The sequence below is a fragment of the Dermochelys coriacea genome, chromosome 10 (genome assembly GCF_009764565.3).
Source record: "Dermochelys coriacea isolate rDerCor1 chromosome 10, rDerCor1.pri.v4, whole genome shotgun sequence".
Classification (NCBI taxonomy): domain Eukaryota; kingdom Metazoa; phylum Chordata; order Testudines; family Dermochelyidae; genus Dermochelys; species Dermochelys coriacea.
Window position 1 is genome coordinate 47,069,383 of NC_050077.1, and position 280,864 is coordinate 47,350,246.

The 280,864-nt window shown below is 48.3% G+C and overlaps 7 protein-coding genes across 24 annotated transcripts; 3 read left to right on the plus strand and 4 right to left on the minus strand.

Annotated features, from left to right (window-relative positions):
* The first annotated feature begins 210 nt into the window (after nt 1-210).
* On the plus strand, nt 211-24,250 carry LOC119862091 (synaptotagmin-5-like). Of its 2 annotated transcripts, none has more exons than XM_038418072.2 (5): nt 211-563; nt 19,985-20,868; nt 21,378-21,543; nt 22,410-22,576; nt 23,126-24,250. In XM_038418072.2, the coding sequence occupies exons 1-5, from the start codon at nt 488-490 to the stop codon at nt 23,285-23,287; spliced, it is 1,455 nt and encodes a 484-aa protein (XP_038274000.1). In that variant the 5' UTR covers nt 211-487; the 3' UTR covers nt 23,288-24,250. The 2 variants fall into 2 exon arrangements, with proteins under 2 accessions (XP_038274000.1, XP_043350215.1); XM_043494280.1 differs by lacking the exon at nt 211-563 and adding an exon at nt 16,338-17,398.
* An 822-nt stretch (nt 24,251-25,072) lies between these two features.
* Nucleotides 25,073-62,885, minus strand: LOC119862092 (myosin-3-like). Of its 11 annotated transcripts, none has more exons than XM_043494282.1 (30): nt 62,571-62,855; nt 61,295-61,706; nt 60,622-60,773; nt 58,483-58,789; nt 57,729-57,826; nt 56,580-56,679; nt 54,393-54,518; nt 53,338-53,463; nt 51,079-51,183; nt 50,445-50,633; nt 47,840-48,078; nt 46,722-46,950; nt 45,722-45,801; nt 45,046-45,142; nt 44,176-44,246; nt 43,395-43,458; nt 42,621-42,665; nt 42,272-42,415; nt 41,028-41,104; nt 40,441-40,603; nt 39,793-39,834; nt 38,085-38,216; nt 37,066-37,139; nt 35,330-35,414; nt 33,825-33,990; nt 32,978-33,054; nt 29,472-29,564; nt 28,514-28,660; nt 28,077-28,137; nt 25,073-27,094 (listed from the first exon to the last, which is right to left on the minus strand). In XM_043494282.1, exons 2-30 carry the CDS (start codon nt 61,514-61,516, stop codon nt 26,499-26,501), a joined length of 4,107 nt encoding a protein of 1,368 aa, XP_043350217.1. In that variant the 5' UTR covers nt 61,517-61,706; nt 62,571-62,855; the 3' UTR covers nt 25,073-26,498. The 11 variants fall into 11 exon arrangements, with proteins under 11 accessions (XP_043350217.1, XP_043350218.1, XP_043350216.1 ...); XM_043494283.1 differs by having other exon boundaries at nt 41,028-41,107; nt 57,729-57,823; nt 62,571-62,796; XM_043494281.1 differs by having other exon boundaries at nt 41,028-41,107; nt 62,571-62,795.
* On the plus strand, nt 60,670-94,171 carry CLK3 (CDC like kinase 3). 4 transcript variants are annotated; one of them, XM_043494287.1, is made up of 14 exons: nt 60,670-60,680; nt 67,251-67,386; nt 70,906-71,054; nt 82,298-82,511; nt 84,728-84,821; nt 85,086-85,152; nt 87,705-87,821; nt 88,394-88,560; nt 89,163-89,257; nt 89,651-89,780; nt 90,442-90,524; nt 90,816-90,895; nt 91,778-91,868; nt 93,749-94,171. In XM_043494287.1, exons 3-14 carry the CDS (start codon nt 70,906-70,908, stop codon nt 93,932-93,934), a joined length of 1,473 nt encoding a protein of 490 aa, XP_043350222.1. In that variant the 5' UTR covers nt 60,670-60,680; nt 67,251-67,386; the 3' UTR covers nt 93,935-94,171. The 4 variants fall into 4 exon arrangements, with proteins under 4 accessions (XP_043350222.1, XP_038274012.1, XP_038274013.1 ...); XM_038418084.2 differs by lacking the exon at nt 60,670-60,680 and having other exon boundaries at nt 67,232-67,386; XM_038418085.2 differs by lacking the exons at nt 60,670-60,680; nt 67,251-67,386 and adding an exon at nt 67,485-67,568.
* Nucleotides 94,172-98,548: 4,377 nt separating this feature from the next.
* Nucleotides 98,549-158,575, minus strand: EDC3 (enhancer of mRNA decapping 3). Of its 4 annotated transcripts, XM_043494286.1 has the most exons (9): nt 158,235-158,470; nt 151,439-151,620; nt 149,963-150,282; nt 131,487-131,578; nt 130,228; nt 126,388-126,723; nt 109,057-109,210; nt 104,105-104,322; nt 98,549-99,013 (listed from the first exon to the last, which is right to left on the minus strand). In XM_043494286.1, the coding sequence occupies exons 2-9, from the start codon at nt 151,600-151,602 to the stop codon at nt 98,679-98,681; spliced, it is 1,620 nt and encodes a 539-aa protein (XP_043350221.1). In that variant the 5' UTR covers nt 151,603-151,620; nt 158,235-158,470; the 3' UTR covers nt 98,549-98,678. The 4 variants fall into 4 exon arrangements, with proteins under 4 accessions (XP_043350221.1, XP_038274014.1, XP_038274015.1 ...); XM_038418086.2 differs by lacking the exons at nt 130,228; nt 131,487-131,578 and having other exon boundaries at nt 158,235-158,575; XM_038418087.2 differs by lacking the exons at nt 130,228; nt 131,487-131,578; nt 158,235-158,470 and adding an exon at nt 157,658-158,030.
* A 9,292-nt stretch (nt 158,576-167,867) lies between these two features.
* On the minus strand, nt 167,868-176,880 carry LOC119862096 (cytochrome P450 1A5). The gene is made up of 7 exons (XM_038418091.2): nt 176,760-176,880; nt 172,771-173,635; nt 172,072-172,198; nt 171,442-171,531; nt 171,227-171,350; nt 170,370-170,456; nt 167,868-168,462 (listed from the first exon to the last, which is right to left on the minus strand). The coding sequence occupies exons 2-7, from the start codon at nt 173,614-173,616 to the stop codon at nt 168,156-168,158; spliced, it is 1,581 nt and encodes a 526-aa protein (XP_038274019.1). The 5' UTR covers nt 173,617-173,635; nt 176,760-176,880; the 3' UTR covers nt 167,868-168,155.
* Nucleotides 176,881-200,139: 23,259 nt separating this feature from the next.
* LOC119862097 (cytochrome P450 1A5-like) lies at nt 200,140-214,993 on the plus strand. Its single transcript, XM_043494289.1, has 8 exons — nt 200,140-200,251; nt 203,108-203,172; nt 209,123-209,992; nt 210,854-210,980; nt 211,548-211,637; nt 211,729-211,852; nt 212,102-212,188; nt 214,062-214,993. The coding sequence occupies exons 3-8, from the start codon at nt 209,147-209,149 to the stop codon at nt 214,366-214,368; spliced, it is 1,581 nt and encodes a 526-aa protein (XP_043350224.1). The 5' UTR covers nt 200,140-200,251; nt 203,108-203,172; nt 209,123-209,146; the 3' UTR covers nt 214,369-214,993.
* Nucleotides 214,994-242,003: 27,010 nt separating this feature from the next.
* On the minus strand, nt 242,004-273,712 carry LOC119862098 (collagen and calcium-binding EGF domain-containing protein 1-like). Its single transcript, XM_038418096.2, has 11 exons — nt 273,386-273,712; nt 265,887-265,967; nt 251,465-251,517; nt 250,311-250,445; nt 249,794-249,931; nt 249,515-249,621; nt 248,550-248,661; nt 246,554-246,702; nt 246,054-246,089; nt 244,335-244,370; nt 242,004-243,308 (listed from the first exon to the last, which is right to left on the minus strand). The coding sequence occupies exons 1-11, from the start codon at nt 273,466-273,468 to the stop codon at nt 243,099-243,101; spliced, it is 1,140 nt and encodes a 379-aa protein (XP_038274024.1). The 5' UTR covers nt 273,469-273,712; the 3' UTR covers nt 242,004-243,098.
* Between the last annotated feature and the right edge of the window lie 7,152 nt (nt 273,713-280,864).

Genomic DNA, 280,864 nt, shown 5'->3' on the forward strand with positions numbered 1-280,864 from the left:
AAAGTGCTTCAGGCCAGTTTTCCTCTCTCCTGTGCTGGAGACTATCCCTGCATCTCCCCTGCTGTCCTTAGGACGGAGCAGCTTGTCCTCCCCTGGGATCGGAGGGGAGTAAACAGGTGGAATTTTCCATCTGTTTGCTCAGTTCTGCCAGCCTAGAGCAGTTCCTGGCCTCTGCATATCAGACAAGCGCAGATTGCCAGAGCTCTCCGCCGCTGCCAGTCTCACCTCCTTTCGTTATCCTAGCCTCTCCAGGCAATGAGCGACTGAAAGCAGAGTCCTCCCTCTTATTTCCCCCCCTCCCTGCCCTGCACAGGAGTGTCCTTTGGTGGCTTCATTTCGTTCCTTTCAAACTTCGAAAGCTTTGTCTCGTTCACCAACAGAAACAGGTCCAATAAAAGAGATTATCTCTTCCCCCCTTCTCTCCCCCCACTTGTCTCTCCAATATCCTGGGACCAACGTGGTGACAACACTGCATACAGACTTCCCCATGTCAGCCCTGCTGGGGTCACCTCAGGACTCGTCAGTTCTCACCGCTCACCTCAGAAGCCTCAGCGATGAAGCAGGTAAGGCGGACTTGGGAAGCAAGAGTGAACAAGCTCCTGTGCAAAGGGCTGGCGTTTGGCTGGCCACAGCCTCCACATATGAGCAGGGATGATTGCCTGTGCTTGAATCCGAAGTAGGAGCCAGCTAGCTGGTGCGGCAGCAGGGATTGGAGAGGAGCCCATTGGAACCCTAGCTAACCAACATAGAGGAGTCCTAGTATCTTAGAAGAGGCGCTTATTGTTGGCAACTGTAGCTGGGGTGTGGATAGCCATCTAGAAAGCAGAATCAGAGGCATCCCTGAGAAGAGAGGATTAAAGAACTAGGATATTGTAATGTTAAGCTGCTGTGTTGTCTTCAGAGATTATAGATGGGGCTGCTATATATTATTAAGGATGCCTGACATTTTCCATTATAAAACCCTGTTTTGAGTTGCTTATTATTTTGCTAAAGGTAGGCTGAAACCATTTGGGCTGAAATATTTCATGCTGGGTGTCTGGCTGATTTTCTGTGGGAAATTTCAGTGAAAATGGGTCCTCCATTTCCAAGGATGAGGCTAGGGAAAAATAAGGTGTTTTGCTTTGTTTTTTTATAAAAGCAGGGTTTTGAATGGGTGTAATTTCCTCTGTTAAAAGAACACTATTAAGGCTGCAAAGAAAAGCACTGACAAGTTAGGAAATGCCAAAATTAAGGTTGTCTGTGCAATCTTAATCCAGCCCCCTTGTGCATGTGCATTATTATGCAGTCTTTAATTGCATGACCACATACTGTTTTTTCCACAGGCACCCTGCCTCATTTAGTGCACAGGATGGGTACCTGCTTCAGGGATGCATCAGGATTATGTAGTGAAGGAGGCTGTTGACTACAAGAACCTGTCTCATCTGTTACCCCTGCTGACTTCTGCATAGTGAATGAGGCCGGGGGCTGCAGGAAGAGAAAAGATGAGGGAGTTGAATGCTGCCTTGGAGACTGGATTCTGTCCCTGTCTCTGCCACAGAGTTCTTGTGTGATTCTTGGGCAAGTCATTTAAACCATATTTCACAGGTGCTGGTCACTCATTGTGTATTCCTCATTTTCTGGGTACTTGACTTGCTACCCTGGGGTCTGATTTGCAGAAGTGCTGGGCACTCTTGGCCACAGCTGAAGTCAGTGGGACTGTGTGGTGAACATATAAAGTGCTATAGAAAGTTAAGGACTCTGAAAATCAGGGCCTATGTGTCTCAAATCGGGCACCCAAAATTAGTGGAAACTTCTGATTTTAATTTCTCTGGGCCTGCATTCCCCATAACAACCACCCCTTACCTCACAGGGGTTTTGTGAGGCTAAATTAATTGATGTGTGTGAAGCACTCAGGTACTATAGCAATGAGTGCCACGGAAAAGCCCATGAGGAAATTAATAATTTTGCCTTCAGAGCAGCGTGCAATAAATAGTGGACAATAAATAAGGCCTGGTGCCACACAGGTGCAGTAAGGATAAAACAAAATATTGGAAAGTTGCTCATTCAATTAGCACCGTCCATTCTGGGTACTGAAAGAGGCTGGGGAAAAAAAGTGTGTGATCATATATATTATAGATTATTATAATGCACAAGGGGGGGGAATTAAAGTTACACAGGCAACTTTAATTCTGCATTTACTAATTTTTGAAGGCTTGACTTTGCAGTCTCAGTCTTGTTTTTCTAAGGTAGTTTGTTGTTTGTGTGTAATGAATACGGTGCAATAGTGCTGCGTTACATAGGCCTTTGGATGTTTTGTGGTCTGGGCCCTACTGTGTAAGAAAAGAGCCTAGAAAAAAAGGTCAGTACAAGTGCTATATAGGTGATGGGATACAGGCATGGAACAGCTTGGTTTAGCTCTTCAGAGGAGACAAAGTGGCGGAGGGAACAGGATTTCAATCTTGCCATCTCTAGGATTGACAATGTGCCAACTAGTGTATGTCAGCTTTTTAATCCGAATCAATACTTTCAAGGTTACAGTAGAAAGGAAGGGGTGTTACCAGTGGTGAGCTGGAGCCAGTTCGCACCGGTTCGCTAGAACCGGTTGTTAAATTTAGAAGCTCTTTTAGAACCGGTAGTTCCGCGAGTGACAACCGGTTCTTAAAAGGGCTTCTAAATTTAACCGGCCAAAAGTGGCGCCTTAGGTGCCGACTCCACGATGCTCCAGGCCTGGGGGGGGGGCCGAGAAGCAGAACTGGGCGGTGCATTCAGGGGACGAGGCGGAGTCGGAGTGAAGGTGAGCTGGAGCCAGGCGAGGAGCTGCACCCACCAAATTTTCCCCGTGGGTGCTCCAGCCCCGGAGCACCCAGGGAGTTGGCGCCTAAGGCGCCACTTTTGATGTGATCAGTGGGGGGAGTGGCCGCTCCCCCTGCTCCCCCCAGCTACAATCCCCCGCCCCTAGGAGCCAGAGAGACCTGCTGGATGCTTCCTGGGAGCTGCCCCAGGTAAGCACCGCCGGGACTCCCCAACTCGCTCCCCGGCAGGTGACTCTGGCTCTTAGGGGTGGGGTGGGCACCCACTACGGTGGCCCATAAGACCCTCCTGCCCGGTTCTGGAGGCAGTCAGGGGACAGGGGAGGGGGGTGGATGGGGCAGGGATCCTGGAGGGGGGCATCAAGGAATGTGGGGGGGTTGGATGGGGCAGGAGTCCCAGGGGGCAGGGGTGGGCAACGACCCCCTCGTGAAGTGGGGAGGGAACCCGTTATTAAGATTTTGGCAGCTCATCACTGGGTGTTACAGTAACTCAAGATGCCAGGGCTAGGGTCAGGAAGTGGAGGTGGAACAAAAGTCAGTGTTGTTTATCAGAGCCATTAGTAATAGTCTTTAGCTGGTTTTCCACTGTAGAACTCAATGCATGTTACAGAGCTGGGCTGGACTTCGCTCTCCCTGTTTTACAGATGGGGATATTGAGGTACAGAGGGGTTAAAGCTGGGATTTTCAAAGGATCTAAGGAGAATTAGGTGCCCAACTCCCTTAGGTGCCTTTGGAAATCCCAGCCTAAGGGACTCGTCTGAGGCCACAAAGGGAGTCAGTGTCAGAGCTGGGAACAGAACACAGGTCTGGTGCCCTCTCATCTAGACCCTGCAAGCTGTGGGACAAAGGGTTAAAGCAGCAGCTTGCGGGAGATAAGGGAGAGGTGGGGATGATGTAGGACGGGGCAGGCAAACTTTTTGGTCTCAGGGCCGCATCGGATTCCCAAAATTGTATGGAGGGTTGGTTAGGAGAGGCTGAGCCTCCCCAAACAGCCAGGTGTGCTCCAGCCCCTGCCCCCATCCAACCCCTCCCCCGGCTTCTCGCCTCCTGACAGCCCCCCCCAAGACTCCTGCCCCATCCAACCCCACCCTGTTCCCTGACAGTCCCCCCCAAGACTCCTGCCCCATCCACCCCCCACCCTGCTCCCTGTCCCCTGACAGCCCTCGGAACCCCCACCTCTGACTGCCCCCCGCCACCCCATCCAACCCCTCCTCTCATTCCTGATTGCCCCCCTGGGACACCTGCCCCATCCAACCACCCCCTCCTCCCTGCCCTGACCGCCCCCAGAACCCCTGCTCCTGACTGCCCCCCACCAACCCATCCAACCCCCCTCTCCTTGCTGACTGCTCCCCCAACCCCTGCCCCCATTCAACTCCCCTGTTCCCCACCTTCTGACCGTCCCCAGAACCCGTGCCCCTGACTGTCCCCCACTGACCAATCCAACCCCTCCTCTCATTCCTGACTGTCCCCCAGGGACCCCTGCCCGATCCAATCAGCCCTTCTCCCTGTTGTCTGACTGCCCCCCGCTGCCCCATCCAACCTCCCCTCTCCTTCCTGATTGCCGCCCCGGGACCCCTGCCCCATCCAACCACCCCTTCTCCCTGTCCCCTGACCGCCCCCGGAATTGCTGCCCCTGACTGCCCCATCCAACCCCCCATCTCCTTCCTGACTACCCCCGACCCCTGCCCCCATTCAACCCCCCTTTTCCCTGCCCTCTAACCACCCCGCCCCCATCCACAGCCCCACTCCCTGATTACCCTCTCCAAACTCCTCTGCCTTCTGTCCAACCCTCCCACTCCCTGCCCCCTTACCACGCTGCCCAGAGCACCAGGACAGGCAGCCGCAGCTCTGCAGCCCCGCCACCAAGAGCATTATGCCGGCAGCGCAGTGAGCTGAGGCTGCAGGGGAGGGGCTGGGGGCTAGCCTCCTGGGCCAGAAGCTCAGGGGCCGGGCAGGAGGGTCCTGCGGATGTGGCCTGCAGGTTGTAGTTTGCCCACCTCTGACGTAGGAAGTCAGACTGGATGATTGAAGTGTAACATTTTTTAACCCTACTGTCTGTGGACACAAGTTATAACCTGCTCCTTTGGGGCCCTGGCCTCCTCAGTCAGGTAAAACCTCACCTTGGAATCCATGGTAAGGGCGGTGCAGAATCAGACTGAGCTAAAGAAATCACTGAGAACTTCAACAATGGCAGCTTGGTCTATCACTAAATTCATCCTTGTGCCACTTGGCCTGTCACAGGAATCTGGAACGTCCTACCAATTCTTTGACTGCTGCTTTTAAATGTTCGTTTGTTTGGGGTGGTTCTGTTGGAAAAAAAAAGACTAATGGCATCATGGGCTTCTGTGTTTAGTGTCTCTTGTTAATTTCAAGTCAACAGTGCTTTGTTTACCAGTAAATAGACAGTTTTTCTGCAAATGGGAGTCTAAACATTGAGTAGTGGGCTTAATGCGTTAATGATTGGGCGAGGGTCTCTGGCCTGTGCTATGCAGATGATCAGAATGGTCCCTTCCGGCCATAAAAGCTCTGCATCCAAGTTGGATTGTTTTCTGGCTCATGCACCGCTAGCAACATCAGTTCTGCAACTGGGCCTTGCTTAACAAATCTATGATGATAAAGGAGCCGGGATAGAATCCAGCTCCCTTCTTTATAGACTTCCTGGCTCTGCAGGGTTAATGGGAGGAAAAAGGAGCAGGAGCTTATTTTCTAAGATAGCAGATTTGCTGAGTAGAGAGGGACCATTTTTATAGTCCTTTCTCAGGGTCGCACTGTACTCTGTGTGGTTTTTAATCTCCTTCCCCCCAGATGCCCTAGTGTGTAGAGGTGCAAAAGGGCATTTCATTTTTTCCTTATCCCACTGCACTCATCCATCTGCATCTTTTAACAACAACTCAGTGGAATCTGGGCTATCTGGCACATCCCTCTGCAGTTCAACTGGCCATTTCCTTGGCTTATTTTAACACTGTGCTCAACTCTTTGATTCAGTGTTGGGTAAAGTTTTAATGCACGTAAGCATCTCCCAGACACTCCACTCTATTGCACTGAGTGCAGGATGCCACTTTCTGCCCTGTCAATGCACATGGGGTGTTGCAATGTGAAATATTACACATGGTGTACACAATCCTGTACCTGACCCGCTTGGTGTATTCGGTTCGTCTTCCTCTCCATCTTGTTAGCTTTGGGCAGACAGGTCATATACTGCTCGGAGGGCTTGTCTATATAGAGAACTATTCTGGAATAGTTTACTTGGCAGTAGCTATTCTGGTCAATTTCCCCACGTAGCCAGCTCCTTACTCTAGTATCCTCTGGGGACCAAAATCAGCCCTGGAAAGAATTATACTTACTTATGCAAGGGCTGAATTTAGCCCTCAGTCCACTCAACCTATAGAGAATCTTTCCACTAGCAGCACAGCACACTGTGATTGGGCAGAGAGGTGGCTTTGCTGGTTACTTAGTATAGCTGGAAAGCTATTAGGATGGGAGGAGAGTCTAACCCCTATGCCACTGATGCACCTTTCCCATTATCTCCAGTGTATCAGCACTGATATACAGCACAAACAGCAAGGTAATCCACACCTGGCATATTCTGGCTCTCCTGACTCGCATTCCCAGAGCTTGAAAGCCCCGGGTATTAACTTCTGTGGTCTCCACTGCAATATAATACCTTGCACATCACTGATCCCCCCTCTACCCCCTTCGCCTTCTTAATACAGGCCATTCACTGTTCAGCCAAGCAGGAATCCAGGCTTCAAAAGCTGCTTGGTCTCCTCACAAATAACAAAGGAGCTAAAGATAGCTCAGTGCAGATTAAAAGGCCTGCATGTTAAAACTCCGACTCAGCACAGTCCCACAGTATAAGACGCTGCTTTTTTTCCCCCCTCCTAACATTAAGATCCCCTGTATCGGTCTTAGACCAATCTCAGCCTCTAACAATGCTCTGTCCAGAATCAGACTCTGCATAGCTCCTCACTTAGGGCCTAATTCAAAGTTTATAAAAGTCAGTGGGAGTCTTTGCATTAACTTCAGTGGGGTTTTGGATCAAGGTGTTTAGCGTACTTACTGTATCCACCATTTCTCCTGTAGCTTGGACTTTCTCTGGCTTCTCTCAGTTGATGCCTCCACTGCAGCTGGCCTTCCCCAGGCAGCCCAACTAAGTTTACTAAATGGGGACTTGGGTGCCTTACAAAATTGCTGATTGAGACACTGAGTTGAATGATGCAGCTCACATCTTTTTCAGAGCTTTTGTTTCAGGCTGTCTGCAAACTCAGGCAGATATTGCTGCATTCGTTTATGTTACATTTCATATAAAATGTTCTAAAACTCCTAGGTGAGTTAGGAGCTGAAGTTTCATTTTCAAAGGTGATGTGGACACTTAGGAGCCTAACTCTCATTGTCTTTCAATGGAATTTGGTATCCAAAATCACTTAGGTCAAAACTTTACCCATAGTTATTCTCTTCTTTAAATGAGACTTGGATTCTGGAGGAAAATTTTGTAGCAGCTTCAGAAAGACGGGCAGCCATGCATGCATGGAATTTGCATGGCCAAGTGATCACATTATATACAGAGCTCTGTTTGCTGTCATCATCTGATGATCAGCCCAGTGGAGTGTCCACTTCTCGAAATGCACCACAATTAGCACTGTCTCCCTTGTTAGCCATCTCAGCCAAGAATCAGGGAGATTCACTGGATCCTGGTGGTAGATGTCCCCTCTCAGGGTTGAGGCATGTTGACAGGCCATTGTGGGGGAATCTTGCACAGCTGATGCCTGGTATAAACCTAGAGAACTTCAGTTTCCAGGGCTATTAATCCAGGATTGAGTGAAGAAGCAAACAATGGGATTCAGTGTTGTGATGATGTCATTATTATGCCCTACATGACAAAAACAAATAGGTGGAAAGCTTATGCCAGATGGATTCGAGTGCCGGTCCCATCTTAAATTAACTAGTTCATTGCCATCCTTTCTCCTCTGCAGCTTCTCTCCCATTGGCCAATGAGGTCTGTAATAATCGGACACTTTCCCACCTGCGTCCTGCCAGGTCGGTCCTCATGTTCAGGGCACTTTAAGTGAGACTCGAGATGGGAGCTGGGGGTGTGTGTGTGAAAAGACATTGAGTCTATGGTCACTCTTCCCGCTTGCAGGAGTGAGTTTCATAGTCTAGGTCCAGCTCCTGGGACAGATCTGTCTTGTGCACGCGCAAGCCTACCTTTTCTGGGTAGGTTGCTCTGCTGGAATATTGCTTTGTGGGAGGTTTGTGGCCACGAATGGAAGGGAAGTTTCCAAGAGCTGATCCCAGGGAGGGCTTGGACTGTCAAGACAAAGGACTCTGTATCCAACAAAAGGCAATCTGCACAGAAAAAGGAACCCCAAAGTTGACCTGTCGCTAGCTGGATGGGCCACTGGGTGTTATATTTTCAAGGGTGCATGGCCACATTTCCAGAAGTGAGTGTCAGTCACCAATGTATGGATAATGGTGGCCAGATGTATGTCTGATAGGATGGGGTGCGATCTCCTGACCAGGTACAGATGGAAGTGGGGGTGCTTTTAAGCAATGCGTGGTGCAGTTTCCTTCCCTTTCATCATTCAGCAGCGCTTCCTATACGGTAAGTGCTATCCTGATTCTACAGAGGGGGAAATGGAGGCACAAAACTTGCATGATTGTCCAAGGTGTCACAAGCCTGGGGCAGAGCCATAGCTAGATTGAAGGAGTTCCTGACTCCCAGATTTGTGTTCATTCCTACATTCATTGTGACATGCTTAGGCTTGCAGCTCTCTGCAATAGTATTCACAGTTAAAGCCTCCCCCAAAATCCTCAGTAGAGTGTTTCAAATCCAAGCCCAAGATGAGTGACAGACCAATACTAAAAGAACGAGGAGTACTTGTGGCACCTTAGAGACTAACGTATTTATTTGGGCATAAGCTGTCGTGGGCTAAAACCCTCTTCATCGGATGCATGCAGTGGAAAATACAGTAGGAAGATATATATATATACAGAGAACATGAAAAAATGGGGGTTGCCATGCCAACTCTGATAGCTGATAACCAATACTGATAGCTCCATTGCAAATAAAGAGCATGAACAATCTGTGTGATCTAATTTGACCCCTCTCAGGAAATGCTGCTTTTGCTGATCGCGTCCATGCTGTGAACCCAGAGATCATGTCTGGGAGGGGGCTGATGCCGGCAAGCAAAGTCCTTCCTAAATGAGCTGGCTTTCTGCCACCTCCTCTAATCCTGCTTGCTGCTCCCTCAGCTCTCAGCCTCTTTCAGCTTCGTTTTATCTCATTGCGAGCTCTAGGAGGTGGCAGGAGTAGTGGGGGAGGGGAATGCTTTGCTTTCTAGCACTTTGCACTAGAATGACGAGAGGCCCAGATCCTCAAAGGTATTTAGGCTCCTAACTCCCACTGAAATCAATGGGAATTAGGAGCCTGAATACTTCTGAGGATCTAGGCCAGGGCTCCCAGCAGCGTTTGGGAAGATCAGTTCCAGGATGGTGCCCCAGAAAGACACAACCAGCACCCATTCCTAAGGGCTTGGAGCCTCATGCCCCGGAGCTGGGATTGTTGTGGGGGCATCAGGCAGAGGTACAGACTTGTCCTGCCTGCAGACATGTTTAAAGAAGGTGTCTGGCGAGCGCACTTTTCGTGGGTGATTCCTACCTCATGGAGGCTCAGTTCATTTTTGTGTGCTTTAAGATCCTTACGTGGAAGGATAAACTATTGCTATTTCTACTAACAGGGCAGGAGGCAGACATAATTCCCAGACATTTGCAGACAGGGATATTTTTTCTCACTTGTGATGTGTGGTATAAAGCCAGCCTTTGGGTCTCATTAAAACAGCTTTGCTGGAGGGCTGTGCCCAGCATTGTCCAGTGCACAGAGTATGGGGCAAGGAGTCAGGACACCTGGGTTCTATTTAATGCCTCGGTTTCCCTTTCTGTAAAATAGGGCTAATGCTTTGAGATCTACAGACTAGAAGTGCTATCTAGGCACTAGGCTTGGCCATTTATTGAATGTGGCTCCATTTTGAGCTACAGAAAGGACTTTAACTGCACCCTCAAGGTACGCTAAGGAACTGAATGGTCAAGGTTTTAATATCATTCAGGATCACAGCTATTACCCTGTGGAAACATGTTGTGTCTGGGTTGGAAGATGACTGCTTGAATCACAGTTAGAGTGTAGATGGGCCCATCCCCTGCCTTGGCTAGTTATCTACAGTGTGATTTGGCGAAGGTGGTCGCTGCCTTATTAAAGGTCCTGTTTCATACTACCATGTGTGACCTTCCATCTGAGGGTCTCAATCACGTCATTAAAAATTAAGCCACTTCAAACCCTCGTGAGGTAGGCAGACATTACCCACAGGGGAAGAAAACTGAGGCATAGAGAAACAAAGTAACTCTCCGAGTGATTCGGGGCAGACCTGGGAATAGAACCCCTGCGTCCTGACACTCACTGCGTGGCTTTAACTACCAGACAGTGCTTCCTGCTGTGTTAAACCTGAACAGGACGGTGCGCTGGGAGGGCCTCCAAGCTGACTTTGGGCAAGGAGACGAGGAAGTTATATCGTCAGTGCCAGATGAAGAATGTCAAATGTTTATTATAGCTACAACTCTGTAGCATAAGTAAATATTGGTCCCCATATTTTCTCTCTCTGCCATCTAGCGACCTGTGAGGGAGTAAAACAGGGGAAAGCAGCACTACGAAGAACAAGGACCAAGCTGATTGCGAAGGATTTGGCTCCATGACCTAGGATTGGAGAACGAGAGGGCCAGATCCTCAGCTAGTGTAAATCAGCAGCAGCCTCTGCCACTTTACACCAGCTAGGGATCTGGCCCAGAGTATTTGGAATCTGTTAGCACCCATTGTGCATTTGTTTCCAGTGACTACGATTTCTGGAGCCATTCGTTCCAACCTCCAGGGCAAGATAAAAGTCAGAGGCATAATTCTTTTGTCTGTGCTCTAAGTGCAGGACCTTTTGGTATCTGTCTCACAGAGGTTAGTGGTGTCCTGAGATGATAGGCTGTCGTGCCCTGAGTGGATTGCTACTGCCGCGCGTCTTGCTCTGATGGAGGTGACATAGGGATATCTGCTGTGATTCTTCAGTGCTTTGAAAACAGTGATTTAGCTGAGGACATGGCTAACAAGGCAGCTGGAGAGACGACAGGGAAATGAGGCAAACCTCCCAGTCCATTTACTGGAGCAGATCCAGTTCCCCCTATCAGGGCAGGTGGGACAAGAATTAATAACTAACAAAGCATGTTAATCAGTATCCAGGGCTCAGAGTAGCAGCCGTGTTAGTCTGTATTTGCAAAAAGAAAAGGAGGACTTGTGGCACCTCAGAGACTAACAAATTTATTTGAGCATAAGCTTTCGTGAGCTATCCAGGGTATTATCGTCAAGTCTCAATGAAACAAAAATAAACCAGTGAAGGTCTATGGGGTATTGCCAGCTCTGCTTAACTGCGTTAGCACTGCTTCAGATAACAGGTACACAGCACTCAGCATTCTTTCAGCTCTGTACATGATCTGCCCTTGATCTTGAGGTTATAGCTGGAGCCTGGGAACCAGGCTCTCCTGAGCCCTAGTCCTGGCTCTTGTCCCTGACTCGCTGAGTGACTTTGGCTGAGTCACCTAATCACTCTGCATTAGTGTCCCATTGGTAAAACTTCAGTTTTCTTCCATGTGCAGCTGACAAGTAGCTTTGCTGTAAAATGGCTAATCTGCTACAAATTGGTAGGGAGAAGTGGGTCTGATGGAGGATTCTAGCCAGACTCGTAAGGTCGTAATAGTTGCTGAAGAAGGGCTCTGAATTAGGGTTGCCAACTTTCTAATTGCACAAAACCGAACACCCTGGCCCCGACTCCTGCCCCAAGGCCCTGCCCTGCCCCTTCTCTGAGGCCCTGCCCCCCACTCACTACACCCTCCCTCCGTCGCTTGCTCTCCCCTACCCTCACTCACTTTCACTGGGCTGAGGCAGGGAATGAGGGTGCAGGAGGGGGTGAGGGCTCCAGGATAGGGCCAGAAATGAGGGGTTCAGGGTGCAGGAGGGGGCTCTGGGCCGTGGGAGGGAGTTGGGGTGTGGGAGCGGCTGTAGACTCCAGCTGGGAGTGTAGGCTCTGGGGTGGGGCCAGGGATGAGGGATTTGGGGTGCAGCAGGGGGCTCTAGGCTGGGGCAGAGGGGTTTGGAGTGCAGGAGGGGGTTCCGACCTGGGGCAGGGAGTTGGGGTGCAGGGTATGGGAGCGAGTTAGTGTGTGAGAGGGTGTTCCGACCTGGGGCAGGGGGTTCAGGGTGCGGGCTCTGGCCAGGCAGCATTTACCTCAGGCGGCTACCGGTCAGCGGTGCAGCGGGGCTGAGGCAGGCTCCCTGCTGCTTCCTAAAGTAGATGGCATGTCCGGCCACTAGACGGAGGCATGGCCAGGCAGCACTGTACGGTGCACGCTGCCTGCGCCCGCAGGCACCGCCCCCACAGCTCCCATTGGTTGTGGTTCCTGACCAATAGGAGCTGTGGAGCCAGCACTTGGGGTGGGGGCAGCACACGGAGCTTCCCTGGCTGCCCCTGCACCTAGAGGCTGGATATATCAGCCGCTTCCAGGGAGCTGTGCACAGCCAAGGCAGTCCTGCTGCGCCGCCGACCGGACTTTTAACAGCCCAGTCAGCACTGCTGACTGGAGCCGGCAGGGTATCTTTTCAACCAGGGGTTCCAGTAGAAAACCGGACACCTGGCAACCCTATTCTGAATCAGAGAGACCTCTGCTTTGGTGGCGCTTGAGAAATCCATTGACCTGGAGTCTTACCCAAATTCAGAGCACTGAAGGGACCTGATTCTGCATCAGTGAAGTCAATGGGAGTTGCAGTGGGAGATATATCAGAGGGGGCATGTAGCCAGTATTCCTGGTTATGGAATTTACCTGTGCTATTTGCATTGCAATGCAGCTCTGAAGTCCTGGAGTCTGAAGATCATCCTGTGCATTTTCTTTTCAAGAAAAAAACACCTAGGAAATGCTATTTAAAAAAACAACAACCAAAAAACTTGTTAATAGAATATTATGGTTGCACAGGTAAGGATTTAAAAGTCAGGAAATGATTGAGAAAATGCATGTGTAACCTTCCTTAACTCTGCCCCCTTGTGCCTATGCTTTTATGATACCACCTTTCAATTACATGATCACATGTTATACCTAATTTTTCCTGATACGTTAGATCCACAAGTGTATCATGTTGTAGTGCTGTGTAGTGTTCTGTGTGTGCCACTTGGAGTCCATGAAATTCACATATATGAAGAATACACACAAAATCATACATACCCAGAATACCATAGCACATCACTGCACAGATATTCTGAGCTACATCAGTGATGGGTCTGTGTAAGTACCTAGCTGGCATAATACTGCCATCTTGCTGGAATATAGATAGGGTAATTAAATTCACAGCTAAGTTAGCTTCATAATTAATTGTTGAAAATAAAATGTACAGCAGATGGGTGCTGACAAAGTTGTTAAAATAGAGACCGTAAAGATGTATGTAAAAAAGAATCAAACAATAAAAGTATGCTTGGCCATTATGACAATGCAAGGAATTAAAACTTTGCAAGACGCAGCATGTGTTGTGAAAACTGTTGTACTGTATTGTGTTGTTTGAGAACTGCACGATCACATGGTTTAATGCTACTGCAAGAATACATACGCCCAAGGAGGCAGAGTTAAGATTCCACATGCAACCTTTTCTTGGACACTTCTGAACTTTGGTATGATTAGGTGTGTAACTGTTCCAGTAAGACATTTGATAAGGTGGAATCCATCTGCTCTGAGCTCAGAAATAATGTGGTTCAACGGTGAAGACAGCAGGGTTTTTGGCATGTGTGTAGGGAGGGAGAGCAAATGCAGAACCAGTGGAGGTCTGGGTTGATCTTTTTGAGGTCAGGGATATGGATAGTGTTGTGGGGATCTGGGAACAATGTGTGTGCATGGTTAAGAAAGAGATAGGGTGTCAAGGTTCCTTCCCCACTCTGAACTCTAGGGTACAGATGTGGGGACCTGCATGAGAAACCCCCTAATCTTATTCTTACCAGCTTAGGTTAAAACTTCCCCAAGGTACAAACAATTTTACCTTTTGCCTTTGGACTTTATTGCTAACACCACCAAGCGTCTAACAAATATATAACAGGGAAAGAGCCCGCTTGGAACTGTCTTTCCCCCCAAAAAATCATCCCAAACCGTACACCCCCTTTCCTGGGGAAGGCTTGATAAAAATCCTCACCAATTTGCATAGGTGAACACAGACCCAAACCCTTGGATCTTAAGAACAATGAAAAAGCAATCAGGTTCTTAAAAGAAGAATTTTAATTGAAGAAAAACTAAAAGAATCACCTCTGTAAAATCAGGATGGTAAATACCTTACAGGGTAATCCGATTCAAAACATAGAGAATCCCTCTAGGCAAAACCTTAAGTTACAAAAATACACAAAAACAGGAATATACATTCCATTCAGCACAACTTATTTTATCAGCTATTTAAACAAAACAGAATCTAACGCATATCTAACTAGATTGCTTATTAGCCCTTTACAGGAGTTCTGACCTGCATTCCTGCTCTGGTCTGGGCAAAAAACAACACACAGACAGAGAGAACCCTTTGTTCCCTCCCTGCCTCCAGCTTTGAAAGTATCTTGTCTCCTCATTGGTCATTTTGGTCAGATGCCAGCGAAGTTATCTTTAGCTTCTTAACCCTTTACAGGTGAAAGGGTTTTTTCCTCTGGCCAGGAGGGATTTAAAAGTGGTTTGCCTTCCCTTTCTATTTATGACATAGGGTTAAGTCTGGGATATTGGATGGGGGGAGAGGGATGCAGATCCCTAGGAAAGATCCACAGTTGGAATACTTTGTCCAGTTCTGGTGTCCACAATTCAAGAAGGGAGTTAATAAATTGGGGAGGCTTCAGAGAAGAGCCACAAGAATGATTAATTACATTACCCACTACAATACCCACCTGCTGAAGTGAAAAAACAGATTGACAGAGCCAGAAGGCAGGTTTCATAATAGCAGCCGTGTTAGTCTGTATTCGCAAAAAGAAAAGGAGTACTTGTGGCAACTTAGAGACTAACAAATTTATTAGAGCATAAGCTTTCGTGAGCTACAGCTCACTTCATTGGATGCAGCCGATGAAGTGAGCTGTAGCTCATGAAAGCTTATGCTCTAATAAATTTGTTAGTTTCTAAGGTGCCACAAGTACTCCTTTTCTTAGAGCCAGAAGAGTAGCCAGAAGTTACTACTACAGGACAGGCCCAAAAAAGAAAATAACAGATGCCACTAGCCGTCACCTTCAGCCCCCAACTAAAACCTCTCCAAGGCATCATCAATTAACTTAGGCTGAATAGAGACTGGGAGTGGATGGGTCATTACACAAAGTAAAACTATTTCCCCATGTTTATCCCCCCTCCCCCACTGTTCCTCAGACATTCTTGTCAACTGCTGGAAATGGCCCACCTTGATTATCACTACAAAAGGATTTTTTTTCCCCCTCTCCTGCTGGTAATAGCTCACCTTACCTGATCACTCTCATTACAGTGTGTATGGTAACACCTATTGTTTCATGTTCTCTGTGTATATAAAATCCCCCTACTGTATTTTCCACTGCATGCATCCGCTGAAGTGAGCTGTAGCTCAAGAAAGCTTATGCTCAAATAAATTTGTTAGTCTCTAAGGTGCCACAAGAACTCCTTTTCTTTTTAAGAATGATTAAAGGTTTGGAAAATCTGCCTTATAGTGATACAGTCAAGGAACTCAGTCTATAACCAAGAGAAGGTTAAGAGATGACTTGATCACAGTTTATAAGTACCTACATGGCGAACAAAACTTTAATAAAGGGCTCTTCAATCTAGCAGACAAAAGCATAACAAATCTAATGGCTGGAAGATGAAGCTAGACAAATTCAGACTGGAAATAAGATGCATATTTTTAACAGTGAGAGTAACGATCCATTGGAACAACATACTAAGGGCTGTGGTGGAGTCGCCATCACTGGCAACTTGTCAATCAAGGCTGGATGTTTTTCAAAAAGATCTGCTCTGGTTCAAACAGGAATGAATCCTGGAAGGTCCTGTAAACTGTGTTATTTAGGAGGTCAGACTAGAGGATCACAATGGTCCGGTCTCAGATCTATAAAAGGTCTAGGATGGGTGTGGGCATGTGATGATAGAGAGAGGAAAAGCTGGGTCAGTAAGTCTCAGAAATTGGTAGGGTTTTCAGGCAAGTATCTCAGAAATATTAGATCAAGAAAGGAAGGGGCTGTCACCTCGCAGGGCTCCTGAAGTGAGCAGCAGAGAGGATGGAGTCCAGGTGGTGAAGTCTGGTAAATTACCAACAGGGAACGGCCGGGCCAGTCAGAATACTGATACCATTAGTAAACAAAGGTGTGTGAGTGTAACAAGTACAGATGTGTTTTTTTCCACCAAATGCATCCGATGAAGTGAGCTGTAGCTCACGAAAGCTTATGCTCTAATAAATTTGTTAGTCTCTAAGGTGCCACAAGTACTGCTTTTCTTTTTGCAAGTACAGATGTGATGAGTGTGAGGGAGTGGAGGGAATGGGGGAATCAAAGATAGCAGCAGTAAATCATAGACTAGTTACGTGTATGTAACAAGTTACATGTAGTACAAACATGAATGTAACTAATCTGTGACCTCATACCAATGTCTCTTGCCCTCACTGTCCTTCCTGTTCCACGCAGTGCATGCTCCTTCCCTCCCTCCCCTATCCCCGGTCTTAAATTGGCTCAGAAGGTCTCCGGGGCAGGGACTGCACCCTACTCTGTGTATGTGCAGCACCTAGCACAACAGGGCACCGATCCTCCTGCTGCTCGTGTTGTATCAGTAATTCAATTGAAAAGCAGCTGTGTTCTGCTTGGCTAGCCTGTCACTGCTGATGTGAAGTGGCAGGCCTTGGCAGGGAGGAGGGCTCTGGATTGGAATGACTGGCGCAGAAGCCACACTCATTATTAACGGCAACTGAGATGACTCCCTGCCTTCTGCATCTGTCCCTGGAACTATTTAAAGAGGGCCACTGACATCAGCACTGGCAGGTGGTCTTGGGGGCTGCTGGATAGCTGGCAGCCTGCTGAGTGATTGGGGCTGTGCTTTCACGCCGTCTGCCTGCTGGGTCCCACTAGAAGCTGGCAAAGCATAGGCTCTGCTGGTCAACAGTGCTGCTCTGGCTCTTGCTTATCACACAGGCAGGTTGGACTGTGTCCTCCTCCCAGCCAAGGCCCTGAGGATGCTTTACCAGGGCAGAAATCTTCAGCAGGAGGAAAGCAATTCCCCTGAATGGGAACCCAGTCTACATCAGCTCTCCTAGGCTGGCATGGACAGCTTCTCCCTTAGCCTTTGGGATCTACTCTCTGCCTGATGGCTCTGCTGCAGGCTGGTACCGCAGCTCCAACAACCAGCTAGAGCTCCTGCTCTCTCTGCAGCCAACAGGATGGCGTATGTGGATCCCGAACACCCAGCTCTCACCCTTTGCCAGTCCATCTTCTTCTTCTGCAAAGGAATGATAGAAGGGGTGGTGGCTATCCTCTTCCTCTGGCTGTTCATCCAAGTGCTGCTTGACAAACATCAGCAAGGTTCATCTCTTTCCATCCCGCATCCCTCCCTTCCCTGGGTAAATGGATTTTGTATCTTGTCTCTTGCCACATCGCGCTCCAGCCTGGTAGATCTATTCGTATGGGGGAGTGGACCTTTGTTCCTTGTGACCTAGAGCTAGACAGAGGTGTTTGCACAATCCCAGTTTTTCCCCTTCCTTCTCACTCCCTAATCCGCTGCCATCCTCCCAGTAGTGAGAGGAAAGTCATCGGTCCCTCCTGCAGGCTGCTGAGATGCAAACCATCCATAATGCAGCTGCTCTGAGTCATGCTGCAGATGGAATGCCATGGACTGACACCTTCTCTGTCACTTAGACCAGGGCTTGTTGACACTGAGCCCAGGGAACATTGTCGACTGAGCTGAATAGAATCTCCGATGGACTCAGGCCAAAATTTTCCAATTTGGGAGCCTGAAGGTAGGGCTCCTAAATCCATGCATAGGCTCTTAGATACAAGTCTGGGCTGATTTTTCAGTGGTGTAGAGCACCTGCAGCTCCCACTGAAGTTTACAAGGGCTCTGGGTACACGGCGCTTCTTCAGATCAGGCCTTTTATCCGAATCAAATTTTAGCCACTAACATTTGAAACTATAGGCCTTGCTCTAGGCACCCTGGGATGCTACACAAACCCCTTAGATAGTCCTCAGCCTGAGTCCATTGCTGGGAAGGGGCATGAGAGGATGGTCTGGATGGACTACGTTCGGTCTCCTCCCCAGGGTCTGAACGGACGCCCAGTCTTCTCAGACTGGCAGGGCAGCAGTCTCCTTATTCTTGCATCCTGCCATCCATTTTGTTCTCTGATTCAAAATTTCTGTCTCATTTAGTGCTGTTAAAGAAACAAACAATGTACTAGAACTAAAGGATAAAGATCCAAGTTTCCATCCAAAGATCAAGAGTATGGGAACTGCCTTAAATATTTAGTATCAGGAGGTAGCCATGTTAGTCTGTATCCACAAAAACAACAAGGAGTCCAATGGCACCTTAAAAGCTTATGCCCAAATAAATCTGTTAGTCGTTAAGGTGCCACTGTCTCCTTGTTGTTTTTTAAATATTTAGGGCAGATTGTCCCCTGTCCTGCTTACTCCACATAGGGGATTGGAAGCTTGGTGACTTTTGACACCCGGGTTGACCTATTGAACCTATTGATCCAGATTTACCATGGCATCCAAGGTGGATCAGCTCTGGCTCTGCTGCAGGCTGGTACCGCAGCTCCAACAACCTGCTTCCCATGCCAGGGGTACTGCAACCTGCTTCCCACGCCAGGCTTTGAGGTCGAGATGTCAGCATGTTCCTTCACTCTTGGCCCCGCAGCCATAGTGAGGAGGTTAGGGCCATCATGCTCAAATACTGGGAGTGGGAGAAGGTGTCTCTGTGGTGACTTACAGTAAGACAAGTGTGTGGGTGGGTAGTGAGAGGAGCCACATCTAGCTCTCCTAGGCTGGCATGGACAGCATGATGGGGGGGAGTGAGTGCAGGATGGGAAATCGCTGTGGCACTGAGGGAACCTTGAGAGTCCTCTGTGAGTCAGGGGACAATGTCAAGGCTGAGTTTACCATCATGATCCTTCCATGCATGCTGTGTTAGCAGTGCCACGTGCCACACCACACAACTGTCTGCTGTCTGCATCAGGACACCTCCACTTCCAGGCTGTTTGCCCTTCCTCTAGCACATGTGGGGTCACCCCACGGCTGTCAACGAAGCCCCAGACCCACTGACTTGGAAAGAAGGCTGAAGAGAGGAATCTGTTTTTTTTTCCCTGGATGTTTGACTGGCGTCAGTCATGTGTCTTACATAAACAGTGCGTCAACTCGGCTGTGGGGCTGATAAGAGGAGGTTTTTTTCCATGGCCATTATCTCGTTTAGGGTGAGGCTGGGTTTATTTTAGTCTTGCAACGGATGTGTTGATCTGATGTAATAAGTCCAGCTCCGCTTGGGAATGGTGCTCGGAGAGAATGGAGTACTGCAGATGCTGATGCCCCCAGCACAGATCTCTGACCCCGCTCCTTCCTCTATCGCTCACCATTACGCACTGATCTTTCCAGGCACGTCCTGTGCGGTGATGGGAGAGGGGCCGACAGGTTTGGTTTAGTAACAGCACAGACTTGGACCGCTGGCTCTGACTGTTCCGGTGTGTGTGGGTGTGTGTGTGAGATAGATCTTAAGATCATTATACCTGGCTCTGACACTGGCTTGCTGGGTGACCTTGGGCTCTTCATCACCCTGTGCCTCAGCTGACCAATCTGTAAAATGGTGATCCTGATACTGACCCCCTTTGGAAAGAGCTGGGTATTATTATTATAAAGGACGATTCTGATCACTTCATCCTTGGCGTAGTGATGTGAACTGCTGATTTCTGAAGAGCTGAGGGAGGTACCTGCCCAATCAGTCTAGCTGTGGCATTTGTAATAGGCCCATCACTGTAGAACACAGGTGTAAATTGCTACATCTTAATCACATTTCCCACCCACTGGCCAGGCACCTTCTGCCAAATGCCTCTGCTCATGCAGGAGCTCTGCTACCTGCAGCTCCTTTCGTATGCTCATGCTGTAATTCCTTTCTGCTCCATTCAGTGCATTTGCAGGTGCTCCTCGGAGTGGGGCTGGCTCTTCTGTGCTTCTGCCTTCTCCTGAGCTGTGCTGTGTGCTGGCGTCGAAGCGAGAGGCACAACCAGAGAGACAGGAAAGAGCAGGCATCGACACACACCCTGGTAGAGCTGGGGCCTGCTCTGCCTTCCCAGACCACCGCCGTGCCCATCCAGCAACAGTACGTGGAGCTAGAGGGAGAGGTGCTGGAATGTGCAGGGAATGACTCGCAAGGTTCTCCTGGGGCTGGCAGCCCGCCACAGAACATGTTGCATGGGAGGGCCTCTTTACCCAGCATCCCTTTCTCCCAGAAGCTTGGCCAGTTCTCCAAGACAGAGCCAGGCTGGGAGCGCCGGTCCACCATCTGTGGGGAGACTGACGAGAGCAGCCTGCTGACTCTTCCCGTTCTGGGAGCCAGTGTCCGCCAGTCGTCCACCATGCCAGGGAGGCTCTCCAGCGCTGGCTGCAAGCTGCGGCCCCAGCTCCACTTCATCCTATTCTACTCCCAGCCCGAGGCCACGCTCACCGTGACGGTGATCAGCGTGTCCCACCTGCCCAAGGGCTTTCGGAGCAGCCGGGACTCTTACGTCAAGGTGTACCTGCTCCCCAAGTTCATTGAGCCCCAGCGCACGGCCGTGCGCAGGAAGAGCCTTAACCCCGAGTTCCGAGAGCAGTTCCAGTTCGGCCGCTACCACCTGGAGGAGCTGAGGGGCTTCACCCTGTGCTTTGCTGTCTACATGAAGGAGTTTCACAGCTTCAGGGACTCCTTCGTCGGGGAAGTGATGTTCCCATGTGCTCAGGTTACTTGGAACCCCGAGGTGGCCTCCAGCTACACCCGGGAGCTGTCAACCACCAAAACCAAACTCAAAAAGGTCAGGACTGGGTCACTGAACTACTAGCACCCAGTGGGGATAGTGCTGGCTGAGGTCCCCAGGGCCCCAGAGACTTAAAGGTACACCCGTATGGATGCAAGGGGAGGACTTTTTCATTACAGAACCTCTCTGTCATTCAGTGGAATTCCCCTTGCGGGGCAAGTGAGGACTGGGTGTATCACCACTTCCCTCTGCTAGATGGGATACTAGGCCAGCTCATGTCTGATCATGCATCCTGTAGGGGCCACAGGTCCAAAGAGTTCCTCCTTTAGCTCAAGGTGAAGCTAAGTCCGCCTTAGCTGGAAGGAGAGCAGCTGGGCGGGAGGGCATATGTGATAGGGGAAAGCAGGTGGGGAATCCTTTGGCTGTGAAGGACTTTCCATCCTGAAGCTCCTGGATGGGCCTGACCTTTGTTTCTGTCTCAGTGGCTGCTAGGTGCCCTGGAGGCTGTGGGGAGGAGGTGAGATTGGAGGGTATTTCATTGTCTCCTGCTGTCTATGTTGTTTCAGTGTCTCAGCACCCAGGACATGAGTTATGGCGCTGCGTGCTCCCAATCCACGTCTCTGGGCCAGCTCTTCATTCTCCTCCAGTACCAGGCTCTGGCCAATCGTATCAAGGTGCTGGTCCGCAAGGCAGAGAATCTGGGACGGCTCACCCGCATGCCAGGGGCACCAGGTAGGGAGGTGCAGAGGGAACCCCTCTAAAAAGCTGAGAGGCAGACTATGTTCAATAGGCCTTGGCAGCAGGAAGGACTTTGGAGGGACCAGTAATAGTACTGGTAATAGTATTCCTGTTGTAGAACATACAGTTGTGTCATTTAAAAGTCCCAGGATCTGCTACGGCACATGCCCCTCTCAGTTACAGACCCGTTGGACCATGGAGTCTGGGCATCTCTGCTATAGGCCCTATTAGCCCTGGGACCATGGTTAGAATGAAGATATTTTCAGTACAGGGGAGATGTGAGCTAAAGTGAGGGATACAGAATGGGGGGGAAATCACAGTTGTGGGATTTCCAATTTCCCTCACAGAGGTGACACATGGGGGGGCATGAGGTGACGTGCCCCCCCATTTGCTCCTTGGCTTATACTGAGCATGCTCAGTAACACTGCTGAAGCCGGCTGCCCTCCCTCTCCCCCACCCCCTTATTGGCAGGCACAGGTCCTCTCTGCCCCTTTGTTCTAACCCTTCTTTGCATCCCACTTTCCTAAGCCCAAGGGCTGTGAATCCTCTAGCCAAGCCAATGTTGCAGGCCACTAGTGAAGAAAGTAGTTGGCTCAGAGGCCTTCTGTTGTTTGAATGACCTTCCGAGGCCCGGGGCCCTCTGACCAGCACTGATGGGTCCAGTGCTTCAAAGCTCTCTCCATTCTATCCTGATAGCTCCACAGGGTCTGACACAGAGCTTCTGGAAGACAGGACACACCTATTCAGCTGCCCCTAACTTACCTCCTCCTGAGCCTCACTGCATCCAGGAACAAACCTGTGCTGTTCACAGCAGATCCCGCGCTGTCGGCAGTCTCCTTATTCTCCAATTCCATTCCCAGACCACTACGTTGTCATTCACCTTTACCACAATGGGCGAGTCATGAACACAAAGGAGACCAAGTCCATAGCCGGCTACAACCCTGTGTGGAACACGCCCTTCCTCTTCAACATCCCTGCAGGAGACATCCAGGAGCAGCAGCTGTGCCTGGAGTTCACCATCATGCAGGTAGGAGGGACAGGAGCAGGAGTGGGGACCAGTGTGTATCATATGGTGCATTAGCATGCTGCAGGGCATAAGGGGGGGGCGGGTATTTATCAGTGCAGGCACCAATTCCAGAGCAGGCAGGTGATAGTGGGGCATTTGCAGGGGCAGGCTGGCAAGTGGGTGGTGACATATGCAGGGAGGTTTGTTGGAGCCAGGTGGTTTGTTAGGGTGGGTTCATGCTCAGGGGCATTTTCAGGGGATTGGTACCAGTAGGCACTCAGTGCCCCGGGGAAGTGTTTTTGGTGTGGTAAGGTTGGCTCCTCAATGGAATGTTAAGGGATTTGTCAAGGCAGCTGGCACTTGTAGGGGGTTGGCACATGGTGGCATTTGGAAGGGACTATGGGGGGTGTTGGCACAGGTGGTATTTGCGGAGAAGATGCTGGGACTTGTTGCTGTCTGCACGGGTCTGTTGGAATGTGATGGCATTTCCAGGGGAGGGACTGTTTGCCGAGCCTTCTGGCTGCTTCTCCCGTTGATGCCTCATGCTGCCTCTCCCTTTCCTCCCCAAAGACTCGTCTCTATACGCGCAGCTGTACCCTGGGCAGAGTGCTGATTGGACCCCACACCCCAGAGGCAGGGCTGCTCCACTGGAAGGAGATGTGCCGCCGAGGGCACATGGAATCTGCGCGGTGGCATGTGATTCAGCCGAATGCTTTCAGTCTCTCCCCTTGACGTTCCCTACGGCTAGTCGGCAGGTGACTCATTGGAGCTCCTCAGTCGGAGCAGGATGGGGAAGTCAGTGCCAATGCGTGAGCGGGTGATTCCTGCTGGCTGTGCAGCTAGGTTGAAGAACTGCAGTCATGTCAGAAGTCTCATCTCCTACTTGGTGCGAGTCTGCTCTGTGCTGCCCTGGATGGCCCTGAGGCCACCAAGACTGGGAGCAGCAAGGAACTCGAAGCAAAGCCAGAGACTTTCCTTGTTAAGTATCTTTGATAGAGAGCATATGTCTGATATTAAAGGGAAAGAGCCCCACTGTCAGCTCCTGGCTGTTGTTGGGACATTGGCCCAGGGGAAGGGAGCACTGGCAGCAGCAGCATCAAAAGGAGGGCAGGAGATGGGCACAGGGACATGAGACAGGGAAAGGAGCAGAGGGAAGTCAGAGCGTGGAGAGGAGAGGAAAGAGCATTGACAGATGGAAGGAGCAAGCTTCACGTGCTTCAGGCTTGCTCAGGATTCCAGGCTGGCACATCAACAAAGCTAGTTGTTCCCTCTTCCCAAACCAAGACAGTAACCTTGCTTGCTGGGCTGTTACGGCCAAATGCAGTTGTAGTTTTATGCCTATTCCTATGGCCAACCCATCACCCCAACATCATTCATGTCCTCTTATCAAACCAAGCTGCAACCATAGCAGTCAGACACTTAACACAGTCCCCAATCAATGAATAATACACCCCTCCTAGGGACATGATAAGGTACTAGCCTGGAAACTTATTTTTAAAACACAGCAGCTTTCCATAGAGGCTTGTTAGGCTCCCAAGATGCCAGACAGGAAGTGACATCATTGGGAAGGGAGCCATCACTATAGTGCAGGGCCCCAGGCCTGCAGCCCCACAGCTGGTTGCGGGCTCAGGCCTTTGTGTTTTCCATCCACTTTTCCCCTTTAAACAAATAAAAGGAATTTGTTCTGAAAGTCTATTGCTGCCTCCATGGTGTCATTTCCTGCCATGCGACTGTATTGATGTCAGAACAATATTAACGGGGTTTCCTTGGGCTTTTGTTATTAAACTCCCACGTCTCGGCAGTGAATGGTGCTGTTAAATAATCTGGATTGTTGGTTGTGTTGGGGGGAGGTATACGTACATGGACTGTAGGTGCGAATGTACACACGGAGGAACAGCTGTTGTGTAGCTGCAGCACTGCTCTCTCCTTACTGGACTTAGAACTGCTCAGCTGTGTGTCATCGGCCCCTCTATTATTATGAGTCGCCTTTACCTCCTGTGGCCTGGGCGTGGCGTGGGAGGTCCATCCCTGCGCAGGTTCAAACGGCCATGGTCCCTGGGCCGGTGGAGATGGTGTTCTAGTGCCACATCTGGCCTGCCGGACACTGGCCCATGTTGGCGACCCCATGAGAAGGGCAGAATGCGGGCGATACTGAAGCTGAGGAGGCACAGGGTGCTTCATGTCCTTCCGGTTGCTGTTGATTTGACACCCAAGGGGCTGAGATACAGCGAGCGAAACACGGCGCTGTGAGGTGTTCGTCGGCCGGGTGTCCCCATCTCGAAAAGGAAGCCAACGCCCCTCTCCTCGTATGCCAAACACTGGGGAGCCTTCTTGTAGCCTTAGCACAGCCATGGGCTGAACTAGAACCTGGCTCTCCTCCCCCAGATCTAGAACTCCGGCCCGACTCAAGTAAAAAGGCTTCCTTGCTATTGGCCTCTCGGCCATCTTCCAGTCAGCCTTGATGCCCAGCCTCCCGTCCCTAGGGGCGCAGCAGAAGAACAGTCTGAGGCAGTAGAGCACATTCCAGTCCTTTATGTAAGACAGACACATTATCCACACAGGAAGCAGAATAATGAGAGTGGGGATTCGCTCCCACCCCAGAAATCAGCTGCGGGGACAGCGATCAGTGCCCGCTGCCAAGGGGATTTCACAGCAAGCACAGGGCTGCATGGAGGGCTGGGGGAGAGGATCAAGACCTACTCTAGAGAGCATCAGGCCTTCACAAAAATCAAATCCATCTGTGACTATGCTGACAATCCTTAGCTGCCCACCACTGAAACCCACCTCCCTGGGAAACCCAAACACTGCCAGTGGGGAACCTGCCCCCTCCACCAACTCTTCTGGCTCTTTGGAAGGGCTGTGGCAGCACAGCAGTGAGCAATAAGGGAGATCTTGCTTACAATGCAAAAGGTGGGCCCACCGAGTGGTCATTGCCTGATGACTCTGAAGGCAGGGCTGCTAGGGACAAGGGAACTGGAGGCAGTGAGCTACATGGGTCCGCTCTGCTGCCTGTTCCTCAATGCAGCAGCTGAGCAGTGCAGTCTGCATAGCTTGGGGTACTCTATCTACAGCTTCCTCTTCCTCTGGAGGCTGAGCTGTCCAGGGAAGGAAAAGCAAGCTTCCCATCTCAGGGGGGAACAGAAGAGGCCTACCCTATGTAGAAGATCACCTAAAGCTCTGGGCTGGGACCTGGTTCGGCTCTGCCCCTGTGGCACCAAGGCACTTCCTAACTTCAGGGTAAAGCTTGGCTGTGCAGGAGGCAGAGCTGTCTTGGGGGCCAGCCTCAGACTGTGGGATGAACCCAAGGACCGTCACAACCCTCCCCACCTCATGATCTAGGTGCCAGGCGCACCCCTCTGACCGGCCCTTCCCCATATAAACACAGAGCAGGGGGTATGTTTGCCAACACTCCACAGCACACAGTTCTTCCCCTGGGGAGAAGATGAGCGAAAGCATGAACTATGCGTGGCAAAAGTGAGTCAAATCCCTTAACGCATGAGCGGCAGGTGCTCAGATGCTCGGGCAAGGAGGGCAGGGGAAGAACCTGTAGCATACATCGAACCATTTGCTGCTCACAGACCACACTGGTGGCTCCCCGCTCCAGGAGGCCCAGGTGCGCGGGGCACTGAGGACTGTTGGACTTAGTTGCCCAGCTAGTGTAAGAACAGCCCCTCCCCTGTAATGCCCCCAATCTGAATTCCAACCCAAAGGGTCAGGAAACTACCTTTCCCCGCTGCCAGGGGGAAACAGCCAGTACCAAGAGAACATGCTATGTTCATTCATTTACCAGCCAGGCTCTATGGCAAACAGCTCAGAGGATAACGAGAGGGCACAGAGCAGATCATTCAAAGCCACGTGTACCCAGCCATGCAGGATTCATGGATTCCAAGGCCAGAAGGGGGCCATTGTGATCATCTAGTCTGACCTCAACGGACAGGGTGCTTCAGCTGCCACAGCTTTCCCCTGGAGGCTCCGGGCTCACTCTGAATTTAAAGGGCGAGCCCAGTCGTTGTGCCCGAAAGGGTCTTGGCGAGAGCAGCACTGCTCCCTTGGGAGTGTATGAGGACTCCTGGCTGCCAGGCTGACTCCGGGGGCTCACTGGGGAGGAGCGGGCCTCAGGGGAGGATTTCCCAGATGCGGAATTGGATGCTGGGAGGGGCAGCGTGGAAGGGGGAGGCAGCTTCCCAGTCACAGGATCAGCAGGGAGCTTGCTCAGCGGCAGCACTGGCAGTTCTGACCCTACCTGGGACCTGTGCGACTGACTGCCACTGCTTTCAGAACTGAAGCAACGCAGCTCATCTCCTGCCTCAGGCAGCTTGGCTAGGTACAGAGCTGCTCTGTTGTGCGGGGGGCAGAGGGAGGAAGCATGGGGATCACCACCAGATGGAGGTGCAGAGCCATCACTCCACTGGCTCAGCCCCAACTCCAGCTCCTGCCGGCTGGAGAGCCTAGGACCCAGCAGGTCTGAGTCGCTCCTTTCCTGTCGCTGCTGTTGGAGGCTGTGGATGTCCTGGATTTGCTGCTGAAACTGCAATTTCGCTGTTAGGAGAAGAGGAAGGAGATTGTCACCAGGCATCAGATGATCAATTCCACTGCAAAGCTCTAGGCGGCAGTTTCTTTCAACAGCCTCAGCAAGGAGCGCTAGACCACTGGGACTAACTGCTGCTGCAATTCCGCTGCAGTCATGCGTTCTCGCAAGGACGGACTATGCTCTCCCAGTGGAACACCATGAATGGTCAAGCAGAGACCCCCAGTCACCTTTTCCAATCAAAGAGCAGGAAAGGGAGTGGGGAACTCAATGGAATTATAAAGCAAACCAATTACAGCTGCCAAAGGTAAGGTTGAAATTGCAGAGTATGCGTTAAGCTGCAGAACTCACTGCCAAAGGATGTTACTAAGGCAAACGGCTGGGTAAAGGCTGAAATCTAGTCTATAAAATAGCAGCAGCTGAGGTCACGTATGTTAGGGTAAAAATATCAAAGGCTATTAACGTCCCAGCTCAAACACGCCTTCCCGTCATGGCATGATATTGCACTTGTGCTGTGTGCCCTGGAGGCTGTCCTGCCTTCCTCTGACGCATCCAGAAACTAGATGCAGGATCCTAGACATGGAGGATTGTTGGATTGTTCAGAGACATGGTGACTCCTAACATAGGCCTCAATCTGGAGAGAGATTGTCTCTCTTCATGTAGACGTTGGGGCCCAGATCCTCAAAGATATTTAGGCTCCTAACTCTTATGGATTTCAATGGGAGTTAGGCCCTTAAACATCTTTGATGATCTAGTTCTGAGCGACCTCAATTCCCATTAAAACCAGGTGGGATTGAGAGCGCTCGGCATCTCCCAGGATCAGGCCCTAGTCTGCAGAAAGGCCTTGAGCTTTCACTTTTTACTGTTTGTTTTTAATGAACAGCCTACCTTGGTCTCCGCTGGCCCAGCACCCCATTCCCACTGCCTTGCAGTACAGCTGCAAGCAGCAGCCTGGTGCCATTAAGAACAGCCCGTGCCATGCTGCCACCCTACCTTTCATCAGGTGTTCGTTCTTTTGCTGCAGTCCCTGGATCTCAGAGGCCATAGCAGAAATCTGGAAAAAACGCAGAGCAGCTCTGTTAGAAACCTTGCGGTGGGTACGTTGCCTGGATGGCCCCTTGCACATGTACATATTTTAGTGGGAGGCCATGAAAATGGCAGATTCCATAAGAGGCAGACAGAGAATCTGATGCAGAGGGATAAGGGTGTGGAGTAGGATGTACAGAGCATGATGGGCTCTTGCAGCACATGGGCCTGGGGATCCTTCCATAATGGTAGATGGCAGAGGAGTTTGCACTGATGCTCAAACTGATTCGCAGCCTCTGGCCAGTTTGATCCTGCTTCAGGAGAGCCAGATCTACAGCTCCCCACTCAGTATCGGGCTTGCCCTTGAGCTATGGTGCGTTCCCTGGGGCAGGGCAAGGCCATACCATTTCTGTTTTCTCTTGCAGTTGCAGCCTGAGGCTCTGTGCTTCTTTGGTGCTGTTGGAGAAGCCCAGATCTCCTGGTATAGGCTGCTGCTTTTCTTTTAGCTCCTGCAGAGGTTTCCCATGCGGCTTGATGGCTCCTCTTGTGTTCTGCAGAGACCACATGAGACCAAAGACGATAGTGGGTTCATGGCAGATACCAGGAATACCTGCTGGGTTCGTGGCTCGTACCTGACAGCCCTTCAGAGTCAACCGACTCCCACATTCACAATTGCTGCCTGTGTCCCAACACCCCAAACCAGCACCAGCCTTACTGCAGTCGCCTCCTGGGTGTGAAGATGGGCTGCAAGGAGCTGGACTAATGTGGGGTGGGGACAGGGGTAGGCAGTTCTTACCACTTGAGATTTCTTCACCCATTGCTCCACTGAGCACTTGTCCTTCTGGTCTCTCGACAGCTTCCTGTGCCCTGACTGCAGCTGCTGCCTCTGTCTGAACAAGCCCTTGAGCTGTTGGAGCAGCAGAGAGAGCCCCTGAAATTCACTACCAGCCCCCACTGGCACTGGCCTAAATCCCCAGGTGTAAGAGGCTCTGGATAGTAACTAGGAAGCCTGTTCTACTTTCCATCCATTCTGGGTCCTTGGGATACCCCCACACTTTCCCAAGCTCCTTGTAGCCATCCCTGCCTTCCTGTGCCTTGCTCCAGCTAGCAGGGACATTCCATCCATCCCTGTAATCTCAAATGCCCCATGCTACTTCAGTCAGGGCTTTTGGCTACCTCCCCTCAATGTGAACTTGTTCACGCAGCCACATGCCAGAGCCCATGCTCACACAGCTGCTTTGACAGCAGAATTCTGCCTGTGATGGTTCCCTTGCCCCAGAGACCACCTGCCCACTTCAGAGAAATGTAAAGACTATGATGAGTCAGAGAGCCCGAGACAAAGCCGAACGCATGGCTTGTTACCTGCTCGGTCACCAGCCGATGCTGCTGTTCCAGGGTTTGGCTCTTTTCTTGGGGGCTCCTTGTGACTTGGCTGGCCGCGCACTGACTCAGCCTCTGCGGAGAAACAGACCCACATGAGCAGGGCGGAGTGATGAATGGACTTGGATCTCTCGCTCTGTTCTATTTCAGTTCCACCTCCTCGCCCCAGTGGATGGAGGGGTCAAAAAGGCACCTTGGAGACTGTTCAGGGAAGCCGAACCATCTACAAAGCAGGGATTCTGAATGGACGAGTGGTCAGAGCTTAGCCCATTAGGGGCTGCCCCATGTCTCCTTGGAAAGGGCAGTTTCTCTAGAGCTCCAAGAAGGTCTCAGAACTGTCCCATCACCACAGTGTTACTAACTTAAACTACTATTGTATCATGGTTCCGCTGAGAGGCTCCATGCGCAATCAGAGCCCCATTGTGCCTGGCACTGTACTAGAACTGGTCCCTGCCCCAAAGATGTTACAGACCAGCCAGCTAAAGTGCAGGAGAAAAGGAGTGACATTAGCTATGTTGTACCCATGGGGAACTGAGGCCGAGAAGGACAGGTTGTGCCTTTACAGCCTGGAGCATCGCTACATCTGGATACCTCATGGGCTAAGCAGTAGGCAAGACCTACCCAGGCTGAGGCTGGGGAGCAGGTGTTCCAAAGAAGGTGTAACTTTGCTAGCCGGCCAGGAGCAACCTGACTGAGCGACATTCTCATAAGGGGATGTGCCCTGCGGTGCTTTGTCACCACGCTTAGGGCCAGTCGAGTGATGCAGTCCATGGTGTTTGTATGTCTTGCTGTTGTATCTGGCTGTCTTAGGCACTGACCTGGCTCCCTGCACCACAGGAGCTGATTGCCTCCAGAGCCTTCATGTATTATCCTCACACACCCCTGGGGGGCTCCACAGAGCTACGAACCCCATTATACAGATGGGTAGCCGAGGATCAAAGGCCCAGATCCTCAAAGGTATTTAGGCACCTAACTCCCTTTGGAGAGCTGGACTAGAGAAATTAAGGGCAGGTTTTCAAAGGGTTTTAGGCACTTAACAATGCCAATAGGCTTTTGAAAATCCCACTGGGCACCTAGCTGCGTCGGGCACCTAGATCCTTCTGGAAATCTGGCCCTAAGTGACTTGCCCATGGTCCCACAGGGAGACTGAGACAGAGGAGAGAACCGTACCCATCTCCCCCAAGCCCTAGGCTGATGCTCTAAGCACTACCCAGCCTCTCTGCTTTTCTTTCTGTTTCTGGACCATAGCCAGTAAAATGTTGGTTTGTTTAGGACCAACTCAAGGGGGTGTGGAGGCTAATTTTTAGCATTTACTCCAGCCAGAGGGGAGATAGGTCTCTAGCCCCTCATGGGAGACAGGGCAACAGTGTGTCTATTTCTCTTTGTCTGCCTTGTCTTTTAGCTTGGTAATACAGTAGCAGAGCAGGCATCTGTGTTTGAAGCCCATGATCTGAAGGGAAACACAGAGGGGAGTGGAGTTATGCAAGCAGGGACGGTGGAAGAAGAGCTGTTGGTTGATGGTTTAGGAGAGAAGCTGAATTGGAAGAAAGAATTTGCGTACTTGGGAAATACGCTGAGTGTAAAGGGACTGCGGGCCCCACACTGGAACTTAGTGGGGCCTTTTAGAAAGGGGAAGGGCTGAAGAGAAATCAAGACCTGAGACTGACAGTCCCCAGGGCCAATGGGGAGAGGCCAATGCTCTAGGTCAGCCTGATTGACAATGCACGGAGGCCAATAAGGGAGTCGGGAGTGTGGGGTCCTGTCCTCTGTGTGAGCTGGAGCTGCCGGCCCAGAGGGCCAGAGCTAAGGAGACAGCAGGAGCTTGAGGAGCAGCCCAGGAGGCAAAGCTCTAGGGGTGTCGAGGCAGAGTGGGGCTGGAGCTGGGGCTCAGGCAGTCTGGTGCTGGGTACAGTGAGCAGCTGGGGAGAGCGAGGGGGATGCTGGGCAGCAGGCTCAGTGCAGGGAGATGCAGGCCAGACTGGGAGGGGGATCGTAACCCTGGCGGGGGGCTGACGCTGGGAAGAAGGGTCCTGCCACCTAGAGCCTGAAGGTGTGTGGCCCCTGCCAGAGCAAGTATCGGACCCGCAGCACAGCCAGGGCCTGGGGCCTAGGATGAGAGGAACAGGCTGTGAACGGCCCTGACGTTCCAGCCACAGCTGGTTGTGATGTCCCCGTGCTGCAGAGTGGGGAGATGGGTTTCCCTTTAACCTTTCTCATTTTTTAAAAATTGATTGCTGTTTAATAAATTGTATTTGCTTTGAACTCTAGGCAATGATCAGCGGGTCAGGAAAGTGTCCAGTGTGGAGAGAGCACCCCGGAGTGGGGAAACCTTAGCCCCTGTCCTAAGTGACCATTGTAAGACTGGGGGTAAAGCCTGCCAGGAATCCTGGGCTCAGCCTTGTTGGGGTTACGAGGACTCTGCCACACAGGAGAATGGAAGGGGAGCCCTCTAGGTCAGGCAGGTCTCTGGGTAAAAGGAGTGGGAGTGAGGACTCATTCTTTCGCTAGCTCATTTCACCAGCGTAGTGTATAAGCCAGGAAAGTTCCCCACAATAGCGGGACCATTCCCCCACTTACATTAGTGCCACTGGGGAGAGGGCTGGAGAATTAAAAGAGCAATGTGCATGGGTGGCAGGAGTACTGTGGGATCAGCAATTAAGGCACAAATTGAAATGAGAAGTGTACGCTATGTGTGTTTGTACCTGCCTGCTCTCTGGTTTGAAATGATGGGTCTTACGGAGATGGCAGAAAAGATACAGGCAGTAGAAAATAATACACTGAGGAGTTTGGCGGGCAGGTGGCAGGTAGACAGTGTGCACATGGAAGAAATTAGGGGGAAGATGAACTTGGGACTGTGAGCGATAGATAGATTGGAAAGTGCATGTTTGTGGTGTGCTGGATGTGTGATAGGAACGGGAGAAGAACAGCAAAGAAAGCCTGGGAGGAAGAGGATGGCAAGAAAGGGCATGGGAGACTGACAGTACAATGGAAAGAAAAGGGCTGGAACTCCACACCCCTGTGTAAACGGGAAAAGAAGTGAAAAAGCAAAGTGAAATGAGCTTTTCAGGGCAGGGACTGTTTTCTAGTCTCTGTACAGCCTAGCACAATGGAACCTCACAACCATACTAAAAATACTAAAGGAACAGCTAGGTGGCTGGATACAAAGTCATAGGCAAGGCTATGTCTGAGTCTCCGTGCCCAGAGGGTGCCACCGATGGGCACTGGGGTTGTTGAACACTCCCCTGACCCCCGACTTTGTTACAATGAGACACACAGTGCAGATTTGAGGGTCACAACTGGGACGGCACACAGAGCAGCTCTCCACATCCCTGCAGCACCATCCGGCAACCCTGCATTCCCGGTGGGAGCCCTTTGGTGGCAGAACAGGGACAGAAACAGACCCAGAAATGGACTGGGGTTCCTTCAGGGGATGTTAAAACCCCTGCATGAGCTATGCTGTCCCACAGGGGATCTCTGCTGTCCCTCACCTTGAGGAGCCCCTGCAGGTCACACAGATAGGTCAAGGCCTGGTCCTCCTGCAGCACAGCCCCTTTATCTGTACAGCCTGGAGCCGAAGCAAACAGTGAAGGAAAGACAGGGGTGAGGAAAATGTTATAGCAGCAGCTGCAAACATTGAGTCCAGCTCTCCTCAGCCAGCAAGTGCCTTGTCCACCCCCTCCCCCCAAAAGAGCCTTCCTGTAACTATCATGCTCAGGTCCAGGGTGCCGAAAGAATTAACAGCCAGAAGGGGCCATCAGATCATAGAATATCAGGGTTAGAAGGGACCTCAGGAGGTCATCTAGTCCAACCCCCTGCTCAAAGCAGGACCAACCCCCAATTTTTGCCCCAGATCCCTAAATGGCCCCTTCAAGGATTGAACTCACAACACTGGGTTTAGCAGGCCAGTGCTCAAACCACTGAGCTATCATCTGGTCTGACCTCCTGCATGGGCCAGGCCAGAGAATTTCACCCAGCTCCCCCTAGATTAAGCCCAAGACTTCAGTCAAAGTATTTCAGTCCTCTGGAAACTGAACTGTTGTGCCAAAGGGAGAGAACAGGAAGGACCAAGGTGCCACCACTGCCCCTGCAGAGAACAGCTGAGCAAGTCAAACCAGCAGAGGACATTAGACTCGGAGTGACCATGTAGGGAAGGGAGAAAGAATGGACCAGCTGGTGACGGTCACCACACTTGTGTAAGAAGGAACTCAAAGTCCAGTTAGTGATTCTCCAGTACCTGCCAACAGGGATCTCCAGGCCCTCTGCAAACGCTGAGAAACTGAGCCTCCTAACCCCCGTGAGTCAGAGCAGCTTTCACTTACAGAGAGAAGCCCTTACTTTGAATCATCTTGTTCAGCTGGGCCAGAAAGGCATCACACCGGGAGCACTTTCCCTGGGAGTGACTGTCACGGCTCTGCCTAGGGCCCCAGTTCTGTACTTCTGTGGGGCCGGATGCCTGGTGGCGTCGGTGGGCGTCGTCTCTCAGGACCTCCACTTCTGCCAGCTAGTCAGGATGCAAAGCGGAGGTCAGACAGGAGCAGTTAAATGTTAAATGAGCCACAGACTGTCAAGGATTTCCAGCGGGACAGAGGCTCTGGCATAAGGGATAGCATAGCCTATTGGGATGGGAGAGTGACAGCCTCTGTCCATAGGTATATAGCACAGGCAGCAGCTGCACCAGCTTTCCTCCACCACACTGCAAATGTGCCTCTGTCTTGACCTAGTGGGAGCCCCACAAGGAGGAGTGTGGAGTTCAGTCCCCATGGTCCATTTGATCCTTGTCCTCTGTGCTGCGACTGCCAGCAGGGATTGCACTAATGCCGACTGTGGGGGTGCGTTTTAAATGCAGACACCTCCATCCCCTAGGAGCCAGGCCAAAATCCCAATCTCCTTTCATGGTGGCTGCCAACCTGCCACCAGCTTTTAAGAGCCCAAGGAGTGGGGCTGGATTTGAACCAGTGGCTCCACAGTTCAGCCTCGTCTCCTGAGCCATCCAGACCCCCGCGATAACATCCCACATCATCCTCGCTCTTCATTGGCAGCATTCATTCCAGCCTGCTAGATGTTGGGAGGGGATGGTGAGTGCAGAGAGCATTTCCATGGCTTCATATCTACCATCAGAGCTAATTAGCTCTCTTGCTTCACACTACCAACCACTCCCTAGCCTGTCCTAGTATCCTCCCCCCAACCACTCCCCAGCCCGCCTGGGTATCTTCCCCCATCCCCAACCTGCCCTAGTATCCTCACCTGTCCATCCTCTCCAAGTAACAAGTAGTAGCAGCCGAAGCGTGTGAGGGGAAAATGTAAATTAGGGCAGCTAGACAATTTGGATTAACTTGCCCAGGGATGTCATGGAGATAGGGGCAGACAAGAGGAGACACAGGCCTAGGACACACCTGTGCTGCTGCACAAAGGATAGTCTCCGGCACAAGAGGTTCTCTCCAGCCCTGTCCTCTCTGATCATCCCAACAGCTTCACGCAATGGCCACAATGTTCCAGAGGATTGAGGTTATGAACAGATTTCTCGAGTGCGCTGTTCAAAATCAGCCACGTGTTCTTGGGTGCACATTGGCTGCTGGATTCTTTTGGAAATCTGGCCCTACTTGTGGGGGCCAAGCACTCGAAAATCCGACCTGCTGTGGAGTCCTCTGGAAAGTCCTAGCTATAGTGTGACGCTGTTGTGTGGATGGGGTAAGATGGAGCTGGAAAGGAAGATCTGGCCCTATCTGTGTTACGACCAGAGTACAAATTTAGTGACACCCCCACACAAAATCATACAAGCCTTTCCTTGGAGTGCCCTTGCATGGAGGGGGGACACGACACACAGCTTTCTCAGGCGTTACCTTCAGCTCTAATGAAGAGGCTTGAATCTCCAGCTTGTTTTTTTCCATCTCACTTGCTTGTCGAAGGTGCCTCAAGGCCTGCTCTCTGTGGACACAAGTCCCTGCTTTAGTGAAACTGCCTGTTATCTGGAAGAGCCTTCACCCTCCGGTCCACCCACTGTTGCACCATCAATTATGTTGCAGAGTCTGTAACCAGGGGCCTGGAGGTCTGTCCTGTCTCGAGAGGCTCCAGCCGCATGTAACTCACGCTGCTCGTCGCAGCTCCACACGGTCCCATACGGCTTCATGGCTCAAGAGCATTGAGCAGAGCCCCAAGCAGGGAGCTCAAGATGCTATAAGGGGTGGGCTCCTCCCATTGGTAACCAACCTGCTCCCTGTTAAACAGAGGTGGGTGACATGAGCCCATGCACATGCAGGGCCAGACTACTGTGCAGGTAGCGAGGGAGGACGAGGCAGCACACCACAAGACTCTGTGGTCGCAGGGTCAGATTGTGCCCCAGAGATCAGAACACAGAAGGATTCTCCATGCACAGGTCCTATGAGCAATGGGAAAACATCAGCCACTCCTTGCAGCAGCATCCCTGCCCTGTCCCTCAACCCAGGCAGGGCATGTGGGGAGGGATGGGGGGACAGGGGTGGAACTGGTGCTCCCCTTGGAAACCTACAGGGATTACGCAGGAGAAGTAGTCCAGCCTGAGGCCGCCCAGGCTAGAGGGGGTCTCCAGAATAGGGAAGTGCTGGCAGTGCAAGTCTCCCAGGAGCAGAGAAAGCTGAAGTGTCCTGGAGCCAGTGGAGAGACATAAGGGCCTTTAGCAGATCCCTAGGGAGCCCCACCCCCACTAAGGGTGGAGAGAGAAGCCTGTTGGAAAAGTCAGGATGACACTTTGTGAGGTGCAGCTTCCAGGGAAAGCCCATCTCTGCCCCTCTCCCATGGTTTTCCCCACTGCACGGCATGACCCAGCCCAGTGCAAGGAGCTAGCGCCATGGCTGATGCTATCCTCTCCCAAAGTGGCAGAGCCTAGTTTGCTCCTCCCCCTCTCCCTGGCCTATCCCACTCCCAACATGGGGCCGTAGCTCCATGCCATCCAGCCCTCAGCCTGGCTCTTCTGGCTGAAAGGGGCCCTATCAATCTAGTTCCAAGGGCTCCCATCAGTTCCCTTCTGCTCTGGAAGACCTGGGGCCCAGCTCCACCCCGGTGCAGCAGTTAAGCTCTACAGGGACACACTGGCTCTCAGTTGCTCTCCCAGCATAGGGCTTCCATGTGGGGAGCCTGCCAGAACCCACCTGTGGCAGCCTTCACGCCAATGTGGAAGGGCTTTCTTTATAACTAGGTTTTTAACAAACCACCCTCCCGGCATGGGATGGGCTCCTGGGCCTGGATAGATGACTCATCCACAGCTACCTATGCTATCACTGTACTAGAGATGGCTTGGGATCCAGCTGTGCTGACCCCCACTGGTGAACACCTTAGGGATATGGCCCAGCTCCAGCTTTTGGCTGGTGGGTCTAGAGAGAACTTGCCTCCTGAGCAAGGAGTGCCTCTCATACTCCTGATGCTTGGCGTTCCCAGGGCTGACTGTGGGGCAGGCCCCTACCTTTTAAAGTTACACGGCGGGGGAGTTGTGCCATGCGATGGAGACAGCGCAGCCTCCCCTGGGGTTTCCCTGGTGGGGGCAGCATAAGAAGCACCGAGAGCTCAGTACTGCCCTAGGACTGAATCCCTGCTAGCTCCGTACCTCTCCGCCAGCTGGTGCTCCAGAGAGGCGACAAGCTGTTCCAGTCTCAGCTTCTCTGAGCTGCATTCAGTGTACTGGCAATAGACAGGGAATGCAGGTTAGCATTACTCAGTGAAGTCACCTAGTTCATCATCAGCCGCACTTGCTCTCTGCTAGCTACTTACGCAAGGGCTATTTGAGTTACCCCAGATGAGCAGCTAGCACAGACAAGCCCTGTGATATTGCCACTGGTGTTCCTTATTCACAGACAGTACAATGGCTGGTTCTGGGCTGTATTCTTATCTCAGGGAGTCACCCCCTGCCTGACACCAGAGTAGGGAGGGCTTTTTGCTGGTAAATCTAATTTGCTGATGTTCAAGAGAAGGGGGTAGGCAGCTCAGACTGGGGTTGAGGTAGATCTCCACAAACAGCCAGGGACTAATCCAGCCACCTGCCAGGCATGTGCAGTGAACTCTGGGGAACCACTAAGGGAGCTGATCCAACCAACGGACATATACTGGCACAGAAACACACACCACTTTGAGATGAATCCATCTGAGGGGAGAGGCAGCCTGGTTCCACTGACAAGGAATTGGCCTGGGACTTGAGAGACCAAGCTGGTCAACGGAGTGACCATGTGCAAGTCACTTCCCTTCCCATGCCACCCTTTGGCTTGTCTATTTTGACTGGATGCTCTTTAGATCAGGGGATGTCTCACTCTGGTTGTGTCTACACTGCAATTGGGAGGTGTAATTGCAGCCTGTGTACAATCCTGATCAGTTAAGAACTAGGGCAGCCTGTGCCATCACCCATGCTGCCAAGGGTACACTGCTATTTTTAGTGAGTAGCTCCATCCAAGCTAGCACAGGTATGCTGCAATCACACCTCCTGATTGCAGGGTAGACATATCCTCTGTGTTGGTACAGTGCCTAGCACAACAGGGCCTTGATCTCAGCTGGGGCCTCTAAATGCTCTTGGAATGCAAATAATAGTATAATAACCCGGCATGTCTCTGCAGGATGTTCAGACAAGTTTGGTACCTGGCTCCTGGCCAATTCTAACTCCAGGTGTTGTTCTTCCAGCGCCGTATCACGTGTTTTCAGCATGTCCCAAACCTTCTGCAGCTCTTCTCGGACCAGCACTAGCTCTGTGTCTACTTCCTCCAGGGAGACCTGAAGTATGAGAAAGAAAAACTGCAATGAGTCCCCTCTGCCAATAAGCTGTGCAGGAGAAGCAGAGAGTCAGACGCCTTTAGGGGGTATTCCATTTCCAAGCACATTTATGAAAGCACTTCCAGATACGACAGTGATGGGTGCTTTACAAATGGATGTAATATAAAACCAGCCGCATTCCCTGATCTCAAGATATAGGCTGTTCTAGCTAAGGTCACGCAGCAGGTATTGCCGCACACCAGATCAGCAGATCCTACACCAGCCCCAGCTGTGGGATGCAACCAGCTTCAGGTGTTAGCCTACAGATGTCCACATAAGCCTATGGAGTATGGAGCCTATGGAGTACTGTCAAACTCGACAGCCATGCTGGGGCTAATCCATGGCCGAGTGATAGTTTGAATCGGTCACCTCAGTTCTCAACAATACTCATTACATGCCAACACCGAGGAGAAGTGATGCCAGTGGAAGATGAGGGTGGGTATCTCACCCACTCCCTGTCCATGGGTCCTGACACAGTGCCAGGCATAGACCAAACATGGAATTCACGTCCAAGCAAAACCTTTGACCCTCTTAGAACTCTCCCAAAAGTTCCCAGGGCTGAGTCTGAGACCTGCCCAAATGTACTGCATAGCTCCAAGGCCTTGATCATACAATGAGATCTCCTGGGCCTGCATGCCGCTCTCTTGGAAGGTCAGAGTCCAAAATGCTCAACCAAATGGTGGCCTAAAAGTTGGACAGGTGGGAAGGAAGCTGTGTGCCATATGGAATAACACTCAGACCCTTGAAATGCAGTGTATTTCTTACAGAGAAGTGGACGCAGCGTATTCCAGGATCAAGCCCCGCTATCAAGGCTTTCTGCATGTTTCCTGGCTTGTTTGGGAAACACAGGAAGGCTCTACACTGACATGGCCAGTGTCACCATGTTCTTGGGTTAGCAGCAACTATATTCATTTAATAATAATTTCCATTTATTTCAACACCTTTCATTCCCCAAGACCCTGTAATTCTTTCCCATTACACACCCAGTAGTTAGAGCACTAGCCCAGGGACTTGAAAGAGCTGGGTTCAATTCCTTATTCTAGCATAGACCTTCTGGTGTGACCCTGGGCACATCACTCAGCCTCTCTGCGTCCCAGCTGTACAACGGGGTAATAGCACTGCCCTACCACACAGGGGGCTGGGAAGAGCAATACCTTGAAGATGACAAGGTGCTCAGAGACCACAGTACTGAGGAGCAGATAAGAACCTCAAGCCGTGCACCACATTTCTGCCATACTCACAGAGCAAAATAGGGGCTTGTTTATTTCAGACTAAGGAAAACAACAGACCCAGGACAAAGCGCTCCAGGGCCAGATCCTCAGCTGGTGTAAATCTACGCAACTCCGCTAGCTTTAAATCAAGCATGTGTGTAAGTGCTTCGTTCAGCTGGGGCATCAGGCCCCTAGAATTGGCTGCTCTGGGAGCCTGCAGGCCACCCCTGCCAAGATGGGTTACTGAACGCCACTGGCACGGCTGCAGTTGTACCTTGTACCAAGTCACTCTAACAGAGTAAAGATGTCAGGGTGTATCCTCTCACCTTGATGTCTCCTGGCTGCTTTAGTTTCAGTTCTTCTAATTCCTAGCAGTAAAAGAAAGGAGATTTAGCCTCCCTGCCCATTCTCTTCCTAGGCGCCCTCCTCATGCTGTTCCCAGGCCTGCCTGCAGGGACTTTCTTCTCCTGGAAGATGGGTGGTTGGTTTTCATGTGTCCTCATCTCTTGGCATCCCCCACAGGGATGCATATATTCATTCCCATCATGCCCTGAGGCTTGACCCCTCCTGGTACATCCCCACAGTGGGGGGATCTCTGTATTTCCTTTGTGTAACTATCTTCTGCCAAGTGTCTCAATCCTACTTTCCTGTCACTGGGCTCTGCAGAACCCCCTGAACCCCATAGTTAGGAGAAGTTCCTTAGCCGCATGGGAACAGAGTCTGTTCTCCATTAGCCAGTATGAGCCCAGAGCAACTACATTGTCCGTGGATTCACCCTGGCGTAACCATAGAATCTGGCCCACAGACTCTTCCCTAGGAGGCACTCATCAGCAGGAAGGGATCAAAGAGAAAGTAGCACACTCCATGATACCCATCGTGTCCTCTGCAGAGCACTCTGGGATTCCTACCCTCCCCCTCCATCACCTCCTATGTGTCTACACACAACAGCTGTAAAATACACATCCAGCCTGCACCTCTCTCAGAGTCCAGATCAGCTCCTCCTTTTCCTGCTGGGATGCAGTCTCCCTCTGGAGCTTCCGCTTCAGGCTCTCCACCTCAGACAGGACCCCTGAGGCCATCAAGCCCTGGGGGCTCTCCATGGCCAACGGCTCTCCTTGAGGACTAGAAATCGGAGAACTGAGATACAAAGCAGATGCCGTTCACCATCAGTGGACATGATCCGCATTTCAGCAGAGTCCCTGTAAGGACCTTCACTCTGCTCTACAGCATTGTCTAGGGTGTCCTCCAACGCCCCCAGGGGCTGCGATCATCACTTTAAGAGCCCACATGCAGATAAAAGTCTGATCCATGTTCACTTTCCTTCCAGGTCTCCCTTTTCCTGTTCCCCTTTTCAAGCAGCAGGATGGTCATCCCGCAAGGCTGGCCATTGGTAACATACAGCCTGGAGAATGGGGTGAGTAAGGTGGGTAGCACAAAGACAGTCAGACATGCTGCTGGATATGTGGCATAGATGGTATGGGTATGTCAGGGCAGCATGCAGAATGGGACTGATGGACTTTCAGGAGACAGATGGACTCACAAACTATACTGTGGTGCTCACCTTTCTGGACAGGACACAGGACAATCCATCTCTAAGCCAGATGTTGCTGTGGTATTGGAGGTTGCTGGGAACTTGATCTGCTGGAAAATACACACAGAGATGTCACCTAGGCAACAGCAGCTCAGACCTGTTGCTCCCTAGCACACAGCTCACACCTTGTCCTCTGCAAAGAGGTGGCTGAATCTGGATTCTTGCTGCAGCGGAAGCACATCAACATCTCCTCCCAGACGGTGACGTCAATGCCCCACAGCTCCCCAGTGGGGTTGGTCAGTATCATTAACCCCAGCTTACCGAAAAGGAAACTGAGGCACAAAGAGGTGCCGCAATTTGCCCACAGTCACAGAGCAAGTCAGCAAATGAGCCAGGAACAGAACCCAGGTCTCCTGACTGTTGGGATTGTGCTTTAGCCACAAGCACTGGCTTCTTGGCTACTATTGTTAAGTATCTGTTAATTCTTCAGGTGTGTTCTGAAATTATTTGCAGCTCATAGCTAGAGCCAGACTGGACAGGGACACTGCAGGGCCCAATTTCCATTGCATTCCTAAGCCAGACAGTCACTCCCAGGAAGTGGTGAAAGCCCTGATCTCGCATCAGGATCTGCTACCACAGGCCAATGCAGTCAGCAGGGGAGTGAAGATCTGTGACTATGGAGTCTATTGCAGGATTGGGGCTTAAGTCAGACAGGGTCTGATATACTAGCATGTGTACCATTGCCCTCTACCGGGGAAGGATGGGTTGGCACGCCTGTAACAGTCCTTTCTACCAACTGAATGAACAATGTTATCTCTTTAGCTCAACAGACAGAGGCTTCTGTAGTCAAAGTGGCAAGGGCTGAGTTTGAATCTTGTTACCGTCACCTGGCTGGTAGCTAAGCAGAGAGTTCTACCAGGATGCAGACAGAATTCAAAGCACAGATGTGCACACACTCTGCACGGCTCCAATACAAACATTGAACAGAACAGGTGGAAAAGCAACCGTGGTCACAAGATACTAAGGTTCTCGGCCAGATCAGAGACAAAGCCGGATCAGCCCCATGTGGGCTGGATGCTCTAAGGGCTGAGGAGCACAATTAAAATGCAGGGTATTTAAATGTACAATGAAATCGCTATGGAGTCACTGTGCTGTCGCTTGAGCATTAGGGAGGTTGCAGCACCAAGCAATAGAAAATAGCTCAATAGAGATCATGGCACAGATGTGGGTACAACACCCAGCCCTGCTCTGGAGATACCTAGAATGGTACCAACCTCATGTGGTGGAGTAGCATTGTCCCAGCGCCTGGACTGCAGCAGCTGCACTTTGCCATTCAAAGCCTGACTGCGGCTCTTTTCCAGTTCCAGCTCCTGCTTACAGGCATCCAGTTCAATCCGCAGAACGGAAACGCCATCCAGCTGCCAGAGGGGGAAGAAAACAAGATGTGTATGAACCTTCTCGATGCCCACCCGCCCTGAAAGCCATGCTTGGTGGGACACTAGTGCACGCGGATCACAGCAGCATGGCTGGCCCCTGGATAACGGGCAATTGTTACAACACACCAGGCAGATCTCTAGGCTGGAAAAGAACAGATGGGGGACCAGAGCCAAGGAAGGAACCAACCCTTTTGTGTCCACCGCATTCCCCACTGCCAGTGTGCTCTGAGGGCTGGGGAGCAGAATTATGATACAGAAGTTTACACATACATTTCAGTCACTGGTTATTTAGGTCATAAGCTCTTTGGGGGCAGGACTGTCTCTTGGTTCTGTGTTTGTACAGTGCCTATCCCAATGGGGTCCTGGGCCATAGCTGGGGCTCCTTGGCACCCCAATTTAATAATAAATGGAAACACTTTGCTGTAGCTTAGGGACTGGCAGATTGTAGAGAAATCCAACCCAAGGCAGAATCTCACTCAAAATACCTTTGGAAAAGGAAAGTCAAGGTGGGGGAGGAATGAGCTAAGATGGAGGCCAAGGGGGTTCCACACCATAACAATAGCACCACCTCCATCTGCTCTTAAGACGCTGACAGTGGGACCCCTAAAGGGCAGGTGCTGCGGAGAGTACAGGAGCCTGAGTATCCACAAAGATGCCATTCCTGGAGGGGAAGACCTAATCCACTAAAGAATCACCTGAAAGTCCATCCATCATGCCAGGGTACCATGAGAGTCAACACTAAGAGAGGGTGCTCCAGATGGACTGAGGGTAGAAATAACGTGAATGCATGGCCTAATTATAATGTATCCCTGTAGTGGAGTCAGATCCCAGCAGGAGATATTTCCCTGGGTTTCTAGGGAGCAGAAAGGATTTCCACCAGGCTCCCAAGGCTCTAACTAAAACCATCATGCGTCCCTGCTGCGAATCAGGCACATGGAGATAGGAACAAAGCCATACCTACCTTCAGCTTCCTGATCTCGGACTTCATCTCCGCTTTTTCATTCTCCAGCCTCTTTATCCTGTCGCTAACAAGAAACAAATGCAGGGAACCCAGTTATTTTCCAGAGAAACCGGAGATGTCCACCATGGGGTTTAGCTCCCTGGAAGCCAATTGGAGAAAAGGATGGACGAAACTAGGGAGTAAACCAATAAATCTCCTGTGTCATAAACAAGATCTTAGCCCCAGTCTTTTTGATTTGGCAATAGCAACCAAATGGAATTTTGCTGCTGAATTCAGTGGTTCAGGAGAGCCAGCATTTCACACATGACTGTTGGGGGTAGAGTGCTACTTGTGTGCCAATTAATAAGAGGCTGTCCTAAACCATGGCACAGGATCCTTAAAAGAAAGTCTGGTCAACTCTGTGAGCACCAGGATCCAAAGTCAGCAACTCCATGATCAGCAGAGTTACACAGGGAATGAATTAGGTCTGCAGGAGCCTGGAAAAGAGGCAGATGCCTACATTGACTAGACAGCCCATCACCCTACACTTCTTCTGGCCTGGTGGGTAGTATCAAGGGACCCAAGATCTCTCATTGTTAGAGTCTTCCTATGGTTTTATACAACAGGGAAGTCCTGGCTTGTAACTGCCTCCAACAGCATGGCGGATGAGCCATTCAATTAACAAGAACAGCTGTTCCCTACTGTCTTCCAGGCAAGAAATCTCCCTCCCGTCACCTGCCAGTGACTTCCCCACCAGTCAATCTAGTAGTTCTGTAGCATGACAGGAGAAGCAAGAACTCACTGGGTTTCCTGGATCTCTTTGTAAAGGGCCTCTTGTTCTGAAGTCCTCTCTGAGCCTGATCCCGGTACAGACTGGAAGTAACAAATATAAGAGGTTTTTCAAGTAACCTGAGGTGTTGGCTTCCCTCATCCCTGATCTGGCACCTTCCCCACCTTAACAAACCCACCTATCCCACAACAACTGCCTCCCTTGTGTGTGTTTGGGGGGTGGGTGGCACATGGAGAGCAAGGATCTATCACAGTGAGTCCATAATGTCCTTTGCTTGATTCCATCTTTGTTATCGACCAATCATTCACCTCCCCAGAACCCACCAGCCCCCAGGCTTGGAACTGGCCAGAACAGCAGCTTGTATTTAACCAAAGACCTCTTTTATTCCCTCCAATGGTACTGAGGCTGAACCTTGGCTTGTGGAGCTGCCCCGAACAGCCGTTGACCTGTTTTGCTATGATTGAGTCAGATGCTAAAGAAAGTATGAAACGGGACGTGCCAGGGCTTCAGCCAGAACTCTGCTCCCTCATTCCAGCCTGCTCTGATAACGGCTGTGATTTACATCCCCGGATCAAGTGGTGAGATATGACACTGTATGCAGCTTACAGCAGGGAGATGAAAATAAAAGGGAGGCAGGGGTTGACTGGTGTCTCTGCAGCACTGTGGGCACCCAGATGTACCACTGGACACTGTGTTCAGGACGGGGGAGATGAGAGGGAGAGAGAAGAGCAGAGCAACTGGCTATTAGGGAGGATCTCTGGGCTGGGCTATGCAGGGAGTCAGACTGGATGATCAGAATGATCCCTTCTGGCCTTCAGACCGATGTGTCTAGGAGTTCTCCCTGGAGGAGGAAAAGGGCGCATACATCTCTCTGTTGCTTACTGTGTTTGTAGCCAGCTCTTGCTGTAGCTGCAGCAGCTGGATGGCCTGTTGCTGCTCCCTCAGCTGACTCATTAAGTCTCTATTTTCTTCCTTCAGGCTAGGGGATAAAAAGGGTTGTAAATTTACACTGGGGTGAGATTCTCAAAATGCCTGACAGGACTCAGGAGCACAAATCCCATTGACTTTGCCCAGGATGTGTGCTCCTAAGTCACTTAGGGGCTTTGGAAAGTCCCATGAAGAGCACCACGGCTCTCCTCTTGGAGCCTGGATTCAGCTGGGTTCAGTGGCTTGCAGGGGCCCAAATCTCCATTGTCCTGAGCCTTGGGGAGTTGTTCACAACTGTGCAAAGTAGGGCAAAGGAGGCAATCACTGCCCGATCAGAATGGTGCAGCACACCCACACTGTAGTGCCAGGCAGCAGTGGATCATCCCCCTGGGGTAGGGACCCCACTGCCCTCTAATGAACTGGAAGGCTCCAGTTCATTTTTAAGGTGGCTGCCCCATGCCAAGGCATCCAGGATGGTGTTCTGAAAAACAACCTTCTGATAAGAGAGAGGAAACCACACTGCAGGGTGGCCCTAGCTGGAAAGGAAAGGGGATAAATGCAGGGATCAGACCAGCGAGACAAAAGGACCTATGGAAATAACAGCTGGAGAGCGAGACCATTCACCCCCTACCTGTGCACGGCGCCTCTCAGCTCGGCCAGCTCCTCCGCATCCACCTGGAGCAGCTCACAGTCCTCCAGGAGCTCAGTGTGCTGAAAGGCACACGGGAAGGATGGTGAGGCCTGACTAAGCAGTGCCAGGGCCCCCTGCCAGTGCCTGGGGACACCTCAGGAGGAATGGGTACAGGAGAGCCCAGGGACATGCCAGGAATCCCCAATGAAGGAGCAAGCCTTGAAATCCACTGCCACAGACACAATGTTAGCACAGAACCAGCCTTCAGAAGACAGACAAAGGAACCACCCCATTCCCCACCTCCCTGTCAATCCCAGGTATTTCTAGAGCTGGTCGGAAAAATTCAAAAATTTCAAGAAACCAGAAAAAGAAAGTCATGTGATTTTTGTGTCCCTTTTCCATCCAGTTCTAGGTATGTCAAAGGGGCTCCTCACCTTGGGATCCAGGAGCTGGCCACCTTGCTAGCTACATTCCAGGGCACATCACGATGAAGCTCAGTACAAAGCTGACATATAATCAGTGGTTTTGGTGGTGGGCTGGGTGGGGGTATTGACCATGGGGTTCTGAGCCTCTCGCTTCAAATGTCTTGTCTAGACTAGAAAACTTGCACTGGTTTAGCTAGATCAAATTAAAATCACAGTAGTTAAACTGGTGCAAAGAGTATGTGGATCTATATATAACCCTCCCACCACCCCTATGAGGGAGGTGTCCTTCTCCCTGTTCTAAAGATGGGGAAACTGAGGCAGATGGAAGGGAGGTGACTTGCCCAAAGTCACACGCTGACTTGGTGGCAGCTGTGGAATTAGAACCAAGGAGCTTGTGGCTCCCAGCTCCTGAGCTCAGTGACCGACTAGCTGGGGCGTAGATGAGAGAATGAGAAAGGAGACTTGAGTGGCTGAGTGCAGAGCTGGGGCAGGGATGGAAAGATGGTGCAATCCCAAGGCTGCTAGATGGGACAGAGAGGCAGCAACTGGCCTGGGGCTCACTGGCCATGACCCACCTTGGCAGACAAGCTCTGACGCGCCACGTGTGCTTGCTCCAGTTCCTCCTCTTTGGTTTTTAGAGCCACGGCCACCTGGTTCCATCTGTCCTTCCAATGCTGGGAGACCTGCTGCTGCTCTGCGAGCTGGACACACAACTCCTCCTGTTTCTGCCGCAGGACAGCTTCCAGCTCCATGCAGCGAGCCTGCAGGGCTTTCTTCTCCACCTGCAACAGGGACTGCGATGCCCTGAAAAACAGCATGAGTGCTGCAAAGCGCCAGCCCTGGCTTATGCACCCAGTGATGCTGCATGGACTTCTCTTATCCAGTCTTCCACATAGACCTGATCCCCCCTCCCACCTTTGCAATCTCCTTCACCCTCCGTATCAGCTGAGCGTGGCTGGTGAGAGAGCCTTCCCCTCTGCAGCTGCCTGGAACAGCCTCCCTCCCTCCACCTCCATCACTAAATCCAATGGAAAATCTCTCTCACCTCTCCTCTGCCCCCTCCCCGGTGACCCAAGGGGCCAATGGAACTCCCACTCCAGCGTCCTTTCTGCCATTTGTACCATGCGCTGCCACCTGGAATTATTTCGCTGTGGGCAGCCTATGGGATACACACTGCGTGAAAGGTGCTAGACAGCACTCAGCAGCTTTGGGCTGGACTGCAGCAAAGAGAAAGGTTTTCCTCCTCCCCCCCCGCCCCCGCTGGTGATGGCTCATCTTAAGTGATCACTTTCCTTACAGTATGTATGATAAAAAACATTGTTTCATGTTCTCTGTGTGTGTATATAAATCTCCCCACTGTATTTTCCACTGAATGCATCCAATGAAGCGAGCTGTAGCTCACGAAAGCTTATGCTCAAACAAATTTGTTAGTCTCTAAGGTGCCACAAGTACTCCTTTTCTTTTAGCAAAGAGAAGCCAGTTCATCAGATTACAGATTATTTAACAGTCAGGATGAGCTGTGCAGCAGCTGGACTGAAGGATGCCTTCCCATCTTGGCCCTGACCCTTAATGCTCCCACTCCAGACACAGAAGCAGAGAAGCTGCATGAAGAGCTCAGCTAGGGGACGCATTCTCTTCCCTTGTGCCTCTCTACCCCTGTCTCCTACCTTTCCCGCTCCCAATATTTGGGTACCTGAGCCCTTCGCAGGTCGTTTGAAGAGCTGCCACATCATTTCCCTGGCCTCCAGCATCCCTCTGCATCTCTGACTTCAGCACCTCCTGTTCACCCAGCAGCTGCATGCACTCAGTCTCCAGGGCCTGGATCCTATTGGTCAGGATCTTCTTCTCAGCCTCCAGGTGATGGACCTGACCCAGGGAGGTCTCCAGTCTCTGGTGGCTCTGACCCAGTTCAGAGGAGAGCTTCTCATTTACCTGCAGTGGGAACCCATGTGCATAGCTGAGACTTGGCCTAATTCACTGCAGTGATGTCCATGCATGGGACAGCAACTAGTGAAATCTAGAAGCTGTGTATGACGAGATGGCAAGGATATTGGATTCTGGTCCATGAGATCCAACTGACACCAAATGACCTACAGAAGTAGACCAACTCAGCTCAGAGACATGAGGAGTTCAGGCATGTCCCACCCGTGAAATGACTCTGTTCAGGTTACAAATTCTTAGGGCTGTTGATTAATCGCAGTTAACTCACGCGATTAACTCAAAAAAATTAATCACGATTAATGGCAGTTTTAATCGCACTGTTAAACAATAGAATACCAATTGAAATTTATTAAATATTTTTGGATGTTTTTCTACATTTTCAAATATATTGATTTAAATTACAACACAATTACAAATATTTGCATTGTAAAAATGATAAACAAAAGAAATAATATTTTTCGATTCACCTCATACAAGTACTGTAGGGCAATCTCTGTCCTGAAAGTGCAACTTACAAATGTAGATTTTTTTTTGTTACATAACATAACTCAACAACAAAACAATGTAAAACTTTATAGAGCCTATAAATCCACTCAGTCCTACTTCTTGTTCAGCCAATTGCTAAGATAAACAAGTTTGTTCACATTTACGGGAGATACTGCTGCCTGCTTCTTATTTACAATGTCACCTGAAAGTGAGAACAGGCATTTGCATGGCACTTTCGTAGCCAGCATTGCAAGGTATTTACGTGCCAGATATGCTAAACATTTGTATGCACCTTCATGCTTCAGCCACTATTCCAGAGGACATGCTTCCAGGCTGATGACGCCATTAAAAATATAATGCATTAATTAAGTTTTGACTGTACTCCTGGGGGAGAATAGTATGTCTCCTGCTCTGTTTTACCTGCATTCTGCCATGTATTTCACATTATAGCAGTCTCGGATGATGACCCAGCACATGTTGTTCGTTTTAAGAACACTTTCACTGCAGATTTGACAATGTGAGATTTGTAAAGATAGCTACAGTACTCGACCCAAGGTTTAAGAATCTGAAGTGCCTTCCAAAATCTGAGAGGGATGAGTATGGAGCATGCTTTCAGAAGTCTTAAAAAAGCAACACTCTGATGCAGAAATTACAGAACCCGAACCACCAAAAAAGAACATCAACCTTCTGCTGGTGGCATCTGACTCAGATGATGAAAGTGAACATGCGTCGGTCCGCAATGCTTTGGATCATTATTGAGTAGAACCCGTCATCAGCATGGACGCATGTCCTCTGGAATGGTGGTTGAAGATGAAGGGACATATGAATCTGTAGCGCATCTGGCATGTAATTACCTTGTGACGCCAGCTACAACAGTGCCATGTGAACACCTGTTCTCACTTTCAGGTGGCATACACTTTTCAGAGTAAACAAGAAGTGGGCACTATTATCTCCTGCAAATTTAACCAAACTTATTTGTCTGAGCGATTGGCTGAAGTAGGACTGAGTGGACTTGTAGGTGCTAAAGTTTTACATTGTTTTTATTTTTGAATGCAGTTATTTTTTGTACATAATTCTACATTTGTAAATTGCACTTTCACGATAAAGAGATTGCATTACAGTACTTGTATGAGGTGAATTGAAAAATACTATTTCTTTTATCATGTTTACAGTGCAAATATTTGGAATCAAAAATAATAATATAAAGTGAGCACTGTATACTTTGTATTCTGTGTTGTAACTGAAATCAATATATTTGAAAATGTAGAAAACATCCAAAAAAATTTAAATAAATGGTATTCTATTATTGTTTAACAGTGCAATTAATCATGATTAATTTTTTTAATTGCTTGACAGCCCTACAAATTCTAGATCTTTTCCATGAGCTCAAAATAGAGCCTCAGGGCTTCACCCTAGTTCCTGGAAATTCTAGCCTGGGCACCAAGCTACAGTGGATAGATGACAAGAATGTCATGAGGCGACAAGGAGACAGGAGCTGAGGACATCTGGATCCAAGCACCCCATTGCTAGTTCAGATAGTAGAGGGGATTGTTGGAGAGGAGAAGGTCTACAGTCCTCCAGCAGAGGGTGGTGGTGGGCACGCACACAAGCTAACACTGTACCTGAGACTAGGGTGGGTGGTGGGTTAGGGCAAGTGGTTGGGAATATGGGAATGGAGGGAGCATCTTGGAAACCCACTTTAGTAAAGCAGCTTATTACTGGCTCTTAGGGGGCAGGGGCCCCAGGGCCTTCATTTCACTGAGAAGGGTAGGGTTTGGAAGCAGTGCTCACAGAGGGGGGTCGGTGGGTGATGCCTGCAGAGTCCACTAGTGGCTCCCCCACCCAGCTCAGAGAGTCACTCAAGTAGTCACCTGTCTGAGGGTCACCAGCTCCTCCTTCATCAGGACCTTCTCCTGGTCCTGGCGGTTGGCCTGGGCCTTGGCATTCACCAGCTCCAGGTGAAGGTCTGACACTTGGCCGTTGAAGCCCTCTTGGCTCCGCTGTGCATGTTCCAGCTGCAGGGTGAGATGCTGCACCTGCTGATGCAGCTCCACTTTCTCCTGAAAGCCAAGCAGCACAGTCACTGGGGCGGCTCTGCCAATTTTGCCACCCCAAGCAGTTGCTGCCGAATTGCTGCCACCGCAATGGCAGCAGAGCTGCTGCCAAATTGCCACCGAGCCTGGAAGAGCGACGGAGCTGCTGCCGAAAAGTCGCCTAGGCGGGAAGAGCAAGTGGAGCTGCTGCCGAATTGCTGCCATGGGACACGGACTGCCACCCCATTTTGCATGCCACCCCAAGCACCTGCTTGGAAAGCTGGTGCCTGGAGCTGGTCCTGACAGTCACCTTTCCCAATAGCCTCTCTGAACCCAGGGCTGATCTGGATTCCCCAGCATTCTCCTTTCTCCCACTCTGTTCCTCCTCTTGTGTCATTGCCTCTCTTCCCCACCACTCCTCATCCTCTCTCTCTCTCTCTCTCTCTCTCATTTGCCTGCGCCTACTCAATACCTTTAGGAACCTCTCCCTGTCGGACAGGCCAGGCTTCAGCTTCATGGTGAGCTCAGATACTCTCTCCTCCAGCCTGGCCACCTTGGAAGACAGCAGCTCCTTCTCCTGCCCAGGAACATTACACATCAGGATGAGAAAAAACAAATCATATTTATAGACTGTAACTGATCTGTGAATCCTTCCTGGCATGTGACAGAAAGCCACGAACAACGGGGGCAAATACCCTGAGCCAAATAGCCAAGGCCTCATTCAAGAAGGAATCTTTTGTCCTCCTTCTAACACTCAACAGTCCAGACAACTTACCCTGGATACTTCAGTTCTAACCAACTACCACCCAAGTGTCAAACCCCCCATTCCTGAGGAAACTCATAGAGAAGCTAGCTAAAGGCCAGCTACAAGCACTTCTAACTGAAGCTAATGTTCTAGACACGGCACAATCTGGATTCAGGCCAGGACACAGAACTGAAACTGCTTTAGTAGCACAGATGGATGATCTCCTCCTGTCAGCGGATAGAAGCCAGACATCCATTCTCATTCTCCTGGACCTCTCTGCAGCGTTTGACACTGCTGACCATGAGATGCTGCTGTCTAGCCTGACAGAGTTGGCAGGAGTCCAGGGTAACACACTAAAATGGTTTGAACTCTTCCTGGAGGGATGCACCCAGAGAGTAGTGATGGCAAACTGCATCTCCACCACTAGACCCTTGTGAGCCTCCATGAGGATCAGTACTCTCCGGTCCTTGTCAATATCTGCATGCAGCCAGTAGGTGAATTGGCTCCAATGACATGGACTCAAGTGCCAGCAACATGCAGATGACACACAGCTCTACCCACCCTTCACCACATATGACCACACAACCACCACAAAGATGGCCCAGTGCTTGGATGAGATCATCTCATGGATGAAGAACCGCTAGCTGATGCTGAGCCAAGCAAAACAGAAGAGAGTATTTTGAGGAGTTTGCAGTCATGGAGCAGTCTCCTTTGATTGAAGATTCACGCCCACAGTTGATCAATTCAGTGCATATTCTAGGAGTACTCTTGGATTCCTTGTTGATGCTGAGCTCTCACATTGCAACTGCCATGAGTAATGCACTCTACCATCTCTGGTTGGCTAGGAGACTCTGTCCCATCCTGGCCTCAGTTACTCATGCCTTCATCACCCCTCAGCTGGCCTACAGCACTGCAAGATCCCTAGATGTGAAACCTTCAGCACTTAGGAAACTCCAATTAATACAGAATGCTGCAGCGTGTCACCTCAGCAACACAGGCTACCATAAGCACATCACGCCTGGCACACGCTCTCTTCCCTGGCAATCTGTAGCATTTCAAAGCAAGTTGAAGGTCTCAGTTCTTATCTTCAAAGCGTTCCATGGCCTGCGCCCAAGGTATCGAAAAGACCTTTTAAAGCTCCTGGCCGAAGACTCCCGGTTCGCTCCTTTGGCACAGTGGAACTTTCAGCAACATGGGTCAAGCTCAACTGTGCAGGAAACAGAACCTTCTCTGGGGGCAATCCAAGACAGGGGAACGAATTCCTCCAGGAACTAAGGACCATCCCAAACCTCACCGCTTCCCGCTCCAAGTGCGGGGCACATTTCTTTGACCTGCCTTCTCTAATGTAAACACAGAGAACAGGTCTGTTTAACAAAAGACCCACAAACAAACAAATAAATAAAAACCCTACCGAAACAAGACCCTCCACTCCACACGCTTCTCCCTCTGGGGAAAGGATGAGCAAATAACCAGCACGTGACAGACGAGTAGACACATTGCATTACTGCAAGGTGCTCAGATATTACAGTGATGAGCACAGAATAAAAGCCTACACAGAACAGAGCAGAATAGAAAACGCAGCCATCCTGATTGCCAGCCAGACCACAGCACTGCAGCGCAGGGAACCGAAATCTGGGCCTTCTGCTCCACAAATGCACCCCTGGAGCACTCAACAGTTTAGCCTCTTCTTGGGTCAGCCACGAGAGGCAGAGAGAGCCCACGAATGCATAAACGTGTCTGACTTTCCAGCCAATAAGGAGACCCCTAGCGCATGTGTACACTAGTCACTTCATTGCATGACACCCCCATCAGACACAGATATGCATCATACCCATACTCGCACACGTAGAGAACAGCTTATCCTTCTTGTACTCATGGTGCATCAGCCAGTATTACAAGGGGAGACCTTGTTCTACATGCTACCAATGGGAGCTCAATCACAGGCTGTTCGTTACTCAGACCCACACATTTCCTCCATCCCCATACCTGGCTGGTGCTGTTGTAAGCCCCTTGGAGTCTGCCAATTTCCTTGTGCAGTGCTTTTGTCGCCTGGAGCGAATCCATCACTCTCTGGTTGGCCTCGTTGAGCTGGCTGAAAGCCTGCTGTTGCCCCTGAGAAGCAAAAGGAACAAGGGAACCTCTGAAGTAGGGATGTGGCCTGAACCTAAACGCCTGAACTTCTGGGGTAGCTAAGCCCCATCTCTCCTCTGGAGAGAAGCTGGAAGAAGGGAGGAGCAAATGTTTGGACACCCAGTAGGAGTGGGAGCAACTATTTGTACAGCTTCCGGGAACTCTGCAGTGACTGGGTGGGGCAGCTGCTCAAGCAGCCTCATTTGTAGACTGAGAATGAGCATCCAAATTTTGGTGTGTTTATGGTTTGGAGTTCACCTGTCCCTAAAGAGCGTGGGGTGCAGTGAGGATACAGAGGTGAGTGGACAGGACAGGAAGCATGTGAGAGTATAGATTGTAATGTACAGGCTTGGAGCGTCGGAGTGAATTGGTACATTTCAGGCCTGCTGACAAAACACAATTTAAACGCGATTGCTCTGAGTCCAGTCAGTAGCAGGTGTGGTTTTGGAGCGGAAGGAGTGAGGTCCAGTCTCAGCTCCAACATGTGATGTTTCTAATTGTGTCTATTTTCTGGACCTCATGGACTCATTGGTGCCTAAATAGTGCAGTGAATCCTTTTCCAGCCCCCTTGTACACCTACTCTGCAATGGAAGACCTGCAGCACAGCCACGGCTGGCCCGGGTCAGCCGATTCAGGCTCATGGGGCTTGGGCTGTGGGGCTAAAATTGCAGTGTAAACATTCGGGCTTGGGATGGAGCCCGGGCTCTGAAACCCATGAGGGGGAGGGTCTCAAAGCTCAGGCTCCAACACGAGCCCGAATGTCTATACCACAATTTTTAACCCCACATCTCGAGCCTCGTGCGTCAGTTGAGCTGGACTCTGAGACCCAGTGCCACAGGTTTTTTATTGCAGTGTAGACATATTCCTAAACAGTGACAGGGGGATTGTGCGCATTGGACCAAGGAACTAACCTCTTTGGCTGAGTTCAGCTGCTGGGTCATTTCATCCCGTTCTGCTTCCAGAACCTTCATGTGCTCCTTGTAACCACTCAGGGTTTCCTGAAGAGCTGTCATTTCTCGGTTCAGCTCCTCCTTCTCCTACAAATCAACACAATGGATACATCAGCTAGCTACGATGAGGCACCAAAGTCACAAACTACCCCCTAGGATGCACATAGCTGGGTGAATAGTAAACAGCTTAATCTGGGAATAAAAGCCACCCAGTTTGGTTCGCTGCAATCACAAAAGAGAGAGATTTTTAAGACCAGCAGGGACCACAATGATCATCTTATTTGACTTCCTGTACAGCACAGGCCAGAGAATCTCACCCAGTGAATCCTGCCTCCAACCCCTCCCTTCTGATGAACATGACTGACTGTTTCACAAGTATCCACAGGACTGCCAGGCGTTGGTGAAAATATTCACAAATCCTGACTGTTTCACAAACATTAGCAAGAGTGTCACAAACATTCCCTGGTCATCATTCTGCTATTTGAAAAAGAATCAGTCAACCAACCAGGCAGCAGAAATACCATGCAAGCATGGTGACCAGTAACGCCTCACAAATAGCTAGCACTGCCTATTCAGCGCAAACAGATTGCGAACCGTTCCCCGCACCCTCTCCCAGGCTGGAAGTGATTGGGTAAATATTTGTTCGCAGGATTCGAGTTCGGCTCATGAACAATCCTAGTGTGACCAACTCACAATTAGACCTCGAGACTTTGCAATACCTGGTGCTTTTCATAAAGCCCCAGCTGTTGGATTCATTTTATTATAGGTGAATTCCACCTTTCCTTTGTTAAAAAAAGTATGTTTCTGGCACTCTTAGTTGCAGAGAAACGCTGGAATACTTGACCCAGGTGTTACTCAAAGGCTCTGTAATCAGGAGGTGAAGGTAAAGAATCCAGGTACTGTTGGCTTTCTTTAAAAAGCCATGAATATTAAGTCAGCCTCATGATTTTGGAACACATGGGGTTGGCCATACTGCAATCTGCTAACCAAAACGGGGCTCAGTCCCTAACAAGTGCTGCCTGTAATGGCTAATATGACCAGCTCTAGCCTCTACCCTGTGCCCAAGGGAGAAAGAACGAGCATGTCTGTCTGCTGGAAGTATTACTGTTGTGCCCATCACTTTAAGGGACAGACTGTGCCAATTACTCCTGGCCTTGGGGGCAGTGTGGAGCTGTACTCCCCAGGGCAAGATTACTGGGGGAAGGAGGCACAATCCCTGAGATACAAGGAGGAGGGGAGGGGTTCACCTGATTCCCCACCTCTGCAAAGTGTTCCCCTTTCGGTAGCCAGCCAGTCAGCGAGGACAGGGGCAGAGCTGTAGCACCGTCCCCTCTCTGCCTCCTTTCAAGAAGATTGCTCCGTGCACACACACTGAGTTCAGAGATTAGGATTGTATCTAGCCTGTGTGCAGAGCAGGCCTGGCGGGGAAGAAAAGGGCAAGCAGATCTTTTTGCCTTCCCATGGAAGACCCAGGGTCAGCCTGCCCTTAACCTCTGCGCTCTGATCACAGTGCCAGTCCCACTGCTTCATGGGAGCAAGGCTTTTCAAAGTCTGTCCAGACTTCGCAGACCACTGACAGCAGGGAGCCTGAAGGTCACCGGTCCCCTCCTCCCCTAGCCCTGTGCTATATTTAGCTCCTGAGAGACCTCTAATTAGATCTGTCCTTGTGGGTTTGCTGGCTGGGAGCTGCACATTTCCAAGTGTCCCGAGTCCAGGAGCAAACAGGGAGAATCACACAGCAGAACCCAACACAGAGCACACAGGATGGCAACTCCGGCACTCATCCCCCAAAGATTTACCCTGAGTATGTGCAGGGGAATGAGGCTCCAGAGCAGGCCTGAAAAGCCTACAGGGACTTTAGGAATCAGGACACATAATATTAACCCTTCGGTCTTCCCACTGCCCCAGAATCTTGCAACCTCTGCTGTGCAATTCCAAGGGCTGCAGCCTTGGATCAGTGCTGTATCCTAGTGCATGCAATTGCAAGCACCCCAGCCCTGTTCCAATGCTACAATCGTTATTGCGGGCAGTTGATGGTGCTACTGCCCGATGCCAGGGCTCCATCCCCTACTATGTGTAATGTTTTCTCTGAAATGTTTGGTCCCAGCCCCAGGTAATAGCCACTGGGGTTTGCAAGGCCTTCCTTACCACAGACAACCTCTGGCTGGGACTTGGGGAGACTGAGCGGCAGCTCATTCTGCTCAAGCAAGATTTGGCCTTCACCACCTCCATCTCCAAATTAAGGATCCTAAAAAACAGACAGACAGACAGTAGCTCCACCCTGCTTCCATTCGTCACATCCCAATCTCTCTGTCACTTTCCCAATTGCCCCTCTCCCTGCCCTCTTTCCAACCACCATGTCCACTGGCTGGGAACTACCTGACAGCTGTCGCCACCCCCACGCTCCAAATGGACCCTTTGTCCAACAGTTGCTCCCTGTGCCCCCTCTAGAGATGCCCCAGACCCAAACTGACAGGTTGCTCCAATCCTCATGCTCGCTCCCAACCTCTGGGCCAACCACTGTCAGCCACTGTCCCCCGTTCCCACCAAAACCCCTTTTCCTAAGGAAGAAGAGTAGGTTACGTTGGTGAGTTCAGTGCTGGTGAAAGGTGCCAGGCTGACTCATACACTGAAGTCCTTTGCTTATCCAGAGAGCAGGTACAAGGAACAGAGCAGGGCACACACCAAACCTGACCAGAGGGGAGTTCATTCAAACCCTGGCCTCTCTGCTGAGCATGCCAGCCAGGGAGATAGCAACTGCCAAATCTGGGGTCTGCATTTCTGGTGTGGACTCTGGTCCACTAGAACTGGACTAAGACCTTCTACAGACAAACTCATCACACACAAGTTACTAAATAGCTCTCAAGTGAGAAGAACTTTCACTCAGTCCCCACTGGCCAGGGCTGGAGTGGACATGGATGCCTAGGGGCACTCTCCACCTCCAGTCCCGAGCCACCTAGTCTTCTGGGTTGGGGCAGCTGCCCCACTGAGAATGCAGGCTGCTCAGGGAGGGTAATATGGTGCTGACCGAAAGATTTAGACTAGGATTTCCAGGGGCACCTAAGGCAGGCAGGTGCCTAACTCCCTTAGGTATGCCTAAAACCTCCACTCTAGCTCAACGATTTCACATGCTAAACAAGAAGCTCCTTAAGCTGCCGTCTTCGCCAACCCACTCTGCACCCTAGTCTCTCTATGTACGGTACCTCTGACCCTGTCCCAGCTGCCTGCATCCTATGTACTCCTTGCCTAGAATTCTCAACCCAAAGCCTTCCTACCACCCGCCCCCAATTCACGTACTTCTCTTGCAGGTCCCCTCTCTGTTTCTGGTCTTCATAGCGGGACAGGTCCAGCCAGCTCTTTTTCTTCTCTAATTGGGTGAGGGAGCTCTCCATCTGCTGTGGGAAAGGCGAGGTCAGGAGAGAATTCAAAGGCAAGCAGCTTAATTTTATACTAAATCTTGAAGAGAACAATGCCAGAGGAGTGCCACTCTCTATTCTCCATGACAGAGGCCAGACTATTCCCAACAGAGATAAGCTAGAAGCTGCTCCAGCCTCCCAGATAGGCATCTCTAACCTCCAGGATCATAAGCTGCTAGTTCCTCAAATGAGACCACATGCTAGGGGACACAACCTAGCTAGTGCAAAGTCCACTGAAGTCATTGATCTCAGCAAGCACTGAGCACTCAGGCACAGAGAGTGTGAACAGCACCATCCCGCTCCACTGTACTGCATTCACCCTCTGAAGGATGGGCACTCACTGGCTCAAGTCATCCCAATGGAAACAACTGAGCAGCCTGCCCAGACCACTGAGATGTAATGTGCTGCATCTGAGAAGCTTGGAATTGGTTAGACTCATCAGGCTTGACCCTGAGGGGTCCTGAGCACATGTAGCTATTGAAACCAATGGAGGGTGCAGGTGCTTAGCATGTCTCAGAGTCAGCCCCAAAGTCAGATGAGTGTCTAGAAGAAGGACTAGAACCAGCCGCTCCTCCTGTGTCCCAATCAGACAGGTCCTCACAAACTCCCCAGGATTTGGAAAGACTCCAGTTTACCTTCTGCTTAATGGAAAGTAGCTCAAACTTCACCCTGTTGAGTTCCAGCTTTTGCAGCGCTTCTGCCTGTCCCTCTAGCACCCCAGGAGTGTCCCGCAGAGAGGGCCCCAGCGCCGCTGTCCTCTGCACATTCTCTGGTAAAGATGCCCGCAGGTCCAGCTCCAATCCACTCCACACCCTTCGAGTCAATGGTCGCATTGGACCATATTCTTCTGTGCCCCAGTCCGGGAGACGAGATAAAGAATACCTCCTTCTGAGTGGTGGGCTGGAATGCTTCCTGGCACATTCCACGTCATTGGTTAAAACTCTGCCAAGAAAGAGATCCATCCTTTTTAATTTTAACGACTGATTGAAAGGCCTGGGAAGGTAGAACAATGAGGATAGCTAACAGGAGACCTCAATGGTGACAAGATCATCCTTAAACCATTGTTCACAACTCATTAGTCATACCATTTGTCTTTAAAGGTTACCTGGTGCAATGGATTCTGGGGCATAATTAGGAAAAATGTCTTTGTCCAACCTCTACATCCTATGAGACTCTATGGACAACAGGAGAACTAGTAGGATGATGTCATCCCAAGTATCAGGTAAATGAAACCCAATTGACTGAAAGAGGAAGGGATAACTCCTATTTAACTCAGATGCCCTATAAACAGCTGGGAGAAAACCTATCTTTGTTAAAGATTCAATACCCACCCCAGTTCCTTCAATGAATGGCTGAGAAAGCTAACAGTAAACACCTGATACCTCCAGGGAGTCCTCAGGCAAATGCAGGGAAGACCAGATGTCTGTTACCAAATGTGTCCCAGAAACCACCGCGCTAGGTGCAGCATTGCTTCAAAGGAGGCATGGTGGGAGGGAGAGGTAGAATCTGAGAGCCAAATGCAGCCACTACACATGGCTGAGCAGAAACATGGCCTCCCTTTCTGGTGTGAGTGAGAAGGACTAGAGCAGGCATAAACTTCACAGCCAGAGCTTAATTCCGAGAGCTACCAAGCAAGCTACCAAGCTTTAACTCCCTCTGATGTTAGTGGGAATTGCTGATACTTAGCCCATGTCAGGATCAGGCCCCTTGGGAAGAACAGCATGGGACAAAAGTATTGCTGAATGATCATTATGTCCTTGTGCTATTCCAGTGACTCTTGAGAGGCAATACCCTAGGCAGCCACCTGCAGTCCTGACACCAGAAAATACCCCCAGTCCTGCAGGTGAATTCCATTGAATTACACTGAGAAAACCCCCACTGCTTCTGCAGGGCAAGTGGAAATTTAAAGGCTTGGACTCTACTTCCCCTCTGCTCTTTGCTCAGGGGCTTTGTTTGGTAAAATCAGAGTTATAGGAATGCTAGTGAAACCACCATTTCAGTTTGGATGACTGTATGGATGGATATGTATGGGGATGAACATATCAACTGATAGATCAATCAATCTTAGGGACATTTTTCCCATTATAGTTCTCAGGGGAAGGACACATTTCTTATTTTAAAAGGAAATTAACCAAAAACACTCACTCCAGAGTATGAATTATGCTGCAATATTCCACAGATCGTGCAATTTAAACTCATGTGATTGAAACAACTTACTGCCCAGTAATTCACAACCCCAGATATGCGATGTAAGAACATAGCAATTGCCTACCTGAAACCCACCAATGATAAATCTAACCCAATCCCCTGCATGCGGGATGCTTTCAAGGAAGGAGAAAAGCTCTTCAGGCACCTAGTTGTGCAGGGCTATACCCAGCAGGGAAATTTCTTCCTGGCTGCAAGTGGTGATCAATTTCTGGACTGAAGCATGAGGATGAACAGCTTTTGTTTTGTCTTACCTAGTGTGACTGCAGATGCTATTTGTCTGGCTGTGAGTGTCTGATCCATTTTGAAATGTATTAAGCAAGTTGATCCAATAACACACAGCAGCAGGGAGTTCCAGTTGTAACTTATTGCTTAAGAAAAGGATCTGACTTGCTCTGTAAGTATTTCTTTCTGTCCTTCCATCCATCCACCTAAACTGTACTTATATAAGAAAGATTCCTTGCAAATCTTCCCAACAAGCAAGTTTTCTGCACCCTTCAATCACAGACGATTCCACTCGATTCCCACGGGATCCCTCCCATCCCAAGCTCTTTTAAAACTGAACTTACATCCCACTATCTATGGAGTGGATCCCTCGCAAGGGGCTCATGGACCTGGCTCTTTCGATGTGCTTGGGGCTAAGAGAGCCCCTGCTGGACTCTCTCCATGCGCTGTTGGAGTGGCCGGGCTCCCAGGGTCCTGGCGTCCCGTTCAGAGGGTTCTGAATGAGGTGAGGAAGAAAAGACTGATGCAGAGGACAGGGATGTGCCACTTCCATCTTGATCCCCCCTTGATACACACACTCACACTCTCTCCTTTTCACTCTACCCGTCCCGCACTGGAATCTCTCCCCATCAATGTCAGGGATGTTGCTTGAACAAAGGCTGTGAATCATGGGAGCAGTCACTAACAACCCCTGCCACCCAGCCACCTCATGAATGCTCATGGCAGCTTGTGAGGGAGAGGGAATCTGGGGTGTGGCAGAGGTAATGCCCATGGCCTCTGTGCCAGAGGTGAGATCACAGGGGATTGCTGGCAGATTGCCCTCTGAGCAGTTTTAGTGTGCCAAGGAATTGAGTCCCAGACCCATCACCAGCAGGACATCAGCCTGCTTTATCTTAGGAGGCACATGGTATGACAAGCAGAAGGCCAAGGATGGAGCATGACCCCTTTGCAGGAATCCTGTGAAGTCCCAGAAAGGTGCCTGGTCCCCCAGCACGAAGGTCAGGCTGGTTCCATTACCTCTCCTTGGAAAGGGACCCCTGACGAGGGGTAGCTGTTTGTGTAGCTCCTCTCCAGCTCTGACACAGAACAGGGTCGAGTTGCCCGTGGGCTTCTTTTACTGTTCTCAGGATCCTGGCCAGCCCAACCTGAGACCCCCGTGTCAGTGCCATGCTGGAAGCATCCATCACCGCTGTACCGGGACGGCAGGCCAGGAAAGCTGTTCTGCTTCTGGTGGGACATTTATGGCCCGGTGGTATGAGGGAGGAGGAGTGCCCTCCCTCGAAAGGTCATCAGTGCAGCTGAGTCTCAGGTACTAACATTTGCTTCACACACGGCACTTTCCCTGGAGCTTCCAAGGGGAATCTCACAGATCCAGATCTATGGTACATGGAGGAGATGCAATCCAGCTGTGGCATTGAGTGCCAGAGGCCTGTCACCAAGGGCAGCAAAAGGAAGAATCAGTGGATACCCAACAAGGGAATTCATATGGGATACCTCACCCTGCAATGTCACTCACTACTGCGCCACCTCCAAGCACATCCCAGAATCCTCTGTTCCATTTCCCAGGGTGCCATGCGAATCGGCACACTGCGCTATGGGGCAGATCCTCTGGCTGCAATTGGCTGGGCAGATCTGTATGGTCAGGACACTGAAGAGAGGGAACAGGAGGAGGCTTGCAACCCCAACCTCTTCCCTGGACTGTGCTGGTAGCTGCACTAGAGGTGAAGGCCATTGAGAACCCTTAGTGTTTTCTCTCAGATGTCACAGCACTGAGCACAGCATAAATCCACAGACAGATGGCTGCATCTCCTCTCGCGGAGGTGACTCCCCGAACAAGCTCAAAACCAGGAACGCCCGTATCCCACCTCAGTTGCAAGGCTGAAGGCCACTCTCCCCTATCAGTCACAGAGCCCACCTGGTCAATCCCACAGCAAACATCCCTATGGAGGTGCGTGACACAGGCAACAATGCTGCAGAGGGAGGTGGGAGGCTCTGACTGTGGACTTGAAAGTAGAACATGAGTGGGCAGATAAGGCTGGGTGGTTCCTTGGCAACATCCGCTCCAGCATGGGGAGAGTCCGAAGGAGGAACCTTTTCCCCCAGCTGGCCCTATAGCTCCAAACTGGACCCCATCTCTATTCACAACATCCTGCATTTGCCAACACAGGGTGTGTGATAGGAAAAGACCAAGCCCTGGTGAACATGAAGTGGCTGCACCCTCTGCTCCAAGCTTTGGCCAGGAGAAACACAGGCGCTGGTGAGAGTGCAAGCAGAGCACTGGTAAGTGACTTACCCATCCGCGAGTCTCCCCGCAGGCCCTTGGGGACTCCGTCCGATTGAATCTCCAGGGCGTCTCTTCGTTCAGCTCAGCTGCTGTACTCACCACCTCTCCCCATGTCAGGAAACACAGGATTGCTGCTGCCATGGCAACCGAGATGGCAACAAGCTTCAAAGTGCCTGTTCCCCCTCTCCTGATAAACTGGCTCGATTGTGACGTGTAGGCGGCTATGATGGGGGAGCGGCAGGGGAGCCTGGCAGAGTTGCTCACCAGCCGCAGCAGGCCCACGCTTCCCCACACACCCTGGGCCCCTCTCCTGCCACTGTCCCTCTCTCTCTATGCTCAGCGCTTCCCTGGGAATGAAAGTAAAACTGCCCCAATCCTGCCTCCCCCACTTCCATCCTGGGCCCTGGGGATAGTGGAATCGTGGTGGCGCAGCTGCGATCCCATGTGAGGGAGCTGGGAGATTCAGGGTCTCCATCCATGGTAGCAGTGGGGAGTGAGGATCGCCACAGACAGTGAATTTGTAACTAACCAGATCCCCCAGCCAAAACCCTCCTCCACAACTAAACTCTCTGCTTTCAGAACAAAAAGCAAACCTCATTTCTCTGGCTCAGCCTTCTTGCAGTAACTGTCTGGGTTAAAACAAAGAAATCTGATCTAGCCTTGAACTCATACTGGCAAAGTGCACAGATATAAAAAAAAAAAAGATATTTCCAATCTAACTAGAGGGAAAACAGACAGACAGACATAAAGTGACTTGCCCAAGGCCACACAACAGGACGGTGGTGAAGCAAGGAAAGATGGCAACTTCCTATTTGGTTTTTAATTATTTTAAAGATTCTATTTAAGTAGCTTAAAATCTCCGTTGAGTAACTTACTCTTCTCGATAACGAAATGCAACAGGTAGCAAATTGTATCTGTTATGTGGCAGTTTTCTTTCAATCCCCTCTTAGTTCATTTGCAGTTACAGGTACGCTGCTTTTCCACCTGCTGCTCTTTCTATACATCCCTTTACAGACACCATTCACCTAGCACTCCACATTCCCCACTGCCTGCACAAGCCTTCCAACAACAATTACCTCCCAAAACGTCCATCAAGTCTCTTTTACATACCGTATGTGACTCATCTGCTATTAATAGCAGCAACCACTGATCCCTTTATTAGCTTTTCATTGACACTCATGTTTGCACTGAAAGGGGGAAAGGGGGCTGGGAATCCAACCCCTTTCTGAATGCTGGCAAACTAGCCATGCCAGGGATTCCCAGATCCAGGGATAATAACTGCCAACCCCTCCATGTTCAAACTCATGAGTCAGGCCGTAAAAATATGAGATTTTTTTTTAAAATACATGTTGGGTTCTTTTTATTTTTCTTCAAGACTTTTCAAGCTTTTCTCTGCAACCATGAGGGCAAGACGCTTTATATAAAAACGAAAGCTGAGCGTCTCACATATTCACATGACTCCAGGAGCTGGGGCTTTAAGGAAAACACCAAACCTTGTGAGACTTGTGATCAGATCACGAGGGTTGGCAATATTGAGTAACCAGAGGTAAGCAAGCACACAGGCTGGAAGCCCCCTCCCAAAGCATACCCATGGTACAGGAGGCTCTCTGACAGAGCTGCAGAATTGACTCCCCTGCCCCTTCTCCCCCATGCTGCAGGAAGCCCCAGTACAAGAGGCATTTTGAGGGCCGTGGGGGCTGGGGCATTTCAGAACAGGTGAGGGGGGCGGTTTACCTACATGCACCGCAGTGGGCCCCAGTGAAGGGAGCATTTTAGAATGGGGGGGAGTGTGCTGGAGCACTTCATAGCAGGTGGGTGGCAGTGCTGCACCCCAATGATTTTACAACTGTGCAGCAGGCAAATTAGAGCAGCTTAGAGCTACCTTAGCCTGCACCAGGAGCCAAACCCGCCCTCAGCAGGTCCTGAATAAGGAAGACACTAGCCCCTTCTCTGTCCCTGGACCAGGGATGAATCTAGCTCAGTGACCACACATGCACATACACACACACACTCCCCATAACAGCCCAATTAAAGGTTCCTTTCACAGAAAAAGCAAACTGTGACACCTCAGCAGAACAACTCCCAGGGAGTGACATGACTTCACTGAACAGCTCTTCATTGCAGACATGCTAGGACAGATAATACAGCCCAGCTAACACTGGCAGTATCCCTGGGGCAGAAGCGAAAGTAAGCCGGTCTGGTCCAGTATGGCGTACTGGCAAGAACCAGTGTGCCGTCTGGACCGGCTCCCCAAGGCTGTCCACTTAAAGGGCCTGGGCTCCCGGCAGCATCAGGAGCCCCAGGCCCTTTAAATTGACACCAGAGCCCTGCTGCCGGAGCCACGGGGCTTGGACGGCGATTTAAAGGGTCCAGGGCTCCATTGCGGTAGCGGAAGCTGGGAGTCCTGGGCCCTTTAAATCACTGCCAGATGCCCGGCTGCCACCACTACCCCAGGGCAGTAGTGGTGGCCGGAGCCCTGGGCCCTTTAAACTGCCGCCCAAGCCCCACCGCCAGAGCCCTGGGGTAGCAGCAGTGGGGCTCCAACGTTGATTTAAAGGGCCCAGGGCTCTGCTGCAGTAGCCCCTGAGCTCCCAGCCGCCTCTGCAGCTGGTAGCTCCGGCAGTGATTTAAAGGGCCCGTGGCTCCCAGCCACCACGACCGCAGCCAGAGCCCCGGGCCCTTTAAATCAAGATTTAAAGGGCCTGGGGATTTAAAGGCCCTGCCTTTTCTGGTTGAGGCCACGCCCCCCCAGCTCAGGATTCTGGTGTACCCAGTAAGTCCTTTAAGTTACTTTCACCCCTGCCCTGGGGGTACGCTGAGGACTTCCGGGGGTACATCAAATCATCTAGATATTTGCATAGTTTTACAACAGGCTATATAAAAAGCACTAGTAAAGTCAGAAGCACTTTTACAACTACAATACCCTCCTGCTGAAGTGAAGATTGACAGAGCCAGAAGAGTACCCAGAAGTCACCTACTACAGGACAGGCCCAACAAAGAAAATAACAGAACACCACTAGCCATCACCTTCAGCCCCCAACTAAAACCTCTCCAACGCATCATCAAGGATCTACAACCTATCCTGAAGGACGATCCATCACTCTCACAGATCTTGGGAGACAGGCCAGTCCTTGCTTACAGACAGCCCCCCAATCTGAAGCAAATACTCACCAGCAACCACACACCACACAGCAGAACCACTAACCCAGAAACCTATCCTTGCAACAAAGCCTGTTGCCAACTCTGTCCACATATCTATTCAGGGGATACCATCATAGGGCCTAATCACATCAGCCACACTATCAGAGGCTCGTTCACCTGTGCATCATATCAATGTGATATATGCCATCATGTGCCAGCAATGCCCCTCTGCCATGTACATTGGTCAAACTGGACAGTCTCTACGTAAAAGAATAAATGGACACAAATCAGACGTCAAGAATTATAACATTCAAAAACCGGTTGGAGAACACTTCAATCTCTCCGGTCACTCGATTACAGACCTGAGGGTGGCTATCCTTCAACAAAAAAATTTCAAAAACAGACTCCAACGAGTCTGCTGAATTGGAATTAATTTGCAAACTGGATACAATTAATTTAGGCTTGAATAGAGACTGGGAGTGGATGGGTCATTACACAAAGTAATTTGCGTATTTTAATATTTAATTTAATATTTCCCCATGTTATCTACCCTCCCACCCCCCACTGTTTCTCAGACGTTCTTGTGAACTGCTGGAAATGGCCCACCTTGATTATCACCACAAAAGGTTTTCTTCCTCACCCGCCCTTCCTGCTGGTAATAGCTCATCTTAAGTGACAGGTTTCAGAGCAGCAGACGTGTTAGTCTGTATTCGCAAAAAGAAGGGGAGGACTTGTGGCACCTTAGAGACTAACAAATTTATTTGAGCATAAGTTTTTGTGAGCTACAGCTCACTTCATCGGATGCATTCAGTGGAAAATACAGTGGAGAGATTGATATACACACACAGAGAACATGAAACAATGGGTGTTACCATACACACTGTTAGGAGAGTGATCACTTAAGATGAAAAAAGAAAAGGCATACTTGTGGCACCTTAGAGACTAACAAATTCATCGGATGCATCCGATGAAGTGAGCCGTAGCTCACGAAAGCTTATGCTCGAATCAATTTGTTAGTCTCTAAGGTGCCACAAGTCCTCCCCTTCTTTTTGCGAATACAGACGAACACGGCTGCTGCTCTGAAACCTGTCATTAAGGGCCGAAGCGCTTCATGGCTTTTCCCGAAGAGGTGCGACTGGCACCTCAGCGAGGCACGGGCTGGACGGTGCAGTTAAAACCTGCAGCAGGGTTGTGGCTTAGGCAGGTGGAGCGCTCCAGAAGGCGGGATGCGAATGCAGGGGACATGGCAGGGGCTGGGCTGGGCTTGTGCCAAGCGACCCCCTGGCAACAAATACCAGTCATTCATGGCCGTTTTCCAAGGAAAGCAAATGCAATACCCCGGGGCCCTGCGCGCGCACGCTACACAGGTGCCCTGTTGTACGCCAAGCCCCGGCTGCCACGTGCCCCGGGAAGAAAGGGGTTTCCCGCAAAGAAGTCCTCCAAGAGCATAGAGCGGGTGGCTAGAGGAACCAGGAGCGTAGGTAGCGCTCGGAGGAGCCCTTCTTGCTGGCGTGACGGGTTGTCAGCAGGAAGGGGCTGCGCGCGCAGCTCGTGTCGTGGTTGGAGGTGGTGGCCGTGGGGTGCCCGCTCGCGCCGCAGGTCTAGCCGGAAGCGGAAGCAGCAGCTGCGGCGGCGCAGGGCCTGAGCGGAGCCGCCGAGCGCAGCTCTGAGGGGGTGCGGGACGGTGAGTGCGGGGCGCTCGGCCGCGACAGCCCCCGGAGGCGGGGAGCGCGAGCGGGGCCGGAACATCCGGGAACTCGGAGTGGGGGAGGGGGGTGAGACCCGGATGGGGCAAGGGACGGGCCTGGCCTGTCCTGTCCTGTCCTGTCCTGTCCTGAGGGCCGAGACTCGCTTCCCCAGCGCCAGGTTTGAGCGCCTCCCTCCGCGGGCCTTCCCCGCCTCTGGGGCTGCCCCTTCCCACCCCCCTCCCCACGAGAGTCCCCGGCGCCAGCCCCCCGCCTCTGGGGCTGCCCCCTCCCCGCGAGGGTCTCAGGAGAACCTGAGGTCTGGGGGCGCCCCCCTTCCCTGCCCCGGCCTCTGGGCCTGCTTTCTTTATGCTGTAGGGTGTGTGTCTAGAACCAGGTCCTCTGCTGGTTCCTGGGAGATGGGAGGGGATTTAAAATTTACAAGTGTTTTCACAGCTGATCCCCGGTTTTGGAATGTCTGCTGATGGAGATGGTGTAGAAATAATATAATTGTATTGGGTGAGATAGCTGACGATCCAAAATTAAAACCCTCCTATGTCCATTTAAAAATTACTATGATCACATGAAGGATGTCAAGGGACCAAAGTCCTTTTTTTGCAACTCTCAGATAATGACCAAGTGCACTTCTTTGTAATATGTTGCATTGAGGAACAACAGTGTGTTTCTGACTGGGTTTTGTTAAAGCAGAAACTGGAAACCTCTTTGTCACAGAGTGGTTTTGTTTCTGTGTCTAACTGGATTCTCATAATGAGAGAAGTGGATACACAGATTGGGGAGTCAAGCCGATGAAGGGAGGGGAAATGTTCACCTCTGGTCTTAGAGGATGAATACTTTGTGGGCTCTACTTTAGTCTCTCAATCACGAGGCTGACACCTTCAGGGAAGTAGTGTTTTGCATTGTTCCCTAGCCACCATTTTCACTGTCTGAAGAAGCAGCTGATGGGTCCAATAGAAGTTTTGTCCACATCTCTTCAGGTAGATGTGAGGTCACCATGATGGGATGGTAGAATATGGTAGGAGGAACCACTGACACCGCTGGTTAAGGCTTTCCACTTCAAAAGAATGGGACTTAAGCTGTCTCAGACAGAAGATGCAGATAAAGTAGAAATAAGGCAGCAGAAGAGATCTAGAAAATCCATACAAGATGAGGGAGAAACCAGGAATGACTGCTTTGTTCTAGGGCATTATTAGTTCAAGATCAGCTTTTTTTTAACTTTTTTTTAACCAGACTTGAGGGCTTTCAAAATCTGACAGGCTTTACACATTTGTCTACATTTTGCATTTCTCTACCAAAGAAAATAGACTTAATTTTCTCTTCTAGCTCTCATGAATTAGTCCAATTCTGTGGCATTTGAGTTGTGAATACTGCAAGGAATACTGAGAAGATAAAAATCAATTTATTTTTAATTTTTAAAAAATTGTTTTTATTTAAATCAGATTTTATTTAAAATACATTTTCTTTTAAAATATAGTTAAAATTAAATTAGAAATTACTAACCATGATAATGCTTAAACTTATTCTAATCTATTAAAATCATGTAAATAAACCCAAATGCTGCATCAATGAGCCCTCCTCAAATTTTAATGCATTAAATGGTGCTCTTTTTTAAATTATATACAGAACCAAGAGGAAAGTGTAGAAATTAAGAATCTAAATAAATGTATGTTAAGATGTATAATTGCTTAAATAAATGTGAATAGATATAGCATATCTCCCTGGATAGCAAAAAGTAGTATTGCCTTTATACTAAATTTTATATTTGGTTGCAGATCAGCTCATTTTCATGATTATCCCAATTGATGTGAATGAATCTTTCTTTAGGAAAATAACTAAAAAATACAAATGCAAAACAAGATTAAAATTGATTACTTAAATCACTTAGATTAAATGGGAAATGGTAATGGTTGGTCTTGCTTTTTTAAAAACAGTAAGATGTTATAACTTACACTTTGGCCCTAAATTGATCGGATGGTGGTCTTTTAAGAGGCTTATAGTTTGTTCCAGCTTCCAGTGTAACAGTGATAGTTAATTTCATTGTTAACTTAAAAGATGATTTGGCCCGTGTTCTCTAAACTGGCCAAGCTGTCCTCAGATGCTCCCTGATCCTGGAGCTGGCACCCAGGTTGAATCAAGCTAGAATAGCCTTCAGGCTACTGTCTTACATGCTTATGCTCAAATAAATTTGTTAGTCTCTAAGGTGCCACAAGTACTCCTTTTCTTTTTGCGAATACAGACTAACACGGCTGCTTCTCTGAAACCTGTCTCACATGAAGTACCAACAAGGATTTTTGAGGAGCTTGGTGTCATTGTGCAGGTTGTCCGGGCCTCTTTCTTAGGGGCCTAAGAACTGCTATGACTGCTTTATGCCACTAGAGGCTTTCCTTATGCCAGGGAATCCTCTTGAGGGCATTTAAACCAGGATTTATGGCTGCTTTGCATGGAGCAATCTCTATTCTGGCCACTGCATTCTTAAATCTCACTTGTCTTTTGAATATGTGTGTGTGGAAGATTCCCTAACAGATACCGTTGAAATCTGTTTTTTCTGCAAATAAGGACATCAGTCCACTAAAAACTGGCCTAAGTACACCATTTTGCAAGTCAGTGAAAAGCTGTTAGGAAGCACTGATTTTTGTCATACCATATTAATATAGTTTGGATTCTAACTATGATCAAGAAGTGAAAGGCTCTGTCTCTACTTACAGGTACTCTGAGCCATCCACGTCTCTTTTGTGTCTGATTATTTAGGTGTCATTTATCTTTTTTTTTTTTTTTTTTTTTAAACAGAGCATCAGTGCTCTTTTGTATTAAAGGGACACTTTATTTAATTAGTCAGTTTTTAAAAAGTTAAAATAGTGTCAAGTCCTACATCTGCTCCTGAGACTCCCTGCCAATTTCTGTAGTTTTACAATCACTTTTCCTGTTTAACAGAGTGTTCTCATCCCTATTGCTTTTGTGAAACAGGGTAAACTAACTGGTATAGAGAGGAAACAGTGAAACAGATTACAGTTGATTGTAAAGCAAATAAACTGGAAAAAAAATACAGGGAAAAGTTTTTCGTAGCCTCTTTCAGTTACAGTAATTTTAGGTGTTTGTAACAAGAGGGTATAAAACTTTTTAGAAAAAAAGTGGTTTTTATGTTGATGGTGTCCCTGTAATATTTTTTGGGGTCTGGTTACACGCATTGCTTGCTTTGTGAAGCCTTTTTAAAATTATAACTTCTAATTATTAATATTGCTGGTGATGGATGGCTTTTATGGGAGTTTCCTCCAATTCTTTGGGCATAGTTTTTGTTTTCATGCTTTTCGCTTACTATGCAGTGAGCTGTATGAGGCTTTCAAAAAGTTGGTAAAATATGAACAATTAATTAGTTTCAGAGAATATTGGAGCTCCTGAACTCTGTGTAGAAGTTGGTGGGGACCTGGGTGTAGGAAACTAGAAATGTTTGCCCATAGAGGAAATGACAGTTTTTACTTGAAGTGCCTTTCTTATGTCCCTAGATGCATCACTGCAAGAGATATCAATCCCCTGAGCAGGAGACCTACATGAGTCACAAATGGAAGAGGAGGAGGTCTCACAGCAGAGAATATGAAGGAAGATTGCGATACCAGCCTCAAAGGGATCTTCCAAGGAGATCACGGTCTAGAAGGTGAGAGCTGGTTTAATTGGAGGTTGAGATTCTCCTCTAAGATTCTAATCAGATTTCAGGGATAGAATTGGGTGATGACATTATCAGCATTTCCTGAACATGGCTAATAGCTTCAAAATTGGAAGTAAATGGGTTTATTTGCTTCTGAGCCTCTTGTTAAATCTTTGACTCCATATCCGACTACGACTCCTTTCTAAAATACTGAGATACCTTAAGTATTGATGAAATACTCTGCCCTGGAGTCACTGTTTCTCAGTACTGATATCAAGGAGTGAATTAAATCTCTAATGTCAAACCAAGTTGTCTTCTGAAATTGCTGCCCTGATTTAGTTAGTTGGGGTAGAGTGAAAGTGTTACCCGAAAATTTTAAGAAATAGCTGAACTAAAACAGCTATGTGTTCCTTCCTAATTTGGCCCTGCTTAAATTCCAGCCTTGTTCAAAGCATCCACTGGAACAAACCAAAAATAATGCATAGGTGCAAATAGATTTAGCATAGGCACTAAGCATCTGCTTCAAGGAACTGTGCTGAGAACTGTGGGGATGGGAACTGTAACGTTTGCAAGTAGTGCTGCATGCCCATGTGGTACACTGTGCATCTGAAATAGGATAGCTAGTCAGCATAGCAGCTTGCACAGGTGTTTGTCTGTGTGGTTCAACTTGCAACTGCAGTTTGCTAGTGCAAAGGCAACAAAAAGTGTATCCAGCTGACCCTTACATTATTTAACCTTTCCATTGTTGGTTTTTATTTTTTCTTATTCTTGAAGTCTTTATATCAAGATTTGAATACTTCAGTAATTCAGCCAGAGATAATGGGTCTACTGGCCTGCAATGTGCAGAAGGTCAGACTAGATGAACATGATGGTCCCTTATGGCCTTAAAGTCTAGGAATCTGAGATCTATATTTCAGTTTCAACCAAGGTCAGTAGTGACCTACAGTTGCTGCTATCTGTTTGGCAGCCTATGTTAAATTAGTTAGTCTTGGCCCAGCATCTAATGGATCAAGTGAAATCGCTATCCTATTTGGCAACAATTGGCCCCTTGCTTGGCAAAGAGGGAGAAAAATGAAGAAAATCGAGACTTGACAAACTGGAACATTAGCAGCTCCCAAAATTTTGATTAAAGATATGATTGGTTGCTCTTATGTAAATATTGAATGGCGTCAAGTTGTGGTTAACTGCACATCAAAAATGTATAAAGTAAACTTCAGACAACCTTAAAATATAAGACACTCACTTTGAATGTGAAAGGGCAATAAACTGACCTTTGTCTTTATGAACTACAAGCTTTGCTACATAAACACTGACATGGAATGTGACAGACAAAACTGGTGGTTATTCTGATACTTAGATTTACCAAGCCAGCAACAAAACAGCTTCCATAATGCTGTACTGGTTACCCAGACACCAAAACACAGTTCCCTTAAAGCAACCCAGCCTTCGGCTCCCACCCAGACAGCCAAGTCAAATATGATGGGGCTTACTGAAAATCTTGTTCATCATATAAAAAGTTCTGCCAGTCCCAACAGATTGGACACATTACCTACCAGGTTAATGAATATTTTAGATCTTACCCAAATACATACTTACAGCCAATTCTTATCAACTAAGCTAAAATTTATTAAAAAAGAGAACAGATCATTATACATACAGGTATAAATAGTTTTTAGGTCAGTTTATAGTAGAGATGGTGAGCTTCAGAGTTGCAAAGAGTCCTTTTCAGAATCAAATATTATAGTTCAGTGTCCAAACATTCAATATTTGGGTGGTCCAGATGGGACTGGAGACCTCAATTTTACACCTCAAACTTCCCCTGAATGAAGCTTAAGTAGATCTGAGATGAAAGGATCCTGTCCTAAGAGTTTTTGTATAGAGATTTTTTGCAGCCTCTTGACAGCACCAGTCCTTGGGTGAACAATAGGCTTTTGAAGTAACCTTCTATTTTCTCACTGGTAATTAGTTACATGGTTTAACATAAGGCAATTGCCTATCTCCCACCATTTGCAGGTGATTTGCTACATACTTCAAAGAGAAATTGAGACAGTGATATCCTTATATTTATAGTTCATTTAAATGTTAATATCTTTTTCTTCTTCGAGTGATTGCTCATGTCCATTCCAAGTAGGTGTGTGCACGCGCTGCATCCACAGTTGTCAGAAGGTTTTTCCCTTAGCAGTATCCATCAGGTTGGCTGTGGAGCCCCTTGGAGTGGTGCCTTTATGGCAGTGTATATAGGTCCCTGCTGACCTGTCGCCTCTTCAGTTCCTTCTTACTGCCAGTGTCAGTACTTACTTGCCTTGGGCAAGCGATTCCCTAGCGTTCTCTTTCTTTGTTTTGTAAATAGTTTTTATTAGCATAGTATTGTTAGTTTTTAGTTTAGTTAGTTAAGACTTTGTAGGGCCTTTCGCCCCCGGTCTCACCTTTGGGGACAGGGCTATGCTTCAATGTCAAGGCTTCAGACACTGGATCTTGTCTAAAGCTTGTGCCTAGGGGAGATCCTCACAACTCCTGTTTAAAGTACTTGCAGGAAGCCCATCAGAGTGTAGAATCTGCAGGAGCTTCCACCCAAGAACAAAAAAGGAGAGGGACTTCAAATTTCTTCTTATGGAGTTGGCCCTTCACCTGCAGCTGGCACAGCTTGTATCAGCACCGAAATCCAGCACTTTGGTGCGGAGCACACTGGCCTCCGTAAGGGATGCTGCGGTGCTGGCAAAGGACCTGGCACCTAGAGACTCGCGACACCGACACTCTCCGGCACTGAAGACAACTTCAGCGGCCTCTTGGCACTGGTCACGCTTGCCAGTGCCGCATAAGAAGCAAAGAAGAGCCGAGAGGGGGCGTTAGTCAACAGTTAGAGCAGTGGAGCGTGATGGGGCTAACGGAGCATGTCCTGTGTCGGGACACTCAGTTCCCGCTCAAGCGAAACCGGCACCGTTGACTCCGGCCGAACAGGCGGAACCATTGAGTCCGGTCCTGTTGGACTCCCCAGCGCAAGAGAGCCAGATGGGGGAGTTGGACATGCCATCTACCCCAGATACATTTTGAGGCCACAAGGGACCTTATGGAGATGATGGCATAGCAGTTTCTGGAACTGGCACCGCACAAGGGGCCAGTTCTCTCTGAGGGTAAACCAGCCATGCTTTGGCAGCAGTCCCCCTCACTGGGGCACCGCTCTCCAGCACCCTCGTGGTCCCCAAGGTCAGGCTCGGCCTCGTAGCTGGAGTCATATATCTCCAGGCAGAGCCGGCACCATTCTCATCGTTCCTGGCGGGAGGAGGCACACCAGGTCCCTATGATGCCCTGGCCTCCTCAATGGCAAGCTCTAAGGCAATGGCCATTCTGGACCCCCTGAGCATACCATCAAGCCCAGGGGCTGAGCTCCAGGTCCCTGTCCGTTGCCTCAGACAGGCAGAACCCCCCATCTGCCTCGATGGTAAGGGAACCCCCTAAAGGATCGGAGCCCGGCACCACCGCTGGCATCGTGCCAGCCACCACGCAGATGGTATCACTGGGGGGAGGAACCTCATGAATTGCAGGGTCAGGAGGAACCTGTGCCCATGGGGGCTTCTTCATCTTCCTCCTCAGACGAGGCAGTAGTGTCTGCCTCTTTGCCAGCCATGGACAATAGGGTCCATCAAGAGCTGCTCAGAAGAATAGCTCAAAACCTAGGTCTTCAGGCAGTGGAAGTGTCAGAAGACACAGCTCCCATGGTGGATATTCTGATGCCAGAAGGACCGTCAAGAGTGGCCTGTCCCTTGATCAAGACCATTCATACTACCACAAAGATCCTCTGGCAAACTCCTGCCTCCATTCCTCCCATGGCAAAGGGGGTGGAAAGGAAATACTTCATACCTTCCAAGAGGTATGAATACCTCTTCAGCTGCCCTCAACTGGGCATGTTGGTAGTGGATGTGGCCAATGCCAAGGAAAGGCAAGGGCAGCAAGGCCCTGTGTCAAAATCCAAAGAAGTTGGACCTCTTCAGCCATAAGGTCTGTTCCACTGGGGGGCTTCAGCTTCCAACTGGTAATCAGCAAGCGGTGCTCAGCTGCTCCCTCTGTCCAAGTTTAAGGAGCTCCTTCAAACAGACTCCTGTTTCAATTTTGGAGCTGTTATCGAGGAGGGTAAGGTGATTGCAAGGACTTCCTTGCAGGCTGCGTTGGACGCGGTGGACTTGGCCACCTGCACAATGTCCGCTACCATTGTTATGCGCTGAAGCTGGTGGCTGCAGGTCTTGGGCCTCCCCCCAGAGGTATAGCAGACCATTCAAGACTCGCCGTTTGACGGATCGGGTCCGTTCACAGAACAGATGGACTCTAGGCTTCATAGCCTAAAAGTCTCTAGGGAAACCTTAAAGTCACTGGGCCTCCACATGCCAGCCCCACAGAAGAAGAATTTTAAGCCTCAGCCCGCTCCTCACTTCTACCCCTCTCAGCAGAGATAGGACTATAGCAGGAAACAAGGTAGGAGTAATAGGCAAAGATTCCCGCAGTACTCCTCAAATCAGGGACACGGCTCAACGAGGCAGTCTCTAGCTTCTAAGAGAACTTTTTTTAAAAGGCACACCTCGTGGGTGGCACACCAGTCCACATCCCCGATCCTTCCCCACCTTTTGTGAATGGTCTGTCCCATTTCTAATGTGTTTGGGCCCAAATAACCTGAGCACGGTACAACTGGGATATTCTTTTCCCTCCCACCTTCCTGTCCCTCTTTAGGGACCCTTTACATGAGCAACTTCTAGTGCAGGAGGTGCAAACGCTCCTACTTCTCGGGGTGGTAGAGGAAGTCCCTCTGGAGTTCAGGGGCAAGGTGGTCTACTCATGATATTTCCTAATTCCCAAGGCCGAGGGTGGGCTCATGCCTATTTTAGACCTGCGAAACCTCAACAGATTCATGAAGAAGTGGAAGCCAGGGAGACCTTGCGGAACTTCAATCATCCCCTCTCTCGATCTGGGGGACTGGTATGCTGCCCTCGACTTGAAGGATGCGTGCTTCAAGTCTTCATAATTCCTTCCCACAGAAGATTTTGATTCATGGTAAACAACATCCATCATCAGTTCACAGTCTTCCCCTTCGATCTCTCAGCAGCTCCTTGGGTGTTCACCAAGTGCATGGCAGTTGTGGCAGCCTTCCTGTGGAAACAGTGGGTGCAGGTATTTCCCTACCTAGACGACTGGCTAATCTAGGGACAATCTTGGGCCTAAGTGGAGAACCATGTGAGCCTGGTGAGTATGACATTCCTCAAGCTTGGCCTCATTCTGAATGTGGCAAAGTCAACTATAGCCCCCACTCAGAGGATAGAGTTTATTGTAGCCCTAAACTCCACCCAGGCCAGGGCTTTTCTTCTGGAAGTTTGTTTCCTCGCCATGATTGCCATCATAATTATCTCAGCAGATTCCCCACCACAACGGTGCGGAATTGCCTAAAATGACTTGGACCAATGGCTGCTTGCACGTAAGTGGTACAGCAGGCCAGACTGTGGCTTCATCCCCTGCAGGCTTGGCTGGCCCTGGTCTACAGGCCAAACTGAGACAACCTGCACAAACTGGTCACTCTTACCTTTCAGGTTCTCAAGTCCCTCCGGTGGTGGCTCAACCCACAAACAGTATGTGCGGGAATACCCTTTTCCAAACCTCAAATGACACGGTCACTAGTCACAGATGCATTGGCAATGGGATGGGGAGCGCACTTAGATGACCTCAGGATTGAAGGTCTATGGTCCTAGGCAGAACTTTTGCTGCACATCAACATCAAGGAGCTGCTAGCAATGCTCATTGCTTGCCAGACAATTCAAACCCATCTTGAGGGCAGGTGTGTATCAGTATTGACAGACAACACCACAGTCGTGTTTTATATAAACAAACTGCGTGGTGCTTGCTCCTCTCCCCTGTGTCAGAAAGCCCTCAAGCTGTGGGAATTTTGCATCGCCCGTTCAATACAATTGGAGGCCTCGTACCTTCCAGGTTTGCAGAACGAACTGGCCAATCGCCTCAGCAGGTCCTTTCATGGCCACGAGTGGTCTCTTTGCCTGGCTGTCCCAGTCAGTATTTTCCAAAGTTGGAGCTCTCCCCAGGTAGACCTGTTTGTGACACGACACAACAGGAACGGTCAGCAGTTCTGCTTCTTCCTGAATCACTGCCAGGGCTTGCTTGCAGACGCCTTCCTCCTTTTCCGGAAAGGGTGCCTGCTGTATGCGTTCCTACCATTCCCTCTCATCCACAACGTCCTTCTCAAGGTCTGACGGGACAAAGCAGCGTTAATCTTGATAGCTCCAGCGTGGCCACGTCAACACTGGTTCACCATGCTGTTGGACCTCTTTGTGGACACATCTCTAACTCTGCCCCTGGTCCTGGACTTGATCACCCAGGACCACAGCCGCCTCCAGCAACCCAAGCTGGAATCTCTCCACCTCACGGCATGGAAACTCTATGGCTAAATCCGTTGGAGCTTGCATGCTCAGACTCAGTTAGGGAGGTTCTCCTCGGCAGCAGAAAGCCTTCCACTTGTGCCACTTAGCTAGGTAAGTGGAAGAGGTTTACAATTTGGTTGCTTCAGAAGGGCACTCCTCCATTGCAGACGTCGATTCCCTTCACCCTGGGCTATTTACGCCAGTGAAAACTGCAGGGGTTGACAGTATCGTCAATAAAGGTTCACCTGGCTGCCATTTTGGCTCTCCACCCCGGGTCAGTGGGCTACTCAGTGTTTCCTAACCCTAGCATAGGCCACTTTCTCAAAGGTCTAGACCAGGGGCAGGCAAACTTTTTGGCCTAAGGGCCACATCGGGTTTCTGAAATTGTATGGAGGGCTGGGTAGGGGAGGCTGTCCCTCCCCAAACAGCCAGGCATGACCCTGCTTCTGCCCCCTTTCAAACCCCACCCCCCGCTTCTCGCTCCTTGACTGCCCCCTGGGACTCCTGCTGCATCCAACCCCCCATGTTCCCTTATGGCCCCCCAGGGACCCCTGGCCCATCCACCGCTCATGCTCTTGGTCCCCTGACTGCCCCTGGAACCTCCGCCCCTCGGTCCCCTGACTGCCCCCGCCCACTGCCTCATCCAACCCCCCCCTTCCTAACTGCCCCCACAGGACCCCTTCCTGCATTCAATCCCCCTGTTCCCAGCCCTCTGACCGCCCTGACCCCTATCCACGCCCCTGACCACCCCCTGAACTCCCCTGCCTTCTATCCAGCCCCCCCCCACTCCCTGCCCCCTTACTGCGCTGCCTGGAACACCAGTGACTGGCAGGCCGGGCTCTGCAGACCCACTGCCCAGAGCATTGCGCTGTGCAGGGGAGGGGCCGAGGATGAGCCTCCCAGACCCCGTAGTTTGCCCACCTCTGGTCTAGGCAGACTGTACTTTCAAGTACGACAACTGATCCTCCCCCAAGAGCTCTCAATTTGGTGCTCTCTAGGCTGATGGGCCTTCCCTTCGAGCCCCTGGCAATTTGCTCTCTCCTGTACCTTTTCATGGAAAGTAGTATTCCTAATGGCTATAGCATCGGCCAGAAGAGTGTCTGAGCTCAAAGCTCTGAAATCTGAGCCCCCTTATACCATGTTTTATAAGGACACGGTGCAGTTACGACCACATCTGGCTTTCCTCCCAAAGGTAGTCTCGTAATTTCATGTGAAACAGGACATCTTTCTGCCACATGCTAACAGGGAACTCACACTCCATTTCCTGGATGTTAGATGCATGCTAGTTTTTTTACGTTGAGTGGACAAAGCTGTTTAGAAGGTTGATGCAGCTATTCATGGCCGTTACCGAGAGGATGAAAGGTCTTCCTGTCTCATCCCAAAGAATCTCTTCTTGGATCACCTGTATCAGGACGTGCTATCACTTGACAAAGATTCTGGCTCCACCGTTGATGACGCACTCCACAAGAGCTCAAGCTTCCTCTGCAGCGTTTCTAGCTCAGGTCCCTGTTCAGGACATCTGCAAGGTGGCGATGTGGTCATCAGTTCACACCCTTGTTGCACTATGCCATCACTCAGCAGGCTAGAGATGATGCCGCGTTTGGTAGAGCAGTGTTTCAGTCTGCAACTCGGTGAACTCCGACCCCTCTTCTGGGGTACTGCTTGGGAGTCACCTACTTGGAATTGACATGAGCAATCACTCGAAGAAAAAACCATTACCTACCTTTTGTCACTGTTGTTCTTCATGTCCATTCCAAGACCCACCCAGGAGAATCTGGCAAGAAGGAACTGAAGAGGCAGCGGGTCGGCAGGGACCTATATACACTGCCATAAGGGTACCACTCAGAGGGCTCCACAGCCCACCCGATGGGTACCGCTAGGGGAAAAACCTTCCAACGATTGTGCATGTGGCGCTCACACACCTACTTGGAATGGACATGAGTAATACATCAGTTACAAAAGGTAGGTAACCGTTTTTAATCTTTGAATTAAGAGAATCCAGCGATAGAATGTAATCAATAGTTCTTTTCTAACAGTATATAGGTAAACACTAGGGCTGTCAAGCAATTAAAAAAATTAATCACAATTAATTGTGCTGTTAAACAGTAATAGAATACCATTTATTTAAATATTTTTGATGTTTTCTACATGTTCAAACATTGATTTAAATTACAACACAGAATACTAAGTGTACTGCTCACTTTATATTTTTATTTTAAATATTTGCACTGTAAAAAACAAAAGAAATAGTATATTTTAATTCATCTAAAGCAAGTACATAGTGCAGTCTCTTTATCATGAAAGTTGAACTTACAAATGTAGAATTATGTACGAAAAATAACTGTTTTATTTTGAATGCAATGTAAAACTTTAGAACCTACAAGTCCACTCAGTCCTAGTTCAGCCAGTTGCTCAGACAAACAAGTTTGGTTACAATTTGCAGGAGATAATGCTGCCCGCTTCTTGTTTACAATGTCACCTGAAAGTGAGAACACATTTGCATGCCACTGTTGTAGCTGGCATCGCAAGATGTTTACGTGCCAGATGCATTAAAGATTCATATGTCCCTTCATGCTTCAACCATCATTCCAGAACACGTGTATATGCTGATAACGGGTTCTGCTCGATAGTGATCCAATGCAGAGCGAACCGACATGTTCATTTTCAACATGAGTCAGATGCCACCAGCAGAAGGTTGATTTTCCTTTTCAGTGGTTCAGGTGCTGAATTTTCCGCATCAGAGTGTTGCTCTTTTAAGACATCTGAAAGCATGCTCCAAACTTCATCCGTCTCAGATTTTGGAGGGCACTTCAGATTCTTAAACCTTGGGTTGACTGCTGTATCTATCCGTGGAAATCTCACACTGGTACCTTGTTTGTGTTTTGTCAAATCTCCTGGGAAAGTGTTCTTAAAACAAACATGTGCTGGGTCATCATCCGAGGCTGCTGTAACATGAAATATATGGCAGAATGCGGGTAAAATGGAGCAGGAGACACACAATTCTCCCCCAAGGAGTTCAGTCACAAATTTAATTAATGCATTATTTTTTTTAATGAGCATCATCAGCATGGAAGCATGTCCTCTGGAATGATGGCCGAAGCATGACTGGGCATATGAATGTTTAGCATATCTGGCATGTAAATACCTTGCAACCCTGGCTACAAAAGTGCCATGCGAACGCCTGTTCTCACTTTCAGGTGACATTGTAAATAAGAAGCAGGCAGCAGTATCTCCCGTAAATGTAAACAAACTTGTTTGTCTTAGCAATTGGCTGACCAAGAAGTAGGACTGAGTGGGACTTGTGGGCTGTAAAGTTTTACATTGTATTGTTTTTTTTGAGTGCAGTTATGTAACAAAAAAAAAAAATCTACATTTGTAAGTTATACTTTCACAATAAAGAGATTACACTACAGTACTTGTATGAGGTAAATTAAAAAATACTGTTTCCTTTATCATTTTTACAGTGTAAATATTTATAATAAAAAATATAAAGTGAGCACGGTACACTTTGTATTCTGTGTTGTAATAGAAATCAATATATCTGAAAATGTAGATAAACATCCAAAAATATTTAATTTCAGTTAGTATTCTATTGTTTAACAGTGCGATTGTGATTGATTTTTTTAATCAGTTAATTATTTTGTTAATCGTGCGAGTTAACTGCGATTAATCGACAGCCCTAGTAAACACACAAAAACACAAACATTATCTATCAATGTTTCTAAAGGTTGAGTCTGGGTCAATTAGCCTGCAAGTTCCTTAATCCTTTCTGGCCCCAGGTCACAGTGGGATTCACTGTTTGGATCATAGCAGTCACACTAACAGGAGAAGCTTGACCAGATTTGTGGAACCCCCCCCTTTTTATTTTTAAAGTAGTAACATCATTTATATTGCTGTGCTATTTAAAAATGGAAGCACTTGGTATTGAGGTTGAGGCTTCGATTTATAAATAATTTATAAATGAATAGAAGTTTGTAGCTGATAAAGTTGGAAGGTCTAGCATCCTTTGGCACTTAGTATAAAAATCTGCTTATGTTGCTAAATTGGCCTAAAATTTACTCTAAACATGGTATAACTTTATGCAGTGTTATAGCTGGTCAGTCCCACACTAGAGACAAGGTAGGTGAGGTAATCTCTCTTGTTGGACCAACTTCTGTTGGTAAGAGAGGCAAGCTTTTGAGCCACACATAGCTCTTCTTTAGGTATAACTTAGGTGTTTGGTTTCTGGTCAAGATGTGCAGTAACACGGAGGATGCTTGTGTTGAACATGCAGCACCTGCTTTGTAATTAAATGAAGGACTCTAATCTTTAGGGCTGTCAATGAGAGGAAGGATGGTGTGGTGGTTAAGGCAATGGTGGGCTTAAGTTCCCATTGTGCTACCCTGGGATTCTCTGTTCACCTGGGCAAATCACTTAGTCTCTCTGGACCTTAATTTCCCATCTGTTTAAAAAAAGACAACAAAAAAGCTTCCGTGCTGCATAGGGGAAGTGAGGGGTTGTGAGGAAAGTACTCACATACTGTGGTGATGAGGCACATAGAATCTAGTCCTTCACAGATCTAAATTTGCATGTTAAGCCTCTTTTCCCATAAAGGAGAGAATACCACATGCTTTGACATCCCTTCCATTTGAACTACTTGGCCAAAAGTCCTGTGATATGGTGCAAACTCCCAGATCAGGATTCAGTTCAGAACTAGATCCGCTATCATTGTTCCTCACTACCCTGCAGAGGGCACAAGAGCATGTGTAGTCAGGCTGCCTTTGCATGCAGCAGTGCTCCGTTGTTTGTGCAGTGTGCTCTGCTTTCCCAGGTTTGAGTGGGTTCTTATTTGTAACGCAGCCACGAGAGGATGCCTTACCAAAGGAGGTATAGGGACAGACGTGAGAGCGATAACTACAGATTTGAAGACCGAAGCCCTTCTTTTGGAGAGGATTATTACTCTACCCGCTCACACCACTGCCGGAGATCACGGGACAGAGAGCACCACCGAACAAGGAAGCACCAGCACCGCTGCCGGAAACGCAAGACCAGGTCTTGTAGCAGTGCCTCATCGGTGAGTAGCATCCAGATGAGTTCAGGATTGTTCAGGTTTTAACTTTTTACCTTCTGTAGCTCTGAATACACTGGGTGAGTACCTCTAATCCCTCTTCTGTTTTGTTCTTGATTATGTTCCACTTCACTGTGTCTTTAAACTGGAAGCATTAATAGTTGTTAATTTTGACCGGCCATTCCTAGCACCTGGAAATAAAGCCTAGCTTCCCAAGGCATGGGGTGGGCAGGGGGAGTGCAGTGAAACCAGATGGAATTCTTGTCTGCACAATTACAAGGGGAACTCCTGGATGCAGGCCTGCACTGTTGCAGCATCCACTATGGTTGTGTGTCCTCCTCCTCCTCCTCTTTTATTCGCTTGAAGATTCCACTTCTGCTGCATATTGAAACTTCTGCCTGCATTGTTATTGCTACATTGTGACAGCATAAGATACTCCAGTGTAGACGCGTTTATTGTGGCAGAATCTTGTACCCCTTAGGACGAGTCAGCTGTGCAAATCCATTCTTCAGCACGGTTAGCACTCTGGTTATCAACCACTTCTCCACAATACTCGGGAGAGGTGCCCTGTTGTCACTAGTTTCCGTGGACTGAAGTTTTGTTTGAGAATGTCATTGTTCTCTCTCTGACTGGAATGAACTACAACCTCCCTCTCCTAGTTAGTGATGATTAATAATCAACTTGTGGCAAAGGGGAGGTGGGTTATCCCAGGACAATGGAGTGACTTGGAAGTGTTGTGAGGTACTCCATCCAAATGTCTTAACTTTACCGCCTCTGTCATACCCTAATAAGGACCCGTTACTATTCACAGTTCTCAAGTTTGTTGCTTTTATATAGTTTAAACAAAGTGATTTGATTCCTAACCCCTGTGGATATTTGCATGGTTTGGAACTCTTAATGGCCCATCGCTTTCCTTCTTTTTTCCAGCCGAATGTATTTGAGTTTTAATGCCAAGGTTAAACGATTGAAATGCTCCAATAACAACTGTGCGTGTATGGTGGTACTGTGCAGGTTTCGGTTGTTGTGATCTCTACTCTGTGTTGTGAAGTCACACAGCAGCTATCTCAAGTACTCTCTGAAACTTTTTCTCCATTCAGACGATCTCTTAAACTTTGTCTGTAGTTCATTCTTCTTGACTTGTTGGGGAAAGGAATATGGCGGAGCACATATTAGGAAGTTCAGACATGGAAGTGTAGAGCCCTGTTATGGAATCTCTCACTAGATAGAATGTAACTAATTTTACACTTTGTTTTGTTTTTGTTTGAGGGACTAAATAGAAAAGTTCAGTCACTGGACAGAAGAGTTGTTGGCTTTGGGGGTGTTTCTGATGGCGGGAAGGAACCTCCAGGAATGTTTGGCTGGTTTTCCAGTAGAAGCTAGTAGCAGTGGGTTTGATTGTGAGTTTTTACCTATAGCAGACCATGAGCTATAAGGCTCTCGAGGGACTTAACTCTCCTGCTCCTAGAATTCTTTCAAGCTTTAAATCTGTGCAGGGGAAGGACGATGACACTGGTCCTATATGGGTCCAATCAGGCTTGCAGATATAGGATCAATTCTGTTGTTGGTTCCATCAGGATGGGAAGGGCTGAGTAGTATCTGGTCAAGGGAGGGACAAGTCCCTGGGATAGCTGGAGATGTTTATTAATAAACATACAAAGGAAAGCGGGACAAACTCCACAAAGGGGGAACTGCTAATCTGGCTTCTACTGGACAGCCTGACCAACCTGACTTGTGTACTCTACCCATCGGCACACTTGCCACTGGAGAAAGTGACGTGACTGGCAAAGCACTCGCTCTTCTTGCGCTACTGGCAGCATCCTCTATTCACATAGAGGAATCTGCTCCTCTGTGGCAAAACATGGGGGGAATGCTTGTACGAACCCAGTGACTGGAGCATCCCAGCTGCTGCTCCCTGCCAGAGAAGAGGGTGGCACTTCCCGCTAAGAGGCAGCTTCATCAGACACTGTAGCTAATGAGACAGTTCTTTACATACCTGTAGCTGTTTTTACTTTTCTGTTTTGAAGTTAGTTTGTGTCTTGACGTGTCCCTTGCAATATCCCTATCGTTATATATGCTGTGTGCCTTATGAAATGCGGGGATCTGGAAAATCCAACCACCGACGCATCGTCGTCTCCACCTTTGAATGACAACTCAATCTGCCAATCGGAACTGCCCGCTGTGTGCGATTGGTCGGATGGCGTTTCGGGGGGCGGTGTGTGCAGAGAAGCCAACAGAGCAGTAAACGCAGCAGGAGCGTGGAAGATGACAAGGAAGGTCACCTGGTGTGCAGAATCGGCGATTGGCTCCAAGAGCGATGTACAGCCACCTTTCGTAAAACTTTACCTCTCTACTTTCTATCCCCATGTTAGACAAGATCTCTCTTATTGTACTGGAGGGGTCTCTAGTGTTTATTGCTTATAAATGGGCTGACCAGTAATTGCCTGAAGCAGACAATAGACACTTCTGTTTTAAAGAGTGTAGCAGGGAGATACCTTTTTGAGATGTGAATGCTGTGAAATTGCAGGACCTCATGCCCTTCAGGTTCTCGAAGCTCACATCAGCTCTTGTTTTCTCTCCTAGATGAGATTGTCGGCAGCCTAGGTGAAGGCACTTTTGGCAAAGTTGTGGAGTGTGTGGACCATGCCAGGTATGTTATCCTTGGTCTCCAAGTGACTTACCTATCATGTATCAGTCAGTTCAGACATTGATGAGGTGGGGTGGATTTGTCCTGTCCTCTTCAGATGGTCGTCGCTTTTCTCTTAGATGCTGATATACATTCCCCAGTTCTTCCACACTCAGCATCTGGTGCTGAGCCTGTGGGCCTGTTTAGTCTAGGTAGAATCATAGAATATCAGGGTTGGAAGGGACCTCAGGAGGTCATCTAGTCCAACTCCCTGCTCAGAGCAGGACCAATCCCCAACTAAATCATCCCAGCCAGGGCTTTGTCAAGCCTGATCTTAAAAACTTCAAAGGGGAGAGATTCCACCACCTCCCTAGATAACGCATTCCAGTGCTTCACCACCCTCCTAGTGAAAGCTTTTCCTTATACCCAACCTAAACCTCCCCCACTGCACCTTGAGACTATTACTCCTCGTTCTGTCATCTGCTACCACTGAGAATAGTCTAGATCCATTCTCTTTGGAACCCCCTTTCAGGTAGTTGAAAGCGGCTATCAAATCCCCCCTCATTCTTCTCTTCCACAGACTAAGCGATCCCAGTTCCCTCAATCTCTCCTCTAAGTTGTGTTAAGTTGCCTAATAATTTTTGGCACCTTAGAGACCAACAAATTTATTTGAGCATAAGCTTTCGTGAGCTACAGCTCACTTCATCGGATGCATCCGATGAAGTGAGCTGTAGCTCACGAAAGCTTATGCTCAAATAAATTTGTTGGTCTCTAAGGTGCCACAAGTACTCCTTTTCTTTTTGCGAATACAGACTAACACGGGCTGCTACTCTGAAACCTAATAATTTTTGTTGCCCTCTGCTGGACGCTTTCCAATTTTTTCACATCCTTCTTGTTGTGTGGGGCCCAAAACTGGATACAGTACTCCAGATGAGGCTTCACCAATGTTGAATAGAGGGGAACGATCACATCCCTCGATCTGGTGGCAGTGCCCCTACTTATACAGCCCAAAATGCCATTGGCCGCCTTGGCAACAAGGGCACACTGTTGACTCAGTTCCAGCTTTTCGTCCACTGTAACCCCTAGGTCCTTTTTCTGCAGAACTGCTGCCTAGCCATTCGGTCCCTAGCCTGTAACGGTGCATGGGATTCTTTTGTCCTAAGTGCAGGACTCTGCACTTGTCCTTGTTGAACCTCATCAGATTTCTTTTGGCCCAATCCTCTAATTTGTTTAGGTCCCTTGTATCCTATCCCTACCCTCCAGCATATCTACCACTCATCCCAGTTTAGTGTCGTCTGCAAACTTGCTGAGGGTGCAGTCCTCGCCATTCTCCAGATCATTAATGAAGATATTGAACAAAACCGGCTGCAGGACCGACCCTTGGGGCACTCCACTTGATATCAGCTGCCAAATAGACATGGAGCCATTGATCACTACCCGGTGCTCTTCCTATCGCTTCAAAAAAAAAAAACACCCTAGCTAAGTGGGAGGGGAGAAAAGATATATGCTTGAGTGATCTGGTTACAACATGAGGCCATTGTATTCTGTGGCGTTCTGCAGTTCTGTTAGAAGCAGTTATTCAGTATTAGTTTGCCTCAGCTTGGATTCCACTCAACATCATCTTTTGCTAATAGACAAGAATGGGAAGATCATCAAATTCCCCACAAGCTGTTACTTTGCTGGCCTTGTTTTCCACTCAATTATATGCCCATCCCAGGTTTGCCAAAGTGATCTCATCCTCTTTCTGTCACTGTTTCTGCTATTAATGTGACTGCCCTGTGTTTACTTAGAAACTTCTCTGAACTACAGTCCTTGCCTCAAAGAGCTTAGTCATAAATGGGGCTGAAGAGAGCACAGGACTTTGGGAGGAAAGCATTCTTCCCCTTCCTGAGCTCTGCGGGGATGGAATCCCCCTCTCATGCACTGTAAAATATGTAGTAGGGAAATCCCACTCCTTAAATCCTTTGGAAGTGCACTGGAGATGATCCCTCAGAGGCCAGTGAGGAGGATGAGGAAAGCAAAGGGATGTGGCCAGCAGTACATATGGGGATTATTTCCACCTCTCCCATCCTGTGAATATATGAGGGGCTCCCCAGTCCTATAGTACTTGCGGAGTAAGGTGTCACTTGGATAAGTGCATTAGCCCCCAGCAAGCCTTGGGATGGTGACGGGGACCATTCCTACAAAGTGGTTTTAGTTGCTTCTGGTGGAAGAATATGCAGATGAAGCGGGGGTGATAGATTCTCCTTGATCCTCGCTTTTCCCAAGCTGCATTTCCCAGTTTCATGCTGCACTCAATAGCAGGGCATAGCTTACTAATACAGTGATGGGCAGCTGTGGTTTGCTCCCACTGCATGGCCCTGAGAACCAATTTGGGGAGGGGATGAAAAATGGCCAGTGTCTCCTACCTCACCCCAGGATTTATCGTACAGACATTTTCTCATTCTCTGTCCAAAAAGGAATTGGGTAAGAATCTCAGAAACTGGGAGGAGTTTTTGTCTAGGGACAATTATTTGTTGAACTGGTGTGGGCCACTCCACCTCTGACCCATTCCTGTGTCATCTTCCCCTCTGCAGAGGTAAATCCCAGGTGGCGCTGAAAATTATTAGAAATGTGGGAAAGTACCGAGAAGCAGCCAGACTGGAAATTAATGTCCTAAAGAAAATTAGAGAGAGAGACAAGGACAACAAATAGTAAGTTTGATATCTTGCATAGAAGTTGCTGCTGCTTAGTGCTGTCAGTGTATCTACTCGGAGAGGAGGGTGGTTGGTGCAAGGTAATGTGGGGGAGAGCCTGAGATAAGAGCATGAGAATGTAATACCTGTCTTTTCCGTCTACCTAGAAAATGGTTTTGTCTTCTCCCTCGTCCACCCTCTGGGATTGGGAATATAGAAGGGCTTTTTTTAGTATGAAGTGTGACTTATTCCTAGGTCCCTGAATATGTAATTATTGACCATTTAAATATCTGGGAATTGGGTTAATTTATCCTTCCCTATTAACTAAACACAGTTCTTTATAGTGAAACATTTCCCCCCTTCTCACCACCTTCAGTGTAAGAATTTTGCTGCTTACACTAGGATATCTATTTCCTTGGCATCTCTGGATGCTTGAGCAGGTGAATCCCAGGTTGTTTAGGGAGAAGCATGGCTGTGCTGTGTCTGAAAACTGAGTGTGTGCTAGTCACTTGGGGAGAGGGAGGGATGGGAATACTACTTCCTTGGAAGATTGTTGTGTGGCCAATAACATTCTTATCCATTCTGTCCAGTTTGTGTGTCCTGATGTCCGACTGGTTCAATTTCCATGGCCACATGTGCATCGCCTTTGAGCTTCTGGGCAAGAACACTTTTGAATTCCTGAAGGAGAATAACTTTCAGCCATATCCCCTCCCCCAGATCCGGCACATGGCATACCAGCTCTGCCATGCCTTGAGATGTAAGTTACCCAGATTCCTTTGCCACGGTTGTCTGCAACAATGAGGTGAGTTCTACTCGCCAGCTAGTGTTTTCTTTGAGAAATGTCAGTTTGTTTTTACATGCATGTTAATAGTGTCTGAACATTTTGGCTAGTCTCACTTTTTACAGTCTGAAGAGTTTAAAATCAGGTGAGCGATTCCGATGTTTTTGGAGAACAGTGAAGGGAGGTGGACTGAGGACATGGCTTCTAGATTCACCTCAGTTCCCTCCTGAAAGAGGGGGGAAACTAAACCTTGTAAGCTTCACACAGACGAAACTTACTGCCTGTATGTGGCGGACGCGATGGGATGACTGAAATGTATATTTAACAGTTAAAATGTGATGACATATAGTGAGGAACCTGGCTTCAAATAAGATAATTCTATGTAGCTTAATGAAGCTGTTTGATATATAGTTGACATGGGCTATTGTGCAGCACATTGCACTCTGGTTCAAAGTACCGTCCCTTGGGGCAAGGGAGCATATGTTCGCAGGGGGCCTATGTAACAGACATAGCTGTACGGAAGGTCCAGTACATGATTCTTAAACTTTTCTTTCTTCTCTCCCCACCCCTCTCCGCAGTTTTACATGACAACCAGCTGACTCACACTGACCTCAAACCTGAAAACATCCTGTTTGTGAATTCTGATTTTGACACCTTGTACAATGAGACCAAGGTAGGTTGTGCCTCTGAGAAAGAGGGGTGAAATGATTGAACGCCTTGCCTTTTTCGCAAGAAAAAGATTTTCCTTTTTCCTGTTCTCTGGTTGAGCATGAGGGCTATCATCTCCAGTGGCTTGGACATGGGAGACAAAGTCAGGAGGCCTGCATTCTATTCCTGACCTTTCCAATCTATAAAACGAAGAGTACTTGGCTACCTGGGTTAAAGAGCTTTGAGATCTGTGATGGAACGTGCTATACAAGTGCAATGTTTCTGTATTTTGTGGCCATTTTTACTGCTAATGACATGGGCAAGGAACTCTTACTGGGATAGAGGGATCCTGTTGGAACCCCTTCTCTATTCTGAAACCCCCTCTCCAGGTTCCTTATAGCTATTTCTTGTGTTGCAGAGCTGTGAGGAGAAATCTATTAGGAACACAAACATCCGTGTGGCTGACTTTGGAAGTGCCACTTTTGACCATGAGCATCACACTACTATTGTTGCTACTCGGCATTACCGCCCGCCAGAGGTGATTCTGGGTGAGTGGAGTTACGTTTCTGTCTTTACTGATAGATTTCTGGGGTGAGGGCCACAGGATGCATTAGGGTAAGAATTGGGCTTCCCAAGAGAGAACAGACTGGAAAATCTCTGAGTCTGGAGTGGAGAAAGGGGACAATCTACACTGGCCTATTTAGACAAAAAGTTAAACCTGCTGCTGTGATGGGTCTCTTGGGAGCAAAGGTTTGGGTGGTGCTGCTGCAGATGGGGCATTAGGACTGCTGAGGCAGCACACCTGGTCTGCATCACGTCCAAAGCCTGGAACAAAGACGACACTTCCTCATATGCAAAATATTGTCCGTAAATATATGCCCAGAACTTTGGGCAAGTGCTTGGCCCAGAGATGTGGGATGGCAGAGATCTGAGATGCTTGTGTGAGATATCGCAGTTGAGTTAATCAGAGAATAACCACTTCAGCGCACAGACTGAAAAGGGGGCATCTCTCTGTTCCGGGACTCTGACTCCCAGAGGACCAAGCAGTCATCTCACCACAGAAATCCACTGGGTGGGTAGTTGAGTTTTAGGTCTCTTCAATTTTAAAGAAAACTAGAGGCCACCAACCAAGGAATTTGTTCAAGCTCCACATTTGTCACTGGAAGCTCAGTCATTTTTTTTTTTTTTTTTTTCCCCTCTTCATTGCAGAGCTGGGCTGGGCACAGCCCTGTGATGTCTGGAGTATTGGCTGCATTCTATTTGAGTATTACCGTGGCTTCACACTCTTTCAGGTATGCTTTTGTAAGGCCTTTATGCCCTTGACTGAACTGTTCAAGCTTTAGCCTTCCCTTTTAAACTGTGAAGCCCAAATCGACAATGGAATTTATGCTCCTAATTTCCATTGAACTCAGTGGAAGTTAGGAGCCCAAATACCTTTGTAGATTTGGGCCTACGTTTTTCTGGGTATCATGAGGAGACTATCCTACTAGTCCATCCTTGGAAGGGTGGGTTTAGACCTTCCTGTCTTCATTGTGTAACTGTTTCAAGGCTAAGAAAATAACCTAGTTACTCTTCCTCTGCAGACTCATGAGAATCGTGAGCACCTTGTAATGATGGAAAAAATCCTTGGGCCAATCCCATCTCAGATGATCCACAAAACCCGGTAAGAACCAGCTTCTGAACTCTGAGCAGCTGACTTGGCTGTTGCATTGTTCTGATGATGGTGGAGTAGGCGGGATACCATTTCTGATGCAGAGAGGCCACGCATCAGAATCCTAACACTAGAGTTGTAGTTCTGGGTGGAGGTCATAGGGTCAAGAAAGATTTGAACTTGAAATAAAAGTAATGTTGAGTACAGGTGCTGGGAAAAATGGCCGAGCAGCCTACAGATAGTGGAACCCTGTTGTTTTATACCACTAAGAGGGCCTTGCCTAGGATTTCTTCCATACTTTTGCTGAGACAGGGCCACCGTTCCTGACAGTGAACTTTCATTTTAAACAGCATCAAAATCTGAAACTTCTGTTGTTTTCTGACAGCATGGTTCAGTGGCTAAGGCACTACAGTGGGAGTCAGGTGACCTGGGTTCTGTTCCCTGCTCTGCCGTTGACCCTAATATTTGACCTTGGGCAAGTCACTTCTCCTCTCTGTGCCTGTTTTACCCATCTGTGAAATGGGAATGATACTTCACTATCTTTTGTAAAGTGCTTTGAAATTCCATGGATGAAAAGTGCTATATACAAGATTTATATTAAAACCCCAAGTATTGGCTGCTAGAAATCATCTAGCTTGGCTTTAACCAGGCTCAGCTTTTAAAGACCACCTTGATTGCTGGTTGGGCTGGTAGAATACCCAGCATATAGTTTTCTGAAGTGCTTTGGAAAAGAGGTACAGCATCCTCGGATAGCACTGGCTGGCTTTTATGTAATGTAGTTGAGTCTCAGTACCAATGTCTTGCCTTGCAGTGAGGCTACGCGTACCCCATACATGTCTGCCCCCAGATTTCTCTTGCAGATAGGACTCTTGAATAGTTCCTTTTATTGTACAGGAAACAGAAGTACTTCCACAAGGGGGGACTGGTATGGGATGAGAACACATCAGATGGAAGATACGTCCAAGAGAACTGCAAACCACTGCGGGTATGAGACGCTGCCCTGATTTATATAGAAAGCTTAAGTAGCTCTGCAGTGGATGCTGAGATTCCTAGCTTCCAGTGTCACCTGGCACGTTCTTGGAGTGAGATGACACTGGATGGAAATGGGGGTGCTGCTGTCAGTATCTAAATGACATGGGAGATAGCTTCATTCCATATATGCAGGGAGCATGTTGGCACAAAAACAAAACCTTGCCGAGACTAGAGTGACTGGTCTGTCCCAACAGAATTGTTTTAAGCTGCATTAGCTTTTATAGAGCCTATTAACCAATGCTTTACAATCACTCCAGATCCTGTTCCTAAATCTGCTGCAGTCGCAGTTAGTAAAGACTTCAGTTTGTGTCAGTGTGGTGTAGTAAGAATCAGAAAATCGGGATGGAATTGTTAGGCCATGTAGCTTTTCCTCCAGCCAGTTCAGGACTGCTCCATACGCTGTGTTCTATAGATGGGCAAGCCCCAAGAATTTCATGGTGGTAGCAGTCCCATAAATGAGATGAGGAGTGGAAGCCTGATCTCTAACAGTGCTGAGCACTCCAGCTTCAGCTGACTTCAGTGTGAGCTGTGGATGCTCTTTGCTTCCGAAACTCGGGCCCTGGGTTCTGTACTGGATCTGTGACTGGATTGCTGTGGCCTGGGGCAAGTCTCTTTGGGTGTCTCCAATTCCCCAGCTGTGAAATAGGGACCATGATGGTGAAAATCACCATAGAAAGATGTGCTGGTTACTTTTACTTTGCCTTTATTCTTAAAGGAAGCTGAGGACATGTCTGCCTCGTCTGGTTAGTTTTATCCTTTCTGAGGCAGGACAGGGAACCCTCTCATGCTGCTCACTGAAAGGACTTGGAGAGAACCCTCAGCTTACAGGGAATCTAATCTTCCAAACTGTTCCAGGCAGGGAAGGCTGAGGGGATCTGTGCAGGACTGCATCTGGGCATCGCAGCCTTGGCTTTCTGTTGTGGGCACAAGCTGGACCCCAACCTTCCATCACGGGACAGAGAAGATTGGTTCCATAGACAGGGACTCGGGAGAGCTGGATTCCATTCCCTGCTCAGCTATTGACTTCCTATGTGACGTGGAGAAGTCACTTAGCCTCAGTGCGCCCCAGTTCCTCCTCGGCCCAGTGAGGGTGATAGCTCTGCCCTACCTCCCAAGAGGTGTGATGATAAATACAGTACAGATTGAGATGCTCAGATACTGTGGTGATGGGAGCCATCATATGTACTCTTACATAGAGCCTCCACTCCAAGGATTTCTCCCGACAAGGGGGAAGTAGTATGTAGGCGGGAGTGGGCATCCTATGACTTCTCACCCAGTGGAGACCATCAGAGATTTGCCTGGTGCTTTACTGGATAAAAATTAATTTAACAGACAAGAATGCAGCAGGAATGTGGGAGAGATGGAAGGGGCTTCAAGATGGGCCATATCAGGCCCGAGGTGGCTCTCACCTCAACAGATGTTGCACTGAGGGCCTGCAGTTTGGCAGACAATCACATGCGTCTGTTCCCTTCCCCCTGTAAAAAATGTGGAACTGTTGATAGAGGAGCAGTGACGCTTCCCTCAACATTCTCTTTGAGCTGCTGCTGAAGCCAATAGAGGAGACACTCGCCACTGCCACAGGGTTCTACTATCCCTAGTTTCCTCTGCTTGTGGAGGAAGTAAAGGACAACCTTTGAAACTTTCTTCAAATGCCCAAAATCTCTTGCAACTTCCCTTGGCTTTCTCGGGAATAAAGGTATGATGGTGTAGCACCCTGCCATATCTGTAGCAGTGTTGCCAACTCTCAAGATATATAGTGTGAGGGTCGTGTCTAGTTTTGCCAGATGTTTGCCTGCATTTTTCCACAGCTGAATCTGTACTATTCTATTTCAGAGCTACATGCTGTATGATTCACCAGACCATGTGCAGCTGTTTGACTTGATGAGAAGGATGTTAGAGTTTGATCCTTCCAAGAGGATCACATTCTCTGATGCTCTGCTGCATCCATTCTTTAGCGGCCTGTCTCCAGAGGAAAGGATGCTGTGTAGCCGAGTCTCAAATCGTGACCTGAGCAGATGACAGATGGGTGGGTGGTGATGCCTGCTGGATTTGAACATATTCCTGGATCAGTTTGACCTCTGCTGTAGAGGCTCCACGCAGCCCTCCTGTAGCAGAGAGTTCAGAGGTACTGGTGCAATGTTGTATGGACCCTGGGCATGGGAGGCGGGGAGGAGAAAGCTACAAGGAAAGCACAGATGTCTCATATTTATATGTTGTAAAGTTAAAATAAAGTGTTTCTTATTGTTTGATAATTTACTTGTATGAATGTGTCCAGCTATTTTTTTGACCCCACCCTGCCAGATTTTTTCTGTTAAATAAAAAGTGGCTTTATATTTCTCCACAAAACGGCATCTTTATGAATGTGAGACATTACTGCTTTGCTGGCTCTAGGTAGTCCTTCATTTCCAAGCATGGATTGGACTAACCTTGCTTTGTCTTCTCCATTAGCTAGTGTGTAGCAGGTTGTAGGAAAGAGATACTGCATTGTTAATCTCATGTCTGGCTGTGGTATTGGAGGGGAGGATTTGGGCTACTTCTTGGTGGTTTGCTAGTCCCCTTCAATAACTGCCAGGGAAATATAAATCCCTTTTCAAAACACTTGTAACTGCTTCTATTGTGCTTGGCTAGAGTCCTGAAGCACCTTACTTGTTTTACTCAGAAGTAACTAGTAGAATGCATGTTGGGTTTGGCTTAATTGTGTAGAATGGTTCTTTCTTACAGGTGGGGCAAACCTTTCTCATATACATAAGTCACTGAACACATGTGAATAGTTGCACTTTATTTCAAGGCTGGTATTACCCCAGCTGCTGCATGAATTATGGAACAATAGTGTTTGTAATGATGATATGACTGAAGCATTGACTTGATTACACAGAGTTAGGGTGCAGTTGTCTTTGAACTGGGTGCCTGAAGCCAGGGCTTTTTCCATGGTTGCATGTTTTCTTATGACAAGCTGTGAGGGAATGATGCAGAACTTAAATCTACTGCTGGTTACTACTGAGCAGTGAAAGTTGCATTTCTGCTTTCTGAAGTCCATTCCAGTGCTTATTTACAGGCAGCTGCTTTTCCTGGGTCCTGGGAAGTCAGCTCCTGAGTCCTGACAAATGAGTGGAAATGTTCACATCTTGACAAACACTAAAAGTTAACATCCCTTAAAGCCTGCATCTTAACAAAGAGCTCTGACAAATGGGGCAGGGGGAGGCTGTATCCCTTCCTGCTGTTGTCTATTGCATCTAGCATAAAGCATCTGGGTCTGCAGTAGCTGTGTGACAATAAAAGGGCCAAGAATTCTAAAGTCTTGATCACATGGATGTGCAACAAGATGCATCTGGTCTAGGACAAGGCCAGTGACTTCATTCTTCTGGCAAGAATACAACTCTGCTTGTCAGAAGAAAAGCAAGCACCCTTACCCTTGTGCTACTTAGAAGGGAGAATGTATTTAAGTTTAGCACAGTGTAACACAGAACTTGTCCCAAAGCTGCTTAGTTGTGTCAATCTAGAATCTGTCAATGCCCAAACCCTTATTTAATCCTGTCATTTGCCCAGAGGCATCAAGTGCTGTGGCAGCAATAACAATGACTACTTTAATTCTTTATTTAAAAAATAACCTTTGAGCAATTCTTGCTACCCCTTCTAATATGGCTGGTAGGACCTCAACCACAGATGCACACTTTAAAGAAAATAAGTGCTTCTTACCCCCTTGAAAACTTACACCCTGCTCACAAAGGACAGAGTTGAATAACCAACTTTCAAGCTGGACAAGTTTAAGAAGCAATATAGGAGAGGAGACAAACAGCAGGCTGTTTTCTTACAGGTGCTAGTCAGCTCTGCTTTTATAAAGAAAAGTGAAAACAAGGCAGTTAGCTACAGGTACAAGGATTAATCAGTTTTTCACCTTGTTTAGGCAGTTGCTACCTCCTCAGTACCTTAAACTAAAGCTGGCTGCAGCAGCTCTTTGATCTACAGGAGAAAGGCAGAGAAAAACCTTGGGTTGTGTTTATTTTACAAGGATAACCCCTCACCATGCTGTCACTAACTAGCACTGCTTGCTAGTCAAGTGCCATCCCTTATTAAATGCTATTGCTTAAAGCTGAAACTAGTGTTTTACCTAAGGCATAGGTGCTCTGAGCCTTGCAGAGAAACACACACAACTACCTGTTACACCCAATTATGTTAGTGAAGAGTTTAGTCATTGAGAATCTGTGTTAACTCTAAGGTCATTAAGCATAAACCAGTGGACACAGTTTAGTAGTCTAACCCTCAGCATTGAGAAATGTGCTGAACCACAGGCCCTTTATCCTCATGAGGTAGATGAGTTCTGTGCTGTTTGGCATGGAAAGTCCTTTAACAAGACCTTATGCAGCAGAGAGCTGCCTAGATACCAAATGTACCATGGAATAAGAGCAGGGCTATTCTTCAATGCCCCTGCCCAAACCATGTGGTATGAAATGAAAGCTTGCCACCTCCCCCAGGGTACATTTACTAGTGCTCTGCAGATTAGGTTGGGGTATATTTTCTCATACTTCAGTAACTTGGAGCACTGCTCCAGTAATCTTATTTCCTTTTGATACTGGAAGTCTCTTCCCAGCCACTCTTTTACCTTGCTGGGTGCATTCAGCCTTTGTTCCCAACAGCTCCTCGATGATATATGTTAAAAAAAAAAAAAAAATCCTGTCACTATTCAAGTGCTTGACTTGTATCCCCACATAACCCAGCTAATTGAATAGGGTGCTCTGCATGCAGTTTCTTCATGAGTTCACTTACTGAATACCCAAGCAGTAGCTGCAATTGTTTCACACAGAACAGCTGCTCTACACTTTTTAGCAAAAGAAGATCTAGCTCCCCTGGGAAAGGCACCAACAGAAGCTTTGAAGTCAGTCAGTGCCAGCACAGACCTACCAGGCCAGTAGAGTCCCATGCTGAGGGCAGAACTTTGCTGGGAGCATTGGCTGTACTTAAATTTCAAACAGTAGCAGAGGAACTTAGCTCTGTTTTGCTAGGACAGGACTCAAGGATTCCTCACCTCTCTCGTCTCTGGCTCTGTCTCTACAGGAAATTTGGAAAGTCAGAAACTCTCAGGCAGAGCACTGTTTCGGTCCAAGTTTAATATTTCTCATCACTAGCCAGTGATGGTTTGGCACTTTTAGAGACAATAAAAGGTCCAGCATGATAGATTTACAGAGCCACCCAAAGATTCATCAAATCACTTCTTACTCAAGGCAGTGCCATGAAGACAAATGCTTTCCTCACAGCATATAGGAAAAAAAAATCTGCAGCCCAAAACCAGCTAGCAAAGTAAACAGGGTGAGACTACCTACAGTACTTCAGGTCAGAATTTTCTGACCTTCCCCTCAAGGGTGATGTCACTGGAAAGCTCAAAGCTTTCTGAAAGCTGCATGATACAACAGTGATCACTACCAGTGGTGATGTGTGGGGTATAGGGGACCAGATTTCAGTGCACTAGTGCATGCAGGAGCAATACTACCAATGCTTCTGAAGGCAGCCTAACAAATCAGCTTGCCAAGCACAATAGCATTCGCTGTAACACTACCAACATAATCTGTGCCCAGGAGGCCATACAGTTAGTAGTTCTACACTGAGCTGATAAGCAGGCCTGGAGGAAGATTCCTCCATGAAAGAGTTAACATAAGCCTTCCATAACACCCCCCTAAAGCACAGCGCACACGCAGCTGTCTTTGCATACTAAGACAAAACAGCATTTGACTCCTTTACAGTTTGCATAACCAGGAGAGGCAAGTGCCCTATGATTTCCACTGACTCCTTTGAGATCCATGTGAAACAGTGCATTAGAACAAAGCACATATGCTTTTTAGGAGGGAGAATCCTCCCCCAGACGTGGCTGTTGCTCCCAAAAGGAATGGAACATTATACGTCTTGTGAAGTGTGGCATTCAGGTGCAGGGTGTGCTGCGAGTGGCACTAGTAGCACTACTTGCAAAGTGGGCACTGAGGCTCTACAATAATATATCCAAACACTACCTGTGCTGAGCACAAGGTATTGAAGAAAAGAGGGTAACATCTGCCTGTTCCCCTCGCATCTTCTCCGAATCACCGAGGTTACTCAGTTCACTGGAGAAATAAAACCCACCTTAGGAAAATGCCTTTCCCAAAGCTGTCTGGTGGCAGGGCAGCATTAACTCAGCAAGCAGTCAAGGAACAAAAACTTTACACCCGCTTTCTAAATAGGGAGCCCCATCCACAAGGGCCTGGCAGCTCCAGGAAGAGACTTAACTATAATTGCTCTCATGAACATAAAAGAAAATAACAAAATCAGAACAGTAAAACTGCAACAAAGACACTTCTACATTATCATTGAGGGGTACTGCTCCTGAAAGGGGCCCCCTGCTGGGCATAAATTCCCCCCCTCCCCCAAGTACTAAAAAAACCAGAGCATTATCTTGTAAACCTTCAAGCTGTCTGACAGTCACTTGCATCTGTAAACAAACCCTCTCACCCACTTTAACCATTCTCTGGCTGGTGACTAGGTGCTGGGCAGCAGGTGCTGCCTTTCCCAATGTTAGATACCAGCTTCTTCCACATTCATTCATCCAAGGGCATGAGAGAGAGAAAGCATCTTGCAGTAACATTTGCTCCCTTAATTTTTTTTGTTTTTATACGCATATTTCTTCTGGAAGAAAACTCCAGCACTTCACATCCTTAAGGCGTCAAGAGTTTACTTGTCAGAATCCTTTATACAGCTTGCTAGGCAGGACTCTGCCCCATCTCACACTGCAGGGTCTGCTCTATGTTGAATGCAATGGAATGACGAATTTGCAGCCAAAGGGTGAGTGGTAGTTTATTCCCACTTCCTGAAAGACTTTCTGCGGAATGCCAATGTCACACAGATATACTCGCCCTGCCCTCTCACCCAGTGGCAGGGGCAGGCCCAAAGCCAGTGACCACTTGGCATCAATGCCCTGCTCCATTTCACTCATAGGAGGGTCTATGCTGAGGACAGGGGCTCGGTTCTGGTTGGCCCAGTCCACAGCTGCTTTGTACCAAGGCTGATCTCTCAGGAAAGCATTTTCATGACAATCTAGGCAGTTTATCACCAGGTCAACAGGGGTATCTGGGAGATCTGAAAGAAACATGCATGTTTTAATGTGCATCAGCATAAGAGAGAACCTCCCCTCCACAGAAACTGCAGCTGCCTACAAAGAACCGTACTCCCACCTCCCACCCTGCATCTCCAGGAGAATTCTTCCAATCTCCCTACAGAGCAAGAGGCCTAGAGGTAGCTCATTTTAGCACTCAGAAGCAGCAAAATAACAGACTTTACCAGTTAGATATAGACTCTCCCACAGCCATCTGCCAATGGAATCAAAGGCTTGAGTTGCAGGTTGGCAATTTCTGCTCATCATGCTGAAGTGTGGCACTTTTGGGATGGACATGGTTGAGACTGATCAGTTTTGAACCCAGGCCTCCGGAGAGACATCACTTCAATGAACCATCTGGCCCTTTGAAGAGACCACCTTCCAGAACAGCTCTATCACTGAACGTCTGATTATGTGGTAGTACCTGCAGTGTAACACCAGGTTCTAATGTGGAGTGTCTTGTTGTGTAAAGTCTGGCCTGGAGACTGGTGTGCCACTATTCCTCTCCTCCTACCCACTAGGGCCCTACACAATGAGTTTTATATCTAACATTTGTCAAGCTTTAAATATGCTTTAATTTGGTGGAGAAAGTCCCCTGGATTCTAATTGAAACTACTGCCAGGAAATCTTATAAAACCATCAACGCTTTTGTAAACCCTACCCCAAAAATATGATTTGCTCAGCTGAGCCACCACAGCTCTGCAGGTATCAGTGGTATGCCATTGTCACTAATGATAGCCAAAGAGATCCATTAAAAAACTGTGTGTGTGGCGGGGCGGGTGATTACCAGCCAGAGAAGAAGAAAACAGGGAAGGGGAGGGCATTTTGGAGAATCTGCCGTTGGTTAGGCAGCTGGTGTGTTTTCTTGTATTCCTCCCACATCATCTGTCTGTTGTATTGACCTGTTGTCTCATCTTAAATTTGGATTGCAAGCTCTTCGTTACATGGGTGTGTTAGGTGATGCACACACCCAGTGGAGACCTGATCCATGGCAGGGGTCCCTAGGTGCTACAGTAATATAAATAATTTCACAGATGGTTTTCATTTTAGGGTTTGTTTCTTCCAGAAGAGAAAAAAAACCACCACACAATAAATTTTAAAAAAAACTTGTGTCCTTAGAGCCAATATCACTGAAAATCCAATTTCCCCCCACTAGATACGAGCAGATCCCTGAAACAATATGTTGAAGCAGTTAATATTAGGGCTGTCGATTAATCGCAGTTAACTCATGCCATTAACTAAAAATAATTAAATCGTGATTAAACAGAATACCAATTGAAATTTATTAAATATTTTGGATGTTTTTCTACATTTTTCTCATGTATTATATTCTATGCTGTAATTGAAATCAAAGTGTATATTTTTATTACAAATATTTGCACTGTAAAAATAAAAAATAATATTTTTCGATTCACCTCATACAAGTGCTGTAGGACAATCTCTGTTCTGAAAGTGCAACTTACAAATGTAGATTTTTTTTTTGGTTACATAACATAACAAAACAATGTAAAACTTTATAGAGCCTATAAATCCACTCAGTCCTACTTCTTGTTCAGCCAATTGCTAAGATAAACAAGTTTGTTCACATTTATGGGAGATATTGTAAATAAGAAACAGGCAGCAGTGTCACCTGAAAGTGAGAACAGGCATTTGCATGGCACTTTCATAGCCAGCATTGCAAGGTATTTACGTGCCAGATACGCTAAACATTTGTGTGCACCTTCATGCTTCAGCCACCATTCCAGAGGACATGCTTCCATGCTGATGATGATCATTAAATAAATAATGTGTTAATTAAATTTGTGACTGAACTCCGTGGGGGAGAATTGTACGTCTCCTGCTCTGTTTTACCCGCATTGTGCCATCTATTTCATGTTACAGCAGTCTCGGAGGATGACCCAGCACATGTTGTTTGATTTACGAACACAGTCACTGCAGATTTGACAAAACACAAAGAAGGTACCAATGTGAGATTTCTAACAATAGCTACAGCACTCGACCCAAGGTTTAAGAATCTGAAGTGCCGTCCAAAATCTGAGAGGGACGAGGTGTGGAGCATGCTTTCAGTAATCTTAAAAAAGTAACACTCTGATGCGGAAACTACAGAACCCGAACCACCACCTAAAAAAAACAAAAAAACCTTTTGCTGATGACTCAGCTGATGAAAATGAACATGCATCAGTCCGCTCTGCTTTGGATCGTTATCGAGCAGAACCCATCAGCATGGACACATGTCCCCTGAAATGGTGGTTGAAGCATGAAGGGACATATGAATCTTTAGCGCATCTGGCACCTAAATATCTTGTGACGCTGGCTACAACAGTGCCATGTGAACGCCTGTTCTCACTTTCAGGTGACATTGTAAACAAGAAACGGGCAACATTATCTCCTTCAAGTGTAACCAGACTTGTTTGTCTGAGCGATTGGCTGAACAAGAAATAAGACTGAGTGGACTTGCAGTCTAAAATTTTACAGTTTTATTTTTGAATGCAGTTTTTTGTAAGTTCAACTTCCATGATAAAGAGATTGCACTACAGTACTTGTATTAGGTGAATTGAAAAATACTATTTCCTTTGTTTTTTTACAGTGCAAATACTTGAATTAAAATATAAATATAAAGTACTTTACACTTTGTATTGTGTTGTAATTGAAATCAATATATTTGAAAATGTAGAAAACATCCAAAAATATTTAAATAAATGGTATTCTATTGTTTAACAATGTGATTTATTGCAATTAGTTTTGTTAATTGCTCGATTAATAGCCATTAATTTTTTTTAATCGCTTGACAGCCCTAGTTAATATTAGAGGAAACTAAAAGGCCTGCACTTGGCTGACATCGGGGTTAGATTACTGAGACCATTCAGCTTCCAGTTATTTGCAACTTTGGTGTACTGAATAAGAAAAAGATGATGTTGATTATCTGAGGTGAACTAAAGATTTGGTGCAGATGCACAGTGTCTCTAGTAAGGGCATGTCTATACTGGTGATACTTGTAGCAGCATAGTTACGCTGACATAGATGCATCAGTCCAAATATCAACAGGACAGGCTCCAACGCAAATAATCAAAAAAATGAATCACATGATTAATTGTGCAGTTAAATAATAATAGAATACCATTTATTTAAATATTTTTGGATGTTTTCTACATTTTCAAATATTTTGATTTCAGTTTCAACACAGAATATAGTGTACAGTGCTCACGTTCTATTTATTTTTAATACAAATATTTGTACTGTAAAAAAACAAAAATAGTATTTCAATTCACCTCATACAAGTATTGTAATACAATCTCTTTTGTGAAAGTGCAATTTACAAATGTAGAATTATGAACAAAAAAATAACTGCATTCAAAAATAAAAAAATGTAAAACTTTAGCGCCTATTAGTACACTCAGTCCTACTTCAGCTAGTCGCTCAGACAAACAAGTTTGGTTATATTTGCAGGAGATAACAGTGCCCGCTTCTTGTTTACAATGTCACCTGAAAGTGAGAACAGGTGTTCACATGGCACTGTTCTAACCAGCGTCGCAAGATATTTACGTGCCAGATGCGTTAAAGATTCATATGTCCCTTCATGCTTCAACCACCATCCCAGAGGACATGTGTCCATGCTGATGACGGGTTCTGCTCAATAACGATCCAAAGCAGAGCGGACTGATGCATGTTCATTTTCATCGAGTCAGATGCCACCAGCAGAAGGTTGATTTTTTTTTTTTTGGTGGTTCGGGTTCTGTAGTTTCCGCATCAGAGTGTTGCTCTTTTAAGATTACTGAAAGCACGCTCCACACCTCGTCCCTCTCAGATTATGGATGGCACTTCAGATTCTTAAACCTTGGATCTAGTGCTGTGGCTATTTTTAGAAATCTCACATTGGTACCTTCTTTGCGTTTTGTCAAATCTGCAGTGACAGTGTTCGTAAATCAAACAACATGTGCTGGGTCATCCTCTGAGACTGCTATAATGTGAAATACATGGCAGAATGCAGGTAAAACAGAGCAGGGGACATTGAACTCCTTGGGGGAGAATTGTGTCACAAATTTAATAAACAATTTTTTTTTAACAAACATCAGCATGGAAGCATGTCCTCCGGAATGGTGTCTGAAGCATGAAGGGGCATACGAACGTGTAGCATATCTGGCACGTAAATACCTTACAACGCCAGCTACAAAAGTGCCATGCAAACACCTGTTCTCATTTTCAGGTGATATTGTAAATAAGAAGCAGGCAGCAGTATCTCCCATAAATGTAAACAAGCTTGTTAGTCTTAGCGATTGGCTGAACAAGAAGTAGGACTGAGTGGACTTGTAGGCTCTAAAGTTTTACATTGTTTTGTTTTTGAGTGCAGTTCTGTAACAAACAAAAATTTCTACATTTGTAAATTACACGTTCATGATAGAGATTGCACTACAATACTTTTATGAGGTGAATTGAAAAATACTTTTATCATCATTTTTACAGTGCAAATATTTATAATAAAAATAATATAAACTGAGCAGTGTACACTTTGTATTCTGTGTTGTAATAGAAATCAATATTTGAAAATGTAGAAAAACATTCAAAAATATTTAATAAATTTCAATTGGTATTCTATTGTTTAACAGTGCGATTTATCGCAATTAATTTTTTTAATCGCAGTTAATTTTTTTGAGTTAATCACGTGAATTAACTGCAATTAATCGACAGCCCTATAAATAATCCATAGGTATGTAAAAGGAGGGAATGCCACTGGTGACCACCAAGTGGTGCCACTGGCCTAAGAATACACAACAGTGTTAGAATAAACACGCTCAATTAGACAAGAAAAATGGGTTACTTACCTGTACAGTTACCGTTGTTCTTCGAGATGTGTTGTGCACATACACTTTCCACTGAGACATGAGTGCATTGAGTGCACACACACCTACAGCGGAACATTTCTGTGCACAATCACTCGAAGGAAAACTGTTGATAATACAATGGTGCAGGCCTTCAGTGCTGCTCTCACAAGTGGGACCTGTTTCAGCACGAGCTTCTGCAAGTTGCTCAGTGTCTCAGCTCAGACCCAGCTTTTACCAAAGCCTTATACTGCTTACCTTTGACACTGGACACCTGCTGGCCTTGGGTCTTGCTGAAGAGGTTCAGCTCATTAGTGATGGATTCCAGCATCTTGACAAAGTTGGGCAGGAAGAGAATGACATGAACGTCATGGTTGGAAAGATGCCGTCCACAACTGATTCCCTGGGCCCCCTTCACGTGGGGGCCGCAGAGCAAAGCCACCGTGGGTCGCTGGTGAACATTTTTAGGATTCAACCTGAAACAGAGATGGGAAAACCATTAAAACCCAGGGGTGTTCTGCATTCTTTCCATGGGAGGGTGATGACAATGGAATCTAGGGCATGGAGGTCCCAGAAATCTCTCTAAGCTGTTTAACAATCTGAAGATGAGGAACCCAGAGTCCTCCTGCTCTGGAAAGACACATATATATGCTGTGACAGCATCTCAACCTGTCCAGCACTTAAGCATTGGGAAATTACTGGACCAACCTGCTACACTTCAGGGTTTCCCTCAAAAGGTAAAACAGACAGCAAAACACTGGAAGCTTGCAGCACTATTCTATTCATCTCATCAATACCCTGTCCACAAGGGCTCTGTTTCAAAACAAGGGGCACTTCCACTGGATGCTTAGAAGGTGTTGCAGTTCAAGCAGGTTTGAGTTCTATGGTTTCACCTTTTCCTTTGTTTGGCTCTCTTTTTCTAGGGCTCTGCTGTGAGACCATTGGTCTATAGTAGTATACAATGCAACACAGTGAAAATAAAAGCGTTAATGAATCTGTAAACTCAGGGGTTGTACCATATGACTGGAGAATTGCTAACATAGTTCCTAATTTTAAGAAATGGAAAAAAAATGTGATCCAGGTAACTACAGGCCTATTAGTTTGACATCTGTAGTATGCAAGGTCTTGGAAAAAATTTTGAAGGAGAAAGGAGTTAAGAACATTGAGGTCAATGGTAATTGGGACAAAATACAACATGGTTTTACAAAAGGTAGATCGTGTCAAACCAACCTGATCTCCTTCTTTGAGAAGGTAACAGATTTTTTAGACAAAGGAAATGCAGTGGATCTAATGTACCTCAATTTCAGTAAGGCATTTGATACGGTTCTACATGGGGAATTAGCTAAATTGGAAAAGATGGGGATCAGTATAAAAAATGAAAGCTGGATAAGGAACTGGTTAGAGGGGAGACAACAACGGGTCACACTGAAAGGAGAACTGTCAGGAGGTTACTAGTGGAGTTCCTCAGGGATCGGTTTTGGGACCAATCTTATTTAATCTTTTTATTACTGACCTTGGCACAAAAAGCAGGAATGTGCTAATAAAGTTTGCAAATGACTTTAGTTTACAGATATCATTATTGCAGATGATGATAAAGTTTGCAAAGCTGGGAGGTATTGCCAATACAGAGAACGACCAGGATATCATACAGGAAGATCTGGATGACCTTGTAAACTGGAGTAATAGGATGAAATTTAATAGTGAAAAGTGCAAGGTCATGCATTTAGGAATTAACAACAAGAATTTTTGTTATAAACTGGGGACGCATCACTTGGAAGTAACAGAGGAGGAGAAGGACCTCGGAGTATTGGTTGATCACAGGATGACTATGAGCCGCCAACGTGATATGGCCGTGAAAAAAGCTAATGCGGTCTTGGGATGCATCAGGCGAGCTATTTCCAGTAGAGTTAAGGAGGTGTTAGTACCATTATACAAGGCACTGGTGAGACCTCATCTGGAATAGTGTGTGCAATTCTAGTCTCCCATGTTTAAGAGGGATGAATTCAAACTGGATCAGGTACAGAGAAGGGCTATTAGGATGATCCAAGGAATGGAAAACCTGTCTTATGAAAGGAGACTCAGAGCTTGGCTTGTTTAGCCTAACCAAAAGAAGGCTGAGAAGAGATATGATTGCTATCTATAAATATATCAGAGGGATAAATACCACGGCGGGAGAAGAATTATTTAAGCTCAGTACCAATGTGGACACAAGAACAAATGGATATAAACTAGCCATCAGGTAGTTTAGACTTGAAATTAGATGAAGGTTTCTAACCATCAGAGGAGTGAAGTTCTGGAACAGCCTTCCAAGGAAAGCAGTGGGGCAAAAGACATACCTGGCTTCAAGAATAAGCTTGATAAGTTTATGGAGGGGATGATCTAATTTTGGCAATTAATTGATCTTCAACTATTTGCAGTAGATATGCCCAATGGCCTGTGATGGGATGTTAGATGGGGTGTGATCTGAGTTACTACAGAGATTTCTTTCCTGCATGTCTGGCTGATGAGTCTTGCCCACATGCTCAGGGTTTAGCTGATCGCCATATTTGGGGTTGGGAAGGTATTTTCCTCCAGGGCAGATTGGCAGAGGCCCTGGGGATTTTTCCGCTGCAGCATGGGGCACGGGTCACTTGCTGGAGGATTCTCTGCACCTTGAAGTCTTTAAACCATGATTTGAGGACTTCAGTAGTAAAGACATAGGTTAGGGGTTTGTTACAGGAGTGGGTGGCTGAGATTCTGTGGCCTGCGTTGTGCAGGAGGTCAGACTAGACGATCATAATGGTCCCTTCTGACCTTAAAGTCTATGATTCTAAGAGTCATTTTGCCCCTCTCCAATGGTCTTGTTTTGAACCCAAGAAAGGAATGAATGAATGAATAAGAGCTTTTTAAAGCATAGTAATACCACCATGAACTTAGGGTTCACCTCAGACCGATCAGATACATTTAAAGGTAGAAAACAATTCATACTACCGTATTTTTAAAGCCCTCCCATTACCTCCATGCATCACCAGTTTCACATACAATAACAGATTAAGTGGATGTGTCTACTTTCTATCCAGCAAGGCAGCCTCGTGAATTATCTCAAGCATCAAAAGAAATAGTTAGGGAAAGCGCTACTGCTGTGTAGACAATGTTTTGTGAGACATTGGATTGAAGTGCTGTACTATCTACACAACAGAAGAGGGTGTTGATGCTCTCTCTCTCTCTCTCTCCTGTGGGATGAAGATACCTTAGAATATTAGGGTCAGGTAAATCAGGCTTAAAAGTGTATTGCAATTGTGTGTCTACTTGACTAGTTAGTGACTGCACACTGAAGGCAGGTTTTTGCTCACACAAGGGGTGTGTGCGCGCACACACGCAGACAGGACCAACTGCATATCTGACCTCTTGTCAAATCAGGCCCCAGGAAAAGATTAAGACTCCCAAATGGGATTTAAGTGTAAAAAAAAAATATTAGTGATATTGTGACTAGATGGTGCAATTCCTCTTAGTTCTTGAGTTTTGGTTTTATTGGCATCTGTCTTCAAAAATAATACATTTAAAATAAATACCAAAAGAAGGGTTTAGTTATTCATGCAAAGGATCAGCTAATCCAAAATTATAAAGTGTTTTCATCTTTCTTGGGTTACATCTTCCCTAAGATCTCTGAAAAAGTTTCCACCAGGAATTGAATTATTCTTTATTCCCTCCTCTGTTGATTTTGTATTTGACCAAGGGACATTACTGGTTCTGGGATATAGAAACCCAGACGAAGCCATGAGTAAATCAATACATCCAGAGTACTGGAACAAGGACAGTCTCTCCTGATTCTCTATATACATACAATGTAGAGGGAGAGACAATAAGGAAGTGAGGCTATAGGCAAAGCTTTCCCTTCGGTTGGCATTTAGGTAATTTGGATTACTCTCTCATTTTCATGGTCATTTGAGGACTGACTAATGAATACAGTGTGGGGTTTGCATAACAGACTAGAATAGTGCTTCTGTGTCCAGACAACGAGGGCAAGCATCGAGAAAAACCCACATCTGGCCACCTGGATTAGCAGGGCCCTATATGTACTACATAGTAGTTACTGTGATAGACTGACAATACCCTGCAATATCCTGAATGAATTTTCTGAATTAAATGAAACTTTATAGAATTAAGTTTAACATTATTGGGGTCCATTATATTAAACATGCAACTGTGTACGTGTTATTATGGAACTGTATGGGCTTGTCTACACTGGCATTTTACAGTGCTGCAACTTTCTTGCTCAGGGGTGTGAAAACACACCCCTAAGCGCTGCAAGTTTCAGCGTTGTAATGTGCCAGTATAGACCATGCTCCAGCACTGGGAGCTACGCCCCTCGTGGAGGTGGGTTTTTTTAGAGCGCTTTAACATTGCTGGTATAAACAAGCCCTATGTATGTACCTTCTTTAGGAGACAGACCAATGCAATCTCTGAAACGTATTAGGAATTTCAAAGGACTTTTGGGGAAAATAGGTGTGAAGTGGATTTCCTAGGAAGTACCTGGGGAATGCAAATGACCCACTTCAAAGTCTCCCTTTTCAAATTATGCCTGAAGGGGAAAACCCAATGTCTGCTAATTACCTACTCCTGGAAACTCCAGATCAAAGACCCCTGAACAGTACTGAGGGTAGACTAAACGTGCTTGTTCCGAGTTGAAGCTGTGATGAATTTATAATCCTTGGATTGGGAAGGGAGGAAGCGGGGGCTGAAGGACTACTCCCTGTTAAGAGTTGGGGTTAACTCTGGTAAATTTATTAGCATTTGTATAGGTTCTTTTATTACATTTAATGGTTTTCTCTTTAATGAGTCTTACCTTAAGAATAAAGTAGGCCTGTGTAGGAAATGCTGCATGGTACCTCATAGCTGTTAACAATTACACCTGTTAACTGTCTGCTTGGGCAGCCTCTCTCTGCTGGGGAGAACAATGAAGGCAGGGAACAGTGCAGCCTGGATACACCTGGGTCAGAAGGGAGAGATGCAAGGCTCTACCCAAGAAAGGCACTGTCTGGGAGCCAGATGCCTGAGAGCAGGTGCCCTTGCTGGACAGGTGCAGTGTCCTGAACTGTGAGAGTTACAAAGATTTTTCACTGGAGATTATTTTATACAATTTAATTTGGCCACATCTTTGATGAACAAGCTGGTTTCTGTAAACTCCATTCACAAGGCAAATGGGGAGATTCACAGCAGGGGTTGTTTACCTGTTGGGTCCTCCGAGCAGACTCAATGCCATCTGGCTGGCACACACACCAGTCATCTCCAGTCTGCGCTCCAGAGTCAGCCCGTGTTTCTCAGCTACTGAAAGCACCTTTTTGTGCAGTTCATAAGAGACGCTTGGGACGACTAGCCCAGAGTCTGCAATTCAAAGAGAAGGGGAAGGAAGGACAGAATAATCATTCACATCCAGAGGGTTAAGATCTGTTCTGAACTAAATGACAGACTGTTCCTAAATTAATATAACAAAGCGGCTACTTGTCTCTACAAGAGGTCCCCTTATCTCTGAAGGCTGGATCAGCAACTGTGCTCCTAGCAGGCTCCAGCTCCCATCAAGAGGCAGCCATTTGAATCTCAACTAGCTAGCTACATCTGTTGCACTTATTCTGCATGCTGCCACAGGAACTATTTCTTTAAGGGGTGTGAGAATGGCTGCTGCACTATAGCCTGCATTCTCCTCTAGGCTCCTAGGAAACAAATTTGGAGGACAAACCACAATTACTAATTGGGAAAGGGGCCTCCTGGCTTTAGTTATTACTGCAAGCATGCCCAGAACTTGGAGGAAAAGAAAAAAAGAGAGATTTCTTTGGAAGTGGCTTAATCCTGGAAGTTCAACAGCAGAAGTGACCTTGTCTTAGTAGACCCCTCTCCTCACCAACTAGCAACCTCCGTTCAAAAACAGGATAGCAGTGGGAGTGTGGCAATTCTAGATTGAGGAGTCTTTGGAAAGGAGGTTTCCCCAAACTCCTGCTTACTCCATGTCCTACCCAGTGCTATCTGATTACCGCTACTACAAGCACTAGCATTTCCCTCTTTAATGAGACAGCAGTTACATTGTTTCTAAAAAAAGAAAAGGAGGACTTGTGGCACCTTAGAGACTAACAAATTTATTTGAGCTTAAGCTTTCGTGAGCTACAGCTCACTTCATCGGAGGCATGAAGTGAGCTGTAGCTCACGAAAGCTTATGCTCAAATAAATTTGTTAGTCTCTAAGGTGCCACAAGTCCTCCTTTTCTTTTTGCAGATACAGACTAACACGGCTGCTACTCTGAAACCCATTGTTTCTAAACAGACTCTCTAGGATAAACTGCCCCAGAGCCTGGAGATTGCCCTGGAATCCCAGGGTGGAATCGCCCCCTGCAGCGAGTGGAATACATGGATAAACTGCAAAGGCTACATAGATTTGTGAGGGGAAATAGTATATAAAAGCCAGCCAGTTTCCTACTTCATAAGTCTCAAAACTTTCTTCCTCCATCAACCTAACTTCTTATTCATATAGCTGGCAAGGGCACCATGTTACTTTCACACCACTATAATCCCCTAAATCTTAGCAACTTCACATCACCACCAGAAGAAATGAAAGGGTGCCTCCCACAATCCCACTCTACTGTGCCACCCTATCTCAGACTTTATGCAACCTCAAAAGAACCCCAAATGTCTTCTCTGGCTGAAGTGATCTGAACTCAGCAGGCAGTGCTGGCTTCCTGGCCAGGAATCCATACCTCTAAACTCAGAAAGATAGCAGCTAAAGCCCTGTAACTATATAGGGTGGGATTCTCAAGAGTTTTTGCAATGGTATTTGGGGACCTACCTCCTGCCAGCCCCTTTGAATAATCCAGCCATAGATCAGGCAGCAAACAGCTCAAAGGCTTCTGATTGGTGACTGGCAGTTTTACCATGGCACATCTCAATCTAAGAGCCAGCCCTTTGCAGAGTGTGGCTGAGAAATTAAAATGGTTCAATTGCATTCTGCAGTTATTTTAGTTCTGTTTATTAACAGCTCTCATCTTCTGCAAGCCCATGAGAGCCATCCTTCAATTACTTATACAGCACCAGACAACCCACAGAGCACCTGGGCTTAGAATAATACTGCAGACATCCATCCAAAGGGCAGTCCATGGCTTTGAGGATCATCATAAATGTGGGAAGGACCATACGGACCTTAGGTTTCTCTGGCCACAGATAACTCCGTTACGGGGAAAAGATCTTGTAGTCTGCAAACTCCACTCTTATTCTTTAAATTACTTGGGTTCTTTACCAGGGGCTTCCATGACACACTGAACACAAAGAAACCACCTCCAAACTCATTACAAGGGATGTGCACATGGCTGTGACAGACTTTAGTGGCACTGGAAGCCAGGGAACAGAAGCTGTGACCTAGAAGCACCCCACGGAGAGGTAAGGTATTATACCTTCACCTGACAATAATGACCAGCCAGATAAAGGATCCTGAGGCTTCAAAGGATGAGACCACCAACCTCTACACATTTTGCTCAATCCATCCTCACTATCTGTTAAAGTTCATTATCCCCAACACAAGTCACGTAAAACAAATATCTTTGAGCTAATGGAGGATAGCTGTCACAGTCACCTCAGCTATGCCCTTTGTGGGAAATCTGTAGAGCCCTGCAAATCTGCAGATATCCACGGATGAGGATATCCGAGAACCATTTTTGTGGATTGGATGCGGATACAAATTTTGTATCCATGCAGGGCTCGAGAAATCTGGTCACAGAAAACCAAGGCCCAACAAGAACTGTATCATTCCGGGATTTGCTCTGGTTCTCCACACAGCAAAAATCCCAGAGGAACAGAACTTCTGCCAGGATCACCTGGGCACAAGAATAATATATATTTCTCAGTGTTTCTCTATGTATTTCTCAGCGTTTCTCAGACCCTTGTGTGTTGTTTGGCAACACCATTCTCTAACCCACCAAGACTTGCTCCAACTCTCGAGTGGAAAAAAAAGACTGGATCAGCAGGACTGAAGTGTTGAAAATAACATCCTGCTGTGATGGACGGCAGCGCAGAGATGTTTTCTCACTTCTACAGTGAGATTCCAAGAAGTTAACAGGTAAAAAAAGCCAGATTCTTTATTTGAAGTATTTGGAGCTATGACTATCCAATTCTCTACCCCACTCCAACTCGAAGCAAGAATCATCTTGCACTAACGGGGCACTTTTCATGCAATGAACCCCTAGAATTTTACAGTCTTTACTAATTTTGGAAAATCCACTTCCCTGCCACAGAAAGGCAAACCCCTCTGAGTTGGAACACAGCAGCTATAAAACGGCACACAACAGCAATGCATAACTGTTTAGGACAGGAAGTTTGGAATATATAATCAGGTAGGAAGAAGGTGCTTGCAAAATATCATTGGATCTTTGACCACGCAGGTCAAGACCTTTAACATCTCAACCAAAAGTTCTCAAATAATACAGCACCTTCTAGCGCTGTGCTAGAATAATGGCTCAGTACAAACTCTGGGGATATATGGTGTCAAGTATCTCCTGACAGTCGAAATGACAGACTGGACTTCTACATAGAGTGCTTCCGCAGACGTGCAAAGGCTGAAATTGTGAACAAACAGTATCACTTTCCCCATAACCTCAGCCGTACAGAACACAATGCCATCCACAGCCTCAGAAACAACTCTGACATTATAATCAAAGGGGCTGACAAAGGAGGTGCTGTCGTCATAATGAACAGGTCAGATTATGAACAGCAGGCTGCCAGGGAACTCTCCAACATCACATTCTACAGGCCACTATCCTCTGATCCCACTGCGGAATACCAAAAGAAACTACACCATCTGCTCAAGAAACTTCCTGCTACAGCACAGGAACAAATCTACACGGACACACCCACAGAGCCCCAACCAGGGGTATTCTATCTGCTACCCAAGATCCATAAACCTGGAAACCCTGGACACCCCATCATCTCAGGCATCCACACTCTTACAGCAGGATTATCTGGCTATTTGGACTTTCTCCTCAGACCCTACACTACCAGCGCTCCTAGCTATCTTCGAGACACCACCGACTTCCTGAGGAAACTACAATGCATTCATTGGTGATCTTCCTGAAAACACCATCCTGGCCACCATGGATGTAGAAGCTCTTTACATCAATATTCCACATGAGGATGGACTACAAACTGTTAAGAACAGTATCCCTGATGAGGCCACGGCACACCTCGTGGCTGAGCTTTGTGACTTTGCCCTCACCCACAACCATTTCAGATTTGGGGACGACTTATATCTTCAAGTCAGTGGCACTGCTATGGGTACCCGCATGGCCCCACAGAATGCCAACATTTTTATGGCTGACTTAGAACAATGCTTCCTCAGCTCTCGTCCCCTAGCATCCCTCCTCTACTTGCGCTATAATGATGACATCATCATATGGACCCACGGGAAGGAGGCCCTTGAAGAATTCCACCTGGATTTCAACAATTTCCACCCCACCATCAGCCTCCGCCTGGACCAGTCCACACGAGATCCACCTCCTGGACACTACAGTGCAAATAAGTGATGGTCACATAACCATCATCCTATACCGGAAACCTACTGACCCCTATACTTACCTACATGCCTCCAGCTTTCATCCAGGACACAACACACGATCCATTCTCTACAGCCAAGCCCTAAGGTACAACCAAATTTGCTCCAATCCCTCGGACAGAGACAAACACCTACAAGATCTTTATCAAGCATTCTTAAAACTACAATACCCACCTGGGGAAGTGAGGAAACCGACTGATAGAGTGAGATGGGTACCCAGAAATCACCTACTACAGGACAGGCCCAACAAGGAAGACAACAGAACACCACTGGCCATCACGTATAGCCCCCAGCTAAAACATCTCCAGCACATCATCAACGATCTACAACCTATCTTGGAAAACAATCCCTCACTCTCACAGAGCTTGGGAGGCAGGCCAGTCCTCGCTTACAGATAGCCCCCCAACCTGAAGCAAATACTCACCAGCAACTGCACTCCACAGAAACAGTAACCCAGGAACCAATCCCTGTAGCAAACTCATTGCCTACTCTGTCCCCATATTTACTCTAGCAACACCATCAGAGGTTCAATCACATGCACATCTACTAATGTTATATATGCCATCATATGCCAGCAATGCCCCTCTGCCATGCACATTGACCAGACTGGACAGTCCCTACATAAAAGAATAAATGGACACAAATCGGACATCAGGAATAGTAACATACAAAAGCCAGTAGGAGAACACTTCAGTCTTCCTGGACATTCTATAACAGATTTAAAAGTAGCTATACTTGAACAAAAAAAACTTCAGAAACAAACTTCAAAGCAGCAGAACTAAAATTCATTTGCAAATTTAACACCAATAATTTGGGCTTGAATAGGGACTGGGAGTGGCTGGCTCATTACAAAAGCAGCTTTGCCTCTCCTGGAATTGACACCTCCTCATCTATTATTGGGAGTGGACTACATCAACCCTGATCGAATTGGCCCCGTCAACACTGGTTCTCCACTTGTGAGGTGTCGTCATATAATGCCTGCATCTGTAATTTTCACTCCATGCATCTGAAGAAGTGGTGTTTTACCCACAAAAGCTTATGCCCAAATAAATCTGTTTGTCTTTAAGGTGTCACCAGACTCCTTGTTGTTTTTTAGGGCTATAGGATACTCTTCATTCAATAGTCCACCCCGCAGTACCTGGATTTCCCTAGAGGTCTCCCAGCCACATACCAGCACAGCGCAATTCTGCTTAGCTCGTGATATTTGATAATTACAGTTTGAAGGGGAATGACTGCAGGCAGGCAAGTTCTTGGCTCACTTCTGTTTGGCTAATTCAGATACATTGCTCTGAACTGAATAAGCAGTGCCCAGAGGCATTCAGGAACAATCAGCAGCCTCCAAATGAGTGAAGGCTTTGGGATTTATTGTTGAACATTCTGTCTGTTATTTTGTGGGACTGGCAGGTGAGACACACAGGAAGCATGTGGAGGATACATTACAGATAAAAAAAATGTGCCTCACTCACGAGAAGATGAAGCTCTCTTTCACAGCTTAGGCATGGCAGGACGTGCCAGGCAGAGGGCCTAGCTAAAGTGCCAAAAAATCTGGTACTTCCATTAATGTTGTCCTACTTCGGCAACAGTCACAAACATCAATCCTGATTCATTTTCACACATGTATCGGTTACAGATGCAGTCTACGTATGAACTCAGGAACAGCGTCAATTCAGCTAGTGGTGTAGCTGCACTGGTGCCAACTCCCAAACACCAACAAGGGCAAGTCAGAGCTTGCACCAGGAGAGCTAGCTCAGGTTCCCCTTAGCTCCATCAATGTAAACCCCCTGTTTGCCCTTGTCTACCCTTAAGGAGTTGCGGATCACAAAGACTGGTGGAGTGGTAAATAATAACAATGGAGCAATCATACAGAGTCATCTGGATTGCTGGGTGGGCTGGGCTCATGCAAATAAAATGGCTTTAATATAGCCACAACTGCAAGGAACAAGGAATGCAGGCCATACCTACAGAATGGGGAACTATCTCCTAGACAGCAGTGACTCTGAAAAGGATTTAGAAGTCACGGTAGCCAAGCAACTCAACATGAACTCGCAGTGCGATGCTATGGCAAAAATGACAAATGCAATTTGTGGATATACAAACAGGGGACTGGAATATTGTGTGCAGTTCTGATGGCCACATTATGAACAGGATGTTGAAAAGTTGAAAAACATGGTGCAAAGAGAGCCACAAAAACTATTTGAGGGCTGGAGAAGATGTCTTACAGTGAGAGACTTAACCTAAACAGATCGAGCTCAAAATGAAGCTCAAGAGGTGACTCGATCACGGTGTATAAGTGCCTTCTCAAAGGGAGAAAACAACAGCTACTAAAAGGCTCTGATCTAGTGGAGAGGCAAAACAAGAACCAACGGCTTGATGTTAAAGCCAAATTCAAATTAGAAACAAGGCACAATTTTTTAACAGTGCAGGTGATCATTTATATTCCTGTAGCACCCACAAGTCCTTGTCATGGACCATTGGAACAAACCATCAGAAGTGGTGGATTCTCTATCTCTCAAGATCTTCAAGCCCAGATGCCTTTCAGGAAGATATGCTTTAGCCAAACAAATTATTGGGCTCAATGCTGGAGTAACTTGGTGAAATTCAATGGCCTGTGTTGTGAGGCTAGACGATCTAATAGTCCTTTCCGGCCTTAACATCTAGGAATGTGTTCAAACAAACTAGACACATTACTCCTACAGAGATGTGGAACAGTTTTGAACACTTGACCTTGCATGTTAACAGCTGATTAAAAGACTTTTCTGTAATCAAGCTTTTATTATATGCAGCACATATGCAAACATGTATTATCAGAAGTAATTTAAAACAGTTGATAGCAGCATCTTCAAAAAGCTGAACGTTCAGAGTCCTAGGCCACTAACGATCCTAAGCCTGTCAAACTAGTCACGCACCTGTCAGTGTTCACACACCCTCTTTCCCTCCAGAGTCATACAAGGTTCAGCCATAGCTCATTCCCATTCATATCTTTGCTCATTCATCAGATCTTGTTTCTCTAGCCTGAGGTAGGATTGAGTGACCTAGATTCAGGGTCTCTCCAAACTTGTTATTTCACATACACTCCCCTCTCTGACCTGGGGCTTGTGACTCCCAAATTGCTTTTAAACAATGCAGATCTTTTTAGGCTGGAGGACAGGGTCCTTGGATTCCCTGTTTACACAACATTCTCACTAACCAGAGGGCTGGGACTCCAGGTCCGCATTTCACACCAACCTAGTTTAGCATATTACAACCAAAGAGGTGCTAAGTCAGCAGCGCCCACTCTAGATGCTGGAAGTTACAGTGCGTGCCTACTCCATCAGTCTGATAGCTCTGGCAACCATCAACACTAAAGGGTACATCTACACTGCAATACAAGACTTATGACACAGCTGCAGCTGGCCCAGGTCAGCTGATTCAGGCTAGTGGGGCTTGGGCGCACAGGGTTAAAAATTGCAGCATAGACATTAAGGCCTGGGCTGGAATACGGGCTCTGAGATCCTCCAAGGGGGACGGTTCTCAGAGCCTGGACTCCAGCCTGGCATCTACACTGCAATTTTTAGCTCTCCAGCCTGAGCTCCATAAGCCTGAGTCAATTGAAGTGGGCTCTGAGACTCAGTGCTATGGGGTTTTTATTGCTGTGTAGACATACTCTTAATGGGTTAATGCAAGGGACATTACTTGGAGCTGACAGAAAGCTATGGCAAGATTACACAGCATTATAGCATGCAAACAGCAAGGCCTGAACCAGTATTACACTTTGTCCTAATTGCTCTTTCACGGAGCGTGCAAGCACCAAGAAAATTTCCCTTCTTAGCACTCACGCAAGGTCCAACCAGTCAGATTGGTTTATCTAAAACAAGCTGATGGAAATAAACTCCGGAGGAAAGCAATCAAGGAGGTAGCGTGTAAACCCACAAACAATAACACTACTGTAACCAGAACTGAACTCCAGCCAAGCTTAATTATGTTTGGGTTGGAAGGTGGATCTTTATTGTTCAGTGATCAAGGTAATAAAATAGGTCATCTTAGGCCTTAATATTAATATATATTTTATAGCTGCCCATGAAAAAAAAAAGGCAGATATGATTAACTATTCCTTAACATGCACAGCAGCACTAAATCCACATTAACCCAAGGAATGTAGAAATAATTTCTAAAGTACACTCCATACTGGGCACAGACCTATGAACAAGTTACCCATTCAAATCAAATACTATACCACCCAGCATATGCAAAGGCTACACAGGGCTGAAAAAAACCTGACATCCACTACCCAAAGGGCTAAGCTCACTAATCAGAAGTACATACAAGAAATGAGGATGGTGGCTTTAAAAAGCAAGTTCCAGGAGCAATGTCCAGATGAGAAGTCCTACTACCCAGCCTCTACTACTCAACTGCTGAGAAGGGTGGAGGGTGATGGGATTGCTATAAGAGTGCTGTTCCTGGGCCCTACCTTTTGTACAGGTTTCACACACACCCTCTAGAGTCTAGCTCTTGGAAAGCAAAAGACAAAACGGTCTCTTCCCCACCCCCAAAATCCACAGCCTTTTGGCTGTGGCCAGGGTGCACAGGGAAATTCTCTAATTCTCTGCCCCTTTCCAGAGCCTCTGACAACTGCAACGGAGAGTGCATTTTGTCTTGTTCTATTCCTTCTCCAGAGCTTCTATTTTTAGCTCCTCCACCGCCATGAATAGCTTCAGTTTTCACCTCTGTTGCTGCTCAGCTTTCCTAAGGAACAGCTTTAGGAAATCTGTATAATTCTTGTCAATTTCATGTAGGACAAAAGGATTGTGAGTAGCAAACATGAAACTGACCAGAGTCTGTATTTCATTCTGCTGCTGGTAAAGCTATGAACAGGGACAGACTCAGGAAGACAGTACTACGTTGGTTTACACTTGATTCAGAATCTTAACTAAAAAAAAAAAAACACTAATTTTTCTACAAATTAAAGCTTAAATTCTACATAAAAAAAAAACTAACAGCAAAAACATTTTTAACTACATCAGAAGCAGGATGCCTGACAAACAAATCAATGGGACCACTAGACAATTGAGGTGCTAAAAGGAGCACTCAGGAAGACAAGGCCATTGCGGAGAAACTAAAGGAATTCTTTGCATCCATCTTCATCCTCACAGAGGATGTGAGGGGGATTCCCACACCTGAGCCATTCTTTTTATGTAACAAATCTGAGAAACTTTGCCAGATTGAGGTGTTGATAGAGGAGGTTTTGTAACAAATTAATAAATTAAACAGCAATAAATCACTAGGACCAGACGGTATTCACCCAAGAGTTCTTAAGGAACTCAGATATGAAACTGCAGAGCTAACTGTGGTATATAACCTATCACTCAAATCAGCCTCTTTATCAGGTGACTGGAGGATAGCTAATGTGATGCTGTTGCAAAAAAAAAAAAAAAAAAAAAAAAAAAAAAATGCAATTTTGGGTTGCATTAACAGAGGTGATAGTACTATTCTATTCAGCACTGGTTAAACCTCAGCTGGAGTACTGTGTCTAATTTTCGGCCACCGCTGTATACAAAGGATATAGAGAAACTGGAAAGAATCCAGAAGTGAGTGACAAAGATGATCAAAGGGATGGAATTCAAGCCATATGAGCAAAGGCTGAAGGAACTGGGTACATTAAATTTGGAAAAGAAGAGATTAAGGCGGGGAGACATGACAGTGGTCTTCAAATTCTTGGTGCACTTCAGTTCTCCAGATGGGCAGCAGCAGTAGAAAGCAGGCAAATTGCTCCCCTGTTCTCATAAACAGGGCATCTAGGCTTTCTTGGTAGTCAGATTTTTGTTGTTGTCAACACTTAAATTTTCTGTTTAAGTATTGTGTAATGGGGAACAAAAGGAGGAAGGTCAACAGAAGCCAGCCAGAAGCAGTGAATGCTAATTATATATTTGGGGGTAATTCACATGCAGAGCCCCAGGAATGGATTCAAATAAGTGATCGAAGAAATGATAAGCACTGTACCAGCTTCAGTGTTCGTTTTTCCTCTGGAATGGACCCAGTTTTGCAGTCTGCCTTCTCCACTCTAATGCTCTTGCTACTTTTCTGAAGAGCTTACAAGAAAATATACTACCTCTTCACCACTATCATTCTTGATCCCCCTCACCCAGAAATCCTACTGCTTCTATAAAAGCACAAGTTATAATAGAACGCAGCACAGCCGCCTCTAACAGTCAGTGTTTTTCTTATACTTTGGCCATATTTGTATAGCTTGTCATGCCAAAAGAGTCACCTTGAATTGAACTGAATCAAATTTTCAGGCTAACAATCACAAAATGACACCCATGTCCATGCTTGGTGTTCTTTCTACAAGACTGACCATCTTTGTTTTGGGAGTGGAGGTGGAAGAACCCAGGAAGTCCATCATCTTCTACTCTGACCTCAGATGCCAATCTGACCGCCTTTAGGTCTCACTTCAACAATTTATGAGATACAAGAGGCAAACAGCTGCCGGGGTATTTTGCATTTCAAAACAATCACTTTAACCAAAGTCTACAGAGATGGTCACTTAGGAGACAAAGGAGAAAACCCAATCTGATCATTTCACCTGCTGTCTAACAAAGAGGGCAGAAATGAAGAAGAAACTCAGCAGAACATGAATGGTCAGGAAACAACCAGTGAATCAAATATTGCAAGTCCCTAAGAGAACAGCACTTGGAGAGCTGAGTCCTAACAATCTCAAAAGCTCCTCTCTGTTGGGTGAAGGTTGCTAGATTCAGAGCATCCTCCTGTCCTTTAGTGAGACAGGTTAAAAGAATTAACCTTTTAAAAAAGATAGTTGAGCATAACCGTGGAAGAGAGACCAGGACTGACAATGGAACATCAGCCACTTTCATCTAGCTTTCGGGGTATTGGATTTTGAATCAAAGGCAATAAAAGATTTAGGAGTCATGGGTCGATTTAAGACTATTTATCTGAAACATACAGTTGACTATAATAATGGTTGGGCTACCAAACAATACTTCCTAGTAGTCCACTGGGTTGCTTTGCTCAAATGGATTTGTCCAGCCTTGTGTTCATTACAGAACCATAGGACTGGAATGGACCTCAAGAGGTCATCTAATCCAGTCCCCTGCACTCATGGCAGGATTGAGTATTATCTATTCTAGACCATTCCTGACAGGTGTCTGTCTAACCTGCTATTAAAGATCTCCAATGATGGAGATTCCACAGCTTCCCTAGGCAATTTATTCCAGTGCTTAAACACCCCCATTATATAGATGAACTTATTTAATGGGCAATAAAATGCACTGACAGACCTACAGTTTCTTTTGAAGAATTAGTGCCATCACACAGCTGTCCAGTCCCCTGATCTTTGTGGTGATGATACCACTTCAAAAAACTCCAAGTTATTCCCTGGGCCATGTGTCAGAGTAAGAGGCAGGAGCCTGCAGGGATTCACACCCAAATGGCTGAGCTTCCCCGTTTCAGGCATGGCAAGAGCTGGACATTAACTATTTGTCAATCAACACAGCAACTGTGACTGTGTTCTTATTACATTCATCAGACAGACCAATCACTGTCAGTCAATGCTGAGCTCTCACAAGGCAATCCGTACCCAAGACAGACAGGACTAGATTAAAGAAATGACTAAAAAGTAGCTGTTTCCTGTATAACTAGAAAGTTTGCTTTCCCAACTAGAGATTCACTAATGAGTTCAGATAGAGCCTTTTTGAGAGAAAATGACGACGACTCGGGTTCTCTTTGTTATAAATATCCAGAAATAATAGATTTCAGTCCCATTAACACTAATGAGGGGCTTGTCACTCTGAACCTTCCCTCCCTTCCTGTTACTCCAGCAGCTGCTACCCTTTAATCCTTAGAAGGAAGTTACCAAGTTAAACAAAAGGAAATCACAACCATTTAAATAGATAATTAGTTATTACCCACAGAGCGCTCTGTATCTGTGCCAAGAGAGAGAGGAAGAGGTCAAAGATACTAAATCCACTGTTCTTGCAGAAAGATCAAGAGGGTTGACCCGTTAACTCCAGAATCCAGTTTATGCCAGTGCTCCCCAGAGTTAGCAATAACCAAGTGTTTATAAGAGCTTTCACCATGTAGCTATTAGCATTTCCCTAATGGAAGGAAACTTCCCCACCTAACACAAAGGAAGTTACCCTTTATGGAGGAAGATGGGAAGACCTGGTACATACAGAAGCGGCAGGGGCGGCGAGTTGTATGGGCCCTTGGTGCCTGGGCTCCAGCCAGTGGCGTAGCCAGGTGGAAAAAACGGGGAGAGCGGAGATAAAAAAAGGCGCTACCTGCTTGTACTCATCCGGCAACGCTCCGGGTCCTTCGCTCACTCTGGTTTTCGGCGGCACTGAAGGACCCCCCCCGCCACCGAAATGCCGCCAAAGACCGGAGTGAGCGAAGGACCCGGAGCGCCACCGGGTGAGTACAAGTGGGTGGTGCCTTTTTTTTTTTTTGATCTCCGCTCCCCCGGTTTTCTCCACCTGGCTACGCCACTGGCTGGAGCCCAGGCACCAAGGGCGCATACAACTCCATCTGAGCCGCCGCCAAAGACCCGGAGAGCTGCCAGGTGACTAAAAATTAAAAAGGTGCCAAAAAATTTGAAAGGCGCCACTTTTGCTCCATGGGAGAGCGGCCGCTGTCCCGCCCCCGCCCCCCAGCTATGCTACTGGCTCCAGTAATATTCAGGGCCCGGCTCCAGCAATGTTTGGGGCCAGGTCTCTCCCGCAGCCTCGCCTGCTGCACCCCCACACCTCCCCCGCGTGTTCTCCGGCCCCCACTTGCTGCTCCTGCGTGCCTCCCCCGGGTCCCCGAGCATCCCTGCCTCTCCCTTGCAGCCCCAAGCTGCACTGCGGAGTCCTAGCGCACCCCCCTCCAGCCTGCCCTGCCCTGCTCTGCCCTTCTGCCTTGGACCCTTCCTTTTTCCGGTGGGACCCTCCACCAGCACAGGGCACCCCCCTGCCCGCAGTTACCGCTCCTGCCCCACACTAGGCAAGGCAGCCCCGTCCCCCACCCCCAGTGAGGCTACAGTGAGGGGCAGCAGCAGGGGAGTAGGTGCACATGTGATGCCCCTGCCTGGCACTCACCGGGGGAGGCAAGGGGGCTTCCTGAGCCTGAGGGGGGCCCTAGGAGCATGTGCAGTGACAGTGGTGCGGGGTGAGTGTGCTGCCGGGCGGGAGAGAAGGGGGACTGTAGGCAGGGCTCAGTGCTGCTGGGCGGGGAGAGGGCGGCGGGGAGTCCTCCTTTCTGGCCCCACCCCCAGGGCAGCCTGCCTGCACCCCAAACTCATCCCCAGCCCTGCCCCATCCCAGAGCCTGCAGCCCCAGCCAGAGCCCTCATCCCGCCCCCCTGCATCGCAACTCTCTGCCCCAGCCCTGAACCTCTCCAACACCCCAAACCCCAGACAGAGCCCTCACCCCCCCCACTGCATCCCTACCCTCTGCCTTAGCACTGAGCCCCTCCAGGGGGTGGACTAGATGATCTCCTGAGGTCCCTTCCAACCCTGATATTCTATGATTCTATGATTCTAAACCCCTCATCCCCAGCCAGAGCCCTCATTCCCCAGCACCCGCACCCTAACCCTCCGCCCCAGCCCTGAGCCCCCTCCTGCATCATGAACCCCTCATCCCCAGCCTCACTCCACAACCTTCACCCCTGCACCCCCTCCCTCCACACCCCCTCCCACACCCAAACTCCTTCCCAGAGCCTGCACTCCTCACCCCCATCATCCCTTGCCCCAGCCCGGAGCCTACACCCAAACTTTGTCCCATAGCCTGCGCCCCTCACCCCCCTCCTGCCCCAGCCCAGAGCCTGCACCCAGCAACCAAACTCCATCCCAGACCCCCTCCCGCACCCAAACTCCCTCCCAGAGCCCAACCTCTCACCCCTTCTGCACCCAAACTCCCTCCCAGAGCCTGCACCCCAATCCCCTGCCCCAGTCCAGGGCCTGCACCCCAGACCTCCTCCACCCACCTAAACTCCCTCTCAGAGCCTTAGACAGGTGGGGGGCGGAGTTTGGGGGGGTGGGTTCTGGGCACCACCAAAATTTCTACAAACCTGCCACCCCTGAGAAGTGGAACTTTTCTATCATGACCCAAGGGACTGGAGATGTGCCCTAGTAAGCACAAACAGGGAATTCAATGTCTGATTGATTTCCTACTGTATAGTGACAACCTTTTTTTTTTTTTTTTTTGCGCAAACAAATGTAGAATTCCATATGGAAGACTCATCTGAAAGTTAGCTATTTAGGCTAGGAAGACCCTTCAGAATGATCCATCCCTTAGATTTATACAGTACTTTTCATCCTAGACTTTAAGATGTTATGGAAACTATACAGACAAGAATCACTTATCCTCTCCCCTGTCCCACACTGCAACAAAAAGAGCAGCTAATTTACTGCTCTGATCCCTTTTCAGTTATTACTTAGTTTAATATACTGAGCACTTGACAAGCCAAAAAGAGTTCTGAGGTAGGAGAGTGTCAAGTTGAGAAGAGGATTTCATTTCCAAACTCTGGCTTTGCTCTCTTTTTACCTGCCCCCCCCCTTCTCCCTCAAGTATTAGGTTATGAAGATATAGCCTTCTAGGAGATGCAATACTTAGAAAAGATGTGGGAAATTTACCTCATCAGTTGAATTAAAAGATGTCACCAGGACAAATATAAATACAAGTCTTGTTTGTACACATCTTAGTAGAAATAAGGAAGGAAATAAACCGCACAACAAGAAACAATGACCTCTTGTACTAGAAGCTCTGTATGTTAGAATAACTGTTTATCTAACCTTTGTCAATTTCAAATTCAGGCCTTTAGATTATATGTCTCTTATACACTCTCCCTGCTTAACTTTCACATTAGGTTACAGCTCCAAAATAAACTCTGATCCAATTTCTTGGCTGAGGTCCAGCACATTCATTTCAGGCTTTTTTTTTTTTTTTTAAACACAAGTTTGTTGATTGAAACTGAGTTCTGTGATTAACTGGTTTCATGCTAGAGGTGAGGGCTAGCTGATATGTCAGAAGTTTGATCAGGCAAAGAGAAAATTCTCTCCATCCTCCACTTGTTTATATTAGGCAGACAAAGAGGTAAGGTTTCGCAGACTCATTCCCAGCAGCAAGAAGTGATTCAGGCCAGGGCACCTCTCACCTAACGCTGCTCTTGCATGTAATCTCTCCATCCCCAACAACTGACTCCCTACATGCAAACAGAAGGTGGCCTGCTCCTGATATTCCTAAAAACAAATATTCAGACTCAGGGGGACAGAGTTTATCTGGAGGGGAACATGACAGAAAAAGATAGGCCAATGAAATTTTGGGCCACAAATCCAAAGGCATGGCAAACAACAGGAAAGTAATAGTCTAGGTGGCTCTGAATATTGTGTTCAGTTCTGCTAAACATGTCACCAGAAAAATACCAATGTACTAGAGGAAGAACTACAAGAATGATTAGGAGGTTGGAGGAAATAAGATTAAGACATTTATAACTATGTATCATTTAGCTAAGCATCAATTAAGGGTATAGAAGACTGTCCACACATGTTTGAAGCGTGTACACTCAAAAAGGGAAAGAAACTATTTAATATAAGTAAAAGGGGGTATAACTAAGAGTGGCAATGCGTTGAAATTATCGCTAAATAATTATCAGGCAGATTATCAGGAAAGCTTCCCAATTGTGAAATCTCTCAGCCTGAGGAATTGGTTCCCAGAGGTAGTGCTGGAAGTACCGTCACTTGCAGTATTTAAAACCAGTTGAACACTTACTAGTGCTTTGTGCAGTAGGAAACAATCCTACACTTGCCTCAGGAGATGGACTAAATGGCCTAACACAAACATTTTCTATATTTAGATTTCACAACTACTACAATCAAATATAACTCACTGACCCATACATCACTAACCCCTCAGTCTGATAGCTTGCTGTCTGCTAGGAAGGTATTGGTACTGGAATTGCAGGGGTGCATTCACACAGTTGGGGAAAACTTGCACAATAACTGCTTATACTATGCTTTGTACTAAACAGGGCTATTAACCTCTGCACAGGACTGAAAAGTATAGGAGTGCTGGAGGTAGTATTGAGATGCACTGTTTGGGCCGCTTAAGGAATTAATAGGTTCGTCAACAGGATTTTACATGATGAAAACTTCAAGTTAAAGGAACAGTCACTGGTTAAAAATCAAGTTTTACATTCTTGTAACAGCTAAGATTACTTTAAATGGAACAGGGAGGACGTGGGGGGGGGGTTATCTCCCTAGCTATCAAAATGTGTTTTGTGCACCTAACAGCACTACATGCAGTTTCCTGTTTGTCTGGACCTTTCACACAGCAACAGGCGAAAGTGGTTAAAAAAAAAAAAAGAGAATGACTGTAACACCACAACATTTGGACATAGACATTCAGGAATACATGTAGTACCTGAAACTACTTTCAACTCATCATTTTAAATGGACTAGATTTCAAATTTTAAAACAATAAAGCATGTTAGCAGCTTTACTGGCAGATGCTATTCAAACCCAGGCAGAACATCAGAAGCTCATGAACTGTACTGCCTCATATCACAAGCAACATACCAAAAGTGCCAAGATGGTCACATGTACTGAATCCTGAGACAAACCCTCTTGAGAGTTAGGGGTCAATCCACACAGGCTCTCCATGCTACTGAGAGCTAAGCCTTGGTTCCAATTGTCACAAGTCACATGAACCTAGTCTGATAGTTCACAAGACAACTCTGTTCCACTGTAACTCCTTTTCTCCAAATCCTCGCCTTGTTCCCTACTGTAAGCTTATCCCCTTTTACCATTATGCTTTTGATGTCTGAAACATGGCAGATAAAGAGGGTTATACTGTAAATACTGTGGTAAAGTGCATGGATCCAAGTCTCTGTAAATGAATAGCCATGCTCGTTGCACTAAGGTGACAGATGCCCCCTGGGGGAGCACTTCCCAGTTATCTCCTGGAGGAGCCATGGAATAAGCATCCTCAGAACTAAAAAGACCAGCATACCAGTGCAGAATTCCTTGTTAGTATTTTGGGGTACGACGATCCGTCTGTAGACGACGGGCTCTGATTCCAGGATGTTCTCGTCATGCCGGTAGCGAGCTGGCCTCTCGTTGGGGGTACCCCTGGAGCGAGTGCCACTCCTCCTCTCATAAGTGTCAATCTCTTCAAACACTGCCGCCTTATCAAAAAGAGCCAGATTCCCTTCAAAATCAAAATCTGTGTCTGGGATTTCCTCAATGTCATCTCCAAAACACTCATCGTCTTTACTCTTCATCTGCCCGTTCTTCAGGCCACTCTTCTTTGGAGTCACCTGGTTTGGGTGGCGGCTACTGGACGACCCTAAACAAAAAATAAAACAGGTTGAAACCAAGTCACAAGTGTCACAAACATTCATTCAGATGCCTCCTTTTGTACAATTATCTAAGTTGGGTGTTCAAGATATTGAATGATTAGCAATAGTGCATGCTGCCAGGTGGTGTAGACAGGCATTGTTCTGGCTTTCCCACACAGCACTTTTAGTGCACCTCCAAATCCTGGTGACCTGCTACTCCCTCTTACAAACAGACTGCCAACAATGGCAAGTTGTGCAGTAGGCAAAAATCCACTGGAGACTAGGCAAAAGCTCCCATTCACCCAGTTCTAAGGAAAAATCAAGCTATGCAGCAGTAGTGTGCGTACATTTATTGTACGGCCCCTTGAAAATCATTTAAGCCTCATCTGGGTTGCCTCCCCGTTATCTCTTATGTCTGTGGGTACAAATTCTTTTCCACAGAGCAACACCAAGACTTCCCATCACAAAAGTGCCTCAGAATTCCTTGTGCTGGTGACTACATGCCTCCTTGAAAGCAATGTAGCTGCTAATACAGGGAATTTGGGTGTTCATCTCTGATCTGATCAAAGGCTTCTGGCTCCACATAGCTGAACTAGAAAGTTGGCCTGGACAGAGTGAAAAAGTTAAGTGTCAAGAAGTATTACTGAGCTGCTGATGGGCAGCAAGAGTCACATAAAGAGCATTTAAAGTGGGGCTTTCCATATGTCATATGTAAGGTATTCAAAACGGCAGACAAAATATTATCCTTTGCATTTACACTGTAAAGCTTCAAACAGTACCTCAGATTGCTATTTCATTTCCCCCTTTATCTCCTGCTGCCCCACCCACAAAAAGACATCCCTTCATTTTTAACATTGTTTCCAGCAAGAGAAAGTACAGTGACCCTCAGCTCAAAAGTTTCAACTGCACCCCTGCACTGTGACCAGACTGATTTGAAGCTAGAGTTCCAGATCTGAAAAAAGATTTGCATTAAACCCCTATCATCAATGGCCTCACACTTATTCATTGAACAGACTACTTCACTGCACACTCTATGAGACAGGAGCATCTTATGTTTGGACAATTCTAAGCATGCTAACGGTACTCAACACAATTGTGATATTAGCCACAGCTACTGCCCCTCTGAGTCCTTACAGAAACAGAAAATAATCAATTGATAGGGACAAGGGATTCCAAGGTGGCAAAGAGACATGCTGACATCACCAGTGCTGATGAGTTACAGAGGTCAACTAATCTGTAAAGCAGTGCAGGGAAGTGGCAAACTCAGACCATACCTGGCTTGCTCACAGGAAAGTTACTTGTCTATTTGACAGGTTTCAGAGTAGCAGCCGTGTTAGTCTGTATTCGCAAAAAGAAAAGGAGTACTTGTGGCACCTTAGAGACTAACAAATTTATTAGAGCATAAGCTTTCGTGAGCTACAGCTCACTTCATCGGATGCATTTGATGAAGTGAGCTGTAGCTCACGAAAGCTTATGCTCTAATAAATTTGTTAGTCTCTAAGGTGCCACAAGTACTCCTTTTCTTTTTGTCTATTTGAGTAAGCTAGTGGTAGCTCATTCCAGTTCCCTTCTAGACTGTCTGACCTACTTTGGGAATCTCTTCCCATTTGGAAGTAGCACTGCAACTACATCCAAGATGAGAAGATTGAATGAGACTATGTGTTCTTTATGAAGAAAAATTCACTTTATGAGACACTTGGAAATGGTAGTTCACAGAACTACTGCAACCCACTGGAACAAGCACCCCAACGTGCCGTAATTACTGTTAATAGGACTTGTATGTGCTGGTCTTTGTGAGTGAAGTCAAGCCCCCAGAATGTACACTTGTACCAAGCAGACTCCATGGAACACTTTCCAAACTGCCATATTCTCACAATTATTTTCTTCCATCATGTCATGAAATTTATGGTTCCACTGTTTATGAATTTAAAATCCCTTCATTTACAGATCAGTCTAAACATGCTCCAGCCGCAACATTAAAAACTTGCCAGAATGCAAGTGCAGGGGAGCTTTCAGAAAGACTTACAAAAAATACTCCAAAAACAAAAACAGGAATTCCAGTCTGGTCTGTGTGGACACAAAATGCCTTGGCATCCTTTAAGAGAAGAGGGCTTTATCCTGCTTTCCTCAGTCAACCCATTTTCATCCTTGCATACTGCTGTGCAGTATACTAGTTGCTGAGGTGGTTGTTGCTTTCCCAGACAAATGTGTCCACATTTCAGTAGTGCTGTATGTGCATACATCACTATCTTGTAAGCTGTTGTTGTAACCTTTGGGGCGAGAAGTGCTATGAAAATATACAATATATTAACCCTTGAATACCCAATTATAAAGTTGGCTATTACCCTATTGTACCCCAGTTCCCATTTGCAACTAGCGGGAAATACAAGACAAGCTACGAATAACTATGATTCTGTTACAGAGGTAACAGGATTTACAGAACTGACAGAATTTTTGAGAGCTGTAGCAAAGCTACTTGTCCCCAGACTTGTCTAGGCAAGTTCTTTCTGTCTGGACAGACAAATTAGTCACCTGGGATCGGAGACTTTGTCAAGTTCTACCTGACAAGGTCAATCTGCAGAAAGTTTGAACTTTCTTAAAGTCTCTGTGCATGCTGCGTGTCGGATCCTCTACTCCCTTCACAGAAATCCCACTCCCCTACCATAGCACTAAACACGTCCATTAAAAAGTACAGGTTCCTGTTTAGCATAGGAAGAACGTCAAATTTTAGGTTGATTCTACATGTGCATTAATTCACTACAGCTGTCAACTGCTATATTTACTCAGAAGCAGCTAAGAACATTGAGCCATTTTTAGCCAACCTAGCAATGAACAGAATCCATAAACTCAGTAGGCGAAGATAATACCTATGGAGAGATCTGTGTAAGTGCCTCAACCTGTTTACAATTTAAGCTCCAGTGGCTAACCCCAGAATAGCCTTCACTTCTTACCAGTAAGATAGATGGCCATAAAGCAAACTATCCCCTTTCCCTCCCTGGCAATAGGCTCACTGGATAGAGAAAGTTCTGCTGAGACACATGCCAGACAGCTGCATCTGTGGCTTTGCAATCTTAACAGTTTTCTCTGGAAAACAAAACAGAGCTCACTGAACAACAAGTCTGACTTATTGGGGGGTGCCAGTGGTGGTAGGCGTCATTTGATTTTGCCCTTTGTTTATGTGAAAAGGCATATACCCTGAGACAGGTTCTCGCTTACTTTTTATTTTAGAAATCTGTGTGTTCCTTGTTTTTGCTGGAGGACTAGTCTAAATAACTGAGTGAGAGTGCTTTCCCAGCCCTCCACTGAAAGGGATGTTGCATCTTTCACAAAACTTTCCTCTTGGGTATGTGTCAGTTGTTTGAGTTAAACAAAATAGTTTTAAGCATTCTGACTAAAAGGCTCTTGTCCACAATTGCTCAGCTTCCGTATCCCATTGAACACACTACCTCTCAAACAAACACAGGAAAGTCAAGGCCTGGTATTTCTAAAATTTAAAAAAAACAAGCAGAAACCCTTGAATTTTCTTCATTAGTCAAACAAGGGAAAAGGGCACTAATTTTTTCCATTATAGGTTGCCTTTAAAAAATTCAAAAGTGGTGATGATGTAAGAGAATTTTACTGTCAGAAGAATCTGTTTTGTTTTTAAATGAAATGTATTCATTTCTTTGTATTATAAAAGCCATTCTGAACAAGTGATTGTGCAAACAGCATGATTGTTAAAAGATTTCTATAAAATCAGAGCACTTAAGTCACGTTTGCCCCACCCACAAGACTTCTTCTAGCCTGACACTGCCACACAGCTGTGGAAACTTGCCACGAAAGTTTACCAGCTAAAGCACAAAATCTACTTGCCTGTCCAGATGGAGACTAATGAAAATTATTTAACTTGTCAAAAAAGTTCTCTTCACCTTGGGCAAGTAAAAAATTGTATGCCACACTAGAGGGAAAGGATTAATTACATAATACTATTACTTATATGGCAGCTCCTGCAAAATCTAAGGTCAGACCTATACACAATTCTTGTACAGTTATAGACATTTTGGTTAGGGATATGAATTTTTAATGAAATTGTACAAACACAATACACAGCATGGATGCATAATGGTATACAGGTGTTCACTAGGGACAGTGAAATTGATTATATACACAGTGTTACCTGTACAAAAAAAAAAAAAAAATTTTTTTCTACTCAGTTTCTTTCCAGTATAGCTATCCAAGGTTATCTGTAACTAGAACAGGCAGTTGATTTTCAGACACAAGTGTGACTTTCAAGTTGATAGTGTCCTTTAAAGCTGTCATCTTACTGCAATGGAAGATGAAAATGAGATGAACCAAGAGATTTTTCTACATTAAAGAAGCTACACAGAGAGGAGGAATATATTTTTCACATTGATAAAGGAATCAAAAAAATTGGCAGATGACATACAAATGCAAAAAATTAGGAAACAGGAATAAATAAGGAATTCAAGCAAGAAGAACTGTAGCACCTGGAACCGCAACATACAGAATGTGCATTCCAACCCCCTTAGCAGTCATTTATCTGTATAGTTTTGTGGGGGAGGGAAAGGTTTCAGTTACCTCTCACTTCCAATCTCTCTGCTTAGATCAATACAGTAACATTGCAGAGAGCTTCCAGGAAAGCATTCAAAGACCCAAAATTAGGCAAATGATTCCCTGCAAAACTCCTGAAGAGCCTAGCTTAATAAGCCACAGAGCCTATGCTGAACAGTGTTAAGAGAAGCCTGCCTTTCACGTCAGTGTCAGCTGTTACTCCAATCCAGTCTGTTCCTGTTACCAAATGAGTGTTTTTAGACTCACTGCCAGACTCTTCTGAAAACAACGGCATTCTACTCTTCAGTTGCCCTGAAAAACAAACATGGACATAGAAGCATCCCCATGTGGTGGTTCCAGGGGATAGAGCACACTGAAGTGAATGGAGTGTAAACGCTGACAGAATAGAAAACTGCATTAGAGAAGTAGAGAGAACAATGATGGAAAAAGCTCCCCCAGGCTCCCCTGCAGACATATTGAATGGGAGCCAAGACCATGCTCCATCAAAATTAAACACACACAATTGTGGAGGCAGCCCTTTAATCCACACTGATGGTCACCAGCTCTGAAATACTGCTGACCACCAGAGTTAGCTCTTGTGTAATGAGTCCTTTACAACCCCAACAACAAAACTTGCATAATTCATGGTCGCCAAAGCATACCAGAGTTGTGTCTTTACAAGACCTCCAGTCACAGAGTTGTTTAGAGCCTTTTCTGTGGATGGTTTGTGACCTGAATAAAGCAAAAGGGTAAAAAAGAAAACAAGGAGAGAGTATAAGACAAAAAAAAAAAGTAAAGATGAGGTGAGGGAAATGGTTAACTCAGAAGACTAATAGGATGCAGAGCTGTTCAGCTCTAGGGCACTGGCTTGAATTGAATGCAGATCAGTAGTGCCTGAGATTCCTAATTGATGGCTGTTCATATATTGCTGTTGCCTTTGCTATACCTGTTCTGTGGATAAACAGAAGACAGTGTGTTCAGGGCTTTCAATCCAGCTCATTCATGAGCATACAATTCTCTCCCTCTTATCACACGTGCACACACACACACACACACACACACACACATACACACACACACACACACACACACATACACACAAACAACTTCTCCCCTCCCAGCCCATTCATTCTCTCAATACACCAGAAAAGCCATTGCTAGCCAGCCTCCTATGTCTGTCTGTTCAGCTTATTAAAGTGAAAGATATATGGCTTGGCATCAACTTGGCAGTTTGCCACGGCACACAAAAAAAAAGCACTTCTTTTGGGAAAAAAGATAAACAATAATTCCCAAACTTCTTTACCTTTCAATTATAAACAGTCAAGCAAGTATAAAGTCTCCAGTGAGTTGGCTGCCTTCCTGCAAGATCCCTCTGGGAGCTTTTACTACCAGCCTTAGCATGAATGAGCACAGTGCCAGCATTGCACATAACTCATTGTTGTGTAACTCACACTGCCATTTGTTGCTTATTGATTGCTGTCACACAAGCACTGTAAAGGGAGAACTATGTCCCTGACTTAACATGCTAAAGGTCATTGAAAGGTCAGTTGCAGCTGCTTTAATCCCAGCCACTATAACTTCTGAGAGAAAACTCGAGATAACGTCTCAGCGCATTCCTCCATGGACTTCTTAATCGCCCCCCCCCTGCAGCCAGCATCTCTTGCATCCCACTGCTGACAGTTTCACACATTTAATCTGCTCCCCCAAACCTACACATTTCAGAGAGGTTAGGAGTTTTGACCTGTTTACAGTCCAAGTTGTCATGCACTGGACTCACAAACATTTAATACAGAGGGTCCAAGACCTCTCCACCAAAACTGTGGGGGACTGAGAAGATGACTGAATAAAGTTGTAGATCCAATACCCGTAGATGTCTCAAACTCAAGCCTGCCGTATGTTTCATTGGTTTCCAAAGATTTCAGACAGTTTTAAGTCAAATCAGTAAGAGAAGATGTGACATACTCTGAAAAAAACCAAAATAACTGTTTTCTGTCTCTTGTGTTTAAAGACTAATTGGAGGGGTTTAAAGCACTCTGCTAACTACAGAGCTACCAAAAGGCTAGCAAAGTGCTGTAAACTGGTGCAACTGGCACACAAGCTTCAGTCAGTTAGATCAAAGCAAAGCAGATCTCAGATTACAGCTGGATAAATCTATATTTGGGAAGTTCAAAGAGGGACTTTCAGAGAGGTGCCTAAGGGGATATAACTTGGAATGGTTGGATGTAATTAAGGAAAATTCAGGAAACTTACTAAGTGAGATTTAAGAGACTATGGAAGGGACGTGATGGAAGTACCATCAAATGAAACATTTAAAAACTAGACAGGATTAAGTTGACAAAATGTTTATACCCAAATTGCAAGGAGTACAGGGAACAAACAGGAAGAACTGGAAACAAGGGTGGCATGGTATTTTCCAGAGGTGTTTTTTACCATGTAAAATCATGCCTTTTACCACCTCAGGAAAAACCAGCAAGTCCCAGTTTAAGGCATTTTCCAGTTTAAAAATTGTTACATTAATGCACACACACATTACACTTAGTTTTAGTTACATATTCAAGTTGTGGTTACCTGGCAATAGAATAAGAGATTAATTTAGGGTTGTACAAATAAAAAGTAAAACTGCAGTGAGCATAATACTAATACATGTTGTTATAATATTGAATGTCAGAATGCCAGTATACATTTTGGTTGGATATTTTTCCAAGGAAGTCACATGTCATGACTCACTTCATATTTTCAGTATTAGATAAACAAAAGTCAAAAGCATTCGATTATGTGAAAATGACAATAATCCAGAGTTGTAGGTTTGAAGCATTAAGCAATCAGAAACATGCAGAGTTGTAGACTATAAGTCCAGGTCCATTTGGCCACACAGCATTCTAAGCAGAAGACCAAATTTGATGAAGCAGATAGCCCGAGCCTATTCCTCAGTTTTGAATGGATGTATCCAAAGTTGAAAAGATTTGTTCTATGCTTGCTGAACTTGAGACACATGCAATTGTACTACCAGTTTTATGAAGTCAGATGGAATATCAGCATTCTTTAGATTTTTCCCACTATATTAAAAGGGAAAGATTTTTTCTTGATGGCGGAAGAAAACGATTTTGGATACAGCAATTCTTCTACTTTAAATGCAAGTAAATATGGCAGAAAGTCAGGATTTTTGCTGAGCAACCACTGTCTTGCAATTTCTTCTTATTCAGCTGACAAATTTCTTTCCTGCATATTTTGCATGAAGGAGGTTGGCCATGCCTCAGGAAATCTCTTTTGTACTTTTACTTTGCATGGTGCAACATCTTCATTTATCAGGAGACCCAACTATACTTTGCACACTACAGCAATTATTGATGTGTTCCTTTGGAGTCCGTCAAGTGCCACTGCAACTGGTTTCAATTGACTGATCAAGTTATTTCCCTCTTGGTAAATCCTTTGATCTTCAATTATACTGACCACCCTATCTTCAAGTTCTGCCTCATGATCACTCACAATCCTGAGATAATGCGGCTGATTATTAAACATATCACCAAGTCACCAGGGCCTGATGAAATACATCCTAGAATATTCATGGAGCTGACTGAGAAGATAGCTGAGCCATTAGTGATTATCACTGAAAAGTCATGGAAGACAGGAGAGTTTCCAGAGGACTGGAAAAGCGCAAATATAGCACCAATCTATAAAAAGGAAAATAAGGACGATCCGGGGAATTACAGATCAGTCAGCTTAACTTCAATACACAGAAAGATAATGGAGCAAATAATTAAGCAATTTGCAAATACTTAGAAGATAATAAGGTGATAAGTAACAGTCAGCTATAGATTTGTCAAGAACAAATCCTGTCAAACCAACCTAATAGCTTTCTTTGACAGGATAACAAGCCTTGTGGATGGGGGGAAGCGATAGATGTGGTATAACTCGTCTTCAGCAAGGGCACATCTACACTGGCAAAGTTACAGCGCTGGCAGTTACAGCACCGCTCAGAGCATTGAAGAGAAACCGCTGTTGTGTGTTCACACTGTCAGCTACCCGTGCAATAGCATGTTCACACTTATGGCACTTGCAGCGGTATTCGGAGTGGTGCACTCTGGGCAGCTATCCCACAGAGCATCTCTTTCTCTTCTGCCGCTGACTTGTGGGAAAGCAGAGGGGGTTGCGGGGCATCCTGGGTCCTGTTCCCAATGCCCCGTGATGCATTGCTTCGCATCGCAGCAATCCCTGTACTTCCATCCACATTTGGCGCCATCTTTCAACCATTTGTGTACTGCGTGCCCTGCCTCTTCAGGCTGCAGGAATGGATCCCGAATTGTTGACCAGTATGCTGCTTACTCTCACTAACACGTCATGAGTGGCAGCGGAGTTATTCCTTAAACTGCAAAGGCAAGAGGAGTGTGACATTGATCTCGCCACACGTAGCAGCTACAACACGAGATTGCTTGGGGTATTCACAGAGCTGCTGACCATAGTGGAAAACTGCTTTTGGGCTCGCAAACAAGCACTGAGTGGTGGGATCACATAGTCATGCATGTCTGGGATGACAAGCAGTGGCTGCAGAACTTTCAGATGAAGAAAGCCACATTCATGGGACTGTGTGATGAGCTCGCCCCAGCCCTGCAGCACAAGGACATGAGATGAGATCTGCCCTGATGTTGGAGAAGCACATGGTGACTGCACTGTGCAAGCTGGCTACCCCAGACTGCTACCAATCGGTCGCTAATTAGTTCGGAGTGGGAAAGACTACCATTGGACTCGTGTTGACGGAAGTGTGCAGGGCCATTAATCGCATCCTATTCTGAAAGACCCTGACTCTGGGCAACATGCATGACACTGCGGATGGCTTTGCACAAATGCGCTTCCCTAACTGCGGAAGGGCAATAGATGGCATGCATATTCCAATTCTGGCACCAGACCACCGAGTACAATAATCGCAAGGGGTATTTCTCAATGGTTTTCCATGCGCTTGTGGATCACTGTGGGCTTTTCACAGACATTAACGCAGGCTGGTCTGGAAAGATGCATGATGCATGCATCTTTCGGAACACTGGCCTGTTCAGGAAGCTGCAAGCAGGGACTTTCTTCTCAGACTGTAGGGGAAGTCGAAATGCCCACTGTGATCCTAGGAGACCCCGCCTATCCCTTAATGCCGTGGCTCATACACAGGTCAACCTGACAGCAGCAAGGAGTGGTTCAACAACAGGCTGAGCAAGTGTGGAATAACTGCGCTTTTGGCCATTTAAAGGCCCGCTGGCGTTGCTTCTATGGAAAGCTGGACATGGCCAATGATGACGTTCCTATACTTATAGCCGTGTGCTGTATGCTCCATAATATTTGTGAAGGGAAGGGTGAAGCTTCACTCAGGCCTGGACGTCAGAGGTTCAGCACCTGGAGGCTGAGGGTGAACAGCCAGAGATCAGGGCTATTAGAGGGGCACAGAACAGGGCGATAAGGATCAGGGATTCCTTGAGGCAGCAAGTTGAAGCTGAAAGCCACTAATATTTTTGCTATGCTCGGGAGTGCAGTGCTTGTAATGCTAGGAGGTGATTGGTGCAGACAATGCAATAAGTGGGTTTAACATAATTGTATGTTGCTTTGCAGGGGTCTTTTTGCTTTCAGTTAATAGAATAAAGATTGCTTTTCAAAACCAACACAATTCTTTCATTAAAAGACAACAATCCAAGGAGAGAGTCAAATAAAAAAAAAAAAAAAAAACTATCAGCAATGAGGGGGAAGGGAAGGTCTCAGGAGGAGGATGGGTCCCAGGACAGCTAAAGATTTGTAAAAAGAAAAGGAGTACTTGTGGCACCTTAGCGACTAACAAATTTATTAGAGCATAAGCTTTCGTGAGCTACAGCTCACTTCATGCATCTGATGAAGTGAGCTGTAGCTCACGAAAGCTTATGCTCTAATAAATGTTAGTCTCTAAGGTGCCACAAGTACTCCTTTTCTTTTTGCGAATACAGACTAACACGGCTGCTACTCTGAAACCTAAAGATTTGTGTATGTCCAGGGATTATATCCAACCTTCTCCTTCGGAGTACAATGCAGCAGGTACTGTACTTAAGGAGGGCCAAACTGCAGAGGGATGGGTGTTGAGTGCAGTGGGAGACCACAGTGCTGGACTGTGAGGGGGGAGGAGTGGAATGTCGCTAGTACAGAATGGAGACAGGAGGTTGATAAGAGTGTGTTGGAGGCGTCTGGAGGGCACATGGGAAAGTTTTGCAACAGTGACTGCAAGGGAGGGCGGGCGCGGAGCTGCTCGGTTTGAAGAGCTAGTATCGCCTGGAGCGTGTCTGCTTGGCACTCCATAATCTTTAAGTGCCACTCCGTGGCTTCATTCTGGCATGCTGCATTCTCCTTTCGGCCCCTCTTCTTGCTGTCCCGCAACTCCTTCAATTCCTGTTTCTCGGCGGCTGAGTGCATCATAACCTCACGCAGAAAGTCCTCCTTAGTTCTTTATGGCAGCTTTCTAATTCTCTGCAGCCGTTTGGCCGCCGATAAAAAAAGTGGGAGGCGAGGCTCCCAAGGCCATCTCTGTGAAGTTTCAACGCAACATTTGACAGAAGCAGTATTGTTTGCAACACAGAGAACACTGATTTAGTGATTTTAAACACAGCCAGTACTTGTACACCTGTTACGAACTGGATGACCCCAGGCAAGCACACGAGCCACAAGACCCCCAAAATGGTGAGTAGCCGCAGGGGCAGGGTAAATCACTCTTCCCTGACCCTGCTGTACACTGTGCACATGGCTCTTGGAGAGAACCAGCACTGTAGGGGGGGGCCTGATAATCATTCCTGTCCCCACACTTTCCACAGGATATGATCCTTATGGAAGATATCTCGGTGCTGAGGGTGAGCAGGAAATCAAGGGAGAGTCTTCTCCAGACCTGTGGCTTCCGCCCTGGCCCCTATGCTGCTCGCCTGTGTGCAGCAATGGTCCCCCCATGACGGCACAGTGGCGCGGGAAAGTTACCATTAATGGGGCAAGAAACAAAGCTGCTCTGCCGAAGCGGATTGCCCAATATCTCCATGAGAGTTTCCGGGAGATCTCTGAGGGAGATTCCCATGAAGTGAGGGAGTCAATCAACAGCCTGTTCCGCTGCTCAGACTAGGCATGCAGCGGGAGACAAGCCTGCTTTCTGCAGCCCTCCTGCCCCCAACAACTCATTTCAGCAATTCCCAAAATCAGATCCACTTACCAGGAGCCTCCCCTCCTTTTTGCGCTTCGCCAAACTCCGACAGCTGTGACTGGCCAGCCTCCTCCGGGGCAGAAAAGAGCTCCTGGCTGCATGTATCTCTGGCCTCTGAGTCATCCTCTGCCTCTGGGTTCCCCTCCCCCTCCACATCCTTGTCCAAGATTTCATCCTCCTGGCTCAGTCCACTCTCGAGTGGCATGCAAACCACTGAAGTATCCACAGCGGAGATGGAGACACCACTGAGTATCGCATCCAGCTTTTTGTAGAACCGGCAGCTCGTGGGGGCAGCACCAGAATAGCTGTTTGCCTCCTGCACCTTGTGGTAGGCGTTCTGCAGCTCCTTCACTTTGACCCTGCACTGCAGTGTGTCCCAGTCATGGCCCCTTTTGGTCATGCATGGTGAAATCTGTCTGTAGGTATCATAATTCCTACAGCTGGAGTGCAGCTGGGACTGGACAGCCTCCTCCCTCAAACACTGATGAGGTCAAGAAGCTCGACATTGCTCCTAACAGGGGATCACCTGGTGTGTGGAGCAGTCCTGGCCACCTGGAAAGATTTGTTGAGACCACTGCACACATCACATCACCGAGCAAACAGGAAGGGGAGTTTCAAATTTCCAAAGGAATTTACAGGATGTGGATGATGGTTGGTCACCTGAGGGCAGGGCTGTAGAGTTCAAACCGATGACCAGAGAGGCGAGAACAGGCATTGTGGGACACCTCCCGGAGGCCAATAGCAGCGCTGAAATCACCACAGTGTCTGCACTGGCACCGCAGTACTGTAGCCCTGGCGCAGAAAGCTCTACGCCTCTCGTTGGGGTGGTTTTTTTTTTTAAAGTGCTGCAACTTGGCAGTGTGTACACCTTGGGAGTTACAGAGCAGAAAGCGGCTTTACTGTGCAGAAACTTGCAAGTGTAGACAGGGCCTAAGACTTTTGATCCTGTCTTGCAAGACCTTCTCATAAACAAACTAAGGAAATACAACCTAGATGGAGATACTATCAGGTGTGTGCATAACTGGTTGGAAAACTGTTCCCAGAGAGTAGTTATCAGTGATTCAAAGTCAAGCTGGAAGGGCATATCAAGTGGGGAACCACAGGGATCAGTTCTGAGTCCAGTTCTGTTCAATATCTTCATCAATGATTTAGATAATGGCATAGAGAGTACACTTATAAAGTTTACAGATGATACCAAGCTGGGAAGGATTGCAAATACTTTGGACGATAGGATTAAACTTCAAAATGGTCTGGACAAACTGGAGAAATGGTCTGAAGTAAATAGAATGAAATTCAATAAGGACAAATGCAAAGTACTCCGCTTAGGAAGGAACAATTAGTTGCACATACACAAAATGGGAAATGACTGCCTAGGAAGGAGCACTGCGGAAGGGGATCTGAGGCTGATAGTGGATCACAAGCTAAATATGAGCGAACAGTCGTCCCTGTCAGGGATGGTCTAGATCAGAAGTGGGCAAACTACGTCCCGCGGGCCACATCCAGCCCATGGGACCGTCCTGCCCAGCCCGAGCTCCTGGCTAGGGAGGCTAGCCCCCGGCCCCACCCCTGCTGTCCCCTCTCCCCTGCAGCCTCAGCTCACTGCACCACCAGCGCTCTGGGTGGCGTGGCTGGCTCCAGCCGGGCGGCTGTGGGCTCCTGCCACTCTGAGCAACATGGTAAGGGGGTGGGGGTTGGATGGGGTGGAGGTTCGGGGGGGGGGTCAGTCAGGGGATGGGGGAGCTTGAATAGGTGTGGGAGTCCCGGGGGGCGGTGGGGTTGGATAGTGGGTGCGGTCCCAGAGGAGGCGGTCAGGGGACAAAGAGCAGGGGGAGTTGGATGGGTCAGGGGTTATGAGGGGGCAGGAAGTGGGAGGGGGCGGATAGCGGGCAGGGGCCAGGCTGTTTGGGGAGGCACAGCCTTCCCTACCTGGCCCTCCATACAGTTTCGCAACCCCGATGTGGCCCTCGGGCCAAAAAGTTTGCCCATCCCTGAACTAGATAATACTTAGTCCCGCCATGAGTGCAAGGGACTGGAATAGATGACCTCTCAAAGTCCCTTCCAGTCCTACAGTTCTATGTTTCCAGACATGTTATTTGACTTTTCCATTGTGTGTCACCATGATTTGAGTCTTAACAGAACTTGGCATTCTTTTAACCAGTATTACGAAAATACTTTGCAAATTTATAGCATGTTTCATCAAAGCACTTTATGAAAGGTCTGGCTAAATCTACCTCAACAAATGCGATGCACATCCATACATAAATAATCTAAGTGCTGCCATCTTGTTCCAAATCACTTCTCATACTTTGCATCTTTTTCTCATTGTCTGTCAGGTAGCTCTTAACACAACAACAGTTCATTTGCTAATGCTTTGGCTTCTCTTTCCAGTGTAGCATGGTACTTCCCAGTTTTCTTACTGCTTCCAGTATCAATCACTGATACAGAAACCACAGTTAGCTATAACTGGATCATTGTGCATATTAATACTAGATGACTGAAGTAATGTAACTGCTTTTCCATGTAATCTGTTGAGTGCCTCCACCTTTAAACCATTAGTAACTGAATCTAACTGTTCAGCTGCTGCCTGTTTTCGACTGGTGATTTCTAGTCTGGCCTTAGGAAGATGATCATTGCTTGAAAAACTGGATGCTCAATAACAGAAAAGGGAATTTTACATCCATAAAAAAATGCTGCAATTTTTAAGTCTACATTTTGTTTCAATTCTGGAGTTGCTTTTGTTACACATCCATCCATTTGTGTATGAAAAATGTGACATTTCCTCCTCGTTGTCTTTGGCTGAACTGGGTGCAGCTTTCTTTTGACGTTCTTGGCAATGGCAAGTACCTTCATCTTCAGTCTGATTCTAATGCTCACATACATCTAGCCAAAGTCAGTGGTTCCGGTGTCTATTTGTTCTTTTCACTGCATTTTGAAAAACGTTTCCTTGTACAGTCTGCCTTCCCACTTACTTTTTCTTTGCAACTTCTGCATCTAAGACTCTCTTTGCCATCTTCATGAACTTTCTCAAAATAGCCATGAATTGGATCAAGTGGTTTTTCACATTTGTTCATATTGAAATATTTTGACTTGAGACACTGAGTTCAGTTGCAGCAGTTGCAACTCCAGCCAATCAGATCAAGTATTGGACTGTACAGTTTATTTGGCAGTTTACCTCAAACAGAAACAAAACTGCTGAATCTGTTTAGCAAACAATGAAGGGGAATTCCCAAAGTTAATTTTCATTGCTGAACAAAGAAGGGGAATTCCCCAGTTCTGAAGTTTCAGTTTCTGTTTGAGGTAGCCAAGGCAACAGCATACAACTTCTATTTTTTGTTTTATTTTATTTCCTTTTATTAAAATTAAAAGGACCATATTACTGCAAAAGTAGTATCAAATTGCTAAATATCGGTCCCTAATTTTCATTAGTCTATTTTAATAATAATTTTATTTTTTCCACTTTCCCGGTTTAAACCACGATTACCAGCACTCTGAACTAAACTAGTTTTTTCCTGGGAAATTGCCAACCCTGACTAAAAATATTAGTACACAAGCTAAATTATGATATAACTGACATCAGAGACTTGGTGGGATAAATCTCATGACTGGAATATTGCTAAAGGGGGGGTAGAGCTTGTTCAGGAAGGACCGGCAGGGAAAAAAGAAAGATGGTGTTGCATTATACACCAAGAAAATGCACACCTGCGCTGAAGTCCAAAAGAAGGCAAGAGACAGACCAGATGGAAATCTCTGGGTCAAGAAAGAAAGAAGAAAAAAGGGGGCAGGGGGGTGAGAGACAGAGTGACGTCAGGAAGAAGAGGCAGATGAGGCATTTCTAGAACAAACAACAAACACCCAAAACACAAGGCCTGGCAGTAATTTGGGGCTTTACACCCACATTTCAAGAATTTATTGGAAATTACTGGGGACAACTTTTTGTTTCAGGAAGTGGAGCAAGGAATCATGGGGACAGCCTTTTGAGACTTGATTCTGATCAACAGGGTGGAATTGGTTGTGAATATGAAGGTGGAAGGCAATTTGGGTTAAAGTGATCATGAAATGATAGATTTTATTATTCTAAGGAAAGGAAGGAGTAAAAACAACAGAATAAGGACAATGGACTTCAAAAAAGCAGACAAACTCAGAACTGGTAAGTGTGACATTATACTCCATATTCTTTATGAAAATATGCTTATGATATGAATATGACATAACTGAGATATAATTTATGCAAGACGGCTCATGTGAGATATCACTGGAACGGTTATGATTTACTGAATGCGATTAGCCAATTTGTATGCCTGTATCTGAAGTTGTCAATATTGACTATGTATCTATATTTCAACTATGTTACTTTGGGTGAAGCCCCCCTGCTAGGTACAACAATGAAAAAGCCTGACACTGCTGATGGCCCATCAGCAAGAGACAATGGAGCGTAAAAGAGCTTAGTCTTCCTGTGCATGTGTTGGTTAACCTGTGAAGAATGGCTGGGGGGGAGGGGAGAGCTACAGAGGCATGTGACCATGTCACCTGATACTGGAACCCATCTGGAATTCTGTACTTTTCCACGAAAGGGGGGGTGGGGAAGAGGAGGAGGTCACACTAGGGAAAAAAGTACTCCCACCTTATGCAAATCCTATTTAAGGGTGGGGAGTGAAGTAATCCAGGTCATCAGTTCTCCCCTGCTACCCCACCCCAGATGACTGCTGGAAACAACTAAGACTGAACTGGGAGAAAGAACTGGAAGCACATCTGGCCTATGAAGAAGATTATTAGAACCACATTTAGGGTGAGAAGTTGCTTAACCTTTAAGTATATGAGCAGCCCCGCAGAAATCAATAGGGCTACGCACATGCTTAAAGTTAAGCATGTGCTTAAGAACTCTGCTAAACGTAGCAGGCCCAAGATTTTTATTCTAAGAATGTCTGCATCCTATTGTTCCCTCTAATGGTTTATAGCAGCATTTGAGGGTAGCACCTACTACAGTTTAAAACAGTGGATCTCAACCTTTCCAGACTACTGTACCCCTTTCAAGAGTCTGATTTGTCTTGCATAACCCCAAATTTCATCTCACTTAAAAATTACTTGCTTACAAAATACAAAAGGGTCATCGCACACTATTACTGAAAAATTGCTTCTTTAGTGTACGTATTAAGCTTAGTTTGCGTGCTCTGTTTTATTTTCTTACTAATCTGCCTTGTTCTGTCTGGTACCTCCTTAACTACTTAAAATACACCTGTTACAGTTAATACATTTATTTCTGGTTTACAATATAACCCAGTTTATGTGATTTCTAATGGGGGGGAAGGGGGGAAGAAGTTGTGCATACTCTCCTCCACATCGAGGGAAAAGGCGAATTTCATATAATTTTGGGTTTGTACTCCAAGGTGGAGTAGACATCTGGGTGCTGTGGCAAGCCCCTTAGGCTGAGCCTTCTCAGAGCGGATCTCTGTCTCTCAGTGCTGCCTGTGTGCTTGCCTGGAAAAGGCTGGGGAGCCTAGCCCAGCAACACCAGATAAAAGGGGGCCCAGGCTGGCAGAATAGTCTGCCTCAGTGTGCCTAGCCCAGCACACCAGGTGACATCCCAGGGGGTCCAACCCGTCACAGTAAGGTCCTATAGGAGGAAAATCTAAGGGATAAAGGTGTTCAGGAGAGCTGGCAGTTTCACTACGAGACAATATTAAAGGCACAACTGCAAACTATCCCAAAGTGAAGGAAAGATAGGAAGAATAGTAAGAAGCCAATATGGCTCCATTAGGAGCTCTCTACTTACCTTAAAATCAAAAGGAAACAGACAAATTGCAAAGGAGGAATACAAAAGAATAGCACAAGCATGTAGGGACAAAATCAGAAAGGCTAAGGGAAAAAATGAGTTACACCTAGCAAGGGACATACAAGACAATAAGAAGAGGTTCTTTAAATACACTAGTAGCAATGGAAAGATGAAGGAAAGCAGAGATCCTCTACTTAAGAAGGCTGAGGTGCTGAATGCCTATTTTGCTTCAGGTTTCAGAGTAGCAGCCGTGTTAGTCTGTATTCGCAAAAAGAAAAGGAGTACTTGTGGCACCTTAGAGACTAACAAATTTATTAGAGCATCCGATGAAGTGAGCTGTAGCTCACGAAAGCTTATGCTCTAATAAATTTGTTAGTCTCTAAGGTGCCACAAGTACTCCTTTTATTTTGCTTCAGTCTTCACTAAAAAGGTTAACGGTGACTAGATACACAATTAATATTATCAAAAAGGAGGAAGGAACACACAAGCCAAAATAGGGAAAGAATAGATTAAAGAACCTGTGAGATGTATTCAAGTTGGCAGGGCCTGATGAAATTAATCCTAGGGTACTTAAGGAACCAACTGAAGCAATCTCAGAACCATTAGCTGCTATCTTCAAGAACTCATGGAGGACAGGTGAAATCCAGAGTACTGGAGAAAGGCAAATATAGTACCTATATTTAAAAAGTGGAACGAAGAGGACCCAGGGAATTATAGCTCAGTCAGAATAACTTCAACCCAATCCCCTGCACATACGTGGACCCTGCTTTCCATGCCCTCCAATACCTTGCACTCAGTTCAATACCCCTTTATCTTCCCCAGAATTCTCCATCACCTCCATAGTCCCCTGCACAAGCCCCCTCATACGCCTTCCAGATCCTTACACACACAACACTTGTCTTAGTACCCCTACATAACTCTTCCCTGCTTTCAACCTGCCATTTGCTGCTCCTTTTCTCTCCATACTCATTGCAGGTACACCTCCATGCCACCTCCTAAATTCTCATCCCTGTCCTACCTCTCACCTCTGGCTAAGGTCAGTGACAACAGCAGCAGAACCTAAAGCCAGGATGAGGTCAATCTATTTATTAAAATATCGCTCTATGTACACTTAAAAATAACTATTTCAGTAAAATGCTCCCCCATAGTACACTCCCCCCCCCAAAAAAATTGGCATTTGTCAACAATGTGAACAAAAATCAAAATGAATATGATGTAGCCCAAACCATCTTGAAAATAAAAAAAATCTCTAACTACTTTTGGGTGATTGCAAGTGAATGACAGGAAAATTATTTTTAACTTTTCTGAATTCTACTAAGATTACAAGAAAAGCTTGAGACAAGATGCAGCATTTAAAAGTTTTAGAGACACTGGTTTCTTTTTGTACTCTTTTGGAGAAAAGATTTAAAGTCAGATTTATAGCAAGAAGCTAGTTTCAACCTTAACTCTAGGGAGGCTACCACCATTCCATAAGAAGTTGTCCTGTACTGTAGCATGTAGTTCATAAAACTTCATACTTAGCCTCTTCTCATCTATGCCAATGTAGATTCTGAAGGCTGCTCTGGGCAGTTGCACTTTGAAAACAGAAATATCTGCCCACAACCCCTGTAAGTGTTAATAAACCTTTATGGTCAAACAGTGACATCATAAAAGCCAGCTCAAAGGATGCCTGCAGACTTAAACTTCGTTGGTTGCACTCTGTAAATACTAATACATATACAAGCAGCCTTTTAGACCTAGATTTCACAAAGCACACGCTTAACCTTTAAGTATATGAGCAGCCCCGCAGAAATCAATAGGGCTATGCACATGCTTAAAGATAAGGATGTGCTTAAGAACTCTGCTAAACGTAGCAGGCCCAAGATTTTTATTCTAAGAATGTCTGCATCCTATTATTCCCTCTAATGGTTTATAATAGCATGTGAGGATAACACATACTATAGTTTAAGACAGTGGCTCTCAACCTTTCCAGACTACTGTACCCCTTTCAAGAGTCTGATGTCTTGAATAACCCCAAATTTCACCTCACTTAAAAATTACTTGCTTACAAAATACAAAAGGGTCATTGCACACTATTACTGAAAAATTGCTTCCTTTCTCATTTTTACCATATAATTATAAAATAAATCAATTGGAATACAAATATTGTACTAACTTTTCAGTGTATAGTATATAGAGCAGTATAAACAAATCACTGTCTGTACGAAATTTTAGTTTTTACGTAGCCTGTTGTAAAACTAGGCAAATACCTAGATGAGTTGATTACCTCTGGAAGACCTCTACGTACCCCCAAGGGAACACATACCCCTGGTTAAGAACCACTGGTTTAAGATACTCATTCTAATTCACTTATTTCTGTTATTCGTTACTTAATAAAACTAATTCTTTTCAGGTTGAAATTTTCCAAGCTTTCCCTCAACTTGTAGGTAATTTTTTTGAGGATTTGGAGCAAATATTTATTCACCCACAATTAAGCAGTTATGCATATATAAACACACACTTTTCCCTACGCTGCAATCAGAAATGTTGTACCTGGATATGAGTGTGTTAATGCACTTCTTAGTTATAGATGACCTCATAAAAAGGCTATATCTAGCAATCTGAAATCAGAGGTGCTGCCTGATCTTGCTAATCTCTATCCAAGATACACAGTCACCTACATTAGATAGCCATTATACACAATCATCAGCACAGCAAAAGCAATTAAAAGAGATCCAAACATGGAGAACTTAGAAATCTGACACAGAACCCAGCACAGGATTATTGTTTTAATCTGCTTCTGTCTCATCCTGCAACACCCACTCCCACCCGCATTGTTGAATTTTTACCCCCCTATTATGGCAGCGGGTTCTCAGAGACCTACTGGATCCCAGTCCCACTGCAGGGCTCTAATCTGACACAGTTAGGAATTCTAAACTGTAGCTAAGAAATATGCTCACTGACAAGAAGTTAAAGATGGAAGGGACCTGGAATTTATTTAAGCGAGTTTCCAGTTACCTGCATTGATTTGATGGAAACAGACTTTTTTGTCTCTGCTGTTAGAGGCTATCATAATGTGAAGCTATTTTGTGTAGAATATACATTACGCACCTGGCTTTTTGCCAGTGTATCCCAGACACTCATAGAAAGTGAAATAAAACCTTACTTTCAGGGGAAAAAAAGTTAGAAATGGACGTGACAGATTAGGTCATCCAGTCCCTTCCACCCAACAACCCAACGGCCAGCGTAAAAGCATTTTATGCCCCAGTGCAGAATACTCAGAGAGAAGCCAAGTCCTGAGTGGGATATGCAAGATCTCTCCCATCAGTAGGGCCCTACCAAATTCACGGTCATGAAAAATGCATCACGGACCATGAAATCTGGTCTCCCGCCATGAAATCTGGTCTTGTGTGTGCTTTTACCCTATATTCCACAGATTTAATGGGGGAGACCTGTGTTCCTTTTGGGTCAGGACTCCCAATTTGAGAGAGTTGCAGGGGAATTGCAAGGAGGGGTCATGGTATTGCCACCCTTACTTCTGTTCTGCCTTCAGAGCTGGGCAGCCAGAAAGTGGCAGATTTTGGTCAGGTGCCCAGCTCTGAAGGCAGCATCCCATAAGCAACAGCACAGAAGTAAGGGTAGCAGTACCGCAACTCGCCCCACAATAACCTGGCGACCCCCAACAACTCCTTTTTGGGGCAGGAGCTCTACAATTACAACACCGTGAAATTTCAGATTTAAACATCTGAAATCATTAAATTTACAATTTTTAAAATCCTATGAGTGTGAAATTGATCAAAATGAATCGTGAATTAGATATGCCATAATAGCAGTTGTCCACTCAGAGAAACTACGGATGTAGATTTTGTCATCAGTTTCTCATGTTGTTATTAATATAGTTCAGGGGTCGGTAAACTATGGTAAGCGTGCCAAAGACAGCACGCGAGCCAATTTTTAATGGCACACTGCTGCCTGCTGGGTTCCAGCCGCCAGCCCCGCTCAGCCCGCTGCCAAACCCAGGCCAGGACCTCAGCAGGCAGCAGCGTGCCATTAAAAATCCTGCCCGCCCCGGCCCGCTCTCCCCCTGCCTCCCCCCGGGGGAAGGATGAAGAAGCTTGGTCCTGCCGGCTGCTGCTGCAGGGCAGGAAAGCTCCCTCCTCCCCCGCCTCTTCCCCCAGCATGCTGCGTTCCTGCCCCTCCTCCTCCTCTCCCTGCCACCGATCAGCTGATGGCCCTTACATGGGAGGGGGAGAAGAGGAGCTGCAGTGTGCTCGCTGCTCTGGGGAGGAGGCGGAGACGAGGTGGGGACGGGGCCTGGGGGAAAGGGGGTGGAATCAGGGCATATCCCCTCCAGCCCCCTGCCATGAGCCGCTCTGAGCAGTGGGCTGGGAACACCCCACAACCCCAACCCACACCCCCAGCCCTCTGCCCTGACCGTTACATCCCCCCTCCACACCCCAGCCCCCTGCCCTGAGCCCTGCACCCCCCTCACACACACCCAGCCCTCTGCCCTGATCCCTGCACTCCCTTCACACCCCAGTCCTCTACTCTGATCCCTGCACCTTACATCCCCCCACACCCCAGCCCCCTGCCCTGAACCCTGCACCCTGCTCACACACACCTAGCCCTCTGCCCTGACCCCTGCACCCCTCCTCACACACACCCAGCTCTGACTCCAGTACCCCCCACATCCCATGCCCTGACTCTTGCACCCCCCACATTCCCACCCCCATCCTGAGCACCAAACAGGAGCTTCTGCACCCCTCACACCAAATGGGAGCTGCCCAGGTAAGCACTCCACACCCAAACCTCTTGCCCCAACTCTGAACCCCCTCCCTCATTCTAGCTCCTGGCCAGACCCTGCACCCCAACCCCCAGCCTGCTCCTTCACCCCCAGCTCTGTGCTCAGTGCACTCCCACCCACAGCTCAGTGCAGAGAGAGAGGGGAAGAGACTGGGCTAGAACCAGAGAGAAGGTAGGTACCTACTCTATATGGGCAGGATCCCAGACCAGCTGTGGGCTGAGAGGGGCCAGCAGCCGGAACTCTGGCTGGCAGGAGCCGGTGGACTGAACCCCAGACTGGCAGCGGGCTGAGTGGCAGCGGGCTGAGCCACTCAGCCCACTGCCAGTCTGGGGTCCCGGCCGCCAGCCCCGCTCAGCCTGCTGCCGGCCTAGGTGAACGGAACCCCAGGCTGGCAGCGGGCTGGCAGCATAAGATCAGCATTTTAATTTAATGTTAAATGAAGCGTCAAACATTTTGAAAACCTTGTTTACTTTACATACAACAATAGTTTAGTTATATAATATAGAGACTTATAGAGAGAGACCCTTTAAAAAAAACGTTAAAATGTATTACTGGCACGCAAAACCTTAAATTAAAGTGAATAAATGAAGACTCGGCACACCACTTCTGAAAGGTTGCCAACCCCTGATATAGCTAAAAGCCATCAATAAATCACATTTGATTTAAAGACAAGTGGCTGGCAGTTTTAAGGTTTACATTTATCAAACTTTTTGGGGTAAAAAAATATTTGACAGCTTGTAGCATTTTCCCAAATATCTTAACAGGGTGGAGAAATTAATGGTGTGGAAACAAGAATACCAGTAACAAACTATTTTTTGAAGTCTTTCCAGCACCATTTTAATTGCTATATTAAATACCCATTTGAGAACAGCAGTCAATGCAGCAGTGGACTAGACTGACAGAGCCCATGAACATCAGGCTAAAGAGAAGGGAAAACTGCTGAATGGGCAATATACTCACAGGAATTGTGTCTACGACGGAAACCTTTGGACTGATTCAAGGATTCCAAATGTCGGTCCATGTAGCTCTTAGAGCACTGCTGCTGTTGTGGGGAAATGACAACTTCCTGATTTTTCATGTCTGTTCTCCTTGGGATAGCCTGTGGGGCACTGCTGGAAGAGGTAGGCTTCTTTAGCAATTTGCCAGTGCCGTTTTGATTGGTACCCACTTGGCACCCAACGCCAGGGATGCCCAGTTCGGTATGCTGCAGATCCCCACTTTGTTTGCTGTCCCCAGGACCTGGGATCTGCAAAATCTTTAGCTCAGTAATATCACCTGCCCTGAACACAGGAAAGAGAACAAAAAGTGGGATTCAACATTGGTACCCAGCTCTACAAAAATTAAGCCCCTAGTATATTAGAGACTAAAGCAGCATCAGAATGACATTTTTCTCTTAATAACGTAGCTGAAGTCGACGTACTTAGATCTACTTACCGCGGTGTCTTCACTGCGGTAAGTCGACGCCTGAGCCTCTCGTGTACCAGAGTCGACAGGAGAGCGCTCGGCAGTCAATTTATTGCACCTAGTCTAGACTAGACACGATAAATCAACACCTGCTGGATCGATAGCTGCCCATTGATCCAGCGAATAATGTAGACAAGCCCTAAGGAAGAGAGACTCCCTAAGGTTGCTATTTAATCTTTATTTAGTAATAAAATAGTTAAATCTGTGTATTTGTGGAAATCATTTAAATCTGTGTATTAACTTTGCTAATTTGCACCGATAACAGAAAAAAATATTTGGTGACTAATCTTTACTCTTTTCAAATAACATAACATCGGAGTTGGGGGCAGAGCTAGGGGGCAGCTAATTTAGTACAAGAACAGCAATACTAACAAGCCTACTGCTGTGTAGGATGTTTTGGATGCTGTTGGTTTGTGTCTCCAAGACCAATCTGCACCAACTGGCTTCAGAATTATAGAACAAGATTATTGTGCCAAAGGGAAAAGAGATCTTGCCAGACGAATATCAAGAGCTATCTAGATGGAGGAAAAGAAAGTGGCAGAAGACAGATCTGAAGATAAATATGCAGTTGGAGCCATAAAACGGATTTATTTAGGGCAAGGATCTAATTTAAATGATTAACAGCTCCACTTTCACTTCAATCATGCTTTAGCAAACACAAACATTAAACTTGCCATTGGCAAAAATTCCTGCCAAATGTCTCATCTAACCGTAAACTGGATGACAGGTAATACACAGTGACCATTTTCTTTGCTCCTACCAATGTGTTCCAATTGTGATCTAAATCTGTGTTCACATTGTAACCCAGACAACAAAAAGCCCAAAGACAGCATCTCTTGCTTTCTGTATAGGGCCTAACAATAGAGGCACTTTTCAGCCAAGGATAAGCAGTAATGAGGTTTGAAGCAAAATGCCCCAATTTCAGCCATATATAAAGTTTGCCTGGAAGAAGCAGACAGAGGAGACACTTACCTGAAGGTGACCTCTGGCACGAGGCACTTGACCCCATTATGGAAAGGCCGCGTCAGGGAGATGGTCTGGCTGATCTGATCTACAGCTGACACTCGTCCCTGATAGACTCCCAGGCTGTCTCCACAGTTAATGGACACAATGCTTCCAAGCCAGTCTGTAGCCATATTTCTGACACGTGATCACTGTAAAATGAAGACAGGATTGGCTGGGAAAAAAAAATCAGGAGCTTGACAAACCTAATTAGCATCAACTATATCCCCCCATGCCATGGTCCTAGACCACATCTTAGGCCCTTACTTTGGTGGCCCGTCTTTTCATAGTGGGACAGGGATAATACCTATATATACTTTAAGATCCTATTTAGATTGTAAGGCCCTTTGACAGAGACCATGCCCGTAGGCTTGTTTGTAAAGTACCTAGCACAGTTTTGTTGCTACATAAATAATACTGGATAAAACTTAGTCTCACACAACCAGATTCCATATAATGCTGTAATCTAAAAAAACACCAGTAGTTTTCTGTAATGCATTCCAACCCTAACTACTTTTCCAGGGATGTTCTGGTTAAATTCCAGTTCAAGTATCTAGCGCCGCCAGCCTACATTCTCCCTGGAGCTTCAGTCACATAAGTTTGTCTTCACTTCACATTCTAAACACTTGTGTAGTGATAGTGGAATAGAAGGATGGAGCTATAGCTATATAGGGTAAAATTCTGACCTCACTAAAGCCAGAATTTCACCCATAAAATACTATTATCAATCCCACAATTAGCTAATTGATAAGTTTTAACATAAAACAAAGTTCAAAAGTAACTAGTAAGTTACTTTGTTTGACAGTTACTGCGTATATTTCAAAGGATAAACATTCTCATAAATACATAGGGTGTGTTTATTTAAACACTTGATCCACGAATCTCCCCTCAATTCATAATTCTAGAGTCTCAGGGAAGTGCAACTTTCAATCAACACACTGAAGTAACTGTGCATGCCTTTCCATGTGTGGAGATATGAGACCCCTAACTTCCAGGTGAGTTAAGACTTCAAGTAACAGAATCTGCCATTTACATTAGTTTAAACCTGCAAAGTGACCTGCCCTATGCTGCAGAGGCAAAACCCCCCAGGGTCTCTGACAATCTAACCTGGGGGAAGATTCCTTCCCGACCCCAAATATGGTGATTCGTTGGACCCTGAGCAAGACCCACCAGCCAGACACCTGAGAAAGAATTCTCTGAAGTAACTCAGAGCCCTCCCTATTTAGCATCCCTTCACTGGCCTTTGGAGATATTTGTTGCTAGCAGCTGCAGATCAGTTACATGCCATTGTAGGCAGTCCCATCATACCATCCCCTCCGCCCCTCATAAACTTATCACGCTCAGTCTTGAAATGAGTTTTTTACCCCCACTGCTCCCCTTGGAAGACTGTCCCAAAACTTAACTCCTCTGATCGTTAGAAACCTTCGTCTAATTTCAAGCCTAAATTGTTGATGGCCAGTTTATATCCATTTGTTTTTGTGTCCATACTGGTGCTTAACTTAAATAATTCCTCTCCCTCCCTGGTATTGATCCCTCTGATATATTTATACAGAGCAATCATATCTCCCATCAGCCTTCTCTTGGTTAGGCTAAACAAGCCAAGCTCTTTGAGTCTCCCCTCAGAAAGTAGGTTTTTCATTCCTAGAATCATTCTACTAGCCCTTCTTTGCAGCTGTTCCACTTTCAATTCATCTTTCTTAAACATGGGAGACCAGAACTGCAAACAGTATTCCACATGAGGTCTCACCAGTGCTTTGTATATTGGTACTAACGCTTCTTTGTCTCTACTGAAAATACCTCACCTGGGACTGCATTAGCCTTTTTCACACCTGCAACACATTAGCCGCTCATAGTCATCCTGTGACCAACCAATACACTCAGGTTTTTCTCCTCCTTTGTCACTTCCAACTGATAAGTCCCCAGCTTATAGCAAAAATTCTTGTTGTTAGTCCTTAAGTGCATGACCTTGCACTTTGGACTATTAAATTTCATCCCATTTCTATTACTCCAGTTTTCAAGGTCATCCAGATTTTCTTGTGTGATATTCCGGTCCTCCTCTATATTGGCAATACCTCCCAACTGTGTGTCACCCATACATTTTATTAGCGTGCTCCCACATTTTGTTCCAAGATCATCAATAAAAATTAGAGCCATCAAGCGATTAAAAAAATTATTCATGATTAATCCACTGTTAAAACAATAATAGAATACCATTTATTTAAATATTTTTGGATGTTTTCCACATTTTCAAATATATTGATTTCAGTTATAACAGAATACAGTGTACAGTGCTCACTTTATATTTATTTATGATTACAAATATTTGCACTGTAAAAAAAGAATTTTCAATTCATCTAAGTACTGTAGTGCAATCTCTTTATCATGCAAGTGCAACTTATAAATGTAGAATTATGTACAAAAAACCTGCATTCAAAAATAAAAAAAAATGTAAAACTTTAGAGCCTAAAAATCCACTCACTCCTATTTCTTGTTCACAATATCACCTGAAAGTGAGAACAGGTGTTCGCATGGCAATGCTGTAGTCAGCGATGCAAGATATTTACATGCCAGATGCACTAAAGATTCATATGTCCCTTCATGCTTCAACCACCATACCAGAGGATATGCGTCCATGCTGATGACGGGTTCTACCCGATAACGATCCAAAGCAGTGAGGACCGACGCATGTTCACTTTCATCATCTGAGTCAGATGTCACCAGCAGAAGGTTGATTTTCTTTTTTGGTGTTTCAGGTTCTGTAATTTCTGCATCGGAGTGTTGCTCTTTTAAGACTTCTGAAAGCACGCTCCACACCTCGTCCCTCTCAGATTTTGGAAGGCACTTCAGATTCCTAAACCTTGGGTCTAGTGCTGTAGCTATCTTTAGAAATCGCACATTGATACCTTCTTTGCATTTTGTCAGATCTGCCGCAAATGTGTTCTTAAAATGAACAACGTGCCGAGGCATCACCTGAGACTACTATAATGTGAAATATATGGCAGAATGTGAGTAAAATAGAGCTGGAGACATACAATTCTCCCCCAAGGAGTTCAGTCACAAATTTAATTAACGCCTTATTTTTTTAAACAAGCGTCATCAGCATGGAAGCATGTCCTCTGGAATGGTGGCTGAAGCATGAAGGGGCATATGAATGTTTAGCATATCTGGCACGTAGATACCTTGCAATACCGACTAAAAAAGTCCCATGCGAATGCCTGTTTTCACTTTCTGGTGACACTGTAAATAAGAAGTGGGCAGCAGTTTCTCCCATAAATGTAAACAAACTTGTTTGTCTTAGCGATTGGCTGAATGAGAAGTAGGACTGAGTAGATGTGTAGACTTTAAACTTTTGAGTTGTTTTGTTGTTGAGTGCAGTTATGTAACAAAAAAAAAAATCTACATTTGTAAGTTGCATTTTCACCATAAAGAGATTGCACTACAGTACTTGTATGAGGTGAACTGAAAAATACTGTTTCTTGTGTTTATCATTTTTACAGTGCAAATATTTGTAATCAAATATAATAAGGTGAGTAGTGTACACTTTGTATTCTGTGTTGTAACTGAAATCAATATATTTGAAAATGTAGAAAAACATCCAAAAATATTTAATAAATGTCAATGAGTATTCTATTGTTTAAACAGTGTGACTAAAACTGCGATTAATCGTGATTAATTTTTTGAGTTAATTGCATGAGTTAACTGTGATTAATCAACAGCTCTAATAAAAACGTTAAATAAGATTGGCCCCAAGACCGTTCCTTGAGGAACTCCACTAGTAACCTCCCTCCAGCGGGACAGTTCACCTTTCAGCACAACCCATTGTAGTCTCCCCTTTAACCAGTTCCTCATCCATCTTTCAATTGTCATATTAATCCCCACCTTCTTCAATTTAACTAATTCCCAAGTGGAACTGTATCAAATTCCTTGTTGAAATCCAGGTAGATCAGATCTACTGCATTCCCTTTATCTAAAAAAATCAGTTATCTTCTCAAAGAAGGAGATCAGGTTAGTCTGGCAGATTAGTTTACTTAATGTTTATACAGTGCTTTGAGCTGGCAAAAAACATTAGGTGATTAGTTAATAAATATTTTTTAAATGCTAAATTATCAAATGGGGAAAAAAAATAATAATCTTTGCTGTGCACTTTGAACTCTTTTGAGAAAAAGAGCCACTAAGGGCATGTCTACACAGGATCTGGGAGCAACACGCACAGCCCAGGTCTACAAACTAGTACTTGTGGGGCTCATACTATCACTCTAGAAATTGATGTGTAGATGCTGCAGCTTGGGCTCTGACTCCTGGGGCATGCGCTTGATAGCACAAGCCACAATGTCAAAGCTATGTCTACACAGCTATTTTTAGACTGCTAGCACAAGTCTGTGGACCCTGGCTGGGAGGCTCGCTCCCAGATGCGGTGTAGATGCACCAAAGCACTCACTGCCCTGTCTAGAGTTGGAATGCTACAAATGATTTTAGGCAAAGAACTCTTGTTCAACTGGGACTGAAAACAGTTTAAATACTAGGATAAAATTCCAAGCCTCAATCAGCTTTCAAAAATAAATCTGGAAGTGGTTTTCTTTTGGTGATCTAAACTAGCACTAAAGCAGTTTCCAATACCAGCTCAGGGGGACCCATCACAAAGTTATTTTCCACAACCGCTCATTTTCCCATTACAAGTAGGGCTCAAGTTTCTACTCCAGTGGTTTTCAAACTTTTTTTCTGGCAACCCAGTTGAAGAAAATTGTTAATGCCCGCAATCCAACGGAGCTGGGGATGAGGGGCTCGGGATGTGGTACAAGCTCAAGTCTGGGGCAGAGGGTTGGGGCGCGGGGCTGAGACCGGGAATGAGTGGTTCAGGGGTGGGAGAGGGCTATCGGCTGGGCCAGGGGGTTGGGGTGCTGGAGGGGTCAGGGCTCTGGGCTGGCAATGAGGGGTTTGGGGTACAGAAGATGGCTCTGGGTTTGGGGCGGCTCAGAGCTGGGGCAGGGGGTCAAGGCTCTGGGCTGGGGCCAGGGATGAGAGGTTTGGGGTGCAGGAAGAGGCTCGGGCTTACCTTGGACAGCTCCCGGTCAGCGGCGCAGCGAGGGTACTAAGGCAGGCTTCCTCCTGTCCTGGCACCATGGACCACACTGTGCCCCAGAAGTGGCCAGCAGCAGGTCCGGCTCCTAGGCAGAGGCACGCAAGCGGCTTCACATGGCTCTCGCCTGCAGGTACCAATCCCTCCCAGCTCCCATGGCTCCCCCCCCCCCCCCCCCCGCATAGGAGCCAGATCTGCTGCTGGCCGCTTCCAGGGCGCAGCGCAGTGTCAGAACAGGTGGGGACTAACCTGCCTTAGCCAGGCAGCACCACCAACGGGACTTTTAATAGCCCAGTCAGCAGTGCTGACCAGAGCTGCCGAGACCTAGTGTCTTCCATTCCGCGAATGGGTTGCGACCCGCAGTTTGAAAACCACTGGTCTACTCCACCCCATTGTTTTAGAACAAGAATAATTGTAAATGTAAGCTTATAGGAACTGCAATACTGGATCAGGCTTAAAGTCCATCTGGTATAATATCCTGTCTCTGACAGCGATCTGTACCAAATGCTACAGAAGGTGTAAGAACTGCACAGTAGGTAGGTGGGGAATAACCTGTCCCTCACATAAAGATCAGGATGAGATCTAATCATCAGGCACTGGCATAAATCCTGAAACATGCAGTTTAATATGCCTCCAAAATCATGGTAATAATTAGAATAATTCTGGATATTCCTGATATCTATAAATATCCAATCCCTTTTTTAATCTTGTTACACTCTTGGCCTCATCCAAAACTCGCATCGAAATGCCCTGCCTTTTTCCCAAAGATGTGCAAAAGGCAATTTGTGCCAGTATAGACACAGTCTTGTGGTCATCAAGGGAACACACAGTTACTCCTAACATTCAGGAGAACAGCCTAACAGATGAAACAGCAAAGTTTCTATTTATTATTGTTATTGTGGTAACGGCAAGAGAGCCCAATCAGGAGCAGGAATTCATTGCACAAGCCACTATACAAGTGCATAGCAAGACACGAACTCTGCTCTAGTTTGCTTACAAAGGTTAAAGAACACTGCTTCTCATTAATGGAGATGGTTTGCTTTCAGGATACCTCATTATGTGTGTGTTATGAGTATGGAGAACTAGGATCCCACAGGTGGATGCTCACTTACATCTTCATGCAGGAGAAGACAGGCATGTTTTTAATCACTCTCCCTTGAAAGCAAAAAAATGCACCCAAGCCCGGATCTATGATTCTATGATCACTCACGCTGGGAGATTTCAAAGGGCCACGGGGAAATACAGGAGCCTTCGGCGCTCATCAAAAACAGGAAAAGGGACTCAATTCCCCTCCCCACCCCCCGAGCAACAGCTCTGGGGCTGCTGAGGCGAAAGGGAGGGGGAGGCAGAACAGCTGCCCCGCTGACACGCCCCAGGTTGTCCGACTCCTTGACAGGGAGAAGAGCCACGAGGGGAAGGAGTTAAAGACGGGGGCTGTGCCCGTGGACAGGGGAGAGGGGAATCACCCCCGTGCACGGGGGCAGAGTGGGGAAGGGGAGCTGCCCAGGAGTGGGGGTCCCCCTCCCCCATGCAGCTCAGTGGGGCCCCTCCCACGGACGGCCCCTGCTGGAGCCCCAGCTCCCCCCCGGAGCCCTCCCCGCTCCTTGCCGGCGCGGCTGGTGCCCCAGAGGTCGAGGCCGTGTCCGCCCCGCGCTGCCCACCCCTGAGGGACAGGGGAGCCACCCCCACCTGAGTCCCGCGGCTCGCTCTCCGCCTCTCTTGGAGCTACTCGGCACAGCGACCCCGACGCACACGGGAAACACCGCCTCCACGGCGCTGTGCGTCTGACGTCACTTCCGCCTCGGTGTGCGCGCGGGACGGGGGGAGCCCACGCCTCACCCGCCTCCCGGTCAGAGAGGCTTGCTCTTTGCCTCAGTGCCAGGGCGACGCTCTACCCACCCCTCGGAGCATAGACCACTGGACCTCCCGCGGCCCTGCGCCGCGCAAACTGAGCCCGCCTAACTGGCTATGCGCCTGCGCAGAGTGCCCTCCATGCGCGTGTGTAAACCCTGTTGGCGCGTGCCGCTGGTGCGCATGCTCCTTGTGCCTGATGCCGTGCAGGAGTAGAGCCCCCTTTCCAGGGCGGGGCGTGGGGTCCCAGAGCGAAGCTCCAGGAGCTTCCAGAGCCCGCCCCCGGGCAGCCTGGAACGCTCCTGCGCGGGCACAGCGTGCCAGGGGGCTCGGCAGGGCCGTCTGCGCCGCCTTGTCCGTGCTCCCACCTGCCCCCAGCCAGAGGGAGCCTGCCAGCCAGCTCCCTGCCCCCCACCCCCCCGGCCACAGGCAGCGCAACCCTTCCCCCCGTGCTTAATTTGTGCTAGGGCTCAGCCCGGCACCTCTGCTTGGCAGTTCGTAGCCCTGGCACTTCTGGGCTTGCTGCATCAGTTATGAATGTAAAAAAAATTCCTTGAGCCTCAGCACCTAGTTGCTTGAGCCCTGGCACTACTTTCAATTGCTGGGGTTAAAACACTTGACCCCCTCCCAGCATGTGGGCACCATTGTCCCTTCTGCAGGACAGTGATGGGCCACTGCACATGCCATGCACCAAATTCACGGCTCCAGCTCCTGCTGCAGGAACAGCGCACCCCAGCTTGGCAGTTACACCTCAGGCTCCACTCACAGCACTTAGGGTGACAGTGAAATCTGACTTGCGTTTATTTAACAAAGATTGGCAAGTCAAGAAGAAACAAGGAGAATGGAAGCAGATGGTTAAATAGCAAATAAAATAACACACTTTCTAGAGCCTAAATTTAACTAAGATGACATTTTCATAATGACATTTAGTTTATCCAAAGCTTCCCTGATAGTGTTCAACAACAGGTTGGCTGCTTGTCCCCTAGGTGAAGGATTCATAGATTCCTAGATACTAAGGTCAGAAGGGACCATTCTGATCATCTAGTCCGACCTCCTGCACAGCGCAGGCCACAGAATCTCACCCACCCACTCCTGTGAAAAACCTCACCCATGTCTGAGCTATTGAAGTCCTTAAATCATGGTTCAAAGACTTCAAGGAGCAGAGAAGCCTCCCTCAAGTCAACCATGCCCCTTGCTACAGAGGAAGGCGAAAAACCTCCAGGGCCTCTCCAATCTGCCCTGGAGGAAAATTCCTTCTCGACCCCAAATATGGCGATCAGCTAAACCCTGAGCATATGGGCAAGATTCACCAGCCAGATACCCAGGAAAGAATTTTCTATAGTAACTCAGATCCCATCCATCTAATATCCCATCTCAGGGGATTTGGCCTATTTACCCTGAATATTTAAAGATCAATTACTTACCAAAATCCCATTATCCCATCATACCATCTCCCCCATAAACTTATCGAGTAGAATCTTAAAGCCAGATAGATCTTTTGCCCCCACTGCTTCCCTTGGAAGGCTATTCCAAAACTTCACTCCTCTGATGTCTTGGTTTACCTCTGTACCTGTGGATATAGTTTCAACATTCCATTGACTTTACTTGTAAACAGGGGAGCCCTTGCTGCTTGTTTTCCCCTGTAGAGAATTTTCCCTGGAGACTTTGCAATCTTTTGATTAGCATTTTGCTCAGTCTGTAAATAGGCATCCATTGTTAAGTATGCAATACGCGATTTACAGATAGGTAGACAAGCGTTTCCAGCCTGAAAGAAATTTTATTACCTTTTGATGACCAGGCCCAGCATGCAGACCTTAAGAGCATAAGCTTTAGCATATGTACCTAACTCCTTACATATTATCTGTACATACATTTTGCAATGATTATAATGATCAGTGTGACACAGACTTTCTGTAGAAACCTTACGGGACACCTTTTGATGAATTAGTATGTAGATACTAGACCCAGGGGATCCCTGTAACCTTATGTTGGCACCAAAGGTCCCTGAGTCACACAGCCCCACCTGCTATGGGGAGGTAGGCGCATATCAATGGGGCCTCCTCCTCTCCCTTCATCCCTACTCACAACACCCATTGCAGGGAGAGGAGGAGGCCCCATTGATGCAAATTCCATTGAGGAAAGACAGGCCTGACACACGCAGATGGAGGACGAGGGCCTTCTAGGCCATCCACCGAGGGGAACAGCATCCACTGAGGGTCAGTCAGAGTTTCCGGCAAAAGAACCCAAGCAAGCCTCTGCTTTTACTTAAATGTCATGGAGGGGGAGGGCAATGTCCCTGCAGAACAGTCAAGACCTTGCATTTTCTGGTCTTATCAAAAGAGCCATAACAGGATAAATTGCATGGAGGTCAATGCTTCTGTTCCTTGGAAAGATGGAGGTCTGAGCAAGACCTAGGGATTATGTAGCAAACTACTATTAGCAGTACTAGAGAGCCACCATGTTTTGAGCAGGGAGCTCAGATATACATAATTCAGATATTCCATTATTCATTCAAGAAATGACTGCCCTCTACCTCCTTATGCTCCTTAGAGCTCATGAATCTCAACGTTCCTTTTGGGTTACCGTCCTTGCTACATCTTGCAATTAAAGGGAATCATTCTCTAGTCACATCCTTGTCATTTGACATAGATCGCTTCGTAGTGCCATTCAAACTGGTGTGATCTAGGGAGCTTAGATGAAGCAAGGGGACATATTTATCTTCCTTGGTAATATGCCCTATTACCAGTTAGGGGAATTTCAGTGCCTCATGCATTAGAAATACAATACATATTCACCACCTTTGGAATTCTCTTTGGCTGGACGGGGATATCCTTAAGCACAAGATGTGTGCCTACGTGGGGCCCTGAGCTTCTGAGTCAAGAACATCCATGTTTATTATTGTATTTCAGTTTATTGAACACAATGAAAGGTGGTCAATACACATTTTCTTTACTTTCATACAGTCCAAATAGGTCCAAAGATTCATCTTTTATAATAGCTTACATCATTGCCTATGATTATAGATACTGATTTCCCAGCTGTATTTATTGCCCTGATGAGCACAAGACCTGCTGTATTGGCCCAGCCCTGTATTGTCATTGATGTTAATGTCAAAGATGCACTCAATGACTTTTCTCAGTTCATTTTTACAGGGAATTCTCTTCCACCCAATGTTTCCTGAATGAAAAATATGGCAATAAGAGCATATGGCTGGTACCTCCCACCTTATATAATAAGCAGGTGTAGCAGAATTCCATGTAAGTTTGGTACAGGGCAGATCTGCAAGGTGTCACGCATGGGTTGGGTCTAATTATTTCAGCTCATCTATCTGCCCTTTCTGAGTCACTGACAGAAGAGCGAAATCAGAAAGTACATTGCAATCATTTCTCATTCAACAATAACAAACAGAAAGTGACTTCTTAGAATGCCAAAATGTGCCCAGCAACCATGCTTGGGGGCCACAGGACTCATTCCACACATAACAATACTAAAGATGTGCCAAAATAAGAAGGATTTAACTTCCTTCCCCATCTCACATTTTGGGGGTTCGGGCTAAATGGGATCCAGATTTTAATCATGTCTGGATTTTGATTTGGAAAGCCAAAATCCAACTGATGAACTTGCAAAATCAACTCTAATTTTTGCCCACATCTACCCTGGACATCTGTATCTCTTCTTTATATCAGATTCTCATTTTCAAGATACCATGATGTTTCCCACTTTTCCTCCATCTCTACTGAACCTAGCTGTTTTCTACCAGAAGCCCAGGATGACTCAGGAAAATGGCCATATTTTGTTTCGCTACTAACTCAGTGGTAGGAACAGACTGTGTTTCATCTGTGAACTTGCTGATCTTGCCAACTTAAACTGCAGTCTGTGCTTATGACAATATAAGAACAAAATAATGACAGGTTTCAGAGTAGCAGCCGTGCTAGTCTGTATTCGCAAAAAGAAAAGGAGGACTTGTGGCACCTTAGAGACTAACAAATTTATTTGAGCATAAGCTTTCGTGAGCTACAGCTCACTTCATTGGATGATGCAGTGGAAAATACAGTGGGGAGATTTATATATATAGAAAGAGAACATGAAACAATGGGTGTTACCATATACACTGTAACGAGAGTGATCACTTAAGGTGAGCTATTACCAGCAGGAGAGCGGGGGGGGGGGGACCTTTTATAGTGATAATCAAGGTGGGCCATTTCCAGTAGTTGACAAGAATGTCTGAGGAACAGTGGGAGGTGGCAGGGGGGATAAACATGGGGAAATAGTTTTACTTTGTGTAATGACCCATCCACTCCCAGTCTCTATTCAAGCCTAAGTTAATTGTATCCAGTTTGCAAATTAATTCCAATTCAGCAGTCTCTCGTTGGAGTCTGTTTTTGAAGTTTTTTTGTTGAAGTATTGCCACTTTTAGGTCTGTAATCAAGTGACCAGAGAGATTGAAGTGTTCTCCAACTGGTTTTTGAATGTTATAATTCTTGACGGCTGATTTGTGTCCATTTATTCTTTTACATAGAGACTGTCCAGTTTGACCAATGTACATGGCAGAGGGGCATTGCTGGCACATGATGGCATAATATCACATTGGTTGATGTGCAGGTGAATGAGCCTCTGATATTGTGGCTGATGTGATTAGGCCCTATGATGGTGTCCCTTGAATAGATATGTGGACAGAGTTGGCAACTGGCTTTGTTGCAAGGATAGATTCCTGGGTTAGTGGTTCTGTTGTGTGGTGTGTGGTTGCTGGTGAGTGTTTGCTTCAGGTTTGGGGCTGTCTGTAAGCAAGGACTGGCCTGTCTCCCAAGATCTGTGAGAGTGATGGGTCGTCCTTCAGGATAAGTTGTAGATCCATGATGATGCATTGGAGAGGTTTTAGTTGGGGGCTGAAGGTGATGGCTAGTGGCGTTCTGTTATTTTCTTTGTTGGGCCGGTCCTGTAGTAGGTGACTTCTAGGTACTCTTCTGGCTCTGTCAATCTGTTTCTTCACTTCAGCAGGTGGGTATTGTAGTTGTAAGAATGCTTGATAGAGATCTTGTAGGTGTTTGTCTCTGTCTGAGGGGTTGGAGCAAATGCGGTTGTATTGTAGAGCTTGGCTGTAGACAATGGATCATGTGGTGTGGTCTGGATAAAAGCTGGAGGCATGTAGGTAGGAATAGCGGTCAGTAGGTTTTTGGTAATAGGGTGGTGTTTACATTATAATAGCTGAAGGTGACAGTGGGAACAATAAAGGTCATTATGGAAGGAAAGCTTCTTCGAAGAGACAAGTCATTTCACTTGCCACCTTAAAGAGGTGACCACAGAGCCACCAACTGATCTGGTGAAGTGACCATATGATGTAGTACAGTGGCTCTCAAACTTTCCAGACTATTGTACCCCTTTCACGAGTCTGATTTCGGCCCAGGGCTGCAAGGCTCGGGCTTCGGCTTCAGAATGTATCTTAGTTTTGCTGGACCTCTGCTTGCCGCCCTCTAATGCTGGCCCTGTGTAACAGGTTGTCAGGGTTCCTTCCCCACTCTGAACTCTAGGGTACAGATGTGGGGACCTGCAAGAAAGACCCCCTAAGCTTATTCTTACTAGCTTAGGTAAAAACTTCCCCAAGGTACAAACTTTGCCTTGTCCTTGAACAGTATGCTGCCACCACCAAGTGTTTTAAACAAAGAACAGGGAAAGAGACCAATTGGAGAAGTCTTCCCCAAAAATATCGCCCGAAACCTACACACCCTCTTTCCTGGGGAGGCTTGAGAATAATATCCTAACCAATTGGTTACAAAATCAAAGACCCAAACCCCTGAATCTTGGAACAATGGAAAAATCAGTCAGGTTCTTAAAAGAAGGATTTTATTAAAGGTAAAAATCATCTCTGTAAAATCAGGATGGAAAATACTTCAAAGGGTATTCAGATTCAAAAACACAGAGGATCCCCCTCTGGGCAAAACCTTAAAGTTACAGAAAGCAGGAATAAACCTCCCTCTTAACACAGGGAAAATTCACATAAAACAAAAGATAAACTAATCCGCCTTGCATGGCTTACCTATACTGGTTGCAATATTGCAGACTTGGATTAGGATGGGTTGGAAAAGATGGATTTCTGTCTGGCCTCTCTCAGTCCCAAGAGAGAACAACCACGTAAACAGAGAGCACAAACAAAAGCCTTCCCCCCGCCCGCCCAAGATTTGAAAGTATCTTGTCCCCTTATTGGTCCTTTGGGTCAGGTGCCAGCCAGGTTAGTTGAGCTTCTTAACCCTTTACAGGTAACAGGATGTTGCCTCTGGCCAGGAGGGATTTTATAGCACTGTATACAGAAAGGTGGTTACCCTTCCCTTTATATTTATGACATGGGTTGTGCTCACCACTGTGGCACTTACTGCTGGTTGCTCCTGGAATTAACTTTGTCCATCAGCTGGGCACCCTCCTCCTGTGGTGTCTCACTTTCAGTCGCTGCTTCTCCACAGTCTCTGCTGTCTGTGGGGACCTGCATCACTCCTGGACCACGGTGTCCTCTTCAGGGCATGGCCCTTTAGCTGTGCCCCAACTCCGTTGTCTCCCCTTTGTGGGGGAAATCAGCAGTCTGCCACCCGGCCTCTCACTGCAGTGGCAAACTGCGGCCCTGTGACATTCTGTACCTCGTGGGAACACCGTACACCCCCATGATCATCCTTATAATATGATTGTGTGGTATCTAATGCAAAGTTTGTCATGTCAGGCGTCTTCGGAAGGCTCATGATATACTGAGCATTGTTGTTATGGTAATGTTTTAGTAATTGTTGTTATAGTAATGTTACAGATTGTAATTTCATGTATATAGTTATGAGGCAGAGAATGTGTTCTCATGGCTTAAAGCAAGCTCAGGCAAAAACTCTCCAAGAGCAGAGGGGCAGTTCACACCTCATCAGGGCATGTATGGGACAAACCCAGCCCAGCCTCACAGGAATAAAGGATACTGGCCTAGGCAACAACAAAGGATCTGTTGGACTCTCAAGTAAGTCACCCCCCTTCCTTTAAACTATCCTTCCTCCTCCCCGTAACCCTTTTACTAGACTGAACATATAAATCTATTACTAATTCTCTCTAAAAACTAGTTTTAAAGAGCAGCAATACACAATTTGAAGGCAAATAATGTCTTTGGTTTCCCCTCTCACTGTCTGTCCTTTGTTTTCACCCATTTTAACTTGTGACTTTGAAAAGGTTTTTGTTAGATGAATAGACCTGGTCTAGTAAGACCTCTGCCTTAATATTATTTTCATGTGCAACAGTATCAAGTTGTTTGCTATGGGTTATTTACAAGTATCCAGACAATTGCTAAGTATTAAAGGAAATCTCAACAGTTTTATGAATTTTCTTATGAGATAAGCATATTTCATATTCTCCTTTTTAAAATATTTCAGGGAGAAGGATACTATGTAATTTAGCTGACCAGCCACACAGCAGGTGACATTCCTCTCTGCAACACTTAAGTTCACACAAGCCTTCAAAATAGAACTTAAATAGTGTATGGGTATTTAGCTAGCTCTCTGCATAAGGGTGCATTTCACCCAGCACAAATAGATTGTGAAATTTCACAGACAACTCCTAATCTGCAAATTATTCATCCCAGCCATTTAGGAGAAGGCTGGTTATGTTTCTCCTCAAAACCTTTAGACAACTGAGATGAATCAATGAGATTAGAAATAATGACTACAAAATGTGTTCTGTTTACATGTTGTACATCTGATTCTATATTCAATATATATTTCATAGCCATAGCCAGCTGGTTACACTTCAGAGATAATCTTAGGCCAAAGTCACTTATTCTAAACTAGGGCACACAAAAAAACCTGGGTGCTTCATAAAAGGATTACACCTCAGGGATGTTAAGGGAAGTTCAGCAGAGAACACAAGATATTCAGTGTAAAACCTCTCACAAGATCAGTGGTAGCTGCATGATCAAAGCATGTTGCCCAATTCCGTTGTTTCTACAGGTAAGAATGATGGAGCTGGCTAATTGAAGTGTCAGATGTCACTATAGGGCAGGGGTCGGCAACCTATGGCATGGCACACTGCTGCCTGTCGGGTCCCAGCCGCTGGCCCCGCTCAGCCTGCTGCCAAACCCAGGCCAGGACTCCGGCAGGCAGCAGCGTGCAGTTAAAAATCCTGCCCGCCCCGGCCCGCTCTTCTCAGCCCCCGCCCCCCGGCAGGATGAAGAAGCTTGGTCCTGCCGGCTGCTGCTGCAGGGCAGGCAAGCTCCCCCTCCCCCGCCTCTTCCCCCAGCATACTGCGTTCCTGCCCCTCCTCCTCTGCCGCCGATCAGCTGATGGCCCTTACGCGGGAGGGGGAGAAGAGGAGCTGCAGCGCCCTTGCTGCTCCAGGGAGGAGGCGAAGACAAGGTGGGGACGGGGCCTTGGGGAAAGGGGGTGGAATCAGGGCATATCCCCTCCAGCCCCCTCCCGTGAGCTGCTCTGAGCAGGGGGCTGGGAGCACCCCCATGACCCCAACCCACACCCCTCTGCCCTGACCCTTACAGCCCCCCCATGCCCCAGCCCCCTGCCCTGAGCCCTGCACCCCCTCACACACACCCAGCCTCCTGCCCTGACCCCTGCACCCCCCCACAACCCCAGCCCTGACTCCAGTACCCCCCACACATACTCAGTCCCCCCACACCCCCCCATGTCCTGACTCTTGCACCCCCCACATTCCCACCCCCACCCTGAGCACCAAACAGGAGCTCCTGCACCCTCCCACATTCCCACCTGCACCAAATGGGAGCTGCCCTGGTAAGCACTCCACACCCAAACCTCTTGCCCCAATCCTGAACCTCCTCCCTCCTTCTAGCTTCTGGCCAGACCCTGCACCCCAACCCCAAGCCTGCCCCTTCACCCCCAGCCCTGTGCTCAGTGCACTCCCACCCTCAGCTCAGTGCTGAGAGAGAGGAAGAGAATGGGCTAGAACCAGGGAGAAGATAGGTACCTACTCTGTGTGGTCAGGACCGGGATCCCAGACCGGCAGCGGGCTGAGTGGGGCCGGCAGCCAGAACCCTGGCTGGCAGGAGCCGGTGGACTGAACCCCAGACTGGCAGTGGGCTGAGTGGCAGCGGGCTGAGCCACTCAGTGCACTGCCAGTCTGGGGTCCCGGTCCCACTCAACCCGCTGCCGGTCTGGGGTTCTGGCTGCCAGCCCCTTGCCAGCCAGGGTGCAGGCCGCAGGCCCCCGCTCAACCTGCTGCCAGCCTAGGTGAACAGAACCTCAGGCTGGCAGCGGGCTGAGCAGGCCGGCGGCGTAATATCAGCATTTTAATTTAATTTTAAATGAAGCTTCTGAAACATTTTGAAAACCTTGTTTACTCTACATATGACAATAGTTTAGTTATATAATATAGAGACTTATAGAGAGAGACCTTCTAAAAAATGTTGAAATGTACTACTGGCACACAAAACCTTAAATTAAAGTGAATAAATGAAGACTCGGCACACCACTTCTGAAAGGTTGCCGACCCCTGCTATAGGACATGGTCCTCAGAGTATACTTGGCAGGCTTTGCCAATTTGAGTCATTTGCAATACAGTCTTTGAATGCCAATAGACAGCAGCAGATAGAGTACATTTACATGTCAGATATGAGCAAGCCTCCACGATGTCAGTACAGATGCAGAATCAACATGGCTTCTATTATCTTATACTCTGTAGCACGTCAGCCTTCAAAGCAGTCTTGGTGGTAGTTCCCAAAAGCCAAAATATTGTGATGTTGCATTTCCCCTCCATGTCCTAGCAATGATAATCTGCAGCTCACCCAGAGCTCTTCACTTCAAAGCGCTGTTTAACCTGGAAGTGCTCACACTTCTTGTGCTTCATGGTCAGTCCATACTGAGGTGTTATATCTGCCTTCTCACCATCACATATACTGAACTCCAGTTGCTGGAGCAGGGTGGTCAAGAAGAGGAAGACCTCCCACCTGCCAATGGACTCACCAATGCACTTCCTCTTCCCCAAGCCAAACATCACCACTTTCTCACTCTCTGTCCTGTTTACTTCAGTCCCTTCAGCATTGAGGAAACGCTCTGGGTTGAAGGTAGATGGATCTTTCCAAAGCTTCCTGAAATGGAAGGAGAAGACTGCAATTGTACCATCATCTGAAGGATTACTAGGAAAGCAGGCATTTCAGCATGAATAGCATCAGAACAGACTTGTGTGAAACATGGCAACAGTTTGCAACCTCACATCCAGCAACTTTTACTACTCATTTGTGCTCTTACCTTTAACTGCAGCAACAAAACCCTCTGTGCCAAATTCAACTCTGGTGTTGCGTACTTGAAAGTTTATGCAGTTACACCAGGGATGAATTTAACCCTTTATGTTAGTGACTGAAGGCAATATAGTTTCGGCTGAGGGGAAAACAAGTCATTAAGGGCTCAAATTTTTTTTTTAAAATGATTTGAGTTTCATAATTTGAAATCTTCCTGGGAAAACCAATTGCGTCCCAGACCATCCATAATGGACCTATCCTCCATAAACCTATCCAGTTTTTTTTTAAACTCAGTTATACTTTTGGCCATCACAAGATCCAATGGCAATGAGTTCTACAGGTTAGTTGCACAGTGTGTGAAAATGTACTTCCACTTATTGGTGTTAAACCTGCTGTCTATTCATTTCATTGGGAGATTCTTAGTTTTTGTGTTGTGTAAAAGGATAAACAACATTTCCTTATTCAGTTTGTCTACACCATTCATGATTTTATAGACCTCTGTCATATCCTCCCCTGTTAACCATCTCTTTTCTAAGCAGAACTGCCTTAATCTTTAGTCTTTTCTGGTATGGAAGTCATTCTTTTGTCATCTTTGTTGCCACTCTCTGAAGCTTTTCCAGTTCTACTATAGCCTTTTTGAGATGGGGCAACCACAAATGGACACAGTAGTCAAGGAATGAGTGCACCATGAATTTATATAGCGGTATGATATTTTCTGTCTTATTTTTTATCCCTTCCTGAATAGTCCCTAATATACTGTTAGTCTTTTTGATCATTGCTGTGCATTGAATGGAAGTTTGCAGAGAACTATCTGTGGTGGCTCCAAGATCTTTGTTTAGTGGTAACATCTAATTTAGCAAGAGAGAGAGAGTCAGGATTTTCCCATATGCATTACTGTGCACTTACCAACGTTGGATTTCATTTGCCATTTTGTTGCCCATTCATCCAGTTTTGTGAGATACTTCTAACTCTTTGCATATATCTTGAATAATTTTGTATTGTCTGCAAACTTTGCCCCCTTTTCAAGATTAATATGTTGAATAGCACAAATCCCAGTAAAAATTCTTGGGTGACCCGCTCTTCACCGCTCCATTGTGAAAACTGACTAAATTATTCCTACTCTTTCACCAGTTTCTGATCCTTGACAGGACCTTCCCTCTTATCCCATGGCTGCTTAGTTTCCTTAAGTGCCTTTGGTGAGGGACCTTGTCAAAAGCTCTGAAAATCGAAGCATACAGTATCGACTGGCTCACCCTTATCCAAATGTTTGTTGACTCCCTGAAAGAATTGTAAGATTGGTGAGGCTTGACTTCCCTTAAACTAGGTTAAACCTAGTCCACCTGCAAGATACTGGATCCCTGCAGGCCCAGTACAAACAACATTAGTTACTGGGGCATATGGGTGTGGGGAAAGGCTCAAACTTTAGTATCTAAAAGCCACATTGGTCCCACTTCTCCTCTCACAAGGTTGAAAGTCAGAACTCCATTCGAATCCATGGAATTCTACTCACATGAGTGAAGAGAATAAGACCCATTGTTTACCAGCCCTTCAGTAAATCTTCAGTGAGATCGCTCCTCCCCCGCAACCCAAAACAGAGACTTCAACTAGTTTACAGGGTTTCTATAGAAATAATGTCTGCAGCATATTTCCAATAATCCTGTACAGTCATTTAGGACTCATCTCATTTGTCTTATTGATACAAAGGCATTGGAACAATTTTAGCACCAACCCATCATATTTGGTCTGACTGAACTTACTCATCATGATTGACTTGCCACTGGTTGACAAACACACAGAGGTCCTTCGGGATGAAGTAGCCATTCAGTACTGTGTCTTTCGTTGTGCTGAAAGAAACAGAGGTTGTCTTACGTTTAAAAAGCTGCAAGGCCCCTTTCAGGTGAATCAAAGTGAGATGACAGTTTTAGAGAAGTGTCTCATTTTGTACATCTTATTTGCATTCCTCAGACTTGTGTTAGGTGATAGCCCATCTTTGTTTGTACTTGCAGTGTTAATTGTGAATATTTCTGGGATATGGAGAACTTTCAAACTCATGTTACTAGCAAAGAAAGTTCCTGTCACAGGAAACAAATGCCTGTTGAAGTGATCAGGTGACATGGTTTCTCCCAAGGAAGAGAAAAAAAACCATTAAGACACTATGCTATAGCTCTTAATGGCCCTGCATCAGGTGAATTGGAGGGTCTGAAGTGAAACTAACTGTACTTGGGATTCAGCAGTTTGCGATCAACAACCAGTGCAGCTACACAGGTACAAACCCCAACTAAAGCCATCCTTTGCATCAATACAGCTATATCAGTTGCTGAATTGGAGCTAATCCCATGTATAGATAAGGTGACAGGAAGGGTTTGAATAACTAATTCAAATGTGCTGCTGAATATTTTACCCCCCATTCAACTTGAGGAGGGAGGGTGCCTTTTGCACTGTTCCCCCAGAGGAGTATGGTTTACTTGGCTTCATATCGGGAAGTGGTTAAGGTGATAACAGGGTAAAGAATTCTGTGTTAGTCTGCACAGGAAGGCGGCTGAGTCAGAAGACCATTCTCACAGAGAGCACCAAAAAAAGGGCACAAATTGGCCTTGATAGTTACAGGACTTACCAGTGTGGAATGGTGAAGGGCAGGAAAGAGGAATGTCTGAACATCTCTAAGATAAAGGCTTCTGTGTAAGGCAGCATGGGTCGGTCTGATAGTCTGGGTCTCCTCTCTCTGTCAATCATCTGATCTACAGATTAGAGTGGAGGAACAGGTTGTTTGGAACCCAGCCTTTGAGACACAGGCCTTGAAACTGTATATACCTGAAAGCATGAACCTACCTAATTGTTCATGAATCTTCTTCTGAATTTCTGGATATGTCACAAGATACATGAGACTCCAGGACAACGCAGTTGTCACAGTGTCAAAACCTGGATAGTCACAAAGGAAAAGCAAAGCATTTAGTCATCACTTGAAGACAAGTCAAAGGAAATTTACAGCCCCATGACTTTAGATTTCCTCATTTCTTGGCCAATTTTACAAGTTGTTAATGTTAGTAGCAGTGCAATTTTTTTTTTATCAACTCTGTAAAGTTAATCAAAAATGTGGATGTGCCACAACTTAAATTCAAGGGTGTTTGGAATTTTAGTGCAGGCCCATCTCTAGTAGTTTTATCATCCCAACTCTGGATTGACAACACTAAACAGCAGTACACAACTGTCTCTTGAGAACTTGTTTCACGGTTACTGTTCCTACAAAGTCCTTCAGGGGAACTGAATTGCCAAAGACTCTTGATTTAAGAACTTTCAAGCTTTCAGTTTGTAAAAATGTAACTGCTCTGCTCCTAACAGTAGCCAGCTGAAGTATCCTTTATGCTTCAGAGAATGAGAGTTGCATGAATCAAAGGCCTGGAGATAAATTGGAACAGAAATATCTGGGATTGCTTTGGATTTGAATGCAAGTATTTTTACCTGCTCCAAAAAGGTCACTGACAATGCTGATGATCTTCTGATCAGAGAGCTGAATGTTGGCAGATTCATACACTTTCTTCTCCTGACAATGCTCAATCAGGGAGTCGGTGATGTCTCGAATACTGTCCTGAAAGAGGAAAGTCCATAGGTTGGAAGGGGTACCAAATTCCAAAACACTAAGGCAGTTAAACAAGAACAGTTCACTGCTGGAGGGAGGAGAGTCTAGTGCCTCGTTGCCACAGGTGTGTGAACTCCGAAGCATGATTACGTTGCAGGTTCAGATGTGCAAATAAGCTTTTCTCCCCTGCAGTCATTAGCCAACTGATAATTCTATTTGTCCCAAATTATGATAATAGAGAGGACTATATATTGCCTCCTACAGCAGCTATGAAACTTAGATTAATTAAAAAGTTATAATCAATTAAAAACATTTAGGAGTTATAGCAAAATATAGCAATCAATGCCTCTAAATAGTCTGTTTATAGGAAATAATTGGGTTTTAATTTGTAATGTTTCATTGGGAAATATGCTATTTGGCTAGAAAGAAGATGTTGCACGATCTCCACTACCTCTCCTCTAACCTCTGCTTCAGCTGATGTTTGTTTGTGAGCCAGAAAGCAAAAGAGAAAAGACAACAAGCAGACAATGAAGGACAGAACAGGAAAATGGATGCAAGTGAATTGCCTCCAAGTCGGTTACCTTATCAAAGCTGCTGTAGTGCTCCTTAATAATCTTCTGCAAAAAGGAGTTGAACCTCTTATTGAGATCCTTGAAAATTTTCATGGTGCGGCTAGGCAGATACTGGAGCACTGGGATGAAATCTGCAGGGTTGCCGGAGGCAGCCACATCCCCAAACTCATTGTTCAGGTTTACTATACTGAGCAGCTCCTGGTCACCGTGGTCGTAACGGTTGCCAAAGCACATGGCACAGATGACATTGGCCACAGAGACCACCATATACCGATAGGGGTCAAACCTCTTCTCTTCCTCCGTCAGTTGCAGGAACTTTCTTACTAGGTAGTCAGCTTCTTTGGAGATGTGCTCCTCGAGGAGGCAGGTGGACGAAGAGTTGGGGCTGGGCGAGACAGAGAAGGTCTTCAGGGCATTCTGGGCCAACTTCCTACGAGCTCTCCACACCTCCCCTGAATCAGGGCTGAAGGTCAAGCTCTGGCCATCTCCAATGTAGCGGAAACTGTAGAGATCAGGGCGCCCCATGAAGTCCTCCCCTTGCTTCACCAGAGCTTGTTTGAGGGTGTCCAAACCACTCAGCACCAGCACAGGTCTGGTGCCAATCCGTATCTGCATCACATCTCCATACTTCTGGCTCATCTGAGTCAAGGTCAGGTGTGGATTGCTCCCCAGCTCCAGCACATTGCCTATCAGGGGGTAACCCCTTGGTCCTGGGAGCCTCTTCAGCCCTTTGGGGATCTGCTGCCGGAAGGATCTGATGACCATGAAGATCAGACAGAAGACAGCAGAGGCAATAAGGATCTCGGTGACTGAGATAATGCTCTGACTTCCCAGCAGTGATATTGCAGCCTTCATCTTCAAGGGACTAAGAACCCTAAGGTTAAACAAAAGAAAGGTAAGAGGTAAAGTCCAGGAGGCACCTCAAGTTATAAGGTAGTGTTATCTGATGGTTACTTCATAGAGCTAGCAGTCAGGAAACCTGCATTCTAATTTTAGTTGGGGCACTTGCTTTATGAGACTATTTCTGCTTGAACCACATTTCTTTAAGTGACCAGAATGAAAAAACTTGCCACACTGATTTTACTCCTAAATGACCCCAGGACCAGAGATCTTGCTCCTTTCATCCCAAGAGTTATAATACTTTACATTTATATAGAAGCCGTTAAAAGGATCCTAAAACATTTTTCATACTATATGCCTATGACAGTGTGCAGTTAAGCAGCTATAAACAGAGCTTTTGAGAAGCTAGCACCCTGGTCACTTAGGTTATGTCTACACAGGGATAAAAGCTGCAGCTGGCCCAGGTCACCTGACTTGGACTCAGGCTTGTGGGGCTAAAACGTGCTGTGTAGACATTCAGACTTGGGCTAGAGCTCGAGCTTTGGGATCATCCATCCTTGCAGGGTCCCAGAGCTTGGACTCCAGCCTGAATCCAAACATCTACACAGCAAGTTTTTAGCTCTGGAACCAGAGCCCTGAAAACCTGAGTCAGCTGAGCCAGGCCAGCTGTGGGGTTTTTATCCCTATGTAGACATACCCTTAGATAGAGCACCCAGGGTATGCAGTGTAGAGTAGAAGGGAGTTAAGTAGTTTGAGCGGGTTTGGAAGGTTAGAAGAGATCGCTTGGATCTATAGAGAACCTGATGAGTTAATGAGGTAACTAGCTCATCAGCTGGATAGCCTGGAGAAGGCAGTAAGCAGTATACAAGACTGAGCCAGAGAGCAGGAGGGGGACTCCTAGCTGCTGCTATATTCAATTGGTGTTATACTTGGCACACAAGGGAGAAATAATACAGATGCTCTGATGGATTGTGTATGCTGTTTAATTCACCCAGGCAGGGTTTCCAGGAACTGAAGAGGGACCTGCTTCCAGGGCCAAATTCTCCTCATCTTTTTCATATGGTTAGTGAGTCCCATTGATTATTTAGGGGTCACCAGCCCTGTAGCATTCCACCCTAGCTCATCTAAAGAATGCACACAGGGTTTTGCTTAGAATAGCCAAGAACTTCATTGCTGAAATGTTGCCATTTCTGGAGTAGAACATCATGGTTCCCTAACAGGCTGTGGCAGCATTATACCAGCATTTACTAGAGGAATGAAGAGAAGGTACTTTAATGACTTGGAGCTACCAAGGGGAAATTCTGAGGTACAGAATGTAGTTACTCAAGTTATAATTTGGCCCTAACACCGGGTCCTACAGCCTAGTCTTGCTGAGAGTATCACAGGATGCAGGACTTAAATGTTTGATCTCAGTTTAAGATCACCTGGAATATGCACATGCAGAAGGGAGAGATGGGGCTACCAAGATTTCTGTAAAAAGAAAAGGAGTATTTGTGGCACCTTAGAGACTAACAAATTTATTTGAGCATAAGCTTTCATGAGCTACAGCTCACTTCATCAGCCTAGTTCAGCTTTAGTCAAAAGTCTGTTACAACCAGTGTGCACCTCTCTCTAGAAGGGTCTGTTGAATGAGGGTCTCTCCACTTACAGCACCTGTGCGTAGTAGTGCACATAGATCAGACACCTTTTCTTGTGTTTGTTTCTGACACACTAGATCTTATCAGTTCCAACTGTATGGTTTATAGTGTCACTGATTCACCCATTAAAGATTGACATAGGTGATGGAGTGCCTTACATTTCCACGAAGGGAGAGATGTAAGCTAGTGAGTGAGGAAATCAGTCCAGATTTTTCCATCTCCTAGTTCACACTGAAGGAAGAGAGCCTGTTCATTCACTGAGAACGAGGAAATGATGGGTAGACTCTTTAAAAGGGGTCAGTTCTCCTGGGTGTAGGGTGACCAGATAGCAGGTGTGGAAAATCAGGATGGGGGTGAGGGGTAATAGTCACCTGTATAAGACAAAGCCCTATACAATTGGGACATCTGGTCACCCTACCTGGTTAAAGGGTGCTTTTTTAAGTCACTAGGAAACCCAGACTAGACTTTTGTGCCCATCACTGAATGGGCAGTGGCTTGTTTCATGCAAAAACAGGAATGGTCTTCCTAATTGTTTAGTGAAAGGAAACTAGGAAAGCATTAAGTGGCAGATTTCCACCTCTACAAGCAAGCCAGGCAATTCCCAGAGAAGACACATCTTCCCTGCAGAACCAAGGCACAATGGGCAGAGGCGGATCTGAAAACAAGGGTCTCCCATAAGATGTCCTCCATTCTAAGTGTCCCATCTTTGGGGACATTTAAATCAGACCATCTGAATTGATCTAAAGCAACTTTGTGGGGTTTAGAACAGGTTTTTGCTAGAGACTATTTACTTCCCTTGTCTCCATTTCTTGTTCCTTCAATAGGAGATCTCTAGGTTTTGAGTCATCCCCCCCCCCAACAAGCATCCTATATTGCTTACTCACCCAAATCTTAAGGAAGAGAGGTCAGAGCCTTAATATGGGAACTCTTTGGAGAGCTCCTCTGGTACACTCACACATACAAACCCAGCTTGGCTAGAGTTCTCTTAACTGATGAGATTCCCATCAGGCAAATAAGTCAGTGGCAAAAGATTTAGGGCTCCATCCTTTTGCAGTTGAACAGAAGTTTTGCTAATAATTTTGACAGGAGCAAGCCCTGGCACTTAATTATTGCCAAAGATATATCCTTGCAGGATGTTGGATATGACTGTTTGCATGACTTCTTGCTTATGAATGTGGGAGACAGAGTTATAACTGCCCCCGTGTTATTTCATCTGTAAGATACATGCTCAGGGGGGTAGGGTATCATTCCAGCTATTAGGTTTCACTCTAATTTTTTGCAAACAGGTTTGAGGTCGACCTGATAATGCATCACACGACAGTCCAGGACTCCAGGTAATTTGAGCGTCTAATAAGTTCTATCACTAGAACTGGGGAGGGGGAAAGACTTTTCTACATTATATGTGCAAAGCTACCAGACAGCCATATTTATCAGCCCCCTCCCCACAAGCGTTTACACTGCGGCTGGATCTGCAGGAAAGCATCGCAGAGACGGGGAGCGGGGGAAAGCAGCCTGCGGTACCTGTGCGTCCCAGATGCTTGGCGCAGCTTTCCTTGGAGACCTCTTCTAAGGAGTAGGGAGCTCGTGGGTGCAGCTCGGAGATGCCCGGGGTCTGAGGCTTGTTAAGGGGGTATAAGGTGCTTCTCCCCAGCAACTTGACGGGAGTGCCACTTTCTGCCAGCGTTATATGCACCTCCTTGCATCCTGATTGGCCGAGCATCCTCCCGTCACGTGACAAAAGTGTGCGCAAAGCTTCCAGCTCCAAAGTAGTGACTAGCCCTTCCCATTACAACCACCGCTATGGTTTGCAAGGGACAGGATCCCTGGAGAGCGCCAGGGATTCGCCTCCGAGCAGCAGCGCAGAGAGATGTCAGTGCAAGAAGCAGGGGGTCTCCAGCGCTGGGGCCGCTGCGCCTGCTGTCGGAAGCGCAGGAGAAAGGGAGGTTGGCTCAGTCCATGCAAGAGCCCGACTCCTCCATCCTGCTTCTGGAAACCTGGATCCCCCGGCCTCGGCTGTTGCTGGTCCTTGAGTTCACTAGCTCTGGGGAGTCTCCATTGGCAGAGGGGGAGGCGGTCGGGTCGGGTGGGTATCTCTGTGCCCGGAGTCGTGAGGGCTTCAGGAGCTCAGCTCAGAGGGTTTCCCGAGAGTGTTGAATGCGCCTGGTGGCTTTGGTGCGCAAAATACCCAACCAGTCCTAATCCTCCACCCCAACAACCCTGTACAGCAACACGCTAGTGTCCAGGGCAGAGGCTGGCGCCAGCTGTGCCCTGTCATCTCTTCTATTGCCCGGAGCAGTCCTTCGGGGGGAGGGGTTTCACTAGCCCACCATGGCTGTCACTGTGATCTGTGAGAGAAAGAAATGGTGGGCCAACTTCTGTTGGTGAAAGAGTCAAGCTTTGGAGCTTACACAGAGCTCTTCTTCGGGCGATCTCTGTGCAAACACCCTTCCCGTTAGCGCGCACAGCTTAGCGCTTCGCTTCTCGTCCTCCCTCGCCACTCGCCAGTGGCCATAGAAGTATCCTCCTCCCCTGAAGTTACTGACCGGCTGCTCTGCTCCAAGGGACATTCTCCCCACAGGGCACTGGCCCCCCGTGGATAGGAGAAACCGCATTGTCCTTTGATTTCTCTCGGAAGGGACTGAATATGCATACCATTGCAATTGTAAAGAACGGTACAGCCGGAATTGATCCGGGTTGCCTTTGGGGAGCGGGGAGGGTGCTGAGCAGAAAACCGACGTGAAAATGCCTTTTATTATTATAAAAGTGGGGGTCTGATAGACAATCCCAAGGATTCCTAAAATCCCGAGGGCTGGGGCATAACCACTAATTAGCCACTGAGCAGATTAAGGTCAGAGGCAGATCCGCATCCCGTGTGTTTCTTTAAGCGTCTGTAACATGCCCAGGCGCAGACAGTAACCTTAGGAAGTAGGGTTCGTACTTGGAAAGTTTCATAGCGGGGGTATGGGAGGAAAGCCCCATTTACACACCTTCCCCCCGCCCCCATCTCACCCTGGAGAGGACGCGCTGCTCTGTTTCTCTTTCGTTTGCCCCAACACTGTTCCATTTCATCCCAGCGTTGCGGAGTAGGGGTGTCATCCCTGATCACTGGGAAGCAAAGTTTTTCTGGCCCTGGAGAGAGGGTTCCAGGGAGTTGGGGGACCGCGGAAAGAGGGGGCCAGGCTGTGCGCCCAATGCAGGGGGTTAACGTTGTTCAGGCAGCAGCTTTCTGCCCCTGGGCCGGGCCAAGTTAAAGATTGGTGAGGTTCGCGTGAGAAGCGCTTTGGCTCCGTTTCACCACCTTCCCCGTGCAAACAAGCCAGCCAGGAGAGATTGGGGAGCAGAAGGGGAGGGGGAACTGCAGGGGAATGAGACGGTGGAGCAGGAGGAGGGGAGGTCACTGTTCCAAAGGCACCTTTTGCAACTTGGCAGGAGGGGCCATCGCGTGAGAAGGGAGCAAGGGCAGGGCAGATTAGCAAGAGCAGGGGACTGCACGAATTGGCAACCTGCGGGAAGCCCCCGAGCCCCACGTGAAGCTCACAGCAGCCCTGATCACGCGTCGTGGGGGAGGGGGGTAGAGATGCATGGTGGGCTTTGACTGACAGCACAGCCAGGTGCTGTTTCCACACTAGCCAGGTCTCTTTTAATTTGCAGTTAAATCGAATGGGCAATGAAAGAGAGAGAACCTAGGGTAGGTGCCTCTGCAATATTGCCAGCTAATGCAGGGCTCGATCCGGGTCCCACTGAAGTCACTGGGTAAAAACACCCCGCGGGAGGCAGGATCGGACCAACGGTGTATTCACTCCAAGTCCCCGCACGAAACCGGTTAAAGAGGGGGGGAAGCTGGAGAGTTGGGGGTGGGAGATGCTCTGCGCTACTGGAAAGCAACCTGGCTGGCTGCCTTGAGAACCTGGTCCTGCTCCCTTTTAAGTCGATTGCAAAACTCCCTTGGCTTTCTGTGAGAGCAGGATCGGGCCCCTGGGCAGCAGGGCTGGGGTCCTGCCCCCATGAAGGGTGTGGGCAGCCTGGAGGGAGGGATGAGCTGCCTTGCCTCGCTCCCTATCCCCCCGGGGTTGTGCTGGGGAGGGGTCAAGGGGGCAGCCCTCTGATGCAGCCACTGGGCTTCGCGTGAGAAGGGGCCTCGGGTGAGTTAACTCTCCGGACAAACCTGTAACGCCCTGGTCACTCAGTCACGCTATGGGAGGGTTCTTAAAGGGACAGCGCCCTGTGTTCTTTATTCTCCCCAGTTGTTTGTCAATGGATGGCTTTGGGGCAGGATGCTGGAGGGGCGGGAAGGGAGGGTTGTAAAGAGCTAAAGCATGTTCGCATGCAGATCCAGGCGCTCACAAGAAAACAGCGGGGGCGGGCAGGGCGGGAGGAGGGGAGAGTGTTTACAGTCCCTGTGTATCAATATCCTGTCAATACCCCTTGAGCTAATTTCCCGCACGAATGCACCTGCCAAATCACACTCCAGCCGTGACCCTTGATGGGGAACAATTACCTAATGCCCAAACTGCCGCTTAGCATGCAAGGAGCATATAACCTGATGCCACTGCAGATAGCCACCACGCCACCCCCTAGGGGCTCGCTGGCTGTGCCAGTGATGAGACATAGACAAGCTGGAGCAGAACGAGCTCGGGCACCCTCTCCGGGCAGGAGGGACTAAGGGAGCCCTCCAGGGCTGTACAGTCACTAAAGCAAAAAAGCCCAGCAGACCTTTGCTTCTTGAAGAGATGGGCACAGGGTCCCAGGCTGAAGGTTGGCTCAGGGTGAGGGTGTGTTCAGGGGTGTGAGGCTCCAGTGAGGGTGCCTGGCACGCAAGGCTAATTCCTTGAACTTGTCCTCATTAACCCCGGCAGCCCGGAGCCACTCAACTCTGTCTGGGCTTGGCAGAAGCTGTGAGCTGCAGCTAGCTGGAGAGAGCTGCTGATGCAGCTTTGGAGTCGAATGGAGGCGGTGTGGGGGCAGTTTATCTCATTCCCCCCCCCCAAAGACCCCTATAAACTATTGCTCTCCCAGGCTGGAGAGCTGATCAGTCCTGGCTAATCAGCCTGGGGCCTTCAAAAACTGTGTCTCCTCCAGCAGCAGTTCTCAACCAGGGGTCTTGGGGGCCTGGCGGGGGCTGCAAGCAGGTTTCAGGGCATCCACCTAGCAGGGCGGGTGTTAGACTCACTAGGGCCCAGGGCAGAAAGCCTAAGCCCTAGTGCTGAAGTCTGGGGCCCCACCACACCCTGGGCTGAAGCTGAAGCCTAAGCAACTTAGCTTCACAGGGCCCCCTGTGGCATGAGACCCTAAGTAATTGCCCAGCTTGCTACCCCCTAACACCAGCCCTGGCTTTTATATGCAGAAAAATAGTTGTGGCACAGGTGGGCTGTGGAGTTTTGATGATGGGGGGGGGGGACCTCAGAAAGAAAAAGCTTGAGAATCCCTGTCCTCCAACACTTTACCTCCTGCAGAGGTTTTGTTCTGTAGAGCAAGTGTCATTAATTCAAAGCGTAGTGCTGACTGGCATTGTGAGTAGTTAAAAACAGGACACAAAGCTACACATGCAGACATCACCACCTGCAAACTCTCACACTGATGCCTATCTTTGTTCAGGGACAGTGAGTTCATCTCAGCCATTTCACACCTGCAAGAATCACAATTTATTTCTAAAAAGAAAAGGAGTACTTGTGGCACCTTAGAGATTAACAAATTTATTTGAGCATAAGCTTTCGTGAGCTACAGCTCACTTCATCGGATACATGAGCTGTAGCTCACGAAAGCTTATGCTCAAATAAATTTGTTAGTCTCTAAGGTGCCACAAGTACTCCTTTTCTTTTTGCAAATACAGATTAACATGGCTGGTACTCTGAAACCTGTCAATTTATTTGTACAGTGACAACAGTTTGCTCCCTGAGTTAGGGACAGGTATGGAAAGAAGATCTTTGATTCAAAGAGCTTTGCCATCTAAATGCAGCAACCCCCTCAAATCTTTTTAGCTAAGCAAGACACATAGATATTTGTGCCTGTACAAATGACTTCATCTGCCATCAGTTAGTATGACTACTATGGAGTGTAATAACTATCTTATATATTTGCTATGAATCCCACATCTGAATAACATTACATTTAGAATACTGACACACAATTTATGTAACAGGTTTCAGAGTAGCAGCCGTGTTAGTCTGTATTCGCAAAAAGAAAAGGAGTACTTGTGGCACCTTAGAGACTAACAAATTTATTAGAGCATAAGCTTTCGTGAGCTACAGCTCCGATGAAGTGAGCTGTAGCTCACGAAAGCTTATGCTCTAATAAATTTGTTAGTCTCTAAGGTGCCACAAGTACTCCTTTTCTTTTTACAATTTATGTAACTATATTAACATATCACTGCTAAATGCAGAAAGTGCATAATAGCATTTGAGTTTCAAACACATACATCCATATAGATCATGCAGAACACAGCCATGTAGTCTTATCTGAACATCTTGATCCCATGAGGCAATATACAGTAAAAGACAATGAATGCACCAAAACAAAATAAACAAACAAAAAGGAGAGAGATGTACTTTCTAAAATACAATCTACAATCCATTAGTTTGTTACATGTATGCTGCATATAAAATGGAGCATTTAGAAGTTACAGCTGCAAAATTCAAGTTTAAGATTGACTTGAGGGCTAAGGCCTAGATCTGTTCTTTAAAAACCATGTAAGCATTGGCTGAGAAAATGGATGCATTTTTGGGTCAAAAGGAAAGGAGTACTTGTGGCACCTTAGAGACTAACAAATTTATCTGAGCATAAGCTTTCGTGAGCTACAGCTCACTTCATCGGATGCATTTGGTGGAAAATACAGTGGGGAGATTTATATACACACACAGAGAACATGAAACAATGGGTTTTATCATACACACTGTAAGGAGAGTGATCGCTTAAGATGAGCCATCACCAGCAGCGGGGGGGGGAGGAGGAAAACCTTTCATGGTGACAAGCAAGGTAGGCCATTTCCAGCAGTTACAAGAACATCTGAGGAACAGAAGTGGGTGGGGTGGGAGGGAGAAATAACATGGGGAAATAGTTTTACTTTGTGTAATGACTCTTCCATTCCCAGTCTCTACTCAAGCCTAAGTTAATTGTATCCAGTTTGCAAATTAATTCCAATTCAGCAGTCTCCCTTTGGAGTCTGTTTTTGAAGTTTTTTTGTTGAAGGATAGCCACTCTCAGGTCTGTAATCGAGTGACCGGAGAGATTGAAGTGTTCTCCGACTGGTTTTTGAATGTTATAATTCTTGACGTTTGATTTGTGTCCATTTATTCTTTTACGTAGAGACTGTCCAGTTTGACCAATGTACATGGCAGAGGGGCATTCTTCACTTCAGCTGAAACAGATTGACAGAGCCAGAAGAGTACCCAGAAGTCACCTACTACAGAGGTTCTCAAATTGTGGTCCGTGGACCACCAGTGGTCCACAAGCTCCATTCAGGTGGTCCATGGATAGTTCCCTCTAAGGTGCATGCCTGGGCGGCTGCACATGAGACAATGAAGGGCCACTCACCTAATTATTGGAGCTGCACAGAGGGTGGGGGGAATTTGGGATGTGCAGGGCTGTGGCAGCCAGAGAAAGACGTGACTTTCCCCAGCTCCAGGGCTGCAGATGCCAGGGAGAGACAGCCCTCCTTCCCAGCCCCAGCTCATGGGCTGCCACGGCTGGGGAGAGCGGGCACATCCATTGCATTAGAAAGGTAAGACTACTGATATTAAAATATGAGTTGTGTGCTTTTATTTGTAGAACAAAAGAATGTTAATTATTAAGGTTTTTTATTATATAGCACTTTTATCCAAAGCGCTTTACAATACTTAGCTAATGGTACAAACAACATTTGGAAAGATCATTAAGTGGTTTGCTGAGACCCGCAGCAACTTTCAAGTGGTCTGCGAAAAAAAAAAGTTTGAGAACCACTGAACTAGGCCATTAGCTCTTCCAGGATTCCATGCAAAGACATTGACCTCTCCAGCATCAAAGGAGCTGAAGCAACTCTGTTTCTTAAAGTGGTGGAGGCCTTGGCTGACCTCTGACTGAGGGTTAGGCTGGATTCAGGCAGAAATTCTCCTTCAATGGGGAATGAATCAGAACCCTACAGTTCCTCTGTTTACTCTCGTCCCACCTCCCCACATCCTGCAAATGTCCCTTTCCAAAGTTTTTATCAGGACAGGCCTCTCTGCTGCTAAGGGGAGATACTGCTGCTAGCAGGGACTGTTAGAATGTGCCCTTGCTTGGAAATGGCCAAATCACATTTGCAGCTGTGGCGAATTTACAGCCAGATTACAGCCAGAGTTGCGCTGAGGGTAAAAGAACAGGAGAGCAACATGGGAACAGGGAGAGGCGGAATCCAGTCTCCCATCTGAAGGACTTTGTCACATTGGGGGGGGAGTTTATCGGGTTACCCATCCAGAATTCTGGGGCAGTGTCAGACAACATCTGCAGCAGCATCGTCATAGAAACCACACAGGTGTAGCACCGGTGGAATCTTTCCTACAGCATTTCACCCCCTTGGATTTGGGGTGGGAGCAGGCGCCTCAAGAAAGGGGAATTTCCCTTGTCACAGGTAACTCCAGATCGCAGAAACTCGGGTTCCCCGGGTGCAGGACTGAGTGAAACTGACCAGACATTCCTGTGGCTAAATATTCACTGGTTTCTATAGACTATAGGCGAGAGCATGGGATAGCAGTCACCTCTGCTCAGTTTGTGAAACAAAAGTAACCAGGGCAGCAAAACTCTCTCTCTCTCTAAAGCACTAATCTCCGCCAGTGAAACGCTCGCCCCATCGAAGACAATTTCAAAACTCCCCATTGATTTCAGTGGGGCCAGGGTTTCACCCCCTCTGTCTATAATGTCCGCAGAGAAACCGCACCCAAAGAAGCAGTTCGAAATGGTGAGCGAGACCCCCGGCCATAGTCCCAGGGGCTGCCCTTCTTCCCCAGGCTTGTTTTGTCCCTTTCTCACCCCCCTGGGGACTCAGTTGCCAGAGGCTGGGGGCTGCGCGGGAGGCCCAGAAGGCCAGACGGACAGCAATGAAGGGGAGAGGGATGGAGTGGAGGGGGAAAGCAGAGGGATGAGCAGGGACCGCAGCAGCGGGTTAAAGTTTATCAGGTAGCAGCACTTTCTGCCCTTGTCCTCGCTCGGGTTAAAGATTGCCCAGGTTCGCGTGCGAAGTCGTTTGGCTGCGTTCCCCCGCTTTTCCCGTGCAGACACAAACAGGACTGGGGCGCTGCGTGTGGGGGAGACTGGCGGGGGGACACGAGTCAAAGGCAGCTAAGGGGCAGAGGACAAGGGGAGGTCACTGCTCCAGACTTAGAGGCACTTTCTGAAACGTTGGCAGGATGGGGCATCGTGTGAGAAGGGAGATGGGCAGGGGCAGAAGGCTGAGCCGCGGGAAGGGCGATGCCGATATGCAACCTGAGGGAAGCCATGGCTCTCCCCACGGAGAATCCCCCTCTTTCCCCCCCCCCCCGCCCTGACACTCCCCGGGGCTCCGATCACAGCCTGGGAGATTCAGCGGGGCGAGCGCCGACTCCCCAGCCGTGCGATCCGTGCTCTCCCAACTTGAAGGGGGCCATGCGCCACGCGTGTCTGAAATGTATCCAGTGCGCAGCGCTGGAGCCCTGCGAGCCGAGCCGGGAGTCCGCAGGGGGCACCGGGCTGGCTCCGGGGGACGTGCCGCGGCAGCCCCTGGCTGCAGCCACTTGGCTCCGAGGGATCGCGTGAGAAGGGGCCGGGATGCCCGAACTCCCCGGGCAAACCTGCAGCTCACGCCCGAGTCGCTCAGTCACGCGCTGAGCGCTCTTAAAGGGACAGCGCACTTTGCAGTGGCTTCTGGGGCACGTCCACAACTCAGACCGAGGCGCCCAAAGGAGGCCAGCACCTACACTTTGGCGGCCGGACTGCTGATCTCGCAGCCCATCGAGCCCTGGGTTATAGAGGGAGCGGCCCAGGACAGAGCTAACAAAGGCAGAGGGCGAGTTACAACATGTTGGGGCAAGGGAAGGACTATTTACAAGCCCTTGCTCCAGTCCTAACACCTGGCACCTCTTGGGTAGAGCTGGCTGCAGCACAGCCACAAATTAAAGGCCAGGTTGTTTATAGCAGGGGGTGGGAGCAATTTCCTAAGGCTCAGGCAGCTGATTGACATGCTCTGTAATCTTCTGCTGTTTCAAACAGTCACGCAAAGGTCTCCCTGCCCTGCACTGGCTGACAGAGCCATTCCTTCTCTACTGTTTAGGGACCGCAGTTGATTGGGGCCTATCTCTTTAAGGGAGAAAGGCTGGTTGCCTGTCTCTTAAAGGAGTCCCCCTCTGAGATATCCCCTTTTGGAGGAAGCATGTTAACTCTAGACATTAAAGCAAACCACTGGGACTCAAGAGATCTGGCTTCGGTTCCCTACTTTGCCACACATTTCCTTTGTGACCCTGGCCACTTCTCCTAATCTCTCTGTGCCTTAGTTTTCCCCACTGTAAAATGTAGATTATAGTCTGGGTTTGGGAGGGGAGCAGGGAATTGTATTTTATGAAGGTCTGTTGAAGAGCTTTTAAATCTTCATAGGGAAGGAGAAATAAAAGCACAAAGTGTTGGTCTTGAGAGGCTTTGTTAAAATAATGAAAGAGAAAAGACAAAAAGGAGTCCTTGTGGCACCTTAGAGACTAACAAAATTTAATTGGACATAAGCTTTCATGGGTTAGACCCCACTTCATCAGATGCATGGAGTGGAAAATACAGGAGTAGGTATAAATACATGAAAAGATGTGAGTTGCCTTACCAAGTGTGAGGTCAGTCTAATGAGACAATTCAATTGACAGCAGGATACCAAGGGAGGAAAAATAACTTTTGAAGTGGTAATGAGAGTGGCCCATTTCAGAGAAAAGAGAAAAGGAGCATCATGGCCATGAGCAGTGGTTCTCGGCCTTTTGGGGGCTCAGGAGCTGTTTGTAAACTGCCATGGCCAGTTGCCACCCAGTAAATAGCTTTAGTGCAAAACTATCTGGCTTACTGAATATTTCTTCCCCCAGATATATGCTATACATATTAACATAATGAGCACCAAATAAGGACACGGTATGTCCCATAGTGGCAGCTCCTGTTTTACATTGCTGGCTGGGCTCAGCTTCCCACTCCAGGTGTTGTCTTCTCCAGTGTTGCAGCACCTCTCAGGTTTGTCCTGGACCTCGTGATGGAGGACTGACTGGGCCAAATTTGTATGAGTGGCATAGCAGTCTTGTGTATGGGGTGCAGTGCGACTCACTCAAATTTGGCCTGACCGCTGTCATCCCAATGGAGGGGCATCTGCGCCAAACTGAGTGTCACTGTAAACCTGTGTACCAGGTCACAGTGTCTGGAGTGGGGAGCCAAACCCAGCTGGCCTCATGGGACTGGAGCTGCAGAAGCTGCTGCAGCTGCAGGATAGAGTATGGGGCAAGCTCTGCAACCTCCCCCCACACGTCTCCCAGGGGCAAGACTTGCCCCCTCCCCATGACCTAAGAACCACTTAATTCCAACTGGTAAGGGGATTACAAGAATATCCTGATTCTCCCCTCCCCAGCCCAGACTATAATCTACATTCTGGTTCATTAAAGAATGTCAGGTGAGGTCTTAAATGAAAGCCAGGTCACACTGATCATTGTGAAATGTATGCACAGATGCTATGTAAGGAGTTGTGTATGTCTACTGAAAATATTGTCTTAGATTCTCTAACACAGCAGAGGTGGAGAAACAGGTTTTCTGTCAGACAAGAGATGTTTATTCAGCTCTCTCTCCACTGGATGTGAAGTAAACATTATAAGCTAGCACAATGGATGCCCATTTCCATAGGAAATTATCAAAAGATGGGAAGTCATCAGGAAAGCAGCACTCAGGAAAAATAACCCACCTGGGGGTTTATGTAGTCTCTGACTACAGACAATGAATTTTGGCCATATAGTAGGAGGCAAAGAAGCCACCCCCTTATCCTGCCTCTAGGATGTAAACAGGCAGTGCATTTACATTCATGGACACAGGGTCATCACCAACCTTGGTTGAAAAAGCTGCGAAAAACTTTGGATGAGAGAAGCTTCTTTAGACAGCAGAGTATGTTGTAAATTAAGTTTAGTCTCTAGAAAGCTGTTATGATTTTGTTTTGTGTGTAACACTTTTGTTTCCCATTTCCTTACTCATGATCACCTGAATGTTGAATCTTTAATAATAAATGTATTGTTGTTTTCATTATAAATATATCTCAGTGCTGTGATAATAAGCAAGGTACTAATCCTGAATTGAAACATTCAAGCTGGTGCGTACACTGTTCCTTTGGGTCAGCAGATCTGGTATTCCTGTGAGTGTTCAGTGGATAAGGGGCTGAGCACTACAGGGGACACTTTAAAAGGAACTTGGGGACTGGCATGCATTTATTGTAACCTGCAAGGCATAGTCCAGAGGAGAGTTCTTGAGGGGCTAATAGGCTGATGGTGTCAGAGAGTTGGTACCGAGGTAAGCACAAGCAAGCCTCCCTCATGCTGGAGGCAGGGAGGGAGGAGGGATAACAAGATGACTCCCACTCCTGGGTACCTCAAGAACAACACTCCCCTGCCCCGGCCTCCCATGTGATTTTTTTTATATATAATTCTGGTGTCACCAATTTGAATGATGCTTCATGGTTGAGAGCCCTGGTCAAGGGGACAGATCATGAGGCTGGGAATCAGGAACTGCTGAATCCTGGCTCTGATAAATTTCTTATTTGGTCTTGGGCTGCTCACATCCTTTCAAAAAATGTTCACTTATCTGTTTGTTTCAGCATTGCCCTTGCCAATCTGAGACACTTTGGTCCAGATCTCCAGAGGCTTTTATCTCCTGCCATTCCTTTTGCCTTCTGATGGATTTGTGAGGACTCAACTTTTTCCTGAAAATCAGATCCCTGGTATCTTGAATTGGGCATCTAAATACAGAGGCAACCAAAATCGAGATCCAACTGTTGAAAATTCTGTCCCTAACCTCTTTGTGGGCCAGATCCTGAACTTTGGTGAAAATCTCCACTCCACTGAAGTATGTATGGATTTACACCAGTATCGCCTGAGCTGTGTCTGTACTTCTCTGTTTGTAAAATGGGGGTAATTATACTTGTTTATTTACTGTGAAGATACATTGACGTTTGTATGGCATTTGCATATGTGAGTGCTATATATTATGATTACTTATGAATATTTTGCTTATGGAAGCACCCAGAATGTACCATGTGCTTATCAAACATATAATAAAGGTGAGGACCTTTAAAGTGTCCTTCAGCTGATTGTCTCGTACAGTAGTCACTTCATTATAGGCAGTGAGATCAGTAAAGGGGCCTTTGGAAAACAGGTGTTCTGTCATCTGGGCCAGGTCCCAGGATGGAGAATGACTGGTGATATGCCTTTAACAGCTGCTGCTCTGGAGTATGAAATTCACCTAAGGGTACCTGACAGTAGAACTAAGTCTGATTCCTAATGCCTTTCCTCCACCTTTTTTCAAGTAACCAAGATTGGAATCATGTTCAGGGCGGTTACATTGGCAGATCTGTCTGAAGGAAGGAAATTTCTATATCCACCTGGCACTAACCAGTTTCCAGTTCCATGATCAGCAGTGGCTTGACCCTGGAAGAGCAGATGGTGCTGCCGCTCAAAACTCAGTTCTCTGCGTGTCAGGACTTTAATCATTCTTGGCAGGTTGTAGCTAATAATACTGATTCCCTCTTTCTCTTGAAATTCACCATTTACCTGAGGTCTCCAAATAATGGGCAGACGGGTCTAGCATAACATTCGACATCTCCCCCAGTCTTATCCTTTGCAAAAAGAGGGGCGGGGGGGGGGAAACGGAGTTTGTAGTTACAGACCTGCAGCAAAACCTACGTCATGGCAACCACAGTAGGGAATTTAGAATTTTTTTAAAAACCCTATCTTCCTATACTGAAATGTCCAGAAAAAATCGAGAGGTGGGTAATTTGTTCTATATTGACACAATAGCAAAGTACATTCAATTTGCTTTGAGTGCAGTGACAGTACACGTGCACAGAGTGGGAACTAATAATTTTAACATCTGTTGGCACCATGGCTTCCGGCTGGCACCCCTTCTTGGGGGCCTGCGTGCGGAGGAGATGTACACCAGGAGTAATTGATCTCTCACTGTCCTTTTGAGCTCAGATGGCTTTTTGTCCGGGAGGCTCTAAGCTCCCTGGGTGGTAGGGGATCACCGGAGGCCGAGATCACTCCTGCATACAGCAGGGGTCATATTTTAATGTATACCGTGCCTTTCATCGCAAACGGCTTGACAAAGTACATGCAGCCTCCAACCGAAATGCAGCTGTCTCTGCGGTGGAGCAGGCTGGAGTAGGCACCTGAGCAAACAGCAAGGATAGGGTGAGGGAGTCTGGCTAGGGGCCCTGATCCATTGCACGGGGAGTCGCCGCTGATTTCAAGAAGGCTGCTCTTCCTGGGTCTAGAGGGAAGAATTCAAATCTGTCGGGAGAAACGATTTCGCCCGATGGTTGTACATTATTTTCCTTCTGGTTGCTCCTCTGGAATTAACCTCCCAGCGCTGGGAACTCTCCCTGCCCCCCTTGTTACTAACCAGCCCCAGCTCCAGAGACGGACCGCGGGCTCCCTTTCACTAGGCGAGAATCGAGTCCTTCCAGCTGGCTCGGAAGAGCCCGACAGGGCCCGATCCCGTGCGGGGCTGAGCGCCCCTTCCCCTGCCATCTCGGGGGCTCAGCACCGGCAGCAGGATCGGGCTCGGCCACGGACACGCGGAGCTGCTGGCAGGGGCTCAGAGGAATCCACAGCCAAGGGGCTCCGGCGAGCAGCGGGCAGGTTTCCTGACTGGTACCCCGGGGGGGGGGGGGACCATATTTTGGCTCGGAAAGTCACCGGCACGAAGCCAGTTTTGATGCTGTTTCTTCACCCAGAGTCCGCCCGGATGCAACTGGACGCGAGGAGAAAGTGCTGCAAGCCCAGAGCAGAGGGGGGCTTCCCAGGGACCCCGGGCCATCCCTCGCCCTTTCATAGGCAGGTGCAGTGCGCACAGGTGTCCCGTGTCCCCGGGGAACGGGGGCGCCGCTATTTGGGAGGGTTGGTGGCGGCACTTTCCCGTTTCGTTCCGTGGGGCGGGTCTTCCACGAGTAAAGCCTTCCCCGCGCGGTTCTGCTGGGGCGGGAGGTGGGTTTCCTCGAGGGTTTGAACCAAAGAGGCGGATAATCAATGGAGAGAAACGCGGCAGGTTGGGTAGTGGAGGGGAAGGAGAAGTTAAATTAAAACCTGCCGTTTGATGAAGACGGAAACACACACACGGACACACACCTGCGATCGCCCCCACTCACCGACATACACACACACACATGCACACACTGCGATCGCCTCCACATACCGACACACACACACTGCGATCGCTCCCACTCACCGACACACACACACACACACACACACACACTGCGATCGCCCCCACATACCGACACACACACACACACTGCGATCGCCCCCACACACCGACACACACACACACACACTGCGATCGCCCCACACACCGACACACACACACACACACACTGCGATCGCCCCCACATACCGACACACACACACACTGCGATCGCCTCCACATACCGACACACACACACTGCGATCGCTCCCACTCACCGACACACACACACACACACACACACACACACTGCGATCGCCCCCACACACCGACACACACACACACACTGCGATCGCCCCCACACACCGACACACACACACACACACTGCGATCGCCCCACACACCGACACACACACACACACACTGCGATCGCCCCCACATACCGACACACACACACACACTGCGATCGCCCCGACACACCGACACACACACACACACACTGCGATCGCCCCCACATACCGACACACACACACACACTGCGATCGCCCCGACACACACACACACACACTGCGATCGCCCCCACATACCGACACACACACACACTGCGATCGCCTCCACATACCGACACACACACACTGCGATCGCTCCCACTCACCGACACACACACACACACACACACACACACACTGCGATCGCCCCCACACACCGACACACACACACACACTGCGATCGCCCCCACACACCGACACACACACACACACACTGCGATCGCCCCACACACCGACACACACACACACACACACTGCGATCGCCCCCACATACCGACACACACACACACACTGCGATCGCCCCGACACACCGACACACACACACACACACTGCGATCGCCCCCACATACCGACACACACACACACACTGCGATCGCCCCGACACACACACACACACACTGCGATCGCCCCACACACCGACACACACACACACACACACTGCGATCGCCCCCACATACCGACACACACACACACTGCGATCGCCCCAACACACCGACACACACACACACACACTGCAATCGCCCCCACATACCGACACACACACACACACTGCGATCGCCCCCACATACCAACACACACACACTGCGATCGCCCCCACTCACCGACACACAGGTACACACACAGTGACACACACACTGCGATCGGTCCCTCCCACCGACACACACAGATACACACACACAGTGACACATACACTGCGATTGCCTCCCCCACACCAACACACACACACACACACACACACACTGCGATCAGTCCCCCCACTGACACACACACAGTGACACACATACACTGCAATCACCCCCCCCACACCGACACACATATATCACACACAGTGACACACACACACTGTGATCGGTCCCACACACGCAGTGACACACACACACACACACACACACACTGCAATCAGTCCCTCACACACATACACACACTACTCCTGAGGGCATTCTGCACCAAAAAAATTAATTCTGTGCACAATATTTAAAAATTCTGCAAATTTTATTTGTCAAATAAATGTGAAGGCTCCAGCATGGCATTGGGGTGCACAGGCCACTGACTGCTCGGAGGTAGGAGATCACTGTGCAGCTCCCCCACCCCCAGACACCGACTCAGCTATGAGGCTGCACCCAACCCTGACACAGTGCAAGACAGGCTTGCCCCAGAAACACCCTAGGGCCCTGCCCGTCCGTGTGGGTAGGCAGGCTCAGCAAGGCAGGATCCAAGTGTGGAGGGGCTTAGTTTGGGGGGAACCAGGTGTGGGCTGAGAGGGTTCTGTGTGGGGCAATCTGGGTGTGGGCAGCTCCATGGGTGATCCGGGTGCAGGGGGGATCTGGATGCACAGGGGCTTCTTGGGGTTTTTTGGGTGCAATGGTAATGGAGCTCTGCAAGGAGGTCCAGGTGAAGGTGGTTGGGGCTCAGCGGGGGGGGGGTGTCTGGATATCAGGGGGATAGAGCTTGGCAGGGAGGTCTGTGTGTGGGGAGCTCAGTAGGGGGTCCAGGTACTGAGGGAGTGGGACTCAGTGGGGTGGGGATCCAGATGCAACTGGTTGGGGCTCAGTCAGGTGGGGATCCAGGTGTGGGTGACTCATCAGGGTGGTGCAGGTGTAGGGGAGTGGGGATCATTGGAGAGTTCTGGGTGCAGGGGGGCATGAGGCTCAGTGGGAGCATCTGGGTCTGAGGGGGTCTGGATACACGGAGGTTGGGTGGATGGGGGAGCAGCTCCCTGTACAGAGATCCCTCCCCCCACAGCTGAGGAGTTATGGGTGCAGGAAGCGGGGATAGGGGACTTTGCAGAGCTTCCTGCAGTTGGGGGAGAAATCTGGAGGTTGGTCTGACCCAGCCCCGGATGCCTTGCAGGGGAAGAGGATGTCCCATCCTCCCCAGCTCAGCCTGGACTAGCAGCTGAGCCCTGCGCTGGGTGGGAGCCACCAGCCAGGTCTTCCCCAGTCCTGCCTCCTGTCTCACAGTGATTTACCTCTCCGCCAGCTACCCTGGGCACCTGAAACATACTGCTGGGGAGGGTCACATGACCGCTTTTGTGGCTTCCCTTTGCTTCCCCGTCAGAAAGTAATTTTTCTGCAGAGAAGCAAAGAAATCTGCTGGGGTCAGACATTCTGCGCATGCACAGTGGTGCAGAATTCCCCCAGGAGTAACACACACACACACACTCTGCGATTGGTGTCACACACACACACACACACAGAATGATCGGTCCCCCACATACACACTACCCTTAGCAGACCATCCCAGCAGTGCTTTGTGATATAACCTGGGAGGGGGGACCTGCGGAAGAAAGGAGAGCCCCAGGGAAGGATGGAATGTGCCACGCAGCAAAAGTGTCTCTTCAAGGCGTGGTGTCGCCGTTTGAAGTCTGCCTCAAGGGGAGGAGATAGTCACACAACCGAGGCTCAGGGCAGGTAGGTCTGATTCTTGGCCTCTCCCTCCATAAACCTCAGCAGCCCGGCCTATATGGACTCAGCAGAGACTCCCAGCTGCAGCTGGTATGAAGGAGTGAAGAGTACAGCTCCTTGGGGTGACTGTGATGGGGTGCGCAGAGCAGGGGATATGCCTGGTGATCCTTTACAGTCATACATCCGCATTCACTGGAGAGAGAGGTTTATACCCCTCCCCCCCCCACATCCTGTCTCACACAGCCTGCCTGCAGACACAATTCCATACATACCCATAGGCACCAATCTGAAGGCCCCCTCCCCTCCCGGCCCACTTCAGATGTCTCTTCCCCCTTGGACTCCACTTGGACATGATTAAGAGGCCTCAGCTGTATTCCCAGCCCAGCACAGTCCTGGAATCTGTGCACACGCTGGGCCATTTGTTTCCTTTAGTTTTACTTTTCTCTCTACATTTAGAATAAACAAATCAACCAAAGAAATTCCATGCCAAGAAACCTATGTTAATGCTAAGTACTGGCTGCACGGTTATTCACACAAACTCCTCAAAATGCAGTTAATGTGGGAATGCAGCTTCAGCTTGGTCCCCTTGATCCTGTGCATTACAATATAATCTCTAATTGTGTGAAAACATCACTTTCTCAAATAATGAAAAATACATTTCCCCCCACAGGTTTCAGAGTAGCAGTTGTGTTAGTCTGTATTCGCAAAAAGAAAAGGAGTACTTGTAGCACCTTAGAGACTAACAAATTTATTTGAGCATAAGCTTTCGTGAGCTACAGCTCACTTCATTGGATGCATTCGATGAAGTGAGCCGTAGCTCACGAAAGCTTATGCTCAAATAAATTTGTTAGTCTCTAAGGTGCCACAAGTACTCCTTTTCTTATTTCCCCCTACAGTCTTAGATACACAGATGTGCTGTATTTGTCTTCCTGTGCAATAATGTAAGCGCATTATGACTAAAAAAGAAAATGCACATAATTTTTATAAAAAGATGATGGTAAAATGTTCTTAGAGTGCACTACAGCAGTGGTTCTCCACCAGGGGTATGCGTACCCAGGGGTTATGCAGAAGTCTTCCAGAGGGTACATCAACTCATCTAGATATTTGCCTAGTTTTACAACAGACTACATAAAAAAGCACTAGCAAAGTCAGTACAAATTAAAATTTCATACAGACAATGATTTGTTTATACTGCTCTATATAGTGTACACTGAAATGTAAGGACAATATTTATATTCCAATTTATTTATTTTATAATTATATGGTAATAATGAGAAAGGAAGCAATTTTTCAATAATCGTCATGGGCTGTCATTTTCCCACCTCTCCCCTTGTTTTATTGCTTTCATTCTTCCTATGGGCCTGGTGCCATCTATCTACCTTGCTTAAGGTAGACCTCCTGCTTGGGGATCTGCTGCGTGGAATCCTAGCAGGCTGTGCTCGTAAATCCCAATACAGGATCAGGGCCACATTTTGCAGCTAGATCAAGTGAAAATATTTCTATTGAAATAGTGCATTGAATTTCCCTCTGGCTTTTCTCTCCTTTCAGTTCTTCCTTTGCCTTCACGAAATCACAAGTGCCAACTCATGTATTCATTGGTATAAATGATAATTATTAGGCCAGATCCTGAGGCAGTTTTTACTCAGGCAAATTCTTACTTATTTCACAGGATTTGTCACGAGCCTCTCATATCTGGGGCAGGGACTGGAGGATCAGGCTCCACGGATGGGAGTGGATCCCAGGCACACAGAGCTGCATGGAACCAAGAGGGTGTTTGGAACGAATGGGATTTTTAAAATATGTGATAGAAGCTGAAAAGTCCAAGCCCCACCTGCCTCCTGTAAATCTTTCCCTAAGGGAAATGAAAACGACAGAATGTTCTTCCACTATTCTGTACATGGAGAGGGAAATCCAGGCTCTAGAATTTTGCCATTGACTTCAGTGGGGCAAGAATTTCCCCCAGAATTTCATTGTGCTTGAGCAAGGAAAATCAAGCCCTGGTGGAAGTCCACTGAAGACACGAAGAGATTAATAGTGCCAACCAAGAGTGAGGGTGGGGGATGGTCAAGGTTGTACATTGTCCTGAGCCTCCCTCTGGGTAGCTGCTGCTAATCTGTCCCTGCTCCCTTCTCACTCACTGGCCAGCCCTACCATGTTTCAGGCAGGGTTGTTGGAAGAATGAACTCTTCTGCCCGCTCCCTGTGCTGCCCTTTCGCCTCCCCTATCTCTCCAGCTCACCTCCTGCAGCTCCTTTTCCCCTCCACTGCCCCCTTTGCCAGGGAGCAGGTGGGGAAACTCCACCAAACGGCTTCTCATGCAAACCTGGGCAATCGTTAACCTGAGTCTGAGCTGGGCCTGGGCAGAAAGTGAACTGGGATCTTTGAGAAGCTTTGACACCCTGTGGCAGGTTTCACTCAGAGGCCAGCTGGCCTGGGGGGCAGGCCCTGGCCCATCAATTCCCAGTGCTCCAGAGTTCTCCTGTATGGAAAGGGAGGTAAGTCCTTCTCCCTTCTCTCTCCACTGGGTCTCAGCCCAGGACCCAAGCGGGAGAGGCCTGGAGTGCCTTGGTCACTGCAGCTGACCATCAGCTGGGCCGTTTCCTACCTCCCTGCTCTCTCTTCAGTCTGGGGAGTGGTCACAGCCTGCTATCCCCACAGCTAGACTTTCCAGCAACTCAGTCTGTCAAACGAGCATTCCCCAGCTTTCTTCCTATGTCCCAACATCCTCCCTCAGCAGGGAGTGGGGGAGAGGAAAAGGGGCAGACCCCTACCCTCCTGGTTGGGTCTTACCCATGGTCCAGACCCTCTCCTGGGGATTGCTTTGTCCCCAGAAACTACAAACCAGCTCCCTCCCTTCGACAAGCCTCTCCACTCTCCTTCCCTGCTTGATTGTCAGAGCCACCTTTGGAGCAGCTCTTCCCTTTGGAGCAGCTGAAGGGCCCAGCACTGCTTCTTCCCTCCCTCAGCCGCTGTGTGGGATCGGGAAACCCCATCACACGCACACATCTCTGCCCTTGACATGGACAAGAGAGGGGCCATGTGAAAGCTACCCTCACGCTGGCTGCTCAGGCAATTCTGCTCTGATTCCCATTGCAGATCTGGTTACCTGTTAACTTAGGTGCTGCTGCTCAGAGGCCTGGCATGAACATCACACATTTGAGCAGCAACCCCTTAAGCCCCTCTGGGCACCAAATCATTCTTCATCTTTGGGCTCTGTTTCCTTCACTGACTATAGTCCTGTGAAAAGAACAGGAGTACTTGTGGCACCTTAGAAACTAACAAATTTATTAGAGCGTCAGCTTTCATGGGCTACAGCCCACCTCATCTCATGCATAGAATGGAACATATAGTAAGAAGATATATATATACACATACAGAGAAGGTGGAAGTTGCCATGCAAACTGTAAGAGGCTAATTAATTAAGCTGCGCTATTATCAGCAAGAGAAAAAAACTTTTGTAGTGATAATCAAGGTGGCCCATTTAGACGGTTGAAAAGAAGGTGTGAGGATACTTAACATGGGGAAATAGATTCAATATGTGTAATGACCCAGTCACTATAGTCCTGTGATCTCTGTAGAAGAGCATCTGTTGGAGCCTCAGCCCCCATGTTACTCAGACTCCTTTCCTCCCAGGGTAAGTGCAAATGTCAAAATATCGACTTGGGTTCCTGACTGCAAAGGGGTGCCCTGGCTAGACCTGACTAGGGGCAGGGCAGCACCTGTGGTCAGGAGATATATAAGGAGGCTTGGGAGCCAGGGAGAAGGAGAGTCAGGCCAGGAGCAGGGAGGCCTGGGTGTTGGAGACTCAGGCCAGAGAAAGGGCCAGGGGCTGCAGCTATCCAGTAAAGGAGCAGAGAACTGGGAGAGAACAGATGCTGAAGGCAGCTAAGGGCCTGCACAGTAATAGTGGATAGCCAATAGCCAACCTCTAGGAATGCCGGGGTGAAGGCCCAGGACAGCGGTCATGTGGCCACTGTCCCAGGAGTCGGGAGATGACTCCAGGAGGGACATGAGACTTGAATTAGGCTCATGCTGGGTGGATATGGTTTGCATTACTGTTGCCTTTGAGTTCTTGTAGGGGATACAGGGGTACGCACAGGAGCCCTTCATTTGAAAGAACGTTGGGGGCTGGAGAAGAGTCCAAAGTGATGCACGCAGTGTTCTGAGTTGCGATGGGGGACTTTCACCTGTGAGATTCTCAGCCTGAGAGAGTTTGGGAGGAGTGTTTGGCAGGACCCTTGAGCGTGTTAGAGGGGGAAGGACTGTGGCAGGGTGCCTGCAGGACACCTGTCTGCTATGGGGGGGGGCGCCCCTGAGTGAGGCCTGATCTGTACCACTTGGAAAAGCTCAATCAGTGAGATATAACCAAGCAGAAATCTTAAATAACAATCTAATTTTGTAAGACATTTTGGGTCAGATTTTCCCCCAAAAGAGCTTAATTGGAGTCATTTGAGCTGCCGGTGATCAGCATTTAGTTATGATTTGTTTTGCGATAGCACCTAGGGGGTCCCAGTCCTGGACTTTGACCCCCCTGTGCTAGGTGCTGTACAAACACAGACAGTCCCTGCCCCAAACCACTTACACCAGTGGTCCCCAAACTTTTTTGCTCATGCACCTCCCTTACTGGGTCCCTCGGAACTGCAGTTGGGAGCTGGGGCCAGATGTGGGACCAGAGCCATGGTGGGGAGTTGGGGCCAGGGCTAGAGACATGGTCAGGAGACAAAAACTGGGAGTGGGGCCACGTCCGGGAACCAGGAGCTGGGAACTGGGAGCTACATCTGGGGACCAGAAGCCAGGAGCCACAGCCAGGAGCAGGGCTGTGGTCGGAGCCAGGAGCGGAGCTGGGGGCAGAGCGGGGCTGGCCTCCCTCCCCACCCCCTGTCTGGGCTGGCCCGGGTGCCACTGTGCCTCCCTTTCTGTTCCCCCTACAGTTTGGGGACCACTGCCTTACACTCTACCTCTGAACATCAATCGCAAGATGGCCTAAGCTGAGCACCCAAAATATGGAGACGTTCAAAGCCAGAAGCCACTCCCATGAAATCTAACTCACGGGCTGCACCTCTCGCATCTGCGTTTCCTCTAAGTTCTCCATCAAATAAAATCATATTCGTTCTTCCCTCCACTGGTCTTTCCCCAGCTGATTCCATGTCCCGAAACACAGCACATGGCCCAACCAATTTTTAGAAGCCCAGGAGTGGAAGCTAGTTTTTGCAGACCTATCCACAGGGTTTTCAAGTATCTGATATCTAACAGGCAAGGGAAATCTCCCCTCTCCATCCCCATGTTACAGCTACTCATTTACATGGGGGCTGTAGCAGTGTAGCCATATCAGACAAAATGGGCGAGTCAGCCCAGAGACTGGGGCTGAAAACCTGCCCCTCGGTGGAGCTGGAGGCTGCAAAGTCAACACACATCCCCTGTGCTCTGGAGGATTTTTTTTCTCCTATAAGGAACAGGTCAGGTAGGCTTCTTATGCTTCTGTGTCTGCAGTGGGTTTTCACTCATTATGTGAGAGGCATGGAGGAGTCAGGGTCTTTCTGCTGGTTGCACCTTGCCCTGGACTTTCCCAAAGTGCAGCTCTTGCTTATCTCTCCCTGCTGCCTTCTCACGCAAATCACATCCTGCCATGTGTCAAAGGTGCTTGCAGAGGAACGAATGCCTCTGCTCTCTACCCCACCTCCCAGTCCCCCTTGAACTCTCCACCCCTTCTGTTCCCAAACTCACTCTGTTTGGCTGCAAGGGAAACAGTGGTGAAATTCAGCCAAATGGCTTCTCACGCGAACCTGGGCAATCTTTAACCTGATACTGAGCCGGTGGCAGGGGAGGGCTGCCTCTGAATGGGCTCCTGACACGCTACAATCTCCTGTCCTGACTGCAGACCACAAACCCCTCTGCACCGTCCTGTCTCTGCCATCCTGACCTCACCTCCCCCTCGCTGCCTACCCCCAGCCCGCATGCTCATTCTGCCCTCCAGCACCACAGACACTAGAGTTGTGTTGGGAAAAAAACAAACTCTTTATGAATCAGTTCACAAAACCACATCCAGAGAAGATGGTCTTTTAATGAAGTTCTTTACTGAAAAGAACTGCCAGGCTGGGCAAGAGCATGTTCTGGTCCTCTTGACCACAGTCTCTGCCATCCAGCCTTTGCTGCTGAGAGTGAAAGATACATTGGTCAGCTGGAGGCTGGCCATGGAGATTAAGGGTCTGCCCCACTGCCCACTAAAGTCAATGGAAAGATGTCCAGCTGACTTCTTTGATGGGATCTGGATCAGGTCCAGCACAAGGAGGAGACTCTGTTGATTATTTTGTATCATAGAATACCACGGTTGGAAGGGACATCTCAGGAGATCATCTAGTCCAACACCCTACCCAATCCCCAATAGATTTTTGCCCCATATCCCTAAATGGCCCCCTCAAGGATTGAACTCACAATCTTGGGTTTAACAGGCTAACGTTCAAACCACTGAGCTAGCCCCTCACCCTTAGTCATTCTGGAGTTCCAAAACAGGTCGCTTGGAGGACACTTTTGCAGTGCGATACGAGGACGGTTGACCAACCAGGTTTCAGGGGAGGTGCATAGAAAGCTGTCTGAAAGTGATCCTCAACCTGCCTGGGAGGAAAACCTAGTTCACTGTCCAGAAGAGCGAGTTCCAGACACCTTGGGGAGAAACTCCTTACGCCATCATAGAATCATAGAATCATAGAATATCAGGGTTGGAAGGGACCCCAGAAGGTCATCTAGTCCAACCCCCTGCTCAAAGCAGGACCAAGTCCCAGTTAAATCATCCTAGCCAGGGCTTTGTCAAGCCTGACCTTAAAAACCTCTAAGGAAGGAGATTCTACCACCTCCCTAGGTAACGCATTCCAGTGTTTCACCACCCTCTTAGTGAAAAAGTTTTTCCTAATATCCAATCTAAACCTCCCCCATTGCAACTTGAGACCATTACTCCTCGTTCTGTCATCTGCTACCATTGAGAACAGTCTAGAGCCATCCTCTTTGAAACCCCCTTTCAGGTAGTTGAAAGCAGCTATCAAATCCCCCCTCATTCTTCTCTTCTGCAGACTAAACAATCCCAGCTCCCTCAGCCTCTCCTCATAAGTCATGTGCTCTAGACCCCTAATCATTTTTGTTGCCCTTCGCTGTACTCTTTCCAATTTATCCACATCCTTCTTGTAGTGTGGGGCCCAAAACTGGACACAGTACTCCAGATGAGGCCTCACCAGTGTCGAATAGAGGGGAACGATCACGTCCCTCGATCTGCTCGCTATGCCCCTACTTATACATCCCAAAATGCCATTGGCCTTCTTGGCAACAAGGGCACACTGCTGACTCATATCCAGCTTCTCGTCCACTGTCACCCCTAGGTCCTTTTCCGCAGAACTGCTGCCGAGCCATTCGGTCCCTAGTCTGTAGCGGTGCATTGGATTCTTCCATCCTAAGTGCAGGACCCTGCACTTATCCTTATTGAACCTCATTAGATTTCTTTTGGCCCAATCTTCCAATTTGTCTAGGTCCTTCTGTATCCTATCCCTCCCCTCCAGCGTATCTACCACTCCTCCCAGTTTAGTATCATCCGCAAATTTGCTGAGAGTGCAATCCACACCATCCTCCAGATCATTTATGAAGATATTGAACAAAACGGGCCCCAGGACCGACCCCTGGGGCACTCCACTTGACACCGGCTGCCAACTAGACATGGAGCCATTGATCACTACCCGTTGAGCCCGACAATCTAGCCAGCTTTCTACCCACCTTATAGTGCATTCATCCAGCCCATACTTCCTTAACTTGCTGACAAGAATGCTGTGGGAGACCGTGTCAAAAGCTTTGCTAAAGTCAAGAAACAATACATCCACTGCTTTCCCTTCATCCACAGAACCAGTAATCTCATCATAAAAGGCGATTAGATTAGTCAGGCATGACCTTCCCTTGGTGAATCCATGCTGACTGTTCCTGATCACTTTCCTCTCCTCTAAGTGCTTCAGGATTGATTCTTTGAGGACCTGCTCCATGATTTTTCCAGGGACTGAGGTGAGGCTGACCGGCCTGTAGTTCCCAGGATCCTCCTTCTTCCCTTTTTTAAAGATGGGCACTACATTAGCCTTTTTCCAGTCATCCGGGACTTCCCCCGTTCGCCACGAGTTTTCAAAGATAATGGCCAAGGGCTCTGCAATCACAGCCGCCAATTCCCTCAGCACTCTCGGATGCAATTCGTCCGGCCCCATGGACTTGTGCACGTCCAGCTTTTCTAAATAGTCCCTAACCACCTCTATCTCTACAGAGGGCTGGCCATCTCTTCCCCATTTTGTGATGCCCAGCACAGCAGTCTGGGAGCTGACCTTGTTAGTGAAAACAGAGGCAAAAAAAGCATTGAGTACATTAGCTTTTTCCACATCCTCTGTCACTAGCTTGCCTCCCTCATTCAGTAAGGGGCCCACACTTTCCTTGGCTTTCTTCTTGTTGCCAACATACCTGAAGAAACCCTTCTTGTTACTCTTGACATCTCTTGCTAGCTGCAGCTCCAGGTGCGATTTGGCCCTCCTGATATCTTTCCTACATGCCCGAGCAATATTTTTATACTCTTCCCTGGTCATATGTCCAACCTTCCACTTCTTGTAAGCTTCTTTTTTATGTTTAAGATCCGCTAGGATTTCACCATTAAGCCAAGCTGGTCGCCTGCCATATTTACTATTCTTTCGACTCATCGGGATGGTTTGTCCCTGTAACCTCAACAGGGATTCCTTGAAATACAGCCAGCTCTCCTGGACTCCCTTCCCTTTCATGTTAGTCCCCCAGGGGATCCTGGCCATCTGTTCCCTGAGGGAGTCAAAGTCTGCTTTCCTGAAGTCCAGGGTCCGTATCCTGCTGCTTACCTTTCTTCCCTGCGTCAGGATCCTGAACTCAACCAACTCATGGTCACTGCCTCCCAGATTCCCATCCACTTTTGCTTCCCCCACTAATTCTACCCGGTTTGTGAGCAGCAGGTCAAGAAAAGCGCTCCCCCTAGTTGGCTCCCCTAGCACTTGCACCAGGAAATTGTCCCCTACGCTTTCCAAAAACTTCCTGGATTGTCTATGCACCGCTGTATTGCTCTCCCAGCAGATATCAGGAAAATTAAAGTCACCCATGAGAATCAGGGCATGCGATCTAGTAGCTTCCGTGAGTTGCCGGAAGAAAGCCTCATCCACCTCATCCCCCTGGTCCGGTGGTCTATAGCAGACTCCCACCATGACATCACTCTTGTTGCACACACTTCTAAACTTAATCCAGAGACACTCAGGTTTTTCCACAGTTTCGTACCGGAGCTCTGAGCAGTCATACTGCTCCCTTACATACAGTGCTACTCCCCCACCTTTTCTGCCCTGCCTGTCCTTCCTGAACAGTTTATAACCATCCATGACTGTACTCCAGTCATGTGAGTTATCCCACCAAGTCTCTGTTATTCCAATCACGTCATAATTCCTTGACATCACCAGGACCTCCAGTTCTCCCTGCTTGTTTCCAAGGCTTTGTGCATTTGTATATAAGCACTTGAGATCACCAAAGAACTTCTCGCCACAGGTGGAAACTCCAACCTAAGCACCATCCCTCCTCAGGGACACTGTACTGGTCCAGTACACAGGTACTGTAGGCTGCTTCACACAGCTCCTTATTTTTGCAATATATTAAAAAACAAGGGTTAGTTTAAATGCTTGTGGGGGACGGTGGGAAGTGGCTGTCCAGGGCCGGTCTCTCTCAGATATGTTGTATGTGTGCATCGCTGGTCCAGGTATTCCAAAGCAATTTTGGGGACTTCCATTTTACAGGAGCCCAATTTGAGACTTCTTAAAAGGGGGTTGGATGTTCAGAAAGTGCTGAGCACCCATTCTCTGAAAACCAGCCCTCCGGGGCACCCAAAACCAGGGCCCAACCGAAACCACTAGTCACATTGGAAAAGCTTGGCCAGTATTCTGATAACAAGGGTCTAAATAACACTAACCATTCAGCTCAAAGAACATATGTGAAGGCTGTAATTATGCATTAAATAGCCTAAATAACTGGGGCTCTTTCAAGACAAAACTTATTCAGAACTAAGCAGACCTGCCTTTATGCAAATCCATATAGAATTTAGCAGGGAAGAAACCAATAGGATTCTATAGCAATCTAAGAGAGTTCAATAAAAATCCCTGTAAAAACCAACAGAATTTAACAGAGAGAGCTTTTCTATATGTTTTTGGGACTGCCCCCTCATAGAATTCTCTAGCAGAGATCTCATTTTGGATTAAATTCTAGAGGATGATCCAAAACCAATGGGAAGGAGATCATTTGATAATGGAGTTGACAGGATCTGTCCATAAGGGAGGTAGAATAGGTTTTACTTTTAGTCCTGAGTTAGACAGCAGGAAATCAATCCTAGATCAGTCAGTACAGTTCAATGCATTACGCTGCACAACAAAACATCACTTTTCATGGGCTTGGCTCATCGGTCACCCAGGCATTTCTCCACTCGTCCCACAAATATCTCTGCAATTCCTTCCAGGCACAAAACACCCTCCCTGAACTGAGTCACAATCCTTTTCTCCTTCAGCCTCTTACCCTTGGCCACCTTCAAGAAACTAGCCAATTTTAGATGGCTTGGCGTCACTGACATTCATGGAGCCCTGAGATTATAGAGATCAAACAAATCAGTTTGCTGAAAAATTTCAACGGCTTCAAAATGTTGATCAAAAACGGAGAACATTTTCTTGGATTTATTTATTTGATTTGATTTGATTTGCAATTTCCTTCCCTCCTCCATTTTTCAACCAATGCATCTTGTTTATGACTCAGGTAAGCATGATCTGTTCTATGCCATGGTGTGATCTTCTCATTGCTCGCTAGTGCTTTGTCCCCAGTTCCCTCATCTGGTTACATTCACGTCTTGTTTCAAATTCACTAACTCTTTAGGGCAGGGCCTGTGTCTTTCTGTACTAGAGCAATGGGACCCTGGTCCGACAGCTATTGGGTGCTCCTGCAATGCAAATAATAAATCATTAGCATTAATTCTGACAGTGAAATACACACACAATTTAAAAAAGAAAAGGAGGACTTGTGGCACCTTAGAGACTAACAAATTTATAAATTTATAAATTTGTTAGTCTCTAAGGTGCCACAAATCCTCCTTTTCTTTTTGCGGATACAGACTAACAAGGCTGCTACTCTGACACCCAATTTAAGCACAGAAAATACTTGGATTAAGATCCCTTTGAATTCAACAGTATAGTGGCCACCTTCGATATTGGTTCTATTGGCTCCTCAAAAGGGGTGGGTCAGAGCAATGGTTTCAGTAGGGTGATGGTATCTGAAGCGGAACAAGAAAAGGAGTAATTGTGGCACCTTAGAGACTAACAAATTTATTTAAGCGTAAGCTTTCGTGAGCTACAGCTCAGTTTTCAATGGAATGGAAGACATTGGGTCTCGGCGGCTGGTCAGCACCACCGACTGGGCTGTTAAAACTCCCATCGGCCGTGCTGCCTGGCTAAGGCAGTTCTGACACCATGCTGTGCCCCAGAAGCCCCTTCCTGCACTCCAAACCTCTCATCCCCAGCCCCACCCCAGAGCCTGCACCCCCAGCTCAAAGCCCTGACCCCCTCCCACAGCCCAGTCCCAGCCCAGAGCCCCCTCCCACACCCTGAACCACTCATTCCCGGCCTCACCCCGCAGCCTTCACCCCAACCCTCTGACCCTCCCAAACCCCTCATCCCCAGCTCTTTGTTTGGCAGGCATTAACAATTTTCTTCAGCTGGGTGGCCAGAAAAAAAGTTTGTAAACCACGTCAAAGAGGACTGTTAGTTATCAAGGGAGGTGTGTTTTCCCAGCTAGAGAGAGGGCTTATATTGGTGAGTGTCAGTGTAAATACTTCATCTCAGCTGTGTCTCTTGTTGGCCACATCAGGAGATCAGGGCAGGCAGTAGGTGGATTTGGTTCCTCTTCATCGGATCCTCCCTTCCACGTAAGACCAAGGTACAGTTTTTTCTTCTCTGTCAAGGTCTCCTCAGTGGATTTCACCAGGATCCCGGCACCAAGTCCTTGCAGTCCCTTGAGTTCAGAAGTAGCTTCATTAGGTTGAGGGGATCTGGCTATGGAACAAAACTTCCAGGGAAGACCAGGGGAAGCGGAGTCTGATCACCTATAAGTAAGGCTAGGATTTTGTCAGGGATGTTTTTAGTAAAAGTCATCCCCAAGTCACTGAAATAAACAAAAATCAGGAAAGCCCTGCTCTGTCTCTGACTTTACTAAGAACATCCCTCCCAAAATGGGATGGGGGGAGGGTCCAGCACCCTATCCCCCATGCAGCGGCTGGGAGCTGCGGGGACCCCATTGCCCAGTGGCTGGGAGGGGTCCCCCTACCGCCCTGCGGGGCTGGGAGCTGCGGGGAGCCCCCTGCCAGCTCTGAGCAGTTGCGGGGTCCCTCTGCCTCCGGCGGGGGAGGCTGGGAGCTTCGGGGGGCTCCTAGCTGCGGCTGCGGATTCCCCCCTGCCCCAGCTAAGCAGTTCCGGGATCCCTCTGCCGCCGCAGGCTGGGAGGGCTGCCAGCCAGGGCGGCTGGGCAGCTTAGGGGTCGCCCCGACGGCGGCGGCCAGTCAGGAGGGTCGCGCTGGCTCGGAAGTCGCTGGAAGTCACGATTCCGGCGGCAGAGGGACCCCGCAGCTGCTCAGCGCGGGCAGGGGGCTCCCCGCAGCTCCCAGCCCCGCAGAGCAGCAGGGGACCCCTCCCAGGCACTGGGCAATGGGGTCCCCGCAGCTCCCAGCCGCTGCACGGGGGACAGGGTGCTGGACCCTCCCCATGTTGTCAGGGATGTTTTTAGGGAAGTCAGGGACAGGACAGGGCTTCCCCGAGTGACTTGTCCCGGACTTTTACTAAAAACATCCCGGACAAAATCCTAGCCTTACCTCTAGGAAATGCTACAAACCTTCCCCTTTGAAAATGCCTTTCCACCCTCTGAGGGGCCCGCACACTGAAATCCCCTTCTACCTCCAAACTCCTGCCAAAAATATACACAAAAAACGTACCCCAAGCTGAGTTTTTACTCTGGAAAGAGAGAAGTGCCAGAAACGCCATGAAACCCACTGGAAACTTTGCTATCGCTACTGACTTCACGGGGAAGGCGTTCAGATACCACAGGAACAGGGGGCAGCGTAAAACCCTAGGGCCGGTAGCTGAGCTCTGGGTTTTCACTCAGCAAGCAGCCTGCTGTCAGATGTCCCTCTCCCAGCTGGGAGAAGGATAAAGAGACCAGTTAGTGAGACTCCAGCCCAGGATCTCCAGTTTCAGAGGAGCAGCCCTGCTCGTCTGTATCCTCAAAAAGAAAAGGAGGACTTGTGGCACCTTAGAGACTAACACATTTATTTGAGCGTAAGCTTTCCTGAGAGACAGCTCACTTCCTCGGATGCATTTCAGAAGTGCAGCACCGTCAAAGCCACCAGTTGCCTCACAGTGGCTCCCTGGCTGGAAGGAATAACTGTCGTATCTCCTGTAGCACTGTGGGTAAATGTTAGGGCCAGATCCTGGGCCAACTCCATTAAACCAATTAAGCTGAACTGATTTAAGCCAGCTGAGGATCTCGCCCCAACTTGTTAAGGGCAATCAATGGAAGGATATGAGTGTTCTGCTGTAGAGGGTCTAGGGCCTAGGCCCTGGGTTACAGACACTGCTGCATCGCCACCACCGGAGACAGACAGACAGACAAAGTAGCCCCTTACTGCTCCTGCAAAGTCGGGCCCCACAGGAAGTCCTCGAGGGACTCCCTGGATCACCTGATTGGCTCACATCCACAACTTAAGCCAGGCAGTGAGCTGGCTGCATAGGTGACACATGTGGGTGGTGGTGGGGTGTTTGAGGTCAAGTTGTCCCTGCCCCCCCTCAGATTTCTGCTTGGCCTGCCGGGGAGAGGGGCTCTGTCCTTTTCCCGCTGTGCCTGTCCCCTGGCACACTCGGCCCCTGTTCCTGGCAGCCAGATCTGGACAGGGAGTGGAAGGGGTGGGATGGAGTCGATTATCACACTGGCTGAAGATGGTGGCTCTGGGTCACTGCTCTGTCCAGTGTGGTGGCTGCCTGCAAGGACCCAGCTGGGGACTCAGCAGCAGTCCATCCCTTCTACTCCCCACCCAGGTCCAGTTGCCTGGGAGAGTGTCTGAGTGAGCCCTAAACTTGCCAGTGGGAGGTGCAGTGGAAGAAGGACAGAACCTCTTGCCCCACTGCAAGTAACTCTAGTGGGGTGAGGAGAGAATGGTGGTCCCTGGTCTGGGCACAGGGGTCGCTGGGGAAGGTGCTGGGAGCAGGTTTCCAGGTTTCTGCTCAGCTGGAGGTAGGAGCATTGCCTGTGCCCTGCACCACCCCTGCTGAGGTGTCCGTAAGCTCCAGGGTGACACTGGTGCTGTGAGTATTCCGGCCCCAGCCAGGCCCAGAGACACATGTTCCCCATTCCTGTGGCCCCAGCCCCCCAGGAGCCAGCAGGAATGGCCACCGTGGCCCAAGGATGTGTGGCTGGAATTTCCTCCCTGAGGCGACACCGGGGCCTCATGTGACCCCTCCCTTTACATTGTGCCCCCCCAGTATCACAAGGCTTGAATCGTCTATGGCTGGTTGGATTGTCTGAGTATCATGCAGACTCCTTGTTGCATCTGCATTGGACACTGCTCCTTGCCTCTCTCCTGCAGTCTACATCCACTCCTGCTCCACTCCCATCTTGTCCTTGGCTCCTGCCCTCGTTCCCAGTTCCTGCCTTGCTCCTGTTCATTGCCTCATTTCTGGTTCCTGCCCCTATGTCCCGCACCTGATCATTGCCTGCTAATCTCCTCTCTGATCATTGGCTCAGCTCCTGACTCTGACCCTTAGGCCAGACTGTCTATGTCCCGATTCCTAACAATCAGTGGCCAGAGAGGATAATGATGGAGCAGTAGATTCCTCCCCCACTTCTCCCAGGGTTCAGATAATGATGGGTCTTGTGTATTTCAAACTACCCTGTCAATTTCTCTTCATTCCATGGCAGGGCTGCAGTAAACCAATCAACTCCACAAAGAAGAAAGTGAAATGTTAATTGGCACCTCAAGTCTCTGCAGTTCTTGAGCTCTTTCCACCTGCAGATCCCCAAGAGCATCACAAACATTTTGTTAATAAATTTAGCTCCACAACACCCCTAAGCTAATAAGTATGATTAGTCCCATTTTGCCAATGGGAAGCAGAGGCACAATGGGATGAAGTGACTTACCCAAGGTTCCCCAGGAAGTTTATGGCAGAACCAGGATTTGGACCCAGATCTCCTGACTCCTGTCCTGTGCTCTTGGAACTAGAACTAGTGTAGGAGGAATGTCCCAGCAGGTAAGAGGCTCTAGGGTCAAAGGGCTGGATCCCTGCTAATGGCCAACCCATAGGAAGGATTTATGAAGAAGGGATCCCCCAAAGTTTTAATGCAAGGAGGCCTGAGTATGTCATGGCTCTGTGTGGAGTCTGGTCAACTTGAGGCATAAGGCTAGCATTTCCTTAGTAGCCTGAGGAAGTTAAACACCCAACACCCTCCTTTTGTTTAATTTTCTCAGGCTTCTTAGTCCCTTGAAGATGAATGCTGCAATGTCACTGCTGGGAAGTCAGAGCATTATCTCAGTCACAGAGATCCTTATTGCCTCTGCTGTCTTCTGTCTGATCTTCATGGTCATCAGATCCTTCCGGCAGCAGATCCCCAAAGGGCTGAAGAGGCTCCCAGGACCAAGGGGTTACCCCCTGATAGGTAATGTGCTGGAGCTGGGGAGCAATCCACACCTGACCTTGACTCAGATGAGCCAGAAGTATGGAGATGTGATGCAGATACGGATCGGCACCAGACCTGTGCTGGTGCTGAGTGGTTTGGACACCCTCAAACAAGCTCTGGTGAAGCAAGGGGAGGACTTCATGGGGCGCCCTGATCTCTACAGTTTCCGCTACATTGGAGATGGCCAGAGCTTGACCTTCAGCCCTGATTCAGGGGAGGTGTGGAGAGCTCGTAGGAAGTTGGCCCAGAATGCCCTGAAGACCTTCTCTGTCTCGCCCAGCCCCAACTCTTCGTCCACCTGCCTCCTTGAGGAGCATGTCTTCAAAGAAGCTGACTACCTAGTAAGAAAGTTGCTGCAACTGATGGAAGAGAAGAAGAGGTTTGACCCCTATCGGTATGTGGTGGTCTCTGTGGCCAATGTCATCTGTGCCATGTGCTTTGGCAACCGTTATGACCACAGTGACCAGGAGCTGCTCAGTATAGTAAACCTGAACAATGAGTTTGGGGATGTGGCTGCCTCCGGCAACCCTGCAGATTTCATCCCAGTGCTCCAGTATCTCCCCAACCGCACCATGAAGAAATTTATGGAATTCAACATGAGGTTCCTCAGGCTCCTGCAGAACATTGTCAAAGAGCATTATGAGAGCTTTGAGAAGGTAAGAGCCTAGGCAGGAATCCGCTCACATCTGAGATGAGCTGTGCTGTGCCCTTCAGCTTCTGCAAGTTACTTTTCCTCTTGCAGCAGGCTGTCCTGTAGCAAATCTAAGCACTCACCAGTGTTACTATGATGGCCATTCAAAACTTCGTAGAAAGGTTGGGATAGAATTTATACCCGTGTCCAAATGCACAGGTCCCTACCAACTGAGATAAAGAAGAATATCCATTAGTTGTTAGCAACACAGGGCCTAGTACCTATGACGCACTGTTGAACAGTACTGATGTCAATCAACAAAGGGCAATGGTGCACCCACACACTAGCCTGTTTGTTCCACCATCCACCTAAATAAAAGTCAGGAAAGTTGCATGGTGAATGGATGTTATGCTGCTTTTTTGCCAACCTGTCTAGCCAAAATAGCATTTTATTATCTCTAGGAATTCTACAAATGAATCTTCATCTTACCTATTATAGGAGCATTTTAGGACCCAAATTACCTTAGTTTCTATATTAAGTTTCTCTCCCTAGGCACATATTGAGAGTTAATTTGCTTAGCATGTTTGTCTTGTATTTTCCAAGAAGAGGATCATTCTGACTTCCTGCACTTTCAAGCTGTATATTCTCATCTCCTTATTTTTATGGCTCTGTGAAATGTTACCTACTGACTGTAGGGGAAGAAAATATTCTCCTGACCTCCTAGTCCTGTCATGACTGGAATTTACTCGCACTTCTGTGACATGGGAGTACTGGACTTTCCAGCACAGCATCCCTTCAGTAGTAGATTGCTCTTCATTACCTCTCAGTTTACCTGCCTAGTGATCTGGAATTTCATGCCATCTTCCTCTGGACTTTTCTCTTTCAGGACAACATTCGAGACATCACTGACTCCTTGATTGAGCAAAGTCAGGAGAATAAAGTGGAAGCCAATGCCAACATTCAGCTCCCGAAAGGAAAAATTGTCAACCTGGTCAATGACCTCTTTGGAGCTGGTAAGAACATTCCAATTCAGGCTTTCAAATTGGAAACCACTTTGTATTTTTGCATTCCAATAAACTCTTATAAATATTAGCCCTTTTTTGTTCCCCCCATAAGAACACTCCATGCAGCTGCTCTGAGTAGCAGAAAACAGATCACATTAGTTTTTTCACCCCGACGCCTACCAGCAACGACCCCAGAAGGCTTTCTACTATTTGAGGAAGAGTTTGTAGGAAAACAGCACTTTAGGGAAATGAAGCTCCCAAGAGACAGTTTTGTGTCCCTATTTACCAGTACTAGTTCTGACTCATCACTAAATTACACTGGGAAACCCCATTGTTTTCATTGAAGTTACACCAGTATAAAACTGAAATAATACAGTGACGAATCAGCATCACTAAGCACAGAGTGGAGCAAGTGTAAAAACCCTTAACTAGGAATTTTCTTATCACACCTTTCTGAGTTGGATAAAACCTGGTGTGCAAGCAAGGAAAATCTGATGACAATCTAAAGCCCAGGGCTTGTATTTTCCCCTTGACTTGTCTTCATCTAGTATCTGTCTTTTCTCTCTGTCTGTCTAGGGTTTGACACTGTGACAACAGCTTTGTCCTGGAGCCTCATGTATCTTGTGACTTATCCAGACATTCAGAAAAAGATTCAGGAAGAATTAGGTAAATGTATGTTTTCAGTTACAGAGTTAAAATGCCTCTCTTTAGAAGGCTGGATTCCAACCATCCTTTTCTTCCTCTTTATAACCTGTAGATCAGACCATTGGCAGAGAGAGGAGACCCAGACTCTCAGACCGGCCCATGCTGCCTTACACAGAAGCCTTTATCTTAGAGATGTTCAGACATTCCTCTTTTCTGCCCTTCACCATTCCTCACTGGTAAGTGCTACGGATGCAGTGGAGATGTAGGGGCATAACACATTGAGTGATACCTTTATTCAGCATGTCGCTCCATTGATGGTCCTCGCAGTGTGAGAGATGCAAAACCCAGCCCTTAGAAAGTACAATAATGCTCAAGAAAATGATCTCCTCTGGGCCCAGTTCTGACTTAAACAGGCCCAGGAATTGATTGCTATGAGAACACAGAGGCAGCTTTTTAAACTTGAGAATCTCACTCTTGTCCTTCAGCACAACGAAAGACACAGTTCTGAATGGCTACTACATCCCGAAGGACCTCTGTGTGTTTGTCAACCAGTGGCAAATCAATCACGATGAGTAAGTATATGCAGAGTCCTGATAGGGTAATAGTGTGCAATCCCTTCAGATCAATGTACCAGCCCCCATTTAGTTGCATAGCACATGGCACTACCATGTACCTTCAGTACGACTGGTTGACACTTGGGCAAACAGGTCAGGATGATGCTGTGTTTGTGTGGTAGCATGCATGATGTGCTAGCCACTTTCCAAGCAAACAAGAAGGAAGGTTCCCTGCCCCATTGTATCAAAAAACCCAAACCTAGATGAGGTGGCCCTGGCTGGATTTCTGTGCTTTCCCCATTCTCCACAGGACTGGGAATTTCTGCTGTGGGAAGACACAGAGATGGCCAGGCAGGGGAGGGGTGAGTGTGTGGGGCATTGGAACTGGGCTGCCAAGGAGCACTGGGTGGGCTGCTGAGGCCACAGACTCCACACAGATATCCCTGGTCCCCATCAAGCTTCCCCCTGAATCTGCTGGGTCTGTAGGCCTGATTTGTACCCTAGCCCTTGCTAATGAAAGGATCAGGGAGAAATTTCTTGTGAGACAGGAAAAAGACCTGGGAGTCACTACAGACAGCTCAATGGAAACCTCTGCTCAGTGTGCAGCGGAGGTGAAAAAGGCAACCAGAATGTCAGGGTGCATAGGGAATGGGGTAGGGAAAAACACTGAGAGCTTGTCTACATGTGGAAATTTACCAGCATAATGGAATAACTATTGGCCTATAGCTATTTTGGTATAACTAATGGCAATTATTCCAGTCAGTTTCCCCATGTAGAAATGTTGGGATGATTATACTGCTCTTCTGTACATCAATGACACCCTCTCCCTGGGAATACTGTGTCCAGGTCTGGTCACCCCATCTCCAAAAGGACAGAGCAGGGATGGAAAGGGTCCAGAAACAGCTAATGGAAAAGGTTAGAGGGCTAGAAAGATTTGCATATGGAGAGAGACTGAAAAAATTGGGTCTATTTAGTTGAGAGGGCAGCTGAATAGGAAGGGGACGTGGTAGAGCGTACAAAATAATGGTTGGTACAGAGTGCTTGTATTTACCCTCTCATAATAAAGGAGGAAGGGGATATTCAATAGCATCAGAAAGCAGCAAATTTAAAACTGATCAGAGGACTTGATCACAGCCTGTAAGTACCTATTTGGGGAGCAGAAATGTAATAATAGAGGGCTCTCCAATCTATCAGACAAAAGTACAAGATCCAATGGCTAGAAGCTGAAACTAGATGCATTCAAACTAGAAGTCAGGTGCAAATTTGAACGGTCAGGGTAATTAATCATTTGAACAATTTTCCAAGGGCTGTGGTGGATTCTCCATCATTGGCAATTTATAAATCAAGATGGGATGTTTGTCTGTAAGATATACTTTAGTTCAAACCAGAATGAATTCAGGGGAGTTCTAGGGCCTTTATTATAAAGGACATCAGACTAGATGACCACAGCAGTTCCTTCTGGCCTTATAATCTTTGAAATAGACAACTGACCTGCGGAATGCATTGCCACAAGATGCTAGTGAGGTCAAGGGCTTAGCAGAATTCAGAAAAGGATTAGACATTAGTGGATAATGAGAACATTAACTGTAGCTTCAGAGAGGATTGAAAACATGTTTATAAGGGATCTAACCCCTCAGGCTTCAGTGCAAAAGCCAACCAGTAACATCAAGGCCTTACAACAGAGGTTAACTTGGCCCAATGCCTTCTGAAGATTATTTTAAATGGAAAAGGCATTCTTGAGTGATGAAGGTGCATGGATGGCAATGTGTCCTAGGCCCGGTTCTGAAGCTGTTCCTGACATCCAACCAAGCTGAATTCCCTGCTCTCCAGCATCCCCTCTCCAGGCAGCAGCAGAATGGAAGTTTCAGGAGCTTTGCTCTTGTTATTCTAGGAAGCTTTGGAAAGAACCATCTATGTTTGACCCAGAGCGTTTTCTCCGTGCCGGAGGGACTGAAGTAAACAAGGCAAATGGGGAGAAGATACTGGTCTTTGGCCTGGGGAAGAGGAAATGCATTGGTGAGACCATTGCCAGATGGGAGATCTTCCTCTTTCTGACCACCCTGCTGCAGCAGCTGGAGTTCAGCGTCTCTGATGGACAGAAGGTGGACATGACCCCTCTGTATGGCCTGACAATGAAACACAAGAAGTGTGAACACTTCCAGGTTAAGCAGCGCTTCCCAATCCAGAGTTCAGAGTGAGTCACCTCTGGACACTGGATGGGGGCAAGGGGAGATCCCATTTGAATTTTCAGCCTGAGGGGCCATATGCTAAAATAAATTGGACCCAATATAGCTTCTATCTGACTAATCTGTATTGATTTGTCTTGCCCATCCATTAACTAGCTCCATCACCCTCACCTGTAGAATCACGACAGACAGGGTAGCCTGGCTTGTTCACACAGGTGTAACTGCTTTTGGGGGTGATGCGTGATAGCTGGGGCTCTCTATTGAATTCCTCTTTGAATGCTACTAAGGTGTATTCCCTTAATGCCTCCTTATAACAGACAGCCAAAAGTTGAAGCCGTCGGGACCACCCATGTGCTTAAAGTTATACATGTGCTTAAGATCTTTGCTAAACTGGAACCTAAGCTTGTCCCAAATGTCATGATGACCTTCATCCAGGTAGAGTATTAAGGTCCATGGACATCTTAGGAGGCAGATCCTCAGCTGAAATAAACTCCTTATTGAAGCTAGGACAACTGACAACTAACCTTTGTGTTCAGTATTGTCTATTACAGTGTAGAAGAAGGTTAGGCTTGTCAAGGAGGGTAAAAAAGAGTTCAGCATCTCACTCCCAACTGAATATAGGTAATACAACAACTTTGTTTACATGGATTAGCTTTCTGGTTTCTTGGACCTGTTTGATTTCCTCCAAAGAGCACCAGAAACTGAGGCAGCCTCGATGAATGAACTCTGTGTTGTAAGACAGCCCATGAAAACAGGAACATGCCGGCAATGGCTTGTAAGTCATATTGGATGTAAGCAAATAGCAAGAGGAGGTTAGAATTTGTGGTAACTGGCAAGATTTGAACATTAACAATTAAGTAAGGGAATGCAGAAGTGCCCTGGGGTGGGGAATGTTAACTAGGCTGATTAATACTTCATTCTGGGAGAAAGCATGACATGGTAGATGAACCTTTTGATGTTAGCAAGTAACTGTTGCTCAGACCCATCTCTCTTGTATGCTAAAAAGGTCACTTGACCCCACTGTAGGTTCCAAAGAACCTTTGAAATGCTGTGGGTGCCATCAGAAGAAAGTGAGGACGAAATGATATTGCATCTCTGAACAAGTGTAAGCAAATAATGGTCATCCCTAGCTTATATCATCCATAGATCCCAAAGCACTTTGCAAATGAGATCAGCATAAATTTACAGATGGGGAAAATGAGACATGGAGAGATGGATAGTGACTGGCCCAAGATCACCCAACTGGGAAGCAAATCCAAGTCTTTTGAGGCCCAGTCCAGTGCTCTATCCATTAGGCAACACTGCCCAACTGGAAGTTGCATTTGAGAGCAGAGTCCCAGTGAGCATCTCCCCAGCTGCTGGGATCCAGCAAACTTTATTGTCACTAGGAATTTCAAACTTTTTTTTTGCATGGGCCCCCTCTTATTCGAGAGATTGTCTCCTGAACATCATTGGCAACCATCCCTGCCAAACTGGTAAGAGGTCTAATCAGGTGTCTGATGAATCCGCTTATGGCTGACAAACCCAATTCAAGAGCAACACAGCTTGGTACAAATTTCACAGCTCCAGGTGTTGTCTGAGTTGGAGTCCAAGATTACAGCACACTGCTTTCTTCTTTCTCCCTCTGCTTCCATCCTCTGGCTCAAAGCCACTTCATGTTCTGCTGCATTCAGTGCCAGATGTTCCCTCCAGATTGGACAGGCTTCTGCACGCTCCTCCCAGCTGTCTACATTGAAGTTGAACGACTTCATATAATTTTTGCACATGTCATGGTATCCTGCTTTTTAGAGCCATGCCGAATCTCGTTGTACAAAATATTCTTGGGGATGTGGTCTCCTGTCCTCCCATTCTCCTGACATGACCGAGCCATTGCAACCTCCTCTTCTTGATAGTGGTTTCTAAGTATGTCAGTCCTGCACGCTTCAGCACCTCTGTTTGGTATTTTGTCTTCCCACTTCATTTTCAGAATCTTATGCCGGCATCTCAAGTTCAGTGTTTTCCTCAGGAATTGAAATGGGGGGGGGTGTTCGAATTTATGGGGACGGGTGGTTGGGGTGTCAGGGCTGATGAGGGATCAGACTGTGAGTCTGTCAGTGTTTTATAAGACAGGGATCTGTAAAAGCTACGTAGAGATTGAATAGAATCTAGAAGTTGCTGTTGTAGATTTTTAAGAATCAAGTCTGTGTACTTTTTCAGTTGTCTTAACAAACACTTCTTGTCCCCTTCACTTAAGGATTCAATATAAATGCCAAAAAGAAAAGGAGCACTTGTGGCACCTTAGAGACTAACAAATTTATTTATAAATATAATATGCCTTCCTTAGTCAACTTCTGGACTGAAGTCTTTGCTTCTTCCAGTACTTTTTAAATGGATAATTCTCTGATTGATCCAAATGTAGCTTCTGGACAAAGATCTACTACTGTTGTAGCAGATGCCTGGATGGCATTGTTTAATGACCCAAGTGGTTTCAACAGTAGACTTACGAGAGAGAGAATGGCAATAGTCTTCTCTGAATAGTAGCAAAAGTAATCCACCAGCCTCACTACTTAGATCCATTCCATCTTGGTAGATACTTTCCAAAGCCAGTAATAATGGCTGGAGTAATTTTAAGACAACAGCCAAGGATTGCTCATGAGAAAGTCAGAGGGTTTTCCCAGGTTGGACTAATTTGAATTTCAGTCCTAGTGTATCTTCTATATTTTCCAAGATATTAAGTCTTTTTGGACTCTTGCTGAAAAAAATATAATGAAGACATTAAATGTATAGCTTTTTAAATGTCTTTTGAAGAGTCTGCAACTCGTACTAGCGCTAGTTGGAATAGATGGCCTCTGCAGTGTGTGTAGGAGAGACTAGGGTTACACTTTTCTCTGAGCAAAGCTTGTGCTCCACCATGTCTTCCAGAGAAGTTTGCAGCTCCCTCAAATGCACAAGCAGCCATCTGTTTGGGGTCCAATTAAGCATTTAACTCTTCTAAGATGTGGGTTGTCACAGATGCAGCCATTCTGTCTTCTATAACTTGAACATCTAGAAATGCATCTACTGGCCTACCACTGACATCAAGATAAAGTACACAATGACCTAATACTTGATGACCATTTGCATTGGTGCATTCGTCAGCCATGTATGCACATTTTTTGAAGGTTGTGAGAGAGTTCTTCCCTTTTTCAACTGTTGAGTCTTTCACTGTTGCACCACATGCGTCTAGCCAGTCAGCTGAGTTTCTTGCAGAAAGATAGTGAGCATTTGCTGGTCTTGTTCGGAACCAGTGTTCAACATCAGGATGAACAAGTGACAATGCACTTAACATTGGCCTCCAGTTTGTAGTGTGTGGTATCTCTTGCTTAAATAGAAAGTACGATGCCACAGCCATGTTTATTTGTATGAACTGTGTTGTGTCTCCAACATTCTTAACAGCCTCATTAACACTAACTGGTATTGTCCTTGGTCAGTGGAGACTCAGAGTTCAGAGGTGCTTTCACATGAGTTCATCTCCCAGGTGGGAGACAAGAAGGCACCTTGCTCGTTCCTCCAGCTGCTCACTGTTCACTCTGGCCACTGTTATTCATTGTGCCACCGTTCACTCCATCGCTCTGTTGCCAATGTCCCTGTGCCGTCACCTTCTGCTGCCACCTGCCACTGTGACCTCTGCGAGTTGGTCTCTTGAGGTTCCACCAGCTCTCAGTGATTTCAGCTGAGCTCTCAGTGGGGGAACCTCGCTGCTAGTGTAGACTGTGCCATCTCTTCCACAGAAACACTGTCCCACAGCAGGTCATTATCAATGATTTCAGCTGTAGTGATCACTTAATAGAACAAAGACTATCTACGGAGCTAATCAGCTCTGACTTTAAACAGTGGAGAGGGGCAGATCTAATAGACTTGTGACTCAGGCAGACAATCAAGCAAAACACCTGTCCCCACCCTCTCTCTCCATGCCCTCAATCAGCACAGGCTAAGTACAGTTCTACTGCCCTTTACTCGTACAACAAAAATAACATTTAATAACCTCCCCCCCCCATGCATACAAAGTGATTTGTAACCCAACCCCAGCCAAAATCTATCACTTGGGCAACACAGCTCTGTTTGCTGGATACCTAGGTAGATTAGGTGTGAATGTAAATACAATCTGGTCCTGAAATCTTTCCCCCAGCCCCCAGCTCATCACTAGCTGTCAGGGAGAGCTCATATAGACTTTGCTTACAAATCATAATTTGAAATTATTAGGGTTGGCCAACATCACCACCATGAATGCACTGACATTGTCATAAACAGCTGTACAAGGAAGCTAGTCTATGTTCATACTTTTCAAATCTACTATACTCTTTCAGATACACGTATTTTATCCTACACTGTATATGCTTTTAAAGTGTGTATTAAGGTTTCAATTTCAATTCAAATTTCCAAACAATCACTAAATTGGCAACACTGCATGTAATTGGCTCACAAAACTGGGGGGAGGGCGGGTGTTGGGGAAATTCAGGAGGGGTGTTCACCCCTCCCCAACCCCCATCCCCAGAGGGCGTGTAGGGAAATCCCTGCGTCGTGTTCAATCTTGTGATGTGCCTAGAATATGTATTCTGAGTCCCTGAACCATAAAGCAAGGCTGACAGCACAGTCTCCTGAACTCCTCTCCTTCTAATCACAGTCCTGGACAACACTTTTCCCTTAGCCCCACCAATTTTGCATCAACCACCTCCTCTCCCCTTTGGAGTTGCGTGGATGAACTCTCTCCCCATATGCAATCATGTAACACCCAGCAATTGTTCCCGATGATGACTGGCATGAGGAAAGCAGTTAGATTTGTTTGACATGTTAAATGCCATACGTGTTCAGTTCTTTGTTCTGGCAATAAAGCTGGTGGATCATCTTCACGAGGCACGTTCTTGAGCTGCAGATCTTGCTTACACCAGTACAAGTCAAGAATAATTGCAGTCAATGGTGGCATGAGAAGGGGATCAGGGTCTTTGCATGCATGGGTTATAACAAAAGTGTTTTACATAAATATATAAAATGCAATGAAAAACATCCCAAGCTACAATGTGGCCTTCTAGTAATGAAGTGCGGGATGCCCCTCTAATGCCTCCGCAGTTGCATTTATAGATGTCCCTGTGAGTGCCTGATTGGGCCTTCAGTCCCCAGCCTTGCATTATTTCTCCATCCTGCACACCGGAGGTCAGACTAGATGATCACAACGGTCCCTTCTGACATTAATATCTATGAGTCTATGAGACCTGAGCTCTCAGAGGCAACATGGTGGACGCCGGGGGAGGGGGAGGGAGTCATGTGGGGTCCTGTGCCCCCCCCATTATGCAGCTTGGCTTGTAGTGAGCATGCTCACATGGATTGAGCATGTTCAATAACACTATTGAAGCTGGCTGCCCTCACTCTGCCCCCTCTCCCCCCCCCCGCATACATACACTATCTGCAGACACAGATCCTCTCTCACTCTGCCTGCTGGTAGAGTCAGCGCCACCGGTGCACTTTAGTGCAAGAGATTACTATGATTGTTTGTGTTCCAGTTACACTCAGAAACCCTAGGCTGGGGCACCTTTGTGCCAGGTGCTGTACACACATAAGAGACAGGGCCAGATTTTTAAAGCCACCTTAGTGCCAACAGATGCACACAGGCACTGAATGGGATTTTCAAAAGCATTGAGGTGCATAGCTGCCTGTGGGAGTTAGTCACGTATGCACTTTTGAAAGTCCTACAAGGCAGCCATTTGGTTCTTTACGTGCCTACACGCCTCTAAAAATCTCACCCGCAGTCCCTGTCCTGAAGCACTGGTACTCTAAATGACAAATGCAGACACAGCGAGAGGAAGTGACTTTCTCAAGGACACACAGCAGGTGAGCGGCAGAGCCAGGAATGAAATGCAGGTCTCCGGACTCCTAGTCTGGTGCCCTATGCTCTAGGCCAGAGGTGGGCAAACTACAACCCGAGGGCCACATCTGGGCTGCGGGACCGTCCTGCCTGTCTTCTGAGCTCCTGGACCGGGAGGCTGTCCCCCCACTCCCATAGCCATGCCGCCGCGTGGCACAATGCCCGGTGCTCTGTGCTGCGCGGCATGGCTGCCTGTCCTGGTGCAGCCACACTGCCAGCCACTGGTGCTCCAGGCAGCGCGGTAAGGGAGCATGGAGCGGGGGGGGGGAGGGTTGGATAGAGGGCAGGGAAGTTTGGGAAGTGGACAGGGGTGTGGATAGGGGTCAGGGCAGTCAGACGGCGGAGAATGGGGGTTGAATGGGGCAGGTGTCCTGGGGGGCAGTCAGGAAGGCGAGGAGGAGTTGGATGGGGTGGCAGAGGGCAGTCAGGGGACAGGGAGCAGGGGGGATGGATGGGGCAAGGGTCCCAGGGGGGCAGTCAGGTAGGAGGGGGGGTTGAATGGGGTGGGGGTCAGTTAGGGGCAGGGGGCAATTAGGGGCGAGGGGTCTGGGGGCGGTCAGGGAGAAGGGGTGGTTGGATGGGGCAGGGGTCCCGAGTGGGGGTAGTCAGGAAGGAGGGGGGATTGGATGGGGCAGCGGGGGGAAGTTACAGGTGGGGGGTCCGGGGGCGGTCAGGGGACTGAGAGCAGGGGGGGTGGATGGGGCAGGGGTCCCCCAGGGGCCAGCAGGGAACAGGGGGGATTGGATGGGGCAGGAGTCCCAGAAGCGGCTGTCAGGGGGCGAGAAGTGGGGGGGTCTGATGGGGGCAGGGGCTGGGCCATGCCTGGCTGTTTGGGGAGGCACAGCCTTCCCTACCCGGCCCTCCATACAATTTCAGAAACCTGTTGTGGCCCTCAGGCCAAAAAGTTTGCCCGCCCCTGCTCTAGGCCATACCACCACCCTTTCTCTGGCTTCATAGTTCCAGATCAATTATGGAGGACCAGCATTTTGCTGAAGGATGTATTTTTTTTTGGGTTAGCTGGTATTAGCTTAAGTGGCCACTTACTCAGAAAAACTGCCTTCTAGCTTAGCCAATGCAGTGAAAGGTGTGGTTAGATGTTCGGCTGTGTGTGTTTTCTCCCTGTGTGCTGCCCCAGCTCTGCGCAGACAGCCAGCACAGCAGACCTCGAGCGAACCGCCCAATGACCACAAGATCCGTTAAGGTATGAAGGCACCAGTCAGGTTTATTGTTGACAAAGCATGGTAATAGCATCCAGTAGACTCTACAAGGATACTAAGACATGCATGCCCATGACAATGTACCAGCTCAGTGAATGATGGGACTTTCCATTCCTCCCTCGGCTGGGCAAAGATACTCCCCCTGAGATACATCTTTATACCCTGATACAAACAAGTTACCTACTGCCTCTGACATAGTTAGTCACTGCCCCCACTGCCCCCCTGGCTAGTTATCACCTTGTATATGTTGGTTCAATCAAGACATCTCTATTACAAACTATTATCCTGACCTTATCTTTTAGGAGGGGTCAATGTATTCCTGTTATCCTTGGGGAATGTTTTTGTACCATCCTTGATACTGGGATGTTCTGGTATCACTTGATATCAGGATGTGTTTGAATGACTGTTCTGTGACTAGCACTTTTTAGGAATGTGTATTTCTGCAATATCAGCCCTGTTCTTGCCAGATTCTGTGAGCAAGTCTTGCCTCATACCAGGCCTCTGATACAAAGGCTTATGTCTCACGCTCTCTTCCTACTACAAAAGGAACTCCAAAGTATGCTGGCCTTTCCTTTTTCAGGCTTGGCTTTCTATCCATATTAAATATTTTTGATCAGATACGTCTGTTTTGTTTAGAAAAATAACTGAGTGGCAAGTATTTATTTATCCACAGCACATGGAGGACAACATAATATTAACACAGGACAGTTTCCATGAAAATGAACCCCCATCCTAATTTGAACCTGGAGTTTTCAGTCCCAAGCCAGAAACTTTATCTACCACACGGCTTTAAAAACCCAAAACATTGGAATTGTCATCTGACCACTAGAGGGAGCGATCGCAGCCTCATAAATATAATAAGGCTTTATTGGGGATAATTGAAATTTGCAAAGATAAAACAGTTCAGACTGCATTGTGCATTCCCAGGGCTTAGCAGGGTTTAGCTGCTGGGAATGCAAATGTGAATGATGTTTGACTTGTTCAACCAAAACAGAATGAAGAAGAAAATGAGTATTCCCAACCCTGTTCTGCTGCATTAAGGCCCAATTCAGCAACACATTTAAGCTTGTGTTTAAGTCCCACTGATTTCAATTAGATTTAAGCATATGCTTAAATGCACTGCTGAATTGGGACCTAAATTAATTGTATCCATGCCCCAAGTCTTCCTTGTCTTCTTCATTAAGTTAATTGGGGTTGCATGGGTGTAAATGAGAGCAGAATTTGGCCCTTTGGCTATAGAGTAACAGCTATTTAAAGAGTTTGGGGCATAATAGGTTACAATAGATGAAGGAGCTCTGCACCAAACCACAGAAAGGATCCAAATATTGTACTAGACCAGTTTATACTGTGTTTTCATAAAGTAAAGTGTGTCTAGGACTAGCAGCCCCAATGTTGCGGTATTAGCATTAGCTCCAGCCTGTTGATCGGTGTTTGGTTATTTATGCTTTATGGCCATAGCTCTGTCTAGAGGGAGATTTCTGAAGGCACCTGCCTGCAGGAGGTACAATTGAATGCAGCTGCTGAGCGTCTGCCGTGGCTCTTTGTGCATTTTAGCTGGGGACAGAATCACAACCCAGGGGTTCTCAGGCTCTCTCATGCTGTGCCTTACTGGAACTTCCTTGCAGTCAATGGAGCGATGGTGATTCACACCAGCAGAGGTTCTGACCCTTTAAGCTCCATACATTTCCCCCTGCTATTAGCTATGGGGCCCAAGGGAGATATGGACCTTTTGCGGGGCAAAATGTGGATGGGAATATCTTAAAACTGCTTACAACCCCTTCATCTAGGCCATGTCCATTCTCTCTCTTTCTCGATGCTAGTGTAACCCACAGGTGAGTGTGTGTTACAGGTTTCCCTCTGTGCTGATCCACAGAGCATATGAGTCTGTTACAGCCCCCAGGTAGGCAGCCGTGGAATTTTAGCCCAAGATGTAACAGCGCATACTTTGCTTTGGAGGTCCCCTGTTCAGTCCCTGGTGTGTTGGCACTAGATTAGCTCTTGGTGTCTAACCCCAAACGCATCCTCTGCTGAGAAACTTGTCTTCATGGACTTGGCTCTGTGCACCTGTGTGTGAAGGACAACAGCAGTGATCTCATGGTGGGGTAAATGGCAGCTTCCGATAAGCCTGCGTCTGAGAGGTCTTCTGTCAATGAGGAGTAGTTTCACTTCAGCAGCATGAATTCATTCCTGTTTTGCTTATCTCACCTGCAGCAATAAAATGCTCATTCCCACCAAAGAACACAGCTGCTTCCTTATCTGCGCTTGTGTCTCTCGGGCCAGAGGTAGGAGGGATAATGCCTTGGGCTCCCTTATCTGCAAATGCAACCATCACTAGGTTCAGTGAAGGCATCTGACCCAAGCCAGGCAGATGAAGTGAAGTCCAACACTGGCTCCAGTGAACAAGGCCTTTTATCCCAACACACCTTGGTCTTCTTTGCCCCCATGTTGGGGGCTTCTGCACTGCGATCCTGTTTCAGCTTCACTGGGAACTGCAGCCAGAGGAAATTTGGTTTCTTATGGGGCCTGTTCCTTAGTACCTCCTGAGAGGCGTTGAGTGACCTCAGATCCCTGGGAGCTGGGGGCAGTCAGCACCTTGCAGCCAGATAGGGACCTAACAGGGGAACTGAAAGACTACGTTTAGTTACAGGGGGCCCTTTGTTTTTCATGCTGCACGGTTAAGGCTGCATCACTGCATGGTTAAGCCCAGTCTCTGAATGGGCTCAGTGAAGCAATGTGGCCTGCCGAGCTGACCCCCATGCATGGGTAGGATCAGCTGCAGCGTGCTGGAGGAGTTTTTGTTGCGATGTTGCCCCACCAATTGGTGGCATGGGCTGAAGAAGAATCCTGGTCTTTTTAGGATTCCTCCCTTTCAAACTTGTCTGTGTTGACATCTTTATTAACATCTCCAGCGCTCCTCTGGCACTGGGGTAGCTCCACCGATGGTAGCAATGGTGGGAGTTGTGCATTTATTTTAACTGCCCAATCTACCCTGGGTAGTGTAGATGAGGCCACAGAGGCTTTGATTTTGCCAGGCATGAGGCATTTCCCTCTCTTGGGTCAGGCTAGGTTTGCGGGATGCAGAGCACGGATGGGGGGGGTATAAATTCTTCCTTCTGTGTCTGGAATCTCCTTAGGGTCCTAGGCTATTGGCTTCCACTCTTCCTCCCCGTACCCTGTTGCTTCATTTCTCTTTGTTCGAGGAAGCTGTCTGTGCAATGCATGTTGAGTGATGGAAGGAAGGATGTGAAAGGAGCCCTCGCTGGCTTTAACTGCTGGGGCGTGTGGCTATGGCTGGGGAGATGTGATACGGGGTGTTGGTCTCTGGACTGGAGTGTGTTGCATGAGCCCTGAACCATGACTCCTCTCTCCTGGTTAGACTCATTCCCAGGTTGTTCTCTGCCCACTGGTGGGGTTAGTGTGCGAGCGAACAATGAGCCTCACTGGGACAAGGAGGTGAGCCAGTGACCCAGAGACAAGCTCAGTCTCCAATGACGTGGATTGCATGAGAACCAGTGAACCCCCTTATGCCCATCAATCCCTGAGCTAGACCCCGCCTTCTACTGCTCTGTCCCATTCTGAGGACCACCCCATCCCAAGCAGGAACTCCACTGGGCTCACCACCCAGACAAGAAACAGGCGCTGAAATTAGGAGCCAGGTGCTTTGGTTGGTGACTGAACTTGAGCCCAGCTGTGCTATCGAGTTTGCAGTGTGGAACTGGCAATTCACATGGGCCTGGGGGCCTGGGGTCTCTCCAGGGCATTGCAGATCCGGCGTCTAGGTCCTCAGATACTATGGTGATGGGGAGCAGAGAAGTAATTAGACAGAATTTCCATGTGGCTTGTACTTCTGGGCCACCACAAATAACACCGTGATCAAGGCTAAATGGAGTCTGGAGACACCAAAATACTATCTCACCCCCTTGCCCTGCCCAAGACTTCTCCTCTAGCTGAGCGCACTGCTCCCCTCCCCTTCCCTCTTCTCCTTTCCCCTTGGATGGACTCTTGTCTTCTGCTCACTCCTAAGCCCTTGGTCTTTCTCCCAAGTGAGGTGCCCTAGCTAGTCCAGCAAATGCTGCATTACCCTCTGCTCTTCTGCCCCGACTCATTGTCGTCTGGGACCCATCCAATCACACAGCCTTTGCTTCAATACAGTTTCCAGCAGGCTTGTTAATGGGCCCAGTGCTGTGTGGGGTACACTTAGGGCCAGATTTAGGGTGTTAGGGTCCCAGGGATGTGTGGGGTACACTAAGGGCCAGATTACAAAGGTATTTTAAAGGTATTATGGTGCTTAACTCCCCTTGGCCCTTAGACTATAAACACTGACTGGTTTGCTGGAGGGGGTCGGGGGTGGCTCCTTTTCAAGGTGTATAGACCAGCCCTAGCTACAAAGGCCTGTAACATCAGTACAGTGCTGCTGTACTTTCCAAACATGCCCCTGGGATCTCACCAGTGTCTGGATCTTCTGAGGTAAGGGATCCATCAGAACTCAGCCCTCATCCCAGCAGCCCGATTCTCCCGTCGCTATGTACGTGGGCTAGCTCTCAGAGGTCAGGCCATGCAGCCGCCCTTGCAATTGCTGTGCTGATTGTAAGAGGTGCGACACTGACGGCTTTTGGCTCTACAGATGCCCAGCACAGTTCTCAAGACCAGGCTTAAAACACCCCAGGAAGGTTCTCTCCAGATACCTGAGCCCAGGATTTTGTAAAATCTGAAAAAGAGCCATTTCCTAAGGAATCCTTTCCAGGTTTTACATTGGCTCCAATGCCTGCTGAGACGGGTAACCGAGGGCTTGGCCACACTTACATTTTATAGTGCTCTAACTTGCTGGTTCAGGGGTGTGAAAAATCACCCCCCCTGAGCGCAGCAAATCAGAGCTGCTTTAAAGCGTGAGTGTAAACAGGCTCCGAGCGCTGGGAGCTGATCCCCTTGTGGAGGTGGATTACCAGGAGTGCTGGGAGAGCTCTCTCCCAGCCCTCGTGCGTGACTAAACTTGCAAGTCAAAGCGCTGCCATGGGAGCGTTCCCACAGGAGCGCTTTGAAGTTTCCAGTGTAGCCATGCCCTGAGTGGTGCTAGGACTTGTACTTAAAGCAGTACAACCTCCTAGTGTGGATGCAGTTATATTGGTGATAAGGTACTTATGCCGGTATCGCTACTCCTGAATGAGAAGGGGAAATCTATAAGGCACGTTATATTGGTATAACTGTGTCCACACTAGGGGTTACACTGGTATAACTATATCAGTTAAAATAATCACTCCCCAAACAGACATAGTGATAGTGGTATGGAATGGTGTGTAGAACAGATCTCATTCATGTGGCTTATGGGAAACTACTGAACCTTGCATGATGGGAAGCTACTTAAATACTACAGTGATGAACGTGGCATAAGAACCTATCTAGAACAGAATAAAATAGTTTGATGACTCACAGGTGCCCTGCATTCGATAATGCCACTAGTTTGATAGCATAAGGATGAGTTTTGTATTATTAGTTAATAATGATGCTTCATTTTCTGCTATATACATCTATAGGCTTAGTACTTTATAAGGAGCATTATTATCCATAGCCAGTCTAGGGATACTTACGTTGCTGTCTCAATTGGAAATGAGCCACTCTGTCAATCTGCCCCCAGGGTGGGTGCTGATCACTTTACAGAATCTGGCCCTCTGCCTGGGTGGTAAATGGTAAAATCATAAACTAGCTGTGGTATTTGCAGCACCCAGCTTTGCTTGCGGGTGCTACCAATAAGTAAGCAAATTCTCCCCCAGATCACAGCAGTAAGTGTTATGAACCCGCCGAAGCTTCGCACCAGTTCTTTACAATTCGCTTTCAGCATGAATCTTCTTTTACAAGCCTGACTCAGGAGTCCTTCACCTCCCAGTGCGCTAGACTCGACTGCCTCTCAAACAACGTGACTGGGAAATGAAAGTTTGGGGGTCAGGAAGGATCGATGCTTCCTGGTGGTGGGAGCAAAGCCTAGGTGGGAATGAAGGAGGTAGGGCAGAGTGAGGATGTTTTACCTGTCACCATCCTCAGTCCCAAGACAACTGGACAGACCTTGGTCTGATTCCAGACTCCCTCCTGCTCCATGGGACATTTTTATTTACACCCCTATACTCGTGCTGCATGGGAAGGTTGTGACTTCGCTTTGGTGCTACCTTCCCCTTCAGCTTATCCTGGCTACCCCATTCATTTGCTTCGTTCACCTGTTGTAACCTGTCTACGACTGTTGGCGCTTTGGGGGCAGGGCCTGTCTTCTTTGCTGCTTGTCTGTACAGCGCCTTGCACACTTGGACCTTGATCTGTAAGTGGATTTCTAGACACGACTGTAATTAATACTGGCCCAGTCAAGGCCCACACTCTCTCCACCAGCCCAGCAGAGAACAGCTTCTGATGGATTAGTACACAGAGCTAGAAAGAGGATTTCCGTTTCCCAGGATGCTCTCTGGTTGCTCTATTCCAGGATTTTAGCCCTTTGCCGCCTTCTCAGTCAGGGACTTGAGATAAACAAATCCATTGATTGTTCTCATGAAAGCCTCAGTCACTGTTTCTAGATAAGAGATGCCCTCCCTCTGGCTTTGTCTTTTCCTAGTGATCTTCCTTATTAAACCTTTTAATTCATAATCCTCGGTGTATATTGCCAGCTCTATTATTTCTTTACTGGAACTGGCATTGTGATAAGGAGGAGGAGCCCTTATCTCTCCAAGGCTGATTGTTTTTATTACAGCCTTTAAAATGAATTGGCTGATAGAGCATCATCATTCAATTCAATAGCAATGTCTCCAAGTTCTCTTAACAGGGCAACACTCTGTCTCAGAACCCTCATAACACCTCTCCTCCCCACAAACTAAACCCGCCTCCCCCATGGAGCAGGGCAGGATTTAGCATGCCTTCTTTTTGACACAACCTGTAATTAGCCTGTGGAACTCATTGCCACAGGATTAGATGTTTATATGGATAATGAGAACATCTCAAGTGTAACTAGGTTAAAAAGTAATTCAATTTTTTTTAATTAGAAGGGATATAAACCCTCATGCTTCAGGGAATAAGAGAACCATTGAGTGATGGGGGTCAGGAAGAAACTTCTCCTATGGGCAGATCATTCCATAGTTGTCAATTAGGGAGTTTTGTGGAACATCTGGTGCCGGCCACCGCTAAGTCCAGATCATCCACTACGAGGGGCTCAAGGAGGAGGACAATGCCATGGAAGCTCCTGAATCTCTTTCTGAGCCAAAAAGGAGCCACATGAAGATCTACAAGGCCTGGTCTGTCCCCGGCAGGATACAGGACAAGCTGGACCACCAGTCTGATTTGCTGTGGCGATTCCTATGTTGCTGTGTTCTCACAGAGGGGGAACTGAGGCACACAGAGGTGACACGGCTTGCCCGAGGTCACCCAGCAAGTAAAAAAAGCCTTTACAAATGCTTCCTGTGAATGTCCTGCCGGTGCGGGGTGCTGGCTTCACAGCCCTGGAGAGCAAAGACCACAGGTCTTATCAATGATTTGTATTACTTTAGGGCCAGCTCCTCAAAGGTGTGTAGACTCCTCACTTCCACTGAAATCAATAGGAGCTGAAATACCTTTGAGGAGCTGGGCCTAAGTGTGTTGAGACCACCAACTGAAATCAGATCCCATTGCACTAGGCACTGAACAGATACATAGTACCAGACAGTCCCTGCCCCGACAAGATTAGAGTCTAAGTAGGCAAGACAAAGGGACTATGCTTATCCACGTTTTACAGGGTGGGAATAGAAGCCCAGAGGGACGAAGTGGCTGGCTGAAGGTCACACAGGAAATCTGTTGGAAAGCTGAGAACTGACCCCATATTTCCTGGGCTGGATTCTCCATTGCCCTGCACCAGGTGTGGTTATTTGCTGCAATGCAAAGTGAGTCAGATTGGTAACAATTGTAAGCTCTTTGGGCAGGGACTGTGTTTGTACAGCACCTGGCACAATGGGGCCCTGGGCCATGACTGGGGCTCCCAGACACTATGGTAATACAAATAAACAATCATGATCACCGCCAACACCCGCATTGCACCGGTGCAAATGCACAAGGCAGCAGAGAACCAGCCCCTTTGGATACGTCTACACCGCATTATAAACCTGGGGCTGGGGGACCCAGGCTAGTGGACTCGATTTTCCCAGCCTGCACTTGAGCAACCACATTACACTGAAAACCTGGGTCTCACAGCCATACTAACACGTCCATACTGCGCAGAACTTCTGACCCAGGGTGTGTGGCTTGAGCTGCATCCATGCTGCAGAGCAACAAGGTTTGGCCCTGAGTCACTGACTCAGGTTCTGACCCGCCCCCCCACCAGCAGAGACCTAAGACCCAGATCCTGAGTGTTTGCTGATCCAAGTCAGGCTGATTTGTGTGTGGACAGACGCGGGGGTTGGGCTCAAACCTACGTCAGAACCCTGGACCAGTATGCAGTGTAGACAGACCCTCAGAGTCCCAGTCCGATGCCTGTGACAATACATCTACAGAGCAGGCCCAGTGGGGGCAGCTGCAGCTGGGGGCCATGCAGGGCAGAGGCCGTGGGAGAGCCTGAAGGGCAGCTTCTCCTGTCATCCTTTGCCCAGGCTGCCATCCTTTTCCACCTCTGCGTAGTCTGATGGCCCGTCTGTTTATTCACCGCTTGCACGCAGAGGGCTGTGTGTGGCAAATGCTACTCCCAGGGTGTTGCAAGCAGAGCAGCAGCTTTCTTAATCTTTCCCCACCCTTTTTTTTTTTTTCCCCTGCTTTGATTTCTAACCAGCCCCTGGGGAGGAAGTGCGGCGGGACTGGGCGGAAATGCTGGGCATGCCACCTTTGTCTCCCAGGCACGCAATGTCATTCTCACGCTCCTCTACGTGCTGAAATGGAGCCCTCCTCGCCTGAGCTGCTCACCTAGCTGGGAGGGGTGGGAATGAAGCAGGTGTAGCTTATTCTTGCTGGCTTCTCCCCATTTCCCTCCCAGATGCTCCTGCTCGAGGAGGGAAGTGGATAGAAGCTCAACAGTGTCAGGTACTATGGGCTGGAGCCCTCCTGCAGCTCATCCTGGGGCTGGTGAATGAGCCCAGCTGGGCTGCGGCAGACTAACCCCATTGGCTGCAAGGAGCCAACAGGTCTGCATGTAAGCTCAGCAGCAGGTCACCAGTTGTTCAATGCTTATGGACCCGGCTGCAATCTCTCCTGCCCCTGCCTTGTTCCCTGCCCTGCCCACTGTATTTTCCACCAACTGCATCCGATGAAGTGAGCTGTAGCTCACGAAAGCTCAAATAAATTTGTTAGTCTCTAGGGTGCCACAAGTACTCCTTTTCTTTTTGCAAATACAGACTAACACGGCTGCTACTCTGAAATCTGCTCCAGCTTGTTCCTGTCCCACTCCAGTCTCCTGTGGCCCTTTGACCTTGCCTGGCTCCTGACACAGGCTCTCTCCTAGGTCCTGACTCTAGGTTTGATCTTTGGCTCTGACACCCAGTCACCATTCCTGGTTATAACCACTAGGACAGGCTCCAGCTCTAACCACTAGGTCAGATGGCCCACGTCCTGGTCCCTGACAGTCAGACAACATAAACTCTTTGGGGCAGGACTGCCTTTTTGTTCTGGGTTTGGCCAGCACCTTGCACAATGGGTCCATGATGGAATCCTGCAATATAAATAATAAACTCTCTCACACGCATGCACCCACAGTCAGGTTACGGCACTGGACTGGGACTCAGGAGATGTAGGTTAAATTCATGGCTTTGCCACACATTCCTTTGTGACCTTGGGCAAGTGACTACATCTCTCTGTACCTCAGCTCCCTGTCTGTAAACCAGATATAATTGTATTTCCTTTGTCTGTCTTGTCTATGCCAGTTGTGAGGTGTTTGGGGCAGGGACCGTCTGTCACTGTAAGTCTGTACAACGCCTAGCACAATGAGGCTCTGATCCAAATTAGAGTCCCGAGGTGTGATACTACTAACAATAAAAGGGTGTTCAACTGAAAAATCCAGCCCCTGGGAGGTAGCAATCCAGACACAGGGGCCAAGCACCCAGGCCAGGAGCTGGACCAACAGTCCATTCTGCTGGGTATGTACCTATGAGTCTGCCCTCGAGGGGATGATGGGCCTTTACATGTCTGCTGGACAGAGCTGAGAAGTATTTTCAGGAATAAGCTTCTTATAGGGCTAGGCAGTAGTACTGTACTACTTGAAATGGATCTGGGGGTTATAGTGGGTCACAAACTGAATATGCAAAAAGAAAAGGAGTACTTGTGGCACCTTAGAGACTAACAAATTTATTAGAGCATAAGCTTTCGTGAGCTACAGCTCACTTCAAATGCATCCGATGAAGTGAGCTGTAGCTCACAAAAGCTTATGCTCTAATAAATTTGTTAGTCTCTAAGGTGCCACAAGTACTCCTTTTCTTTTTGCGAATACAGACTAACATGGCTGCTACTCTGAAAACTGAATATGAGCCAACAATGTGATGCAGTTGTGAAAAAGGTTAATATCATTGGGTGTTGTGATGAGGTGTCCGCCCCACACTTGCCCTGAAGGGATTAATGTAGGCCAGATGGGCCAATTAAGCTCTTCGGCTGAAGGCTGAGAGGAAAGCCCTAATTAGGGGAAGCTCACCTGTGCAGAAACAGGTGGGGCGGGGCTTCTATAAAGCTAGGGAGCTGTGAGATGGCAGGGCTAGTCTGCAGTTACTCCCTGGGAAAAGGGAGATGGGTTTGGGGGCTAGAGAGAAGAGTAGCCCATGGTTGCTCCATGGGAAGAGGAAGTAGAAAGGGCAGCAGACCCCAGAGAGCAGGGAGTGCTGGGGTAGGACATAGCCCAGGGAGGAGGCAGCAAGGTTGAGGACTGAACTGACCTTGGCTTCACGTTGTAGGGTTCCTGGGCTTGAACCCAGAGTAGCAGGCAGGCTCAGGCTCCCCTATCTACCACTGGGGAAGTGGCACAGGTGGGGCAGTGAATGGGGAGACTGACTGGGTCACTGTGGAGTGACAAAGACTTTGAAGGAGGGGGTTGGAGGGCCAAGTCATGAAGAGGATGTAGCAACTCCTGGAGTGAGACAGAGGCTACAGGCAAGAGTGAGAAACAGAGAGATAGCATGCAACTGCAAGAAGGGGCATTGACCTGGGAGCTATTCCCCAGAATGGCCAGGAGGAGGCACCGCACCTGCGGTGAGTAGAGTGCCCCACCATAGGTGTAGGAACAGGAGTGCCCTGTGTCAGACACAGGAGGTAACTATCCTGCTCTGCTTAGCACTGGGAAGCCCTCAGCTGGAGTACTGTGTCCAATTCTGGGTTAGGAAAGATGGGGATGAATTGGAGAGAGTCCAGAGAAAAGCAACAAAAAGGATGAATGGCTTAGAAAACCTGACTTGTGAGGAAGATTTAAAACAGAGGGTAAACTTAAGCTTTGTCTACACTACAGATGCTACAAAAACAACAAGGAGTTTGGTGGCACCTTAAAGACTAACGATTTATTTGAGCATAAGCTTTTGTGGGTAAAAAACCCCACTTCAGATACATGGAGTGGAAAATACAGATACAGGCATAGATATATTAGATATGCTAGAGATGCTACAGAGACGGAAGGGGGTTCTTCTGTCACTGTGGTAAATCCACCCCTCCAAGAGGCGGTAGCTAGTCGACAGAAGAGGTGTTGACTTAACTACATCAGATGGGGTGAGTGGTGTAGTTACTGACCTATCTTTGTAGTGTAGACTCCGAGTAAACAAGACTGAGAGAAGACCTGCTAACAGTCTTCAAATATGTTCAGGGCTGTTATAAAGAGGACAGTGATCAATTGTTCTCCATGTCCACTGAAGGTAGGACAGGAAGTAATCTGCTTAATCTACATCAAGGGAGAGTTAGGTTAGATATTAGGAAAAACTTTCTAACCTTAAGAATGGTTAAGCTCTGGAACAGGCTTCCAAGGGAGGTTTTGGAATCCCCGTCACTGCAGGTTTTTCAGAACAGGTTGGACAAATACCTGCCAGGGCTGGTATAGACATATTTGGTCCTGCTTTAGCATGTTGGGATGGACTAGATGACATCTTGAGGTCTTTTCTAGCCTTACATTTTTATGAAGGTGGAGAGAGCCCTTGCAAATGAAAACTTGGATCCTATAACTGCAGATCCTATAACTCTTATCCAACAAAATGTCTAGTTCTTTTAAATGTTAGTCAGCTATTTTCCTTGAAAACATCTTGCAGCAATGAGTTCCACAGGTTTATCCAACAGCTCCACTTCCTCTTCTGGGCTCATATTGATTTTGAATCTTGGCTGAAAACTCATTACCAGACTGAATATCACATTCTTCAGATAGCAGAGTTACCCTGAGAAAGGGCATGTGGGATGAGGCTTAAACTCCTTCACCTGCGAGGCAAGGGAAAGGACCCAATTAGTTATGCTATGCTCCTGGGGGGCAGGGGTGGGGGGTAACTAGTTGCCTCCTGGATAGAAGAGGCAGAGCTAAGCCTCATAAGCAGACTGAGGGAATTCAGTTGGGAGGGGGACAATTGTGGAGCAGACGGGTCTTACTGTTGGAGAAAAATCCTGAACTAGGGGCCTACAAGGGTATGGGAACTGAAGTCAAGCCCAGGAGGGGTGAAGGATCTGTTTAGAGCTGACCCCTGGAACGGGACTGAACTGATGGGTGGCTTGGCGGGAGGTACAAGCCACAGAAGATCCAGAGAAGGAATCGGGGAATTCACCTGCGGGGAGTGAGCACTGTTTCCAAACTGGCCACCAGAGGGAGTGAGAGAGGCAAAGTCCCCTGCAATGCTGCTTGTGGGCGGGAGGGGGTTCCCTAGCAGAAAGGATGCACACTTCCAGCATGTCGGAGATTTTATCGGCAGAGGTTGGAATACCCAAATGCAGCTTCGGGCCTTGCCCCGTTAAGGGGCTTAGAGCTGGAGTTCAGAAGTGTACGAAGTTCAGAGGGCAGCGAGACCTCTGAATAACCCTGGCTCTGCGGTGCCTGCTGAGAGGAGTGAGGGATGGCCAATCTGAATAACAACCAGCCCCAGTGTTTGCCGCAACGTCACCCACCCTGATCCCATGTGTGTGTTTCCTGCTCCCTCTACACATTCAGCCGCTGGCTGGACAGGAAGTGGAAATAGGCCAAGAGAGCTGGGAGAAAAGGGTGGACTGAGCAGGGGACTGAGACTCAGAACCTCCTAGGTGCTCACCTGGAGGTCAGACTAGGTCTGCGATTCTCATACTGTGGGTCAGGACCCGAAAGTGGGTTGCAACCCCGTTTTAATAGTTGCCAGGGCTGGCTTAGACTTTCTGGAGCCCTGGGCTGAAGCCCCTTGGCTCAGGCTTTGATCTCCCCTCCTGGGGCTGTATAGTAATTTTTGTTGTTAGAAGGGGGTTGTGGTGCAATGAAATTTAATAGCCCTGGGACTAGGTGATCACAAAGGTCCCTTCTGGCCTTAGAATATATTCATCTTGCCACTTCCCCTGGGATGCTCTCTGACCTTAGTCCAGTCACTTACGGGCTGATCGTCACAGGTATTGGACAGCCAAAATTCCATCTGAATTCAGTGATCACTCTGGGTGCTCAATGTTCCTGAAAAACCAGGCCCTTCATCTCTGTCTTCCTGTCCCCTGGGACTGTAACACTGGCTGCTGCTCAGGGCAGTCATGGGAATTAAGTCATAGATTTTTTTTTTTTTAAAGATTGGAATGGACCTTTCAGAACCTCCAGTCTGACATCTTGCCTCACACAGAGAGTAGGCACCCCTGACCGTGGTGTCTAGCTTCAGCTTCCAACCCTTGAATTTTTGTCCTGTCTCTTTCTGTTGGATGTGTATTGTCAGGTATCATTTCCTCCTGTAGGCACATGTAGATGAACTCCTTAATGTTTATAAAACATACGGAAGAGGAAAGTTAGTGCTAAGTAAATAAACAGAAATCTGGCTCGGTTTCCTGGGTAGCCCTGGATGTGCAGCCCAAACCTTTGTGGGCTTCTGAGCCCTTCTGAGGTTTGTCTGTCACACAAGGATATATTGTCTAAGCAGCTGATCCTCCTGGACAGGTGTGAGCTAATCCTGTTGGCTCCTCTTTCTCTGGGAGCCGTCAGTGACTTGTGTTGTGGTATTTCCAATCTCCTCCCCATCCCTGAGTGCATGTTAATACAAGATCAGAACTCTTAACAGTTCCATCCCTGTGTAACAAGAAGTGATGAGGTGCTGACTAACTCCTTCCTCTCAGGTTTCAGAGTAGCAGCCGTGTTAGTCTGTATTTGCAAAAAGAAAAGGAGTACCTGTGGCACCTTAGAGACCAACAAATTATTAGAGCATAAGCTTTTGTGAGCTACAGCTCACTTCATCGGATGCATCCGATGAAGTGAGCTGTAGCTCACGAAAGCTTATGCTCTAATAAATTTGTTGGTCTCTAAGGTGCCACAGGAGCTCACGAAAGCTTATGCTCTAATAAATTTGTTGGTCTCTAAGGTGCCACAGGTACTCCTTTTCTTTTTCCTTCCTCTCAGCTGCTTGCCTAGCCCCTGGGGCTGCCCATCACTGCTGTATTAATCAACTTCAGAGAATGCCACTTCCCACAGGCACACAGAAAACGGAGACACAGAGAATAGCAGAGCAGACCCAGACTCACACAATGCACGGCATATAAAACGCCTGGTAATAACACACACATTTCTCTTTCCCGAAGTAACATTCCAGTTAGAGATGAGCCCAAACCAAACCTCGGGACTGTTTAAGATCTGAAACCAGATCCAACTGGTTGCAATGGGCTGAATGCCCCTCAGCTCAAGGGTGTTTGAACTGTGGGTCTGAGTTGTATAGCCTGACCCCATTTCGAAATTGATTGGACTGGTGGGATCCTCATGTGACAAGTAGAGCATCTGTCATCAGGACTGGCAATGAGCCCAAAGATCGGGAACCCCTGACTGCACTGCGGCTGATCTGTGCTATTTCTCTGCGCTCACCAGACCTGACTTTTCCTTCCACTATCTTTATAGCTATCCTAATATTAATAAAGATTCCACCTGGAAAGAAGTGGGGTATCCTCTAGCAAACACCTGGGAGTAGCAGGCTGCCCCATGAATGCTGTCAGTGTGCCGAGGGGAAAAATCTCTAGCTGGCGTTGAATGAGCTGAGAACACTGCCTCTGAGCGTATTACATATAACAGCTGTTTAGTGGTTTCATACCCTTCAGCCAAGCACAACTCGGGCTGAGCCGGTCAGATCAGAAAAGAACTAGCCCAAGCTTTCGCTCCCTATGTTTGACCCAACCCTGAGGACTGTAAAAAGTTTGGTAAACTCGTTTCACGTTTTTCCTCCATGCCTCTTGACTTTTGGGTTTCAGCTGGGAATGGACCAGCAAACGCTGACCTAGCATGAAGGCGTCTGTGCTCATGATATTTCCAGTCTGAGGCCATGATATTGGATCTCTCCTGGGTGCAGAGAACCCGATCTCACAGGGTTTTAGTCACTGATGATACATCCACAGAAAGAGCATCCCTGGCTACTGCAGCCATGCGAGTGGCTGACAAATGGAGAATATCCCCATGTATCTCATTGTCCTCCTTTTGGAGGAAGATTCCCCAGTATGTTTCCATGTGATACTCACCTGTCTACATTTTCTAAGACAGAGATGGTCTGGTGTTTCCAGAGTGCTGGATATATCTATCTTTCTCTAACTGCTTGGAGTGAGATGGGATTGAATCAGAGACCTGGTTCTCAACACTCCAGTATTGGGCCAGATCCTCAGCTGGTATCAATCAGGGCTGAAGTCAATGGAGCTACATCAGTTTACACCACCCAAGGATCTGGTTCAGTGTGACTGTGTGGAGGAGGAGGGGGAATAGAGGGGAACTGGAATCTAAACCCGAATCCAGATTCAAATGTTATGATTGGCTCCTATTTGTATTTGTGACAGACCAAAACTCCGCATCCAAGTGTCCCTGAGCTTTGAAACATTTGAAATCTGGATGAAGATCCAAATTTTGTGACTCCAGTTTCTTGCATTGAGACATGTTTCTCGTTAGTTTAGCTGCTGCTGAGGCATTTAGCTGGGATATAGTAGATGGAATGAAAGGTAAGGAGTACTTGTGGCACCTTAGCGACTAACAAATTTATTAGAGCATAAGCTTTCGTGAGCTACAGCTCACTTCATCGGGTGCCATTCACTGATTTCAGCTCCATTGTTTCACTGAGCTCCTCTCATGCATCTGGTCACTGGGTTATTTGTTGTGTGTTTAGCAATAATTAACATTTCCTCATGGTCCAAAGCCAACACCTCATTCCGAGTTATCTTCCCTTGCCCTCTGGAGAGGAGGTGGTGGTTTGATTGGATGCACCAAGTAATTGGAGGTACAATGAAGTGCCATGTTAATCTGAGAGAGCGTGAGGATGAAGTTTGTCCTGAGGTTAAGAAGGAAAGAAAGGCAGATAGAAAGATAAGAGCTTCCTGCACGCAAAGGCCTGCCTGAGGAGAGCTGCAGGCTCGGTGGAGCTGCCTCAAACCTGTCTTTCCTCAGTGTGGGAAGGCACGGGAGGACTGTCTGTTTCCAGGTGAGTTAGCCTACATCCTTGCTGCAAAGTGCATGGGTTGCCAACTCCAGTGAAAGCAGCCCCCCACCCCCACCCTCTCTGGGGCATCCGACTACACTCACAGCAGGGCCAGCTTGCCTGGCTTGAAAGCATCACCATATGCATCTGAGAGGGTTTTGTGTGTGAACATGAGGAAGGGTGGGGGAATCATAAAATATTAGGGTTGGAAGAGACCTCAGGAGGTCATCTAGTCCAGCTGTCCCTTCACGACCTCCTGCACTGGTGTAAATTACACTGGAGGAATTGATGGCAGGAGCCCCTTGCCCCAGGGCTGGGTGGATCCCTCTGGGAGGGAGTGCACCTAAGAGGGGAGCGGGACAATGGCAGGACATTCAGGTCACAGGAGACAGCCTTGGGGAAAGTGGGAGGGTGTGTGGGTGAGAGAGAGAGGAGAAAAGCCAAAGGAGTGATTGTGGCCCCTCCATGATGGCCCCCAAGATTCCTCCAACGTGTCCCAAAAGCTGCTTCAGCCCCTGCCGCAGCCCACAATCCTCTCGTCTCCCAGGAGGCACCACTGCACACCCTTCACAGGTGATGCACCCCACCCAGGGTCCAGCAGCTGGGGAGGAGAAACCCAGAAATACCGGGCAGAGGCCATAATCCACCTGCACCAACTGCTCCTGGCGTGAATGAAGGGCTGGCTTGGATTGCTGGCAATACAGGTGTTTGCAGCTGGCCTAGCTGGTGGATTGGAGCTAGCTGGAGGGTTCTGGAGCCCAGCTGCCAATAACACGTCCCCTTGCCATTTCTTGCAGAGGGCACATTAGGGCCCAGTGATCTATGGACAGGAAGTGGTGTTGGGAGCTAGCCTTCTGTCTTTGGATTCCCATCTCCCTCTGCTCACAAGACACACATTGAGAGGTTTCTGCCAGCTCCTTGCAGAACTGGTAGGGTCTAGTGGACCAAACAGAGGCTCAGGAAGCAAGAACTCTCTCTGCTCTGCTTCTGACTTGCTGGGTGATCTTGGGCAAGTCCCTTAGCCAGTCTGTGCCTCGATTTCCCCATCTGTAACATGGGGGCACTAGCACTCTCCTAGTTCCCAAGGTGTTGTTTGGCTCAGAGAATGACTCGACAGTGCTTCGATTGGCCTCAGATGAAAGGCACCTGCACACTTTAAGGGATGTACTGTACAGGACCTCCTCTTTTGTGGGCTCTTCAGTATGCACTCCTGGCCAGGCACCTTGGGCCCAATCCTGCTCCCATTCACATCAATGACCCAAGTCTAATAGTCTTCAATGATCCAGTTCTAGATGTTGGAACCTGACAAATACATTTTAATTCACTCGCTGCCATGGTGCTAGTGGAGACAGCCATGATGCATAACTTTGTGCTTTATAATTTTTGGCCTAAACATGAGCATTCCCTCACATCAGCATTGAGTTCCTGGTTTGACAAGCCATTTGTAAAGAGGGCCAACCCACCTATTCTAACACTACCATCTTCCTCCCCATGCTAGGCTTAGGGGTAGGAAGATGGCACAGTGATAAGACCTAGCTCCGATGCCCTGCCCCGCCACAGGCTTCCTCTGTGACCTTGGGCAAGTCACTTAGGGTATTCATTGCAGATTAAGTCCAGGTGGCTGGCACCCAGGTCTAACCACCTGGGTTAGCCTAGCCTGTCTGCATTACTGTGTCCACACTGCTAACCTGCTGGTTGCTAAGACTTCTGGGGGCACATCCCATGGTTTTTAGCACTGCAGTGAACTGATTGGTGCTATGATTATTTCCCAGTGAATTGTGGGAGAACTTGCTGGTCCTTCTAGGCATGTGTGCGGGGGATTGTGGGAAGGCACTGGAGGACTGTCTGTTTCCAGGTGAGTTAGCCTGCATCCTTGCTGCAAAGTGCATGGGTTGCCAACTCCAGTGAAAGCAGCCCCCACCCCACCCTCTCCGGGGCATCAGACTATACTCACAGCAGGGCCAGCTTGCCTGGCTTGAAAGCACCACCATATGCATCTGAGAGGGTTTTGTGTGTGAACACGAGGAGGGGTGAGGGAATCATAAAATATTAGGGTTGGAAGAGACCTCAGGAAATCATAGAGTCCAATCCCCTGCTCAAAGCAGGACCAACCCCAACTAAATCATCTCAGCCAGGGCATTGTCAAGCCGGGCCTTCAAAACTGCTAAGGATGGAGACTCCACCACCTCCTAGGGAACCCATTCCAGTGCTTCACCACCCTCCTAGTGAAATAGGATATAATTTCCTAATATCCAACCTAGACCTCCCTCACTGCAACTTGAGACCATTGCTCCTTGTGCTGTCATCTGCCACCACTGAGAACAGACTAGCTCCATCCTCTTTGGAACACCCCTTCAGGTAGCTGAAGGCTGCTATCAAATCCCCCCAACTCTTCTCTTCTGCAGACTAAATAACCTCAGTTCCATTAGCTTCTCCTCATAAGTTGAGTGCTAATCATTTTCATTGCCCTCCGCTGGACTCGCTCCAATTTGTCCACATCCCTTCTGTAGTGGGGGGACTAAAACTGGCTACAATACTCCAGGTGTGGCCTCACCAGTGCTGAATAGAGGGGAATAATCACTTTCCTCGATCTGCTGGCAATGCTCCTACTAATACAGCCCAATATGTCATTGGCCTTCTTGGCAACAAGGGCACACTACTGAGTCATATCCAGCTTCTCGTCCACTGTAATCCCCAGGTCCTTTTCTGCAGAACTGTTGCTCAGCCAGTCAGTTCCCAGCCTGTAGCAGTGCATGGGATACTTTCTTCCTAAATGCCAGAGTCAGAGCCTGAGTTCACACTCCAGTGACGACACATCCTTTGCCTGTCTGCTTCAGTTTCCCCATCTGTACAAAAGGGATGACAGCACTGCCCAGCCACATGGGATGTTGTTAGGATGAATACATTACAGACTATGAAGTGCCCAAGTAATGGGGGCCATAATAGTATTGAGGATAGATAAAACCAGGGGAAAGAAATTAAGATGGATAAGGACCATTTAAGCCTTGGATAGACAAAGCCATAGGAATCAGCAGAGCTCCATTGTTTTCTGTTTACACCATCTGAGACTCTGACCCACAATTTTAAACTCCTAACCTATTAAATGCATTTATTTTCAACTTTCCAGGAAATTCCATCTGTACCCTAAAACCAGGCCTACAGTAGGATTTTTAGCCCCCTGTGTAATTACACCAACGTAGCTGGCTCAGTGCAATCCCCTCCTGCAGCCACACTGCACTGGTATAAACAGTGTCTATGGTAGGGTTTTGCAGCTACAGTGCACTAGTGGATGAAATCCCACTGGGAGGCAGCATAGTCCAGTGGATAGGAGACCATGTTAGGCATCAGGAGAAGTGGATTGCAGTCCCAGCTCTGCTGTGTGATGGTTGGACAGTCAAGCCCGCCCCTTGGTTCCCCTCACAGTTGCATTTCTCTGCAGCTGGGAAGCTCTCGAGGATACAGGCTATATGTCTGTGATTATGCAGCACTTAGCATGAAGAAGCCCTGATCTCCTTTGGGCCCTTTTGGTGCTATTGAGAATAACAGTGTAGACCTAATGTGAGAGTTGGGCTTTTGCCTTTTACTCCACCGCACTCCTCACTCTCCGGCCAAGCCTCACCACTGGCTTCTCTACTCTGTTAGAGGCATAACAGATCCTTAGTAGAATACATCTTAAGGCAGCCTCCATCCCTCTTAGAGCAGCAGTGTGTTTGTGTAGGAGCCTAGACTCCTGTTTGCACATAATGAGTGCACTACGGTTTCCTTCACATGCCTTTGCTCTGTGGGAGCCAGTGCAGCCTGACAAGAGTTTCGCTTATGCAGAAATTATGGGCGTTCATGCCTCCAGTGCCTCTGTGCTAAAATTGAGGGTGGATTTCAAAACACCAGCTGCCACCTACTGGAGAGTTTTGTCTATGGAGTTCTCTGGAACCCCTGAATTTGCTCTCCACGTATGCAATTCAGTTGTCGGTTTAGTAACACTTAGACTGCAACCCATTAGCGGGCCTTTATTAGAGAGTATGGGGGGGGCTCATTCCCTTGCTCATGTTCTGATGACATTTTCCCCAGGTCCGGAGAGCTGGAGAAGGAACCTGTTCACTTTTCCCTGTTTGCAGTTATTTGCATTGCCATCTCTCCTGTTACAGAGACCAAAGTCAGAAGGGAGGGTAAAGGCATGCCAGACCAGATTCGTGTCATTTACAAGAGGAGAGGTGCAAAAATGATAGGAGCTTAGATTCACAGCTGCATTTGGCCCTTAGTATTTCTGGATGTAACCTGGGCTCACAGTTCCTTAGGATGAAAGCCCAGGGCTAAGAGTGACACCATCTCCCCAGGCGAGGAGGACCCTGCATGCACAGTGAGCTTTTATTAATTGCCCTTAGCGTTCTGTCTCTCTCTTTCTACCATGTGGGTTATTGGCAGTGAGGATCTGAAACCATAAGCTTCTGTTGTCTGAGCTACCTAGCTGTAGCAGCCTCATCAATCTGCCATCACGAGCGAGGGACAGAGCATCATAAAGAGTAGGTGTTACACTGAGCTTTCTGGAGCAAGGTTACACAGAGGGTCGGATCTGAAGCCAGTAAAGAATTCTCCCTTGGACACATCAGCAGGGATCTGAGATTATCCGCACCTGATTTTCCACTCACACTAGCGTAAACTGGGAGCAAGTGAAACCAACACAGTGACCCTGGTGTAAAACTGGAGTGAGAATAGAATCAGGCCCTCGGTGTTTTATTCCTTCCTTCCAGCTCATTTGCCCTGTATTTCCCCTGGATATAAACTGCTGCAGAGGCTGAGCTGCTGTGGAGAAGCAAATCCAGGGCTTCCTCCCTGAATCTAGAGAATGTCCCGTCTTCTTCAAAGAGACAGAAAAGCACCTTTATAAAAATACCCCTTTTCCATTCTTTCTAGTGTAAAAATATAACATTTAACATTCATAATAAATAGACTCTCTGCTCTGGACAGCGACTGTGATGGGGGGATCAAATTGGCCCGAGGGGACGAATCAGCTGCAGTGTCTGGCAACCACAGAATATCCCTGGAGCATCATGTGTCCAAGCAACGTCTCTGGAGTGTGGGCAACTCCTGAGTCCAGCTGTAGGGGAGCAGGTGTCTGCCACCTAGTCATGTGGCTGAGCGTGTGGGTCTAGGTCCCCGGAGCAGCTCCTCCTGGCCGGATCCCCATCCGTGCACCTCAGAGTCCCTGCTGTCAGCAGACGGCGTCTCAAACTCCATCCTCCAGCGCTGGCCAAACACTTTCTCCTGTAGTTCACGGATGTCATTCCTGATGTCAGCCATCATCAGGAGCAGGAAGTCAAAGGAGCCCGGAGGGCCCTGTGAGGAGAGAATAGAGGGGCTCGCTGTGAGCGCAGAGCTCTGGCCCAGTGGTTCAGACCGGACTGGCCAGGCTCCCATGCTGGCCAAACATAAAGATGTCCAGGGTTTCGTTTCAGCATACCCCAGAACCTGACTCACGACAATACAATGACACCATGTCCCAGCTGATCAATGCCAGCCTGACGGAGGTTGTGTTCGGGGAAGGCGGGAGCATGGCAGGAAAGGGCTGGTTGCATGTATGAGAGGCTGGCATTCTCCATGCTCCCAGGGAGCAGAGCCAGGAATGCAAGGCTGGGTGCTGCTAGGTACCGCCTCACCTCAGGGGTGGATTTGCTGAGAATGGGCTCTTGTGGGTAGCATTGCACCATCGCTACAATGCACAAGGGTGGGCTCAAGTTGGTTGGATTCTGTGGGCCCGGCTTTGCTCGTGAACAGAAAGTTCCCTGGTCAGAGGGGTCTTTGTTAGCCATTAAAGTCAATGGAGCTACGCTGATTTATACCATCCAGGGAGGGCCCATTGATATCCATAGCGCTGCGTCAGTTTACACCAGATTGGGATCTGACCATATGTGTACAAATTTCTTCCTTCCTCTAGGCTTCCCATCTTCTCCCATTGTGTCTACTGGATTGTAAGCCACTGGGGCAGGGAATGTCTTTACTTTGTGTCTTGTCCAGGGCAGAGCACGTTGTCTGGGCTTAACGCCTACTAAAATAAGATAGATGAATTGTGGGGAGGGTGTGTGTGTGGGGGGGGGGAAGCACACACTTGTGAGACACACCCAGAATGAGGCTAACCTTAGATACTTTCTCAGATCCCTGGGGCCTGATGCTCCACTGCCTTGAACCTTGTGCGGCCATTTTCACCCAAACACAGTGGGGACCAAGTGCTAATGAATCAGACTCGTTGAATTTCACACTCACTTGCCCAAGGAGCAAGGCAGTGGGGACTTGGGGCCCAAGTTGAGGTTTCTGACCCTGGCTTTGCCTTATGCTCTGTGCTGCTAATTGTTTTTTCATTCTTACCGGTGGCCCTCGGGGACCGGGGTATCCTCGTTCTCCCTAAAACGAAAAGCAAAGATCAGAGCGGGGACTTGTAACAAAATGATTTCTGTTGCAGAGCAGGGGGATGGGATTTAAGTCACTGTCAAAACCCATCTATTTGACAAGGTCACTGAAGGCAGGGACTTTCAGGTGGGGATAAAGCTGCAGTGGGATTTCTCAGTGACAGGCTGGGAAGTTAATGTTTTCCTGGATTCTGCTGCCAGGGGATATTCTGTGCTTTTGTATGTAACTGTTGTCAGGGTGCCTAGCATCTGTGCTCTGACCTGTGCCAGGCTGATTGTCACCTGCTGAGAGTCTGGCCTGTTGTTTGTCCTCAGAACAAGCTGTGTTGCTGGCTAGAGTTCACCCCCAAAACCAACTTGCACCAAAGATATTTTTGTACTCATTGAGAATAAAATGACCTCCGTGCTGGGGCATACAGGCTCCACTCTGGCTGGGAGGAGTTTCATGAGGTTCTGTGGCTCCAATGAGCCCCACCCTGCTACACCTGCAGCCAATATCAGGTGTGGAGAGGGGAGTTCAAAGAAGAAGGCCCAGCTTAGCGCAGGGCTGAGCATGCAGAAGATCAGAGTTCTGCTCTCTTGGGATGAGAAGCCTGGTTACAGCCAGGAGTCAGGGATAGCTGGCAGCCTGGCTGAGTCTCCCAGTGGATGGGATGGCTGATCTGGGGGTTGACCAAAGGAGGGGCTGTTTGAAGACAGCCCCAGAGCAGAAGCCTGGGGTCCTGATGAAGACTCCTCAGATGACCCTGTTGGAGCTCATAGCTTGCTTGTATTTTGGACTTCGATACCCAGAAGGGCTGGGACTCATACATGCTGGAGGGCTGATACCCATTGCACTGGACCCTGCAAGAGGCAGTGACTACTGTCAGAGACACTATGACAGGGCCAAAAGGGGGGAGCAGAGAGGTTGCCCCAGGCACTCCTCAAACACATAAAGTATCTGAGCAAAGGTGAATCAAGCTCAACACCTATTCCTATAGCACCTTGCATGCTGCAGACTCCCAAAGGGTTTTAACAAACTGTACAGACACAGGGATCGCTCACCTACCACTGAAATGCAGCCACTTCTGGGATGGAGTGCCTCACCTGTTCTGCACAAGCAACAGCAGGTTGACCAGATGTAACCACTCAGGTTGCAACTGGGCCACAACACTGCTCGTGCGGAAAGTTTTGCTGCAGTTAGAATGGGGGCATGTACTTGCCACCCGTGCGTCATGCCCCCTGCAGTTGGTTTTGAGACTAGAATGGACCAGTCAGAAAAGTGCATGTTTGCTACCACTGGGGTGTGTGACCCCAGCAGAGAACCCTGGGTCCTAATTTTCCTAGTGTAGATGGATCAGAATTGGTTTGCGCTGGTGTAGATAATGGCCAGAGAGGCAAGGCACTGGAGAATCAGACTCATTTTCTCCTGGCTGTAGGTCACTAAAGGAATTACGATACTTTCACTGGGAACTGAGACACAGAACTGGGAATCAGAACTGTGGGAGAGCCCCTTTGTAGTAGGAACCACTGTGTGTATGTGTTCTGCGCCTAGCACCGTGGAGCCCCACTGGGGGCCTCAAAGGCAATACGAGTGAGCTGTAGCTCACGAAAGCTTATGCTCTAATAAATTTGTTAGTCTCTAAGGTGCCACAAGTACTCCTTTTCTTTTTGCAGATAATAATGGAAGCTGTGGTACCTTCTGGCCATTCCTTCCAGGTGCCCCAGGAGCGCCCTAGGAGAAGCACAAACACAGAGCTTAGTGCAGGAATAAACAAGATCATTGCAACTCTGGGTCTACAGCAAGTGCATCCGGAGGGTGGAGAGCATGTGTGGCATTGGGTGGGGCTGAGTGCCTGCTAGCTGTGGGGTGGGGAGTCAGCTCTGGGGGACAGGGAAGGATGCTGGTGGCTGGAGGTCCAGCAAGTGGATCTGGTGATGGGGAAAGGCTGCTGGCTGTGGGTCTCTTGGAGAGAAGGGGAGGGGCAGGAAACGCTGGGGGCAGTGGGTCTCTTCAGGAGAGGGGGAAGTCACTGAATCTGACTAGGCAGGGTTGGGTTGTGTGTGTGGGAGGGGCCCATTTGCCAGGTGTGGGCAGGGGAAGAAGCCATTGGCCGATGGGGATGATGGGCTGGACTCCAGCACTCTGGGGGTGGGGCCAGGATGCATGACCCAGCAAATGGGGCTTTTGCTACTCACCACTGGTCCCCTTTTTCCGATTTTGATATGCGCAAAGTCAGGATACGGTCCCATTGGCCCCATGTCCCCGCGGGGCCCTGGGGTTCCCGGAGGCCCTGGAGGTCCAACTGCCCCTGGACTCCCTTTCTCCCCTGTTGCTCCAGGGTCACCTTAACATAGAAAAGTGTGTTTGATTTCTGAACTGGGTCTTAAAGCATCAGAGCAACTGACAGCATTAATACCAGAGTAGGCCCTGGCTCAGGACCCCCGGCCAGAGGGTTTGGATCCAATCTTTACAGAGGGCCTAGCCCAAACCCCAGAGCCCACTGCTCCCAGATCAGGGAGAGTTTCTAATCTAGATCCTGAGCAGAAATCTCTGATTGGGTCCATCTCCGCTTTGTATCCAACTTGGAGGTCAGCCCAGCACGCCCCCCCCCCCCCATTTCCTGGGAAGCCCTAGAGCTGTGAGCCCACCACAGAGACTGCCAGGCCTGCTGCCCTCCCCAGGTCGGGGGAGCCAGGACAAGAAGGCTGGTAACTGAAGGCTGCAGGTTTGAGGCAGTCTGAGCTGGTTTGCCCATTTCTTGTTAAGAGAGGTGTGTCTAACCCCCACTGTCCCCAGCCACCACTAGGTTACCTACCAAACGGGCAGCACTCAGAGAAGTGCTCCTGCTGGCTAGAGAGGCCACCTAAAAAGGCTGCCAAGTGATAGGTGGCAGCTAAGGCCTGGTGTACACTTAAAATGTAGATCAAGCCAGCTATGTCACTTGGGATGTGAAAAATCCACATCCCCGGAGCAAAGTAATTAAGCTGACCTAACCCCTAGTGTAGATGTAGCTAGTTATCACCTCTCAGAGAGGTGGATCACCTACACCAGTGGCTCTCAACCTTTCTAGACTACTGTATGTACTCCTTTCAGGAGTCTGATTTGTCTTGCATACCCCCAAGTTTCACCTCACTTAAAACCAACTTACAAAATCAGACCTAAAAATACAAAAGTGTCACAGCCACACTATCACTGAAAAATTGCTTCCTTTCTCATTTTTACCATATAATTCTAAAATAAATCTATTGGAATATAAATATTGTCTTTACATTTCAGTGTATTGTATTGTATTTAGAGCAGTGTAAACAATCCATTGTCTGTACGAAATTTTAGTTTGTACTGACTTTGCTAGTGCTTTTTATGTAGCCTGTTATAAAACTAGGCAAATCTCTAGATGAGTTTATGGACTCCCTGGAAGACCTCTATGTACCCCAAAGGGTACACGTACCCCTGGTTGAGATCCACTGGCCTACACCAATGGGAAAACTCCTCCTGTCACTGTAGGAAGCATCTACAGTACAGCTGCAGCACCTGTACTGTAGGCACAGCCTAAGCTACCTTCCATCCTGAAATGTGCAAAAGTATTGGGAGGGGATAATTTACTGCTGAAATGCAGCCACCTCTGGGGTGGAATGTAGCAGTCCTCCTGTCCAAGTGACGCTGCCGTTACTATAGGGAGAGGGTAAAGAACATCCCCACCCACAGGGCGAATTTAGGGGAGCAGGATGTAACACTCTGATGGGGGGCCTCCGCCATCATCCCTGGAGCATTAAGGTCAGTGTCTTCCACTGCACCATCTTCACTGCCCTAGGCCCTGCTAGTCTCCCCAGGAAAGGGGCGAGCCGTGGCTTTAGCCACAGGGGATGTGTATCATTCCATGCCAAGCCCAGAGAGCTAATGCAGCCTGGTATTTCCAGGGTAGTGGGGATCCAGGCTTGAGAAATTAGCCCAGCCAAGAGGGTAACCCCAGCCCAGCTCTTGGCAGAGGTGCCATGGGACGTAGATTGTCCATTGCTCGCCCCCAATAGGTGTTACTCCTGCACTAGTGGGCTGATTGCACCAACACGGCCCTGTTGCTTCCCTCTGACAAACAGGATTCTTGCTTGGTCTAATGAAAAGCAGTGCTGGGTCAGATCCCCACAGGTATCCAGGGTCTCCCACCCCAGCAATCTCCAGCATCCCAAGATGTACCTGGAGGCCCTGGGGGCCCTAGGGCAGGAGGACGGTGTGAGGAGTCTGCTGGTTTTCGGTTAATCCTCAACCAGGACTTCCCACTCTTGTTATCCAAGACGGGGAGCAGCAGCTGGGGAGGGGAAGGAAAAGAAGTGCGGACAAGCCCTGTAAGGAGGGAGGGTCAAGCAACTTCTGCAGCCTCATGCCCCGGGGACAGAGTGTCAACAGAGTGAGTCCCACTGGCAGGGGCTGGAGAGCACCATTGAAAGTGGGGGGTCTAGATTCGTCCCCCCACACCTGACCCTCCTCTTCCTCTCGCAGCCTCCCCATCAGCCTGACCTCTGGCCCATGAGCACCTACACCCACCCCTTCCAAATCTGAATGAGCGGCATTGCAACCTAGCACACAGGGTCACAGAGCTGCTCAGGTTTGGTCCAGCCAAATAGTGGTCGGTCCATGGCCTGGGTGGTCCCCCTGACTCCATGGCCTACTCCTAGCAGGTTTAGGAGGGAATGGGAACCTGCGGCAAAGGGTATGCAGATTAGCCAAGAGAGGGAGGACCTCTGGGGAGAAGGTCCTGCCCCCTGCATGCCCCTTCTCTAATGGGAGTGGCCAGAGAGGCACCCCTCCCAGCACATCCTTTAAAAAAAGCCGTGTGGGCCATATTCAGCACAGGTACAAGTGGATGCAACCGCTCTGACTTCCATGGACTTGTGTCCACTTTGCACAGGTCTGAATATGGCCCTTAGATCCATTTCCGCCCTGGGTCTGACTGGACTGACCTGAGCACGCCTGTGTGATCGGGGCGACCACTTCCTGGACTACCTATTTTTTTTCTGCTCTGACTTGGTGAGCTTCGGTGGCGGGGTGACAGCCCCAGGGTCCTGTTGAGGGCTGCTTCTGCAGGTTTGCCCCAGACAGCTGTCTGTCGGAGTGCTGCCAGCTGCGTGTGACCAGGAGAAGCTCAGCCGTCGTTGTCCCACCTTTTGTCTCAGCTGGGAGACTGTCTGTTTCATGCTGGTGAACTCCTTGCAGGTGACGGAGCAGGACCTGGTGCCCATCAGGGTCTCTGACTTGACCACTGTGGTGCCTGGAAAAGAATGATGCACCTGTGCCAGTCCGCAGCAGGAATGCGGGGTGGGGGTGTGTGCAGACCTGCAGCCACGGGTCAATGGAGCTACATCTGCTTGAGCCAGGGCTGAGCGTGGCCCCAGGGTCGGACAGTGCTAGGACATGATCCTTCTCCTGGTCCACGGACTCACCGTTGCTGGATTTCAGACAAGTTGTCCCATCAGATGCTATGTAATAGCCACGCTGGCAGTGGCACCGGTAGCTGCCTGGGGTGTTTGTACACAGCTGATCGCAGATGGCACCTCCGCTTTCCACACACTCATCGATGTCTGGGGTTGAACACAGAGAAACATCAGCCACAGCTCAGCCAGGGGAGTGCCAGGGGCCACAGAGGCCTTGCCAGGGGAACGGACGCAGCAGAAGGGAGATTCCTATCATCCTACAGCCCAGGACAGGAGATACACACATCCCTTGGGGATGGCAACCCTGAGATGGGTCTCTGGGAACCTTCCCCTAGGCTCCTACATTGGACGCTGGAGCCTAGGGATGGCTGTTATCTGGAGGAGCCTCTCCTGCAACAGAGTCCTCCAACCAACCGCAGGCCACTGAAAGATGCTGCGTGCGTCCATTTATGACACAGGAGCTATTCCGGAGCCAGGCCATTGCCACCAGCCCAGGCTAAGGGCGGGTACCCTTGGGGGCACTCACCGAGGCAGTAAGGGTGCAGGTGAGTCTTGTGGCGCTCTCTATCGAAGCGATAGCCGGGGAAGCATGTGCACAGGACGCGACCGAAGTTGTCCGTGCACTGCTGCTCGCATGGGAAGTCGGCGCATACATCCACGCCTGCAAAGAGGGGCAGATGGAGTTGTGCACTGCTGTACTGACCACCCCTCCTGTGCGCCTCACCCTGGGTGTCAAGCAGGGTAGGTTGGACCGCAGCCAGAGCAGCCTTGCAACTAAGTGACCCCCCCACACACACACACATCACAGTGCCTTGCCCTGGGCCAAATCTTCAGCCTGGCTCTGACTTCCCTGTAAAGATGTAGATTTACACCAGTGGAGGATCCGGCCCCATGTGTCCTCTGCATGAGTAAGTAATTCATGGCTGGGCACTCCCCAGTAACTAGCATCCTCAACCCAATCTCTCCCTTCCACCAGGCATCCTCCCCACTTCCCTCTCCCAGCTGCCAAACACTCTCCCCAGCTCTAACTGGCAGGTGACCCAATTCCTCTCCCAAGCCTCCCAACCTAACTGTGTCAGAGCTGCCCCATCCCGTAATGAACCCACTCCACCCTCTGTCTAGCAGCACTCCAGGTGTCTAGCAAGAGCACAGACTCCAGACCCATCATGCGCTGGACTCTGCAGAGAAGCTGGAGGAGCCCACATTCAACAGAGACTAGAAATGAGCCTGGAGCAAACCGTGGTTCCAAACATCCCGGAACTCTGGGGAAGATCTGGATCAGAAGTTTGTGACCTGGACCCACCTCCAGAATGAAAGCGATGGACCCTTTCCCATCCAACACGGAGCAGAATGCAGAAAGCCTCGTCTGTTGAAATACCATATGCTGGGTGCTGAAGGTGTGATGTGTGAAAACAGAGAACTGCCATCACGAGGTGCAAGAAGCAGCCCTGTCATGAGCCAACATCTCAAGAGCTTTCACCCTTGGAGCAGGCAGTGGAGAAGGCTGCCCAAATTTTGCAGCAAAGTCTCCCAGAGCCTTTCCAGGCGAATGGCATCATCCTGGCTTTTATCTGACTAGAAGAGCCACTCACAGGTGACATGATCTGCAACTTTAGTGCCACCTGAGAATAAGTGTGGACAGAGTGAGCAGGGTGGGAGAGAGCTCCTTTTTATACTTACTTTCCGGGATACACTGGCCCATCACAAACCTATAGCCCTCACAGCACTTCCTCCTGGGGGAGAGAGAGCGAGAATCAGACAATTATTTATTTAATTGTATCACCTAGGAGCCCTAGTCATGGCCCAAGGCCACATTGTGCTAGGAGCTGTACAGGCACAGAATAAACAGACATGAGCTGCCAATCTAAGTACAAGACAGGAGACAACAGATGGATACAGACAGACCGGTGAGCACAAGGGAACACTGGGAGATTCTTGGCCTCCAGGCCTCTGAACACCAGTAGTTCCTTGTGGGCCTTGTGGCAGAGGAGAGTTTTGAGGAGAGCCTGGAGGAGGCCGAGGTGGCTTTATGAGGAGCTCCTCCCGCCCGTGAGGGGCAGCCTGGGGGAAAACGCAGAGGGGCTTGTTTGAAAATGCACCATGTGAGCGCTGGAGGCTGCATTTTGGGCCACTTGCCAGCTCGAGAACAAATGAGCGACAAACACACATCTGCCCAAAAGCAGTTAGCTTCTGTCACAAGCAATTGGGAGACATCGCAGAAACAAGTAGGGCCAGATTCCTCACTGCATTGCTCCAGCGTGAGGCCAGGGTCGCTCTGCTGAAATCAGTGGAGATACACTAATGAAAGGAGTGACTCAGGGCCATGCATTAACGGTCTTGGCTGAATGCTGAAGACCTTATTCAGGCACTGGAATTTACAAGCCTGAAATGAGGACTTTAGGATTTGGGCCTGATTCTATCATTTGCATTTCTGTGAGATTATAACCTAGAATTCCTTATGCTGTTTATTATTTGTAGCCCAGCAGCTAAGAACAGGGTCCCATTGTGCTAGGCACTGAGACACAAAGAACTTACAATCCAAACAGACAAGCCAGACAAAGGGGACAAGGTCACACAGCAGGGCAGTGCCAGAGCTGGAATTAGAACCCAGCTCTCCTGAGTCCCAATCCAGTGCATTATCCACTGGACCATGTTACCTCTCTAGTAGCTAGAGAACAGCTTCAGCCCTGAAGCGCTCTGCAGCATTGGGCCCACTCGTCCCCTGTGCCTTCATCTTTCTCCAGCCTCAACTTTTGCTGATGCTGGAGCCTGAGGATGACATCGAGTCACTTGGTTGGCTACCGGCACCACAGCTGTTTCTGATGAGCCCCGGTATAGGACTTTTTTTTTCTGGACCTTTCCAAATGTATTCAAAGCTGGACTGATTGTTCCCTCGCTTTGTGCCCCCAAAGGGGGCAGCAGTTGCATACTGTACCACAAGGGGACAGTACCACCACCATGTCTCCTGGATCTACTTTATGGCAGAAAAGAATCCAATCTCTGGGTTTGAATCAAAACCAGGAGGGTGGAATCAGCTGACTGGCCTCAGCAGAGGCCTTGTTGAAGGGGTGCGGGAGGCTGGATCAGCCAGGTGCCCAAAGCACTGCCCTTTCTTTCCAGCCACCCGCCTGACCCCTGGCAATTGTGCTGGAACCAGGAAACGGAGCATGCTGGAAGCCACCTCTGATGCCTGCTGTCCCCTTCAGCTCTGCTGCACTCTAGTTAATAAAAACAGCATGGAGGAGGATCCAGTGGGACATCCACAATCTCTCTCTCTTCCCCTTCCCTGCTCTGTCTCTGCGCAGCCCGGTGCACTTCTCCAAACCTGGGTCTCCTCTGAGGCCACCCTCTACATTACTTCTGGCATTGTAAGGCTCCTAAGGAAGGCTGTTGACCCACTGTGAGTCTGGGCCTCTTCCGGCTCTGATCCCATGACCCCAGCCCCCTAGGAAATGAGGATTGGAGCAGTGACGTGACCTTCCTATAGTCACGCAGGCAATCAGTCGCAGAGTCAAGAATAAGAACCCAGGAGTCCGACTCCCCTTCCCACGCACTCAGCGGTTGATTGTTAGGCAGCAATAAGGGATTCACTGACAGTTTAAAAACCTTCCCCTGCAGACTGAGCCCCTAGTCTCCCGAAGCCATGTCTCAAGCTCTAGAAGGGACGGGCATACAAGAACACAATGGCATTGAGTGTAACAGGGCACTGTGGAGAGCAAAGATGGATTCCCAGCTAGCCCTGGCAAGGTGTTGAAGCTGGAGTCCGACCTGCCACAAGCATGCTGCTCTGAAGAAGCTAATTTCTCGGAAGACTGGGCCTTTTAGTGATGGGGCACTGCTTCCCCAGGGGTAGAATGGGTTGGCTGGAGGGAATAAGCAAGAGCGGATGGTACCCCAGGCTCTAGCCGAATTTAATATTGATGCCTCCAGAAGCCATGTGCTGAGTAGGGAAACCTGTCCACTGCCCTCGGTGCTTTCATTAAAGCCAGGGCAGGCTGTCAACACGAGCCATGTCTGTGTGGAGCGGCATCCTGACGGCCTGCATGCCGGCAAGGTTTGGAATGAGGCCACCTGCTTTTAACTGTGCTCTCAGCGCCGGAGGAAGAGTTCAGCCACACGAGAGAGTGAACTGAGAACGGAGCCAGTGCTAGAACTAGAGCCCGTAGAAAAGCTTCTGTGGGAACGTCTGTCCCTGTCTGGCAAAAGCTGATTTGACTATATTAAAACGTTTCCTGGGAATGTCTCATTTTGGGCAAATTTTCAAGGGGAAATTAATGAAACGCTGTTTCGATAAGGTAGAAATGTTTCATTTGGATCTTTATCGACACAAAACATTTTGATAAAGTCAAAATGCTTCCGTTGTATTGTTTTGACCCATCTCACCCTGACCCTTCCCCCCAAACCTGAGTCGGCACAGCCACACTGACCCCATGGGCAGGAGGACGAGAGCTGGCTTAGCCTTGAAAGGGTCTGGTTGTTGTCCCAGCCGGTGTGGACCAGACACTTGTAGCTGGGTCCTGTTGCCTTTGGGTCAGGTTGCCGGGCTCTATGCTGTGTCCTGCTCTGGGACTTGGACAGGTGGCAGGCTGGCTGGAGTTGGTGATGGAGACCAGAGCAGGGGCAGCAGAGAGCTGCCGGGCGTTCAGCTCTCTAGCATTAGCGCTCCCCACCCACCTGCCCTCCTTTCCCCGCTTGGTTTTCAGCACTGCAATCCCCAGACCAGAGTCTGAGCATGATGTACATGATCATTGGCCTCTGCTTCATGTAGCCTTTCCCGATGAGAGGTGAATAGCTGGGTTAGCTGCTATGCCCTTCTCTGCAGTGCCTCCTGTTGGGAGAGACTGGGACTGGAGTCCCCCGATCTCACGTCTGCACCATTGTCCTGCAGCACCTCCTGCTGGGAGAGACTGGGACTGCAGTGGGTTTGTGCTGCCCACCAGGGAGAGCCATCACTTTCCTGCTCCCAGATGGGATTTCCCTGGAAAAAGGTAGTTGGGCTTGGAGCTGCCAACTTCTTCCTCGGGCTATATCTGAGCAGTTCGTTTTCTTGCTGAAGCAGGGTGCTGGGGAGGCCCTGTGCTCACGTCTCTGGTTTGCTTGTTTTACACTCGTATCTGCCCCTGTTGCGGTGCGTCATTTTCCTTTCTAAGCTTAATTAACCTCTCCATGAGTCTTTTGCCCCATGCTTGGTAAAGTTACTGGATCCCCTCTCCTCTCCTAGCCTGGTCACAGAACTGCTGGGGGCCGGGGGGACTCTTAGAGTGACAAAGAACGTACAACAGCTGGTGAAAGAGCAGTAAGCAGAGGGGGCATGTGGGAGTACAGTTTGTAGTGTACAGAAGGGGGGCCATTGCAGTCGGCGGCAGTGTGTGCCAGCGGTTAGAGCACAGGCCTGGGAGCCAGGCCCTTTGGCTCCTCCATTCCTGGCTCTGCAACTGACTTACTCTGTAACCTTATGCAAAATCCCCCTTCCCCTCTCTGTGCCTCAGTTTTCCAGTCTTTAAAAGGGGGATAATACCGCCTATCTTTGTAAAGTGCTTTCAAATCTAAAGCAAACAGCCAGGCATGGGAGGGGGAGGAGCTGGGAGGAGCAACACCCCCAGAGCCTAAAACAATACTAGCTTCTGCTGTATGTTCTGCCTCCCTGCCCCTCAGCTGGGGGCTGGGGAGCAATGGCTGTCCAGCTACTGGGCCTGGTTGGGTCTCTAGGGCTGCACAAAAGGAGAGCTGGCCAGGACATTTGGGCAGAAGGCCTAGATCCCCCATCCCTCCGCTGCCCACTCCATACCCCCCATTTACCGCTTTAGAAGAGGGAGGACAGTCAGCCACCTTCTTACTTGGCTCCTTCTCTCCATTATTTAAGCTTTAGTTTCAAACAAAGTTTTCCACCTCTCTGCTTGCGGAGAAAACCTTTTGGGTTGTGGCGCTGCCTGCCTGAGTCTGCAGCCAGCCAAACACTGGGCCGCGTTCTGCTCCTACTCGTCTGCATGTAAACTCGGTTCCAGGGAAGTCAATGGCACCACACTGCTGTAAAGCCAGTGGGAGTTAGGTCAGACTTAGGCTACCTGGATCTGAGCGAAGGGGCCTTGATGCTGGAGACTAACAACAATTTCAACCCTCCTACTTATTTAGTCCACCACTGCTCAGTCTAGCAAAGGCTTGTCCTGGAGTATCTTAGATCTACACTCCATATCCCCCCTTCCCCTGCCACACACAATTCCAGGGCTTTGCTTTCCTCTGCACCACCCACTTTGGTAGGCCTTATTCATCTGGGCTAATGTGCAGGCTAACACTTGTCAAAGAAAAAAAATCCCAGCTTGGTGGTTTCCCTGGCTGCTGGTACAGGCAGTAGCATCACCCCCAGTGCAATTTCTCTCCTGATGTCTATTTCACAGCAGGCTGGATGAAAGGGAATGGGCACTCAGTGTCGGGGGGATGGGAAGTACATCCATCATCACCACATCTGCATGGCGGGTGGATGCTTCTAATGAGAGAGCGAGCGAGCCCAGGGGTATGTACATTTCATCTGTCTGATGCTAGAAGCAGGGCCGTGGTGGCTTCATGAGAACAGATTGGCACAGAGACAGCTGCTGCTGCCTGGGAACTGCTGGGGAGCCGGAGCTCAGAGATGAGACAGAGCGATCCCGGCCCTCTAGGGAGAGAGCAGAGAACACCAGCCAACGTCAGCTTAGCGCTCCAGACGGGAAGGGGAAGATGCATCCCTGGGAACAGAATAAGGATGGGAGAGTCTGGTTAATAAAGTCAATTGAATCCCCATGCAGGGGGGATAAGAGTCCAGCCCACCCTGTGAAAGGGCCCTTAAACTAGCTGGATCTGTTGCTCTGGGGAATTCCCCCTATATAGGGGGAATCTCGGCAGAGTCCATATCGTGGGGGGGGGGGTCTAGGCCATACCCCTACAAAAGTCTCTGGTACCAGGACATGTTGGAGGAGAGAGGGGTCATGGCCAGCGTATTTCTGTGCGCTGGGCTATTCCCAGCTGTTGCAATGGTCCTTAGAGGCCAGACACAAGTGAGGGCAGGTCTTGGGGCTGATTTGCCCTGAGCCAGAGCCAAACTGACCCCCTAGCAACGTGAGTATAGGGGAGGCACCGAAGCACCTTTTCCTCCCCCGACCCCCTCCTGGTCTGTGTGCTGAGTGCCCCTCCAGTGCCAGGATGAATTTGGCCCTGTGTGCCTCCATTCAAGGGTGATGGGCAATTTAAAAATGCTGAACAGAAGCATGGGATCACCTTGCCTAGCTCTACCAGCTGGCGCAGAAACCGTCAGACTAGCAAGGTGCCCAGTTAAATTGCTGGCTCTGGAACCAGTTAGCACTGGATCCTGTGCTCCACCCCCAAAAAACCCCAAACAAACCTGCTGATACTGCAATCAGCTAATCATGGGACCAAGTCACCAATGTACCAGCGGCCTGGCTGATGTCCTCAGAAGGTGCCCAGTGCAACTCCTACTGCAACCATCTTGAAAAACCCAGTCTTCCCTGCCCCCAGTGACAGTCAGTGCAAAGGGGTGAGAGCTGCAGTTTGTCTCAGGGACACAGGGAAGCTAATCTAGCTGCAGGCCTGGGGTGCAGCGGCAGGCGGAGATGAGTTTGATAAGGGCGTAAGCTCCATGCAAACCATCCGGGCCGCAGAGCTGCAGCAATGACATGGAATGTTACAGGGAAAGCAAAGGGATATTGCTGAAATATGTTTTGTAAAGCCACTTTAATTCACAAGATGGGGGCGGGGGGGCTGTTAGAGACGTTCCTGGCCTCTGCCTCCACTGGGCCGTTACACATGGCAATGGCATGAAGCACGGTGGGACAAAGGGGGCTGATGAAATCTGAGACAGCTGCGAGCACTGGGGAACTGCAGGGGAAAGGTTCACTGGAAGGGAGAAGCCTCGTGGAACCCCAGAAGCGGACGCACTCAACCGGTAGCATGGAGGAGATGGTGGATTCTCTGTAACCTGAAGTCTTTAAATCATGATTTGAGAACTTCAGTAACTCAGCCAGAGGTTAGGGGCCTACTACAGGAGTGGGTGGGTGAGGCTCTGTGGCCTGTGACATGGCAGGAGGTCAGACTAGATAATCATGATGGACCCTTCTGGCCTTAAAATCTCGAAGTCTATGAGATGCGCTTCAGGAGAGAACGAGTTGGTGCGGGCACCATTATGATTGCTGTTGTAGTGGTGCCGAGAGGTGCTGGAAATGCAGGCAGCATGAGAGATCACTGCCTCAAATTTCTGCCAGTCAAAATAAACAAGACTGACAAAGGAGGGGAGAAGAAAGAGATGCAGCGAGGGGAAGTGACTCACCGAGGTCACCCGGCAGACCAGTGGCAGGGCCTGGAACAGAACCCAAGACTCCCCGCCCAGCGCCCTGATGGCTGGTTGGTGGGTCAGCGGCAAAGAGCTCGGCAAAGCAGCTGGCGGGCAGGGGTTGCAGCTTCAGGGCCGAGTCCTTGGTGGGAGATGGTCGGCAAACGCTGCTGAGATTCAGCCTCTACTGCATTGGAGAGGGTCCCAGCTGAAGAGGCAGGAGGTCCTGTTCTTATCCACCCATCCCCTTGGCACCCCGCTCTCCCTCCCCCTGGTGTACCATGGGGCAGGCGAGAGCCTGGAAGGGCCGAGGCTACCCCGGCAGCCCCTCGGGAGCTGGGTCTGCGACACGGTTGGGTTCATGTGCCAATGTAGCAGAATGCGGAGAGGGGCAGGAAATGGCCAGGCCCATCTCTGGGGAGGCAGCGATCCAGCATCCGTGCCAGTGACACCACCTTAGCTGCTGAGCTGCGTAGGCTCTGTCTGGGTGAGAGTTATGCTGGTGGTGGCATTGCCAGCCAATCTGAATTTTGGGCAAATGTGCAGAGCCCACTAGGGGAAGGACACGGCCACAGATCACAGAAATCAACTTCTTCCCGGGGGGACACAGAATGAAAACCAGGGTGCAGGTGAGAGGGTCAAAATGAACGTTGGCTGGGGACCCCAAGCAAAGAACCCTGGACTGGTCCCACTGCTATCACTATCAGCCTGGTCTGGATTAGTGCCAGCAACCTGTAGATGAAATGCTCCACTGCCCAATGCCAACCCCCTGCACTGCTCCCTGCTCTGGCTTTAAGTTCTCTGTGTCTCCTGCTGGGCCGGGTCCTTGCCCTGCCTGGGCTCCTGCTGCCGAGCTGTGGTGTGTCACTCCAGGCAGGGTCCAGCCCAGCAGAGGGGAGATGTCTGCGGCGTAATTCAATTAAAAGCAAAAGCCGGGTTCCCGCAGAGTCAGGGGCAGGGAGGAGCCTGTGGTTTGTTTTCTCAAACCCTCCATGGAGACACTTTAATTAAAATGACCTCCCAGTCCCCCCCATCGCCCAGCCTCACAATGCACCTTGAAGTCTGGCACCAGTGCCTATGCACGGCTTTAACCCTTCGTGCCTTCACAGCCTGGGCCCTGAGCATCTCGCCTCGCTGGCCTAGCCCCTCCCAGTCGCTCCTCCCAGGTCCTGCCCAAAGATCCTCCTCTCGGCAGACCTGGACTCCAGCGTTCTGCTGTCCACACAGAGGCCAAGTTCCTGAGAGCAGCTGTGCAGGCCAGAGAAGGGCACTTCACCCAGCGTTTATCTGCTGATACGCCCTGGCCTTCCACAGCCTTTCTGCTCTCTAAACCCCATCCTCCTATTACAGCATAGTCTCATTTAGCCAGATAGCGAGGTGTGAGCTCCTGATCGGCTTGTCTATCTGTCTAGGATACAGCCCTCATCCCCAAAGTCTCTAGGCACCTCCTGAACGTTTGCGCCATTAGCCTCACAGTACACTTCAAAGATAGGGCAGCATGATTATCCTCACTTTACATTTGGGGAAACTGAGGCACAGTGAGGCTAAGTAATGGAACCAGAGTCACACAGGGAGTCTTGTGGCAGAGCTAGGAACCCTCAGTCCAAATCTAGCACCTCAACCACAGGATCATTCTTCTGCATTCTCTGCCAAGCAAAAAATTTTCCTGTCACTCTGGAGGGCAACCTGATTGACATCACTGGGACTGCTCCAGTGTAAATCTACTGCCCAGCTCCCAGAGTGAGGGGAACACGGAGCCTCTTCTCAAGGTTGGGTCCTGCAGCCATGGCACCCCCTCCTGGCTGGCGGGGGAGGGAGGACTGGAGCAGACCTCTCTCCAGATCCCATCTGTGTGCTACCAGGCGGAGAGGTCCATAAAACTGGGCTCTGAGCAACCCTCCGAGCTCCTTCCTTCTCCACCCCCAGCACCGTGGGTCCACACTGAGAACGGAATTTGGCCTTCACTGTTTACCCCCCACCCCCGGTTCAGAATCAGCTGCAAATAGAGCGAGTTGCCCACTGCAGGTTGGTCATTGGAAGGCTAAATGAAACAGCACCCGACACGAAGGCATGCCAGAGCCCACCCATTGCTCCACACCTAGGGCGTATCTACACTTGAAATGCTACAGCTGCAGCAGCACCACTGTAGCAGTTCAGTGTAGATGCTCCCTGAGAGGCAGTAGCTAGGTTGATGGAAGAAGAATTCTCCCATCAACCTAGTGCTGTCTACATGGGGACTTAGGGCATGGCTACACTTACAGATGTAGAGCGCTTTGCGTTAAACCAGCCTTTGGAGAGCGCAGTAGGGAAAGCGCTGCAGTCTGTCCACACTGACAGCTGCAAGCGAACTGGCACATTTGCAGCACTTGCAGCGGCATTGGGAGCAGTGCATTATGGGCAGCTATCCCAGCATGCAAGTGACTACAACTTGCTTTTCAAATGGGGGCTGGGGTGGAGTGTGACAGGGAGTGAATTGTGTGTATGTGTGGGGAGAGAGAGTGGGTTTTGGGGGGGCTGAGAGCATGTCAGCATGCTGTCTTGTAAGTTCAGACAGCAGCAGACTCCCCCCTTCCTCCCCTGCCTCTCTCTCTCTCACACAGCATTCTACATTAATGGTTGCTTTGTCTCAGAGCAGAGAAGCTGCCGCCTGTCAGAATTTTCCACATTCCTGCAGCGATTCCAAAACAATGAGAAGAGTGGCCACTTGACTTAAGGGGATTATGGGACATTTCCAGAGGCTGATCAGAGCCCAGTAATGCAGCACCTCGTTCACACTGACGCCCGGGCATTGCAGCCAAGGCGCATCAAAGCGCTCTAGCCGTGGAGTCAGAGCGCTCTATGTGCCTTGCCAGCGTGGACGGGGAGTGAGCTAGGGCACCCAGGGCTGCTTTAATGTGCTCTAACTCGCAAGTGTAGCCAAGCCCTTAGGGGTTTTTACCACCCCTGAGTGATGGAACTGGACCAAGCTAATTTTCCAGTGCAGGCCAGCCCGGATCACCAGCCAACCATAACTTTCTGCCTTTGGACTCGGTCATTCGGTACTTCCCCCTCCCTGGAGCTGTACTTTCCACCTAGAATTGGGATGGCTCCTTTTCAGACATTGTCCTCTTGGACGGAAGCATCACACGGAGCTCACACTGTGACTACCTTAGTGATGGCTCTGGAAGCTCTCACTGTCTTGCCTGGGACAGTCTTGTCTAGGATATCATCACACAACGTCATACCAAACTAGGGAGGGTAGATCCATTGCATCCCCCTCCTCCACCCCACTCTGTAATCGCACGGCAAGGTCCGATCTCAGTAAGACTGTACTGCTGCTGAGGCTGCACAGTGCCTATGTAAGTTGCCCTCTGCTACAATCTCCCTACCCCTCCTCCTTCTCCTTTGGGTGATGTATTGAGATCTGGGCTGGGGTTAGCTGACTCTGCCCCAGGAGGAGCGAAGAAATCACTCCAGCTGGGCACAGAGACCACCATGACTATGGAAACTCTAGTGCATCTGTGGGTAGTGCATGTCGGCTGCAGTTGGGCTGGATTCCAATCCCCACCCCACTTTTTCCTGGGACTGAAGGGGTGGATGCTCAAAGCCTTACTTTTGGGTATAGCGTCAGGCAGAGCTCACCCTTCGCCAACACCCTTCTCAGCTACATGCGCAATCCAGCTATGAAGAGACTCCTGGATAAACCCTCTGGACCAAGGCCTCCCATCACTCAGAGCTGGCGACAGTCAACACTTGTTTGAACGTGGAGGCTGAAGTGCCCTCTGGCTCAAGGAGAGGAATAGCCTCTCTAAGGCAGGGCTGGGAGCTACTAGTGGCACAAAGTGGGGAGGCTCAGAAGAAAAGGTCTGACCTGGAGACATGGCAATGGGAGATGTGGATGCTTAGCTCTTCTCAGGATCAGGCCCTAGCTGAAGACCAGATCTTGGTCCCCACTGAGCCAGCTTGGCACCAGTCTGGTGACACAAAGCAGCCTCCAGGCCTGTTTCGCCAATTACCTGGAGATTTTCCTGGCACAGGGGAAACCGCTGTGTGGGCAAGAGCCAATATAGCCAGCTCTGTGCTACCCCCTCCTGCCCACCTCAGCACAGGGATGTGACTGGGATAGAAGGACCAAGGCTGAGCTGCTGTGTGAAATGCAGTGAGCTCAACTTGGACCAGCCGTGAGGCTGTCTTGAGTTGGGACTGGACTGGCAGAAAGATCCCTCTCCAGCTGCTCACTCTCAGCTACGCCGGGTACTGCAGGTCTGGTCCCAAGGACCCAGCCCAGCAGCTCTTCCAGATTGCAGCATTGGGGCTGCTGAGGCCAGTCAAGCTGGAGCTGAAGAGGGGACTGCGAGAATATGTGATGCATGTCAGCTGGGGGCGGCATAGACTGTGCTGATTCAGCATCCCCCGAGTCAGCGTTCGGGGGGAGCCCCAGCCAAGCCCAGACCTGCCTGTGGCTAGGAAGCCTGTGCTGAGAGGAGCAGCAAATGCCCGATGGAATAACCCCCCCGCCCCTCGCTCCCCCTCTGCTTCTCTGCACAATTTCACTAATTAAAATGCTGGAGCCCAGCTGCTGCAGTAATGAAAGAGTTCAGGGGAAGCTCGGCTCGGCAGGGCCCTGTAAGGTATTTGGCCCTGCTCCCAGCCAGTCCTGTAATCATCGCTGACTCAGCAGGCAGCTTGGGCAAAGGTTCAGCCAGCCAGTGTGCTTCCAATTTCCGCTCCAGCCCTGGTGACAGCGGGCAGAAGCCTCGGGGGTCTGCCCAACAGAGCAGGTAGCAAGACACGGTCCGGTCCGGGGGCTGCCCTCCCAGATCAGAACACTGGCTTGGGAAAGGCAACTCTACCCCACTCCAGCTCCGCGGGTGGGGGAGTTTGCACACCCTTGTGCTTTGCAATAGTAACTTCTCAGCCTCTCCTCCTGCAAGGGGGCTAGTTAGTTACAACAGGCATCCGAACCTCTCCACATAATCACTCATTGTTTGTGCTTCTTTCCTCCCCTCACTCTCCTCTTACCTCCCCTTCCTTCAGTGGCTCTTCTCCTCCCTCAGCCTGGGTGTCCTGCAAGGGTCTGTCTTCTTCTCTCTTGACCCCTTGCCTCTAGGGGATCTTATCCACTCATATGGCTTCAGCCACTATCTTTATGCCAGTGACTCAGAACTCTACCTCCCCTCTCCTGACCTGCCTCTCTTCATCCAATCCGCATCTCACCCTCTTGCTGACACTGAAACTGATCTCCCCATCTTCCCTCCCTAACCTTCCCCGCTTCCCCTGTCCTTACTGATCATAACCCCAGCCCCCTGACACTCAGGCCTTGGGGTCCTCTTTGACTCCTCCCCTTCTCCTTTGTCCCAGCCATCACTGTGGGGTGTCCCAAACATGCTGCTTCTTCCTCTGGATAATATTACCGATTTTGGCACAGGGCTACTTGGGAATGGTAGTTATTGGTTTCATTTATTGATCTGAAATCTACCTATTTTGACTGTATCTGCTATCCCTTTCCCTAACGCAGCCTCGGATATTGATTTATATAATTTTTTGTAAGGCCGTAAAGGACTGTTTGGATATGTTCTCTGACCTACACAGCACAGAGTATGGAAATTGACCTAGTGATTCCTACACTGAGCCCAATAACTTGCAGTTTAACTAAAGCAAGGGGTAACGTCTTCATGGCTGCCGCTGCACCACTGTACCACTGTAACGTTTCAGTGTCGACACTCACTGCAGCGAGGGGAGGGGTTCTCCTGTCACTATAGTTCAGGGATTCTCAAACTTCATTGCACCGCGACCCCCTTCTGACAACAAAAATGACTACATTACCCCAGGAAGAGGGACTGATCCTGAGCCCACTGGAGCCCCGCTGCCCTGGGAGGGGGGGACCAAAGCCCAAGCCCAAGGGCTTTGGCCCCAGGCAGGGGGCCTGTAACCTGAGCTCTGCTGCCAAGGGCTGAAGCCAAAACCTAAGCCCTACTCCCCAGGGATGAAGCCTTTCGGCGTCAGCCCCGGGTAGTGTGGCTCGGGCTTTGGCCCCAAGTGGCAGGGCTTGGGCTTTGGCCCTGGGCCCCAGCAAGTCTAAACACCAGCCCTGGTGACTCCATTAAAACGGGGTCGTGACCCACTTTGCGGTCCTGACCCACAGTTTGAGAACCTCTGCTGTAGTTAATTCACACACTCCCTGAGAGGCAGTAGCTAGGTCAATGGAAGAATTCTTGGTTACAGCAGCTTAACTACATCACTCAGCGTTGTGGCTTTTTACACCCCTGAGAGATGTAGCTGTGCTGATGTCAGTTCCCAGAGTAGATCAGCCCTGCGTGACCTAGCGGCCAAGTCCCTTTTACTCACATGATTTAAGAGCCTAAGGCTCGGTCTACACCAGAAAATTAGGTCGAACTAATGAAATCAGTCAGGGGTGTGAAAAATCCACAGCAGCATAGTTAAGACGACCTAACCTCCTGTGTAGGCAGCATTAGGTCAATGGAAGAATTCTTCCATTGACCTGGCAACCACCTCTTGGGGAGGTGGATTACCTATGCTGGTGGCAGTATCCTTCCCGTAAGTGTAGATTGTGTCTATACTGAGGCACTATTGCGGCGTATAAGTGTAGACAAGCCCAGAGTGGGGCTGACTTTCAGTAAGACTCAGAGTACTAAAGCCCTGATCCTCAAGGGGATTTAAGCTCCTAACTTCATTGATTTCCGTGGGAGTTAGGCACCAAAATACCTTTTAAAATCTGGCACTGTCACTTTTGAAATGGGACTTAGGCTCCTAAACCACTCAGATGCCTTTGAAAATATACTGTCTCTATGTGTATGTGTGGACAGCACCTAGTGTATTGCAGCGGCTACGTGACTACAAATCTGCTGGATCAAAAGGTACGTCTACGGCAGCGTGTAGAGTACAGACACTGCACACCCAGCTAGCATGGGTGTATATAGCGTGTAGATGGTGTATACTTAGGCCAGAGGTCAGCAAACTACAGCCCACGGGCCACATCCGGCCCACGGGATCATCCTGCCTGGCCCTTGAGCTCCCGGCCAGGGATGCTAGCACCTGGCCCCTCCACTGCTGTCCTCCCTCCCCCGCAGCCTCAGCTCACCGTGTCACCAGCGCTCTGCGCAGCAGGGCTGTGAGCTCCTGCTGGGCAGCGCGGCGAAGCGGCTGGCTCCGACCGGTTGGCACAGCTGCCAGTCCTGTTGCTCTGAGTGGCATGATAAGGAGGCGGGGAGCGGGATTGTTGGATAAGGGGCAGGAGGTCCACAAGGCAGTCAGGGGACAGGGAGCAGGGGGCAGTTGGATGTGGGGGAGGTTCTGGGGGAGGTGGTCAGGGGATGGGGAACGGGGGGGTTGGATAGGCGTGGGAGTCCTGGGAGGGCCTGTCAGGGGGAAGGGGTGTGGACAGGGGTCAGGGCAGTCGGGGACAGGGAGCAGGGGCGATTAGTTAGGGGGTGGGGTCCTGGAGGGGCAGTTAGGGGCAGGGGGTCCAGGGAGGGGGCAGTCAGGGGACAAGGAGCAGGGGGGTTGGATGGGTCGGGAGTTCTGAGGACAGCAGTCGGGGGCTGGAAGTGGGAGGGGGTGGGGGCCAGGTTGTTTGGGGAGGCACAGCCTTCCCTACCCAGCCCTCCATACAATTTCGGAACCCCGATGTGGCTGATCTATCCTAAGAGCTGTGACCTGTTTGTTTATCCTCATTATAGGAAAGACAAAGCCTTCTAGATGCCCCCCAATTTCAAAATCCTAGGGGTGCTACACACGCCTCCCCTTTCCCATCCTGAGCTTCCAAATAGGCACATGACTTACCGTAAGCATGTGGCTGGCATCCCACCCGCTCCTGTGCAGGAATATTCCATGGTCAGGATTTTATTTTCGGGACAAGATTTGCTGCTGGAAAGATGAAGGAAGAGTTTAAGTCTAGTTTGTTCCTTCCAGATCAGATTGCAGGCTGCCTTGGTTCCTAAAGCCATCTCAGCCCATCCCACCTGAGTGTCATAGGCACGTGTCAGACCAGTAGACATGGTTTGGTGGTTTTTGCTCACTGGTCTCAGGTCTGGAGTGACATGAGGGCCTTAAGGTTGTATTTGTCAGAATTAACCGTCCCTCCAAACAGACCACATCACAGGCAAGTGCCCTTGGATACTTGTGACCCGAGAAGCTAGTCAAATTTTGGTGCCCTGGGGATGTTCCAGTCGGAAGTAGGACTTGATGGAGCCTGATATTTTCTTTGATGCATTTCTCTCAAATCTCCAGCTTTTTCCAGGGTCAAACTGTACTCAGAGGCCACACTGAGGTCTTGTCTACACTACAAAGAGAGGTTGACCTAAGTTAGGTTGATGTACAGCCACCAAAGTAATTACTGCCGTGATTTATAGCCACACTTTGCCCCCTCTGTTGGTGGTGCATGTCCTCACCAGGAGAGCTTCCACCGATTTAACTGACAGTGCGGGGCATTGCGGGGCACTGATTGCCCGGAGACCCCTGCTGGGGCTGACAGCTGGAGCTCCCCCTGCTGGGCTGACAGCTGAAGCCCTGCCACTGAGCTGCCAGCCCCGGCTTGGCAGGGATCCAGCTGTCAGCCCTGGTGGCAGGGAGGCTCGGGCTGACAACTCTACGCTCGCATCACCTGTTGCTGCCTCTGACTGCCTGAGCTCTCAGCTCTCATGAGGCTGAGAGCTCGGGCTTCCAAAGGCAGCAAGGGGCAATGTGAGCAGTGCAGTGTGTACACGGACACTGCGTCGCCCTGACTGCGTCGACCTAAGCGCTATGCCTCTCGCGGAGGTTGAGTGATTAGGTGGGCATAGTGGGCATCTTACATCGGGGGAGAAACGTTGTAGAGTAGACACTTGCAGCGTTAAGTTGTCGTAAGCTGCCTTATGGTGACCCATCTCTGTAGTGCAGACCAGGCCCTAGGCTTTCTTGTTTTTTCCCTCTCTGTTCTTGACTGTGTCCTCAGTTTCAGTGAGTTCTCTTGCACACCCATACAAACCTACCCCAAACAATACTCAGCCTAGAAGCGCCCGGACAGCTTCACACACATCTTTTGTCTTAGGTGGCATTTATGTTTATAGTTATTTTAACAAAAGGATGAGTTCACACCTACCAACCTCAATGAGCTTTTAACCCAACCCATGATAAGGTTTCACCCAGTTTATAACAATATGCTGCTCTTGGCCAGGGCTCCTAGCCAATGGCATGCCTGCCTTTACCTTGCTATTAGCCCATAGTTAAGGTTAAGGTTTTGTCAAGGTTATTTTTAGTAAAAGTCAGGGACAGGTCATGAGCAATAAACAAAAATTCATGGAAGCGTGTGACCTGTCCCTGTCATTTTTACTAAAAATAACTATGACAAAATGGGGCTGACAGGGGAAGGACTGAAGACCGAGTGGCGGGGCAGGGGGGATTGGAGCCCAAGCCCCACTGTAGAAGTGGTGGGAGGGGGATCCAGCACCTGCCACTCAGGAAGCTTGGAGTTGCTGGAGTCCCCACAGAGGCTGGGAGTTCCAGTGTCCCCCCCACCACCCACGGTGGTTCGGAGCTCCGAGCTGCGGGGGCTGTGGGGCCTGCAGGGGCTGGGAGCTCTGAGGTCCCCCACTGCCCACAGCAGCTCAGAACTCCAGAGCCCTTGCTGGCTGACAGCTCTGGCCCTCCACCCCAGGGCTGGGGGAAAATGTAATGGAGGTCTCTGAAAGTCACAGAATCTGTGACCTCCGTGACATAATCTTACCTTTACCCATAGCCATGATCTGCTAGCAACATGACATGATCTGCTAGCAACATGCTCGGGCTGGGAAGTTACATTCTAGCGCTCTAGCCAGAGCCATCTAGCTCTAGCTAACGGCATCCCTTCAGTGCTTAGTGATCTTCTAGCCCTAGGTAGTATCATACCTGCTTTGTCTGGTGATCTAGCCACATGCCTGCCTTTGATAGTAAGCGAGCTCTAGCTAACATCATGCTTGTTATAGCTAGTGATCACCAGACCATGGAGATGTTGCTACACTGGCTAGTAAACAATGAAAGTGAATTATTGCTATGGGCCGCCAGCACTAAGCCTGGAGCAGCAACTGGCTGCTGTTCTGGGGAAGCAAAGTGGTAGTTGTTCTTTATGTTATCTTGTTAGTTTTTTTGTTTATAGATTCATAGATTCATAGATACTAAGGTCAGAAGGGACCATTCTGATCATCTAGTCCGACCTCCTGCACAGCGCAGGCCACAGAATCTCACCCACCCACTCCTACGAAAAACCTCACCTATGTCTGAGCTATTGAAGTCCTTAAATCATGGTTTAAAGACTTCAAGGAGCAGAGAAGCCTCCCTCAAGTCACCCATGCCCCATGCTACAGAGGAAGGCGAAAAACCTCCAGGACCTCTCCAATCTGCCCTGGAGGAAAATTCCTTCCCGACCCCAAATATGGCGATCAGCTAAACCCTGAGCATATGGGCAAGATTCACCAGCCAGATACTACAGAAAATTCTTTCCTAGGTAACTCAGATCCATCCATCTAATATCCCATCTCAGGGGATTAGTCCTATTTACCCTGAATATTTAAAGATCAATTACTTACCAAAATCCCATTATCCCATCATACCATCTCCTCCATAAACTTATCAAGTAGAATCTTAAAACCAGATAGATCTTTTGCCCCCACTGCTTCCCTTGGAAGGCTATTCCAAAACTTCACTCCTCTGATGGTTAAAAACCTTCGTCTGATTTCAAGTCTAAACTTCCTGGTGGCCAGTTTATACCCATTTGTTCTTGTGTCCACATTGGTGCTGAGCTGAAATAATTCCTCTCCCTCTCCTGTATTTATCCCTCTGATATATTTATAGAGAGCAATCATATCTCCCCTCAACCTTCTTTTAGTTAGGCTAAACAAGCCAAGCTCCTTAAGTCTCCTTTCATAAGACAAGTTTTCCATTCCTTGGATCATCCTAGTAGCCCTTCTCTGTACCAGCTCCAGTTTGAATTCATCCCTTGTTAATGAAACCTAACCCCCCAGGGCATGGGGGAGTTTTGATTCCCCTGTGTATGGATTGTGTCTAAGAGCAGGTCAGGAAAGACTTTGAGCGCTCATGAGTTTCAAGGTGGCTTTGTGTGTGTGTGTGTGTGTGTGTGTGTGAGAGAGAGAGCGAGAGAGCAGGAGGCTGTACAATCTGAGTGTGCATGTGTGTGTGTCTTTGTGAGTGTGTGCATCTATGTGTGTAGCAGATACACTGGTGGTGTTGCCAGCCCCAAATGTTAAACAAGCAGGAGTCAGTCCCCCAAAATTCATGAGAGGTTTAAATATCATAAGTGTATTTTTTGAAGTAATAAATGTGGGGCTCTTTATATCTGCCTTCTGGTTTCTCAGCCCGGGGGTGCCCTCAAGTCACATTTCCAAACTTTTCTGGGCTACAATCTTTAAAAAAAGAAAGCTGAGATTCTCATCTGATCACGTGACTTGGGGAAGCAAGGCTTTAAACAAAACATCCAATATTGCGAGAGTTGGCAGTGCTGCCCTGGCCCAGAGTCATCCCTGGCATCACTCCATTGCTGCTCACAGGGACCTCCCGGAAATGCTCTCTAAACTCCATCCAACCCATTTCGTCCTTCTATTATGAAAGTCACTAAATTCCCCCTCCCAGGCAACTGTTAAACCTTTTGGCTGGACTCCTTGGTAACATCTGAGCCAGCTGCAGCAGTAACAACCCTGTGGGGGGGTCTAATGGCCTGGAAAACCACACAGACTCATGCCATGTGGTGGTTTGGGAGCTGGGTAAGGTGGAGTGCTCATGTGTCAGGTGGAGGAGAGGAAGTTGTCCTGCCGCTGTGGGTAGGAGCTTTGGCAGCACTGGCCCCATCAACACAACTGGTGTGTCTGAAACATCTTTTGCAGATTTTTTTTGACAGGCATAAGGTGATGTGTGATTGCTTCCAGTTAGTCCATTGTGCAACACTAGGAAAAACAATTTACTCAGAGGCTCCACAAAATGTGCGGGAGGGGATTTAGGGTTGGCACCTCAGCTGCTGAACATTGGCATAGTTCCCCCAACGTCAACAGAGGGAGCATGCCCATTTATGCCAGCGGAGGATCTGGCCCTTAGAAAATACTTTGGTGCTTATGTCCTTAGCTATAAATCATTCTGCTCAGACAGGCTGCCTGTCTGTCTGTCTTGCAGGTGAGTCGGATCTTTCTCTCTCTCTTGGTCTGCAGCACCAAACATGTTAAAAAAATAGATGGGCCTGATCTGGGGCCTCACTCTTATCCTCAGGTTGACACTGATGTAATCCCACTGACTGTCAGGGAGTTATGCCTGATTTACCTCCCCCCCTGTAAGTGAGAAGAGAATCAAAGCCCAAACCTGAAGTCCTTCCTCCCTCAGAATTCCCACGGGGTTAGATTCAGACCTGATGGAAGCAGATGCAGTGTCAGTGCGGTCAACAGAGTTAGTCCTTCTTAAACCAGGCTGGAACTCAGCTCCCTGACCTCAGTTACAAATGCTGAAGGGATAAGTAAAGGTGTCTGTGTGTGAAGCCTGTTCCAAGCATGCCTTCAGCGGGACAAGAACCACATGGCCCCGGGATTCTTCCTCCACCAGATGGGCAAAGGCATGTGGTAATTCAGACACTGGAGGCTGCAGTAGCTTTTGATTATAAACTGTTTGGGACAAGGGCTGTCTTCAGACACGCCTGTACAGCCCTTAGCACAATGGAGCCAAACTGAGCTCAGTTTATTCCAGTCCCCCACTTGTCCGCATTACAGAGCAACCACATGCCTTGGCATGATTGTCAGTCCGTGCTGCACTCTCATGCTGTCAGGCCAGACTGAGCTGCAGTGGGGCTCTGGGGCTCTGAGCTGCAGAGGGGCTCCAGCGATTAGTAACAGGGAATCGATCCCTTCACTGCCCAGGTTGCGAGCACTGAAAGTAATTTACCAGCGGAGGGCTGCTCAGTGGCTTGTGCAAAATGGGTCCAGTTCCTTGGGACCCAACTGCCAAATGCAATTAACGCTAATTGGCAAGCCCTTGATGGCCCTCCCAGAAGAGAGGCTAGGGATTGAATGCACAATGGAGATTGAACTCTTTCTTCTCTCCTCACCCAAGAGGTGGGGAAGCTCTTGCTGCCAGGACCCATGCTGTGCCTGCCCTGTAGACAAATCCACAGAGGACTGTCATCTACAGGGCTATTGTCAGCCCAGGACGAAATGCACCTTTAAACAAAAATACACAAAGGATTCACAAAAAAGAAAAGGAATACTTGTGGCACTTTAGAGACTAACAAATTTATTTGAGCATAAGCTTTCATGAGCTACAGCTCACTTCATCGGATGAACCACATCTTCACCTGCAGCCCCCCCCCCCCGCTATTCCAGTCCCTGACTCCCACCAGCTCTGCCAGTGCCCCCATCCTCACCTGCAGCCCCCCCCCCCGCTATTCCAGTCCTGGGCTCCCCCCAGCTCTGCCAACGCCCCCATCCTCACTTGCAGCCCCCCCCGCTATTCCAGTCCCAGACTCCCCCCCAGTTCTGCTAGTGCCCCCACCCTCACCTGCAGCCCCCCCACTATTCCAGTCCCAGACGATGCATCCGATGAAGTGAGCTGTAGCTCACGAAAGCTTATGCTCAAATAAATTTGTTAGTCTCTAAGGTGCCACAAGTGCTCCTGTTCTTTTTGCGAATACAGATTAACACGGCTGCTACTTTGACACAAAGGATTGACCTACAGTGAAAGCTGCAATATAGCCCAGGATTGGAATAGCAGGGGGGCTGCAGGTGAGGACTGGGGTCACTGGCAGAGCTGGGGGGGAACCCAGGACTGGTATAGCTGGAGGGGGCTGCAGGTGAGGACTGAGAGGCACTATCAGAGCTGGGGGGAAGCACAGGACTGGAATAGTGGGGGGGGGGGGGAAGCTGCAGGTGAGGATGGGGGCACTGGCAGAGCTGGGGGGAGCCCAGGACTGGAATAGTGGGGGGGGGGCTGCAGGTGAGGATGGGGGCACTGGCAGAACTGGGGGGGAGTCTGGGACTGGAATAGCGGCGGGGGGCTGCAGGTGAGGATGGGGGCACTGGCAGAGCTGGGGGGGCCGGGACTGGGATAGCGGGGGGGACTGCAGGTGAGTATGGAGGCACTGGCAGAGCTGGGGGGACCCCAGGACTGGAATAGTGGGGGGGACTGCAGGTGAGGATGGGGGCACTGGCAGAGCTGGGGGGGCGGGACTGGAATAGCGGGGGGCTGCAGGTGAGGATGGGGGCACTGGCAGAGCTGGGGGGCCGAGACTGGAATAGCGGGGGGGCTGCAGGTGAGGATGGGAGCACTGGCAGAGCTGGGGGGGCGGGACTGGAATAGTGGGAGGGGCTGCAGGTGAGGATGGGGGCACTGGCAGAGCTCGGGGGGCCGGGACTGGAATAGTGGAGTGGGGTGCTGCAGGTGAGTATGGGGGCACTGGCAGAGCTGGGGGGGGCGGGACTGGAATAGCGGGGGGCTGCAGGTGAGGATGGGGGCACTGGCAGAGCTGGGGGGCCGAGACTGGAATAGCGGGGGGGCTGCAGGTGAGGATGGGAGCACTGGCAGAGCTGGGGGGGCGGGACTGGAATAGTGGGAGGGGCTGCAGGTGAGGATGGGGGCACTGGCAGAGCTCGGGGGGCCGGGACTGGAATAGTGGAGTGGGGTGCTGCAGGTGAGTATGGGGGCACTGGCAGAGCTGGGGGGGGGCGGGACTGGGATAGCGGGGGGGGCTGCAGGTGAGGATGGGGGCACTGGCAGAGCTGGGGGGCTGAGACTGGAATAGCGGGGGGGGCTGCAGGTGAGGATGGGGGCACTGGCGGAGCTGGAGGGCTGAGACTGGAATAGCAGGGGGGCTGCAGGTGAGGATGGGGGCACTGGCAGAGCTGGGGGGGCCGAGACTGGAATAGCAGCTGCTGGCTCAGCTCCAGGAGCTCAGTGGCTCCGAGGGCCAGTGGCAAGTGCCAGGCACCAGAGCCCTGTGCCGGCAGAGTCCCGCCGGGCTCGCCCAGGGCTGTGCTGGCGCTGGGGGCGCTGGGGCGCCGCGGAGGGGAAAGGCGGGGGTGCCGGCTAGTGGCAGAGAGGCGGCGCCCGGCCCGTCGAGCTGCTTACGGGAAGGAGCCGTTCGAGCTTCCCACGCCGGGCCCGAGCGCAGACCTGCGGGGGCGCTCGCCAGGCCGAGCGGGGAGCAGGCTCGGCGGCCGTGGGGCGCCCCCGATCTCCTCCCCAGCGGGAGCCCAGGGCTTGCCGCTGCGCCCGGCCCTCGCCCCGCAGCCCCCAGCTGCCCTGGTTCAGTGACAGCCCCCAAGCGCCCCGCATCTCACCTCTTCTGATCCCCGGAGAGCGGCGGGAAGGGTCCGGAGAGCAGGGAAGCGAAGAGCAGCTCGGCTTCCAGCAGGCGCAGCATCGCCCTGGACTCCCGTCCCGTCCGGGCTCCTCCCGAGCGCAGCCCCTCAGAGCCGGGCCATGCGGGACCCCGCAAGGGGCTGGCGGCTCTGGGACAGCTCGGCCTCTCCCGCTGCTCCCCCGGGCCGGGCTCCCCTGCTTGGCAGCCCGGCGCCCAGACGCGGCTCCCAGTCCCTGCGCGGGGTGCCCGCAGCTCCGCTCTCTCCTCCTCGATCTGCCCGTCTGACTCCGCCGCCCTTCAGCGCGGCTCCCGGCTCCCTGGCCCGAAGACAGAGTTCAGCCCCTCCTCGGATCCCTGCCCCTTCCCTCCGCTCGCCGCTTCGCCCTCGCCTTTTGTGTCCTGGCCGAGAGCCCCCTCTCCTGGTGCCAAAGGCTGCGTCCCTTCCCACGAAGACCTGCCCAGCGCCCGCAGCTTCTTTCCCACGCCGCCAGCTCTCCCTGGAGCATCCTTCTTCTGCCAGCCCAGCCCAGATCTTGTTTAGTCTCCAGGAGCTCTCCGAAGTCGTGCCTGGATCTTGCTACAACGGAACCCTCTCCTCTTGCAGGATACCGGTGATGGGCAGCTAAACAGGGAACTGTCCAGAGGTTATGGGCACCAAATGGGCATGTACAGTTAACATGGGGCCAAAGCCATGTAGAGTGGGAGTAGAGACTAGCACTGAGGGAGGAAGGGTAGCACGTTTTCACCCCCTTTAGGGCCCCTTTCCAGAGCAGTGTAAAGGGATCTTGAGGAACTGAGAGTCAGGCCCTGTTTATTTACCCAGCACAGGCATTGGACATGGCACTATGGTGAGGAATGGACTATGAAGGGCCTGGTTCTCCTTTCCCACGGGTTTCAGAGTACCAGCCGTGTTAGTCTGTATTCGCAAAAAAGAAAAGGAGTACTTGTGGCACCTTAGAGATTAATAAGAGACAAATAATAAATTTGTTAGTCTCTAAGGTGCCACAAGTACTCCTTTTCTTTTTTTCCCACTGGTGTAAATCAGGCCAAACTCCCCTGGAGTTGGTGGAATTCCACCCCTATCTGGGCATGCAGTGGAGGTCCCATGCAACTGAGGTGCATTATTGTCCTGGTGATTGATTTTTTCTCCAGTCAGGACAAATACAAAACTCTCAAGCTCAGCTCGGAGCACCTTGCCAATCATTTGAAACTAGGAAATCAGGATGGCAAACATCAGCTCACTCCTTCCACCAACCAGGGGCACGCAATCAAACACCAACACCTCCATGGCCCAGCCTCCATCCCCTGTCTCTCTGTAAAGGCGGGCTGAATCAAATGGGCCCTGCCCTTGACCAGTCTGGGCTATTTTGGACTAGGGATGGGAGGGAATTCCAGAGCCCCTGGGGCCCTCATGGAGAATGACCTGCCAGCTACCACCCCACCGTCACCTCTAAGCATCAGTCTCCTAAAAGAAGTGGGGGAAGTTTCCTCTCTGGAGGAATTTAAAATAGGTCTGAACAAAACATTGAGAACAATCCTGTGCTGGAAGGGAGATCAACTGAACGACCTTCGGTCCACAGGCCAGATTGACAGCAGGTGTAACTCAGCCTCACTCCATAAACTTCAATGGTGTGATGCCAATTTACACCAATTGAGGATCTGACCCCTGAGCTTTTATGGACCAGCTTCTGATGCCAGTTACACCAGTATATCAGAAGCTGGCCCTAGTCTCTCCCCTTCTGGAGGCTGATTGTGACATAAGTGGAGTTTACACCTCAAGCTATTTCAAGGTCATAATCAAACCTTACAAAGAGCAATGGAAAAGCTCTTGGCATCGGTTGCAGTGCTTGTTGACCTGCACTGCTGGTTTTGGCATAGCTGTGTTGAGTTCATGAACCCTTCCCCTGTAACTTAAACCCAGGGATCTTTAAAGGGTGATTCCATTTAAAAACCCAACTAACTTGTTTTGCTAGCTAAGGAGTAACCTGTGCTGTCTATTCAGGACACATTCTGCCAATGCATAGGAGTGATGCCTGCAACAGAGGGGCTGCATTGGTTGAGTCATTGGTATTTTTCTCTTGCCCTTGCTCTGCACCTTCCACCCCCATCCCACCCCCTTCCCTATATTTGCTTCTCACTCTGCCCACTATCAGCTCTGTTTTTTCCTCCCTTTGCTTTTTCTCATTGTCTAGTCTAAGTAGGATGTGAGCCTGATAAAATTTGTGATCAAATCAAACCTACACGCCCACAGTATCTGCTTGGCTTTGAAATTAGGCAAAAGGACCTCCTCCGTCTCTAGTCACAAGCCAGTTCATTCATCCCCAAGGATTTTGTAGGATGAAAGATATCACTCCACTAAAGGAACACCAGAGGAGACTCTAGATTGAGACAAATGAAACTCATCTCATGAGTGAGAAATCTAAGCCAGGAGCCTCGGGATGCTTTCCCAGATTAGAGAAATTTGGACATAGGATAAATGCCAGTAAGAGATGGTTATGAATCAGTGGTTCTCAACTGTTTCTATACCATGCACTCAGATGACATCAGACAAAAGTTACAAGACTTCCCTTCCATAAAATTCCTTATCCCATCCCATCCAGCCATAAAGCATTGGAGGAGATCATGCCCCCCCAATAAGTCTTTGTGACTCCATGAAGTCGCAGCCCCCAAGAATGAGATAGCTAAGCCAGGTAACCCCGGGAGTCTGGGGACCTTGTGTCCATGCTGAGGGAAAGCGCTGTTTGTAAAACCTAAACCCTGCTCCAGTTGCAGTCAATGGCTGTCAGTCAAAGCAGGATTGGGTGCCCAGGAGCCCTGGGACTTTGAATCTTGGAATCAATGCAGGTCTTAAAAAACAAACCTTAAAACCTGTGCCAGGTTCATATGTCAGACAGGGGCATGTGAGGTGTGAAGGAGGCTCAGGGGAACAGATGGCTGAGCTGTGTGGAGGTTTTTTTCAGTTGCAGCACTGGATGCAGCACAGGTGGTAGGGGCCAGATCCTGAACTGGTGTAAACTGGTGTAGTAGCTCCATCAAAACCCTGCATGTCTGTGGGCTAAAGCTGGGTCTCGTCAGCTCTAGGCAGCTCTGAGGTAGGCATGTGAAATTTAAACCAGGGCAGGGACCAGGAGAGCAGCTTCACAAAGCCATGAGAAGCGTGGGTGGGAGCCTCTCACTTCCCTCCCGCTGGGCTCTCCTGAAGATCAAAACCCTGTTTTTTCAAACTCTGCTTCCGCTGAGTCAATGGTGAAACCCCCAGAGACAGTTGGCAGAGTTCAGCCAGTGCTAAGCCCCTTTGAAAATCCCACCCTCTTCACAGGGAAAATAGGGCCTTTCCGGATTTGGAGACAAAACTGTAGGGATAGATTTGGATTCTGGCATGTGAATCCTGTGTCCCTGAAATTTGAAGAGGGCTGGAATTTGAGGTTCCGGTTTTACCAACCTCTTAATCAGAGCCACAGTTCTAAAAGAAAGAGAGAGGATAGTTCATGTGATACCCTGATCAGTGCTGTTCCCCCCCAACCCGTAACTCCTGGAATCCCTGCGTTCCACTTCCTAGCTCAAACCTCTCCGGCAGAATTCTCCTGCTTATGTTCCCCCCTCCCCCCCCGACCACGGGTTTCTGGAGAGTGTTCCCTACCAGAGAGCGATCAGTCTGGCCTGGCACAGCAGGCTGGCTGTCACACACAGCCACTGTCCCTTCTTTCTGGGATGTGATGCAGCCTTGGAGGCAGGATACCAGAGCAGAGATCAGGATTCAGAGTAACAGCCGTGTTAGTCTGTATCCGCAAAAAGAAAAGGAGGACTTGTGGCACCTTAGAGACTGCAATTCTTAACTTAACTTCAGGTGGCACTGCTGTCCCATTTCCTTCTGAGGAAGAGCTGATTTCTAAGCACCCATTAGCTATCCAGAGGTCTTTATCAATCATGTAATAACCACCCCTATCTGGGCATGTGGTGGAGGTCCGATGCAACTGTGGTGCATTATTGTCCTAGAGATGCTGCAGAGACACCCTGGAAAGTCCAGCCTTTAGCTGGTCAGGTGATGGCTGGTGCATGTGGGTGAATGAGTTCTTAAGCCTAAAATGATCCAGATGGTTCTTTTCATTGTATATTGTTGACAGAGCTGGAGGTAAAGGATTTTGATTTCTGATTGCTAGTCCAAACCCTGGGCTCAGAACAACGGACATCCTGTGTGTATTTTTACTGAGCCTGCAAAAAAAATTTCCAGGCATCATGAGCTGCAAAATATTTGTGTTTGCAGCATGGTTTTTGCCCAATTCCTGCTTCTTTTTAAACCTATAACTGCCATTGGGGAATTCCCTCAGGATTCCTGCTTCTTTTTAAACCTATAACTGCCATTGGGGAATTCCCTCCCCAGTGCAGGGCATTTCTCAAGTCAGACAATCTAAGGGTTCTATGCTGTTCTCTGGTGTAGGGGCATGATGAGGTTCTGCCCAAGGGAAGGAAGGAGGGTGGATTTTGCTAGGGCAGGGTGTGGGCATGCAGGGCTCAAAGTTTCAGCCATCCTGGGCAGGTGAAATAATCCATAAAGGATCAGTCAAAGTTAGTGTAAATTAGAGCAGCCACTGGGCACCTCGACACCTTGTAATCTCATCTGCAAACACACATTCAGCTATCATATCCATGCTGACAACTCCCAGATCTATTTCTTTACTCCAGACCTGCCTTCTTCTGTCCCAGCAAAAATCTCAGCCTGTCTCTCTGACTTCTCATGGAGGTTGAGCCATCAGCTTAGCTCAAACACAACCAAAACAGAGCTCCAAATCTTTCCCCCCAACTTCTCCCTTCTTCCTTCTTTCTCGATCACTAATGTAGACAGCATCACCACCCTGCCTGCCACTTACTTCCGTAAACTGGGTTTCATCCTCAACTTGGCCCTCTCTCTCAATCCTAATAACCAGGAGGTGCCTGCATCTTGTCGATTTTTTCTGCATAGCATCTCTAAGATACGACCTTGTGGTCTTCCCATCAATACAGCTAAAACTCCAGGTGCTTATCATTGCATGTCTCAGTTCCTGCAACATCCTGTTCTCTGGCCTTGACAAAAGCAGTCAGCATGCTGCTGCAAGGATCATTTCCCTAGCTTGCCACTTTGTGCGTGTCTCCCCTCTCTTGGCATCCCTCCCCCAGCTCCTCCATCTCTATCATTTTCTCTCCTGCTGCCCCTCATGCTTGGGTGGAGAGCCCCATAACCTTTTCATTGTCTTCCTCCAAATCCCTCCTTTGCCATAACGCCAGTGCCTACAAGAAACTTGACAGCGGTTAGGCTGCTGATGTGCTGAGACTACTGCCTATCATACTGTCTCATTGTTTCCTTGTACTCCCCCATCTATGTGCCTGTCTCCATCTGTTGCTTGTCTTATACTTAGGTTGTAAGTTCTTTGGGGCAGGGACTGTCTGTTTGTTCTGTATACTGCCTGGCAAAATGGGGTACTGGTCCGTGACTGCGGCTCTGAGGTTCTACCACAATACAAACAATAAATCGTAATGATAATAATAATTGGCAGCTCAGAATCTGGACCATGAAACTTCAATAATGCCACAGAATGCGATGTCAGTTTCAGATTCTTGCCCCCACTTTCTCAGTTTATCTTCCCTGGGCAATTGTGGTTCCATTTGAAAGTGATCAGCAACAAAACTTGGAATGCAAATGGCCTTTCCTGTCTCATCTGATCTCTAGAATGGCACTGTTCCCAATTGCCCCACTGGGACTGATCAAGCACAAGCTGCAAAGGAACCAGAGCATCCAGGCTGGCCATCACATTTTGGGCACACCCAGCATTCCCTGCAAATGTGGCAAGCCCTGTGGGGAGTCACATCTAGCCCATGTTCCCACCCTATTGGCCTCTATAACGCCTGGGGGCCATAATGCCTATTTGCACCTGTCCATGTTTTAGGCTTGTTCCATCACTGGCTTTGAATGAATCCACCCTGCATGAGGAGGCACGAAGGCTGCAGGAGGGTGGGGATCACGCTGTGCTATGCCCTCACACTCATGTTGCAAATGTTGTGATGTGGGGGTGACTGTCCTGTCCTGCAGCCACTGCCAGGGCTGGTAGTCTGTGACATATGCTAGCTCAGAGAGGGAAGACGCTGGTGTACTTCTGACTGTGCTGCTTTTGACGACTGAATATCTTGTTGCCTGGTTGTTTCCTTTGTGATTTTCACCTAACAGGTTTCTTCTCTTGCTCTCTTTTTGTTCCTTAAATTAGAACCGGGACTGGCCTGGTTCCTTGAGGGAAGCTGGGGGGTGGGGAGAAGATCCAGCTGGACCCTTGTCAGTTCCACCACATTGTTCCTGTCCCAGTTCATAGTGTGTACAGATCAAAGGGGAGGGGAGAAGCACCGGGTCCTGGAGAGGCCTAGGGAGGAAAGGAGAAAGCTGAAGATCCTTGCCAGTAGTGTCTCCTGTTTTGCTTTCTCTTTCAAATCTCAGGAGTCTGGGAGGTGGAAGGTTGGCAGCAGGGACCCTCTACCCTGGGAAGAATCGAGAGTCCCCTCCCCACCCAGTGAGGCAGGTGTGGTAGCGGCCAGGTGAGAGGGGAAGGAGTAGAAAGACCCAGTACTTACCCTAGCAATTGGGCTCTCTCTACTTAGATGATTAGGCTGGGCCTGCTGCACTCCTCAGCTCATGCCACAGAGTCCTGTGATGGGGGGCTGTTGGTGGGACCCCCAGCAGTTAATATGGGAGGTAACAGCCTACTGAGATGCACAGGACAGCTCACCCTTTTCAGAGCTATTGTTTGAGGCTGTCTGAATACTCAGGCAGATACTGCTGCATCAGTGATACTCAGGTCACGTTTTTGAGCTTTTCTTCAAAACCATGATGGCTAGACACGTCCTCTTATTTGGAATGAAAGCTAAAATTCTGGCTATCACATGATTCCAGGAGCTGGTGCCCTAGACACCAGATTATAGAGCTTATGTCTTTATCCAGTCCTTCCTTGGACCAAGACTGCTATTGAGCCATGGTCCAGGATTTAATACAACAATCCCTAAACCTTGGATCAGTGCCATTTTCAATCCCTGTAATGCTTAACTGCACCTACTGTTCTACAGTGCCTGTCCTGCATAAGACTTTGTCCCCCCTGGAGATGTGGAAGTCTTATTGTCTCGTCTATTAAATGATCTCGGTGCGCTTTTGCTTTGTGATCTGCCTCCAAATCACATTATCACAACCCACACAATGCAGGGGTTGTTCAAATGGAGAATGGGGCCTTTTGGGGAGTGTCAGGGAGTGGACAATTCATAAACATTTTGTTCAGTGACAACGGAGACAGCATTTTTGGCTGTTTCCTTCTGTGAAGTGCATGAACACCTGCCACAGAGGAAGCCAATGGTTAAAAACCAGAAGCTTGTAGTTTTAATTTCCGCTGGAGTTATTTCAGCTTCTCTTTGCTCTAGCACTGATGAAAGCCTGACTGACTGATCA

What these genes read in the sequence shown, in the direction of transcription:
- LOC119862091 (XM_043494280.1), top strand. Translation starts at nt 17,257, where the DNA reads ATGGCGTATGTGGATCCCGAACACCCAGCTCTCACCCTTTGCCAGTCC. An exon ending in GCTTGACAAACATCAGCAAG is followed by an intron (nt 17,399 to 19,984) that starts GTTCATCTCTTT and finishes TGCTCCATTCAG; the next exon opens with TGCATTTGCAGGTGCTCCTC. An exon ending in CCAAAACCAAACTCAAAAAG is followed by an intron (nt 20,869 to 21,377) that starts GTCAGGACTGGG and finishes ATGTTGTTTCAG; the next exon opens with TGTCTCAGCACCCAGGACAT.
- LOC119862092 (XM_043494281.1), bottom strand. Translation starts at nt 61,516, where the DNA reads ATGTCCCACCAGAAGCAGAACAGCTTTCCTGGCCTGCCGTCCCGGTAC. An exon ending in GTCAGAGCTTGTCTGCCAAG is followed by an intron (nt 45,802 to 46,721) that starts GTGGGTCATGGC and finishes TGTGCCTTTCAG; the next exon opens with CACACTGAGCTCCTGGAGGA. An exon ending in AAAGAGATCCAGGAAACCCA is followed by an intron (nt 43,459 to 44,175) that starts GTGAGTTCTTGC and finishes GTTTCTTGTTAG; the next exon opens with CGACAGGATAAAGAGGCTGG.
- CLK3 (XM_043494287.1), top strand. Translation starts at nt 70,906, where the DNA reads ATGCATCACTGCAAGAGATATCAATCCCCTGAGCAGGAGACCTACATG. An exon ending in CTTGTAGCAGTGCCTCATCG is followed by an intron (nt 82,512 to 84,727) that starts GTGAGTAGCATC and finishes CGGTGTGTGCAG; the next exon opens with AGAAGCCAACAGAGCAGTAA. An exon ending in AGAGACAAGGACAACAAATA is followed by an intron (nt 87,822 to 88,393) that starts GTAAGTTTGATA and finishes CATTCTGTCCAG; the next exon opens with TTTGTGTGTCCTGATGTCCG.
- EDC3 (XM_043494286.1), bottom strand. Translation starts at nt 151,602, where the DNA reads ATGGCTACAGACTGGCTTGGAAGCATTGTGTCCATTAACTGTGGAGAC. An exon ending in GTGCCAGAGGTCACCTTCAG is followed by an intron (nt 150,283 to 151,438) that starts GTAAGTGTCTCC and finishes TCCTGTGTTCAG; the next exon opens with GGCAGGTGATATTACTGAGC. An exon ending in GCAGGTGTCCAGTGTCAAAG is followed by an intron (nt 99,014 to 104,104) that starts GTAAGCAGTATA and finishes TGTTTCTTTCAG; the next exon opens with ATCTCCCAGATACCCCTGTT.
- LOC119862096 (XM_038418091.2), bottom strand. Translation starts at nt 173,616, where the DNA reads ATGAAGGCTGCAATATCACTGCTGGGAAGTCAGAGCATTATCTCAGTC. An exon ending in GAAGATTCATGAACAATTAG is followed by an intron (nt 171,351 to 171,441) that starts GTAGGTTCATGC and finishes TCTAATCTGTAG; the next exon opens with ATCAGATGATTGACAGAGAG. An exon ending in TGGCAAGTCAATCATGATGA is followed by an intron (nt 168,463 to 170,369) that starts GTAAGTTCAGTC and finishes CTTCCATTTCAG; the next exon opens with GAAGCTTTGGAAAGATCCAT.
- LOC119862097 (XM_043494289.1), top strand. Translation starts at nt 209,147, where the DNA reads ATGAATGCTGCAATGTCACTGCTGGGAAGTCAGAGCATTATCTCAGTC. An exon ending in ATTATGAGAGCTTTGAGAAG is followed by an intron (nt 209,993 to 210,853) that starts GTAAGAGCCTAG and finishes TTTCTCTTTCAG; the next exon opens with GACAACATTCGAGACATCAC. An exon ending in CAATGACCTCTTTGGAGCTG is followed by an intron (nt 210,981 to 211,547) that starts GTAAGAACATTC and finishes CTGTCTGTCTAG; the next exon opens with GGTTTGACACTGTGACAACA.
- LOC119862098 (XM_038418096.2), bottom strand. Translation starts at nt 273,468, where the DNA reads ATGCTGCGCCTGCTGGAAGCCGAGCTGCTCTTCGCTTCCCTGCTCTCC. An exon ending in ATGCCAGCCACATGCTTACG is followed by an intron (nt 251,518 to 265,886) that starts GTAAGTCATGTG and finishes TCTCTCCCCCAG; the next exon opens with GAGGAAGTGCTGTGAGGGCT. An exon ending in TTGTCTGAAATCCAGCAACG is followed by an intron (nt 249,622 to 249,793) that starts GTGAGTCCGTGG and finishes ATTCTTTTCCAG; the next exon opens with GCACCACAGTGGTCAAGTCA.